This window comes from Perca fluviatilis, chromosome 6 (assembly GCF_010015445.1).
Source record: "Perca fluviatilis chromosome 6, GENO_Pfluv_1.0, whole genome shotgun sequence".
Taxonomy (NCBI): domain Eukaryota; kingdom Metazoa; phylum Chordata; class Actinopteri; order Perciformes; family Percidae; genus Perca; species Perca fluviatilis.
In genome coordinates this window covers 26775525-27004532 of record NC_053117.1, presented here as the reverse complement: position 1 = coordinate 27004532, position 229008 = coordinate 26775525, and the positions used below count along the sequence as shown (strand labels likewise).

At 40.0% G+C, this 229008-nt stretch overlaps 19 protein-coding genes and 1 long non-coding RNA gene across 30 annotated transcripts in view; 7 read left to right on the top strand and 13 right to left on the bottom strand.

Moving 5' to 3' along the window:
• Positions 1-1888: 1888 nt before the first annotated feature.
• Positions 1889-23188, bottom strand: itga2.2 (integrin, alpha 2 (CD49B, alpha 2 subunit of VLA-2 receptor), tandem duplicate 2). Its single transcript, XM_039804261.1, is given in 30 exon segments — positions 1889-4247; positions 4632-4748; positions 4999-5088; positions 5226-5339; positions 6706-6816; positions 6903-7013; positions 7397-7499; positions 7620-7703; positions 7800-7876; positions 7992-8075; positions 8383-8524; positions 10176-10261; positions 10578-10688; positions 10786-10937; positions 11460-11623; positions 11776-11906; positions 12001-12204; positions 12366-12509; positions 12610-12755; positions 13296-13434; positions 14151-14229; positions 14543-14706; positions 15644-15794; positions 17065-17213; positions 17328-17455; positions 18063-18177; positions 18754-18839; positions 19149-19258; positions 21814-21937; positions 23059-23188. Coding segments are annotated over 30 exon segments (3552 nt in total). The 5' UTR covers positions 23105-23188; the 3' UTR covers positions 1889-4157.
• A 6405-nt stretch (positions 23189-29593) lies between these two features.
• Positions 29594-39049, bottom strand: paip1 (poly(A) binding protein interacting protein 1). The gene is made up of 11 exons (XM_039804102.1): positions 38670-39049; positions 36665-36816; positions 36236-36436; positions 35949-36061; positions 35524-35635; positions 34817-34942; positions 34609-34715; positions 33991-34108; positions 33832-33886; positions 32218-32296; positions 29594-30441 (listed from the first exon to the last, which is right to left on the bottom strand). Exons 1-11 carry the CDS (start codon positions 38869-38871, stop codon positions 30354-30356), a joined length of 1353 nt encoding a protein of 450 aa, XP_039660036.1. The 5' UTR covers positions 38872-39049; the 3' UTR covers positions 29594-30353.
• A 3491-nt stretch (positions 39050-42540) lies between these two features.
• Positions 42541-52313, bottom strand: fgf10b (fibroblast growth factor 10b). The gene is made up of 3 exons (XM_039802161.1): positions 50894-52313; positions 44733-44836; positions 42541-44370 (listed from the first exon to the last, which is right to left on the bottom strand). Exons 1-3 carry the CDS (start codon positions 51354-51356, stop codon positions 44179-44181), a joined length of 759 nt encoding a protein of 252 aa, XP_039658095.1. The 5' UTR covers positions 51357-52313; the 3' UTR covers positions 42541-44178.
• A 6752-nt stretch (positions 52314-59065) lies between these two features.
• adamts12 (ADAM metallopeptidase with thrombospondin type 1 motif, 12) lies at positions 59066-80005 on the bottom strand. The gene is made up of 24 exons (XM_039803319.1): positions 79726-80005; positions 79212-79570; positions 74388-74565; positions 74020-74228; positions 73844-73927; positions 72654-72778; positions 72354-72503; positions 70985-71128; positions 70301-70445; positions 70120-70212; positions 69816-69961; positions 69507-69676; positions 68719-68852; positions 68401-68521; positions 67251-67495; positions 66699-66840; positions 66456-66582; positions 64543-64753; positions 63220-64422; positions 61979-62131; positions 61630-61806; positions 60946-61092; positions 60665-60818; positions 59066-60453 (listed from the first exon to the last, which is right to left on the bottom strand). The coding sequence occupies exons 1-24, from the start codon at positions 79841-79843 to the stop codon at positions 60338-60340; spliced, it is 4851 nt and encodes a 1616-aa protein (XP_039659253.1). The 5' UTR covers positions 79844-80005; the 3' UTR covers positions 59066-60337.
• Positions 80006-80029: 24 nt separating this feature from the next.
• On the top strand, positions 80030-92240 carry agpat9l (1-acylglycerol-3-phosphate O-acyltransferase 9, like). 3 transcript variants are annotated; one of them, XM_039803322.1, is made up of 14 exons: positions 80030-80140; positions 83426-83625; positions 83750-83813; positions 86883-87031; positions 87132-87277; positions 88053-88127; positions 88239-88328; positions 88420-88513; positions 88612-88727; positions 89084-89139; positions 89363-89448; positions 89583-89711; positions 90142-90221; positions 91077-92240. In XM_039803322.1, exons 2-14 carry the CDS (start codon positions 83482-83484, stop codon positions 91183-91185), a joined length of 1338 nt encoding a protein of 445 aa, XP_039659256.1. In that variant the 5' UTR covers positions 80030-80140; positions 83426-83481; the 3' UTR covers positions 91186-92240. The 3 variants fall into 3 exon arrangements, with proteins under 3 accessions (XP_039659256.1, XP_039659254.1, XP_039659255.1); XM_039803320.1 differs by lacking the exon at positions 80030-80140 and adding an exon at positions 82966-83079; XM_039803321.1 differs by lacking the exon at positions 80030-80140 and adding an exon at positions 82990-83084.
• A 1864-nt stretch (positions 92241-94104) lies between these two features.
• Positions 94105-96330, bottom strand: myl7 (myosin, light chain 7, regulatory). The gene is made up of 7 exons (XM_039803323.1): positions 96228-96330; positions 95921-96022; positions 95122-95197; positions 94834-94938; positions 94671-94749; positions 94518-94566; positions 94105-94430 (listed from the first exon to the last, which is right to left on the bottom strand). Exons 1-7 carry the CDS (start codon positions 96228-96230, stop codon positions 94326-94328), a joined length of 519 nt encoding a protein of 172 aa, XP_039659257.1. The 5' UTR covers positions 96231-96330; the 3' UTR covers positions 94105-94325.
• Positions 96331-97013: 683 nt separating this feature from the next.
• Positions 97014-102734, bottom strand: gck (glucokinase (hexokinase 4)). 2 transcript variants are annotated; one of them, XM_039803535.1, is made up of 10 exons: positions 102565-102734; positions 101928-102090; positions 101623-101792; positions 101284-101403; positions 101031-101126; positions 100814-100913; positions 100512-100695; positions 99684-99839; positions 99038-99271; positions 97014-98847 (listed from the first exon to the last, which is right to left on the bottom strand). In XM_039803535.1, exons 1-10 carry the CDS (start codon positions 102643-102645, stop codon positions 98700-98702), a joined length of 1452 nt encoding a protein of 483 aa, XP_039659469.1. In that variant the 5' UTR covers positions 102646-102734; the 3' UTR covers positions 97014-98699. The 2 variants fall into 2 exon arrangements, with proteins under 2 accessions (XP_039659469.1, XP_039659470.1); XM_039803536.1 differs by having other exon boundaries at positions 97019-98847; positions 101623-101777.
• Positions 102735-104974: 2240 nt separating this feature from the next.
• On the bottom strand, positions 104975-106631 carry LOC120560738. The gene is made up of 3 exons (XR_005639508.1): positions 106523-106631; positions 105417-105488; positions 104975-105085 (listed from the first exon to the last, which is right to left on the bottom strand). It is a non-coding gene; the product is annotated as an uncharacterized LOC120560738 (long non-coding RNA).
• Positions 106597-112920, top strand: ykt6 (YKT6 v-SNARE homolog (S. cerevisiae)). The gene is made up of 8 exons (XM_039803537.1): positions 106597-106738; positions 107117-107283; positions 107812-107894; positions 108369-108469; positions 108559-108663; positions 109778-109843; positions 110748-110849; positions 110951-112920. Exons 2-8 carry the CDS (start codon positions 107180-107182, stop codon positions 110984-110986), a joined length of 597 nt encoding a protein of 198 aa, XP_039659471.1. The 5' UTR covers positions 106597-106738; positions 107117-107179; the 3' UTR covers positions 110987-112920.
• A 132-nt stretch (positions 112921-113052) lies between these two features.
• Positions 113053-116527, top strand: sb:cb288. Of its 3 annotated transcripts, none has more exons than XM_039803539.1 (5): positions 113202-113389; positions 113819-113973; positions 114481-114552; positions 115360-115447; positions 115693-116527. In XM_039803539.1, exons 2-5 carry the CDS (start codon positions 113871-113873, stop codon positions 115739-115741), a joined length of 312 nt encoding a protein of 103 aa, XP_039659473.1. In that variant the 5' UTR covers positions 113202-113389; positions 113819-113870; the 3' UTR covers positions 115742-116527. The 3 variants fall into 3 exon arrangements, with proteins under 3 accessions (XP_039659475.1, XP_039659473.1, XP_039659472.1); XM_039803538.1 differs by having other exon boundaries at positions 113209-113389; positions 113919-113973; XM_039803541.1 differs by lacking the exon at positions 114481-114552 and having other exon boundaries at positions 113053-113389; positions 113919-113973.
• Positions 116528-116706: 179 nt separating this feature from the next.
• On the bottom strand, positions 116707-127500 carry osmr (oncostatin M receptor). The gene is made up of 17 exons (XM_039803533.1): positions 127266-127500; positions 127039-127184; positions 126510-126663; positions 125781-126053; positions 125548-125677; positions 123590-123738; positions 123214-123347; positions 122967-123108; positions 122482-122567; positions 122121-122334; positions 121757-121942; positions 121561-121662; positions 120875-121042; positions 120605-120757; positions 120347-120428; positions 119724-119808; positions 116707-119306 (listed from the first exon to the last, which is right to left on the bottom strand). The coding sequence occupies exons 1-17, from the start codon at positions 127351-127353 to the stop codon at positions 119022-119024; spliced, it is 2577 nt and encodes an 858-aa protein (XP_039659467.1). The 5' UTR covers positions 127354-127500; the 3' UTR covers positions 116707-119021.
• Positions 127501-127581: 81 nt separating this feature from the next.
• Positions 127582-167261, bottom strand: LOC120560731 (rho guanine nucleotide exchange factor 28-like). Of its 6 annotated transcripts, none has more exons than XM_039803526.1 (39): positions 166951-167261; positions 166040-166083; positions 162395-162536; positions 161443-161552; positions 161090-161276; positions 158237-158420; positions 157324-157525; positions 156994-157051; positions 155292-155332; positions 154595-154667; positions 145813-145934; positions 145259-145638; positions 144394-144568; positions 143636-143747; positions 142495-142537; positions 141002-141091; positions 140268-140391; positions 139285-139429; positions 138951-139006; positions 137633-137690; positions 136965-137088; positions 136565-136695; positions 136311-136451; positions 135907-136157; positions 135599-135724; positions 135375-135492; positions 134532-134786; positions 134371-134447; positions 134082-134260; positions 133674-133771; positions 133357-133548; positions 132164-132295; positions 131912-132045; positions 131775-131822; positions 131551-131655; positions 131265-131429; positions 130157-130408; positions 129436-129835; positions 127582-128612 (listed from the first exon to the last, which is right to left on the bottom strand). In XM_039803526.1, exons 2-39 carry the CDS (start codon positions 166070-166072, stop codon positions 128422-128424), a joined length of 5454 nt encoding a protein of 1817 aa, XP_039659460.1. In that variant the 5' UTR covers positions 166073-166083; positions 166951-167261; the 3' UTR covers positions 127582-128421. The 6 variants fall into 6 exon arrangements, with proteins under 6 accessions (XP_039659460.1, XP_039659461.1, XP_039659462.1 ...); XM_039803527.1 differs by having other exon boundaries at positions 127582-128609; XM_039803528.1 differs by having other exon boundaries at positions 131265-131423.
• A 99-nt stretch (positions 167262-167360) lies between these two features.
• On the bottom strand, positions 167361-174482 carry utp15 (UTP15 small subunit processome component). Its single transcript, XM_039803534.1, has 12 exons — positions 174191-174482; positions 173372-173488; positions 172846-172938; positions 172507-172691; positions 172074-172252; positions 171456-171581; positions 170004-170139; positions 169794-169878; positions 168923-169078; positions 168591-168692; positions 168214-168347; positions 167361-168072 (listed from the first exon to the last, which is right to left on the bottom strand). The coding sequence occupies exons 2-12, from the start codon at positions 173459-173461 to the stop codon at positions 167772-167774; spliced, it is 1587 nt and encodes a 528-aa protein (XP_039659468.1). The 5' UTR covers positions 173462-173488; positions 174191-174482; the 3' UTR covers positions 167361-167771.
• An 810-nt stretch (positions 174483-175292) lies between these two features.
• LOC120560730 (transcription factor BTF3-like) lies at positions 175293-185094 on the top strand. The gene is made up of 6 exons (XM_039803525.1): positions 175293-175402; positions 177429-177497; positions 177601-177714; positions 178070-178271; positions 178369-178431; positions 184874-185094. Exons 2-6 carry the CDS (start codon positions 177429-177431, stop codon positions 184918-184920), a joined length of 495 nt encoding a protein of 164 aa, XP_039659459.1. The 5' UTR covers positions 175293-175402; the 3' UTR covers positions 184921-185094.
• A 2804-nt stretch (positions 185095-187898) lies between these two features.
• si:dkey-88e18.2 (interleukin-12 subunit beta) lies at positions 187899-192791 on the top strand. The gene is made up of 8 exons (XM_039803523.1): positions 187899-188192; positions 188550-188631; positions 188740-189000; positions 189300-189402; positions 189542-189729; positions 190179-190327; positions 190414-190524; positions 192082-192791. The coding sequence occupies exons 1-8, from the start codon at positions 188190-188192 to the stop codon at positions 192226-192228; spliced, it is 1044 nt and encodes a 347-aa protein (XP_039659457.1). The 5' UTR covers positions 187899-188189; the 3' UTR covers positions 192229-192791.
• Positions 192792-193202: 411 nt separating this feature from the next.
• LOC120560729 (protease-associated domain-containing protein 1-like) lies at positions 193203-198901 on the top strand. The gene is made up of 5 exons (XM_039803524.1): positions 193203-193428; positions 193682-193782; positions 193889-193998; positions 197895-198062; positions 198160-198901. Exons 1-5 carry the CDS (start codon positions 193356-193358, stop codon positions 198278-198280), a joined length of 573 nt encoding a protein of 190 aa, XP_039659458.1. The 5' UTR covers positions 193203-193355; the 3' UTR covers positions 198281-198901.
• A 6390-nt stretch (positions 198902-205291) lies between these two features.
• Positions 205292-206710, bottom strand: LOC120561461 (G-protein coupled receptor 183-like). The gene is made up of 2 exons (XM_039804603.1): positions 205830-206710; positions 205292-205700 (listed from the first exon to the last, which is right to left on the bottom strand). Exons 1-2 carry the CDS (start codon positions 206708-206710, stop codon positions 205661-205663), a joined length of 921 nt encoding a protein of 306 aa, XP_039660537.1. The 3' UTR covers positions 205292-205660.
• Positions 206711-209960: 3250 nt separating this feature from the next.
• Positions 209961-210842, bottom strand: LOC120561053. Its single transcript, XM_039804019.1, has one exon. It carries the CDS (start codon positions 210840-210842, stop codon positions 209961-209963), a length of 882 nt encoding a protein of 293 aa, XP_039659953.1.
• A 2626-nt stretch (positions 210843-213468) lies between these two features.
• LOC120561052 (C5a anaphylatoxin chemotactic receptor 1-like) lies at positions 213469-214335 on the bottom strand. Its single transcript, XM_039804018.1, has one exon. It carries the CDS (start codon positions 214333-214335, stop codon positions 213469-213471), a length of 867 nt encoding a protein of 288 aa, XP_039659952.1.
• An 8932-nt stretch (positions 214336-223267) lies between these two features.
• The window catches only part of hic2 (hypermethylated in cancer 2), a 14779-nt gene continuing 9038 nt past the window's right edge, over positions 223268-229008 (top strand). Inside the window, exon 1 of the mRNA XM_039803628.1 lies at positions 223268-223541. The gene's annotated coding sequence lies outside the window, so the exon portion shown is untranslated. The remainder of the gene's footprint in view (positions 223542-229008) is intronic.

Sequence of the window (229008 nt, the reverse complement as noted above, 5' to 3'; positions counted from 1 at the left end):
TAATCTTTTGGTGAGAGTTACCTTTTGGAATATATCCGAGCCCAGACAATAATAGAATTCATATATGTAGTCGCAGCCACACTGCTAATATTAGAACAGACAGTTGTTTGGGTTTCTCCCGGGTCAAGCTTTTAAATATAATCAAACCTGTTTCCGAAGAGGCTTCAGACAGAGGAGCGGGGTGTTGCATTTCATTGAATGAAACACACACACACACACACACACACACACACACACACACACACACACACCCTGACGCACAGGCTGGACTCCGTCAGAAGTCCTTGCGCGACCTCTTCAGCGGAACTCTGGTTACAGCTCTCCAGAGCAAAGTGTCTGCTGTGGGAATCAGACACCAGATAGTTCATTATCTGTCGGCCAGGAAGAAGACACTGTAATCCTTTTTTATTTTTTTTATTCAATACCACTTAGATGTCGTTGATCCACAAAATGAGAATGCAATAAACTATAAACAATAAAATTACTATTTCTTCCTATTTTTTTAGGTTTGTGTTCTTGTTAGTGCATTTTTCATTACAAACAGCCCTGGGCAATAACTTTTGTTTTATTAGGCCTATTGATGTTATTACAAATGATCATTAACACAGAGGATTACTGTAGAAGCCATAACTGAAACAGGAAACAAAGTGGTAATTACACAATTACACAATAAAAATGGCATTTCTACAAAAACAAACATTATTTACAGATATAAAGATAATCAGACAGTCTAATACATGTTGCATTCATATTGTTCATTCAGACCACCCACCTTCAACACCAAAGGGATAATATTTGATTTATAGTGCTAGTGACTAATTTTATGGCTATAAAAAAGAAGTTTCAATCAAGGATGCAATCTTTTTTTTTAAAGGTCTTAAATACCCAGAATATGAAACTATTAACACATATTCTCTCCAGTACTTACTTTTTTGATTCTTTATGGCAAATATTTTTTACATTTTGCACCCCATACTGTACTTCCAAAGTATCTGGAGTGATCTTTTGACAGCAGAACATGCCTATTAACATTATTTTCCAGATCCTGGTGATTATGAATCAATTAGACATTATACAATTAAAGAAATTTCACATTTCCGAATTTAGACTGAACAGTGTTTTGATGTGAAAGCCAGTCCGTAAATGTATCTGTCTGAGGGGCACATCTTCAGTAGACTCATACTTGAATGCCACACTTGAAGATGTCTACTCCTTTATTAAGCTATTTTTTTTAATCTAATCAAGCAGAGTAAACCACTTGTTTTTTATTCCATGTTGCCCATGAATCCATTATAGTGAATTAAGAATCTCACTAATGTCACAACAATTGAATGTCTGAGCCAACCGAAAGCTGCATGAACCTTAACGTTTTCATGTCACTTGTTTTTGTGACGATTACTTCTTTCAACAAATCTAAAAATGTTTATTTGATGTTGAGTTATGTTTGGCAAATCCTTCAGCGTGTGGTGTGTGTGATTTGTGATATCAGAGTCTTTGAAGAGCAGAAGCTTCCAAAACACTTCCTGACATGCGAGAACATTTCTTCCCTGCTGTATCAACTTTAAAGTGCTGGCTGTTCTCCTGAAGCCATTAATGGCATCAGCAGGGGGACAACCAGTGCTCCCTGTCCCAGGCTCTGAGCTGAATTTGGTTCAAACATACCCATGCAGCGAATGATTGATGAAAGCACTGATAGGATCTGTTCGCAACTATAAGTAAAATCACTGTCACAGATTATAATACAGCACTGACTGGTTGCACACACCCCTGATGCCATTGGGGATGATAATTATTTTGTTTTACTTTGATACAGATTTGTTGTATTAAATAAAGTCTAAAAAAAAGTTTAGGCTGTAGCTACTCCAATCTACTCTGAACATGCGTAACAAATTGTTCCAAGTTTTTATTATCAAATCAAATACATGTCAAATTCAGGACCTGTCAAGTTAATGACAATAGAAGTAAAAGTAAAATGTCTTAAAAGTAGTTACAATGAAACCGATAGGTAACACTAACGGTCTTTCAAAGTGCAAAACAAGGCAAACAGATATTAAATAATTTGCTATGACATCATTTTTGATTTACAACATTGCAGCGATTTGTGAGCAATCATCCCATTGTGGCATGGGTCAGTTGTTTGGCTGGAACTGCAAATCATCTGCAGGAAACCCAAGAGGGATGAATCTACAAATGTGTTCAAACACTTCCATTGTATCACATTTCATCGACCATTTCCACAAAGCTCCCTGCACACATATAGATAGAATCAAAAGGCTATTTCACAATCAATACATCAGTAATTGTGAAACAGAGCATTTCAATCGTCAAATTCTATATCCCCTCCAACAAGAAAAGCTCAAGCCCAGGCTCCCCAAAAAATATGCTTCTTATGAGAGACAAATAGCATATTCCACCTTGCCAGATCCAGAGAAATGAATGCTAAAGACTCTGCTGGGTGCTGGAGTTACTTGGCTCATTCAAAGGAAAAACATTCAGAAACACATTCCAACATAGTCAAGGGAAAAACTAACCTGACTGTGGGAGAACACGACAGTCAAAAATGTGATAGGAAATTAATCGAGTTTGAGGGAAAACTTCAATTGTACTGACGTTTGGAAGGAAGTGGTCCAAGTACGGTTCCTTGCTGGGTCAGGTTAGGAGAGGGGACCAGAGAGGAGAGAAGAGGAGAAACACAATCCAAAATGGGTCATAAATTCGAATGCATTAATTGATAGAGGCATGGAGTGTTTAAGTCATCAACAGAGCAGTGAAAAAATACTCAACAGTACCAACATGTCATCTATATCATGCTACCATCTAGTGGCAAAGCTGTGCCAATACACATTTAGATCCTGCAGGATTCACTTCACTCTCTCAAACTGCCTACTGTAAGAAAGAAACAAAGGTACAGATTAGGTGTTTTTAGGGAGTAAATTAACCTGGTTGGTGTTTTGGCAACCATCATGCACCATCTTTGACACTTTTTCTCTGTAGTGAAAAATATTTGCACATGGGGCACTGTGTCCTTTTGGCCTACAGATAAACATTATTAGAGCTGAATCAATTAGTTGATTAACAGAAAATGTATCTGCAACTATTTTGATAATCAATTTAATGGTTAGAACAAAAAAATCCCAAACATTTGCTGTTTCAAATTGCTTTCCTTTGTCTTATATGGCAGTAATGTAGGGTTTGGACAACAAACAACAACCAATTTGAAATAATTCACCTTGGAACCAGGAAACTATTTTCTGAAATTGAATGGGCAAAACCATTAATCGATGACTCAAAAAATAACCAGCATATTATAAAAAACACAATATGCTACTAAAACATTCATACCTGACAAGCTGTTCTATTAGTGGTAAAAACAACAACAAAATATCACCAATATCATAATCAATCAATAACAACAACAACAATAACAACAACAACAACAACAACAACACCACCACAATTAGCTAGTCCATGGACCCATATCGCCTCTAATCGTTTCATGTATTAAACCCAATATGAAAGATCATTTTATCTTACAGTATATACAGTAAAACACAATGGAACAGAGGAATGACAGATTTCACTCTTTCCAGGATAGTTATTGTTTCCTATTTGCATTTAAAATACTGATAGCAATAGTCTTAATGCAAGAAAGTGCCAGAAGTGACAGTTAATCTCAAGGCAGTTTATGCTACAGACTGTCCGATAAAAAGGTCAATGTTTTGACAAATGAGCTATATTCAATATAAGATTGTTCGATCATTTTGCCCAGAAGTTGTCAAAACAAAAAGCGATGGATGAATTAGATCGCTTTACAGTGTAAAACTCAAGTACAATACAAGTACTGTATATGGTTCTGTCATGTTGGGAAAAAATACAGTTCTTACAATTATTCAAAGTCAGTGCATAACAGCAAGTAGTCAATGTAAAGGCCACAAAGCTTAAAAATAAAGACTCATAACATTAATCCTCTCTAAAAATGGACAGAGTATCGAATCCCAGTTATCCTCAAACTGAACAGCTTCCATTTTATTCAAATGTCCAACTTCCAGTGATTGAACTGTAGTCCATTTGTACTTTACGAGAACCAGTGACAAGTACCAGTATCCACACTGGAAACATTCCAGTGAAGAGAAAAGGCAGCAGGTTTTCTCTTCAGTTCACAGCACTTCGTCAACATGTGCGTGGCTCTGCGCGTCGTCATCGGCCTCCCTCTGAAGCTGCTGGTACTTTCTTTTGAAAAACCCAAACTAGAAAGTAAACAGATTCAGTTTAGACACATTTGTAGTAGTTTTATAAAAAATAAATAAATAAATAAAACAAGTATTTTACAAGAGATTCCAGTAGATGGTCAATTTTCTTTAAGAATATATCCATAATGCACATTACATAGCCTATTTTTATTGTATCCATAATGCATACTGTATATACATTATGTTGCATAGTAGGTGATAAGCAAATCAAGTTATCCTGTCAATCTATCCAGATGCACATTTCTACAGTATGATAACAAATCAGGTTTATTCCAAATTCTCAACTTGTCAGAGGTAAACTGTTCAAACTGATCAAAATGATCTACTGATGTTCCTCTCTATGTTACTATTACTTTCACCATATTGTAAACAGACAGTTACCTTCCACAGCAGTCCAACAGCCAGAGCCAACAGCAGCAGTCCGGCAATGACGCTGCCAACTACCACTCCCACTGGAACGTCACCTTTCTCTCCAGGTTTACTGACTGTCACCACCACCTGGACAGCAGCAGCAGGACAGGAGAGGTCATTACATGATCTGTCCCACTCAGATATGGCATGATTAACAAAAAATTAAACAGATACTTCACACGTCAGACTATGCCAAATGAATTTGGAAAAAAACCCAGAAAAGGACAGAAAAAACTGAAATATCACAATGGTGTACATTACAGATAAAATGTGTTCAATATCACAAGTCTCTTCCTTCTTCAATTAATTTATGTGAGACATTTAATCCAAATCTTACTGGCAGGTGTTTGAGGTCGATAATGAGCAGGTTGGGGTCGGAGGTCTCGACATCAACAGTGGAGGTCAGCTCGATGGTCTGATAGGTGGCCTATGACACATTTATACAAATGAAAAGCATCGGCGTGAATTCATTCATCAGCAACATATAAGAGAATTAATGGTAATAAAAGCATACAAATCCACCAGACCAGTATTATAAAACAAATTATTAGTGAACATATTTACCGAAATAAATGTGCCACTCCAGATCCTTGTTTTAACTTTCACAAAGTAGTCACTTTTGACTTCAGTGTCCTTGAGGATGCATTTTATATACTCGCATTTTGCGCTCTTGCAGTCCTGTCAGTTAAAAAAAAAAACATAAACAAAAGGAAATAAATGTATATATTTAATATTTAAATTACTTAAAATTTCTTCTGCATTTGGGATATTTGAAAACAAACAAAAAATTATATTCTGCTATAGATACAGTCAAAATGATATGAGTTAGCTGATTTAGAGGTACAAAGTACAGTACAATATATATTCAAGTTATTATGTTCTATTTAACACACAAAACAAAAAATGAATAACATCTGTTCATGCAGTTTGCAGCTTTATAAAAAATACTGTCACAGATTATAATACAGCACTGACTGGTTGCACACACTCCTGATGCCATTGGGGATGATAATTATTTTGTTTTACTTTGATACAGATTTGTTGTATTAAAAAAAGTCTAAAAAAAAGTTTAGGCTGTAGCTACTCCAATCTACTCTGAACATGCGTAACAAATTGTTCCAAGTTTTTATTATCAAATCAAATACATGTCAAATTCAGGACCTGTCAAGTTAATGACAATAGAAGGAAAAGTTTCTTGAACATCTGTTCATGCAGTTTGCAGCTTTATAAAAAATATAAAGCTACACGAATTATGCATCTAATCACAAATACATGAGAAAATGAAACTATTTATTACTTTATTATATTACATGCTAAATAATCTAGGCTACATTAGGTACCTCATTGTGCAGATTTAGATTAGTGCATCACTAGACTGGATCAACAGAAGTAAATTTCCAGGATAATTAACGTACATCCAATGCGTGTTTCAGGTGCAGGAATGTCCCTCACTTTCCCATCTCTGTGTGTTGCTGTTCTGAAACTCTGTTTGCTTCGGGAAACAACAACAAACTTTGCGCAACACGCTGAAAATGGCAGGCCTGCTTGGTTCTTTCGAGGAATGATTGTAAAGATTTACAAATAATGTGTTTACGGCATTTACTCTCTAACTGGGACATTTTGGGACCGATTGGTGGGAACTGCTGTGGACGAAGTACGCACGGCAATACACTGGTAAGAGAAAATTACGATTAACAATGTATCCAGTTAATTTAAATAGCTGACGTTATTGTATTGTGTAAACAGTTAACTTCACTTATTTTTGTATGTGGTGTTTTCTTTAGCGGGGTTGCAAATGTTCCACCAAAACAAGGTCCTTGCAGATCCATCGTTTTTTTTTTCTCCTGTCTCAGAATGTATGTGTGGAGGAGCCAGACCTTACTCCATAGCGCTGTGGAGATAGGATTGGCAATGCGAGACTAGTGCATGACTAGCTTCTCTAAGATGCATGTTAAAATGTTACACAAGAAGCTGTCTCCAAAGAAACGTCTCAGAAAGTTGACATGTATAAAGAGAAAAATATGCAAAACATTAAATGACTGACCAGTTTCTGCATGCCTCGGAGACTCTCCTCAGAGAAGGACACTTTGTGGCTCTTCACTCCGATCTTCAGAGGATCGACCAAGCTGCTGGAATCACAGCTGACAGCACCTCCCTACAGGTGGAGAATCCTTGGGTCATTTATTCTATCGATAATTGACACACTCCGAATCATACAGTACAAGGCAACTGAGTACTCACAGTTTGTGTGTCCACACTGGTAATATAGAGGAGCTGATTTCCACCTTTAGTGGTCACTGGCAGAGCAATGGTCAGATACACGAGGTTGATGGGGAAGTTACTTGTTGAAACCTTTAAATACAATTTGTTTTAATACATTTTATCATATATATATATATATATATATATATATATAACATATGACACAACTTTCTGTCACACACACACACACACACACATACATACACACACACACACACACACACACACGTGATCTGTATTATTATTGCGGGACAATCATAAATAGGTGTGTGTGCGTTAAAAGGCCAGTGTGTGTGCGTGTGTGTGGAAAGGTGTGTCAGATGTTTGTTGGGTGACCATATAGATGTTTTTTAGTTTTTGTGATTTGTAATTATTATAGTTATCTGTTGATTGTTGGAGCAGACGATGCAAGAAAATGTTTGGTGTGAACAGACAATAAAGTTTTATCTTTTCTAATCTCTTATGTATTGCACCTTCACTGTAAAGTTAAACTCTGGGCCGATGTCATCTAGACTCGCCACCGTTGTTACCACGGGAACTGCAGCATCTGCCACGTAGAAATCGATATTTGACTGCCTAGGACAAAGACACCATAAAAATCAACACTTTAACGTATTTGCCATCTTCAATTGTCAATTTTAGAGTGCGATTAAAATATAAAAAAATTATGTTAAGGTGACAAAATAATGAAATCACCTAGATAAAACAATCCCTGCATCATATCGAACAGGAATGGATATGTCCACTTTGTTGTCTGCAGGTATTTCTTCTTTACCATCACTGTAAAGAAAAAAAAGGTACAGAACATTATTACATCTCGATTATTTCAATTAAGAGACACAATTTTTCATTGAATTTCTAATTCATTCAGTGTACCTCTTGGCCTCAAACTTCACCTCGGCTCGGTTTTGCAGCTGATCAAGATTGTAATCAAAATTTATCCGAAAATTCACCTGGAATTAAATAATAGGATGTTTTGCATTGTTTACCATAATTAGTCAAACAAAGAATTTTGTATAGGCAAATCAGTCCAAAATTGTTGATGTACGTAAAGATCTTTGCACTTACCTCTTGGTCTTGTTTTAATACTGGGTATCCCACTTGGCAGGTGACGGCTTGTGTTTGTGTTGAAGTGCATTTGACTTCATCCGTCTGTAAATTTTACAGTTCAGAATAGTACATAACTGCTATATGGCTTTATTACACTGAAAATACATTACCATAAGGCTGAACATATTTTAGTGTTATTCAAATAATAACAGAAAAGTACAGAAACTCTTTTATTTATCGTTTTAGTAAGTAATAATGGGTTGGATTAATTAAAATTGCTTAATGATATGATAATGATGCATTTATTTAGTGTAAGTGTGATTTGGTGACTGTTATGTTGCAAACTGCCTAAAAACTCATTAGCATCATGTCAACTTAGACAGTTTTCATTGAAGACTCTTTTACTCACAGGAGGAGAGACGGAGGAGTAGTAGAGGTTGTCAGAGTAAGTGGCCAAGACCTGAGTGTTATACGCGTTCTCCTTTTTGTTCTTCACGACAACTTCAAATGACAGTTCTCGGTTATTAGCGCTGACCAGAACGGGAGCTGAGCTGCAACACAAGAGCTCAAGTTACTGTACTCTGCATTCACATGATTTCATTTGTGTGTGTCACAGATTAAAGGCGCATACTCACAGTAGGAAAGTTGTCTAATGAACAGAGGGACAGGAATAAAAAGGAATTTATTTATATTGTTTAAAAGATCTCTCTTTTTTCCTGTAACATCTACAAATACAGTAGAGACATACAGTACCTAAAAGTGAAGTTATCCAGATAAACACTATTGAATCTACCTCCACCTTAAAATGCACAATACAGTCTTTATGTAGGAATGGATCACATGCCCTTCCTTAAGATTGAGAAGCAAAAACAGAAGCATACAGCCAAGTCTACAAATGTGAGAATGAATAGCAGCTGCAAAACCACAAAAGATCAAATGTGTGTGAAAGTGTTTAAAGTCTCTGAAAAGTCCTTGTTCATATCCTTTCATCTAAGTTCATTCTTTGGGCACATATCACCTAAACATTGTAAGTTCTTTCCAAGCTCACAAGTCAGACCCGACCATTTTATGGGCTATGAAGTTGCTGTATAAACTGAAAAACAAATTTTCTGCAGCTATTGGCAATTAAGAGAGACTCATAAAACAGAGAAAATAGAAAATAGTGTAATGGTTGTTAGGAGTTACCAGGGCATAACATTAAATAGATACATTTAGCCAATTTGGTCTTCACACAATTCTTTTCTCTCTGTTATATAAATGTATACACTATTAGCTGCCTTTATGTGACACTATAACTATTTCACACTTGTCGTCAAGATTGATAGCCCTGCTAGGAAAATACAGGGCTTTGAGGATGGTAGTGTAGACGGTAGTGCTGAGTACAGCCTCCAGGAGCTGCTAGAGGGGCTTTTAGGTACATAGTCCTGTTTAAAAATATATGACAAAAACAGTGAGAATTTATCATTATAGTCTCTGACTTTGACTGTAAGAATCAGTTTCACACCTTCACATCAAAGGATTCAAGCCCAAGAAAACTAAGTGTTCATAACATTAAATATTCAGGTTCAACAATCAAAAATTCAAGTTCAGAAAAAACATACTTTATTCTCTCTAGTTTTATATATTAAGAGTTTAACACATAAACCCTCAGTTACTTCATTTGTCTCTTTCAGAGCTGCACCACCCAACTGTCGTCAGCTTCTGATTAAAATATTATTACATTCTTACTGGTTGATGGACGTACAACATAACTTCACCTTTCTTCAACAGAGCTCTACCCAGCTCAAACTTGTGAGAAGAGCACAGATTAAAACATAAATACAGAAATATATCATGTAAAAGAATCAAAAGACTGGGTTTTAAGGCCCCATTCCTTATAGTAAGAAGCTGATTGAGAAAATAGGTCCTCAGGGCCTGTAAGTTAAACGTTTATGCTCATTTCACAAATGACTCATAGTACAGAAAGACATTGTCATTGCCAGAGCTTGTTCTCTCACGCATATCATTATTTCTACTCTCAACATTAACCCTGAATGAACAACAAAATTCTTTATCCTGAGGATACCATCACACATTAAGAGAAACCATGAAACAGAGAATATCTTCTAAAGAGTCCAATAAACTGTATGTTGTACATGTAACGGACAGCAGGTATGACATGTTACATCTTGCATTACACACAAACAGGTCAGTGATTCTCACCTGGACGCCTTTGTGGCTGTCTTTACACTCAGCACCAGATCACTGACACACACGTCATCAGAGCCGCAGTCTTTTGTGAAGGGGATCTGAAACAATAACATTATTACTATATTACTATACTATCTATATACTATAATTATGTTAACATTGTACAAAAACATAACATTCTTCAAAGGCTGTATTTTCAACAGAGGCCTATTCTTCTAGAATCTCTACACATAAAGGAAATGTATTATATTTTACTGCATTGGGTGAACTTTAATCTTGATGGTGAAAAACACACAGTGTGTAAATCTGAGCGCGTGCATCACCTAATCTGTTTCCTGTAGACCTTTGAAGGAAAAAGACTATAAACAAATAAACCCAGATTCAGAGATACCATGTATTGTATCAGTCACTCACAAAGAATTCCCAGGCACTTCCAGAAAACACATCGAGGACAGGGTTCACATCTGCATTCTGCTGCTCGATTTCTACTTTCAGACTGAGGGAATTGACAAAGTCTGGTGCCTCCTGTTGAAGAACCAACACATGGACAAATAAAGCTGAAGTAATTTCTCTACAAGCCTCATCATTGAAGACTGCAAAAAAAATGATTTTCATCCATTACCTGAATATAAATCTGGTAGTCCCGACACAGGGACGCAGATGATATTTTTGCCTTTTCTGTGAGGAAGCGTTCGTTGGTTTTAGTGAACAGTCCTCTTGACATCACTCGTGAAGCATGCAAGTCCGCGTCCAGAGTCAAAGTGTAAGATATATCTAAAAGAAGAAGAGTACAACATTTTTTTTTTTTCGTATGACATTTTGGGAAAAATTTGATTTCTTGTCGAGAGTTAGATGAGAAGATTGATACCCCTCTCGTGTCTGTACGCTAAATATAAGGCTATAGCCAGCAGCCAGTTAGCTTAGCTTAGCATAAAGACTGAAAATACGGGGAACCTGCCAGCCTGGCTCTGTCTGAAGGTAACAAATCCACCTACCAGTAAATTGCAACTTGTCATTTTTGCACTGAGCTTTAAAAGCTGTTTAAAGGTGGATTTTTGTTACGTTTAGACACAGCCAGGTTTGCTGTTTTACCTGTTTTCATTCTTTGTGTTAAACTAACTGACTAGTGGCTGTAGCTTCATATTTACCGTACAGACATGAGAGTGGTACTGGTCTTCTCATCAACTCACTGCAAGAAAGCAAACAAAGCAAAGCGCATTTCCCAAAACTATTACTTTAAGTAACAGGAATGTACTGTACTTATTCTTGAGAAGCCTAACAGCTAATCAGATTTACCAATGGGTCCAACAGGGTTCTTGGGCCTAAATGCAGCACTGAAACAGAGGTTAGTGGTGAAACATGAAAGCTTGCGTCCATTAATGTCACAGGGTTTGTTGAAAATGTTGATTTTATCGGGGTTGAAAGAAGCTTTAGCCGAGACAGACGCCACACCTCTGGACCTGGAAACCAAGCGGAACTTTAAATTATCACCAGCCTTGCAGATTCTATAAATAATGGGTTAATTTACTGAACTTGATAAAAATAATATAATGTGGTAAATCATTACATAATTTTTTATCTTTCACAGTTTATTACACATTGCCTTACTTACCAGAGCTGCACCACTTTGCCATATGTACCAATGGAAATATCAGGGAGTGTATCATCATTCAGATCCATGTAGCTATCCAGGGACCTTCCAAAATACTGCAATTGAGGATCCAGTTTGGAGCCAAAGATTCTCTGAAACCGATGATCAACAATGATGATCGCTCTCATTATTACAGAGTTTAATGAACTAACTGATATACATTCAGTTATTAATTTCTCTCCATACCTGTGAGAACTGTTTGTTTAATGCCTTCAGCTGCCCGTTGTAGATGTAGATGACACCTTTACCTGTGTCTTCTAGTGGGGCTCCTACTACAACGTCATTATAACCATCGAGGTCCAGGTCAGGAACGGCAGAGATGGCCATCCCAAAACGTGCGTTCTCAGTTGGGGGCGGACCGTTGAGGAATCCTTGCTCATTCAGTATACCCTTCAGATCATAAGACAGGGAACATATGTGGCTGGTGGAGCTACACGTCATGCTACACTTCCTTTAAATTCAAGAAAACTACAAATGTAATCCAGCTTTGAGTATATCTCTTTAACTTTTCTTACAGTACAGTCAGTGTGTAACGTGTTTCTCATGTTTACCTTGGTGACAGAGAAGAGGTAGACCCTGCCTTCCTCTCTCTTCAGATCGCTCATGAACATGGGCGCACCAACCAGCAGGAGGTCCGTCACCCCGTCTCTGTCCACGTCCAGGGGGCACAGGACACTCCCAAAGTATGACCCGATCTAGGACAACAATTGCCAACTGTTTTAATGATGCCGAGTTAAATTTGTTTCTACATGTGTTTCTGGGGAAAATGTGAATACCACATCATCTAATATCTACCTGTTTTCCTCTTTCTGAGTCTATGATGGCAGATTGCTTCTGGGCATTGACGGTGTACACGATAACTTGTCCAGAGTGGTTGGAGCGAGGTGCACCAGCCACAAAGTATTCTGTAGACCCATCGCTCAGTGTGGTGACAGAATAACCTGGAAATTACAACAAATAACGCATTTTACTAGTCAACATACATCTGAACTAAGTACATTTAATTTCATTGTACAAGGAAACTTGTTTTTAACCATGATAATGACAATAAACACTTTGACTTGACTTACTCAAGAACTGTACTCTGCTGTAAAGTATTTCATTTTGTTTTGTTGCTACTTTTACTTTGCGACATTTCAGAAGGAAATATTGTACTTTTTACTCCATACATTTATTTGAAAGGTATAATTACTAAAATCAGGAAATATATCAGGTCAGGGAAGGGAGATATGGTGTGATGTTAAAAGTACTCTAAATGTGAACTATCTGATGAGGTTGACTTATTTCTAAATTTCAGTTATCAGGGCACAGGAAACATACTGGCTTTAACTATGTAGCATCTGCTACATAGTAAAATGAATACTCAGTATAGAATGATCAACATCCTTGACTCCTATTCATGAATTGTTTCATGCAAAGATTTAAAGTAACAGAATCAAAACTTGGTCAAATAAATGCAGAGGACAACTGTAAACTCATACCCAGTAACGAGCTGTGGTTTTTGTCTTGAAGGGTTCCCTCAAAGGCTGAGAAAGGGAGAATGTCTACTTTTGACCCTGTTTGATGGACCACAGTCCCGCTCCAAGCGTAGGCTCCCACTGCTCCCAGCATCATCACATCCTTAAAAAGCACAGGTCAAAGACTAGTCAACAGATACCAAATACTACTGTAGATCACAGAATTCATATTTTGTCTGGGTTGCTCTACTGAGTTTCCAAGTAAAAACCACAAATGGAGAACATTCTGAGAACAGAACAGATTCTATCGTAAAAGGCAACCGCTTAAGTTTGGTATAGAAAAATGCAGCTTCCTCTTTCTTTTTAGTGAGCACGCTGCGTTGGCACAGCAGGAAAGCTGTGGTGAAGGGACAGTGGGTTCCCATTATTCACCAGTCAGATTCTGTGATCTGCTTTATTGTCACTTCAAACTATGTTCACATATGGTATTTTGATAGCTGTTATAAATAAGGGATACATTACTGCATTTAGTTATTATCATAAATATTTTCATAGCTTTGATAGTTGAAACTGGTGGCCATCCATCAACACACTGCTTTGGCCAAATACATGCGAGCGCACAAAGCAGGCACTATACTGTAGAATACCATTTAGCATGTACTTTGTGGAATTGTGCTAATTTGTTTCGTTTCCTCGCAAGCATTGACACATCTCGGATGAGCCTTCAAACTGGACTTCCTTTATCTTATTTCACACTGCCACAAGCAACACACAACCACATGTTCTGCCGCAGTGCTTTTGCAAGTTTGAGTGTAAAAACCATGTCAACTTGCTTTGTCACAATTGATAGAAAAGACAGTCCAAGCCAGTGCTCTGTACCTGTTTGCTGGAGTAGTGAGCACTGAATCCGACCTGGGACATCTCCATCTCGAAGTTGCCCATCCCTTTTCCAGTGCCTGTGTGGGAACACAGCATCATGTTAAAACAAGGATCAAAACAATGGAGCAGATCAAGAATCAGACAAAACGCAAGATGTGTATAAAAAACACATTTTCTCTTTGGTTTTCTTGGGATCTTCAGCTATGACAGACAAGTTGTGACAAACTTGAATAAGTTTCTTGGAAAGAGTACATGAAGAAACATGCAGTGTCAAGTAAATTACACATACAGCCGTGCGGGACAAGAAGGCAAAAAAAAAATATTTTTTTTTTTTTTTTTATGGCTCCCCAATGTTCTAGCAAGCAATGGTAAAAAAAAAAAAAAAAATAAATTTTTTATATAAAAAACGCCCCCCTTATTTTTCAGCAATGGTGGAGAGGGCTGCCTCTTCCGACACATTAAAGAAGTACTTCTCTGTGGGCAGACTGGCAATGGATTTGATTTCTTTAATCAGGTTGTCTGTGTTGATGTTGTTTCTGGTGTAATAACCCAGGACCTAGAAAACACCACAAATTCAGGATTGCAAAGAGGAAAAAGAGGTCTAGGTAATTACACTCGCACGTCAAACTGCAACTCAATCAGAAATGTAGGCAATATAAGCTTCAGGCATAGTAATTTTAGTTTAGTTAGTTTATTTCTGTCATTTTTCACTATTATTATTATTATGCCGGACCCTACGCCGTAGCCTGACATGCACCTCTCAAAAAATGTAACTACACTTCGCGGCAACACACGTCGCTCTGCCGTGGTTTGGTAGCGTTGCATTTCCCCCAGCTCATTTCCGGGTTCTCCTTCTCCTTAAACAACAATATAAACTTCAGGCCACTTTTGTAGGCTACGGCAAAAGCTCTACGTGGAGCCTCTGCAGAACCATAAAACAGCCTTTAGCTTATTATCCATAACCTTTTTATATTTTTATTACAATAAGTTTGTACAGCTCCCCTTTAGATTTATACAAAAATACATGTATATTATACATAACACAAAAGTCCCAATCAAAGATTAATTTTAATTTACATACTAGTGTTCATACCTCAGTTGAATATTTGTTAATCATCATATTTTTGTATTACACATTTTCTTTTCGATTTAAAAACTATTCCACAAATTACATCCTTTGACTGAATGTTCTTTATTTTGTATTTGTTTTAATATTTTTTATTGTAAACATGCGAAATCCTCCTAGTTCATACTGACTCATTCTAATATGGAAAAAATTCTGAATACAGTCTGGAAGCATCTTATTTTTTTCTTTATACATTTATTGTGCAGTTTAAAGTCCACCAAATCTCTAAATTTGAGAACATGTGAGAATTTAACAAGGCCATCCAATGCTACTATATGCAATCAGCAGGCATCATTCACATCTACAATGATAACTAAAAATTATGAAATTGTAAGTAATTGGTAGTAAGTGGCAGATCATTACTTACAGCGATACCAAAGCGGGTGATGCCTTGTCTCTCACAGTCGGCAATAACTGTATCTCGGATATCCTCGTCGTGAGACTCCCCATCAGTGACGACCACCAACACCTTGGCAGCACCTGATCGACCGCCGTTACTTTGATGGAATCCCTGCTGACTGAAGCGAGCAGACACAGTACTGTTTGTGGTTTTATAATAAAACAACTGTTCATAAAAGATTTTTAAAAACTCTTTTCTTTTTAATTGGCAGACCAAAATCAAAATCAGTACAACTTCAATCAGGTAATAATGAAACAGACAGACAAATTATAAGAAAAACGTATGTACTGAACTTTTTCTTTTTTTTTTTAAGTACAAGGCCTGCAAATGGTCAAAAACATCCCAAAAAAATGCATTTTCAATTCAAAATGGCTAACTTCCTGTTGGGAGTAGGGTATGGCTCCAAGAGGCTTTTTTGTAAGACTAGTCATGATAAATATGCCAAATCTCTTACATCTACATCAAACTAACAGCAGGGACTACTTTATTAAAATTTTGTAGGGGGCACTATCGAGCCTATTTACCACCCCCAAGACCGAGACCCCATAGACGTAAGAGAAATGGACACAGCGATGCCATAGACTTCGATGGAGACCAGTGAAGCCAATTAGAAGCACTTTTCCGGTGATGGCTGAGCATACTGCGCAGCCTCAAACTGAGCTTGAAGACGAAGATGTGACGTGAGCAACCTGTCTGAAATGTTTAAGTCTTCTGGTAGCTGTGCCAAGAGAAATCTCAATCATTCCCAATCTTGCAGGGACGGAGAGCATGAGTAGGAGCTGTCCATGAGCGTAGGAGAAGGAGCAAAATCTTGCTGAAATATGCTTTCATGGACTCTCAATGGGCTTCTCCCTTGACTGTATGCCTCCACGTCCCCCCGATTGCCTGCGAGCTTCTTCTGACTATACGGTAATTTCTCTACTGTGCAACAGAAAGTCGCGTGGTTATGACACAATCATTAGCCTATTTTTGCAAAACCGGCTGCGACGGGGCCATAACGTGAGATACAAGGTAATGGAGCCATTGTGTTTCTTTAGAAATAAACAATGGGCAAATAGAGTCTTTAAACGCTTCAGATGTAAAGTTATTCATGTCAAAATGACGCCAAAATGAATGGGAGTCAATGGAATGTTAGCGGAAGTTGATGGCTTGTTAGGCTCAGAATCTCGATATTTCCACCACTTCTGATAAGTGTGCAAAGTCTCATAACTGTTTGAGCATGTTTAGCCCCTCAAAAATGGGTTCATTCATTCATTCATTTGGGTTAATAACAAACCGATGATGTCGGTGCTCGGGCCTTAATAATAAAGCCATCAACCAAAACATCAAACATATAAGTAAATAAATAAACAGATATGCATAAAAGGCAGTTTTAGTGTAACACCAACCTGGCATATTGGATCGCATGGAAGGTATTGGTTAACTGACCATACATTTGTGTGATTCGGGACGTTGCATCGATCAACGTAGCTTTGGTTTTATACTCATTTAGTCTGATTTGAATCTTGGGATCAACAGCATACTGAATGACGCTGACCTGGCATAAGAAAAGGTGTGATAAAACAGAAAACTGTCAGTAATGACCACAACATCATCCCCTGCTTCATCTCTGCTTTCATTTCCTTTTTTGGCTTTTGAAACATGATGTCACCTGTGTGTTTTTGGGCCCGATGTCAAGTGCAGGTATTAATTTCTTGAGGAAGGAGACCATTGGATCCCAAGGATAAATGCTGTTGGAGCCGTCCAAAACAATCACGATGTCCATAGGCCCTCCACATGCTAGAAATGTCATGAGAGTGGACATAATTATACATTTAAGCAGAAGTTATGAACAGAACTGATCAGTTTATTTTCTCCCTTCCCTGTAGCACAGAAATATTTTTTTACCCTTTTGCAGTCTTGAAACTTGCCTAAGATAGGACATATATCACATTTTATCACACCTGTTAGTTGCCTTTTTCATTTGTTAAAATTAGATTATGTGGTAAAATGGCTGCAAGCAGAAACACTTTATTCTTGGTGGGTTCAAGAAAGCTCCTACATTTAGGAATTAAAAGTAGCTGATGAAAGGCAGATCATTGATGAGCCATGTTGTAAAAATATATATAAACCCAGCAGACATATAATAACTCAAATTGGAAAGAATAATTCAAACTTGACAGGGTCTTGCATTAGAAATGTTGCTGTTTGTAAGCCAACTCTAATGATGGTGGCATGATGGCATGAACACATACTGACATAACATTGTAACAGACTGTAAGTCTCTGTGATAGTTTTATACTATTCTGATATGAACTGAAGCCTGTCATGAAAGATATCTTACTATATACAGCTCAAAATATCTGTAGTCATACTGTATTAAAAAAAAAAAAAAAACAGATCTTACTCTGGATGGCAGGAGAGAAGGCAGGTTGAGGTTGAAAGAGGGGGCTCATTTTTGCACATATTCCTGGGTAGAAGTCCTGATCGCCACAGAGCTGTCCCCAAAGAGGACCGCACATCTGTATCAGATGAGAGGAGACTTAATGGAAAGTTTGTCACTGCCTTTAAAGCTCCCAATAAAGTCTTATGTCAGAGTTTAACAGTGAATTAAACTGTTGTTAATAACTAATTATGAATTTGACTTAACTCATATTAAACTGTTTGTAGTGTTAAAAAACAAAAATGTGAAACCTGCAACACAAGTAGTTGTGCAGTGGATTGGCACTACTTCCTGCTGCAGTAATTCATTTACCGTAGCTAAGCCACTGACACACTTCCTTCCACCTATATATAAGATTTGTATGTAAATTTCAAAGGAAAATATGAATCAAAGTGTGCTCATCTTGTGATTACAATATTTCAGACAGGACTTTAAGGCTGTGTTACTAAACATGTATTTTTATGACTATAACATTATGAATATTCCATTAATGCAAGTAACATAATCAATTACCAAAAATAAAGACAAGAAATAGATTCATGAGAAATACTGTATGTACTATTTCAGGTTAAAAAGAAAAGATGAAATCTGCAAGTCTCTGAAATAGCATGATTTCCTTAGTATGAAAACCCACGCAACACGCAAACACACATACCATCAACCCTGCAGGCATCCGGGTAAGAGTCAAACCCAGGCACATTTTTTCATTGATGTTTTTAACATCTGGAATACTGACAGAATCTGTGGATAAGGTGGCAAAGAAAACAAATGAGCGCTTACTGTACATTAAAGTTCTGAAATTAGTTGTTGAATCTGAAACTTATACAATTATATTAAGCTCAATGTATGAATAAAATAAATGCTTTGCTGTACACTGCTATCATTTGTATCTACTATTTAATTTTCAAAACAGAAAAAAAGATAAATGTCTGGAGACCTCCTAGATGTTTTAAGACGACACATCTTTTCAGTTCTGTTTAGGAATTTTAAGTACACGACCAATATTTGACAGATAGGTCAAAGGTTAAACAATAAAACACCAAACCTTACCTTGAAGATTGAGCTTGTCACAGCTGTTTCTGGACCCTGAGACTGGACACTTGTAAACATCCCCCTTCCTGTTTCCACTGAAACCACTCCATGGGGCACTAACGAGGAGCCTACAGAAAACAATAATATCCATCTCTTCCCCACTCTCATAAACATGCAATAAGAGTCGTCTGAATTTTTTGTGTAAAGTGCAGGACCAGCTTTACATACAGAAGTTCAATGAGACTCATCCAATTAGTTTGATGCTCTCTCTATATTTTAACTTCTTGTAATATCAAAAACAAAAGTAATTCTACAACTTTATGTAAAAGTTAAAATAATATAGGAACCAAACTTTACTTCAGTAATCTATGGGTGAATTGTAATACAAAAGCAATACAAAATATACATAAACATCAGTCTCTAACAGTATACGTTTGTGTGGTTTGTTCTCCTGAGCAAGTGCCAACAAGAGAGTTGAGGCATTCTTCTAACGTTTTAAGAAACAGCAAACAAGATTCTACAAGTTCACACAGAAAATAAAACTTCAAACACCTTTTCCCAATTAATAGAATTCAGATGCTTGAAGCTGTTAAATCCAGAACCAGCAGTAATATAAATCCCAATACTGCTATAAGGCTGACCCCGGACTTCGACCCAATTTCAAGACAGTGTCATTTCCCCCACAGTGTCAAACAAGGCATGAGAAGTGGGACAAACCATTCTTTAGGGGTGCATGATTTTGAAAATGTCACGATTCGATTTTCAGACTCAAGATTCAATTCACTATCGATTTTCGTTTCAAAAACGATTCTCGATTTAAAAAAACGATTCACAGTATGTAAATGTAGTTACTTTTCCCATGTGATTGCAGTAGACATAAATTTTTTTATTTTTTCATTAAAAAATATGAATCGATTTTGAAACGGTAGAGCTTGAATTGCGATTTGAATGTGAATTGATTTTTTTGCACACCCCTACCATTCTTCTTCATTAGTTAAGGCACAGGACACAGGATGAACCACTGTTGCTTTATCTAGTAATGTGGAATATACAGTCAGATACCACTATCAGATACACTTCCTCCAGTTAAGCACACGGGACACACCTCTACAAGACAGTGAGTTACTCTATGAGTAACTCTATGTTACGCTATGAGTAACTCACGGTCAACTCTACTGTGACTCAGAGTGCACAACATCCAGACATCACTGAGAAGCCTAGTTACTATTTAACTAAATTTTACAAATGGCTAAGAGGCTCTAAACAGGACAGTATTGTTTGTGTGACACAATCATGCAGATTGTAGCAGCTCAAAAAAATTTGCACCAAGAGATTTTTAAGACTATAGATTCTACAGTTTACCCAGGATGGTGTTAGAAGATTCAACAATGTATTGCATTATCAACTTGTCAGTAAAGCTAGACCGATAAAATTGAATTTTTTAAAACTAAATATTGGTATTGGCCTCAAACATCTAGTATTGGTTGTGCTAAACTTAACTGATATAACAGACTAAATACATTTCCTGACAGTCTTGTAAATGAGAGGGGTTGGAGGACTTTGCAAAAAAAACTTGTTCAAGAACAAGACTACTAAGTCCACAGCCATGCTAGCGGCTCTGTGAGGCTGTACTCAGGCACACTGGTGCTTTGACGTACAGTAAATGCTAACACCGGTATGCTAACATTTTCACAATTCAGTAAAACCCACAAATGTCAACCTTGTGGTATTGCTAAAGTCAATGGATGACATATCTGTTCCAGTCTGGACCAACGTGGACAGAGCAGCCAATTGACAGATCAACATTGCCATCCACAGAGACAGCTAAAAACAGGTGGTGTACAACTGTGTTTAGCAGACACACAGCCTCTTGAACCTTGCAATGCATCAAGCAAAAACCCATGCAATTTTCATTCCCTTCAGTAGAAACACAAAATGATATGGCTGAACTGGCCACGAATGAAGTGCGATGGGTTTGTTTAATCATGGTGTCTGTTGCAACGAACAGTGACTAGGTCACAATTTGGTAAGAGAATGAAACCTGAGCTCTATGTTGCAAACAGCACAGGCTGGTAGTGATGGTAGTGTAACAGTAAGGACAGTTGTTTACATGCCACAGAATACCTAGACACTACTGATAATCAGGTCCATCTCTTTACAGCAACAGGCCTTCATTTGCAATATGGATACTTCTACCAGGAAAATTCTCCCTGATGTGACACAAATGCACATATCGGTTCAAAAAATTCTGAAATATGACAGTTGGTGTAGGCTACACAGCTTCTCAGCTGTCATGCACACAACTGTTTGAAACTCAGTCAGTATGGACCAAGATCGAGCATGTCAGGCACCTTATTGCACCTGGAATTCAGCCCGTTCTGGTGTACAGGCTTGTACTAAGGAAGCGTATCTATAAAAGTGGCCCACTGCATGTGTATCTGCAGCTTATTTCCTCTAGAGTTAACTGCTCTCTGCATCATATTTATATTTCCTGGGGATGTCATGTCATTATTTTCCTTACATTTATTGCTCTTTCAAAGAGGTGGCCAAGAAATATCAACTAAATAAATGACACCACTTGAAAGCTACAGCACCTGAACGGACAGGACACAGTTTGTGATGGAAACGTGATACAAACAATGTAGTCTAGGACTCTAAGACAATGAAACACTTAAATCAATACCATTTGCCTTCATGGTTGGTCGCTTGTTGGACTGTGTAGCCAAACTCTTCCGCAGCTGGTCCGCTGAAAATCTTGGCACCTGCAGTGCCGACGTTGAAGGCCTGTGAGTTCCAGATTCTGTCAGCTTGTGAAGGAGAAAGATGAAGTTGCATGACAGTGACTGATCAACATCATATAAATCTCTTTACTGATAATTAATAAGTTAATAACTTCCAATTATATCATCTTTGTTTTGCATATATTACTTATTTGTGTATCTAAAATTATTATCCTGACTCTGCTTGTTTATGAGAGAGAGGTTCAATGTTTTATCTCCAGCAACAATTTAAGCCATCCTGACTTCCTCCTTTGAATCAAGTGGGTGTTTTTTGTGGCTGAATCATGTACGTTTTAAAAACCACATCGGATTGACTCATGACGGTCATTCTATTCACATAGTGTTGTTGTTAATAGTCATTATTCTCCCGAAACACTGTGTTTATCCACAATCCACCCTCAAACACAGTCCTTTTGAGCCCCCTCAGGACATGGAATTTGCTTGTCTTCCTGCAGAATCAGAGCCACAAGCCCATACAGGCAAGGCTCAGCTATCAGCCTGCCTGAGGGGAACCTCAATCAGCAGGCAGAGGAATGCGGATGGGTACTGGATTCGACAGACATTCACTTGCACAGCCTCCTGCTGCCACGCCTGTTTACCTGCAGCACAAAGTAGCACTTTGCCTCCTCTTGGGCTCTGCAAACCCCAGAACACATTAACATTTCCTTTCATTTCAAAAATGGGGTAAATGTGCTTAGGAGAATAATTCAAAGTCTCTGGCTGGCCGCTGTTTAAAAGCTTCCACAGGTTACAGAGCAGAAACCTGTGATGCACAGTAAAACAATCTATCTGGTCCTATTTAATCCATGTGGGTTGACTTTGGATCATACATCGTTGGCAGAGGAAGAAACGCTGCAGGGTGATGATAAATCGATTTCAAAACAAAAGCACTTCTGGCAGATTCATTAAGCAAAACACTCTGTCTGCTGCTCTTCGGGCGTGTTTTAGGTGTAAGAAAACAGTGAACAATAACATTAAAAGCTATAACGAACGACTTATAAACCTTACCGACTCCACTCTTATGAAAACGATATAAAACTCTCGCTATTTGTGGCGAAAAGATATATCGTTTTACGCGTGAGAGAATGGTAAAAAAATAAATAAAAAAATAACACGTTCAAAGTCCAAATAACATGTTCAATACTTACTAATGACTACTATAGTGAAGAAGAAATGTCCCCAGAAGAACTCCATCGTTGTCTTTATTCCATTTGTATGAGGTGATTAAATGAAGCCGCCGCACTTGTTAAAGTTGTGGCTGCGCAGCGTGGAGACTCAGCGGTGACGCACCGGACACGCTTTCTAAATAAGGACAAGGCTCTGCCTCTTACCTGCCGATCCAAACTTTGACCCAAGTATTGTCATAGGGTGTGAAGTGAAGTGTGTAATAAAGTCTGACTGGGTAAAGGCAATTGGGACACATCCTGTAGCTTGAAATCCAGTTGTGATCAGAACTGAAAAAGAGCCTCAGACAGATGAATGCTATCACAAGTTTAAAGTCCAAATCATGTAATGTTAATGCTTAAGGTGTACACTAATCTAAATTCAAAGTGAAGCAAAAAATAATAAGAAGTCCACACCCATCAGCCTTAATTTAAAGCTCTTTTAATCGCCATTCCAAAGCCACATCACGAGTGGACAAACAACACTTAAATCAACAGATGTCAAATAAAAAATACACATCATCAAGTAACATTCAACAATTCGAGACTAGTTGTCTCATCTCTAATCATCCTGAACCCTAAAGCCTACTTTCTGTATTTACAACTCATTGCAGAGCAGAGACTTATGGTTGAGACAAGAATAATAAGACATTTAGAATATAAAGAACCTATTAACTGAAGCCCAAACAATAGTAAGTCTATCATGAGAGATGTTAGAAGAATGACCAGAGCCTTCTTCGTTCACTGGAAAACAATGATGTAAGACCTTATATATGTGCTCAAAAAGAGTGTAAAGGAAATGTGCAGGATGGTGAACGAGTTGAAGTACATTTAATTTTCAATGAGTGCATTTTGTTGCTTAATACTCAGACAGATTATTACACCATCTGATGTCATATTGTTTGGTTAGCAAATAGCCCAAGATGTAGTTACTGTAAGTAAGAATTTCAATATTATCATTTAAAGGGAAACTCCACTAATTTAGTTTAGTCACTGGAGGTGGGACTCAGCCTGTGAAAACTGTTGTATGGTGGTTTCTGTGGCTCTGGAGGAAGTCTGAAAAGAATGACCCTGATGATGATGATGTCATTATCTCAGCTACAGCTTTTTAACAGAAAGCCTGCATTGTGAACTGGGGTTGTGGAATTTGAAAGATGTGGGCACTTAATGGGACAGGAAGGGTCAAACTAAAAGATCCTAAATTGGTTGCATTATGGGAAATATAGGATCCAGCACTTTTTGAGCTTGACACATAAAAGGGAGTAACATTATGGATATCTCAGCCTCAGCTGCTATATGATTTTTAAAATGTAACCTTCACTTACTTCACAGAGAGTCAAACTGTCTTGCAGGAACGCTATGATCACACTTACACCAGGAAGCTGCCCACTACAGTCTGATCTGTTGGCCACTGAGCAGCTCGACTGGAGCAGTTGGGAATAAAAGGCCTCTTTAAATCCCCTGTTCAACCATTTTTACAACACTCATTTTACAGGATAACACTGGTGGTTATAATTATGCCATTTAGTTATTGAACACAGTGTGGTATTGCTTTGAAAGGTCACTGTTGTCCTAATAGGCTACAAAAGTTCTACTAATCACAGTCTTATTACCTCCCCTTGACTTGGACACAGCTAGTTGGAAAAGTGATGACAGTCAGAGCAAAGAAGCACAGCAACAGTTGTTGGTGTAAAATCTGAATTTGACTGAACTCACATCATATAGGGAGTCCAAGGCAACTTGAAGACTTAATTATTTTGTCTAATTCGATTGAACTTATTCCATACAGTAGGCTAACAGTATTACCCTATCCTCTTTATTTTACTTAGACACGTTTTGGTGCTTCTGCATTGCCGTCCTTGCTTAGACCAATGAAATGACTGACTAATAACAAAGTTCAACATCATTAGCTATCTCCACCCTTCGGTCAAATCTTAAATCACAGTTATGAACTTAGGCGTACCCTATAAGTTGTCAAACTTTAGGCTTTCATATCATCAACCACAAAAATGTGTTAAAGGCTCTCACTCTGGTCTTCAAAATCAGCCTGCAAACTTCTTTATTTCACACAAGCGCCACAGGGAGTTAGGAGGCAAATTAAATTGGATAAAAATACTAAAAAATACAGTTTTCTGGAATTCCTGATGCAATGTATCAGACTTCAGTGTCCAGTTACACTCTAGTCTTTGGGGAGGCAACGACCCTGTGATTCAGTTAAGTCAATTCAACAGGTTCTTGTAGCCTGGAAGACGCAACGTACAACCCTATTCAGCAGCTGAACCCCTACGCTCATCCTGTTTGTTACAGTCATGATTCGTGTGTAAGTCATCTGGTGAGCCGGAGCACTTTGAGAATTCAAAATGATCCAGTTCAAGCATTTGTGTGGTAGTGACACAGCACGGTTCCTGGAAGGTCTAATCTTCCTTTCTGATTTTTTTATGTTGCCAAGACTTTGACAAACTGAACCATTAACTTTTCACAGAAGTGAAAAAAAGTTGTGACTTTACACAAAGCAAACTACATCTGTTATATCCCTCTCCCTTTAACAGGATACTGCATTGCTTCACTTGTATACATTATTTCAGACAACAGTGCAGAGTTTTAGGCAGCTTACTCTGTTAAATTATGTTGAACAATCAAAGGAAGGAGCTTTAAACAGCAAAGCATGTGGTCTATTTTCCTGTCAAGGCCCTGTCATAATAGAGCAGTGTGGGCATGTCGTTTGGCATGTCATTAAAAATCCCCACTGAGGAAGACCATGAATCATTTGAAGTTGGCCTGGATGTCTGGAGCCCATTTTAAATCACAGGACGAGCCTTTGTCCTTTTTTTTTTTTTTATTGTAACACGTTATAAAAAGAAAGTATTTCCCCAGTTGCTTTTGTTGGCATCTTGCTATACAAGTAGTTTTGGTTTTACTGTATTTCTTCCACCACTCTAATACAATAGAGGTGAATTGAATTTATTTGTGTTGCTCAAACACTACTCTGGATAATCCATTTCATTGGAGCTACTTTCTTCCAGAGAAATAGCCCCGATGAAAACTGATCATGTAGAGGTCTTTACTTTGGTAGTGTGTGGTTTCGCGTAAGGCGATTTGTCTAAACTTGTTTCAAAGTTGAATCAACACCTCTCTTACATTGTCAAAACACAAGGCTCACAACCGTGTTGGTCATTGCAGGGCTATGGCATTACATTTTACAGATATTCAGACTTCAGCCCTAGACTCCATCTCAGGCAACATAGAATAGCTCTCAGACAAATGCTGAAGAAGAAAAACATTGCTGTTTTTGTGATTTTGTCACTAATTCCTGTTTTAAAACCACATTATGCAACATACAGTATGCAGAGAAATGAATACAAAAACAGAAACACACACACAGAGAGAGGTCTGGGTGAGTGGATTGTCGTACAAAGCTAATCCCTCTTTCGCACCCGTCTGCTGACCAATGGGAATTTAAGGCCCCAGTTTTCCATGTTTCTATTGTGAGCCAGACAGTCACATCCAACAGGCTCAGAGGGGCTCACGAGTCAATGACCGCACACAGACACTGTGGTAATGTGACTTGTGGGTGAAGCTACCGTCCTTTCACGTGACCAAAAAAATCTTCTTCTTTCTTTAGATTTGTACAGGTGCATTTTCAACAATCCTCAAGAGAAGCAAAAAAGTAATGAATGCAGTTCATCTGAGCAAGATGATGCCTTATGGATGACACACACTCACACACATTCAAAATGCACTCTCATGCAAATTAATTAGATTATTTCTGTTTTCCCAGATAATGAAACGACCAGATACAGTATAAAATGTTTACGGTAAAACAGCGCGCAATGATCAGTCTCTCGGTCTATTTAAGTACCACAACGGCTTGTTGGCAATAAATTGGAAACAGACTTGTGGGAGAGTGTTTCAATTTGAACAAAAAAAGGTCTACAGTAGTAACAATTGGCAGATGCTAACAATTTACATAAGCTCACTGGGAGGCATCGTTGATACAGTACAAAAACAGTACAGTGAAACAAAATGCTTTAAAAACAATATCTTACATTTAAAATATGATGGGACAACCACATTAAAGTATGCTACCTAGCTTCAAGCAGTGTCCCAAGACTGATTTTTGTTTTGACACCTGATGTGACAGGGGGTGACATGCAACTAACACCCCAAGCAATACTGGAACCAGAATTGTTGTGGTTATATGGCATGCATCATCTTACACCGCTGTGTCACCAGGATGCTTGAGTAAACTGTACCCGTGACAGACATGAAAGAAACATAGACTGTATCACAGAGAAAAATGCAATATTCTTAGATGTAATCCAAGATGTGAGTCTTACAATTTCAACATACATGCATGCTTGGTGCTGGGAGTTACAAAGTACAAAAGAGCTACTTTATTGTAGCAAGGAAAATAGCTGTGGTGTGTCATTGAGGGTAAGGCAATGTCATGGTATGTCTGTTTGTCATTTTCCTCTGAGCTCAGGCCACCACTAAGAATTTTCAAGGCCAATCTGAACACATACGACAAATTTCTGACATGGCAACTAAGATGCTCCTGATCTTTTCTTTGTACGATAAAGGTGCCTGCATGAGCCAAGGGAAGGGCAGAAGCTTGCATAATTTGAACAATATTAATGGTGTGACGATTAGAAGACGTGGTGGTAAGAAAAACTCGAAAGGCTCGAGACTAGGAGGTTGTAATCTTGAATGTTTGAATCTCGGAGGTTTACCATCATGTGCTTCCTGCAACTGACCTACTGTACATGATGTGATTGTCTCAGTTTTAACAGAGTGTGTGAAGTATGGTGTATATGGTGTTGCTTTAAGTGTTGATGGCAAGACTTTATTTACACTAACCTAAAACCAGCATTGTAAAAATAAGTTCATCCTTTCTTCAATTAGCAATATCACAATGGAAAAATGCTCAATTTAAAGTATTTTTTCTTCAGAATTTTACTTGGTACCATAAGTCCTGAGTTAAATAACTGATGCAGTTTCTTGACAGCGAATATTTTTTATAACGTTACTCAACTTGGTCACCACGTGGTGCAGATGTGCACAGATTTTAACATGATCTTCCTTAGTAACTTGTGTTCATTTGTTGGAATTTGTATTAGATTCCCAGTTACCACCGTCATCTTATTCTGTACCTTGAGCCTTTTTTTTAACCCTTTGGTAAAATGGGCCTTTGCGAGCCTAAAGCACTTTAAACCTGAATATTACAATTGAATTTAAACACTGTCGATGTTCACCCACTATGCAGTGGAAATGCTGCAAACATGGATTCAGTTAAGTGTAAAACCAAAATAGCATGTGCAATCAAGAAAATAATGTATTCAGTAATCAAAAATGACATATATAGATAGATAGATATAGATATATTTACACATACTCCTCACAATCAATTATGAACAACTTAATACAAAAAATTACATTAAATTAAAACATTAAATCTTGACATTAAAATCAAGACAACACTAAAGGAATTTATTGCAGTTTTGGATGAAATTATTAGAGTGGGATGGTGTCTTTTTTGTGTGTCTCCAAACCCTGAATGTCTGGGTGAAACAAGTGGTGAGCTATGACTAATTCACTCTAAAAATATAAAGCAACTAACTTGTATTCATGTCAATCATGTATCATCAATTACTATCAATATTCCAATTGTTATTGTTCCTAATGAACCAGATAGATTAAGGGTTGCATAATGCACAAAACAATAGCTCACAGGGCCTTCAAATCAGCCTTCTCGTTCCACTTACTAGTCAACTGTAAATCAGCACGCCAGAGTATCTACGCAAATCTCCCACAGAACTGTAAATTCTGTCATCTGACCGACAGATACGGTAATGACACAGAATGCATTTCCAAAGCAAATGCTTTGCTGTCCTGATAGCAATGACGTAAACAATCACATGTAATTTGACTATGAGGTGAGGTGATTTTCGTAGGTCTCATCTGGGAAATGTTGCACAAACACAAAGTCACCAGATGATGGCAGAGTTGGTTCAGACTGACTTGTTTCTAGTTGGGAAATATTTCTGTAATCATTACACAGGAGAGAGAAGTAGAGTAGGAGACGTTACGATAAAAAGAAATCTAAAACAATCTACTGATTACCTTCTTGCAGCTTGTAGTGCAATCAGATTATTTTTCTCCAATATTTTCATTAGTCCTAAATTAAGTGTGCACTTTCTTGCAAGAAACCAGGGACTTATTTATTTTTCAGAAATATAGGATTTGTCACTTTATTTTCATTTAGTATCGAGTGATGGAGTCTTAGACTAGAGGGACAATTTATTGGTAACATATATACAGAGGATATTGGCGCTAACAGTAATTTAGAGTAAACAGTTATTTTTCTTTGAAACACCACTGACAGTGTCACAAAAAATAAAATAAAATCCCTTCACAATTAAATCTGTGGAGCCAAACATTAGTGTGGGCATACCAAATAGATGATGCATATCTGCGTATATCTCTTTCAACCTCAAAAAGGCTCAAAGACAAAACAAGCAAATAAAATCTCACATTATAAAGAGTTTATTGCAGGCAAACAATACCATAAATAATATTTACAAACTACAGAACAACATTCCTTGGGGGCTGCATGGATGGCTGGTAAACAGTCTTTCAGTCTTGGGATAACAATTCTTCCTTTTTATGTCACACTGACCGCTGATTCTCATAATGTTTAATATTTTACTTAGTATTTTTTAAAATGCTGTCTTTAGCCCCAGAGAGATATATAAAAAAGTTTTATCTATACTCACTTTCCAGTTTGTCAATTATAATTTCTTTTAGCGCTATAATGCATTTTCCAAAGTGCACAACTTTTTGGCCTATACGTAATGCATGGGTCATTAATTAGTATTTAACAAAGTATGCACACCTCTGATGAAACGTATCTGCCTTTCAGAAAAGAACTCCAAAAAAATCCACAGCAAACTATTTCCCTCTTGGCATTTTAGTTTAGGCGTTTAGGAAATACGTTCATGAAATTATTAAAAACAACAAACAAAGAACTTTCATGTCCAAAAAAAACTTAATACCTCAATATTTCGAACAATTAACCCTGTTGATTGTCCCCATTTCCTAATCAACACTGACGGAAAAAAAGTGTCAGAAGTGCAACTATGAACAGCTCTTATTTTAAAATGCTTGTTTGCAGTAAAATGAAAGTTTGAACCTATCTGATTCTAGTTTCCTTTGCTTTTCAACATTCCAGTGGGAAAAGTACAATATGTGCCCGTTGAGTCTTACAGATTCTCACTCTTGCGTCATTGTTGTCGTTTCCTCTCTGCTTCTAAACAAAAATTCTCAAAAGCTTCTTCTATCTCAGGCTCCATCTCATCTTCAGAGTCGTATCTGTAAACACAACAAAACAAGTGATTTTTTTTTTTTAGATCTTCAAGACAAATGTGCTCCTGAATGTATAATGGTGTGTGTAACTAATATTACATTACCAACAATTTGTGTAAGAAACTGCCATTTACACGACACAAAAACACAAGCTCACAGCCAAACACTAACACAGTTCTGAGAGAGAGGATAGGAGCGAGCTAAGCCCTCTTTCATACCTAACTGCTGACTAAACTGAATCTGAGGTAGTGGTCGACCATGTTGCATTGTGGGCCAGTCAAACGCATTCACCAAGCTCAGGGGCCCACAGGTCAGTCGTGGTCATATGTGCCAGCAGCACGGTGCTACTGTTGAACTTTTAAAGATCCGGGTCTAATTAGAACCACGATCTAGTGTTGAATAACCCAGATAATTACTGTAGCATCAGTTACCAGAATATCTCATTTTAAAAAAATGCAACACGAGTACTAAAATGATCCCAACTCATTACTTTGATGACAGCCACGTTATTTGTACTTTAGATGCTCGCTTGCCAAAACCAATAGAATATATTGAAATAAACAAGAAAAAAATAATTAAACCACATCAGTAACTTGTTTGTTCACTGAATATAAGGTTGTCACGATACCACAATTTTCAACTTAGATACAATTCTAGTTACTCAATGCCTCTTTCGATACCAAGCCAAAAAAAAAAAAAAAAGTCAGTTGCCACAGCTAACTCTAGCTTGCTTTTTGAATACCAATGACAGGTGGCTGGCTGCTCTAACATCCACTTGCGTAGTGCTGCCTGCTTGTGCTTGTGCCTCCAGTCACGCGCTGGGTTCATTGCTGTAGAGAATGCCGTAACAGCCACAGGTTGACGACCTGTTGATTGTCTTCCCCGTTGTTTCTGATCCGTTTTTATTTTTATAGCTTCGGTACTTTCAATACTATCAAATGTAAAATTAACGTAGATCGTTATCGTTTTAAACACGTGGTATCGAAGAAGTATCAAAGTATTCTTTTGACAACCTTAAAAGGTTCAGTGTGTAGGATTTAGTGCCATCTAGTGATGAGGTTGCAGACTGCAACCAACTGAAACTTGTGCTGTGTGCCAGCGTGTGGGAGAACTACTGTACAGTGGCCGACGCAAAATCGCGAATGGCCCGACCTAGAACCAGCGTTCGGTTTGTCCGTTCTGGACTACCGAAGAAACATGGCGGTGCAACACGGCGGCCTCCGTGGAAGACGACCCGCTCAGTATGTAGATAAAACAGCCCATTCTAAGGTAACGGAAACACAATTCTTATTTTCAGGTTATTATGCACTAATGAACATAGTTACTAATATTATATTCCATTTCTGCCAATAGATTGCCCTAAATCCTACACATTAGTCATTGTACGCAGCAGGTGGAGATAATGAATTGGTTAATCTTAACTAATGTTATGCATTAGGTAGGAAAGCATTATACCATCATTCCTAAAGTGGTGTAAATGCATGTATTCAATCACTTTGTTTCAATTTACACAACACAATTGACTTCCTTTTTGAATCACATAATTATGTCTCTATTTGGACAATACCTTGCACTGAATTTATTGTAGCTGCCTGCTCAGAGTTTCCACTATACAACCAAACACATCACAAAGCTGTGACTGGTACTGATTTTAGGTATTCTGATTATGGCTTAGGATGTGCTAGTTATTTCTTTGAATGGTACATTTAGGCCCACAGCAAAGTAGGTGGCTGTGACGTAAAAGAAAGGTGTGCATGACCCATCCCTATGATATGTACTTACATTTCATTTCCATTTTCTCCATCAAGATCATGGAAATAGTCCTGCCTGTCCAGGATCTCTTGGTATTTCTCAGCATATTCTGTAAAAGCAAAGGGGCCGACGTTAATGAACATAAGAGGTAGCAACACGGTTATAGTAATGGGCGATAGAAACGATATGCAATAATAACGATACAAAATTGGCCTACGATAGAGATTTTAATTATATTGCACTATCGCGATAGATAGATTTTTATTGATCCCAAAAAATTTGAAATAACGGTGTTGCAGCAGCAAAATATCAGACACACAGCACACATACAGAGTATACATTAAATAATAGGAAACAATATACATGAAATAATTGCATACTACACGAGCAATATTTAAAATATATACAATTTGGAAATAAAATGTACAACTGTTTCAATAGATATAGATAAACTTAATGTGCAAGTTGGGGAGCAAAAATGTACAACTGTTTCACTAGTAATGATAGGATGTAGATAAACCTATTGTGCAAGGTGCATTCAGTGCAGTTGTGTTTTTTTTTTAGTAAAACATCAATCTGCAATCTACCCGTAAAAGTTAGAGCCACGAGCTGCAACCGGCTGCAAAGCAGTAAACACGGCTGAAAGCGAAACGGAGGAGCTGGTGAAAAAGACCGGTGCAACATCCATTATTTGGACTTGGTTTGGATTTAAGCCGCTACAACGGACCTATGGTCAAGCCGTACCATAGAGCCTCTCATCAGCCTGACCATTCACTATATAACGGACGATTGGAATCTTGGCAGCCGGTGTTTGCAGACGTCGTACTTCCCCGCTGAACATACAGACGCGTGCGTGTATACAAGTGTGCTCTGTCACTGTTTTGCACTTTTTACTATCTATGGCATGGCACTACTGTAAAGAAACTTTTATACTTAAAACATTTTCTTTAGTTGAGTATATGTGCCTTATACTGGAAGTATCTTCTTTATTCAAAAGAATTACTGTGCTTTCATTTTGCACTTTATGTTTTCATTTGAAGTATCTGTGTTTGCACTAACGGAAAGAAACCCAATACTTTAATCTTTTTCTTTGTTAAAGTCTCTGCAACTAGTGTACTTGAATTTTATTTTATCTGCAACACTATGTTGTATAATTACAGTTTTGCACAATAAATCTTCTCAAAACTACAAACTATGTTTCTTTCTCTTTCCTTAGGGTCTATGTAACCTGTTCTGAAATGGTTCTATTATAATTTATATATCGTGATATATATCGTTATCGCAAGAGGCTGCAATCTATATCGCAATATGGATTTTAGGCCACATCGCCCATCCCTACGTGATTCAATTTTTTTCTACCATTTAAATGACTTATTCAATGATTAGGCTGAGGAGAGTAACCAGGATAAGTTAAGCCAAGATGCATATTTATTACAACTATTTGTATCTAAAATTAGATTTGTGTGCATAAACTATACAGAAACCACTTTACATTATTCTTGTGGGTTTTTAGATCTCCATAACAGACAAGATATTACATGTCCACTGTGCCTGTGATTGACTGAACACAAATGAAAACATGGTAAACAGAAAACCTGTGTTAGCCGCTCCTTATCTATCACAAACATGTGTACATAGTCTCACCTGGGTCTGCTGCTGTAAAAGGAGTACCATCTTCTGTGTAGAATGTAGGTTCATTCTGAGAGGAGAAAAAGAAATCCATGAAAAACAGAAATGCGAAAAAAAAAAAAGTAGAATTAAAAAGAAAAGAAAAACGGGGAGTATAGTACAGTGGACACTCACCATGAAGTAGTTAGGGTCGTTGTCTGGCGTGGCGTTGCTGGCTGCTGCGGCAGCACGGACTCTGCCCCAATCACTAGATCTCAACTCCACTAGTTTAAGAAGCATCTGTCTGACATCCCTGAGGACAGACATGCTCATATCAGAAAGTTTTACACAGCATCTATGAGGGTTTAACTCTGAAATGTTCTGCTTTTTGGCACTTCAGCGTTTTGCCAGTTTATGGCTGATTTCTGAATGAAGCTACATGTCCCCAGTGCCGTGTGTGTGTGTGTGTGTGTGTGTGTGTGTGTGTGTGTGTGTGTGTGTGTGTGTGTGTGTGTGTGTGTTAAAAAGCTAAAATTCTTTGGTACACGTTGGTTTCTTGTTGTTTCTAAAACTTAATGAAAACATGATATACTTGATGACTTCATTTTTTGTGAAAGAATATCTATTCTTCCAAAGCGTTTGATTACACACATGATCATTAGGTGCAACTATGTTGGCAGACACCTCTGCAAATATCCCTGCAAGTTTGCAGCATCTCAGATGTCTATGCATATTTCAAGGTTTTTCATATCTAAGGTTATCTTAAGCGTAGGCATTGAGTAGCAGCACAAAAGACCACATTGATATACACACCTGCTGCAGGTGGCATCCAGTAGAATAGTTTCTATTCTTTGGATCAATTCCTCCATGTGTGGTTTTCCACTCTCTTTCCACGTGTCATCCAGGACCGAGCCGGTCAGCTGTAAATTTAAAACACATTCTTATTACCTTCCAACACAGTAGAACTACCTGGAAAGCTTTTGATACAAATCTGTAAACATATCTCATTGAGATTTGAAACCTTAAGCAGTTTGACAGCGCAGATGAGATTTGCATCCACAGGCTTGGAGAACAGACTGATTAACAGGTCTTTCAGCGCAGTGAGGAGGATATTTGCACGATTTGGAGGTCCTTTTGCTTTCTTTATCTAAACAAACAAAAGAAGATTGGCACAGATAACGCATGACTGACGCAATGAGAAGATTGAAGGCATGCTAAGTAGTATTCTGGTGTTGGTAGCTTATGAACCCAACTTGCACAGTTGGCCCCCCTCGCCTAAGATCTACAACATATATAAAATTGACCACAATACAACGGAATGTGCCAGCAGCAGCAGCAGCTGCAACACCAGACTTACTAAATGTCTGGCAGCAATTCAAACAGGGCATGAGTGACAAGTTGATACAAATAGGCATAAATAAAAGTGTATTTAGCTTGGTCTCTTTTATATGAATGGACTGCTTTCTGACAAATTAGCAAATACACTTAGCAAGTCCAGCGAAGTGTTCCCCAGTGCCACTGGGGCAGCATGTAGGCCCCCCAACAAGCTCACAACCTGCAGAATAAGCATTGCTTGCGAGGCTAAATTCAGTGCGAGGTATTGTCCAAATAGAGACATAATTATGTGATTCAAAAAGGAAGTCAACATAGAGCTGTGTAAATTGAAACAAAGTGATTTAATACATGCATTTACACCACTTTAGGAATGATAATACAATGCTGTCTTACCTCCAGGTTAAGATAGAGCTCTCCAAGAAAGAGCACAAAGGAGTGGAATTTCTTCTGAGTCTCCGGGTCTCCTCGAACCGCTACATCCCTCTGTTCATACTCTTTTCGACATCTACGGAAGAAAACGTTCTTCCTTTTTAATGTTAATTTGACTCAACAATGACAGTTTACGCTGCTTTGCATATTGATATTCTCGCCCAATAACTAGTCTGTAAAAATACTTCAACTTCTAGTACCGCTTTTGTGATACCAACATTTGTTACTGCTTCTACATTGTCTAATAAAAAAACAAGACCCTTTTTCATCAATCTAATTATCAAGAAATTGTATTGAATGAAAGGTTGTTGTTTTTTAAATCATAAGATCTAGTCTACTACCCCTGATATGAACCCACAGTAAATACGATACAAACTGAAATGAATCACCTTTGCAGGAGCAGCTGACGATAGTTGCCACTTGGTGGACTGACAATGAGGTGATGGGACAGGTAGTTACAGAGCCTGGCACCCGTGTAAGAGAAGTTTGGAATGGCGGTAGACTGCAATGAAAAGAAAACTTAATACTCAGTAAGGTACCTTATAAAATTGTTTGTTTTGTCAGAAACATGCATTTATATTTAATATGTATGCTGTGTTTAGGCAGGTTTGGTATAAAATCATAATATTTAAAATTTATACAAAGCAAAATGAAGACTGAATGTGTCACTCCAAACCTGTGTGTATATCAGTTCCACCAGCTCCTTCAACAACTCTTCAGTAGTAACCCAGGAATTAAGCATGCCAGTTATTTGTTCAACATCCGACTCAAAGGATCCTGGTGAGGAGCTCAGGTGGGCCAGGAAGTCTGTGACTGTATCAGCCAAGGTTGGTTCACCGTAATAGCTACTGTCGTCGTCATCATAATAAGAGGGGTCCTATACAAAAATCACAATACAGACGAAATAAAAAACCCAATGCAAAATAATTGAGTAGCCTAACATATTAAAATAAAAAAAAAATCTAAGTTCACAAAATAGTAATGATGGATGCGCTACTGCCATAATTCCCGACTCCTACTTGGAAGAAAAGGAAAAAAAAAAACACAAAAAATAGGGATACTAGTGTCAGAATAAAGGCAGTGATGGTGTGAAAATTCCTCTTACTTCATACGTGTTGATTCCAGAGGGGACAAACTCTGGGGCACTGGCTGAAAGCTTTGATGACTTGACCAAAGAATCCACTTCATTACAACCTGTGGAGGCAGACGTGCTGTTTGTATTTGTACTTTGTTGGGGTTTGCTCGGTCTTTTACAATCTGAAAAAGGAAGAAGAAATATGTTTTCAGTCTTTGTTACATGTGACACTATTCATCCCATTGTTACTGTTGTAATCTATTAATTCAAAAATGTTAATCTTTCAAAATGGGTGTCCAAATAAATATATATGTCCTTTTGTAAAAATACTGACTTATTCAGCAAACCTTGCTCAAACATGGCTCATTGATGTGTATTTAATAGTATTTTTTGGCAGCAATGAAAGTCTATGGCACAGAGGAATATGCTATATCAGGCATGGATACACAGATAATAATTGTTAATAGGATCAATTATTATTAGAAATTGGTTTGCAATGTGGGCACAAAATGTAAAACACAATTAAAAGATATACACAGTAAAAACAAAACAATCAACAGGACATAAAAGACGTAGTCCACCCATAATAAACAGACTGCAATACTAAACGACACTCTAATGAAGTGCAATACAGGTTTGTGCTTATAAACTTATGTTGAGTCTAAAGACGTAATACATCACCAAATAACACACATTACTTTCTAATACGTATCATAGTGCTGCTGTGTCAGTAATAAGAGTTTCATGCGGACTAATATGCGGCAAGATAGTGTGTGTGTGTGTGTGTGTGTGTGTGCACCCGCCCCCCAGTGCTGCAACTGATGCATGTGTGCTGGTCGCAGGCCCAATCTCCCAGACTTATTCGGTTACAGTTCATACTGTAAGGGCTGCTAAAGTACAGTGCACATCAACATAGTGGAGCAATATCTGTAATTGGTTGGCTGTCATCCCAGAAATTTGTACTGGATCATGCTGGCTATGAACTAAAGTGATGAAGTGATATTTCGTTTCAATCATTTTTTTCAGAAGGCAATACCAACACATTTTTCACCATACTGGTTGATACTAATGTACTTTTAGGAGACATTCAATATGCATGCAGTTTAACACAGGTTGTGCTTTTCAGACCTGCCTATGTCATCATGACCATACAGAGTCCTTTAGAAAAAGATCACAATAGGGCATCCAATTGTCCAACATAGTACTCATTACAATACAGAGTTTTATAGCTAAAACACAAAGAATAAGGGGACATCTATAGGTACAAAAACTAAAAGAGAATAAAAACTATCCAAGAGCATTTGGAGACAAATGACATAATAAAGTGACAGTGGTGTGATTAATAGCAGCAGAGTCAACAGGTCTCCGTAAACAGAGTACACCAGACTGATATGGTTAAATAATGGAACTCAAGTGTTTGTCTGCATTAATTTATTAGAATATAGTGAAAGTGTCAAGGTAACATAATAACATAATGTAGTATATTATGTACATTATGATATAGTGAGGGTGGCACATTAGTGTAACGTTAGTAGTTATAATATAGTATAGAACAAAGCTATTATATTTCTATATGACTATTATAACATAACGTTTGCTCTTCAAAGTGTTAGCTGGGTAGACAGCTTTAAATGTGGCAAGTAACTAATCAACTAACTACGTGACATCGGAGTGGGAGCTTTATTTAGACGCTGCGTTGCTTCACGTGAAAGAACAATCCAACAGGTGCATTTCGCAACGCCAAAATGAGGCTAGCAAACATTAATGGTATTTAGCAGCTAGCTAGCTAATTAACGTTACAGCACCAGATTAATACCATGTTAAACGAGTAACTTAACCCCCATAGGTTTCTCAGAGGAACTTTCAAGCAGGAGGTAATTTGTATGGCTACTATTAAATATATGCAAACGTAACTCTGGCCTTCCGTGATCACGTAGCAAGCTAAGCGAGTTGCATTTACATGAACTCGAATCTGAAAGTAGCTAGCTAAATTAGCTCAGTTGTCGTTAGCTAACGTTAATTGACAGCTCCCTACCTCCACCACCCACGACGTTGGCCGTGCTAATGTTGTTCTCGGCAAAAGGCGGGGATGTTCGCGGCTGTCTCAATGGTTCCCTTTGGTTGAAAAGCGTTGTTTTGGTTTCACAATCCCCGGCGGCGGCTCCCGCAAGCCCGGGGTCCGCGGGTAGATTTCGGGTTCTCCCTGCTCCGGGAGCTCGGTCGAAACTGTCGTTCATGTCTGCTGTCTTGACTCTCAAAGCAGCATTAAAAGAAGAAACGCTGTTCACTGCTTTTTGTTTTGCGTAGCAGCAATTGCTTGCTTATGTTTTAACCACAACAAAGCACAACCTATCTCTCTTTCATGATGTCTTTTTTCTCTATGGGCTAGTATCATACACAACTTTTTTTTTTTGGTCACTTCCTTTAACAACAAACTCGCTGTCTCTATCCAGAAAAGTGTGTGATGTGGGGGAAAAAAACGGTCTCCCTCTAGTGTCTTGGAGTGGAAGCTCAGCCATAAATGGTGCATGGTGCAAATTCAGAATACAGCACGGTGTTATCAGTGATTGTAAGATTATTCAGATTCTTAAGTAATTTTAGACATATCACAATTAAGTATGCTTACATATTATTATTTTAGGTATACGTGCAGTTTAGTGTCCCAAATTCCCCATACAATGTCCTAAATTAATTATGAACCTGCTAAACCACCTGTGCCACCCTAACCCTAACCCTAACCTTAACCTGTCTCAAATAAGACCCTCATCATTTGGGGCACTCAGTTTTTGGAAAATAATTTGGGACACTAAACTGCACATAAGCCATTGTTTTATAGGTAAACTTCCCGCATTCATCATTTTACTCCAGTACTGTACACAAATTGTTAGGTTTACTCCCTTTTAAAAATTATTGTGACAAAAATGGATTAAAGTAGGGGAGGGTCCAATGAAAATATATATATATATATATATATATATATATATATATATATATATATATATGTACACACACACTTTCCTGCTAATACTTCTGTAATATTACAGAAGTATTAGCAGGAAAGTGTCACTCGCGACAGTGTCACACTCTCTCAAAGATTCTTGCACCCCGTCTTCAACGGGTGATACCCTCCATTATCTCGCTATACCAGACAGGGTTCACGTCTGGCAGACAGTCTTCCCACAGCTCTTGACGCCTACTTAACAACATTCACTCGTCAAATAATGATTCCCCGGAAATCGTGGTGTCCCTCGATGCCGAAAAGGCCTTTGACAGGGTCAAGTGGGGGTACCTATACGAGGCAATGGCCAGGTTCGGCCTGGGCGACAATTTTATCCTCTGGGTCAGATTATTATATTCATCCCTGATGGCCTCAGTTCAAACCAACGACATGTTGTTATTTCTATGGGGCAGCAAACCTGAAAGGAAAGGCAATATTACAGTCTCCGAAGGCTAAGGGGGGTCTGCCGCTCCCTAACTTCAGGCGATACTACTGGACAGCTAACTTGCAAAAACTCCTGTACTGGATGAATGACGACTGTGCCTCTCTACATGTCTGGGTACATTTGGAAAAGGCAGGATCGCGCCTTCCGCTGCAGTCGGTCCTCTGCTCTCAGCTCCCTCTGCCTTTAACGTCTGTGGGCGCATGCCCGATTTTATCCCTTTCGCTCAAGATCTGGAGTCAAGTTAGGAAAAACTTTCACTTACAAGGCCCTTCCGTCTTGACCCCACTGCTTAAAAACCAAGTCTTTACATCCTCATGTTCAGACCTTGCATTCAGGGCCTGGCACAATAATGGTGTCATCAGCGTCAAAGACCATATAAAGATGGCATATTTGCATCCTTCACAGAGCTCGCTTCCCTTTATGATTTGCCAAACTCACACCTCTTTCCTTTTTTTCCAGATTAGGGACTTGGTGAAAAAGACATTTCCTCACTTTCCAAACCACCCCCCCCGAAACCCTTACTGATTCCCTCCTGGCGACAGACCCAACCGAATGAGAGGTGTTTCTGTATTGTACGACTCATTATGCTTGTTCTCAGTGAGCCCTCGACAAATTCTGCATGGGAGAGCAATCTGAATATGGTTATTACGGACCAACAATGGGACCTTGCTCTGGCTATGGTTCATTCTTCCTCCATATGTGCCCGTCATGGCTTAATCCAATAAAGTTCACTATACAAACGCGAAATTGTCCAAAATATAATCCGCTGTCCGGGACGCCTGTAACAGGTGTAACCACTCTCCTGCCAACCATACTCATATGTTCTGGTCTTGCCCTAAATTAACTACTTTTTGGATGAGTATTTTTGACACTTTGAGCAGAGCCTACGATCGCACTATCCCCCCCTAACCTTTTGTCAGCCATTTTTGGCATTTCCTCTGACGCTGACCTCCCTGTTGCACCAAGGCGGGTCCTGGCGTTTACATCTCTGCTAGCCCGGAGACTGATTTTGCTCAACTGGAGGCTCTCCCGCCCCCCTACACACGGCGGTTGGATTAAAGAGGTGCTCAACAATTTAAAGCTTGAGAAGCTTAGATCTTCACTGAAAGACTCTTGGAAAGGTTCCACTGTCTCGACGTGGAACCCTTTCTTAGAATTTGTTGACTCCCTCAGCTTATCTCCCAACTTGAAGGACTGAGCCCCTTCTGGACTGCTCCTATTGACGCCAGCTTTTTTGTTTTTGTTTCATCTCCTCTCTTCCTGTATCTCTTTTAATTTGTCTATCTTTGTCTGTTTTGGACCTGAATTGGGTTGGTTTGTGGGTGTGTAGGGGAATTAAAGGGAAGTGACACACTGTTTTTCACTATGCTTTGTTCACCATGGCATGTGCTGTATGTCACTTGTTGTGAAAATTTAATCTCTTCACATGATATTTATTGATTCAACTGTTCAGTTTTATTTATATATGTTATCTGTAACATGATCTGTCTAAATGTTTTTTAATACAAATCTCTATACACTGCCAGGAATTCTGGACCTCTTGATTTTATTTTAACTTGTTTTGCCTTCTGTCACAGTCACATTATTGAAAAACAATGGTCTGGATTTGCCCTAAAATCACTGTGTAAAATGTTTGATGGCTGTGTACTTTTTTAGAAAAAAAATACTGAGGACCTGACTTCAGTGTCTGCAGTGTTAGCTACTGCTCTGTAATGTCTAGTTGAATGGGTTAAATAACTTTATATTGATCTAAAATATTTGCCAAAGCACACATTCATATTTATTCACAGAGCAGATTCTGGACCTGTGCAACCCCTCAGGAGTGCCTTTCTCCCCAAATTCTCTCAGTAACTGCCCACTACAAACATGTGTTGCACCAGACCTCTCAGTGTAAGTATTCATTAGTTGTTTTAGCCTCCAGTCATTTTCCACTTGTTTCCCAAAGCTGAATCACATTATGCCACAGAGAATTCCCGTGCCAGAAATGCGGAGACCCACTTTGATAAACTGATTACTGACCCTATTTGCTGTTATTGCTGCACCCCCCCATGCCAGTGTCTTGGAGGGAGTTCAAACATTCACAAATCTCAGGAATGCACAAGGTGACAAATAACTAGGATTGGTGTTGAGGGGGGATCATATATGCATACTCATCACCACATCACCGCACGTTTTAAATGCAAAAAAGTGCGCATTATGTAGATCATATCTCTGGTGATTTATTGACTGCATCATGAGGTTACATACAGACATATTAAAGACAATTCTAGGAAAATACAGTGCTACTGGATGTTGTGTAGTTTCATATCAGAGACCAACATAAACATCCTGTTGTGTTTTCTTTTTCTTGTAACTTTAGTTTAGAAATATAAGTAAAGTAAAACAAAAAAGTTTAGTCCAAAGACATACTTCTTAATGATTTAATTTGAATCCATGCAGGACTTGCACCCAGTATCCCCTGAGTTAAACTTCCTAACCCTAAAGAGAGCGGAGAAAATGTAATACAGTGCTGTGTAGCCTGTGTATGGTGCAGAGATGGTCATGAAATAGTGTTCCATATGTTGCCGTTGGCCCTGACTTTCATGATGGAATGTACTGCAGCATTCCTCGGTATTAATCATTCATCGCGGTGATTCCTTAAAACGACCATTAAAAGACAATATACTGTAGCCTAAAGCTGATGGTTTCCTGGACTCTGGATTCCTATAGTTCACATTACTTTTGTTGTTTCCAATCTGGAGTCACAGTCACGGGCCAACTTGGATAAATTTGGTAACGAAGACAGCCTTTTGCATTCTGTCTTTCACCTTCTTGTCTTTGTCAACTCTCCCAATTTTTCATGCCTTTGCTGAGATGGCTGTTCAGAGAGGCGGGATAAGAGAACATGAGGCCCGGAAGCCTGTGGTGTTAATGTTCTCCCCGTGGTCTTTTGATCTGGCATCAGGGCAGCTGTCATTGATTAGTGTGTTTGTAGATGATTACTGAGGGAAGTGGGTGGTCAGACACAGGTCATATCTCTCTTTCTCCCTCATTCACATTTCTACCTCCACACACATTCAAATTCTCCAGCAACCTATTGGCAGTAGTGATGCAGACCAGCATGACAACATTCATATTTTCTGCTAGTATTATCAGCAACTTTACTATTCAAGCCCTCCTGCTATCTGGGAATGTTGCAGCTCTAGAGTAATGGGGTGATATTAGGAAATGATGTCAGCATCTACAGGCCATGCCACGGAAGTAACCTCCCTCCCATTTTGTTGTGGTCGGTCTGTATGTTTCCCGTTTGTTTGGGAACTAATCATTAGTGCAATGGTTGCCACATGGAATATCTGGCTAGGCATTAATGGTTGCCTTTTGTCCCTTCCTACCACAGAGGGCCAGATAAGAATAGACTTAGCATGACCTGAACGTTCACCAGGGTTTCTCACTACTTGCAGTTCCTCATCAGTAAAGTCAGTTTTTGTAAATTGATAGAGTAAGACGACAGCATTGCAGAGGAGAAAGTGGTATTTTATTTTCACATAATAGAGTTCCTATAAAAAGTAAAGAATGCAAAGGAATGCTTGCCTTGTAAGTGTTCCCCTCCAGTTAAATATTTCACAAAATAAATAAATCATTACAATACAGTCAAAACACAGTGGTTAAGTATCAAACATTTGCTTTAAATGTGTTGTATCCTCTATTATTTAATGCTGTTGTGATAAACTGACTGATAATTGCCCTCACCTTATCCATTTCTATCGCTCACCTTTATGTTGCAGATTATCTGGTGTCTCAGAGGAGAATATGCATTATAAATAACATTGTCTGCATCTACCGCAGTACATTAGCTGGGACAGTATCTTCTGTGTTGTCCACATTACACAAATCCTCCAGTTGCAAACTGTTTGGCACAGAAAAAAAGGATACATATTGCATCCCGTGCCACAGAATACACATATATCATCTTCTCCCACTAAATAAAACTGTAACAGTGTTAGTGCCTTATTTCCAAATGAGAGATTTCTCAGTAAATGTCTTTATTTTACAGCTTTTTCAGTATTGGGAACCTCTCTGTCCAGTGCTGCATATCCTCCTTCTCCAGTTAAGTCCTCCAGTTCACACCATAATTGGAAGGAAGTGGGTGGCCGTGTTCTTCCTGCGGGTTTTCTTCCCTCTCAGTGGCTTCCCGTGGACATTCAGACCCACAAACATCTGCCTCTTCTTGTTCCTCCACTCAGCTGATGCATACGTGTTGTAGCCATTCTCCTCAATCCGCTCCTTCAGGGTGCAGTCGACACCAAACTCTCTCTGGAAAAACAGTAGGTATCATGTTTCATTGTTATAACCCCGGTATACGAAGTTAAGGCAAAACCCAGATCATTTTCTTGTGCAAATCCATTGTGGTTGCTCATGGCACCTTGTTTATTTACTACTCCTTAATCTACATCAAATTCTTTTTGCTTTGTGTGCTTGTGTAGAAACTAGTGTGCACATTGAAAATTGCACAGTTAGAGGTTAACATGTGTGCACTGGCCTGGTTGTGATTCAGAGTTGACCCAGTAGTTAGGGAAGTAAAGATAAGTCCTCTTTTGATAAGTACAGAAGAATCGAAAACTATCTCTCTCTCTCTCTCCGGAGCTTTTAGATTGACCCCTGACCCGGATACTAACCGCTCCGTACAGCTCTCCCTTCCTGCTGATAGCCAGATAGTAGTTGCTGTTTAGCCCTTTGATGGCCACCACTCCCACGTCCACCGATGTGATTTCCAGAATACCTAGGATTCAGCAAAAAAGATGGTTATATCAATATGTGTCAACATTCGGAGTGAGCATAAGTGCTTCTATCATTTGTGCAAGTAAAGTGATTTTCCAGGCATGTGTTTCTAAGCAGTTTGAGCTGAACTGAAAAAAACAACCTTTAAAATGTTTTTAGTTCAGAGAAACAAATAGAAAACAAAGGAAGTAAAGGTGGTAAAATGTTTTCCCAGCTCATAGTTACTGTAGATAAGATTAAAGAAGAATTTAAACTCTGGGATAAATCCATAAAGTTTAACAGACATCGGTGAGAGTAACTAATGGATAAAACGATTGCATGCTCATTCCAGGGCATGTGGGAACACACAGTGTGGGAATTTTGCGTGAGGCCACAATTATTCCTTGAGCACATTTATCATTTCAGTGATATTATAAAGTTACTTTACAACCTACACCTGTGTAACAGATTCCAGCTGCACAGGCCATTTAGTTTGAAAATTAATAGGTGGATACCGCGGAGATTCTAAGGTTGTTTATGTTCTGTTTGGTATTTAGGTTTCCAAGTCCCTATGCAAGCAATTCAGGTTTCTTATAGGCTATTAGAGTGGCTAATTTATACCCAAGTTAACAAAGACTTGCTTTTGCCGCAGACAGCTGTCGTTACTTGTGTAGTCTAAGAATCAGAGGTCAGAGAGATATAACTTCCTAATGTGTCCTTTGACCACAGAACCTACTTGTCTTGTCTTATGCTCAGTGTGTTAACCTCCCCTGTTCCCATGACATGCTTTATTTCATGTCTCCCTCCCTGACTTCCTTTCCCCACTTCCTGTGAGCTGTCGTTATTTTATCCCGATAAGCACACACGGTTTGTATGCACACACACATTCAGACACACACTTCAGCGTGGGGTGTGAACTCCAGAGAGTCGACGACATCCTTTGATCAGATCAGCAGCCCCCTCTGTCTGATGACTGTTTGTGTGGCAGCCTGCTCCACTGTCAGACCCACTCTCCGGTGGCTGGGGGGCCAGTGGAGGATGCAGGTGTGCCCCCAAAGAACAATCCCCCTCCTAAAAACACATCAGCTTCTCTCCTCGTCCGTGAGGTCTTGACTGTATCAGTTTCTAGTTCAAACAGTGGCACCTCGGGGCAGTGAGGTCTGAAGTGGCAAGGCGGTGGTGGTGACTGTGACACAACGGCCATTGAAGATCTGAGAGGAGCTGGTTTCTCTATGGGATCGAGTGTCAGGTATGGAGTGAGGATGTAAGACAATCTATGGCAGTCTCTGGCTGCTCTGTAAACATGGGAGGGATGAAAGGAAGGAGAACAGAGGAGGACAGAGGAGCCATGACAGTGAGACTGGGGGTGGAGTGAGGATTAGTAAGACTGTAATGATCACTGATCAAAGTCAGCCACCGGAGGCAGGGGCGAGACAGGTTGTATATACACACATGTGTGCGCGCACACACACACACACACACACACACACATACACACACATACACACACGTGCGCACACACACACACACACACATACGCGTGCGCACACACACACAAACACACACACACACACACACATGCATACACATACATACATACAGAGATGATATAGTAACAGGTGAATGTGCACTTGCACACAACTTGCAAACGCTACCTGAGGTGAAAATACAAAATCTCCATTCACTGCTCTATGCTGAATGCTCAGCTTGGCCCACAATTGAAAAGTAATGATTTTACAGCTGCGAGTATAGGAAAAAGCCATTAGCGTCCTCTAGATTACAACATTAGGCCTTAAATGTCACACCAATGCTTTGTATGGGGTACATTTTTACAAACCACATATGAAACATGTAGCCTTAAGTCAGCCAAGTTCAGCTGTTTATGTGGGGAGACAGACGTTTTTCTTTTGCATGCTGTTTGCTTTTTTTGTGTGGCTTATTTGATACGCTCTGTTTGGAGTTAAAACAGTAAATGGTGCGTTGGTTGTGGAATGGAAGCAGACAATGCCAGTGAGAATTAAAGGTGGTTTTTCCACAGTGGGATGCCAAAAACCATGTGCTTTGCAGCTTGCATTGTTATTCTTTCTCACTCTTACTTCACTCCTTTTTTTAAATTAATGTTCAGGAGCCCGACAAAATAACCTTTGGACAGATAAATTAGAAGCGTAAATCAGGATTTATAGTAATAACACTTGATAAGGACCACACTGAGTGTATTTACACAGAAGGGATATCCATCTTCTTCCCCACCTCAGAGAAAAGTTATACATCTCTCCTCAAACCTCCATAAGAGCACCATCTGTTTTATTTGCCCACGCAAAAGGCTGTTGCTTTGATTACAGTTTTTTTCAATTGCTAAACGACAGTGGGCACAACTGAAGCCACATGTGCAAAACTCAAACTACAGTCTGCACTACCAACATTCACCTGAGCTAAACAGTTCACATCACTTGCAAAGCTCATTCCAAGCAACACAACTCTTCACACACGTCTCTAAACACTATGAACAAGAACACACTGAGAGTACAAACACTAGCGTCAAACACCAATACAGAAATTACAAACGTTTCATCTTTACAGTTTGAGTGACTTCACACTACTCAATAGCTTCTTTAAAGAAAAGATATAGATTTTATAATATACCAATTTTACGTAAGGTAAACAAGAAGGAATGGAAATCAGCAATTTGCCTCAATATAGTATTTTGTCTCTAGTAATTTATGGAATTACTGGGAAAAAAACTGAAGGTAAAAAACAGTAACAAAAGAGTTTTCTTCATCAAATTGGATGTCTGCATCATCTCTAAATACAAATGAATGTGGAGTTTCCATTGCTTTCACCTCCATTACTTTCTGAAAAACAGTAAGAATGCAGTTTTACCATTGTAAAGATATAGTGTTTTTCACTTCTTTTTTTATAGCTGTGTATATAACCTCAGACATCTTACCTGGACATATTGGTATCTTTGCTCTTTTACCTGTTTCTCTCAAATGGTACAGTGTATAATTGTTTCATTCTTATTTGGTGTTTGTATACAAAAAAAGGTCTTTCTGAACTTTCTCTTTATAAATACAGTACATGTTCACTAGCTTGTCTAAAACAAGACACCTGCTTAGGCTTTCAGCTAAAATTGCAGGCAGCAGTGTTTGATAGGCACCAGACTGAAATCTATTCTGTTTTGAATGTGTGGTTAACAGTTTTGACAGCAGTGTGGTAGCATTTGAACAAAGTGATGTAAATCCACAATGTTGTGCAGGTTGTGGTTAAAGTCACGGGATAAGTGTGTAGAGTTTTGAAAACTGTGTTCAAGCAATGAAAAACGAACTAGAGTTTGGTCCACATGAACTGCTGCTGTGCAGACTGTAGTTAGAGTTTTGCACATGTGACTCCAGTTGTGCCCACTGTCGTTTAGCAATCGAAAAAAAAAACTGTAAAGCAGATGAATGTGCACAAAGATACACACCTACACACATTCACATATACTCTGTACATATATGCGAACTTCTTGAGCCATGTGCAGAAGCATCTTGTGCACATGGCCTGGCCCCTACAGCACAGAAACACATCTGGTGGCCCGACACAAATACACATACGCGTTTACACACATGATCTTGACAGGCTCACCTTCTCACACCATCACAGTCGTGGATAATTACCCAAACTCTTTTTACCACCAAGCTTTTGTCTTTAGTCTTATTTAGCAATGTTTCACTCAGAGCTACTAGTTGTCTCTAAATTCAAGAGAACTCAGCTGAGAAGCATAGATATTTTAACTAGACCATGCAGATGGCTACTTAGCTGACTTTAACATAATCTCCCTCCCTTTCTCTCTGCCTCTCTGTAACCTCAGCACAGGCTCCCAGCGGGTTGGAAAGCCATGTGGGACAGTTTTGCACTGGCATCCCCATAAATCTGTGGGAGGCTGGATACTGGCTCTTTAACAGACAGTGAGCTGGGTCCTTGCAGGACCACAGGCAGCACCCAAAACCAAAGCCTCCCCGTTCGATACACCTCTTTGACAACGTGTGTTATTATATATAAATTCATCCATTGTAAAATATAAATGCAGTGTGTCTTTGCCCTGAAACTTCTGGCTCAGGAAAAGGCAAGCCGTTCTCGACTCATCGCAAAAAAACTGGATATTTTATTACTTCAAGGGACCATCGAGGGTCTACAAAGGACGTCAGCCCTCGGATCATGTCTAGCCCTAGGGACCAGAGCAAAGACTGAAGCTGCTGTTGTGTAGTATCCTTTACCGTGAGAACCTGATATAAGGGCACATAATCCACACAAAGTGTCCTCAGAACCCCTCAGGACACAGCTTTTTGATGGCACCACCATTGATACAGAAGACGTGCGGCTTTGATGTGGCCACAATGATGTTCAGCCATGTCATTCATGAACTTGTACCTCTAGAGAGTCCCCTGATCTCCCTTTCACCTCCATCCCCAATTCTCAATCTGCACTAACTCAAACTGACTTTTGAAAAAGGCAACATATTCTTAAAACTGAGACGTTGCGAGTCAATAAAAAAACAAGACAGGGGGGTAAATCATCCTCCAAACATACATAAAGTTTAAGGTGAATTAACACACCACTATTATGATAAATGGAGTCAGACTTCCTTTTGCCACTTCAGTTTTACAGCTTAAAATAAACTACTACTGCTACTATCAAAGGCGGCTGTAAAGGCATCACGATGTAATACGGTCAGTAAATAAAGTTGCTTCTGTCATGACCTTGTCAAAACAAACATCTCTCCTGACAGTCTGCCTCCCCGTGCCATTTCCCCTAAGTCACTTTGATTGAATGTATGGTTTAGCTCTCCCAAGAGGAACATTAAACGGTTCCACATACACTGACTCGTTATGGGGTTGTGGGACAGAGAGAGAGAGAGAGAGAGAGAGAGAGAGAGAGAGAGAGAGAGAGAGAGAGAGAGAAAGGAAAAAAAGAGCAAGTGAGAGATGCATGTGTGTGTGTGTCAGTAATAAGCGAGCACATGTGTCTACGTCGGCTGCTATATGATCACACACCCACTGGAGCATGTGAGTGCCCGCTGGCTGATATGCACACACACGTAGCTCGGTGGGAATGCTGGGAGACTAATGAGAATACTGACTGATATCCCAAAACATACAACATGTAATCACTTTAAAGACTTGTTTCTCCGAGTGAGCACGTCAAACTGCTTTAAACAAATGTCTGATCTGTCACTGAGGCTATGTAATTTGCTCGACGTTAGCTGGCAGGCGGGCAATCTGAGTGGGAGAGTGAGAGAGACACAGACACGGAGAGGCAGTATGAGGGTCTAAAAGCATCAGTGAGACAGACATCTATATCCTTAACCACCCCCTTTCCAAGCCCTGTTCTTCTGTGGTTGTTATCAGTGCTGTTTACCCAGGGCTGTGAAGACTGCCTGATAATGACCTGGTTATCTGCCCCTGCTCCTTTTTAAGCCATCTGAGAGCTACCATCATTGTGCTGAGTGTTTGGACAGGAGAGATATCAGTGGGATGTCTGGTTTAAAACAAAAATACGACTCTAATTGGGGATTGCTTCATTCAAACTGCCAACCAATGGGCAGGCTGGCAGGCTCCGGAAATGAATGAAGAACAGTTTTTTTTATTTAAATTCATATCATGTTTACGGCAAGATATACATCAGTTAATATATTTATGTTGGTGCTCTGTAACTTTTTTGGGGGTAAGACAAGCTTTTTTTTTTCCCTAAAAGAATGAACACCTGATTTCTCAAAATAGAAATAACCAAACATTTAGGGTTTATTGGTGCCAGAAATGTCCCTGACTTAAAGCAATCAACAGGTGCTTTTTGTTATGCGTAATACTAATGCCTTGAAATCCAGACAAAGTCAGAAATTCTGCTGGTTGCAAAGGTGAAAAGCTTTGATTTTATACTGGCAGTTTGAAAGGTTAAACTGGTGTTTTAGCTCAAATGAGCATTGACTTACTGTAGGTCCCATTTCATTTTGCAGCCATCGCAGGCTCAGATCACCATTTGTCTTCTGATTCCTTCTTTTTTATCTACTTTTGTACATTAATCAACACAGTGAGTTACTTACTGAGGGGGTCATCCTTGCTCTTGGTTCCATTGACCTTTCCGTTCTTATCGATCCTCAGGAAAAACTTCTGGAAGGAGAAGAGCTTCCTCCTCCGCATGTCCCCTTGGAGATGATTGTAGCTGCGCACATGCCTACCCTGCGGCCCCCCAGTCCGACCCAGGGGGACCCCAGTGGCCCTGGTCCTTGAGACGACCTCAGTCTCAGAAATGTTCAGTGGAACCCTGAGAGTCCGTGGGTTGGCGAGCCTCAGTCTGTCTATGCGGAGCTGATGGCAGGCCGCCTCGGGTAGGGAGAAGGAAAAAAACACCAGGGCAAGCAGGAGAGGCAAAGACAGGGAGGAAAGCAGTGTTGATGATGGCCTTAGTCTGGAGCTGGTTGCACTTCCAAAAAGAGCCCCGAACCCAGCCCTGGAGCAGTACGAGGCAGAGGCAGCCTTACTCCCTCCAGCAGCCCATCTGATCATGGTAGTGTGCTGTGTGGAGGACTAGAGGCAGCCTCAGAGCCTGGGACATGCTGCTGGGGGCGAGGATAGGCTGGGAGGGCAGGGAGGGGAGCCCTCCACAGTCCAGACTAGGCGAGATGGTTCTCCTGCAGAATCCAAATTATTTAGCACCTGGATGAAATTCTTAGATGTCCCTCTGAATAATGTTTGACAGTGTAATGACTGTTCAACAAGTCACTGTGTCTCCAGCTGATATTCCACTGATTTCTCTTCTCCACTGTTTTAGGCTGATGATCAGAAAGTCTGTTTTGGAAAAATAAATCGGTCTAAATGAACAAAGATTACGTAAATAAAAAAATAAAAAACTACACACCAATTACTATTTTCTAGTAACTAGTATTCCAGTAACAAAACCTGTTTTTCCACTTATCTTGTGTTTTCTAATTCATTCTAAATTGTTTGTGAAATTTTGACTATTGTTCTTGGCTGCTCCAGTGTGTATTTCCAGGCAGTTGCTCAATTTAAGAACAAAAGAAAAGAAGAGAAAAAATATGAAGTTCACTGATATCCAGGTAGAAAGTTTGCCATGTGTAAAATTCCTCAGTTCCAGTGGAAATTAAAAAAGGTGTATCACACAATCTACCTGTCCGATAGCTGCTACACTCCACATGTGCAGGAAAGCATTTTCAGATTTCCCTCTGAGGAGGAAAAACAGGAATCAAGACTTAAAGAAAAACGCTGGTCAATCCAGGCGCATGTCAGATAATCCATCTGTCTTCTTCTGTTGCTCTGCTCCTTTCTCACTCTCCTCATCTCTCTCTCTCTCTCCCTCTCTCTCTTTCTCTCGCTACCCCCAAATGACTCCACCTTCATGCAGCATCGAGGTAAGAGGAGGTCTTTCTCTCTGTCTCAGGGTTAAATCAGAGTTGTTCGTCTCCTGTTCATTAGGTCCTTGATATGAGGAGTCCTGCTGTGATCTCCTCACCTGAATGGTGATCACAGAAAATGTGGTGTGTTGTGTGTAGCTGTGTGACTCTGTTAGTTATTTGATCCCACCCTCCTCTACTCAACTTCCCCTCTCACATATGGGAGCAAGTAAGTTTTTTTTTTTTGTGTGTGTGTGTGTGTGTGTGTGTGTGTGTGTGTGTGTGTGTGTGTGTGTGTGTGTGTGTGTGCCTACATACAAGCACATCTTACGAGAGTGTGTGAGAGGTGATAGCAGGCTTTATCTAAGTAGATGCAGAGCAAGAAGAAGCTGTTTGGTAGTATTGGATCGGTCCCTATGGCTACAGATTGTACTGATGATTGCTGTATTGAATTATCAAAGAGTGGATTTGTTTTTACTGTCTGTGGTTGCTAAAAATTGTGTCCACATAGTATATGTCATGTTTTTCAGTACATAAATGTGCCTGTATGGTTGAGCATGAAGGGGGATAAGTGTGACATATTGAAATGTATTGAAATGTTACTCATTACGATGTGATAATCCTGACAAGTGGGCATCTTCCTCTATCTCTTCAGATAAGAATCATATTGAGTTACTATTGCCGGTTCCAGTCTGGAAGTTGCCTTATCACAGCCATCTTCTGTTCTCTCTCTTTCCCTCGTGGCACTTTATCATGCGTTATCTCTCCTGCAGCGCTGTAATGCAATGAAGCTCTCCAGTTTCACTCACCAGACCTCTGCCTTCCTCTGTGACTCAGGTGTCTGAGTGGCCCTTGGCCAGCGAGACTCTCTTTTACGAACCATGCATAATTTGCTGCTCAAGGCAAGGCAGGCACAGGATGGACAATGTCATAGTGACTAGACAGCAATGTACAGTATGTGCAGTGAATGTGCAAAATATTACGAATAGTCACTGTTCTCACGAAGTACAATGATGAGGCAAAGCCAGATTAAAACTTTATCTCTTATTGGTTTAATTGATTTTCCTTATTAAATCAACACTGATACACACCAGAAGTTCGAAAAAACATTTCAGATATGGATGGTGCAAAGAGGGCTGCAACCCAACACCAGTAAGTTATTTAGAGGCTTATTAAGATGCTAACAATGATCAAGGGCCATAGTGACATTTCTACCAATCCACTGTGATAAACACAGCGTGTGCTGGCAGTCTTATCTATCCTCCGTGATCCTTGTGTCTTTAATGTTGGGTTCTGTCCTGTTCTTTTCTTTCCTTCTCCTAAGTCCTAGTTTTTAGTGCCTGCTTTAATGTCTGTCAACGATCTATGACCAGAGCAGTACGGTCTTAACTCTGGTCTTGGCATGGCATCTGGGGATACAAACAAAGTTATCTTATCATCACTTCCTTTGTGGTGTCCCTTCCCACTGTGATAACCTGAATCAGTGCAGAGGAAACAGAGCAGGGAGGAGCATGCATCATTCATATTGATTATTGTTGCAGCAATAATAGTGGAGTAAGTCTTTTTAGATTTACTTGCATTACAGTACCTAAACTAGCCTCCACCTAACCTAAATGGTATTGGACTTGGTCCACTATGAATTATTTAATCTAAATTTGAATGTAGATTTCTTGAACTATATTCAAGGTTTATAACTTCTTGTTGTTAAATAAGAACAATATGTTTTTTCAAATTTTACAGTCTGCCATTTGTCTGCAACACCTCTAGTTATACTGTGAAAATAAACTCTAAACACATTAGTACCAAATGCACAAATGTCCATTTTAAGTAATTAAATCTAGTGAAGTAATTGTATTTTATTTCTCTTCTTTAAAAAATTCCCACTGAGGTTAAGTACTTTATTTATGCCAATTCCCAGTGCACTTTGACTTTTTAAAGTAAATTAAGTGACAACTTCTTGAAATAAACTCCCTTAGGTCAAGATAGTATCCGTTGGGTAAATAAAAATCATGAAACATGTTTAAGAAATAAAAATAATGTTTTGGATACAAACCCTATACTTTCCATAAGCAGTGTAAAAGCTAAAATACTGTAACATGGCTCAAGGGACAGCTCGGACCAGAGTGTTGCACTCTGTTCAATAAATCAGATTTGCATTTGAAATGATTTCACATTGAAGCCATGTGTCAGATTCTCAGATCAGGAATTCTGTAGAGGCCAAGGAGCAAATTCTTTGTAAACGTAACCGTGCCTTTGTTTTTTCTCCTAAACGCAATATAAGTGAGATTTGCAAGGTTTGGAGTCTCATCTCCCTCCCTGCTCTACAGCTTCAGCATTTAGTCTATCTTTATAGATCTATCTCCTTGAATTGCATTTCAAAGCAAAACAATAGGCAATAGAACAGACAATGTGCTTCTGATCCCGCCCTACAGGCTGTGGCTCTAGCTGGGTTCTTATGCTATTCTAAGAAACATAATTACAATAAAGGCAATGAAAAGTCAAATACCGGAAATTTATACGCGTCAGTGGAGATTTGATTTCACATAGTACCAATTGCCAAAAAGAAAAATTAATCAAGGCGAAACACATGGAAAGATTCCCTGTTTTCCTTTTAGTGTGTAATGTCAGTACGTTTCACAAAAGCAAACTTGTTTTTCCACATTTGTCTTTGACAAAATAGTAAAACTATCAGGTGTTGGTTTTGTTGTATTCAGATTAGTAGACTTTTACAATGACCTTAACTCAATAATTATGTTATCATTGCAAATACAACATTTTAGGAAAGTTATACCATTCACTGACAGTCTTGTGTTTTATGGTATTATATTTGGTGTGCACCTGCGAGGCACCTTGTAACCCCGGTTATAAAATGCATTATAAAAATAAAATTACTTATTATCAATGTTGTTGCCCCAAACTTTGCATTTATTCCAACATACAAGCTCTCCTTTAAATGTGACATACAAAGATGTGAATCCACATCAGTGCCTGAAATGGGCCAGTACTCATCAGTACAGAGTACCGGCACTTTTGATTTTTGCCCACAAGTATCCATACTTCTAATTGTTATAAACAGTATTATTAATAGGCTGATATCATAGACTGTATACACACTACATACTATATATCATGATTTATTGGGAGAAACCAAGCAACCCCCATATAGCCCAGTGAATGATCCTTGTGAATGACACTGCAATGATTTGACTATGAGATTGGCAGTCTAATCAGGCTCCTTAGATTGAACAATCGACTATTCGGGGTCACCCTTACAAGAAATACATATGAATTTATATATATCCAAGATGCATGCAATGATCATGTCATGCAACTGCTGAATTAGGGTACTGCCATTTTTTTGGTCCAGTTCAGGCACTGATCCACATCCAACTTAGTTTTGGTTTGTTTCTAAAGTTAAATTTTGGCTTGTTTGTTAAATCTTGATCCTTGTGGCAGCAGGTGGATACAGCACCGAGTACCATGCAATCTGTGGTTCTGTGGTCTGCTCAACATACTGTATCCCATTAGCAAGTTGAACTGTGGAAATTCATGTTATTCATGTCATGTGTCTCTGATTTTGCTTGGCCTCACTGTGAGTATAATGCCCCTTCCCTTTTGGTACACTATCATTAGGCAGATGTTTTACGAAGAACAGCACCTCACTCCCAGTCACTTAAACACAAATCCATATGTGGCCTATGAGGGAGTCAATCGCACAACTCAAAAACAACCACACTGACCTATGGGAACCATGTGTGTGTCTGTCTGCGTTCCCTGGGGCCCGCTCTGTGTGTGCTGGGTCAGAGGAGGCCGAGGCTTTAATAAAGGAACAGGCCTGGTACAGGGATGCCAGTCTGACTGCCTGGGGACATGCAACCTGATGGGGTCCAGATGAGAGCCACCAGACCGGACTTCTTCCTCCAAACCAACAGCAATTGGTGCATGGATTATGTTCCACTGCCTTCTTCCTCAAGCCTCTCTCTTGGTTTACATTGGGATCTGTGGGGTAAACCACCAGATTAAAGTAACATTCTCCTTTAATGGTACTTTAAAGTTTTTCATAGATCACAGGAAAATGTGTTACCTCATGTTCCAAAAAAATATAACATGCAAACATATGCTCGGCTCACGCTGGAGGCCTCTTTTCTTCTGTTGGTCATCAAATGTAAATATTTAATGTGTTCCTGGCAGTTGTGTTGGGGGGTGTCTGGTAACCTACAAGATGAGGTTGCTGCTTTACGGCAATCAGTAGATGTTTGTCATGTTATCTTCCCCATCCTGAACAGGCACTTACATCATCCTCCTCTGCTGAGTGTCCGATTCAGCAGGGCAGAGGAATTTACTTACAGGTCAGACACTGGATCAACTGATGTGCACTGAACTGTCTGTCTTTCTCGGGTGAAATGAGGTGACATTTTACCACAAAACATTGCTAGTATAATTATAGGAAATATGACAATATATACTATGAGGGAATATACTACATTCGTCAATGATCAGGGATTTAGCCATACTGTTTATACTGTGGCAGCTTTCCCTTTGATATCGCTGGGTGTATGAGGTGAATTAATGAGCAGGACTACTTTATAGAAGAAGAGGACTTCTAGTATTTTTTGCATGTTATCAGGTATTTAATTTAAAAAGAAGACAATCCTGTCTAGTGATGTCACCAAATAGATAACTATTTGACATTGGTTTGGTTGCAATGTATTATATCATGATATTGATATCATGAAATTAATAAATAAATCAGTGGGATAGAGGATTGTATCCATGTTGCCCAGCCCTAAAGATAAACATCAAATACTTTGATGTACACAACTCCTGACAACGGAACAATGTGCTATAGCAAATGCATTGTCAGATGAAACTAGATGAGATATATTATAAATAGCTTATTTGAGCATAAATGAGAATTTTGCACTGTGCCCTGAAGCCTAACACTTCCTCTCTGCATCCAAAAGTCCAATATTCAAAAATTGAATAAATACATTTGTTTAAAAGTCCAATATTTACTGAACATTTTATATATGTTCACAGAGCTTAACTTGCACAACAGCAATCTGGTATTTTGATATACCAGTTTGATTTTCTAGTCCTTTTTTGTCAGAAATAAAAAGAAACAAACACAAGCAATTTTCTTCATACTTGTTTAAAAAAACTAATGGAACACACTCATTGCTGCAACAACAGAATACACACATTAACAGTTAGATTTATCATTTACTACTTAGCTGCCAATCGGGCATGCTCTAACCATTTTTATAATATGCCCCAAACCTTAAATGCAACACCTGTTTACTACATTGTGCAGAGAAAGTCTGAACATCACAAACAATAAAGTAGACCCTTAACTATTGAATCCAAAACCACAATTGTTTGGCTTTAGAAGACTTGCAATGTGTTGCACAAGCTGTTAAAAATAATTTGTCATGAGCCTCTTACTGTATGATAATGTTGTTTACAGCTGAAATGAGCTGTGCCAGGTAATTCACTGTTTGTTGCACTGACATCCGCACTTTAGTGATTTGATTTTGATGAGTAAAGATGACAATATTTTTTAAATGTGAATGAACTATTATTTCATTCTTTTATACACATGACTTGCTCATTGACTTTTGTTTTGTTTGCTCTGCTCTACAGTATGTCTGCTGTTAACCATCCAGGATTCAGTTAGGAAAAATATCTAGAACACTGGTAAGGAAATTTCTAAATCATAAATAAGCTTTAAAAAAAATAAAGCCACTGTGAAGTCAGAATCTGATATTTTCAGGCATTTCCTGATTTTGAGCTCAATCTTTTCTTTCCATTGTGCAACATGAAGCAACACACAGTGATGTAACAGAATGAGAGATGTGGTTAGGTAATACAACCGGATGGTGTTTGCCTAGTCATGATAACACACAAACACATACACACACTGCTGGTTTTTTAGGACATCATGCTCCACATTGACCCAGTATTGTGTTACTCCTTCCATTACTGCTGACTAACTTTTGGTCTCTAGCTTGAATGATAGCAGCAGGGTGCATGGAGCAGGGCAGTGTCCGTCCGTGTCAAGTTATCTGGCACAAAGGAGCCTGGGAAATAGGGCCAGCTGAACCTGATCCCTGACACAGAGCCTGGTGCTGCTGATTCTGGTGTTATAGTACACATCCAGCAGCATCTGGCACTCTCAGGCGAGAAGGACCTTGTTGACATGAAAGGTCATAACGCAGAAGACACTGATGCAATGGAGGGTTATTATTGTTGTAGTCTCGCTTTGCCAGACCTCCACAGCACTGCGGAGGAGGGTCTGGCTAGTCCACACAGCATTCCGGGATGGGAGAAAAACATTCTCTGGTTTATTGCCATTTATTTTAACCAATCACAACCATCTTGGGTGGCGCTAAGTGCCGGGAAAAGCCGCGGTGCCTCTGCAAAATATCCTCGGGAAGGAACTTGTTTTGGTGGAACATGTATGATAAAAAGTTGTTTTAGTCGTGCAACAGAAAACTCAGATTGGACAAATAGTCTAGCTAGCTGTCTGAATTTACCCTGCAGAGATCTGAGAAAAGGTTGACCATAGTCCTCGGAGTTTAAAATGCCAACACAAAGGAAGCCCAAGGCAACGGATATCCGGTCTAAATGAGTGAAATCTGGAGGAATTTCCATTGGCAACGGAGCAATCATGGAAGTGGAACGTTGAGGATATAGACTATTACTGTTGTATTCAAGCAATGCTATTGTGCATATTACAATATCAACTTCATTTTACACCAGGAAGTACCTGGCTTCAAACCTGAATAGGATACTGGATTTTACTTTAAATGTTGGGAGGGATTGAAATCACAAAGACTAGCCTTCATGCATAATACACACACATTAAAGATACTTAAGATTTTTTTTATTTCACGTCTAAGTTACCAAGCAGTTTTATCAAGAACATCTTTTATCGTCACATTACTGATGGAGACATGTGAAGTACAAATCAGTCAAGGTGATATACCATTTGCATGTACAATGGTAATGCCTGCCCTGTACAACATCATACAAACACAGCGGCCATCTTTAGAGGGACCTGAGAGGGATGACCTGCAACACCTCTTTCTCATTGATCAATCTCACACCAGAGGAGGAGCACCACAGGTTCGACTACAGAACTGTACACGTTCTGCAGCCAATTTAATTATTATTGACAATCAAAACAAAAATGTCTAAAGCAGGAACTTGTACCAAGGAAAATGTAAACACACAGTGCCAGCTCTGAGGACAAAACCACAATTGAAGCAAAACAAAGCAAAATATAGGAGTTAAAAAAACAGATTATTAAAACTATTAACAATTTAATGGAAGTCTCAAAAAAATCTTTATTTACATTCTGTTTTTTACCAGTTCACTTTGATATAAAACTATAACTGGTAACTTGACTGTTGAGCTGTAAATCATCAGCACCATGATTATAAAAGCATCTTTGGACCAGAAAGATATGTACTGTACTGCAGGTCATACATTAATTTGTTTACTAATAAAGAAGGTGCACACTGTACTGTATGCTTGTGTTATTAATTAATGTATCACAACTGGAGTCACTCTTGTACTGGCTTGAGCTTTTGTAACTTTTGAATTGTGTTTCTTATTATCTTAAATTATTTTTTAAATTAGTAATTTCACTATACTTTTATATATGCCAGATTTTGCATGCTGTCCTTCAACATCATTAAACTTGCCTGTTAATAAATTCTCAAATTTTTTTAACAAAAGAAATATTTTAATTCTGATAAGCATTTCTTCCCACCTTAACATGGCTCCATGAACATTAAGCTCTAACATTTGTAACAGTCCACATGTGTATTCATCATCAGTGTTTAGGCTGTTCTCTCGCTCATTTAAAAAAAAAAGATTTCTAGCTAAATTTTCATTTGAAAAAGTTAGACTTAAAAAGAAAAAAAAAATATATATATATATATATATAATCTTATTCGACCCAGGTTTGGTTGTGCTGATTAATATGTGCTGGTTATGGTCATACGCACTTTGGTTTGGACGTGTCAATCTGTGGATAGCATGGCTTCTGTCAGTATTGCAAGAGGATACAGTATGTATTACTGTAGTTGGGATGTGTCCATTGTAATTTAAGTGGGTGTATAACCCTAGCTATGACCCACAGGTGACACAACACTGTCTTTGGACAGACCTGAGAGAGCAGCGACCCAACAGCTTCAGCTTGTCACAGAAGAAAGAAGACATGGTGTTTTTTCTGCAAACTGGACCTGCATAAGAAGGAACACAACGCAGAGGTCAAATGCCATGAAACATGGCAGTACAGATAATATTTTGTTTATTAAAAGTGATTTTAACCAAGAGGTTTGTCACAAAAAAACAATAGACTTACTGTAATGCCATAAACATTGCATTTGTGTGTTGATATTGAATCTGCGAGGCCAGACTAACAGACATACAGATTGATCGTTGCGTACAAACCTGTGTTGGACTTGCATTCCTGCATATTGCACTTCCTGAGTGTTTCTGGTTTGGAAATATTCTCACAGAGGCTGTTTGGCATCACGGCCAAATCCTGCTCACTCACACAGTTGACTTCACGCTGCTGCTGACCCCCACCACAACTCACACGGCACTGCAAAGTCACACACAAACAAGTGATAATTTAGACCACTACTAGCACTATTACAACTTTGTATTGCAAAACAACATTTAGAAATGCCCTCAATGCTTTGAGGAAATGCCAATCACATGTGACTGACCTCATCCCAGTCCTTGGCTTTCCAGCGAGTGCAGGGCTTTAGACTGCACGACTCTGTGCTGTTTGGCCTCAGTGTGGCGCTACAGCGATGAGGCTCTGGACAGTACACCAGCCTCTCCCTGACGCCTTCACCACAGCTGCCAGAGCACTGAAGAAAACACAAGGATTTAGGGGGGTAACTAGTCTTGCATTGCCAGAACTTCCTGCGGAACCTGAACAATCCCGGAAGTGGAACGTCGTGGATATACATTAGGGGATATCTAATTGGAGGAGAAATTCAATCTCCCTACACTTGTATAATATGGAACATGAATGGGAAAATATTCACAAATTTGTGGAGCTGGGTGTGACTACACAGGTGAAATATCCTAAATCCTCAATGTAATATACTGTAGTAGAGGCTACGTCTTACAATAGAACAGCAATAATTGTAAACATTGGTGGAAATGGTTACTAGAAAATGGGATGAAATCCATCTAAATAACTTGTAAACAGAAAACCAATTATTCACATATACATCAGATTAGTTATCAAAAGGTTTAAAATTTTTTTTGTAACATGTAACAGTGATTTATAATTTTCAACATTACAGGGTCAGTTCCCCCAAATAAACATGTATAATTATTTAAAGCTATACCAAATGAAAATTGAACATATAGAGATTTGATGTGTATAATGCTCCTACCGGTCCCCAGGGTGATATACTCCAGTTCATACAGGGCTTTTGGGGGCATGTCAAGGTGCTGAGGGGTCTGCTGGACACAGCTTGACAATGGAAAGGTCTGAGGGGACGTTTACTCTGAGAATCGACACACTGGACATCACGGTACCTCCTTCCCACCCCTGCACAGTAATCTGGACACTGTGGAGAACATCACAGTGCAATAAATGGCTCAGGCATGGCAAGTGAGAACTGCGACAGAAACAAACCCATTTCATCATATGGAAAAGTAACATATAATAAGTGGAATTATAATTAAGTATTAAGTGTAATTATGAAATTCAGTGACTGGAGGAAATCTAACGTTACTCACCTTGCTCCAGCTGCCACTGTGCCAGGTGGCACAGGGCTGCATGTGACATGTGCGTGCAGGCTCAGGTCTCTTCATTTTGGCACAGTCCTCATCATTCTGGGAGCTGCACTCTACCATCCTCCATATTGCTCCAATCCCACATGTTGTTGAACACTGGGGAGGAAGAGGTATTTTCTGATTAAAACTCACCTTGGGTTTATGTGTATACTTGGGTGAGAAACTGATTAAAGTGACATGTCAGGCAATAATATTGTAAAGTAGACATTTTAAGAAGCTCAAAAACAACAACCACCAGAGAAATTCTGTCTGAGGTTTTACATGTTCTAGCCAGAAGCAAATCCTGCAACCATTTTCTAAATCATACATCATTTCATTTCCTATTGCTAACACCAAACACCATTGGAAATAACTTTTCACTAGACCATGAACATTAAAGTGCAGCTAGCTAACCCACCAACCAATTGTCTGTTGCTTTTAAACCACCTTCCTTGCAGTTGCAAGCAGCATGTTTAAAAGAAAAACAAAAAAAAACTCTTGAATCCCATGTTTTCTGATCTAGGTAGCCCACAAAAAAATGACTGGTTGTCTTATTTCAGTTTGTGGGTTGGTAGGCACTCCAGATACTCAAATATATGTGCACAAGCACTGAAAAAGTGAGTTTTTCATGAAATGTCTCGTTCAAACAATTTAAACAGAAGGCAACTAAATGTTCACTGTGATAGATTATGTAAATTTGAAGTCCCTGGAGGTCAATTTTCAAAGCTTTCAATTTCATAGTAGTCATTACATGTCTGGAAGGGAGGATCCATAAGTTATAAGGTAGGCTATGCCATGGAAAATGGCCAGCATTAAAGCTGCAGTGGGTAGAAAGCAAAACAAAACTTAATTTGTAGAAGAGTGAGACCTCTTCCTGCAGCTCTCCCTCTCCCCTCTTTGTTGCACGGGCAATGCATGTTCAGAACAGCCAATAGAAACATTCTCTCTCTTTGAAATGACCTGTGATTGACAGTCACATCTAGATTATCTAAAGCCTGATTACAGAGCCAAGAGGAGGTGTAGAAGTTTAGTTTTCTCTCAGACCACTTGAATTACAATATGCTGAAAGATTATTATGGAATTGTTGCCCAACAACGGCAAAATAAAGTTCCTACCACAGCGTTAAGGTCTTGTATTTGGGCTGCAAATGTACTACTTTTTTTTTGTTCTTTCGGATAAAATGGTCATAAAATGTCTGTACCCACCTCGCTCCAGTTTCCTACAACCCAGAATATTTCCTTGCTGACTGGCTCTCTGGCCTTCAGGTTGCTCTGGTCACTGACGGAGCTGCTAATGGGATGTTCTTGTTGCTGGTTTTGATTGTTGGAGCGACTGCCTTTGGACCAGGAAGAGGGCTTTTTAGCACGAGAGACAGAACTGTTTTTTTTGGGTGTCACCGCAGGCTTCTTTAGTTTAATGATCTTCACTGTGGACTGGGATGATGCTGCAGTGGTGAATGGATGTCTTGCAGTTGTGGGAGGAGCTTGTGTTGTGTGGAAGCCAGCTTTCGATGGGACCGCGTGGTACATGGGAGTGGTAAGGGGAACCCTGTGTGTCCAGGGCCTGTATGGATTGATACGAGGGGTGGTGTGAGGGTTGGAGAAGGGATAGTGGTGATTGGTCTTTGCCCATGTTTTAGTACTGGTGTGTAGGGTGGAGTGGGTGGCCGTGGGTGCTTGGCGGTGGGTGCTGGTTGTGTGCATTGTAGGTGGACTTGTTTGTAAAGTGGGTGTAATGAGTATATGTGGTGTTAGTGTGGTTAATTTAAGAGGATTTTTGAGGGATGCAGATGTTGTAACATCCAGGTCAATAATCCCCTCATCCTCTGTTTTCCTATCCTTAACAACATAATCATATCCTGGAGTGTACATCACCACATTTGGTGTACTTCCCTCCTCTCCCTCCTCCCTCTCTTCTACCTTTTCCACGCCAGTTGAATTGATGTCCTTTTCAGCAGAATTTGCTTTAGATGGGAAAACCTTTCCTCTCTTATCCTCATTTTTCCTCACTCTAACATTGAACTCTAAATCATCTGTGACTATGATTTCAGGGATTGTGGTTTGAGGGGTTAAAAGGGAAGTGGTGGTTGGGATGAAAGCAGTTGTAGTTTCTTTGGTGGTTGTTTTCTTTCTCACAGTGATAGCAGCTGTGGGTGCAGCTGTGGCTGTGGTGCTCGTGGGAGCCCAGTAAGGTGTAGGTGTAGGATGCTTGATGGGGTGGCTGTTAGGTGGGTAGATGCTGCGGTACTTAGGAGGAGGCCCAGGTCGTCTACGAAGACTTGACTTAGGGCAGCTCTGAAGGGCACACAGTGATCTTGACCGAGGTTTGGTTGAGAGGTCGCAAGTCTTGGGTGTAAGTGCACATGTGACTGTACGTGAGCGAACACCTCCTCCACATGTAACTGGGCACTGCAGGAGAGGAAGAACACAAATGACACATTAAAGACAAGGCAGAGATCTGTAAGATCAAAGTCAGAGAGAGAAAAGCTACAGAGAAACAAAATGGAAGTAAAATGGAAATGAACATGCCTCTTCCCAATCGCCAACAGCCCAGTCCTGTCCACATGGTACATCTCTGTTGCATGGTACCACAGGTTTGGGTTTAAGCAGATGCTTGCATTCAGCAGGGTGGAGCACCCTTTCCTCCCCTGAAACTGTCCGAACACAGAGAACTGTTCGCTTGCGTGCCCCTTCTAATCCACAGGTGGCTGAACACTGCTGCCAGCCGCCCACCCACCACCTGAAAAAGAGGGGATAAAGAGGTTAAAAAAAAGAGACTGCTGATAGAACTGATTTGATGGCATTCAAAAACAATACATGAGGAACATATGGCATGCAGACAACTTTGTCATCTTCTAATAATGAACAGGCCTGGGTATCAATTGAAAATGTTTGATACTATTGCCAGAGTTTTGGTACTGAAACCAAAACTTTTTTTTAAATACCTTGCTTTAAGGAAAACACATTTTTCTACAAAACCCTTTTTTCAATTTTTTTCAAATAGAGCCAACGTTCTAAAATGTTATACAGTATATTCTCAAAACATAAGCAACTGTGCAAGAACTTTGACTTATTAAAATACAGTCCAAAACAGATTTTTAGAATAAGTAAACAAGACTATAAATCTCACTAGGCCATTGATACCAACTTTTAGTAGCCTACTCAACAGTTTTAAATATGTTCTACAAACACATTTTATTTGTTACCAAAAAAAGTACGGAGTGTCTATTTGCACCCCCGGTACGAATAGCCTCGGCCACACATTCCAAATAATTTCTAATAGCCGTAGACCGGCTTTGGCTATTCACACCCTGTGACGTAACAACAAAAACACGTTGCTCACGTGCACCGAAATCATGGCGGACGTTCATCTTCCATGACCGCAAAAACCGGCAAAGTTTTGTCTCTAAAGTTTATAACAATTGAATTTCTAGCAGAAAATGGATACTACAGTTGCGCTTTCTGTCTTCAGTGAAAGCATACAACCGTTAGTTTGTTAGCTAGTACCTATTTTTTGTATACAGTACTGTTACCTAGCAACTGAGGCTTGAAGAAACCAACTAGTAAACAGTTATACAACGTTCCGTAAGAGCTGCTAGGTGAGTGGTTAGTTCGCTTACCTTCGGTATGGGAGTTTGGAGTTGGATACACCTGTGAGGAGATCTTATTTTTTTAATTTTGGATTGGATAATTTGCAGGGTGGTAGGGGAAGACTCATGAATATGCCTGCTCTGGTTGAGTTGGTTAGGTTTAGGCAACAGGAGTGGGATTGGTTATGGTTAGGGTAAGAATGTCAGGGCGATAATATTCCAAAAAGGTGTAATACATGAGTAGTATGGATAACTGTGTGTAACTATATGCCAAGGTACTGTAAATGCACAGGGGTGCAAATAGCATACATTGATATTTGTACCAGACGGGGTATTAATAGAACACATTGCTGTGTGCACCGGCTGGGTACGAATAGCATTCATTTCTAATTGCACCAGGGTACGAATAGCATACACTGCTAATTGTACCAGGGGTGCAAATAGCCTCACCCAAAAAAGTATTGAGGTTCCATAACCAGCACTAAAGATGAAAATATCAGTTATTAAAATAATTCGTTCCATTGGTTGAATTTCTAAATTGTTTGTTATTACAGTGAAACCCAGGGGCAAGGGGGAGAGAACACAATATAAATCTTGCGACTAAGTAATTCTAAAATCCTAAAAAAATCTAGATTAGGCAGTGAAATACTGCCTTTTACTTTCAAACCAGCCATAACATTCTATTGGTATCTACAGTAGTTAGTTAGATAGCCTGGTGACTCTCCAATATTATGAATGCAATGATCATCAAACAATAGTTATATAACTAAAACCACAGTACAATATGTTTCCAGGCACAATAATACTGACAGTGAGAGAAAAACAGTTAAAGAGCGTTTGAGAGTTAATGACCTTGCAGGACAATCCATATTCTTGCATTTTCGGTATCTCCCTTCTGGGCGGCTGTCTGGGTCACACAAAGACTCATCCACTACACCCACGTCCATTTCAAAACACCGCACAGGCTGGTACTGCTCCCCTAAAACAGCCAGGAAGTCAGAAAGCAGATGGCCAGGTCGTAACTTAAATGTCACTGAAATCCTCCAAAACATACATTTATGGAATAAGATTTTTTCTGTTAAATGCAAAACCAACCTAAGCCACAGGTGGTGCTGCAGTCTGTCCATGCCCCATGCCTCCAACTGTAAATGGGTTCACTGACCTCATTTCCTGTCTCTTTGGTCTTCTTGATGGTGTACTCATACTTAATACCTAGGTTCTTCTCCTGAAATAGTAACTGGATAGCCATATGAATTATTATGCATCATTTTAACATTACATATTTGACATACAGTATATAAAAAAACACATTTTTCAATTTCTAAATCAAGATCAGTTTCCAGTATATGGTGTCTTTAAACAGATGAGAAAACAATTGCTTAGAGACATTTTATTATTATCTTTTCATTCACCCAGAAATGTGTAGGCTGCTTTGGAAAACATGTAACGTTTGCATGCTGTGATTGGTTGGCTATCCTTAAAGTCGCTTTTCTCTACCTTTATCGGTTGAAATCACCCTACACAGACACTGGGTAAAAATGTAAATTACTGATTACTTCTATACATCTCAGAATACTGAAACATTTAAAAAACTGTAAAATCCTTTCAAACACATTTAAACATCTGTATATTATGATGCCTGCCTACCTGCAGCATGACTGGCTGTTTGGTGGGTCCAGGAGCGGTGAGGTTCTCCATGTTCCCACTGCGTTCGTAGTAGAACGTTGTCCCACCGGCCTCGTACTCCCCGTTCCACTGGATGATGAAGTTGCCGTTGAGGAAGTACTCCTCCGACGTCTCGCTCTTTAGAGCCAGGAAGTTACCTGCCTCCTCCACTTCCTTTACCAGGATGTCCCGCGCGCCCTCAGGTATCACACCCACGTCCACGTACCCTGGGAGAGTCGAGAGGGGAGTCAGAGTCACAGCGAAGTAATGGATGGCCCACCATGGCTGCTGCCACACTCACATCCAGACTACCAGACAGTTTCTCTCTGATCTTTAATAGAGGGTGGGTTCAGTCTGTGGGGGTGGTTGGCATGTGTGTGTGTGAGTGTATGTGTGCGTATTCTGCGTGGGGGGCACTGCCCTGTCTCTGTTTTTTATTGTGTGTGGATGGGGGGGCTGGATGGGGGAGGACTAAAGCAGCTATGAGTAGGTCTCTGGAGTTTAATGATGTTTGTGGGAAGGTGTGTGTGTGTTTCTGTGTTTGTGCAAAGGAGGGGGAGGTCTGCCCTTGGTCTAAGCCTTTTGAAGTCTAACACATCTGGGCTGGTTATCTGGAAAGGATGCTGTGCGGGGCAAACACACACAGACAGAGACCAAGAGAGAGAGAAAGCAAAAAGGTTTTTTATTGTTTTAGAGCCTCTTTCTCTATTAATCTGTATTTGCCGTGACTCTGCATGTGAGTTATACTTTTCCAAGCACAGCAAAATACACTATAGACATGTCAGTCTTTAGACAAATGCAAACATGTGGCTGCAGGCGCACACACATACACACACCCGCCAAGTACAGCAGGACAAACAGCTGCACACTGTGGACAAGAAGGCTGCCATGACAACAAAGTATCAACACAATGGCGTAATGCTAATGAACTGTCCTGAAATGACTTTTTGCCTGTAGACATCAATTTGAATTCTGTGCTTTTTCACACTCTTCTGGTGGGTACATAAAAGCTTCTCCTCATTAATATGTTGTCTGTTTTGTGTTTTGTGCAATTTTATAATTGGATCAATTCTTATGTCTGGATAATTCAATTTGTTTCCAGCTGCTCAAATATCCTTTGTGCTAAACTCACCAAAGCCATCTCCTTCATCAAAAGACTTATAGACTGTCTCACAGCTTGTGCCATCACCCAGACAGACTCCACAACGATCCTCCACAGCGTTTGAGTCAATGCCATAGTCACAGCCGACCGCCTACAGAAGAAACACATGCACAAACCCATCAATATACAACGAGACACATTACAGAATCACATAAGATGGAAGTTTGCACAAAAAAACTCCACCCTCCACGATACTATCGTTACACTGCAGCTTGTCTCATCTGGCTCCACTACAATTCCCCCCCCCTCCTCCCCCGTCTCTTTTAGTCTCTTACCCAGCCACACTACCTTGCACACTCCGTTGACGCAGATGTTTCTGGACATGTTGTTCATGAAGCACGGTGTCCCGTCTGTCACGGCGTCGAGCATCTTCTCCGAAAAATACTCAACGACTGGTCGACAGTGCAGCTCACAGGGGTTTACTGAAGATGGTTGAAGGTAGGGGAAAGAGGAGTTTAATTTAGTTTAATTCCAATTAATTGCCGACTCTGAGTCCAGTCTACTAATGTCAAGCCCAACTATCAGGAACGGATGATGAAGCATACTTTTCATTGATGACAAGACATTTTTGGATCTTTTCTAACAAACAAACACCTCACAAGCCCAATACAAATTACATTTATTATGCAGAAACCGTGATTTGAATTTAAGAAATGACACAAAGCACAAAAAGAATGCGTGCAGACTTTAGCAAGGACAAGTAATGCACTGAACTGTTCTGTAACACTGTATGCCCCTGCTAAGATACAGTAGCTGGGGGTTTATCAGTGTTTTTTGCCCCCAACGGTGCCTTCCAGGCAGCGCTGCCTGGAAGGCACCGTTGGGAGGCACTGGTTAGGGTTAGGGTTAGGGTTAGGGTTAAGGTTAGGGTTCGGTGCCTTGAAGGCAGCGGTCGCAGCGCTGTCTGGAAGGAGCAGTTGGGGGCGCTTTCTAGTGTAATGCTGCCCTCTGTTGGGTGACATACACAATCGCAGCTACAGCTCTTCTGTGATATGAACAGAGGGCTACTAGCATACTGTACATGTATCTGTCTATCTGTTGTATCTAATTGCATATTTGAGGCTTTGATCACTTACTTTGGTTAGACACAGGAATCCACTGGTAGAGCTCATTGTGGTAGGACACAGTGTCAAACTCACTGCACAGCATCTCTCGAAAGGTTGGTTTATTCTTCTGACAGGGTTTGGTATTACAGGTCCGATAACGCTTCCTTTCCCCAGTGCAGTACTTGCCCCCGAACTCTGGTCTGTGGATACACAGTAGCACACTTTAAATCAACCATGTGATCAGTTTCAGCGTGTCATCTGTTTTTGAAGAACCAAGACCGGTTTGATTCCAAAGAGTGTGAGATATATTTCAATGGCAGATCTGGAGTCAGATCTTACTTGGGGTTGTTACATTCCCTCTCTGCTGACTGAACTCCAGTTCCACAGGTCCTGGAGCAGTGAGACCAGGTACTCCACTGTCCCCAGCCTCCGTTCACCGTCTCTGGCAGTTTACCCACAATCACACACTCTCCTGAGATACACCACTGCAGGAGAAAATGTCACAAATAACACTGGTAATATGACACATTTAATACTCAAGGCTCTGCACCAGAATCACCCTTATATCTGTAGTGCTAACCATCCTCATCCTCAGGCTAATGAAATCCACACCCAACAAGACAAAGCAACTGGCACCACCCACCTTCTCTGGTCCACAGCGAGTGCCATCTATAGGCGAGTCCAGTTTGGAGCGACAGGAGCCGTTCACTGAACACCAAAGAATCTGGCAAACGTTCTGAAAGAAAGACGTAATCCACAAACAATGAGACTTTTTACTAAGATTTCTGACATTTTTAGTTGATGCTTAGATGCACAGTACTCACATCAACCTCATGGCAGAAGGTAGCATTTGGGCCATACTGGAGCTGGCACTGGTGGTGTGTGGTGTAACGGACACCGAGGCGAGCCAGCGGGGTGGTTAGGTCCCTCTTGGAAGGGCGGTCATCAAGACAGAAACCCCAGCCTCGACTAAAACAAACGAACAAAGATTGGATATTGAATGTGTGATCTTTTGAAAAAGATGAAAAAGAGAAAGAGTGCACAAGGTGTGGTGGTTGAGTCATTTGTGCAAGTGTGACCGCCCTCTAATGACCCTTAGGCTTCTCTTGCTTTTCTGTTATTTGCTGGATTTTCTGGCTTTTAATGAATTCAGTTTGTTCAGCATCTTTGCACTTATGTTCTTTGCTGCTCTTTCGAAAAGTAGTTTGTCATGGTTTGCTTCTTCATAACTTTGTTTTGTTCCAACACACACCCACTACATATTTGGGGGTATACGTTTCCACTGCCTCCCTTCAAATCTGCACCAGCATATTCACTTTATCTGCATCCAGGAAGAATCACTGCTTGTTTTAGTCCCATTTTCACAATGATTTTATAACTCCGGCGATTCACATAATTTACAGACCTCTTGTGTGTTCCCCACAAAGAAAAACAGTACTAAAACTGAGTGAATCATATTATAATTTTATGAATCATGGCTTCAGAAAAAGGTATGAATTCAGCCTTACTCGAGGAAGCGTGTGATATATTCTTTGGAGCAGGAGGACCAAGTGAGGGGCGAGCTGTCGTACATCAGCTGTCTGGACATGATGAACGGGTGCCGCCCTTCCAGCTCACAGTCATTCCCCTGACCGTCATGATGAATTCCAAAGCTGTGTTCAAACACAACCAACATGGACAATTATGATATTATCTTTACACAAATAAATGTTTCACAAGAATACATGGGCTTCAGCTCTTGGATCTGCAAAAACATGATTGTGCCTCTGAGCAACTTTCTAATCTCAATAGATTTCTACAGCAATGTGTCCCAGTCCTGTGATACATGCAAATAACACATTTGTTTTAAAATTTGAAATCCAGTCCAAAGTCATTTGATAACTTTTGTTTGCGCAACATCATTTCCTGTTAGTACAAAGCAGTAAAACACATTCATTTCTTGCCCAAATAGAATACTGTAAAGATTTGTACATAATTTATACATTATAATAGCACATACAGTGTGGAATTTGATCTCAGCTAAGGTCTAAAAGTTAACTGTAGCTGAAAAATGTTTGCTCTGGCCGGTGGGCGGTGCTTGGTTTTGGCTCAACTTGGTCACAAACATTCTAATTTTTCAGCTCAACAGGTACACTAAAATATGTTTCTGAAAACATTTGAGGCAAGATCACATGAATCACAGTTCACGAGCAGTGATTGACACTGCGTAGAGACTCCTCTGCTCTTAATGGTTGTTAACTTTTGGGCATGGTGGAAACTTGCATATGCCAATAGGAGAACTAGGGGGAGGCAGAGGAACATGAATTTTGTTTTACAGATTGTCTGCCTAATGTGCTACTGTAAGGATTCAGTGACAGTTTGAGCAAATATGACAAAAAGTTATTTAAAAAAAAGTTACCTACTGAACCTTTAAACCATATGCCTCTTGGCTCTTACATTTTTTTCCTGCTACCCTCTATTTCAAATTTGAAGGACCACTCTTCCCTACATCCACTTCATTCATTCAGTCCTCATGGTCATATGTTAACTGAACACATTGGCGCCAACTGGGATTAAAGATAATGTGGTTTTCTGTGTCACAGTAATCCAAAAATGAAAACAACTCAAACTTTTCTTTTTACTGTTACTAAATGATCTCCGCACAAATCACATCAATCTCAGGTATCAATCTTTTGTCCGTTTACCAGATACTAACCATTATTTGCATTAGCCCATTCCCTAATGATGCAACTGTATATTCCTCTTTAGTAACCGATCATGGGAACAAGATGCTTTCTTTGTCACATGGCCTATTGTTATCATACTCTATTATTCAGAGTTTCACAAAAATTACAAATCAACACACACACACACACACACACACACACACACACAGACCTGTGGCCCATTTCATGAGCGATGGTGAAGGCAACAGGTAGTCCTGAATCCTCATTGATGTTGCAGCTGCGGTGCGGTTGACACATCCCAGACAGATGAGACAGACCCAGGGTCTCACAGGGCTGGTTCATTCCAGCACAGATGTCTTTCCTGGGCGGGGGGGCGAAACACAGGCACATTATGTAGATGTCATATCTCCATCATAAGCGGGCCTAGCATCAGAGCATATGATTTATTCATTTCGTTTAAGTTCTCTATTGATATAGCTGACCTACAAATGCATATGTGTGTGTCACTTGCCTAGTGACCAACACAGCCACATCATGATGAGCTGGATGTGTGTCACTCTGGGGATTGAGGTTTTTCTGCCAAGCACAGAAACTGGACAAAGTGGCGTCTGCATGGTGAACAATCTTCAACTCTTTCTGCAACAAACAGCAGAATTAGAAATAACAGACTGCACATTTGTCATCATTTGGCTTTCTTTTCTTTTCTTTTTTTACATCTTGTCATTTGAAAACATCAAAATTTTAATTATTTTTTGACCCTGAAGAAAAATTTTTGTTTCCATCTTTTCACAGGAAATGTATAGAGTGCAGTGTCAGTTGCAGAGCAGTAACCTGTAGAGGTAGTTTATATTTTGTAATGGACATGACTTTAATGCAAACAGCTCACCTTCATTCACTTTATTTTCTAAACAGTTCTGTATTACACCAGCGATAACAGGGATTTTTTCCAATGGAAGCCAAGACATTTCTGCTGAACAAACAAGATTTTGATTGTTTTTCGTGATCGGTCCAGGGTTCTTGTTGAATTTTGTTTCAATTGGTTTTCCAGTTTTTCACACTTGTAGCTAAACGTGGAAGGCCTGATGTAAACCAAGGTGAGTACATGATGTTCAGTGGGTCTTGAATCTTCAGGTAGATACTCAGTGCATGGAGCTTGAACCACAGCCAAATGAAGGAGTCTTCCAGTTTACTTCAAGCTACAGTGCGTAGTTTCTGCTGCTCCCATGAGGAATTCTAAGTAATGACAACAAAACTGTCGGCGCGTCCACATGATACAAGCCTTCCATGACCGCCCTCCCCCTCCTCCAAGCAGTTGCTAGTAGCCAAGGAGGACACGGAGGATTAAAAAGACATGATGGACTCTTCAGAAGAGGTAATTATCTTCACTCGAGTTTCTACGCGTGAAATCACCGGACAACACAATCTTCTGAACATAGCCATACTGAGAAATACAGAGAGAGTTGGGTGGAGCTGATAGTCTTAATTAGCTTTGTAGCAACTCATTTGGCAATGGCTTGAATGTAACGGACGTTCTATAATATCAAAAAGTTCTGCACTAAAGCTTTCACCTCCTAACTACCCCACTGAGGAATGCTTCATAGATGTACATGTGCTTTTCTTGTTCCAACTTTAATACATGCATTGTCAAAGAAAGAAATCACATTAAAGTTTCTTAAGAAAACTTGTTTGGGCAAGTGTTACCTCTTCTCCATGGAGTAGAATGAGGCGAACCAAGATTACATGGATGGCATTCCCAATACTGGCATCATGAAAGATCCCTGCCACCTGTTAAAATAGAGATCATTCACCACTAAAATAAAATAAAAACGTAACCGTAGTCTGTGCGTAAACAGTATAATTGAATTCTAACTCCTCACCATGTTCATGATGGTGAAGATGTAGGACTCCACATTATCAGTGCCGTGGTATTCTATGAGTTTGGCGTCAGCTACCACCATGGTCTCGACCCACCGCTCTCTGCTGACTGAGCGCTGCGAGCGGGACTGAGCCTGATCCTCCCCCCTCTGCTGCTCCCTCTCCCATTCCTCCCTCTCTCTCTCCACCTGGACAGAGTCACTTGGAGCATCTAAAGCGTGGATAATGGAAGACTTCACTTGCAGTACACTTGTGACTTATCCTTGCTTGACACAGGCACAGACAGAGAAAAAAAATGCTCATTTACAGTATGTATATTTACACAAACATCTGCTGTTCCATAGACATACACACACATTCAGATACACACCTTGAACTCCACAGGGGCTGGGTGTATCTTTGGACTCAAAACTGCGTTTTTTTCTCTGGCTTTCTGTTGTAACTCCTGGATAGACAATATGGGGCTCTGGAGTCCCTACAGGATTATCAGGAGATTTCTGGAAAGGTTCGATAAAGTAGTGTCCCTCTGGCAGGGAAAAGAAGCCTCTCTGAGGAAAAGAAAAATGACATTGATGAAGATGCATTGAGTAGAAATGAGTGAGCAAGTTAAGATTTTGGTCAATCACTTCCTGTGCACAGAAAAGTTACAGATACCCAAATCTGAAAATAGGGCAAATCTATTATCTCAAGTATTAGTTCTGCTCACTGCTGTCACAGCTCACCAACTGTTAATTAAGATTAAAAAGATTATTCATTTTATCCCAAAATCTTGCCTAATGCAGCTTTAAGTCTCTTTTGTAATGTCATGCATTCTCAGACTGTGACTTAAACCGAAAATTTACAGCCTAGTACCTAGCATGCTTTTGTTTTATAACTTTTATGAGTGCAACAACAAATCACTAAAAAGATTAAACGTGAGAAGACTGTCTCTTGGAAAGCATGCTGAAAGGGCCATTATTCAGTAATTTCCATTTGGTTGGAATCCATCATTAGTCAACAGATCTGAATATGAACCTTTCTCCTTCCCTGAGGCACATTCTCTGTCTGCTGCAGCAGCAACACAAAGACTTTTTCCTAAGTATGCCATGCATGTTCTTACTGGTGCAGACTATTCATTTGCTGATTGGTGAGGTCTGCTGTTGAGACTGACATATATACTACATCCCCCCACACAAACCTACATGAAAACATAGATGCATGCAAACACACAAAAGACGTTTCTGTCAAATCTTGAATTTTCCTTGTAAACACACGCAATATGAATGTTTTCCCTCCCACTAACTGTTTGCAAGTTCTCATCATTAAGTTGATTGTGTGTGTGTGTGTGTGTGTGTGTGTGTGTGTGTGTGTGTGTGTGTGTGTGTGTGTGTGTGTGTGTGTGTGTGTGTGTGTGTGTGTGCCAAAACAAGCCCAGACTGTTCCCGAATGAACCCCTCCCTTTAACCCTAAACCAACTTCGAAATTGACAGAATGAGAGTGGGATGCATAATTCTTTCAAGAGCCAATCGCATTATTTGACATGTTAAAATGTCCATGCACATGAATAAATCTATCAAGGATATAAAAAAAACTTAACATGCACATGTACTGCGTCCAACAAGACCAAAGAATTCTAAGAAAATGATTGTTGAATCTGATTCTTGGATCTCTTCTCAGTGTTTTTAGGAGCCAAAGACAGATGTGGAAAATTAGGTCACGCAGTGCTTACAGTTCGGCCAGTTGTGGTCCCAAGGGTCTACCCTGCTGTTTACTGCAGTTACTCACTATTCAGCCTTCTGGGTCATCCTGACATATTTTTTATGTTTTTCTTGGGACATGCATTTTAACTACATTCATTCAGCTGTCTGCAGAGCTCTGACTGAGTATCTAATTTCTCCATTCAGGGAGTCCAGAAAGTACAAATCTAGAGAAGCACTCCCTTTGGAAGGACTATTTTACTCCACCTGTTACACTGAACCTTGTAACATAAGATAGAGTGTCCACAAACTGGAACAGAAACTTTGTAGGACACAACTAAGCTGCTCAGGCTTATTTTTTTTTCCTGTAAAACCACCAGAGGAATAACAATAACGTTGCAAATGATAAACAAAAGGCTTCTTCTTTTTTTAAACACAGATTAAATAAAAAAGTATTGAGAAAGGGTTTTCCACTGACTCAGAGTGTGGCCTTCAGCCAGGGGTCCCTAAGTTGTGATGTCTCATCCAAAAAGCATGCAGGCTGATATACAGTATGTCTATGGTCAGCTGAGAAAGCTTCCTAGTGCAGAAAACACACATTTTACCAATGTTCTGGATCTCACTGCAAAACAAAACAAATACAAAGGTGTATGATACATATAATGGCAGATTCTTGTTATTATGCCTCCCTGCCATCTCCTATGTGTTTTCCTGAGCGTTAAACTTCCAAGTGAGTCCCAGCAGCGAGAAGCAGGTGGTGGAGTGCAGATCAACCAGGAAGGAATGCTACAGAGAGGCCCATCCAAACATTCAGACCCTTGCCAGCATGATCTGTATGATCTACATACCAATTGCAGTCCTGCAACGCAGCCGGCAAGGCTTGGCTTGTACAGTGTGGTTATGGTATTACTTGTGATCCTTAAATTACCATGTACAGATCCTGTGTGATGTAGGTACTCAATAGACAAAGACATCTTATAAGGATACCAACTAGGACTTTGTTTTCCATTTGAGCAAAACCGGGGGATTATTCTGTAACAGTTTTTGCTCTAAATCCCAAATGCTCCGCCAGCTAAAACAGTGTTGGTCAGAAGTTCACTTTCGCCACTTCTTCTCCCTCTGCCACCTCCTGCCCTTCTCCTCCTCCTCTCCATTAATCCCCCTCCTTTGACCTAAAGGAAGCGTGTTTGGGTGTGAGGTGCCAGAGCCAGGGGAGGTTACCATAACACAGGTCTGTGTTCTAAATACATTGGCCATGTGGAACTGCTTTACTTCTGTTTCCTGCTTCTGTGGGTTTTGTAGTGCTGGCCAACTGGGTCTGGAATAAAGTCTTTGCTGTTATACAGCCTCTGGCCTCAGCAGTGATTAGTGGGACACAAGGAGAGGTGGGAGCGGATGGTGCTCATTACTGCAATATGATCAATCACAACAATTTTCTGCATAACAAACGTGCATTTATTCTTTAAAACTGTTTCTTGATCATTACTGGTTTCACTACACTTACTTGCCTTTATGTTGTTTCTTTACTTCACAGGATAATTCTGCCTGTGAGCTAACTTCTTTCTCAGAGGTCAAAGACATTAGCATTTTTCATCTGCATAGTGCGAGGAAACATGCATTTAAGTGAGAAAAACACCAATATAATAGGTCTGAACATGCGTGATCTTTCTTTGTGTTGGGCCTCAGGGATCAAAGACTCTACTGAGAAAGCTTTGGCTTGGCTTGAATTGAAGGTTTTCCCAGGGAAACAAAAAAAGGACACAGACAGAAACCTCCATCCAATTACTCTGGTCCTCATGGTTTCACGTGTACAGTAAATAGCAAAGGTGAAAGGTAAGCTGAACTTTGTAAAGACATAATCACTTGTAAAGTAAATATTGCTCACTATTTTCCATCCCCTTTACCATCTACATTAATATCTACATAAATACTGTACATCCTTTGTCAGATCATCATTAGTCGATTCATTTATTTAGTTGATTCATTTATCAGTACATTGATAAAAAAAAATGTTTTCGACCATTTTGCTAAATGAGTAATCTTTTTAATTATTTTTCAAGAAAAAGGGTTGGTTCCACCTTTTCAAATGAGAGAATGTGATGGCAATTTGAAGACGTCGACATGGGCTCTGGGAAATTTTTATGCTCCTTTTTCATTCTTTTCTAATGTTTTATAGACCAAATGAATAATCAATTAATCAATCAAGAAAATAATTGGCAGATGAATTGATAAAGAATAATCATCTCTGTGGTTGCTATAACCGTCTTCCACAGTAGAGCAAATCAGTGTAATAGATCATAGTGGTTTCCCTGATTGATTGACGAGAAGGGACACACCGGAACATTTGGGATTGCAGAAAAAAATCCTCTAAATGCGGTAGGTTGTAGATAATTGTACTTTAGAGTAGCTTAACACTTTTTAAATAAACTGCATTTACAAGATTTGGCAAGAAGAGGCAGTGCAACCCACACAAACATAACAGAGAAACAGGAGGCATGACCCTGCAGGAGAGGCATTCCTGCTGTGACACAATCAAAGACGAACACCCAAACATTCTTCATGACTAAAACTGACACATCCCATCATTTCAGAGCTGGAAAGTTCCTCTTTTTCCACCACCTCTTCCTATTTGGTTGTTTTCAAAATATTGGTGTTAATCAAATTAATCAGTTATTATTTCAAAAATGCTGAAGTATTTTTTGGTGAATAAAGGACTTAAAAACTCAAATTCTTAGCAATGAGCAACCATAGTATTCTTCAGAAATGTTCATATGGCACATGTCACATCTGAAATAAAATTCTTCATATGTTGAGCTGCTCTCTTGTCTATCTGCGGTCCAGCTGTCTTCTAGCCTTTCTAGTGGAACTATTTATTTGATTAGAAACATTTCAGCCAAAGTTTAAAAAAAAGAAGCACAAATTCTCTGAACAAAACGTATGGCCCTATTTCCTGTCTCTCCATCTGTCAAACTCTATTGTTCCAGTATATAAAAAAATGTGCCAAAATCTATTACTGAAGCCCTATCTCAGCGTAGAACAAAGTAACAATGTGGTGGGGGTTGCAGAGAGTTTCTGCAGGAACAGACAGCAATGTGAATGAATGAATGAATGAATGAATGAGTGAGAGTGAAAGTACAGAGGAAAACATCTGAAAGACAATGAAGACGGAAAGGATCTCATGGTTGGCCGAGAAGCAGCAGCCATCAGCGGGTCGGCAGCACAGTCGTTCTTCAAATAGTGTCAGGAAGTCTTTGAAGGGCAAACTAACACACAGGGCACTGTCAGATGGAAGGGTTTGCTCAACAGCCTATGCCTGCCTAAACCACATACCAGCTTCCCCAGAGTGATGCTCCCCTTCCCCTGTGTATTAAAAAAAAACCTGCCTGCCAAAAGCAACTATAGATTTTTCAAAGAGATATGACAGGGAGGGAATAGGGAGGATTCAATTTAGGAATGACACAGAGGTTTAAATTTACCTTTATGCCTTGTTATGTATGAAAAACAATGTGATTCCTTACCAGTCCTTTACAAGAGCTGATGGCAGCAGTTCCTCGCACATCAGAGGCTTCCACAGTGCCAAGGAGGTGACAGGAGTTCCCCTCAGAGCGACGATGCTCAGTCCTGTTGGCACTGCCGTTCCTCCTCTCTAGGATGTAGTCACTTGAAACCAAGTGATTGTTTGCAGTCAAATTAAACATTAAAGTGCGACCCTTGTAGTTGACCTTGTAATAAACCTGTCCATCCAAACCAAGGGGATGTAGGTCACGCGTGACTCGCCCACCCTTGAAGTGGTGAGCCAGAGAGTGGGAGATAAACTCTCCATCAGCGCTGGTTTTCACTGGGTGGACAGTGGACAGATCTGACTGGGACAACTGACCTGCAGAATAAAATACAACATAATTGAAACAGCTTTTTTTACCTTTAGAGTATATTGATATTAGTATGCACTTAACCATACAAACGTTTCCAGTCTTGCATTTAATTCACACATGCACAGAAAGGCAGCTTTTATCATAACTGCACGACACTGACCTTGTTCTGCAATGAGGGAGAATAGTCTGCCAGAGTCGGAGAGCTCTTTGTGGCCGGCTGCCAAAATGAAAACAAAGTGTAGCAGAAAAAGAACCGGGCATTCCTGCGAACATCGCATATTTCATGTAACCAAACACAAACCACTGCAAAAGAGTCCTGGACATTGGGGTTTCAGTTAGAGGCGACCACTTCGATCCTGAGCTGCACTGTGTCATGACATGAACACGCTCACTAATCTCCTTTCACGAAGGCAAGCATGCAACGAGGGAAGACTGGGAGCCTGATCACGGTTATTGGGGGAGAAAGCTCCGGCTCTGTGGAGGAAGGAGGGGAGGAGTGTACTTTGGGCCAGCGTCTACTTTCCTTGCAGGAACGAGGGGGACTAGAGCAGTGGTGTAGTCTACGTGATATGCAGGTATGAGTAGGCTATATAGCCACTAAGAAAGCTCCAGGATTTCCATATACCCACTTAAAAATGTGCAATGACACACAACAACATACTTTCCATTATATTTTTGACATATTTTAAATTGTCATCTGTAGTTTTTTTTTTTTGTGTGCGTTATGTGTGCTTTTTCAGATATGTATCATGCACCTTTCTTCACATCCCTTTCAAATTCACAAGTAATATTGCTTGCAGTTCTGCCCTTTGCACAGGATATTTTTTAGTGGTGGGGCAAGAGGGCCAAGGGGGATCAGGAGAGGTTGGGGGTGGGGGGTGGGCAATAAAGAGTTCTGGGGCACTGGGGTAAAAGTCTCAGGCGTCAGGTGAGGGTCAGGGAAAAAGGGTTTAATCTCTTAGTTCGATGAGGAAGAAATGGTATTAAGTCAAATAATATATCCAATTCTGTGCAAACACATGCATTCTTTAGTTTTAGTTGAGGTAAAGGGACAAATATTTGTTCATTCCATATTGCTGCTAAGGCTTTCCAACAATGATTTCTATACAGACATGCCTTTTTATAACAGAGTTGATATCCGTTTGCATCAACCAGGAATTAGATTCCAGTGTGCTGGAGTGTTTGGGTTCAGAGAAACTGGACACTAAGAATACTTTCACTTAAATACCTTATATTGGCTATACAGCCTCCATTGAGTTCCACTATTAAAATAGACAAGCGGGTCTGATATTAGTGGTGCACTGTGGAATACCCCCCTGTAGGACATTATTTATTATTTCCAGAGAAGATTTAAAGCCCCTATGAACCATGGCAAACATCTGTAGCTCAGGGTAAAAGGCTTTTCTGAAGCCTATCCTCTGAAAGCTGTAACCCCTCTCGGTAATACTGCTGGGGTTCAGTTGTCTAATATTTATCCGGTGAGCAGATTAATGTGTGACTAAATACTGAGACATGACACATTCCCTCCTTCATTGTCTCGGTCCATTAGAGGCACCGAGGTAGACAATGCAGTGAACTCATTAAACTGTGGAGTCTAATGGCATCTGAGATTTATAGTTATTTTTCATACAAAGGATTTAGCTAGAAGTTGCTGGATAATGGGGCAGTGGATTTTAAACAGTGAAGCGTTTGTTAGATTTTCTCAATCTATCAGAAATCTGTTTAGGAGAACAGGGAAGATCATTTTGGAACATGAAGGGCCCCTGCTAAAAATAACTTAGTAAACCATTGATTGCACACAGTTCCACACAGATTATGACAATTGAGCTTTGAGTTGGCTTCAGTCGACCATACAGCAACAATAACAACACTAATAGGCCACACTTGGGGTTTTCCCCCAACGGGACTCAATAAAAGCATGGGATAGAAGCAGTGTTGTATGCTGTTGTATGAGTTGTTGTGTTTGTGTTGAGGTGTTAAGATAAAAAAAAAACTGTTATTTTAGAACTAACACGCATTGCCTTAGTGTGTTGTTAGTGTTTTACTTCACATCTGGAATGTCTACCTGGAGTAAAATTGCAGGCTCTGGGCATTTTGCCTGATTGATCAACAATGGATGAAGATATAACACTTAATTGCTCACAAACTCACAAAGTATGTTACCTTGGCAGGCAGTTTTCTTTTGAAAATACATCTTTGCTGGGCGCCCAGATAGCTCAGTTGGTAGAGAGGGCGCCCATATGTAGAGGTTTACTCCTCAACGCAGCGGGCCCGGGTTTGATTTTGACCTGCGGCCCTTTGCTGCATGCCATTACCCCCTCTCTCTCCCCTTTCATGTCTTCTGCTGTCCTATCAGAATAAAGGCTGAAAACGCCCAAAAAATAAACTTAAAAAAAAAAGAATGCATCTTTGCCAAGTATCCAAGTATTCACCTTCTTATCATTCCCACAGACATTACCCTAACTGACCCCCTCCCCCCCAAGTCCCCTGTTACAGTAATGTGCAACAGACTGTGAAATGTCCAACCTGGAAAAATAATCAGGACCTTTTGTTAGTCTTAGGTGGGAGAGAGAGGCTTTTAATTTACACAGAGAGACTTTGGCCACATTCCTCATCAAGGCTTCCCTGTGTTATGGTGAGTAACATGTCTGAGAGATCGGTGGTATTTCAATGTAGCAGATCTATTGTTTCCCAAAATGCATCAGTTCAGGTCAGTAATCAGTTCAGGTCAGTAATCATCCTATCAAAAAATAAAAAATCAATGAGATAAAGTTGATGCATCAGTGGAACCCACTACATAAAGTTGACCAATGAGATGTATATATATATATATATACATATATATACACACACACACACACACACACACACACACACACACACACACACACACACACACACACACATTTTCTACAGAAATAGTATAGTAATAGTTTTTTAAAATCTAAAACCTCTTACCAAAAGGTCTACATGTTCCTGAGCTATTTCCGGAGCTTTCAGTCATATTCTGTGGTCTTCATCAGTGGACAGAGTTAACTCAGAGCAAATTGCTTCCACAGAAAACTCCAGAAAAAACAAATATTTGGACCTTGTAATAATAATTTTGCCATTCTGCCATTTCCAAGGTCAAGAATAAACCAGCTAGTTCACATTTTGTATTTATTTCCTTGTATTCTATAATTATAAACTGTATTTAAAAAGGTAATCTCATTGAGATTAAGATTGTAAGAGAGACCTGAGTACAGCAGAAGACGAACTGAGATAAAACACAAACAGCATCAGAAACAATCACAAAATAAAATTTGAACAAACAATAACAAGTAGGCTATTTCCCTACCAGACATGAATACTGAGCCACGTGTATGCGCTTCCTTTACTGTCCACACGGGGCGCTGTTGGGCTCTACTCCCTATGGCTGCTCCGTGAACTTTGTTCTAGTAGTAAAAAGGCGTGTTTGATCTCGGTGCTCAGACTTTTGAGTTATTCGGGTATTCCTCAGGAAGGACTGTGGCAGGTAAGGTGAGCTAGTGCGACTTGAAAATAATGCTGGTTACTGTAGAAAACGAACAGATATAATGCCCATAAGTCCTTTACAGTCTTCTAGTCTAAATATAGAGAAATCCTGTCAGTTATTCACAGATTGTCAGTGTTTCTGTGCGCTGTGTGTTTCTGTGAAGTGTAGCCTCGTTGCCTCTTGCGGCTTTACTCCTGATTCGAACTCAACTGTCAACGTTGTATTTACATTTGTTAGCTCCCCTTGTCATTGTGGTTGTTGTTGTTGACAGGGTGGATCTTTTGTCTGTACTTAGGTGACAATGGTGAATTTATATTCAAAAAAACACTTTTCCCCCCACATACAGGATTGCACCACATCTGAGCCAAAGGGCCGCTGTACACCTTAGGGAATAAGGTAGAGATGGAGGATTTCTGGGCATTTGCTCTTTGGGCACTAAGGATTTGGCTGTACCTCGTGATCAGCCTCATCATGATCCCAGCCATGTTTGGCTTCTCACTGGGCATCTCTGAGACCTACATGACCATCCTGGTGAAAACCTTAGAGGTACTGTTATTATATATTTTTTTTCCCTTGCAGATGTACATGCTTTTAAGAAACACAGATACTTCTCATACAGTGCTCCACATAAAAGACATGGCCATTAATGTCTTCTGTCTGTCCTCCACAGTGGGCCACTCTGAAGATACAGAAGGGATATGCAGATGAACAACTGGAAGCCTCTGCATCTAATGGTGAGTAGAAAACTATGTGTATGGAAATGTTCACTGATAAGTAGATTGTGTAAGGGCACTCTTCTAATGAAAAGTTGATACTATCCTTTTAGTTTAGTGACATATGTGAGCTGTAATGCTGGATTTCACAAGACACTTTACAAGTCTGGGCAAGCATGTTGCAATGATATTGCCCAGTTTTGAAAGAGTAACCTGATTGTAGGTACTGGGTGGGTACCTACAGGGTACATCTTAAGTAATCATGGTATTACTTATTTCACAGTTGTAATGTGCTACCAAAACATAATATACTAATGGATAAACTAGAATACAAACAAATGTTGCCCATTTCAGGGCAGTTTACTGCACTGTTTATTGTCTTCTACTTCATTTGGAATAATAATGAGCCAAGAACTTTGTAATGGGTCTATATTTTTTTTTAAATTGCTCCTACAGCAGCAGGCATGTTCATCCATTACTGTAGCAGCTCATATCGCTTAGGCTGAAATAGAAAACAAACTTACCTTTCTCAAGTGCACAGCTATGAAAGGCTTGTATTGTCATTGAATGACAAAAACACAATACAGTAAAAACACAGTAATGTACACAGTAACAACAGAGTATGCACTGTTGTGTTCTTCTTACCATATAGTACCCTGTAAAATCAACGGATTATGTAGTATTTGCATACTACACAGTTCTCCTGTCTGACTGACATGGGATGTGCATTCTTTTTTAGAAAACATGTAGTTTTTAGAAATGTCTCATGATATATTGTCTCTAGAAGTGTATTATTCAACTTTTTTTTTTTTTAAAGAAAAGAAAATCACAATATTCAATACTTATAGAATCGCAATAAAGGAAAATTGCAATACAAATCGAATCGGCACCCATGTTTCGTGAAAGAATCGAATCGGGACAAAAGCATATCATCCCAGCCCTATTATTGAAATCAAACTGTTATTAATTTCCTAATGACTATTATTTATTTCCATTAAATAATACTTAGTTCTTGCTTTTTTATTGTTGTTTTGTTGCTCTTCTTTTTCCTCTGATGAAAATGTGAATGATGAAGAGGTCAAGGCTTTTTTGTTACAGTATGGCTTTTGTCCATGACAAAAAAAAAGAACAAATGAATAATTTTACTTTTCAGATGTGATTTCCTTAACACAAGTTAAGCAAGTATTTTGCGGCTTCACAAATAACTATTTTTACATACAACACATAAAATGTATCTATGCAATTGGAAAGTGCTGCTAATGATACTTGGAGTGAGTAGGGAGCAAAACAACTGAAATAGCTTACTTGTGCAGTAAAGTTTACTTTCAATTGATTCACAACTTTTAACAGTTACTTTACAAAATTCGCTCTATTATAAGTCACAGGGTTCACAGACTAAACGACTGTATTTTCCTAGTCACGTTTTCCCCATACAACATGCTAACGTTATAAGCATAAGCCCAATGCATCTTGCATAGCATTAATTAGCCTAGTGGCTAGCAGAGCTAACTAACGGGCTCCAGAAGCACACATTGTTTTCATTCCACTGCCAAACCTAAACTCAGCAATTACATAATATTCAGCTAACAAATTGATGTATTGTGCTTAATAACTCTTAACCAATATGTGAATAGGCATTAATCCTCTCACTGTCTGCCACAGTCGTCGTTCCCATGGATGTAACATTATAATAAAACCGTTGTGGTGGTTCTCAGCAAAATAACGCAATGTGTTTACTTCCTGTATTCCCTCTGCCTTTTGACCTCTGAGCAAGCGGACTGCTCTCAGAGATGGTGATACTATATCCCCCTGTGTCTAAAGTCTATATGCGTACAGGACTGCTGCAGTTGGCAATAAGTAAATTTATCCTTAACCCCCAAAATACCCCATAAGTACCCAGTACTTACTAAAATACTTCCAGTAAGTCATTATTCCTTTCCTCTCTGAAATACCCCATAAATACCCAGTACTTACTAAAATACTTATATTTATAGTATAAGTAATTTATCTTTTCCTCTAAATGTCCCAATTGTTACTCCTTTGTTCCGCTGTACCGATACATTAGAGTACCAGTAGAAACCATAAGTATGTACTGATTCATACGTCCATATTGAACTGTAAGTTAAGAGGCCTTACCCTGTATTATAGAGTGTTATCTAGAACTTTTATGATAGTTGCTCTGGAAACTGCCTGTCTCACAAGAAGCAATTACTCAACTCTTTATCGGTCACTAAGCTGCAGAGGGAGATATCCCCCACTGCAACACATAAAGACAATAGTAATATCAGGTAAATGTGGCTTCTGCAAAGTCCGGAGTATGTCAGTGGTACACTTTTAAAGTATGAATGATTAATACAAAAACTGAAAGTGCATTATAACAAAGATAAGGCATACATGGTTCTGAAAGTGTGTATTGAATATTGAAGAAAGAGTTTGTTACTCTAGGTTTTGGACTTTGCCTGCTGAGTTATTTGATAATGTGGAGTTTATGCTGAGGCCAACTCTTAACTGTTCTGACAATTGTTAGGTAGATAGTGTTAGATACCAGGCAGTACAACCTTCATTACTTAAGACAACTCTCTGGAAAACTCAGTTATCTTGTTGTTATTGTGTATTTCAGGTCAAAATGTAGGTTTTAGGTTGCTTGTTGACACATGTTGTTGGTTAAGGTGACTTTTCTTGGTAAGTGGGTGCTGTGAGAAATGTAATGCAATTCCTCTTCAGGGCTCTTAGCCAATATTTCATGTCGAAATTTGTAGATGAATCCGCTTCATTATGCCAAATGACACATGTTGTACATCTTTATGTGAAGCAAAGTTGCTGTTGATTTTTTTTTTCTGCATGCTTTAGAAATGGTTTAATGCTTTGATTTATTGTAGTTTTGTATTTTTATGTCATTCTTGTCAAGTACGGTATCCAGTGTCCTTCCAAGAAACACATTGCTGAATGAACTTTGATAAATGTTCTTAGTTGGCTGAAACTATTTCATCTTCTGAGCCTATCAACACAATCTTAAAAGATATTGCAAGGCTGACTCATTTTCCACATTGCTACTAAGAAAATAATAATCCATGTGTGTACGTGTGTCAGGTCTCATCCAGAGGGAAGATGGCTCTATGGAGAAAGAGTTAGAGGAACTTAGACGCAGTCGACCCAAACCACCAGTGGGCGGTGATTTTACACTTAGTGACTGTTTCTACTTCACCCGGAGAGGAATTGAGAGCATTGTAGAGGATGAGGTACATTTTTACTTTATTAGCAAGAACACAATTTATTATGTATATGGTAATAGTTGGCCTTGTTTTGCTAGCCTGATTTTACATTCACTTCTAAATTTAGGTGACCCAGCGGTTCACTTCAGAGGAGCTGGTGTCCTGGAACTTACTGACTCGCTCCCACAAAGATTTCCAGTACATCAGTCTGAAGCTAACGCTGGTCTATGGCCTCGGCATCTTTGTGAGATACTGCATCCTTGCCCCGCTCAGGTACACCAATACTGAGACTGAAAAATTAAGCTGTAGTGATACAAATGCAGTGTTGCCATCCAGACAGAAATAATTCTCAAAGGTTGAGTCAAACCTTAGTGGGCGGAACCATTTGTTCTGGTAAATATGATGTATAAGCTGACATAGAAGCCCATTGAAAAATGCAAGTCATGGAAATACAAAATCAAAATCAGATCCACTCTTGTTTTGGAACAAGCTTCGCCCGCTTGGCGTTTTGCCTTACTGTATTTGCATTTTTTCGCCGCTGTGTCCGCCATTTTTGCAGCTTCTACATAGATGCATGCTTACTATCTGGCACCTGGTCACTACATTTTTATAGAGGTTGACGGCCAGAAATGTTCCAAACACCGCAAAATAAGAGAACACAGGCCGAGGGCAGGGTCTTATAAGTGATGATTGTATATTTTTTTATTAGTCTAAACATTGTTTTTTTAGGAAAATCCTACTGTGCCTTTAAAGCTTGACCCGCACCAAAAATTGTGGATGTTTGGCTATTGGATTCAACTTCATAAATAGCATTGTTGGCACATTAAAACCCACCATTTGCTTGCTATCAGATCTTACTTGTGTATTTTGTGAGGGCTAGGTTCAGTTTTCATTTTTTATTTTTCATTTAAGTTACAAATAAAAAATCTAAAACATCATACACCTATTTAATTTGTGTGTAACTATTCAGTATTATATTATGTGCATGTTTTGTTTTTTTCTTTTTCTGCTGAATAATTGAGGAATAAATGTGTTCCACTTTCTCCAGGATAACTCTGGCCTGCATTGGCCTCACCTGGTTGGTCATAGGAACATCTGCAGTTGGATTACTTCCAAATTGGAGGTGACCACAAACTATAACGATCCAAATAATAGTCATATTCCATATCTAACTATTTTCCTATGGAGATGGTTCTCTCCTCATGTGTGCTTCTTTGCGTATGTGTGTTTTCAGGATGAAGTTCTGGCTCAGTGAATTGGTCCATGTGATGTGCTACAGAATCTGTGCTCGAGGACTCTCTGCCACCATCCACTATCACAACCGGTAAGTGAGCCTCCTCACCATGTAACTTTCTAACAGTCAGATCGGGAATATCATCTGATAATGACTCCATGTCTTCACCTTGCAACAACAGGGAAAATAAACCCCAAAAAGGAGGAATCTGTGTGGCCAATCACACCTCTCCTATTGACGTTGTGATTCTCTGCAACGATGGGTGTTATGCTATGGTACAAAAACTTTTATTTAACATTTTTTTTATACTGATAGCTACTTTATCATGCTAAATCATGACATGCTGCCATACCTGTCAAAATGTGTTTATCAGGTGGGTCAGGTACATGGAGGTTTGATGGGAGTCCTCCAGAGAGCCATGGTGCGGTCGTGTCCTCATGTCTGGTTTGAGAGAGCAGAGATGAGAGATCGCCACCTAGTGACCAAAAGGTCAGTTTCCACTCCTTAACTCCAACACTCTTTGCTGGCTTGTCATTGCTTGTCTTTCTCGCCTGTATTTTCTTTTATAGGCTGCTCTGGCTTTCAGAGAGGTTGGCATTTTCCTGGCAGTAAAATCTCTTATTATCCAAACAAGAACAGATAGGTTTTGGAAAGTGTATCCTGTACAGTGACTCATACAGTTTGGATTCCAGTATCTCATTATATCACATCTTTAACCAGACACTCCTTCCAGATGTTTGATGTATTGTCCCAAATGTGAAAAAAAAACACTCTTCAAAGGTGCAATATGTAGATATTTTTATAGTCAGGAAATGGTTTCCATTACCTCTTTGTGTTGCTTCCAGATTGCAGGATCATGTGAATGACAAGACAAAGCTTCCCATATTGATATTTCCTGAGGGTAAGTGTGACCATGTAAAGAGATAGAGTTACATTATCCACAGCAGTTGTATGTTTGTCTTCGTAACATCAAAGATAAGACTCAGTAAGTGTTGTTATTTTAGCCCAGTGCCTGATGGCAGTCTGGCCACTCAGATGTGACAAATGAGCAGCTATTTCATGTGGGTTTGGACAGAGCTCACACAACTCTGTCACTTTAATCTCCTGATGTCTGGTTTCCACAGGAACCTGTGTCAACAACACATCTGTCATGATGTTTAAAAAGGGAAGTTTTGAAATTGGAGCAACGATATATCCAGTAGCCATTAAGGTACTTCAGTCCTGTCTGTCAATCTTCATCCCTCATTCAGATGTTTTCTGGCCTACTGGCTCACATATATTTTAAAGTACAGTTCGTTACTGCATGTCTATGTATTATTTTTATTTATTTTTTACTTTTCTCAGTATGACCCAAAGTTTGGAGATGCTTTCTGGAACAGTTCCAAGTATAGCATGGTCAGTTACTTGCTGAGGATGATGACCAGCTGGGCCCTCGTCTGTAATGTCTGGTACCTGCCAGCCATGCACCAACAGGTGTGTCTGACGTGCCGAAGCACGTGAGCAGACACATGCATTAAGCCATCTACACATGATCAGCGCAAAGCACAGAGGCAAAGCGCAGGTATACGTCATCATTGCTTCTGGAATTGATTGCGCCTTGAAAGGCCAGCGGCAACGAGGTGCAAGTGTAAATAATTTGAACTTTGAGCGCAATTCCAAGCAGTGCGCCAGGGTTAGCGCTGCGCCTAGTTGGGCGGCACTGCTCTCCCCATAGCAAAACAATGGAACGGCCAGCACAGAGCAGTTTTACCGCAGATCATGTGTAGGCGGCTTAAAGCCATGTGTCCAGCCCACAGGTGCCACCCCTACCCCTCCACATTATACACACACATATAACAGTATATAGAGTTGTTGAGATGTTGAGTTGTGAGTTGAGTTGAGATTGTTCATTCAAAAATAACAGGAGGGGGAAGATGCTGTCCATTTTGCCAACAGAGTTAAATCAGCCATCGCTCACCAGGGAGGGCTGGTAGATCTACAATGGTAAGATTCAACCTCTTTACTTTCTTCAGTTGATTGTTATTTCTTTGTTCTGGAGTATTTTTCTTCTCATTTTGACTTGTTCTGTAAGGACTTTTATATGAAGAGTATATGAAGTTTGTTAGGGCTCAATCTGTGACTAAGAATAGTGTTTTACCCAAGCAAAAAACCTCTGGTGCTGAAAAATGAGAAAAGGGAGTCATTCCCCATAAACCCCCATGTTAAAATCCCCAACGTTACAGCAGAAATAAACATGTTTAAAGCCTGGTAAAAAAAAAACGGTTTTGGTCATAAAGTTCCCTCTTTATGACGTGTGTGTGTGTGTGTGTGTGTGTGTGTGTGTGTGTGTGTGTGTGTGTGTGTGTGTGTGTGTGTGTGTGTGTGTGTGTGTGTGTGTGTGTGTGTGTGTGTGTGTGTGTGTGTGTGTGTGTGTGTGTGTGTGTGTGTGTGTGTGTGTGTGTGTGTGTGTGTGTGTGTGTGTGTGTGTGATGGCGACGGCTGGAGTTACCGGGAGCCGCCCACTTTAAGCATTTTTTTTGTTCTTCAGAGACCTATTGGTGACATCACGGAGACTACATCCATATTTTATACAGTCTATGGTTTTAACACACACACATTCAGAATTGTACCATTATATTACGGCAACTTAATGGCTTTTTGAAAATGTTTCCAAAGAAAATGTAACGTTTTTTAATCCACAGAAGAAATGCATTCCTTTAAGTCAATGTCAAACATGAAAAACACCAGAGAATATTCTTTTTTTAGCTTGACAGTGATATTCATTTACATTGAATAGATGTTGTCATATAATTAGCACCACTCTCAGTTTGTTCTGTCTCCACCTGGCTGCCTCTGCAGGGATGGAGGCCTGAAGAGAGCAAAGGTGAAGGAGTCATTTAAAGAGGAGCAGCAGAAACAGTACAGCAGTATGGTGGTGGGAGAAGACAGCAGCAGCAACAGTGACTGAGATCCCCAACCGGTATGCTGTACAAATTCCTGCCATGGTTCTGGAGAATATACACTGGAAACAGGCCTTTCTCCTCGAGTATGTTCCCATTAGCTGGACCTGACAGGGAATACTTCCAAGTGGACACACTGTGAAACCTCAGTTAAAGCTAAAAGGAGGAGAGTCTCAGTGATTCACAGAAAAGTGCAATATTGAACTTTATGAGGAGCAGACTGTGACTGTGAGAAGGGAAAGCTCTCTGTTTTTACTGCTGCTGAAGATACTGTAGCTACTGTTGTAATTGAATGTTAATGCTGAGAAAATAGCTTAGAATGAAATGTCTGATTGCAGCAAAAACCATTTAGAAAAACTGGATTCATGAATGTATCACAGACATGTCAACTCATTCATGTGTTGTTCGTTGTTTTTTAAGATAAGTTTTAGTTTACAATTTTAATACCCATTGTCGATTATGCAATGGCAAAAATAACCTGGAGGTATTATGTAGATTTGCTGTTTTATAACATAACGTGACATTGTTTAAAAAATATAAGCAATTTGAAGAGATAAAAACTGTGATAATTGTGAATTTAACATTTAAATATTGGTTTTATGTAGATCTTACAGTGATGTACTGCAAAATAATTAACACTGATAAGCACATTTATAACATAGTTTTCACTTAAAAGATGAACAATCATCTGTTATTGCATTTAACACTGATAGACGTGATACACTGATAGTTATTCAAAAAAGGAAACTACTTGCACAGTGTTTTGGTAACCTTTGCCCCCTCACATTTTTTCACATTACTGCAAAGGTAAAGCATTAGCGCAAGAGACACAGTGGTTTGGCACTTAAATAATACTTGATAATGTTGAGTGTGAAAGAGTTCATTAAATGTCCACATGACATGTGACGGCCTTAGAGGATAACACACAGCTTAGACTTTCTGGATCTCTCTCCACTTGGTAGTTGTACTGGAGAGGGAATCCCACTGCTGCCATTTTCCTCTGGGGTTTCCTCTTTGGCTCCTTAAAGGAAATTAAAGAAGGTTCACTCACTGTAACTGTGAATTTTTACGTAATCCTGATATTTCTTTTGTTTCAAATTGTCAGCGTCCTCACCATCATTCTCATTATCACTCGGATCTGTGTTGTCCCGGATGCCCTGTGTAAAAAAAAACAACATCACTTAATCACATGAACAACATTCACAGTGACAGCCTCTGAATCAATCAGCTGCAAGCCTCTACTTGATGACAGTACTCACCTGCAACAAGTTACTTTTGTTGTTCTTTCTCTGTTTCAGTTCCTGATATCTGCAATATCAACAACGAAAATAGGTTTACACATGATTGCCAAGAAACTCAGCTGAGTGTAATTTATTTACAACAATGTGTTGTGGAGAACAGCCAGTGCGTCTTTAAAATGGGGCTTCCTGTGTCTTCCTTTTAAGTGAACCAGCCGGGAGAAACAAATGACAGTGAATATTTTATGAGCCTAAATAGTGCCTCACATCAGGCATCTGTGTCTACTGCACAGTTTAAATGACAAACAGGTTGCTGTTGATTCAGACAGGCAGTGTTTAAACTAAGCTGCTTTTATCTCTTGGTAATAAAAGCCAATAAAGCCGCTCCATGGCAAATCTCCTATGGTTTTACCTAACTAAATACGATGGTTTCTACGGTCAGAGCAGTCCTAGATTCATCACACACTATGTCTTGTGTTTATTTTAGACTATGATTTTAAATTTAGCTAGTTATTTTGTTAGTTTCCATCACTTATTCATAAACATAATTTAAAGTGGTAATCCTTATCAGTCCTGGTTGATTTAGAATTTCTGTTTGAGTGAAAACAATTGAATTGTGCTGCTTAAATCTACCCACCGTTGCAGATAGGAGTCACAGTTCCTGTTGGCAGGTTCGGTCTTCCTCCTCAGTCCATCTGATGTCCGTGTTGTGCTCGTATCTAATAGCGTTACTACACCCACCCTGCCTGCAGCTCCAGAAGCAATAGGCATATCTGCCAACTACAACTACAAATTTCAGAAAATCCAAAATAAAGTCACAATCATTTGTATGAACTCTGCTGTTGCAAATGTGCTGAAAGTGGACCTTGCCGTGCAGTATTTTCCTAGTCCTCTTGTTGTTGACTGGCTGTTTGCTGTGTGAGCAGGAAAATGTGGCCGGGGAGTTTATGGTGGTGTTTGTTGTTGTATCCATGGCAACAGTTTTCCCAAAGAATGGAACATCAACACATAAGCCATTGTGAATGTGATGGAACCACTGACATCCTCTTTACTTCACTTTCAGAATTAAGGTAAATATGCCTTTTAACTGTTTACCAACCAGGAAATATAGCCTTTGTCTTGGTCGGCTCATCCACTTGTCTCTGAAAGGAAGTAATTAGTACTAACATTTATTTGTAAAGTGAAGTGAAAATATTAAAATCAACAACATTTGAGTTAAAACCCATTATGTAATTCTCTCCTGTCTTTATGCCATTTTCCTTTACTTTTTTTATTCATTCATTTGTTATTCATTGCGCACAGTGTGAATATGATTCTTATTAAAGTTACATATATTTGGGTGCCCAGATGGCTCAGTTCGTAGAGCGGGCACCCATATACCTTGGCGCAGTGGCCGCGGTTTTGACTCCGACGTGCGGCCCTTTGCTGCATGTCATTCTCCCCTTTCATGTCTTCAGCTGTCTTGTCTATTAAAGGCCTACAATGCCCCCCCCCCCAACAAAAAGTTACATATATTTTGATGAGTTGAGTTAAACGTATTTATTCTTCTTTGTTAAATAATCACAGATAGGACTTTTTCTCTGTGTGATGTTCATGTTTTTCCATCGGCATCACAGCAACAGTAAGGTGTTTTTAGTTTGATTCCATATACAGCGTTGCTTCACAAAATGTGCATTTGTAATCAACAAAGAAGCTTTTGAGGAACACTTTATTCTCAACAGCATACAAACAAATTAGGCAATGTTTATACCGACAGAACTGCAGCATTTATAACCGTTAGTTGAGGTTGAGTGAATCAGATATTTCAATATTATTCCATCAATAATTAATGTTTCTGAATGATAACCAGCCAGTGTACAAACAGTTATCTGAATGTTTAGATGACCTGTACGACCTGACTACAGTCCTGGTTAGGATTCTTCCTTCTCATCTCCATGTGTGATGGTGTAGCAGAGGGACTTGTAGTCAATGTTGCCAGTTGGGTCAATGGGAGCGAGAGCGAAGGCCTGATCCACCTAGAGGTTTATGAGATGACAATTTTCCTGATGATTATTGTCTTAAAGAATGATTTGAGAGTCTGTGTTAAGATAGAAAACACGAACCTCCTCTGCTGTGAATTTATCAGCCTGGTTCATCAGTAACCGTTTAAACCTGGATAAACAAGACACAAATCATGTAAAAGGAGAGGATAAATAAGATACTGTAATTTTACAGCTATGGAAAATATGAAAAAGAATTAATAAAATGTATCTTACTCATCCTTATTAACAAAGCCGGTCCCATTGGGGTCAAAAAGTTTGAAGGCAGCAAGTATGGTGTCTTCAGGATCGGTGCCTGGAGGAAAACAAACCATCATTGAGCATCTTCTAAAAGTTCATCAAAAAATCTTTTGTTTGAAAATCTGTGAAAAGCTCTCACCGTTGAGTTTCTCCCCAAAAAGAGTCAGAAACACAGTGAAGTTGATGGGACCCTTCCCCTCATTCAACATCGCATCCAGCTCCTCATCGTTGACATTAAGTTTCCCTGGTACACAATCAGGAATCAAACACACACACAAACACACGCACGCACAAAGGCACACACACACACACACACACACAAAAACCAATTTAATTTAAACAAATATATCAAATGCAATAACATAAGCAGGTTACATCAGTGGAGCCTTTTCATTTTTAGTTGTACATAAAAAGGTAAAGAAAATACCCAGCTGTCCATAGGTCTCCCTCAGGTCCTGCTTTTTGATAACACCATCTCGGTCTTGGTCAATGCAGCCAAAAGCCTGTGGGTCAAAGTCCAAAAAATAATAATGATACAGAATTAAGTTTTCAAAAGTGCTGGCAGGCTGATTAAAAACGATAGACATACTAAAAAGGAGATATTTCACCCTGCGCAGTTTACAATAATCATTTATTTCATAACCAGATGTAAGAATGTACGTTGAGTTGCATTTCAGGCTTTTCTTTCTTCTCAATGACAAGGGTCAAAAGAGGTGAAACTAGTCATAAAAAGCGTTATTAGTGAATAGTAAAAAATATTTTGCTCTTTCCAATCTGCATCTCCAAGGGCACTTCTACATCATTCACAATTGCTGAAAATTGAAATATGAAATTGTTGCATTGATCTTTTATAAGGCTTCTTGTACAAGGACCTGTTTTCTAAAAAAAAAATAGCCTGGGTAATTATGGCATACATTAACTTTAAAATTTGAAACATTCATTCTATTTTCATTGTTCTTTGTTGAAATTTACAAAATGTAGGTTGTGCAAAAATGAACAATTGCTTTAAAGAATCGAGCTATTAACTCAAAAGTCCCTCTTGCATGGGGGAAAAAAATCGTTCTGATAGAGATTAATTAAACGAAATAAGTTAAAGCACTTATATTTCCATTTCCCTTCCCTTGCATGGATTTGAAAATCTAAAATCACAGGTTACTGCGCAAATTTCCTCCAAGAGATGTTTTAAAGGGAACTGTTTGGAGACAGGGCAAGATGCAGTACTGTACCTCCTTGAACTCCTGAATCTGGGACTGCTCAAACATGGAGAAGACATTGGAGCAAGACTTCTGTGCTCCCCTCTGTCTCTTATTGGAGGCCTTCTTACTTGCCTGAGAAGATGGACACAAACTCATTCGGTTTACACACTGAGATTTTTGGACTCCAGAAGTATACAAAACAACTGCAATAGACAATAACAAAATGTGCTCTTAAATACACAGCAACCTCAATATGATAGAATAATAGTAATCCTTAATTGGGTTTTCTTCATCACTGACTCAAAGTATGGAAAGACCAAAACCGCTGATGACTTACCATGTCTGAATGATCGTACGTGGACTCCCAGTCGAGGTGTGATGTGGGGTGGGTTTTTATATATGGCCCAGCTTATCTTCTTCCTTCCTATAATAGCCTGTGGGGGACAGGACAGCCCCTTACATGGCCATGGCTGCTCTCTGCGTGTCACTGAAGGTACCTGATAAGAGGTGAAGCAGACAGGATTCCTCTGGGCTAGAAAATGGAGATACGAACAGCAGAGAGGGAGAGAGGAGACAGGGGAACGTGACCTCTGACGTTTGACAGTCACTCAGTCAAATAAAGTTCTATTTATATTTTTCTAAATTCTATTCTTATGTTATAACTCTGATTTTAAAAATCTGTTTAAATGAAAATTAAAAGACTGTGATCAAATAAAACTAGCGTAACAATATAGCAGCTGGTGTGTTTTAAGTGAAATAACACTTCTCTTAAAACTCTATTGATTTACTTTGGACTGCACTTTCCTGTTCCATTATACAGATGTGACAAAGAACCATAACTTCAAGATTTGTTTACAGGTTCACATAACCTAAAACACATTGGCTAATCCATCTCAGTCATATGGCAATTGAAAAAAACAATAACATAAATGTAAAGTGTTTTAGTTTAGTTTAATTTAGCAATGTAATTTACAATTAAGCTTATTCAGATCCAAAGCAAATTTCATCATATATGAAAAACTTAAACACATAAAGTTGTAAACATAATGTTTAAATATACAATACCAAGAAATATTTCATTGCTCAAAAATCTGAAAATACTACACAACAAAGCAATGAATTTGATTTAGTCATAGTTTACAACAGCATTCACAAAACAATCCTTGTGTTATGTATGAACAAGTTTGCACAGGTATTATGATATATATCATCAATAATACATCAGCCATTTTTGAAATGGGCCAGTTCATACCAAACACTATCAACAGGCAGTGATACACAAGTTCAGAAACATTGAAATTGCTCAGGTTGGTCTGTTGCTACACAATAAATGTAGTTTTTACAGCTTTATTACTGTATAATGAACAGATGTTACTGTAGAACATGTATACAGCATGTAGATTTGCAAAGCATCATGGTAAAAATTCATTGGCGGGTGCATTAAACAGTACATATCTTTTTCCTGTTAATCGAAATTCTGTAATTTTAACGGGATATTTTTTTCAGCAACAAAAACAGTAATCTGTCTTTAATTATGGTACATTTTGCACTATGCTACTACACTTTATTTAGTGTTGTCAACAAAAATGGTCATAGGGCCATCAGTCTAAAAATGTCTACATCTGTAAATAATTCCTTTATATCTTTCCACTGCAGAGAAGAAGAACCCAGCCCAGGAAGAAGTATCCAGTTCAGAAACAATAAATTAAGTCTTAGACATTTCATTGTTTAAAATTCTACAGTTTTTGCTGCGTATTTTATTTACATGTTTTTATACATTTCCACTTTTAACTGGAAATTTTAATTGCTTCCAGTGCTAGGATTTACGGTTTTGTTTGTAAAAAAAATTACTTGAAAATATTGTGTCACAATTTGTACAATGTCATGTTTTTGTGTTTTTTTCACATTTAATCAATATTTCTGGAATACATGTGACTGTCTTCACATGCAAGTCTCAGAAAGCAAATGTAAAGCAATAGAGGACTTGCACACATCTTTGTGATGAACAACTCCTTTATTATTACTATTTTTCTTTTTTATGTCTCTACAAGTACAGTCAAATTAACTATATCTCCTCAAATAATAAAACAATACATTAATCATGTTGAAAATCTTGAAATATGCGTTCAAGATAAACAAAATAATTCCAGGGCATACAGTTTACAGTCAGGGTGACTTGAACAAAGAGGAAAGAGTTGTACCTTGAGGAAAGTAATTTTGTTGTTTACAAAATGAAACATGTTTACAAAATGAAAAATACAAAATAAATGTAAATTCAAATGATGAATGAATGTTGAATGAAGTGATACAATAAATATATTTTTTGTGTGTGAAAAACAGTGTCTTCATTTTACAGTATGTAATTATTTTACCGTTACATATTTACAGTACTAAAATGAATGCATTAACACCTGTTACAGTAAAAATACAGTACCCTATTACTGTGATAAGAGTTGCAGTACTGAGATTATTATTGTAATAACAATTACAGAATTGTACATACTGTGATTACATTTACAGTAAGCATACTGTGAAATGGACTACAGCAACTTGCATGCTAATTGCTGCCAGCAAGTTTCTGTAAATTTCACAGTTTTCTTGTTACAGTTTACCAAAGATAGTATAATACAAGTTGCTTTCTTGTCTGTACATCTTCCAGCCGTCCAGTTTGCTGACACACATCCTTCAGAGCCCGAAAAAGGTCAAAGCTGCCGACTGTTGATGACATGTCATCAATGTTCTCAGATTAGAGTTCAGGCTTGCTTCACCGCTCTTCTGCCGGGAGACAGCTCAGTGCACACAGCTCCCTTTACTGTGTCAGCATGCATGCTGCCATCTTACAGGCCACTGCTGAGATAAGGGCGGCTCCACGACCGCTCCCCTCCTCCGACTGGATGAAGGTGATTTCACTGTGAGGCGTGAGGTCCCTGACTATTTTGTGGAACCTGTCACGGAAACTGAGATAGAGAAACAACATGTTTAATGCACAGAATCAGTCAAATTTCCATCTGTCCCACAGTTAAGAAAATTTTAAAGCACTGCATTTTGGGCAAATCTTCCCACATAATCATGTATTTCCTTTGCTAAGTACTTACATACAGTATATTCAAAAATCTAAGATATTCTAAAACATGGAGCATTACTCACCATGGGTGCAGCTTGTAGACAGATCCATCAACCCCCACTGTGATCTTCAGGGCTTCCTGGCTGCGTCGCTCCCGCATCAGGTTGATCACACCAGCAAGCCCGGCGCCGCACATATGAGCAGAGCGAGTGGAAACACTCTCACAGACCAGACGCACAATGTCACAGTCTAGCTCTGACGGCAGAACACCCAGCGAGGACAGGATGTTGTAGATTTGTTTTCTGTCCCCAGTGTCACTGAAGACAAAATGGCAAAAGGCTAAATTAAAAAGAGCCATAGTTTCTATACCCACTATGTTCATAATACATAAATACTGATATTACTACTATGTTGATATATTATAGAAGTACCTTGTTACTGCAGGTAACCAAATTGCTTCCCCATATTCCCCATCAACCCAGTTATATAAGCTTATGTCATCAGCATACACATAGCACAACAGGCTTTATATTATTATTTGTTTTTGTGCTTTTCCCCCTCTGTGCTTATGAAAATGCAACGATTGTATACACATACATGAATGTCTATCAATTTCATCATTACTCATCTTTTGTCTGATTGTCTATAGGCAACATATATTTAAACAAGAATTGTTGTCTCTTAAGTGGGTGGCCAACTGCAGCCAGGTTAGGATTCAATGGTTCTCACCTCTCCATCTGTGAGACGTAGCGTGTCTCAAAGCTGCCGCGTGTCTTCAGCAGCTCTGAGGCTTCACCGTTAAACAGAAGGTCTTCATTCACCAGCTTCATCAGAACAAGTCTGACCAGCTCACCCATATACTTCCCGCTGATCAGCTTCTCATATCTATAGGAGGCAAGAACAAAAGAAGTGACGGGTAACTTAAAATAAATATTGAAAGGAAGGGTACATGGGAAGAGGAACATGATCTCAAGAGAGGATGTTTAAATGGTGGAAGAAACAGGAAGGATATGTACGTCACAAAACACATGAGCAAACAACTTTCTCTTCTTTCAAAGAAAGAGACATGACAAGGATGCCAACGTCAATGCTAAAGAGGCTCAATGAGGCTGGGCTCAGCAGTTGTCTGTGTTAAGGGGCTGCCAGTGCAAAAGGTAAACAGTCATTAGGCCGACAGGCACTATGGCAAGCAGCGGAGAGGGGTCATTAATCTGACACCCCTACACGCTGACTGACCACTGACGTTAAGAGGGCTCTAGCCATTTACAAACATCTTCAGGAAAAACAACTGGTAGCCTAGCAACTACAGAAAGACCTCAGGTGAGAGCATTGCCACAGAAGGATGATTAATTCATAAAAACAATAATAAGAGAATAAGGGAGGGAGTGTGTGGCACATTTTTAAATAACAGTGTGAATCTCTCACTCCCAGCACCTTTAAAGACATACTACAATAAGCTTCGAACACTTGAGTGCATACAGTAAATGAAGTCGAAAGACATATAGAGTTGGGTCAAAAAAAGCTTTCCTATGTGTGAATTGGACTGCATGAACTTACAGCTGCTTTCCAGGGTTAATTGAGGTTTCGTCCACCACTCTGTCGTACTCCAGTCTGAACTCCTCCAGCTCCCCATTGTTTCCAAACGCCCCCCACTCTGTGTTCACACACATGCGGCCCTCCTCCCCTTCTACCAGCTCCACAGTCCTCATCTCCTCCATGTAACACGCATTACAACCAGTGCCTGGTAAACAAAAAGCAAAAATATGCACCATAGGTGTGCTTGAGTCCGCATGTCTCTGCACAGACATGAGTGCATTTCAGTAGCACCTTAATTCTTGTGTGTGTTTATAACTACTTACCAACAATCATCCCGACTTCGCAGCTACGATCCTCATAATAGCAGGAAATCATGGTGGCTACTGTGTCATTCACCATGGCAACCACATCCATCTCAAAGTCCTAAATGAAAACACCAAATCAGAATGCATTTAGAGTCATCCAGCTGTGAACAGGTGTTACAAATGAGTCTTTTGTTGTCTATTAAGAAAGCAGAGATTCTAATATGCAGTAACTCACCCCTCGTCTCTTGATAGCATCCCTGAGTAAACCCACAACATTGTTCCCTTCTGCCCCAGAAGCCTTGAAGCCTTTGGTCCAGTTAAGCAGGATACCCTGTGGAAAGGAAAAGGACAAACCTAAAATATATAAACCTTACAATACAAACAAAACTAAATCTGGCAAATATAGTGAATCAAAAAGAGACTTCTTGAGCGATCTTAGTATTGTTTTTGTTTTTAAAGTATGTCCAATGTACAGTATGACTTCCTACCTTGTCAATGTCCTCATGCCGTACAGGAAAGGAGAAGGTAAAACCCAGAGGAAGCTTCTTGTGCTTGATATGATGTTTGTCCAAAAAGTCTGACATACACTCTGCTATGTAGTCAAATAGCTGCAGAGAGAGTGAAAGAGATGATATATGTGGAGGACCTGCACTATAATTAGTGCTAATTTCATTCTGAGAACGCTACAACACTGTTTACAGAAAAACAGAAGAATTTTCTTTGCCACTCTAAGATAGTTTTGAACAGTCACATACAAGTGAAACTACAAATAAAAGCACTGATATCGCAAAACAAATTGCTTTGTAAATAAAAGAGGAACAGCTTACCATTTCAGCAGTGCCTGTCATGGCATCTTCAGGAATGGAGTACATCTGGTTCTTGGTCTCCACCTTCCAGCTCCTCTCCTCATCTTCACCCACCTTCACAAGCATCACACGGAAGTTCGTCCCCCCAAGGTCCAGAGCCAGGAAATCTCCCACCTCTGTTAAAACACACACTACATCTGAACGTGCACGTACTGGCTTTACCTGCACAGGTGATAATCATTACATTACATCTTGGTGACATCTGTGTGACTTTACCAAAAAAAAAAAAAAAATGATAATCTTAGGATGGAAGAATGAGTATCTACCTGATCCTTCAGGGGTGGAGCAGACATACGTTGGAAGCATTTTGACACTGGCCTCTTCATGCGTCTCTAAACGCAGTCCTCTGTCCATCTCGCGCTGCATCCTCTTCATGACTTCTTTTAGCTCCTCCTTCTTCAGCCTGAACTCTGACAGGATCTGATCAACCTGCAACGAGAGGAGAGAAGAACAGGTCAGGAGCTCGCACAGGGACTTATTATGTAGGCTAACTACAAAGAAAAAGAGAAGTGAGGTTTCACTTTTGAAAACAAGAAGGAAAACCAGAAGAAGTAACAGCAAAAAAACAAAAAGGAATCAGAGCACAGACAAATGAGATGCTAACGAAAGAAAAAAATCACTTCTTTACAATACAAAACGATGAAATGAATGTGCAGAGGACTTTATGTTCTGCTTCAGAGTTTCCACATACAACCATATTTTCAGTAAAATACAGAACAAAGTAGCATCTGAACATCTAATACAATCAAGCTCCTCACCCAGATGTGTATAGACTGTGTGTAAAGACTATGGTTAATTCTCGTAACAGTCACATGGGATGAAAGCAATCATCCACAGCAATACCAAAGTTACAAATTACTTAAACCTCGACAAAGTCTTACTGGACAGAGAAGTGAATCTTACCATGAGGATCTTATCAACCACAGAGCTGTAGCTACAAGGCATCTTCACCATCTGGTCGAGATGAGAGCTGACACAAAGCATCTTCACAGGTTTAACTAAATGAGCCTCTGTGTGTGTTTCTAGGTGTGTGGTGAGTGTGTCCTCCCTGTGTGTGTGCAGAGTCAGTGAAGTGTGGGTAGCACTCAATGAGAACCTCAGCTGTTTTTATGCTCAGCTGAAGTGGGCTGGCCACACCAGACGTAAACGCCAACCCTTTCCCAGACTCACCCCATCTGGCCATCAGGAATCAAACACACACACACACACACACACACACACACACACACACACACACACACACACACACACACACACACACACACACACACACACACACACACACAGAAGTATAGCCTCTGTTCAAAAATCATGAAGCTCTACCATGATTGAATATACACAATTATTTCCTATCCTCTCTTGATAAAACAAATGTTAATAACTAAGAAATATGCTGACCTATTAAATGCATGCCCTATACTCACAATACATTACATTCTGAACTATATGATTTGACATTCATAATAGCTTTACAAATGTTGATCATTAAACCTTTTGCTAAATATTCTTGATCTTGTGATATATGTTTTATGTACCCTACCTTAGGTTGTTTGTCTGTTATTCAGTTTAATTACTGTAATTTTTTTAAGAGACTTTTCAGCCCAGTGAGGTTATGCTTGTTTTAAGGTTATATGAACAAAAAAAAAACACAACATCATAATCTCAAAAAATCACTTTGATTTTGCAGTGTGAAGAACTGAATACCAATTACTGTTAAGGTATCCCAGATGGCATTTTAACCTAAAAATGAAGAGTTCAGATAAATTTGGTAAATCATTCTTTGCTTTCATGTGGCAAGGTATAACCTGTGACCCAGTGCTCACTTAAGACAAATCAAATAAACTTGAACATGAACCCTGTGAATTTAGCTCTTTTTATTTAGAAGAGCAATCTAATCCAATCCAATACCACAGGGTTGCTCAATCAGGGAACCTCAGAGGTCTAAAAGAGTTACGCATATATTTGTAAAATTAGTAACATGTCTAAAATTAGCATCAGTAAGGAGTGAATGACCTCTAAAACTAACAATAGCATGCTGCAGGTGAAGGCCGCCTGTGCTTATCAGCTCCAGTAGTTTACCTGACCAGAGGCCAGAGCTTTTATTAGCTCTAACCTCTGGCTGTGGGGTGACAGTGACCCTCTCTCCCAGTGCCCTGATAGTAGGATTTCTAAGTCATACTGGGCTAAAGACACATTACATTATGTAAAATATTTCAATATACTGCTCATAATGTATAGCCTCTAGCATGCAATATACCTCTTCAAACATGTAAATGACCTCTTAAGTAGACAACATCGCATCTCATCAAGCTTCATGTCACTTAATGAATAAAATCTTTAAACAGAAGATGCCATGTCTTGTACTGATGCAACATTACAACACTCGCTTTTTTGTGCAGTTGCCTTACCCACAATCTAATCACTTTTTGCAATGATTTAATGGCTACATATTAACTTAAGTATATTGGCTACTATTACTGTGACAGTAGTAGTAGGCTATAGATAGATAGATAGATAGATAGATAGATAGATAGATAGATAGATAGATAGATAGATAGATAGATAGATAGATAGATAGATAGATGATAGATCATCAATGGATCAAAAACAAATGAAATTGCACCATGTATAATTCTAAAATGTACAAGTTGCTCTGCTACAGTTTGAGAGCTTTATCAAGACTACTTTTATCAATCAGATTTTTAAATGTGTGAACAATCTCGCCCCAGCTGTACTTTCTGTCCATATGTCACAAAAACAAATAGAAATAGCTACTAGGGAATTAGCATATGGCAACTGCAGGGTGGCACAGCGCAAAACTACTTTCAGTAAAATAAATACATTTTTGGAATGCTCTACCAAAGGAAATAAAGACAAACTGATCTGAAAATGTTTAAAGAAAAGGTGAAACAAAACCAGAGCTGGTCATGTATAGGCCACACACAGAGATACACATAGATAAACATACCTTCTCATAAAGACTTCGCATGCTCCCATAACATGATGCACATACACATGGAATGAGGGAACATAGCCTACACACATGCACTATGTAAAATGATTGTAATATGATGTAAATATTGTAATTGTAGCCTATACAAGCCTATAAGAATGCCACTATTTATAATGTTTGCTCAATTCAACTATTTCTCTTTTGGTAACATGTTATGACCTTTTTAAGTAGAAAAAGCTTAACCAGGGACAGGTGTCGCAAATTACCCTTGGCTAGAAATCCTATAATTAACTATTTTTTTTTTTGTATTTACCTTATCCATCGTACCACGACGAGGATTAAATCCTAAATGCCCCGCCGACCATCAGTCGTCTGCAGTGGAAATTCCGTCGTTCCTTCCAGTTTTGGAGATTCCCAAGTTTCTGCTGTTATGGTGTTTTAACTCCCCGTCCGTGCAAAGAAAATGTTATCCTTTTATGGGAAACGTTATTATATTCCCAGCACTTCTGATCTACATAATGTTCAGCAAATAGTCTGAAAAACATTTACATATCTGCAGTATTTTCAAAGCCTATCTAATGAACAGTGAAAGGAAATCTTTGGGAAAGCAGTGTAGAAGAGCTAAATAAAAGCCAATGGATTTTTCTTTTCTTGCAAATATTTTAAGGGGAAAACATTCTTCATCTTCATTCATACATAAATCTATGCATTTATTTTCATTATTAGGCCTATTGATAGCGTACGAAAAAAGATATAGGCCTACTGATTCATCTTCATTCCTGTAGATATATTATGTAAAAACCTTTGGATTTGTCTTCATTCTTGCAGTTAACAGGTCCAGTTAACATCCGCATCGGCATACTGGATGTGCCATCTGCTCCAACAGGCATGCAAAAAGAAAAATAGATTAAAACATTGGATTTCCTCTCCAAAACTTCATTCCAGAGATGTCAGCCTTACAATTTAGAGCAGAAAATTTGTAGGCAAACCTCCAGTAAGCTGGCCTTAATGACCATGTTACCTCAATATCTTAACGCAACCAAAACTAGTTCCAGGAAAGGATGCCTGGCTGGTGCAGCTGTCCTGTCAACGTATGCACCTAAAGGCTTAGTGGTTTCCATGCCAAAACGATTTCAATGCGTTGCCTTGGAAATGAATTACCGGCACACTTCTGCCATGGAAAACATTTACCACTGAGTTAAGTAGCCAGGAGGAAATTGTTAAATGGAGCAAGATCACCAGAGAAAACATGAATTGGGGGTGCCACGTTTTTGTTAAAAACGTGGCACCCCCAACTGACCCATTATCATTAGCCTATTATTATTATTATTATTGACAAGTCTAATATGATACAAAATCACATTAGAAATGAGTCAAGCGTTTTGAATTACATTTTTGAACAATATATTTAGGGTGACTATATCTTCATCATCATCAGATCCATGTCAATATCTTATAGCCTATACTATACATAGGTCCAGTATTTCCAAAATCCTAATTTTATTGAAAAGCTTTCATTGTCTGGCTTTAAAGCAATTATGCTCAGTAAGAAATGGGCTATTGGTATTATCCCCAAAGAAGAAAGTCCTCCCACCCCCGATTAGACTAATCAGTAAATTAATTCATTCAATCAACATAGGCCTACATATGCTATGCAATGTAGGCTGCAGATTGTAATCAAAATACAGAATAAAGGCTGCGTTTGAAAGAAAACTACGTTGATGCTGAGGTCTCGCTGCAGCCAACAGTTAAAACATATTTTATTTTATTTTACGTTTGAGGAAAAGTTAATATTATCCGTCTCAATTTGAAAATTATTTAAAAGTACAAGATCCTCCACTGATTGACTCTAGCACTACATACTTTAAACAACATGTATTTTGTATCCAGTCGGAACTATGACCATACCGGCGTGTTTGTTTCCTCCGGAGCAAATATCCAGTTGAATCGTCTGAGGATCTTGTGACGTGGTGATTGGTCACTGAAAACTACTTAGCGGTAACTACATTGTGATCAAGCCGCCGGACGTCTGCTATACACATTAACGAGTTTTAGTTTATGTGGAATAAAAAGTTTATTCGGTTGTTTTGACGGGAATCAAACTATTTGCTGCTGATTTGTCTGGTAAGTAAGCTGAGGCCTCACGAAGACCAGATAGCATCCGTAGCTAGCTAGCGGAATGCTTGATTTGATTTAAGAAATGTAACATAGCTTTGCAGGTTTTAAACGGCATTTACATAAATACTAGCATTTGATAAGTTTGTACTACTTAATGTCAGTTAACCAATGGCCTGAAGAAAAAGATGTACTCAAGCGGAGCATGATGACTAACGATAGTTGATTAGCTTGGTAGCTAATAATAAGGCGGCTAGCACTTGTCAGCTGTGCTAACGTTACTCAAGTTTCTTTAGCTGCGTTATTGTTAGCAGAGAAGCTAGCTGGCTGAGCTCGATAGGAAATATTGCTCTCATGTGATTCTGATTGTGTCATCCTCCAAATTAGATCCTCAGGGCTGTGGGATCGTATCTGCTGTGACTGACTGATCAGAACTCACACGGCGGCAGCATGAAGCTCTACAGCCTCAGCATCCACCATAAAGGAGCGACCAAAGCCAACCTCCTTAAATCGGCCTATGACCTCTCCTCCTTCAGCTTCTTTCAGCGATCCAGGTGGGTCGACAATATATCTGTATTGTGACAATGTATCTGACTGAGGAAAACATTTTTTTTTTTAATGTGTTTTTCATTTTCTCTGTGTAGATCGCAGAGAGTGTGCAATTAGTAACATTGTGATCTGTCTTAAGTTAGTTGGTTTGGTTTTTCAGGATATGTTATAGTTGATCACAAGCCACAATACAGTCTTGGTGACAATATAAATCAGAGAAATCCATCCTGGACTCCAGCTTTTATGCATTGCAGAAAAACAAACTCGAGGCTTTGAACAGGAATATAGCAATCATAATAAACTGATTAATATAACCCAAAAGATTCTTCTCTTTTTCTGGTACAGCACATAGACATCTTCAGTATAATGATGTCACCCCATGTTTAGCAGGGGGCGTGTTTACATTAGATGCTCACTGCACCAAACACAACACGATATTTTGACATTAAAATGATTGACAGTGTTTAGTCTAAATAATGTTGCCTGATCATACTGTGCTTCCACCAGTGACATTATTGTTTTGGTTTGTTTAGTGTTCAGGAGTTCATGACCTTTACCAGTGCCTTGATTGTTGAACGGACATCACAAGGAACCCGTGCCTCTGTCAAAGAACAAGGTAAAAATGAGCAGATTCAGTCCAATCTGAGAATTTAAAAAGTTAATTTAAAATTGTAATAACACTTACGTAGTTCTCAATAGGTCTGGTGCCACCCAGTCCATGTGACAGTATCAACTTTGTGTTTTGTGTGAAGCAGATGCATAATATTTACAATACAAGGGGCATGCTGGTGGTTAAGATGTACAGCATATAACAAGTCATACTCATAAAAATAATAAATGTGCAACAACACGTTTCATAAAGCCTATGGTCAGCACGATGACTGATATGCAAACATCATGCATTCTGGCTGCTGTTCCTAACATTTGTTTTGAAAATCTATCACTTTTACTTCTGTTTTTCTTAACAAAGTGACATGTGGCAACTTGCTTTGGGTTAACCTGTACCATAAGAACAGGACCTGCCATTTTTTTATCGCAGTTCTGTTTTGATCATACCATATGGTTTCCTTATGGTTTCTCTTTCTTTTAGAGTACCTGTGCCATGTGTATGTAAGAAATGACAACCTGAGCGCTGTAGTCATTGCAGACACTGAATACCCACAGAGAGTCTGTTTCACATTGCTAGACAAGGTGGGTGCAAAAACATGTAAATAATGACACCTACTTATTGCACTTTGCTGTCAACTTCAATACTGAGATTGCTGTGTGGTTGTTTTTAGGTATTAGAGGAGTTCTCTAGGCAAGTGGACAGTATAGACTGGCCCTCTGGTAATCCTGAAACCATAAACTACAAAGCCCTGGATATTCACCTTTCTAAATACCAGGTCAGTTGGTTATCTGTTTATCAGAACATGTGTCATAAAAATATGTTTGGGGGATGCATAGCAGGGGGTCTGGTTGTCCTACCCCAGGATATTTTGAGCATTAAACACTTAATTTCCTACATTCTAATTCATCTTTATGCGCAATTTATGTTGGAAATTTATAATTATATAATATTATTTTATTTATGTGAAGAAAAACACAAAATTCAGGAGACAGGTGGCATGATGACATGACAAAATTATTTGTTTCGCCTTTATTGGCTTTATTGATAGGACAGAATAAGACAGGAAAGTGGGAGAGAGATTGGGAATGACATGCAGCAAAGGGCCGCAGGTCAGAAGTGAACCCGCGGCCACTGCGTCAAGGACCGAGCCTCCGTACGTGGGGCGCACACTCAACCAGGTGAGCTTACCAGGCACCCGGACTACGAGGAGTTTTTTACCGGTTATGAAACTGTCTCAGTTTGATACGGATGCCACTATATCAGACGGCAGTGCAGCCTCCCGCGGACAGACCTACGTCCGGCTTCGCTGCCACCTTGGACCTGCAGTTGGAGCTCCGGCGGGGGGGCTGAGAGCTCCTCCTCTGGCCAGCAGCAGAACTTCACCTCGCTGCGTCACCGGGGTCCGGTACCGCCTGACTCTGGACAGTAAAACTGATATCCCATTAGCGCTAGCTTCACAGCGGAGTGTTCAGGTCCAGTCAGAACAATGCAGCGTAGCTAGCTTATCAGCGCCAGCTGCGTGTGAAAAACATAGCGGCTGTGGATGAGAAGGGAGTTGACTGCTGGAAGTCAAAGACGTTTTGACACTGGTGATTTTCCTTTGCCGCTGGCTAAAACCTCTGGGTCATGCCAAAAAGTCCTCCATGCAGGAAAAACCCTGTGATAGCCTATGAGTATGACTAGATTATGATTGTGTACTGAGAACAATATCGGATTCCCTTGGGTGCCTTAATAGTTGCCAACTTTGTCATTTTACACATTTTGCTAGATAGTATTGAAACCTATAGATGGATCGATCAAAGATCTTTTTTGATGAAATGTTGCTAAATGATGACCATGCAATACCAGTGTACATGACACCTTGTTTTTTATTTTTATTTTTTTTCCAGAACCCCAGGGAAGCAGATGCAATGACCAAAGTGCAGGCAGAGCTGGATGAGACAAAGATCATTTTGGTAAGATGCCTCCCTAAGCTGAGACTCAATACTTTACATACTCTTGGACATATTTTCACATTACTCACTTATATTTGAGGAAATCGAGCCAGGAAAGTCCTTAAAGGCCCTGAACACCCACACAGGTGTTTATAGTCAATATGGCTGATTGGACCTTTTCCAGGACTGTGTGGGTGTGGTTACACTGAGTGATTGACATCTTCCGGAGTCCACTGTTAGTGTTGTTGCACCTGTTAGGGTGGGACGAATGACACCTTTGTCATCCTTATTGGTAGAAAGAATTTGTGACCTAATAAGTTCCCATCAAAGCTCCGGCCCACTAGAGCTGGGCGATATGGAGAAAATCAAATATCCCAATATTTTTAACCAAATGCCTCGATGTCGATATTGTGGCGATATTGTAGGGCTGACAATTGGTGCTTTCACAAAATATTTACACATTGAGATTTTTGATAAATAATCATTGGTTATGTTGATATAATAAACTATGTGGGTAAAGGCAAATAATGGAACAGCTAGAACAGTCGGGTTTGTTCAGAAAATGACATCACTCTACTGTAATGCAGCCTTTAAAACCAGGAAAAGACAACACTTTTGTTATATCAGGATATTACGATATCCACAATTTATGACGATATCTAGCCTCGTATATCAATATCGATACAATATTGATATATTGCCCAGCCCTATGGCCCACCTTCAACCTGAAAAGATCAGCCAGAATAACTGAAAACACCTGTGGGTGTTCAGAGGCTTTAAGAAGGTGTAGGAACCCTGTCCATCGCTCTTATTGACCAAAGTGTGGCTCTACATCCCTGAAACAATATGTTGCTATTCCAGAGCGTTTGTCAAGTCAAAATCTTTACACTGCACAATATTTCATAAACAAATATTGTTTCTGTAGCACAACACCATGGAAAGCCTGTTGGAGAGAGGAGAGAAACTGGATGATCTTGTGGCAAAGTCAGAGCACCTGGGAAACCAGTCCAAAGCCTTCTACAAGACTGTGAGTACTGACACCCCGCCTTGTTAACACTGGACTGAAAGTCTATAATGTTTAGATGCCAGACTGTGCGCATGACATGTGTGTTCATGTCAACTCTGCAGGCACGAAAACAGAACTCATGCTGTGAAGTCATGTGATGCCGCTGCCTTGTCCTCGTGGACACGCCTCTCTCTGCCTTTCTGCTTTTCCTACAACTCCCATCACGCACCAGCCACCAGCTCTCAACACAAAGGACAGAACAGACGCTGTCTAATCCGTGATGGCGTGCCGGGGATGAGAGCACAGAGGGTGGAAGGTGGTGGCCAGTCTTAAGTGTGACCTGTCCGGATTGTGACTGATGGGGGCTGAAGGAGTGATGGGGTTTGGTCGGGGGAAGAAGTAACATTTGATTTATTTTTAACCTTTCAAAGGGTAAACATCTGTGTGGTGTTTCAATACCAGCTGCAAACATAATAGTGTGACGTTGTGTATCGGTGATGTGTTGTTGAAACGTCTTCAAACCATTTGTTATTCAGATTGAATCAAATCTTGATAGTTTGATTTCAGCTCTTAAAATTCTCAAAAGAGTATTAACCACAATTATACTTCTGCTTCAAGGCAACTCTGACAATCTCAGTCTTATCTTGTGATTTCATAAACTGCGTCAGCGTTTCGGTTCAATTCTTCAAAACCCAAACTGTTTTTCTTGCAGGTGTAACCTTTGTTGCCCACTAGGTGGCCCTGTTTATTTACTTTATTGCTCCCATAAGCCTCAGCGTTGCGGCAAATGTAAAAACTCTGAGCCAAGACTTCAAGTGGCTGCTTGGGTGTGTGATTTAAAAATCTCACCAAAATTATTTTGAAACGTCTTTGCTAGACTGGATTAGGTTACATGACTGCTTTGATTTCTTTCTTTTTTTCTCATATTTGTTAAATGAAACCTTAAACATTCCCACTTTTGGTGAGTGTGTTGTTGAGTGATGACTCATCTTAAAGCTGATGAGAAGTGGGAGAATAGATGTGAAATGTAGAGAGATGTTTCTTCATAGACACAGCCTTATTGCAGTGTGGCTAACATGTAACCCCCTGTCCTGTTTAGAGATGATGTCGTTTTATACGAAGGACAGGACTCGTAAGCTATTTTCTTTTACTTTATATATTGTAGCCATGTTTTTCACTCTGGTAGCCAACATACATGACACTTAAGCAGGTTTTTAGAGTCCAAAAGCCCATTCAGACCTCTGCAGTCAGGGGCTCAAACCTGGGATCACTGAAATTTTACCATCATTTATTGTGACTGAGGGGATTCTGGGAAACCTCAGGCGCCGTTGCAATTCTGGCTTCTTTTTGTGCTTGTCAAGTTTCTTCTAAAATCTGTTTAATGTTTTGAAAAGAGGACAGACATAAATTGAGTGATTTCACATCCCACTCTTATTTTAAGACACTCCACGGCTGTCTTTATTTATTTTTTACTGTCAGCACTGTTTGCTTTGTATGTAGAAATGTCTTTCCCCAAGAACGGCTGATCAGTTTAAGATAAAGAGATACCTTTTGGTTGTGTATTTTAGAGGTTTCTCTGCTCTCTTTTTGCTGTATGAGTGTATGATTTGCTAATTTACAACATATGCAGGCTGCATTAATGTTGAGTGCCTGTGTTCGAGGACTGTTGTGTGTCTGTGATTCAAATTGCTCTTTCTGCTTTTACAGTGTAAACTTTTGTGCAATATCTCTGCAGACTGTTGGTGTATGTCTCTCTTTAGAATGGAGAGAATAAATGGAAATATTTCTCATAAAGGGCCGTAAATTGACATTTTTGTAGAATACTACTCTTATTACTAATTCCCATGCGAAGCGTGTCAAGGGTTGTTTCTGAGATTATTTTAATTTCTTGTTTTCAAAATTTCCAAGTCATGTGCTAAATTTGAAAATGGGTGTGTGAAACAGGCTGCATTAAACATTCTTCATTCTTCAAACTTAGAACAAAGACTTCAGATGATAAACTCTTCTCTGCTGTCTGTATTAATATTTTGTTTTCGGAACGCTGATTGTTAACGGAACATGAAATCTTACTTCGATAAACACAAACCATTGATTCTGGTGTTCTAGTGGTATTTTAAGACATCCTGGAAGTATGTCGAGGTGGCTTTGAGATGTCTCAGGAAATCCTGTAAAACAATGTGAAGCAACTTGTCATGTGCAGTGTCTGAAAACCAACAGTCCTATCTTTAATATCCATATCTTAAATCAGCAAACTGGGGCTGTGTGCCGCGGATGCACCCTTTAAGTGTAGTGGGAAATATAATTTCTTGATAGGAATGGAATCCATAAAAGACCCAAAAGTGTACTTAGGTTATACAATTAGTTCTTGTCTACGCTAATTATGAAGTACGAGTTCAAAAGAGGCACTTGAATGCAGCACGAGAGGCGCGCCCCCTCAGCGCACGTCTCAGGTGAGAAGAAAACCAAACGAACTGAAGAAGTCTGGCCGCACAGCCTCAAAAATGTGGACTGAGGTGAAAAACAAGAGCAAGACTGTCATCGGCAACGGGAACAGCTCGGAGGTAAGAAGCTAAACGGGGAAACTGACGCTTTGTTGTCTCTTTCTGAAGAGAGCAATGTTCAAAAAAACAAGTCTGTTTATCCAAAAGTGAGCCTCTCTCTTGGGATATAGTTCTACTTAACGACGGTTAAAACCTGTCATAACTGATTTAGCCTAATTGTTTACAAGCCTTCAGTGAGTAGTGTTTTAGCAATGCTCGACTGGAAGCCGTTTTACACCCAGTTTCAGGAACCAAGTGTCTCGACGCAAATGTTAAGGAAATATGTGGGTTTCTTATAGTTGCTTATCTTGCACGTTTTCTTATCTTTGCTGTGGCGTTGCCACAGTTGCTCTCGTAAGCAGCATGACTGCTGCTCAGATCCAGCCTGCACTTCACTTTGTATTAAGTGGCTGATTTTTATTTTTATTTTATTTTTTTAACCTGCACAAGACAAGTATCCGAGCTGGAGTGGCTGTGTGTCCTGTCGTGTCAGTGGTGCCCTATGCTCCACATTTTTGTGTGTGCAATCGATGTTTTGTTGCATTTTCAGATGGGTGACCCAGATCTGACACGACAGCTTTTACACACTGTTCAACAGAGAAATGGTGAGATTTTTCTCTCTCTTTTTTGGAGTTGTATCCCTTCTATCTTATTATTTGGTCGTTTATCTGGGTTTATAGTTTAGTTTATTTTTTTTATTCTAGTGAAAAGCTTAACTACTTGTATGTCTACTCCCACAGTACCTAAATCAGAATTAAAGTGTCAGATAAATGGGGAAATCCACTTCAGTAGTATGTCCACTTTAGATGATTGGCAGCCAATACTATTTTTAATTCAGAGCAACACATGATAAATAGCGAAGATATGAAACACTGTAGTTGCTGCAGACAAAACCACTAACTGCAACTGAGGAAATGGGTGTTACGTGAATGTTTTACAGAGAATGCATAAAATAAAACATTTCAAATTAGTTTACCAGAGAGGGGAGGACAAAGGGGATAGTTTGGTTTAAATACCATATAGTCTCATTAATGACTCAGTCATGTAGGCAAATGTAACACTTACTTATTTATATTAGCATTGTCAAGTATTTCTATATTTTACCAATGAAGGTTCAACAGCAGCTGCCACTCATCCTGCTCTCACAGAGGACTCTTTAACCAGCAGCAGTGGAATCATCCCTGGTGAGCCCCACTTTGACTAAAATCTTTGCAGACCCTGCAAGATCTGTTTCAGATCTGTCTGTGTATAAGATGTACCACCCTAAGTCAACAGCTAACAAATATTTTTACTCCGAGGGCCAAGACCCACAAATACAAGGAAATCAAGTTGTACCAGCAGCCAGCAAAAAATAAAAACATTCTATATGGTAATTCTTTTTGGAATATAACTTTCCTGGGGGTTGTTTTAAAAAAAAAAAAAAAAAAAAAAAAAAAAAAAAATTATATAATAATATGGTGGTTTTTGTCATACACATTGAGAAATATAATACTCACATAACAGTGTCAGTTCACCAGACTAGAAACTTGGAAAGGGCAGTGAAATTCCTCGGGTCTCAGTTATATTACAGAGAGAGAGCGAGAGAGAGAGAGATTCATTCATCTGTTTTTCTTGATTAGTTGTTTTTCCATAAAATGTTGATCAGTGTTTCCCAAAGCCTAAAATGACTTCCTCAAATGTATTGTTTTGTCCACAACTCAAAGATATTCACTTTAGTGTAACAGAGGAGTGAAGAAACTAGAAAATAATTCACGTATTGGAAGCTCAAGCTGGAATCAGAGAATTTTGTTTTTCTTAATAAAAATAATAATCGTTTATCTAAACAGTTGCCGATTAATTTAGTAGTTTACAACTAATCGATTAATCTTTGCAGCTCTAGATGCAACAGGTAATTATTGTACACTGAACTTGGTGCATGCGTGTGTCCTCATGTATTGGCACATGTGTAGTTGTGCTTTAACATACGTGTGTGTATATCTTTGTGCTTTTAGGTGCAATTGCAGCCACAGTGTTCATTGCCTTTTTACTTGCTCTCTATGCTGTCCTCTGGAAGTGCATGGTGTCGCCACCACCACAACGGTAAAGGACCAACGCAAGCCCCAACTTGACTTTGCTGGAGCTTCTATTTGATTTTTGTTGACACAGCGATCTTGCAAACAGCCATTTATTCACCTGCCTTTTAGCGTCACACGTCTGAACTTTGTATCCCAGCTCATCAAAGAAAGACAAACCACCTCACTGCACTTTTCCACTTCATTTTTAATCGTGTTACTGTTTTTGTTGTAGTTGCCATGCGAACAAACTCATTTGCGTTTCCCTTTCAGAAAGCACAGCAAGGTGAGGATGAGAGTAAAACAGAGGACGTCTGTGTGAAGAATGGCTTCCAGGTTGAGAATATCTTCCGCCTGTTCAGCAGGTCATTTTGGATCTCAATGGTGTGCACTAAAGACTTTGCTCCCAGTCGGAGAAAAGCACCCGAGTAACAATATTCCACTGAAGAAGATCCTCCTAATGGATCCAAAGATCAAACCACAAAAAACTGAGTGGATGTGTCACCTGTTTCCCTTAGCTCTACTGGCTGCTTGTGCTCCCGTTGACTCAAAGCTCCATGTTTGGCAGGTCAGATCATGCTGCTTTTTTTTCTGTGAACTCTGCACTACTGAGGCAGCATCAATAAGCTGCGTGTCTGAGCGATAGATTGTGGTGTATTTAATACATGTTTGTGTGCATGTTTTGTACCTGCACCAAATTGACAGTTGTATTTTAAGCATGTCCTCTCTTCTGGCATTGTATTTCTTTTATATATTTTATTTTACAGTACATAATGGCATCAGTTGGTTCCATTTACATCCATTTTCTGTCCTCGCTTTTTAAAGATTTTTAGGGGAAATTCCTAAAGCTGCCAGGGTGTTCAGGACAAACGGCCAATCTCCTCTGCTCCGAGTATTTGGACAGCATTTACTGTGGAGATCAGAAATGGATTTTATTTTCTATTTGTCCTCTGTTGTCTTCTTTGAAATTCACACTTTACTCAGGCTGTTGTAACTACTGTATGACTTTTGACTCTATAATAACCTGTGACTTTTTAAGTGGAATGTGAAAATTAATAAATGCTAAGATCTGTGACTGAGTCACAATTAGGTCAAACTTCAAATCAGACGCAATCCCTTGTTCTTTTTGTTTCATGGTGTATTTCTAATGTACCTTAAGTATGGACTGAGGAAAGACATGCTGTGTGATTCACCAATTCACAATTGTGGACTTTAGGAACCAGTTCTGCAACTTAAAACCACAAGTGGAGCTGACTGAACTGAACATGAGCAACGAATGTGACTTGGTGGAACTGATGATAGACTTTTATTGATCCCCACTTGGGAAATTTCAGTGCTACAGTAGCAAAATATCAGGCACACATACAGAATATACTGTACATGGAAATAATAGGATAGAATACAAGAACAAATATTCAAAAAATTAAGATTTAAAAAAATACAAAGGAAAGAATGTACAAATGTATATACAAGTTAGGAATAAAAATGTACAACTACTCATAGTATTTATAAAGATGCAAGTTCCACTTAATGCAGTATTGTGATGTATATGAGTCTTATCTAACACTCAGATGAAGTGTTAAAAAAAATGTATTCCCTGTGGTAGGAACTGGGAGTGTTGGATGGAAATTGTGCTAAATTCATCAGAGTAGGGATACTTTAACTGATAAACGAGATACTAATCATTTGAACCGTGCGATCCAGTCATATCTTCCACTTTGATGAAATAAAGTGCATCCACAGTTTTCAAAACATCAAGGCAGGTGTGTGGAGTTTGGATTACATTGAAAATATGGTAGCTGCCTTGAGTGAATGTTTACTGTATGGTGTAGACATTTTAATCACTCACTATGTGCTTATACTTAATATTTACTTTTCATACTTAAATATTAGACACAACTTTCAAAATATTGATCAGCTCCGGGATTGTACAAAATATATAATTTGAATGATCAGTCAAAGACGACGTTCTAAACCTGGAGTTTATAAAATGACAATTACTGAGAAGAAACATGGGAGATTTGTGCTATTTAATAAAACATTGCTTATATGTACTGTAAACATGTTAGTCAGTAAACAATAGAATAGAACACCAGTACAAACTTACTTCAATAATAACCATTTGTTGTAAAGTCACCTGTTCAACAGATGGAGATAAAAATTGTCAAAATCAACAAGATCAGTGCAAATCTATATTATTTCTTTTTTTTAAAGATAATTTTTGGGGCATTTTAGGCCTTTATTTGTATAGGACAGCTGAAGACATGAAGGGGTAGAGAGAGGGGGGAATGACATGCAGCAAAGGGCCGCAGGTTAGAGTCGAACCCGTGGCCACTGGGTCGAAGAGTACACCTCTATATATGGGCGCGTGCTCCACAAGGTGAGCCACCCAGGTGCCCACAAATCTATATTCTAACCTAGATTTGTACCTAGAACAAAACCAAGATCATACTCATACACAGCTGTGTAATTCGTGGATAAAGGATACGGTAACACACAGGGATTTACTGTAGGTAACCTGCTACAAAACCATTCAGTGTTTCTTGATGAAGCTGCAGCGCAATTACACACTTAGTTCCTCGGATGCCTTTGAAATGACAAAAACAATAATGTGTCTTCTAAAAACCTGATCACAAGGCAATAGGACATCAGATCAGTTCACTATGTTAAATTACATTAGCAGTTATAACATGTCTGGCTATGAACTGCATATTTGGTGGAAATGTGAGTCATAACTGTAGAGCAAAATATCAATAGGAGGTTTCAGAAATTACTGAGTGGCCTGTTTTAAGTAGAGAAAGTTTACGTGTAAGAGTCCAGTAAGTTTTGATATTTGAGTCAGACTCTCGTCACAGTAAAAACAGACTTCTTACCCACTTGTCACTGATGGGCAGCTGCAAAAACAAATACTGGCCAATAACCCTTTCCTCTTATTTTTCTTTCTTCTTTCTAGCTTCTTTTAGCTATTACATCAATATGGTATACTACCTCCTACCGGATCATTCAATACAGTGTTTGATAATCAATTATACATTTTGATAATGCCATGCAAGTAATATAAAACAAAAAGTTAAAAAAAATATGCAAATGTTTTTAGATGTTCAGCTGTCTTATCCGTGCTATCAGTTGCATCAAGATAACATCTGTAGTTGCTTCACACTTCAATTTCTCTTGTGATATTGTATACACTTTCACTTTGGACTGTATTGCTGCTGAAGCTATAAGTAGTTTAAGTTAAGTTTTGTAGTAAGTCTAAAGTACTCTCCAGATTGTGTGTTTTCTGCACTACATACAGTATTTTATGATAAGCTGCATTTTCCAATCACATGTGCATATAGTATGTTAAAGTGTGGCATAAATACAAAAGCTTCACGTATTTACATTAGAAAGCTGCAGATTCACATTATGTCTAATAAACAAAGCATCTATTTACAGAAGTTTAACTATTGAAAACATAGGACATAGATGTTTTGGGCCTGGTCTTTGACTTTATAAAGTCTCACTGAAGACATAACCATATATAACACTACCTGATTCCCAAAGACTTTCAGAAGATTCGATTTGATGTCAGTTAACATGACTTGTTGTGCCTCAGACAAATCCTACTCAATGTTGTGCATATAAGTCTTGTTTGAGATGCATGTTTGTTGAAGGATTGTTCTGTCGCAGGACACTGTGACTGACTGTGGACAGTATTCTGTTTGGAGTGGCACACAGGAGAGTGACGAGGCTGAAGGAGAGAGCTGGGAACCAGGAGAGGGCAGCGTGTTCATGGGTTCAGCATCTCTCAGTGCCGTTGTTTCATCCTGAAGAGGTCTGGTATTCAGGATCTCAATGTCACAGAAGCTGCACTCCTCCACCTTCTGAGACTGCAGCCGCTCACTCGTCTGTACAAACATGCAGAGGGGATTATAACGATGTAAGGCACATAACTACACATGATTTCAGATAATAAAAGCAGTAAACACTAAGCAGGAAATTCAATTATTGGATCTAATTTGCTACAGTATCTCTGTGTGAAGATTAACATGAGTGAAATAAGACAATTATTGATTAAAATGCAACTAATGTGGGCCACCTGAACCTCTTTGAACAAGTGTTAAATCTATTATAAACTCAGAACAATGAATCCCTTTTTGAAACCACTGGAGGGAGGACCTGATCAAATTCAGTTTGTTAAAACTGTTTATTATTTACATGCTCTCCAAAAAGAATAAAACGTATTTATGTATTAAACACATCTTATGGTTAGCACATAGCAGTTGTTTCCTCTCTATGATTTGACTATTATTGTTTGTCCATACCTCATGCAGGAAGCTGTCAAACTCAGGTGTATTGATGTTCATACCAGCAGGATAAGTAAAGATCTCCTTCAGCACACTCTTCAGTCTGGAAGAGAAACAGAACAACAAAGAAGATGGAAGAGAGAGGTCAACCCTTTCCTTTATTGTGTCATATATCTTTTTTGTGCATGTTATAGGTTTACAAAGTGAAAAAGCCCAAAGTCCATCCCAAAGGGACTTACAATCTCCAACAGAAAACATTGTTCACAAACTGCTCCAAACAGCTCTATTGTAGTCCAGCCTTTACTTCAGAGACAAACGTGCGTCACTTTGTAACACACGTTATAATGCTCACCTAGCTGCTAGCATGGCACTCCCTCATACTCTGATTCTGACTGGCTAGTAGTCCTTACCTAGGTCCTCCCAACAAAGATGGAACAGAAGTGAGATGCCTCACTCTGTAGCTAAAACAGAGAGCTCAACACACAGGGTGAAAAGAGGAGCTGCAGCAATGTGTAGTACAACAAAAATATGGTGTTTTTTGAAAATTGAACCATGTAAGCCTATCCTGGTACAACCTCTAAATACAATTATGAACCTGAAAATGAGCATAATATGAGCACTTTAAAGATAAAGTTACTCACATTTTTCTTTGAGGCCACAGGAGAATGATGCAGCCCAGCAGTAACAAGATGGGAGTCAGTATCTTGGCCAGGTGTGCAGAGTCTACCAGAGCAAACAGAAGGTCAGGAGTTTACACAATCAACCAGTACAATTCAAGTCTGTGTACTGAAATCTGATAACTTTTAAAGATTCTAAGAGAAAAAAACAAAAAAGTAAAATAAATAAATATTGTTAAATTGTTGTATCTCTATGATTGCACTGGATGTTATGGAGCTCACAGTTGGTTCTGGTCCTGATAGTGATGTTGGTTGGTTGTCCAGGCCCCTCCTCAGTGAGAGCGCTCACAGAGAAAGCATACTCTTGGTTCTGCTGCAGACCCTCTATGGTCACAGACTTCCTCCGAGGGTCTGCCACCGACACGTTAAACAGATCTAGATTCACACAAGATAATCAAAGACTTGTTTCTGTTTTTTGTGTGTGTTTTACGGTCATATTTTGCACGTTTTCATCAAGAATTATTAACAGTGGACGCTTTCCCCTGCACCTACTTGCAGCATGACCTAGCAGCGTACCAGATCCTACTGCCTGTGCTGTAACCAGGTAACCAGTGATAAATGCCGAATGAGCCGGATCGTCCTCATCGTAACTCCACTCCAGCGTCACAGATGAGCTAGTAATCTGAAAAGGTTCAACCAGACTCGGGGACTGTACAGATTCTGTGGAAAAGGTGGTTTTGAGGAAGGAAGACAGGTATAGTATTAAAGCAACAGAATTTAGACAAAAATGCAACTTCCAACCATATTAAACTACAGAGACCTTTTATCTGTCAGAATCTGCTGCAAAAACTTCAGTTTGATCGCTTTTGTGGTCATTTATTTTTTTTATTTTCACACCTTCTTGTCCCTTCTTCCTCTGCTCTGCATATCTGGTAAGATGGTGTCTTGTGTAAAGATGAAATCTGGAGAATGTTCTCAGAGTCTCTGATCAAGATATCCGGTGTCAAAACTTTAGCTGTTACACCTTATTTAATGTTTCATTTTAAACCATGTGCTCCAGACCTCATCTCTTCTGCAGTATGTCTTACCCTCCTCTGGAACATACCTGAAACCCCTCTACTGAACCAGCAAGCACCTGATTGACCTCTTGAAGAAATACTGTTGTCAGATCCACACAAATACCAGAACACAGCCACACACATTTCCAGTACAAATGATTAATCAGTAATACCACTCACTGAGCTCTTGTGAGTATCCAGTCTGTACCTCAAGTAGTCGGTGTCCATTTTCTGTGCATCCGTAGATTTTAAATGTATACCTACAACCTGCTTTGAAATTTTCTGCAAAATAAAAGTGTATGACATTAAATGCCAACATAGGAAAAACTTAAAGGGTGCATTTACACTAAAGGAAAACCACGAAACAGAAACTTACTAGCAGGTAGGAACAATGTGTTGTTTCCCTCTGGCACCTTCAGCCATTGCAGAGTGCAAAGCACTGTGTTTCCCATGATGCACCATTCCACTGTATAGCCACAGGTGGCAGAGTCCTGCTCCACCCAGGACAGATTAAAACCAGCAGCTGTGGTGCTGCTCAACCGCTTCTTTACTGGGAGGATTTCTGGACAGAGACACAAATTTCAGACTGTGATGTTGCAACCCGAAGGGTATTAGTGAGGGTAAATTCAAAAAGCAATATAAACTAAAAATCTACTCGGGGACACTTGCAGACTCAGACTGAAAACCTCCACCAACACTGAACTAAGAGAATCTCAGCTGATTCCACACGCGTTGCTCACCTCCATCGTCCCCCTGTGGGATGGTGATGTGAGCAGGAATGGTGGAGCCGGTGTGGACTACAGCCTGGACACTGAAGTCATACTGTCCCGGATTGATGGAGACCTCTGCCTGGGTTTGTCCACTGTCCTTCCACTCGGTCCAGTTTTGGCCCTCCTGCGACCACTGAACTATGTAGCCTTGGATGTTCACTGTGACTGCTGACCCAGGAACATGCTGGGAACAAAGGTGGACATGGAAGTTGGAAAAAGTTCATGCTGTCGTGACATATATGCTCTAAACCAAAGTTTGTGTGCTATTACGCCTGTATTTGTGCCAAAAAAAAAAACATTTGGAGAAAAATAGACAAGCATAGAGTCTTACTGGAGTCCACAATAGAGTAACTTGACGAGTCATCGTGTCGGACAGCTGCTTTATTCTCCTCCATACATCCAAGGTCACCAACGGATCTGAGGAGATCACATGAACATTATGTGTTCAATACTAGTACACTACTTGTATGTACTAAGGCTATAGTACTACCAGTAGTTAATAACCTGCCCTTGGCTCAACTGTTTATTGTCTGATTAAAACAAAGTGTATATAAAGAAAGAAAAGGAATTGGCTGAGGAAAATTAACTTTCCTTGTGGTTGTGTGGGCAAAGTTGGATATCATGCAACCAGGATGTCAGGGTTCATAAATGTTCAGGTTAATTTATTGCCTGCTTTAGTCCTAGCCTGAAATAGCTTGATATTTTGATTTCAACTTGGTCTGAACATGGTCTTGACTCAAACTTAATTGAACTCGGACTTGACCACACCGTTGTATACACCACATTTTCCAGGTAATACACCCTTTTTGTACTCACAGGTTATGAAGGATATGGGCTGTGTCCAATCTCCCCACAGCCTGCCATTGGCAGAGCAGCGTACCCTGGTAGAGTAGCGCGTGTTGGGAAGCAGATGTTCCAGTTTGACTTGGCAGAGACCACTCGCATTATTGCAACTCAGCTGTTACAAATACACAGACGGAAGGTAAAAAAAAAAAAAAGAAAATACATTTTCAACTTTCACTTCTGCAATGTGAATATTTTAGTTAAACCGGATTAAACTCACCTCAGTGGTGCTGTCTGAGTCTGTAGTGACCTGACAGAGGAGGTTCAGTTGGGTCAAGTTCCCCGGGACGATCCAGGAAACAGTGGTGTGTGTCGACCCAGGGCTCACTCTGTTCACCTCCACAACAGGAAACACTAACGGAAACACACACACACACACACACACACACACACACACACACACACACACACACACACACACACACACACACACATTTGATCAAAGTTCATCTCAATGTGGTTGTGCAGTGAACATTGAAACAACACGATGACTAAACCAGCACTAATTTCACTACATTGTTGAGGGCATATGCGGTTATATTAATTATTATAAATAATATTCCATATTCAGTTTACATGTTTGAGTCACTTCTGACCTCTGTCAGAGATGTTGAAGCTATAGCTCTCTGTCTCCTCTCCCAGCTGGTCCTTCACCACCAAACTGATGTTGTATTCATCCAACTGCGGGACGGCCGGGAAAGTACAAGATGACTGCTCGCAGTTGATGGGAGCCTGGTCGGAGTTCCTGTGTTTTCAACAGCAAAGAAGGGAATGGGAAAAGACTTATGAGACATCCAACAGAACTGTTTGTTTTGGGATTGGTTAAAGAACAAACAACACTTTCTGGAGTGTTGTCAAGCAGAGTATGGTATATGTTTGTTGTCTTGTTTTAAGGGCAGCTCCAAATGAATTAAACATACATTTTATATTTGAAATCTCAGTTTACCTTTATTAAATATATCAATATGCTGTATCAAAGAAATCTCCTTTGGGCCTGTCTGCACAGTGTGTCCCACCATGATGCTGAGAAGCTCTGTCCTATATATAGTGTTGCCTTTTCATCGGTTTACAGAACGAGCAACAGTCTAATTGGGGGAATGCTGTTCTCTACATGACCACATTTTTACGTTTATCCATATAAATTTTATACCGATACGTTCACAAAGGCCTTGTGATGCTCAGGATCACGTCATTTGACTGATAGCAGTTATGGTGTTGCCACAGTGAGGCTTTGTTTGAGAGCTCGCTCTCAGTGTCTCTGAATAGCTGCAGCACAGCACAGCTGACAGATTCAGCAGGTGACAGGCTCGTTAGCTTGATTACAGACATCAAAGCAAGTTTATAAACATTCCCAGGCCATGGTTACCATGACAACACTTTCACAGACACACACCCAGATACTACAGGCAGTAATATGAACAGTAGTCTATACAGATACTACAGGCAGTAATATGAACAGTAGTCTATACAGATACTACAGGCAGTAATATGAACAGCAGTCTATGCAGATACTACAGGCAGTAATATGAACAGTAGTCTATACAGATACTACAGGCAGTAATATCAACAGTAGTCTATACAGATACTACAGGCAGTAATATGAACAGTAGTCTATACAGATACTACAGGCAGTAATATGAACAGTAGTCTATACAGATACTACAGGCAGTAATATCAACAGTAGTCTATACAGATACTACAGGCAGTAATATACAATAGTAATCTATGTACGAAGCACTGCAGTTTTTTTTTTTTTTTCTATCTCTCTCTCTCTTTTTTCTGTTTCTCTTTTCTCTCTCCATCCCTCCTCCCTCTCTCTCTATCCCTCTCTCCATCCCTCCCTCTCTCTGTCTCTCTCTCTCCTTTCTCCATCCCGCCTTCTCCCTCCCTCTCTATCTCTCTGTTTCTCTTTTCTTTCTCTCTCTCTCTCCCTGTTTCTCTCTCTTTTTTCTCTCTCTGTCCTCTCTCCATCCCTCCTTCTCCCTCCATCTCTCTCTCTGTCTCTCTCTTTTCTCTCTCTTTTTTTCTCTCTCTCTCCTCTCTCATCCCGCCTTCTCCCTCCCTCTCTCTCTCTTTTTCTCTCTCTCTCCTCCCACCTTCTCCCTCCCTCTCTCCCTGTCTCTCTCTTTTTCTCTCTCTCTCCTTCTCTCTCTCATCCCGCCTTCTCCCTCCCTCTCTCCCTGTCTCTTTCTCTTTTTCTCTCTCTCTCCACTTTTTCAACTATTCTTCAGCTTCAGCTAAAGACTCCACAATGTTCTACATATTTTGTCATTTTTCAGCTTTTAAAGCCAACTTTTTAACGATTTCCACTTTTTCAACTATTCTCACTATTTCAACTTCTTCTTACAGATTTAAGCTATTCAACCAGTTTAGCTTTAGCATTTCAGCTATTCAGCATTCCCACGCATTTTCCGCAGGAAATGCATTTTCTAGTTATGATTTATATTCCTGTTTAACTTCATAGCAGAGCAACATAGAAATGTGGCAAACATTTGAGTTTGTACACGTGTCAAAGAGGGAGGTGGAAGAATGTTTTGGTAATGTGTGCACTTACTCTATGTGGATAGTGTGCGTTTGCTTGTTGTGATCGTACGGGTCTCGTTTTCTGCCTGATTCCCAGGTGCAAATGACAGTTGTCATGTCTGAGGTCGCACAGCTGAGGTTTCTGGGCTTCTGGGGAGGAACTACAGCTCCCACACTCACATACATATATATGTAAAAGTTCTTTGGAAAAATAATGTAATAATGTCAAGAATGTAAATAAAAATAATAATAATACAAACTTACAACTGATGTAGTTCCAGGCATAACCGATCACGTCTGTTGCATCATTGCAAGAGAGTGAAAGACGTTTAATCAACCCTGTTGGGATGGTCAGGTTACCTACAGCGATAGCCTTGACTCCAGCTCCAATGCTGATAAGAGGGTATTTGTTGCGGTTTAAGATCATGCTAGTAATATTGACTCCTCTTGGGTGAACACAGCAGAACATGGCACTGGTGTGCTCTCTCATCATCCGCTGGAAGGGGAAGATCTTGGTCTCAACCTTCATCTGGGCTCCTACAGGTCACAGAGCAGAGTTATAGCACAGCATCTGGCACAGCAGTGTGTACAAGCAGGGGTGCTGTGTCTATAATCCCTGGTATGAACTCTCATCACCCCCCAGTGCAAAACTTTAGACAAGTGAAAAACCTTATGTATCATTAAAGCAAAAGCAGAAAATTACACTATTGTATCACCTCCACAAAAAATAAACAACAAAAAAGTAACCAATCCAAGTTTATTGTGAAGAGGCTTTGAGTAGTGCATTGCAACAGACAGTGGCAATAACTGCAACAGTTGAGAAACACTGATATAAAGATTGGGGAAACGGAAGAGAACAGAAACTATTGCTTATTTGATCATATGATCATGATATTATTCGTGGAACTGTGCAAACAAGAAAATTACCTTTTTATGTAGGTTTTTTTGTAGTTTTTTACTCATGAACAGTTAAAAACCATAGCATCATCTCACCATGGTTGGTTATCCAGTCGCTCCAGGGACTCGGGACAGACTGATTATAGAAATGTCGTATTCTGACTGAGTGATCGACGCACTCCAGAGGCAGATCAGAGGTCCATGTCCATGTGTATTCATCTGAATCCACGGAGATTAAACTCAGATTTCTCTAGAATAACAAAAACAGGGAAACATTGTACATTAATTGCACAGGAACTTGTGATTTTGCATAATATCACAACAGTAAATGCTCTTAATGACTTCGGGTCAAATTGACCCAGTTTCAATTTTTGTTTTAGATCAGAAAATATGGGACGTAGAAATAAGCACTGAATGTGTAGAAGAAAAATTCAACAATTTAAAACGTTGGAAAAATCAAAAACAAACTGTGAAAAATGGCGTCAAAAACGTAGAGACAAAAAGTGTTTTTTTTTCAAGGTTGATGGGAAGACAACACAAGGGTTAAATGTAGGATAATACCAGGATGCAACTATAGAGAGCCTAAACAACACAAAACCCAGACAACAAATCCTTCAGTACTCACATTGTAAATGACGTTGTAGTTTTCAGTGCGGCTGACCTGGACCTCATAAATGTCGCCCCTGCTGTGGTTAACCAGCCAGCTCACCACAAGGCTTTGCTTGTCACTGATAGCCTGCAGATGAATGATGCTCGGGCTTGGCGGCCAAACTGGCACACAATATATGTAGTTACAGGACATATTTGAGGAGTTTTAATATAGATATGAGAATTTAAGTAAACCAAACTCACCAGTGTCCATGCAGCATCCACTGTAATCCTCAGAAAATATTAGATAGAACCTAACCAGGTTAATCACGGATATTCTGAAACGTATCATCCTGTTAATACAGAAATGATCAAAGCTAAATCAGAGTGACATGCTGGCCATTCACTGCATGCACTAACTGCAAGTCCCATGAGTCAATGGTTAAATACACCCTGCCTACACATGGTGTAAAAGTCATGATGTAACATCGGAAGCCATGGGAGGTGTGTAAATGTCAAACAGATGTTGCTTTTGTTGTGTTTTATGCAAGGGAAAATCTAAATACACTAAACACACAGATTTTTGCCAATAGTTTTATAGTCAGCACAATATTGATATGGCACAACAAAATTCTGATTACAAGAGAACACATATCAAACAAAAATATTATTAATGTGGACAGTAAATTAAGCAATTTACACACAATAAATTATCAGAAAAGGAGAAAACATACAGCCATTCTTTACAGAAATCACTTACAGTATCAGATAGCAAGATATTTGGCACTTGAGTGAGAAAAATAACAATTGGAATATAAGTTCCTCTTTCAACATAGGTAGCCTTTCCATAAAACTATACATATATTTAATATTTATACAATAATGTCAGTATACCTTTATTGTCTTTTAGATCAAGATCCCCTGTAAATATTATTAAATGATCACATGGAGAAATCCATACAGAGTTTGGGGAAGGGCTCAATTGGTTTCTCAAATATTTCCATTTTAAGTGCTTAGGGGAAAATAACATCAATACTTTGTCCTGATATCCTGGTACTTTAGGTCCCAGTGTTTGGGGTACAAATGTACCTCTGCCATCAACCAAGTGCAACCATGGTAGAAGTAAAACTTGGGCTACCAGTATCGAAGCTGATTTACAAAGAATTTGTTTGCAAAAAGGCACAATGGCTTCATGATGCAGGAAGAGAATGATTAATGGCCACCACACACACACGGATAAAGGCACATAATATCTGTGTATGTTTCCTCCCTGCAACGGTTCTCTTATTTGATTAATCAGGTTTTTCTAAATGAAAACAAACACACACATATACACAAACACATATAAGAAACATATATATTATTTTGGGTCCAGTTATATGTCGGGCAGCTTGCATTGCTCGTTTCTCTGTAAAGGTTCTCAGAGATAAACAATGTTCTCCTCGCTTCCCTCCTCCCCGTTCTGTCCTTCAAGAGAGAGGTAGGCCTGCGGGGGAAGGAGGGGTGTAAGAGAGAGAGACGAGGAGTAGACATCCTCATAAAGTCTGTGACCTGTGACCTCTGACCTCCAGGGACCTAGGGATCGCCTGTCCAACGGCGGGCTGAAGTCTGCTAAAAGAACAGAAGAACAACAGAAACGCTTAAGAAGAAGATCATGTTTTGGAGGGAGATACGTTTTTTTGCTGAAACTAACCTACAGCTAGTCTATATCGATGACGGTTCATTTACGGGATAGTTTCTGTGTCGCCGAAAACTCCGCTGGATGTCCCTAAATTTCCGCTTTGCTTTTTATGAAACTTTAATCTCCGGTCGCATCAAGCAACGTTAACCGGATCGTAATTCGTGCAACAAGGCAGGCCTGCTTGGTTTGTTCGGGGAATGATTGTAAAGATTTACAAAGAATATGTTTACGGCATTTAACTATCTAACTGGGACGTTTTGGGGCCGATTGGCAAGGATTTGCTATGGACAAAATACACACGGCGATACACTGGTAAGAACAAATTACGTTTAACCATGTGTTCATCTAATTTAAAATAGCTCGCGTTACTGTATTATGTGAACAGTTAATTTAATATTGTATAAGGCACTTTATTTTGCAGGGTGCAAATGTTCCACCAAATCGAGTTCCTTTCCGAGAACATTTTACAGAGTCACCGTCACTGCATCTGGAGCTTAGCGCCGCCCAAGACGATTGTGATTGGTTTAAAGAAATGCTAACAACCCCTGACCGTTTATTCTACTACCCAGGAATGTTGTTTGGACTAGCCAAACCTTCCTCCGCAGTACTGTGGAGATAGGTCTGGCAATGCGAGACTAACCTACAGCAAAATGATGGACATACAGTACAGCATACTATATGAGGGGTTGACAAATGGCTGCATGTTGTTTGCTGTCCATTACTATACATTGGAAGGAATACAAGTACACCTACTGTTGTTGGTCTTTTGTGGCTGTGCAGTGACCCTGCTGCTGAAGGGGTGGATGGTGTCATTCAGAGGCCGGGGGCAGCCGTGGTTGTTGCTGTAGTTTGGGTATGTCAGACCATCTGGAGGCTGTTTGCTGTGTGCCTGGCTCAGCAGGGTGTTGAGGCTGTTGTAGAGGCTGGCACTAAGGCCGATGTTAGCGGTGTAGCTGGAGCTGTTCAGAGGGCTGTCATGGCTGTTCAGAGGGCTGTCATGGTTGTTAATCGGAGCAGAGAGCAGACACTGGTGCTGGTTTTTCTTGGCGGGCTGGTGGACGTGGTTCTGCTGGAGGGAGGCAAGTAAAGCCACCTCGTTCTTGTACACTGAACAGTTAGCATCCAGGCTGCCTGAGCGGCTGTGGCTGGACACCTGGGAAATTGAAACAACCCCAGAAAAAGCAGAGGTGACATGGTTTGCTTAGCAGTGTGCAGTGTTTTATATCTAGAGAAACAGGGGAATGACATGCAGCAAAGGGCCGCAGGTCGGAACCGAACCCGCGGCCGCTGCGCTGAGGACTGAGCCTCTGTATATGGGCGCATGCTCTACCAGCGGAGCTACCCAGGTGCCCATTTCTTTCCTTTTTGATTGATCAGATCCACACAAACATTATCATCTCCGCTCCACACGTTCCTCATCTTTCTCTTCATTACTGTACCTTCACCTTCCTGTCTCTCCTCTTCCCTTTCTTACCTTGTATCCATCCATTGGTATCGTAACAGGCAGGCTGCTCTGGCGGTTGTGTCTCCAGGTCTGCAGTAGCCGCTGCTGGGCTTCAATCTTCTCCTTCTCCCTCTCAACACTCCTCTGGCCCTCCCTCAGTCGGTCCAGATTTTGCTGATACTCCAGCAGCTGAGCGTCCAGCTCCTCACGCTCACAGCGCAGACGCTCGGCCTCCAGGAGGCACCGCTGCTCCCGCTGCTCCAGCACACTGTCCTGTTCACACTGGAGACACACAGGGCACATTCACATCGGAAAGTTGAGGCACCGGTTATCTCTTTTTCTGTGGATACAATAGAGTTGCTACAATTACTGCAACTTCATGTTCAAACTGGGTGTTAGATATGCAGGGTTAGTTAGGGTAGGGGTGTGCAGGGTTAGGGTAAGTATCAATCTAACCTTTAGCATTTTAACAGCTTTTAGTGATCATATTTTTTTTATTTCTGGGTTAATTTTATTAATTTTCTTGAACCTGCACTTAGCTAAACAAAAGCAAAAGTTGATAGTTGATAGAAAAAAAACATCACATTTTGGTATTGGCCAATTGGTACATTTGTACACATGTATTAGGATTGTCGTGGGGTGGCAATATTTCCGTGGTTGGCATCTTCCACTATGTCAGATTATACCTTGCATGTGTTGCGTTTAATGTAAGACATTCAAGTATATGTGCTGCAAATGTTTAGGAACTAATTAGCCAGTAAGCCTAATGCACAGGCAGAAAGTATATATATATATATATATATATAATAAAAATATCTGATCAGGGAGAGGTGAATTTACAGGTCATAGGGTTTGTTATATGTGACAGCCTTCACTTTTCATGTTGATGAAACTAAATTATAATCTGACTGTTTCTATTAATTTCATAAAAAGGTAATGAGATGTGATATGATCAGGAAGTGGCACAGATGAAAGATATGGGTGAGGCCTCAATGTGCTCAATGCTAACCTAACCTAACATTTTCTTTTGTGTAAAGCCAAACTGCCCTCAGATGAGAACAACAGAAAGAGACAGGAGAGCCAAAGAAGTGAGACACATGACAGTCCATTCAACTCAGAACATCAGCATGAGGCTTACTTGTTGTTTCTCTCTGGCCAGACACTCTTTGTCCCAGCGTTGCTGCTCCTGTCTCAGCTTCACATGGAGTTTCTTCATCTCATCCACCTTATCTTTCTTCCTCTCTAAACCCTTTTTTTCTACTTCCTCTTTCTTCTTATCGATGCTCCTCTGCTTCTCCTGCTCCTGGATAAAGACGGAAACTGGTTTAATATTTTCTTTCATTATTTCAAAAAGAAACAACAGAATTCTAGTCTAACTTCCCTAAAAAATATTTATTTTAACATGAATATCATGTAACCCATACCAGACTGTTTTGGAGGGAAGTGAGGGTTCGGAGCGGAGGTCTTTCTCCCTCCTGAAGAAGGAGTTTCTGGACTTCATAGCAGCTGTCCTGGAGGGTCACAGCAGCCTGCCAACACAAGGAGGAGACACCTGATCACACTCCAGTTACTAATCCTGTCCTTTCACAAATCCTAACTTCCAATCGTGCATTCAGCAACAGATACTGAAACTTGTGTCTTTTCTCACCTGCAGACTATAGAGAAGCTGAGTCAGACTCTGAACGCTCTCTGCCACCTACAGAAAACAGTGTTATTAAAGGGGAACAATAATGCATATGCATTTTATTAACAAACACGACTCATAGGAAACTATGGTGGTTGGACCTTTAAGAGTGTCCCTTTGGTGTCTCCTCGTCTCAGCTCGACAGCAGAGCTCCACAACACGCTGTCTAGCCCCGTCAGCTCGCTGTCTGACCCAAGAGAGGTGGAGCTCATACTGAGCGTGCTCAGATAATCCGCTGTAGCAACAAGAAAAGAAGTGGTTCACTCACATCGTTAAAGATCAAGTAGTGTGTCAACTTAAGGACAATCATCACAAAATGGCATTCAGAATTCCAGTGTATATCTGTAACTCACGCTCAGAGGGAGACTCCTGAATGCTGCTGCCGTGGCTGTTGTAGCTGCAGCACTCTGGTCCTTGGACCGGAGAGCTTGGACCTTTTACAGTAAGGCCATCACGAGCCTGCAGAATGGTGATCAGGTTCTCCGCTGCACAGTAGCAAAACTCATGATTATTCTGTTATCCAAATGTCAACCAACAATGACAATAACATAAATCTACAGTATACAATACAGTGATAAAGTATACTTTTAATCATTTGTTTAATTATTTAGTTGCACTTTCAAGTTCTTACGATATTGTATGTGGCTGTCTTATTCATATTGATATTTGCAGAGTAATTCTATTATGTTTGTAAATCTAATACGCAATTCTAATTAAAACAAATGTTTAATGTCCATTTGTTCCAATACAGTACTGATGACCAATGTCAATATAGAGATAAAAATTATGAAGGTGCAAGTTTTTATAGCAGACATTTTGACTTTGTTATAGCAGGAAAGGCCTAATAGAATTAACTAAAGTTATGATGGCATTATTTAAGTGTCCCGGGAAGCCATACATGGTTAGTATTCCTTCAGATGAACAGGGACCTGAAAATGGCAATCCACCATTAGCTTTCCTAATTATAGTGGTGCTTTATCTGCCATGACATGTCAACATGTATGCTGTGAAAAAGGTATTTAGGACAGGAGAGTGAGGAGGTATGATCCACACATGGGAACACAGTCCTGAAAATCAGCCAAAACAAGTAAAAAGTCAAGTCATGGTGTACCATGGCTATGTCCCAGGGGCTTTAAGAAATTAACATTACTAATTAACAATTAGTTTAAGATGAATAAAAATGCATGCATAAGTTTAAAATAGCCTTTTTAGAGCCCCCCTTTCAGCAAGAGGTCAGCCCCTGTGTATAAAATGGTAAAAGTGTTTCCCACATATGGATTTTATTTAAGCTGCCCACCAAAATAGAATTACCCCCACCCAAAATACATTTTTTTGTATTTTACAATAATTGTGAAAATGCTGTTGAAAGTGATTGAAAATTCTGTAAAGTCTGCCAGAATGCTGCATTCATTTTATGACGTTAGTCACTAGTCATAATCATTAGCAATTATTAGGCTTGTCAAATATGTTCTGGAACTAAATGCAGCATGACCGCAGCATGATGCAGCCCTCACCATTCAGTAGCCGCATGGCAGCTTTTCTTTACCTTCTCTGACTGCAGCTGTGAGCAGTGATGAGGCCTGCCGTGGCGTCTCACTGTCAGTGTCTGCTTGTACCAGCAGATGGCGATGTGGTACAGGTTCTGGTGAACGGAGAGTTAACTCCGTAAGCTCTGCATAAAGCTGTAACTTCTCCTCAAGGCTGTTGCAGATTTGCTGGTCCTGACCCAACAGCGTCTCTATAGAAAACAAACACTAAGATTAGGACTTGTTGTTTATGGTTCTTTCAGAGAATGATGCAATGTTTCACGAAGAAGGACAGGTAACAGATAGAATTGGAATGTGGGCCCACAAATGTTTTCACCTTGGAACTTGGTGATCTTCTGAACTCTCACTTCTGCCACTCTCCTGGCCTCCTCTGTCTCAGCGTTTCGCTGCTCCTCCTCCTCCTCCTCAGGACAACTGCCAGGTAGACCAGTAGGTTGGGTAATCAGTAACAGACACACACAAATTAACCAGGCACACATAGACATAGACACACACACACACACACACACACACACACACACACACACACACACACACACACACACACACACACACACACACACACACACACACACACACACACACACACACACACACACACACACACACACACACACACACACACACACACACACACACTCTAAGTAGAAGCCCTGACATTTGCATACCTGCACAGAAAAAAAAAACTGTAGAATGGAATTGACACTCATACGCTCACACACACCTCTCTACAGCTTGACGTATGTGTCTCATCCACGCATTCCTCTCGTCTCTAGTGGTGGTGTGAACTTCATACATTTCTGGTCCCAATGAGGAGGCGGAGATAAGGAACATCCCTCTTTCCTCATTGGCTACCTCTCTAACAATGAGCTTCTGCAGAGGGATTACAGGAGGCTTCTGGTCCTGAATAAGCAGATAAAACCCATGAAGATGGGTTAAAGGATGGAGAGAAATGGATAGACAGCTGGACAACATGTGTTTGAATTCAAAGTGCTCTTCAGGCCAAAGCTTACCACAGCAGCAAATACAAAGCGTTGATCTTTCTCTTGTAGGAAAACCAGAACGTCTGTAAGCAGCAGAGCTAAAGTATCTGAAAACAGAAGAGTAGAATATATGTAGATTGGTTGTCTTATAAACGCAAAAGATCTTGAGACATAGATGACCTAATGCACACCTTTCAGACGTCCTGTGGCAGTCTTCCAGTAGACAAGCCCTTTATAATGCAGCTCCCTGTGTTTGCTATGCAGATCCTGTTTGCGAAAAACCTTGTCGTTTTTTAGCTTGGCAAAGCTCTTGTTCTCCAGCCGGGCCAGCACTTCCTGCATCTCCTGACACCTCTCATACTTATTCACAGTCAGGTCCACAGAAGCGATGACTTCACGGATCTGAGCCACAGCACTTGACAGGTCAGAGTGTTCCTGACTTCCCTCTGTGGGGGAGAGGTAACATCATCATTAAAATCATGTTTTAGCCTGTACAAAACTTGAAAAACTGTTTTTCAATAAGAACACATTCATGTTTAAAATGAAAAGTTCAGACGTTTAGGCTCTTTATATATTCCACACAAAGCACAGGTACACAAAGAGACGATGATGTCAGCTCTCTGCTTATATATCAGTTTAAAAACAAATTGGCTTTCTTAATCCATTAACTGCTAGTCATGAAAAGAAAATATTCTCAAGCAGGCTATTTAAAACCAGCAACATCATCCAGCACTGGAAAAAAAGAATGCAAAAAGGTATAATATCCTGTCACTTTGCACAAAATATTTTAGTTAGTATGATCTCTGATGGTGGACACATGGAATAACTTCTTCACTTGTAGTTAATATAGCATCTAGTTGCAAAGTAGTACTTTTCATGCAACAGTCTGGCCTAAAATATGCATTGTTGTTGCAGCAAATATTTTGATCTAAATTTAGATTAGAAACAATTTTTACTAACATGTTGCTATAACAACACAAACACGAGCTGCATATGTTTACAGTTTTGTTTAGGAAACAGTAGAGCTGACGTACCCTGAGTGTAATGTAATATCCGCTCTAGCAGCACTGGGTACTTGGTGATGCGCTGAGTGACCAGCAGGATAAATTCGGGCACCTCTCTCCGTCTGACCAGAGTGTTGTTGCTCTGTTGCTGTGAGCAGAGAGGTTAACACCAAAATGAGTACCTGCTCAATTAAGCCATCTTACTGTAAACCCATTATTAAAAAAGCAGAAGAGGACGGAAAGCAGGAGCTTACTTTGACAAAGTTTTGCAGTTTTTTGTTTTGTTGCTGCAGCTCTTTGAAGACATTGACGGCCTCAGTGTGATGGCTGCAGAACTCTCCGTACACCTGCTTCATCTTCTCGGCATTTTCATCTGAGAACTGATGAAGAGTCATTAAGAAGAGAAATTCCATTGCTATTCAACAGCCTGGCCCCTTGTTAACTTCCTGTCAGTTGATGGTACTCACATACACTGAAACAGGAAATCAACTTGGTGCCATTTAGAATTAAGTCCATAGAGACATGTATCTGTGTGTGTTTATGTGCATGGATCTCCACTTACCTGCTGAAGCAGAATATCTCCAATCTGATGGATGAGGTAATTCCGGGGGTTCTCCGGTTGGGTCGAAGCCTGTCGGCGTTCCTGCAGTGCTCCAAAGAGATTTCTGTGAAACAGCAGCAGGGGGTCCAAGCAGGGGAAGATCCGGGCCACACAGCTCCAGTCGAGCTGCAGCTCCTCCAGCATGCCTCTCCTGAACACCTCCGACATGACCGTCAGGGTTTGGATGTGGTGAAGCTCTGTCTGCATCAGCTCTATATGGGGGTATTGAGAGTGGATAATGGTATAACTATAAGGCAAACTAATGTTTGGCTAAATCCCAGTGGAACATCTGCTTCAGTAACTCATTTCAACAACTTCCTTCAAAACATGTGTATAAATTACAGTATTATGAACAACTGTCCCACCATAAATAACATCCTGTCGTTTAATGGTGCGCCTGTCGTGTTGCCTGCAGAACTCCGGACTGACCGCCAGACTCCATGACTCCACCTCAAGTCCCAGCAGGTCAGCTGACAGGTCGCTCATTAGAGGAGCATCAACAGCATCTGTAGAGTCAGAAATAATGTCTTTCTTCTAAATCCCAATTTACTCTGCAGTAATTCTCAGAGTTATGTGTGTGTAGGTGTGACAAATTATGATGCAAGCTTGTCTTTCTCACCCTGTGTGGTGATTGGCGGCTCGGCTGAAGGGGGAGTCGCTGGGACCGCTGTTCCCTCATCAGATAACGAGCTGTTAGTGCAAGCTGTCACACTGCACTCACTGTCGACCCCTGCTGCATCACTCAGCCGTCTGTACAGAAACAAAATAAGTTTGATCTGAACACAGTACAAAAAATAATCCAGTATTTGCAGACTGAAGTCGGATTTGGCTGATATTTTGTGCCAATATTCAAGTTTTTTGAGTACTCAACGTTTTAGTTGGAATTCATATACAAAAGCTTGCTGAAATCCAGATTAATTAAGTCAATTTTGCTGGGCCACTACCACCTAAAGATTGATGGATGGAATGGATGTATTGGTTGATGCTGTATACACTGTATGGTATCTCTGCCATGCTACCTGCTGTCTATCGAGATGGAGAGGCTTTTGGAGAGAGGGGCGACTGTTTCTCTCTTCTCTCTGGTCGTCGTGGGAAGTGTAGACGAAGAGGAGAAAATGGCTGGAGTGTTGTCTTTCACAGAGTCTGGAAGAGAAACCAGGACAGGGAGCAGGAAGAGGAATCACTCACACCGTGGAGGCTTTCCCATTCCACAAATAAATACTTCAATTGTCATCATGGTTTGTTTATATCTATGTAGTCATTGAATGTAACAGTAACCAACTAATAAAGCTGTGAGTAGGTCTGCAGTTGATATCGTTCATTGGTAAACTGGGCATGAAGCATACAGTTGTGACAATAAGTGGTAGTAATCAAGGCCGATTGTGTTTGTCCTTGACACTTTTTTCAAACTCTAAGTGAAGAAATTAAGAAATAAAAATGATCCTGTCTATGCAACACTCAACCTCTGTATGCATGCACAAACACACATAAACCAGACCAGATCCCCCACTGAGATGGATTAAAATTTAACTTCTTTTTTTTTTTACCAGGGAAAGAACAACAGGGAAGAGGGAAGAGTGGGGGCAATGGCTACTACAGGAGAAACAAGGGAGGACAGGTAAAAACTTAATCAAAGACCAAGGGAGGACACCACAGGAGGGGGGACACGCTGTAATTTCTGACTCACTCTGTGGGAGAGACAAGGTCTTGCTTTTAGTCAGCAATGCATTCCTCTCCTGCGGCTTCTGAGGAAACACAAAATCATATCAACGTCAAGCTTCATCTTCAGCTGTAAATCATAGTGTTTGTGTTTTAAATATAAACTTATTGTGGTTGTAACACAACAAATTAAGTCAATACCGGAGTCAATTTATGCCTAAACAACTTTAAAGAGAACCCCCCCAGATACTCTAGTTATACATCATCAGTTTGTGATGTTCAACACATTCCAGGAGTTCCTTTGTCACCGAGTGTTGGAATTTACTGTTCCCGTTGTACCTGCTTCCTCTTAGCCTGCCTCTACCTCAGTAACTGATTTATTTATTTTTTTGGCATTTTGCCTTTATGAGACAGCACAGCCGAGTTTGACAGGAAACACAGGGAGAGACAGAGGGAAAGACCTGCAACAAAAGCTGGATTTGAACTGGGGATGTTGCTGCCACACAGCACGTGTCTCAGACCAATGGAAATAGTCGGTTGACAATTACAAATTTCAATCATTTCCCGAGATGGATTTTGAGATCATATGTAAACCCATTGGATTCAGAAAATTGAGTGGACAGTTTGATTAACAAAAGTAATAGCTGTAGCATAGTAACGGCATGAGAGTGACAGATTTTTTGTTCAGAAAGTGTTAATTGTGTACTTAAAGGCAACCTGATTTTTTTTTTTTTACCTCTGGTAGCACTATGGAGCAATGTTTCTACAAGTGTGTCCACGTTTTGTTTGCATCATGCACACACACAGAGACGCCTGTGCAATTGAGCGAGAGTGTGCAGGTGGTGGTTTGATGCTATTCTGTTGGTATCACGCCAAGATACTTACAAACGTGCCAATAAAAGGCAAAGGCAGTGAAAAAGAAGACTGCAAGCTTAGCAAATGTTTTATGAGGAAGGAAATGCACTCAACACAATAATGCTAGACCCCCACATTTCCCATAATGCCATCTATAGCATATTTTTGTTACAAATGTATAGTCTCTAGGCTGAGTAGTGCTCACTCTGACCTATATGTGTATAATTGGTGGAGTGCCCCTTTAATGGCGGAAAAAGAGTTTCTCCAAGGGAGATTGTTTGACTCATGAAATCATGCAACATTTGGGGGAAAAAAAGCTCAACTTTTGACATTCTAGCAAATATTTTAATATGACACCACATTGTTTGTATCTAGATTGTTTTCTGAGGGAGGGAATTTTTCCTTTAAAATATTATTTGAAATAATTATGACAATTTTAAAATAAATTGTTGGTTTTTAGATTAAATGAAGTGCGTGGTGATGGTGGTTACCTTTCCACAGGCTGCAACAGACTCTCTGCAGTTTTTATGGACATTCAGGAAACAGTCTGCAGACAAAAAAATAAATAAAAAAAATCCCAGTTAATTTCATCAGTTAACTGACAATAAACAAAATGACCACATTTTGATTCAGTGTCCAGATGGTTTTAAAACTACCCTGCTCCTCAAAATCGATGTCGACTTCGTGAAAGGAAGAAAACTGACTTCATGTCCTCTGCTAAACAAAACATCAAGGCGGCACGTGCAAAGACATTTAAACAAACCCTAAACAGTTCATCCACCACAGGACATAAAACAACAACAGTACTGACAGTATAATACTTACTGGAGCACTGCAACAGCTCCTTCCCAGAAACAGACTTATCGCATGCCACACAGAGAGCGGGACCAGATGGAGACACAGGAACAAACTGGTGTCCATTAGCGGCTCCTGACTTCTCCTTTCCCTCCTTCACCTCTTTCCCCTTCACCTGAAACGCAAGTCATAAATATTTTTAAACATACTCCTTCAGCTGACATTTACTGCAGCTAATGCCACAATATCATGTAAACCACCAAAGTAGAAATAACATGACTCTGAGCAGCAGGAACAAAGAGGCATATAGCGGTCATCTTCTTGCTGAAACACACCTGCTAAAGTGCAGTTAGTTGAGATAAAGAGTCCTCTGAGTGAGCTTTTCTGTTTATTTTGTTAAGGTCCATGGGGACGGCTTTATCCTTAGGGGGGCATTAGAGGGACTCCTCTGTGCATGTGTGTGATAATGCATTGTTTATTTTCTTATCAAACTTTACAAGGAAGTCAGAGAGTGTATGTTTGTTTTTTGACTGTTCATATGCATTGTGTGTGTGTGTGTGTGTGTGTGTGTGTGTGTGTGTGTGTGTGTGTGTGTGTGTGTGTGTGTGTGTGTGTGTGTGTACATATTCGGAAACATGTTCTTGAACACATGCACGTGTGTTTATGAGACAGAGTGTACTATGGAATGTGTTTTGGCTTCTCACACTGTGTGGTGGGGGTCTACGCATTATGTAAGAGGATATTTTCACTGTGTCCCGTTGCTAAGACCTGAGGAGAGGGAATTTCCTCCCCCCCCCCGCCAAATAAAGGCACCGCACACAGACAATGGCTCCCCAGCACAGGAATTCTGACCTGGCCTGTCTGAGAGGTGGTAAACCTTTTACTGCACTACTTTGGGAGGCCTTTCAGCTCTGACTTTTTAAATAAAAAGTTCAACTATAGGGATTTCTCAATCATGTTTTAAACACATGTAGGTGCCAGCAAGAATCATATTTTCCACTGTGCATCCTCACCTTGGTCTTGCTGCGAGTGCTGGACATCCTGCTCTTCAGGAAGCTGAAGGTCCGGCTGACTTTGTACTTCTCTGATTCGACCTTAGACGGGATTATGTATTTATCCAACTCCTCATCCTCGATCCTGTTTTAGTGTGAACATTTCTGTCAGCAACCATCACAACTCCTATCATCATTTTGGCTAGTGGAAGACTGCAGCATTCAAGACCAACATGCATGCTCTTTAGAAAACCAATCATTATTTAAGTACTTATGTACACTATAATATAGTAAGGAGAGTTAAATAACCAGGTACATTGGTGTCATGCTGGAATAAAAGAATGTCCAGACAGTCTTCCAGGACCCCTAATCTACAGACTATTACTCATAACAACATGCTTAGCATGCTTGGAGGTCACTATGGACTCTAGTGGATGCTATTTATAGTTCAACCTTGGCAAGATGCAATTAATAATGTGTCAACTATTTACAGCAACTTATGCTAGTTACACTACACATTCTAGGCAAAAGGCTACAGAACGTAAAGAAGAGAAACATGCAATGTCACAACATTATACTGTGACCTGACATAAAAAGTGTTAATATACAGTAATTCTGAGGATTCACATATGATCACAGACAGCTGCAAAGAATCCATGTGGTTAATGGATGAGTCGGGGAATGGTTTTATGAAGGGGTTAGGTTGCGTTAAGCCACACATGCATGACTGTGAGGCCGTTTTGGTGAAAACATACTCTTTGAGGAACTCTGTGAGGGTGAGGTGTTGGAGCGATGGGCTGCTCTCCTCCTCTGCTGACTGGGCCCGCTTACGGAAACCCAAAACCCTGCATGGATATAACACACCTCAGACCAGGTTGTTGTGTTTCGGCTCATCAGGAGACTCAAAATGTTAATTATCTGTGTGGTGTCTAAGATTAGAGTCTGCAAACTATTTCTGGGCCTAATAAAGCGTGTAAGGAAAAGTAAGATGATTACACATGGATAGTCACGCGGATATTTGTGCTACATAGTGATTTAGTAAACCACATAATGTATTAGCCAACATCCACATTTTGTTAATATTGGATGGATACTGATATTATAAAGAACATAAATGGTTAGTGAGTCTGATAAGGCTGGTGTTGTGAATATTGTAGTATTAATATGATCTATTCTAATACAATAATCCTATGATGTAATAAAATAATCTAATTGCCTAATATGATCTTCTAAAATGTTTCCTCTGTTAGCAATGCATGGTTATTATCAAACTAAATGTATTAGCGTGTGATACATTCATGAGGCGGTGAGATGAAATAAACTATAAAATGAATATGGATTGTGGGATTTATGAAAGTTTTGCTGTTTATTCAGGGTTATTTTGAGGTTGCAATCAAAGCATATTCTGGCCTCTGCCTTGCAACAGGAAGTATGTCGCATCCTGCACGCTCAAACCCCAACCACAGGTTTAATACTGGAGATACACATACACATGAAAACGCACACATATGTTGGCACATTTAAGCCAATCTCTAACCACTGGTCAACACTCAGTACGTTTACATGCACATAATATTCTGTTTTTGCCCTAATTCTGAAAAAGACGATATTCTGACTAAGCTGTTTACACGGCTAATGAAAGTGAGTATTCCATTAATATTTCCATTTACATGTAGCCGTGCAAAACAGGATTGTTTCAAAGTTTACCAGGAGTGGCAGACTTTTTGGACCGTGCACACACAGCGTCCCTCTTTCATTCCTTCAACCAGCTTCTTGAAAAGGTCGGCATCGCGATGTTTGCGCATATCCAAAAACCTGTCTTTGATAAAGTAGCTGTGTTTCTCCTTCTTATCGGGTCTCCAGCCTTGCAAACTGATGGCTGGTTGGTTTGTGTACAGAAACCATAGCAACGCATAGAGCTGACCATAATCCTGCAGTAAAAACCCCGATTGAGACGCATATTCCGAATGCGCTGTATACAATGCCTCTAAAATCCGAATAATAACGGAATATGCCACATGTCTTGATCGGAAAATGCTATATTCGGAAAAAGGCCTTCTTTCATATATCCAACCGGAATATGCTGTTTACATGACCTGTATCAAATTTGGAATATTGTCATTTTCGTAATAATAGTGGAATATTGGTGTGCATGTAAACGTACTGACTGATGCCTAAAAAGGGAGGAACGTCTGAGCAATGGGGGGGGGATTGCTCCTGAGCTCATGAAATGACACACTGGCTTTACCTCTTTTCTCTGGTAGACTCAGTCGGGCTGAATGCTCTCTGCTCTGTAAAGTAGAGTTAAAAGGACAGGCAAATGAGTAAGCCAGAAATAAATGTAAATAAAATTAAAGACATTATGACAGATTGTAAGTGAATCAGCCAGTGAATCAGGGCGTTAAAAGCCATCATCCCCAATCGGAAATGAGTTTGAAGCAAATACAAGAATCCCCGAAACAGTCTGGATCCATCAAACCCCTTTAGAGAAATACCAATCACAAGAGTGTTTTCAAGGACAAGAGTTTTGTTTTGAGAAAAAAAAAAACAGATGACCCCAAAGATGGAAAATTCAAAACCAAGAGGGAAACAAAATATGTACCAAAATGGAAGCAGAACAGAACCCTCAGGGTAGAAACAACTCCTTCAAATGATCTAGCCTCGGAATATTAAAAAATGCACAGTCCTAAAGATTCAGACCTCTACTTCATCGTATTCGTCATCATATAAATGAGTGGAGTTTAGAGGACTATTGTTTTATTACTGAGAAAAAAGTCTTGACATCAAGCTTTGGAAAACATAATTTTGCTAAATTGTGTGAAATCAAAATATCTTGGCAAATCATTTTACAACAAAATGTGCAGCAACGTTATTTGTTTTCTTCCTAAAACAAGGCTAATTCAATAATTTTATTCCAGTTTTTCCACCTTAAAATACACTGAACGTTTGAAATATACCAGATATGCCTTTTAATTGTGCAGCTCTTGATAATCACCAGTTTATCCCGTGGTTCACCAGAAAGACACACTGAAATGTATTCACGGCCAACCAAGTTGCTAATTGAAGCTGTTTTTGTACTTACTAATTTGGTTGAGACGAGAGAGGGATTTAGAGAGAGATAAAGCTTGAAGGAGAGAACGGCTGCTGCTGCCGAATGCACCATCTACACAGGACAAAGCACAGCCTTAATGCTGCACACTGGCATACGAGACTAGTGGTGCTGTATCAAAGCAGAGCGGACACTAAACCCACATATACTTCATAGAGGTTCAGTAGATTTATGACACCTGTCTGGTCTTCCCCCTTTTAGACATGTGGCAAAATGTGTCCATTCAGCTGGCTACTGGGAACAGAAAGATCACAGGGCAAAGGGGTCAAAGTTCATTCACCTTCTGCCAGGTCAGTGATGGTTGCGTCTCGGTTTAGCAGTGGCCTTGATGGCTTCGCCTTGGGGGAGGAGTAGGAGTAGGAGCGCAGGCGAACCTCGGCGTCCTCTGGGTTCTGGGTGAGAAAGCGGATCGGAAAGAACAGATCAGGCAGAGCAGTAAGCAGAAGTTCACAGGCCCAATTCTGTGAAAAGGAAAATTGCCAACAGATCCACTCAATACATCAATACACACTTTCTGTTCACATTATTGAGCTGTTGACAGTCTGGGCTTATCAATTGATTGACTGGAGGGCAGGTTGTGTCTGACCTAGTGCTTTACTGTTTTGAGTTTTTAGTGACTTGTAATATGTATTGTAATGTATAAATCCTGCTGCATTTAAAAAACAAAAATTGATAATTGAATGAAGAAATTATGCATCAGGTCCGTTCAGCACTTCATATTCACAGTGGAAACAGTTTTGACAAAGGTGACCTGCTTATCTGTCAACTAAAGTATTAAGTCAAACTGTTGTATGCCTCTCGAGCAATTTATTGAGTTTATAGAAGTAGGCAATCAGTAAGAGTAAACACAAACCTTTAAATTTCTTGTCTAGAGAGCAATATAGTCATAAAGACAGTGTTTTATTGTTTGGAATAAATAATTGAGAAAACCAGTAAGGGAAGTTTTGCAGTCGTTCTGTCTCAGGCCACATGGGTTTCCACAAACATGGAGAAAAACTCTGTTGGATATCTAATACAACATGTATCATGACGGTGTACCTTGCTGGACGTATGCGTGCTGTCAGAGTGTGTGTGGTTAAAGTCTGGTGACGTGTCGAAAGAGTCCCTCTCCTCTCCTGAGCTGGATCGCAGGATGGACTGCTTCTTTACAGATGAGCAGGGGTAGGAGCGTACCAGTAAGTCTTCTTCTCCACTGTCACACTCGAGACTAGGACTGTTTACACGCACGCACACACACACACACACACACACACACACACAATTCAGTGAAAGACTGTTGCTTCTTCAGTCTACATGATAAGATTAAGCTGGGAACATACTGACTGCCAAAGGTTTAGGCATCATACATCACAGTTGTAGACAAAAACAACTGTGTTCAGATCTATAACGACCTCCACCATTGTGCACAGATGAGTGCAGATCATCTTGATCTTAAAAATCACCATGGACAGTCATTATGCTATAATCTATAATCAGGCTTTTAAACTGTGTAGTATTTTGCCAGCTTTAGTGCTCATAGAGAAGATCCTGCAGCGATGAGGAAACTGGAAGGAATGTCCAGCGACTTCAACACACAAACAGCTCAATTGTGACCAGGCTTCCTGTCACTTTCCGCACCTTCACTGACTACAATCACTGAACAAAATGTCAAGAAATGCTTTTGCTGAAATTCCAAACCATTGATACTGATGTCTAAGAATGTGTTAGTCACAGGAAGATCATACAACAAGTTTCTAAATTGGTGCACAGATTTTATTTTTAAATCAAGCAGCACATTTGTTCTCTCACTTTAAAAAAACAGTTGTGAGGCAGTCACGTTAAAACGTTCTGCAATTAAATATAATAAGTCACACTTTGAGGGCCTTTCATTTTTATTCAATAATTAACAGCAATAGCGTCCTACCTCAGGCCCCGGCTCGCCTCAGTTAAGCTGTATCCTCTGCGGTTCAAAGCAGGAGAAACTGGCAGAAATGGCTGCATCGGACGCCTCTGTACTCCCTCGAACAAACGGAAGGCGGAAGCCAGGGGGGAGGAAGGAAAAGACGGGGAGGAAGCAAAGGGAGAGGGGGGGGATATGCAAGGGGATGGCTCCTTGTGATTCTCCAGGCCAGGGCCTTCGATTCCCCTCTCCCCATTATAGGGTGATGATGGGTGCTGGTGGGAGCAGTTCCCTGAGTCAGGGGGAGTCATGGAGAAGGAGTCCCAGCTAGGGCTGCCAAGATGGGGTGCAGGGCTCACTTCCTCCTCCCCTGGAGAGCGGTATTTAATGTCAGCGTCATCCACCTGGAACAGAAAAGTGAGAAAGTGGAGGCGATGAGAAGGAACGATCCAACAGTCTGACTCCTGTAATGGAACATTTTACATCATATGAGCCAAATCTGTTTCTGACTGACTATATAACATTTGTAAGTTGTATATCTTAACACAGAAAGAAACACTAATTTCAGGCCCACTCACCTGGTCCACCAGCATAGCATTAGCGTACACTCTGTCTTTGCCGTGTATCATCGCTGACAGTCTGGCGGCTGCAGCCAGAGTCGGGGATGGGGCCTGGCTCTCCCTTATGGACTGGCTTTTCTCTACAGAAAGGGAGGGAGCCATAGTGAAAGAGAGAGAGAGAGAGAGAGAGAGAGAGAGAGAGAGAGAGAGAGAGAGAGAGAGAGAGAGAGAGAGAGAGAGAGAGAGAGAGAGAGAGAGGGGATTTTTTTTCAATATTACATTTGGTTTCCACAGCAACACCAAATAACTTCTCACAAACACTGGAAGTGACGTAGACATCCTGGGCAGTTGCATGTCATTGTTCAGGACCAAGAGTCCCTTATGAGGGTGCGTGTCTGTCTGAATGGCTCTATGCACACACACACACTTAAGTGGGTGTGCATGGAGTTGTGAGAAGGCATCTGAAGGTTTCTTCGATCCAGCGGGTGAGTGGAAATAACTCCCGGTGAGCACACAGTTGCATTGAGAGAAACCCTTTCAACACAGTAGAGTCACTGTGAGCAGTAGCCTGGTTCTGATGTTAAACAGGGGAAAACACTCCTGCTCTCAAAACACACACAACCCCTCTGGGATGCTACTCTGCACAAAACACAGCTTCTCCACAACACAATTTCTCGGAAAGTATTTCTGGTTAGAAAACAACCTGCAGGTATGTACAAACACAGAGGCTGAACGTTACTCACCACAGAACTCACTTAAGCAAACCTTTGATGACACATTAATACCACACATTTGCACAATGTAATGAGACGGGACAAAATAAACAGTGAAACAATTTGTGGAGGTGAGATTAGAAAAGAAACGCTATAACACTTACACTAATATACTAAACTTCCAACTCATTAACATGTCAATGTCAATGTAAAGCATGAATTAACACATTAAAATGACCACATTATTCCATACATAATGTATATACAGCATATGGCGCACACGCTGTATATACTGCATGTCTGTGTACAGTATATGTATAGGTACATGATGTACGTAACATGTTGAATTCTGAATGAAATACAAAGTTGAATTGAATATAAACTTTAAACTGGTGGGAATAACTACTTAAAATGAAGGTTTGGGATCATGTGATACGATGAACTGTAAAGCCAACAAGGACGAAAAGTTTTTTAAGTGCTTAGTAAAAATGGACATTTCCATGACAACTGGGCAATCCCCATCTGCTGATGAAGATAATCTGATACAATTGAAAGCTCCAAAAACAGCTACTAGATGGACCTTGAGGTGAAAATTGTTTAGGTAACTTCTGTTTTCAAGGTCAAGCATAAACTTTGAAACTCAAAGGCTCAAACTTATGTGAAGTTGCATTTGTGCAGTAGTTTCCACTGCGTGTTACAGTACATCACATTGTTTGAGTTTTCTGTCTAACTTTGTAAAATCTCAGCACCACACTCACTGTTTGGCCTGCATGTTACATCTGAAACCTGTATACTGTAGTTATTTGTAAAAGGTTGATTTTGAACGTTGTCAAAAATCACTTGAACGTGGACCAGCATTCTGGTCAACTGACTTTTTGACTCCTATTTTTTTTACTGCTGTGAGTCTAACACCAGTGGTAAAATGTGCGTCTGTCTTTTCAGTGAAGATTTTCCCGTTGTAGGATTGCTGAACATTCGCACAAAACAATCTAGGAAGATCTAGTGTCTGTGGAAATGACTTCAAATAGCTTACCATTGACCCTTCAAGCATGAACAGGACTAAGGAACTTACATCACCAAATTACAAGAAACTTACCTCCCAACCTTTTATAGATCTACCAACTTCCCCTTAGTGCTCCACTGGAACGTCTAAGCAAGCACATAGAACTAGATTGTGGTACAATTCAGCGGCTCACAGGTATGACAGCATTATGCATGACAAAAGCAGCTAAGAAAAAACACTATCTGCGAAGCTTTCACTGGAGAAAAAAAAAACACATTAGTAATCGGTGGTAATCATGCAGTACTCGTCACATTAACCAGAAGAGGCAGCCTCATTAGCTCAGTTAAATTATTATGTTCCTAAAGACAGTCTCACCTTTCACTGGCCAAGCCATGCCTGAAACAATGCCAGTGGTGCAAAAACATGTCTTTGGCACCGCTGTTTCCACCTAAACTCATCAAGCAGATATTAAACAGAGACTCAACAGTCCTTTAAAAAAAAAGGAATACATAGTTTATCCATAGTTTCCAAGCTGCCAGCCCCACAGAGTAGGAGCAGACATCCAGCTTTTGTAGCAGAGAGTAAATCAAACCAACAATTGGCTGTGCTTCCTGTAGGCGGTGAGTCCAATAAATCTGAGAGGCAACAGGGAGTCAAGCAGACATTGATGAGGACACCAGATGAGTCCTGTTCCATCCACAACCAATGTAAAGATATACTGTAGACTCAAGATAAACCACTGCAGGACATACAGAGCCCACTCCACATCAATCCTGAAGTTACGAAGTATCTCTCAAAATGAATCACATCTCCCAGAACTTAAAGGTGCAGTAGGTAAGACTTATAAAATTAACTTTCTGTCATATTTGCGGAAACTGACCCTATGTTCGAGTAGAACTACATGAAGCAGGTAATTTCCACAGCTCCCTGTTCAGATGCACCAATCAGGGCCGGGGGTCTAAATGCTTGTCAATCACTAATCATGCACACGCATTCATTCTCCCTTGTGGGGGAGGATTGGCAGAGAGAGACCGTTTTGGGCTTTAGTGGAAAGGGGGGAGGGACTACGGAGTTGTCAATGTTCAAATTTTTTGTCCTGGATCTTCGCAATCCTACCTACAGCAACTTTAAATGCACTTAAAGTTACAACATCCTGAAATGAGCAGAACATGACAAAATAGAAATACTACAACCTGTTTTCTTGTAAAAAAAACAAACTTCTGGATCCTTTTAGTTCCACCTGAAAACATTATACTGTTTATGAACCTAAATCCAGATACATAATACCTCCACCTTCTACTATGTATGGTAGGATTAGTTTGACTCCAACATTAAATTTAGAGACGAGGTCAGATTCTGGATGTGGGTCAAACCACTGTTTGAAAGCAGATACCGTTTCATACAAGCCCACTTAAGGAACTTGACAGACAGGCCTAATAGTTAAGGTTCTGGGCCAGGTCCAAAGCCACAGCTGGCTGCCACGGGCCCGATCATTCACACACCTCTGACCCATAAACACCGCCTCAGTGAACATTACTGTCAGGGGCTGCGATCTGTGTTTAACATTAGTTAACTGGGGGAATAACAGAGAACCAGGGAGTTAATATTTTTGACAAGTTAGTGCCGCTGAAAATCAATCTTTCTCCGGAGAAGCTGTTTTTGTTGCTGAGATGGACATTGTTGTCCGCAGATTGCCATGTCAGAGAAGGTTTTAAGGAATGCCGAGCAATGCTTGGGGCTATTGCGATTGGACTTTGCTCAAAGAAGGTATATTTGGAGTGATGTGATATTCACAGCATGTCCCTGAGCGAGAGTCAACCCTATACAGTAGCAGCGCCTGGAGCAGCAGCAGAGAGAAAAAACGAGAGAGCTAGATTTTTTTACAGAGACCCAGACAAAGACAGCAGTCAGTGCCAGGTTTCCAGACCAGGGCAGTTAAACACAGAGAGTGACCCTTCAACCCATGCACACCCCTGGGAGAGAGAGATCGAGGAAGGCAGGATGGAGAGGGGGGAGGCAGGGCTGTCACAAGGGCTCTTTCTCAAGGTTTACTCTCTTTGGAGGCTGCTGGTGTGCTGAATAAAATGTTCAAGACAAACAGAGAATCATAATTGTTAATTGCATAAACACCAAGGCTTGTTTATTATGAGTATTAAGGGGTTATTTGTCTGTGCCGTCCCTTCTTTTATGATGTAAGTCGCTTTTTAAGCACCGCATCAAACAATTGTCACTTTGGAGAGAGCTAGGAGAAATTAGGAGCAGAGTAAAATAACAAGCCAAGTTTAAAAGAATCAAAACAGAGGGTGTTATTACTTTATAAGAGGGGAGAGATAATTGTTTTACTTCAGTATTCATGGAGGGCCGTTTAAATCATTAAAACAATTGTCCACCAAAATCCACAAACCCACTCTGAGTTATGACACCTGCGGTCAAACATCCCACTCCAAGCATCACATTGTGAGTTCCTCGTTGTGTTTACATTTCCGTGCGTCACCCGGCCCAAGAGATCCAGTTAAAGGTAAACTCAGAGTGATCAGCAATCAGTCCTCAAAATGAAGAAATAAACTTGTGGATCCGCACACCTGAAATCACATTTCACTTAGCAGGTACTTCAGATTCCAGATAAATCCACTTGGAGAATATATGGTCAGTTTATAAAATGTTTATATAGTGCCGCTGTTTTTGCTCATCAGCTGCATTGCATTGTATAAAATTTGGATATAATAACTTGGATAATCTTGCAGAGGTTAATGGTGAAAGATGAGGAAAAGACGACTAGAGTTGAGTCATGGCACAGAAATGGCAGTAACTTGATCTTCCTCTGTGACGCTCTCTCTCTCTATTCCCAACAAACACACACACTAACTTCCACACAAGCAATACCTATATAATAATGATTTTGCACTATTTTAAGCATCCACTTCAGCTCTCCCATAACAAATGACAAACTTCTGTGCCAAGTTTAAGCAGCAGGATTAACCTGATTTTGGTTCAGTTTCTAATACATTGACAATAAACTGTAACAAAAACTAAACTTTAGTTCCAGTGACAGAACGCTGATTATGATTATGAAGTGCAGGTGCCTGAGCCCAGTATATGAAATCACACACACAAGCACTGGGCCTCTCTTTTGCACTTTATGGACCCCAGCAGTCACACAAGTTCACAATTCATGCACACACAACAGTGTGGACTGAGGATGTCGAAAGCCCAAAACCACTCAATCAGCTTCGAGTGGACATCTGACATTCCCCAACATACTGTCAGATATCAGGTTACATCACTGGCAAACATGCAGTTATCTCACTCTGATTGACTCTGTGCTGCAGAGAAGGCCTGTGAATAAGAATGTGTAATGGGAACAGTCTAATTTTAACTGTATTGTTCCACAGTCAACAGCGCCAGGAGGGCAGTTTGTGGTAAAGTCTTCCATTTGCCATCGGTAAATGATGTAATGATGAAAAGAGATGCAACTGAAAAAGGGAAACTGAATAGACTGTGTACACAAGTTATCAGTTTTCTTACTGACATTAAAGCACATACATCTAATGTGAAACACTGTAGCAATTAACATCTCAGTAACACTTTGTCTACTCTATAACTCTTTTCCAACAATATTTGACTATCTGTGAAATTAAAAGTGACCTTGTCAACTTTCATACAACCAAGAAATAACTGTCAGAGTGATAGGGTGGAAAAACATTGCTTCTAGAAATAAATAAATAATCTCCACAATCTATCAACTAGAGTACCACTCAGTATCACCTTTTTTGCCCGTCTTCTTGCACATCCTCATCTTAGGAAAAGAGGGCCAGGAGTAGTTGAAAGGAGAGTCTGAGTCAGAATCCATGATTTGCGGTCTTCAAGAAAATCTTCATCCAAACAGCTCAAGATGTGTGATAAATAAATGAACAGCGCCTCAGTTTACATCCATTTCCCTGTGTCTGAACAGACTGCGGACTAGCTGCAGTGTTCGCTCTCCTTTTTCCAGAGCCCCACTGTAGACACTCTGACACTTCAGGAGTGAGCCAGCATGTTCCCCTCTGTCTCCCCCAGCCACCCCTCCCCCTAAAATCCTCCCCTTCCCCCTCAACAACTCTGCACCAACTGTCCGACAGAGCCGCGACCGAAACCTGTCTTCTTCCTCTGCTCCTTTTCTCAACACTTTTTCCTGTCTTTCTGACTGTTCTTCTGAAACTTTGGGTCTCTAATTCTTTCTCTGTCACTCGTCTACCACACACAGCACAGGGGGAGAGGGAGAGAGATCAACACATGCTGACAGGAGCAGGGGGGAGGAGTATATTGACTGCCGGAAAGGGGGACTGAAGGAGGGAGAGAAACAGAAAGAGTTGAACAGTCAAAAGTCTAAAAGTCAAACATAGGAGTGACTTCAGAACCTACAGCAAAGACAAACATGAGGGCAGACAGCTTAGCGGAGGTGAGTCTCAGACACGGGAGAAATCATTAACCCTGTATGTTCATGATAGCCATATGCCAGGCTGTGGAGCTGCACACTCCACACACTCCAAGGTATAAACCATACACCCCTGATATGCCGGATGCCACGTCGGAGGAGTCCTTCTCGATCACTCCATTCTCCCGGTCTCTTTCTCTATATTTTAGCATGTCAAAGCCAAGCTGAGGGGGAAAGGGGTTCGGAGCGTGGGGGGAGCAGTCTGCCAGGTCAGCAGCCTCACCATGGAGACAGCAGTGAGAGCCGCTGCTGTTTTCTTCTTCCATGGCATCCCCCTTTTCTCCTTTTGCCAACTTGCAGGAGTACAGTGCTACGTTTGCAGCAGCAAGGAAAAAGTAAGTTTGGATAGAGGTGGTAAAAATGACAGAAAGGGATGGTAAAGAGGGTTTAAGAGACAAATCTGACAATGGCTTTCTGGAAAGACGCACAAACATGGGTTTATAAATGCACATAAATGAAGGAATGTGATAAAAAAAAGGGGGGGGGTGAGGAGGGTTTCGTAGGCAGAATATATGCAGAGGAGGGAAACAGTGGTACACTGAGACTAAAGAAAGTAGTTTCTGTGTGGGTGAGGATGTGTGTGTGTGCATGTGGAGGGGTGTTGGCACTGTACTAGTGAACATTAATGCTGCCTTTGTGGGGTCTGTGTGAGGTTTAATCCTTTTTTCCGTTCTCCAATTAGATCCCTCAGCCGGGGTAGGAGACTCTTGTTAGCGTTCCTGGCGTTGCACTCATCGTCTGTTGTCACCCTGCCAAACTATCCATATCATAAATCCCTTCTTTTGGTCCCTCTCTTTTCCCACTATCTATCACTCACTAACTCACTCACACACACACACACACACACACCTCAATCTCCTCCACTCTGCTGGAAAACTGCCCTGGCAACCCCCATTCAGCCACAAACACCCCCTTTTTTCACTTCCCCATACCCCCTTCAGAGCTCTCTTCCCCACTGCATCTCCCTCTCAAACACAAGAGTGCACACAAACACTGACAACACACACACCGACCTTCTTCCTTTCTTCAGCTGTGGAGAGCAGACCTCCTCGGGATGAAGTTTCATTTGCTGTTTGTTCACTAAACTCACATTAAAATGCTGACCTGGGAGGATGGGATTCAGGGGCATGGGTGCATGAGTCTGTCTGTTTGTGTGTGTGTTTAAAAGGTATTTGGGGGCAAGTGTGTGTTTTGGGTGGGGTATTTGAATGCAGGGGGCATTAGGAGGGCAGAGGTGGGGGGAAGTGGAGGGGGGCAGAGAGAGACACTTGTCTTTTTTTAAGTTTTGAATTATCACACTTTGTAAACCTTGTACAACCTGCTGTGGCAATACTGTATTTAATTACAGTCATGCCAATGAAGTTACAGTAGTTTACAGAGGGAGGAAAGAGCTGACATCAAGAAGACAGGGGGAACATGACAGCTAGGCTCAAAATTCCTCATCCCTGCTGAAGCTCTGGCTACAGAAGTTCAGTCTGTCTATTTGATGACGCATTAGCTCAATGATAAAAACAGACTGGAATCGCACTATATGCTTCACTTCTTTGTTAAAAAAAATAAAAACCTGCCCACTTCGGTCACTTGTTATGCCCGACAGCTTAGGAATGTCTAATGAGGACCTGAAATTCCTCAAAGGTCAAATATGCATTGTAATCCCAAGTCATTATTAATTTGAGCTATTTATTTTTATTTTAAACATGACATTGAGGGGCAAATGAGGAGAAAATCGGATTTAAGTGACCAGTGTTATTTTTCTGAACCACGAAAAGCATTTAAAGCGACCAATCGAGGTCACAGGCAGGTGGTCTTCAAAGACCAGAAAATGTTAAAATCCTCAACCGGCCAACAAACACACACACTCACAAATACACATATGCACAAAGGGCACAAAATGACTAAAGCATATAGCATGGAAACAACACCAGCCAAAGGAAGTTCAGATTGCAGATGTCCAGTGCCAAGTGTTATAAAGGCTGTAGCCTCAGCTTGTAACCACAGCATTCTTACACTGAGGCATCAGTCTGCTCTGCAGCAATACAAGCCAATTATTAACCCACAGGATGTTCCCACTCTCAAATCCTTCCCTTCCCATCCAGAAGAAGATCAGAGTGAAGCCACCTTCAGCCACATAGTTAGGATTAATTTATGCCCCCCTGTAACAGCTGGCAGGAAAAGGGTGACTCAGGATAGTTCTCTACACGTCGCATTAACAAGATTCCTTCTCAATGCCACAATCACTGTAAACACAGAGTGACAAGACTCCAAAAACTCCAGAGAGAGGGGGGCAAGAGAAGCCATGGGGCTGAAATCTGATCTTATAGTCTGTGGGGATGGTAGACAGCCATCGTCGAAGATTAGACGTCCAAGTTCTGTTCAGGAAAGGAAACGTTTCCTGCAGTTGGACTCACTTAATGATTAGAAGCTTGGATAACTTCCTATGAATATAACGCCACCTAAAACAACAATGATCAGTTTCAGTCTGCACAAAACATGATCTACAGCTGAGGCACCGCAAGCTCTAACATTATAACCATATCTAAAAACAGGCTTCTGAGAAAGTAACCTTGCTCTGAGGGAAGTTAAAAAATACTTTAAAAATAAAATCTTTACCAGAGTAAGACTGTGATGGATCGTCCTCCTCGTCCTCTTCAATCAGGCAAAACATCAGCGGCTCTTCATAGTCCTGAAGAAACAGAGAACCTTTCACCAAATAACATGCACATTTCCTCAGTGAGACTTTCTCATCAGGCTACAAGCATACCACAAAAACTTGAGTAGAACTAAGTACAAAAACACAAGTGTTTGGCGAGTGCCTAGGTGTGTGACAGAGAAAGATCAATTAGGTAACCATATGTATCACATAAAAAAGGTCCTATTGGATGACCGGAGTCATGTGCACACACCACACCTCTTAAGACATGAAATACACACTTGACCGCTCACAAAGTCAGCTATTCAGTGGCGTGTGCAAGGTGCCAACTCCAACACCTGAACAATAAGAGTGAAACAATGTGAAGCATTGAGGGGCAGTCAGTGCCACTGGTTGATGCAGATGTTCATTGAGATTGAATGGAGCTTTGAGTTTTAAAATTTGAAATTTGATATCCAGGAGCAACACCTGTTGTTGCAAAAATAGTTAAAGGCACAAACTTAGTCTGGAATGTTTTGGAAGAACAAGTAACTTATGTTCATATTTGACTCATCTCATCAGATGAAGCTGTTTAAACACAGTACAGTATGAGAGTTAAATATATGCTGGTGATATTTTAGTCCATAGCATGTGAAACATTATGCATCAAATACTCACATGTTTTTCTACAGCAGCTCCATTCATATCTGAATACAGTGCTGAAAGAAAAAAAAAGCATAGTCAGATGCAGACATACAGCCGCCATTAAACTTCAAAAGAGGCTCAAGTAAGCACAGATGTTTGTCAGTTTTTTAACGATGTGTACCATGTTAAGTCTTATTTTACATAACCTGGGGAGATCTTAACCGTGTGGCCCTGAGCTCCTTTCTTTTCATTTAACCTACATGTGCATCCCAGATCAAAGGACACTGTATATGATTGCTTACCAGAAACAATGCAGCAACGCACAGAAATTAGTGTTTGGGTGGTTTGATACGAAGCCTGGGGTCACGTAAAAATTTATAGGCATATGAATGCCACAGAGGTGGCAGCAACCCATAAAGGATAGAGGTTGGGAGAGAAAGTCAGAGACAAAAAAAAATACATGAGAGGAGGAGAAACAAACTGCAAAGGCTGAGAAAGGAGTAGATGTGACGTATAGGAGAAGACTAAACAATCTGACAAAGGTCTTTCTGTGCCTCAGTGTGATACCGTAAAACACATTGACTCATTTCTGATAGTGTGATGCCAGCTGGCTCCACAGCAAGAGGGAGAGAGACAGAGAGAGAGACAGAGGATATAAAGAAACAACCTTGTAAAAGAGAATGTTACCTTTCAACTTTCATCCTGAACTAACTTGATTTTCTATTCACATTTTTATTGCACGTCTTCACATATATAACCATGAAAATCTACTGTCACAAGATAGGGCCGTAATGTATGATTATTTCCATCATCAATTATCTTTTGACGGTACGTGTTTTAATAATTTTCTGATTCAGCGTTTGTTTTAAAAAAAGGTTTTATTTCCTGATAAATTTCCTGTCAACCAACTACTTGATAAATGATTATATAACCAATCGTTTTAGTACTACTTATTAACATATAGCGTGGTTGCTCTGCTATTCTGTGCACTATATTAATACAGTGATTCATACTTTAACCTCTCAGACCATACTAATATTGCACTATTCCTTCCCTCTCTTCAATTGTTATTGTATATTTTCTGTAAATTTCTAAATTCTATTGTATTGTTATTCTGTATACTTAACAGTATTTATATACATATATACATATATATATACATATATATATATATATATATATATATATATATATATATATATATATATATTCTTACTGTCCTTTCTGTTTTTATTCTTATATGTTAAGTGAGTGTTGTACTTTGAGAGCGAAGATTAAAGATTAACCGGAGTCAAATTCCTTGTTTGTTTGTGCAAACATGGCCAATAAAGCGGATTCTGATTCTTCAAATTAAAGATTTGAAATGTTTGGTTGCTTGTGATCATATGACCTTCTTTCACTGTAATGTTCAAATTCACATAAGATACTAGACTTCTTTTTGATTTTATCTTTCATCTCTTTGCACAGTTTCCTCCACAAAAATCTCCTACTTTCATCTTCTCCTTTCCCTACCTTCATTTTTTTTTTTTTCACAGACTTGCAATACCACAAAACCCCACAGGAGGGCAGTCAAATTCTATCAATATTGTAGCCTGCTTCAAGCCACAGTATCTATCCTCATAAACCACTAGAAGAAAACATGGCAGACCATTGCAACATAAAAGAGAAGAGTTAAGACTGGATGGTTAACCAGGCCTCTAAAATCCCACAAAACAGAATAGGAAGGGTATGATACCATTCTCCACGTTCTTCACTAAGATGGTCTCCACCCGTTCCCTCCTTAGAGCTTTGAGCTGTGGGACGAAAGGGGATGTTTAGGTAAGAGAATGCTGATATGTGAAATTATACAATTTACAACTGGCTTCATTTTGATTGCACTTCCAGGTGCATTAGTTGAGAATTGTTTGTGTTTATGAGCAAGGTCCCCCCAAGGAAAGCCCAATAATTTTGAATGTATAAATTACAGGTTTATTTGAATATCGGATCATAATTGACAGTGTTTTAATCCTGTGTTTACCTACAGTAGCTTTACCAGCACCAGACAACACTGATAACTCAAACTCACCTCTCTAAGGAAGTCCTCATCTCTGAGCCGGTCTCTGAGAAGCAGGATGTCAGCGTGCCGGCTCTCCTCCGAGCTCCACCTCAGGTTCTGTCGGACGGTCAGAGTCAGGTTCCCCGTATCATGACAGAACCTCAGCAAGCGGGACCGGTCTGCCCACACCTGAGACAGGCCTGCTGGAGGCGTGGCTAGAGGGTTTGGTGGGCTGCAGCACAACAGGTGGATTAGTTTAATCACAACTTTAAAAAATAAACAAAAACACCATTACCATTAAAAAAAGTCATTAGAATACTCAGTGCAGATGATGGTCTTCTAGTTTTTCAAGCCAAACAGGCCTACATTAAAGCTGTGCTAATGATTTATGGATCCAGATTGAGCCCGACTGATTGAGCACAAAGCATTCCTGAGTTGGACAGGTGATACTAACAGGTGTTTAGCATTTTATGCGTTCATAAAATACACTTCAACCGTTATATTTACAGCATTCGAGAGATCTAAATGCAATTTGTGGAGTTTGCATGCTCTCCCCTTGGCTTTATTGGTTTCCTATCACAGTCCAAAGACATGCAAGTTAGGTAAATGGTGACTCTAACTTTGCTCACAAAGGTGTGAATGTGAGCATGAAATGGTTGTGTCCGTCTCTATGTGTCAGCCATTTGATTGATTGGCAGTCCAGGGTGTACCCGCCTGTTGCCCAATGTCAGCTGGGAATGGCCCCCTGCAACTCTCTAAAAAGGATAAACAAGTATAACTAATGGATGCATGGGGAGATAGCAAGTGTAAAACTGGGTTTCTTTCTACATTTGAAAAAAAGCTTTCCCTTGTAGTGTGGGAGAACTGCACTGAACGTATAATGTTACTACAAAACAGTGATTCATTTGCCGGTGTCCCTCTCTGTGGGATCTTATAATCTTACTGTGTGAGCAGCTCCAGGAGCTCGGTGCTGCCTGCAGTCTGAGCCAGCTGCAGCGGTGTGACTCCCTCTTCGTTTGGCAGACTGACAGCCATCAGACCCCCTGGCTGACAAAGCAGCAGCTCTGCCAGCCGATACAGACCCCATCGCACGGCCAGGTGGAGGGGAGACTCCCTGAGACTGTGCTCTGGAGATGAGGCGAGAAATATAATAACATAAAAAAATATAACTGCAGAGATAAAGGATGCAGTGGGATCTGAGACAGCAGCTGACTGGAAGAGGAAACTAACATGTCAAGAATCTACTCTTAGTAACCACCTCCTCGTGAAAATTAACCTAAATGGCAACGATTGATTTCCTCTCTTGCACAGCACTGGATCTCTCTGGTCCACTGACCCACTTTCAAGCAATAAAAGCTTTTCAACAAAGTGGTGACAGCTTCTTACTTCTGTGCCCATCACTCAACGCAGTTAAACAAGATATGTGTCCAGGTAACTGGCCCGCATTAAATTAGCTGCAGTCAAGCATAGGCCTGCACGATTCTGGGAAAAATATTAAAGATTTTTTAGCTTAGAATTGATATCACAATTCTCTGCCACGATTTTTTTCTCACAAAGTGTAATGTTTATTGCACACATGAACCATGACAAAACAAAACAAATTAGCAGTACCAAAAATGTATAGCACATTGCCCATCACCACAAGCCTGTAAACATAGAGGCTTCAATAAATAAAGAAAATAAAATACATATAAGTTTAAGTACAGTAGGCTACCAAAAATAGTGACATATAACACATTGAACTAAATATGGCACTGATACAGGCTCTATCTGAACTCCTTGAACATGTCTAAACATAATCAATGTCAAATGATTTCAACAAATTAATTGAAGGAGAAAAAAAATGATTTATCGTGCAGGCCTAGACAAGCAGCTAGTAAGCTTGGTAATGCACTGTTGTATTTTTTAATCTGCAGCATACATTCACCATAATCTAATAAAGTATTATTATTTAAAAGGAAAACAAAGCTTGGTCAAGGGAAATTTGTTAGATCCTCATCAATCTAACTCCCTCTGATTGGACAAAATAATAATAATAATAATAATAATAATAATAATAATAATAATAATAATAATAACACCTCTGTAGTCCAAACCAATTTAGTAAAGCTTATCATATTTATGTTTTGTTTTGACAAGTAATCAAATATCTCGATAAGATTGTGCATCAGTTGCTAACACTGCAAAAATGTGGCAAGAGCAAAAGAGTCACTAGCTAATGGAAACACTGGTCATACGGTCTAGACTGATAACACTGATTGAAGGACTTTTAATGGGATATAACTTAGTAGTAGCACCTCAAACTATAGGCTCAAATATGAAACATTCAACATCTCTGTCAATATCATAAAAAAAAAGAACTCTCATCACAATTGATATTTGCTGCAGGGGGTTATTTAACGGCAAAGTGTTGTGCTGTAGGTCAGTTTAGTTTGAAAATGATGCAATTTTACAAATTGGGCCAAATTTAACCTAAACTAACTTATTTTATTTCACTTATTTAAAGATTATATTTCTGTTTGCCTTTGTATTGTACTGGGCATTAGCAAATGTTAGCAAACATTAAGGATGACGGGTAATAAAAGCCTGTTTCACCTACATACTGTGGGGTAATCAACAAGTCAAAACAATAGAGATTAATTTAGTTTTATATTCAAAAGGTTACTTTATAGTACTCAGTTTTATATTCAAAAGGTTTCATTTATAGTACTTTTTGTATTTGCCCAAGAATAGTCTGCATCCAAAACCCATCAGGGTCGAGACCTGTATGAGCTATAAAGACAGATTTCACAAGATAACACTTTAACCAGCTGTATTAAAAATGTCAATGCTCAATGGTTTATGGCTGCACTCAGTCCAGAGCGAACATAATGATTCCACGCTCAAATGCCGTCTCAGATTTTGTGACAGAATGAGTTTTTTTTTTTTTTTCTTCTTCAGTCCCTTTGAAAATGCAGAATGTACTATAGACAAATGGTAAGCACCAAAGGAAAGTAAGGGATTGATAATTCAGTCGCATACAGCATTGGCAGTAGAATGATGTCATAAGCAGTGTTATCAAATTAACTGCAGACATTTAGAGGGAGACGCTGCGATGAAACAGACTGCCGTAACTATGTTAATGCTAAATCTAGTTTGTTATTTATGTAGGTGGCCCTACACAAACACTCAGATCATAGAAACAGATGGTGGCATCTAGTAAACATGCTGGTCAGCACACACACATACATCCATAAACCCACTTGCCCTTTGGATTTATTAAGCTCTGCCTAGGGCGACTTCCAGAGGGAAAGGCTCTATTAACCACATTATATGCTGCTTAATTGGCTTTGATGAATTTAACAGAAGCACACATGTGACCAGGATCACTTCCGATTTCAGCTCAGGAAGCAGGGAAAATGGGAATGATGGTGGAGAAGAAGGGGGGTGGAGGGGAGTTGAAGAGTTCACCTTCCTTGGGTAGCACTGGCTCCAAGTTTCCAGTGCAATGCTGAGAGATGAGGTTATGACAAAACCTGTCAACTATCTCTGCTCACTAACTGCCCACAAGACTTCATGAACTGACATGTAAATAATAAAATATAGTAAATCCCTCTTTAGACAAAAATGTGCGTCTTTACACCATTTTCTCCCAATTAAAATGTTCCTAAATCTTCCTCATCTGTCGATTTGCATTGCAAAGTTGCATGTATTCATCTTTTATCTAATGTGTACTGTTTTAAACAGACACTGTTATATAATAAAAAAATCTTTGCAGGAATGCCTGTTCACCAAGATAAGATAATCCTGCTCTCACCGTCTCCACAGTGGCTCCCCAGTACATTCCAGTTTGGAGGGATATCCAGATTGGCCATGGCCAGGGCCACGCGGCGATCTATAGCCCAGCGAGAGCTCTCCTGGCCCAGGTTGAAGAGGCTGCTCAGCTCCTTGTGATCTGTGGAGCTCAGGCAATGTCCGTGGATCACCAGGTGCTCCGCCAGGTCCTGAGAATAAAGCGGTCATCAATAAGACAGAATCTGTAAGAAATGGTGTACAATGCAAAAAAAAAAACAGCAACTCCAAAACTACTTCTATGCAAATGAGGTGAGATGATTACATCCGACAAGGTGGTCATGTTTCTATAGGATCACATTTGTGTATGTTCCCTACCTGAGCATCATCTTGGACATACTCCAATGAAGCTCCGCCCACCCAGGTGAGGGGTGTGGTTTCAGAGCACAGATAGGCCTGGACAGAGACCACCTCAGCCAGGTTATGTCCTAAAGAGGGACACAACATGGCAAAAGCCAGACTTTGCTCAGGGCAGATCTCTTTGTATGGAAAAGAGCAGTTATATACAGTATGAGACCCATGTATACATCTTTATATCTAATTGTATTCCTAATTCTATGATAAGGCACTGGCTGCAACTGCCTTCTGATGCAACAAAAATACAGCAAACTAAATAATTGATCACCTATCTCAAAGGGTTAGGGTTAGTCAGTTAGCAGTTTCAAGTCACTGTAATAAAATTAGCCAAAATTGATGGGCACCTGTGTGCAAAGAAATCTAAAAATAAGAAGTCTGTGATAAATAAATGAAAACAATTTAAATTATACAGTTTGTAGGTAACAAGTCAAAAATACAAATGGTTAAAAATGTTCTCAGATTTTCATTTTGTAAACTGATATAGGCATCTTTTCTTTTTTTGATGGAGAAGGAGACCTGCTTTTAATAGTTCAGCTATTGTAGAGTGCACAAGCCTGCAGGACTGCCTGTCGTCTGTGTCATCCTACACAGAGGCTCAGCAATGTTGACGTATTGTTTATGGAGCCGTTTCCCTCCTGAGGGGAAGCTGATAAGATTCTGTGCCTTTCCAGACCTCAAGTCACAGACTGTGTATGTACATGTGCGTGTGGTGTGTTTGCATGCGTGTGTGCGAAGATTCAAATAGTGATGTACTGTTCCGGAGTATATCACAGACAGCAGTGGAAAACATGGGATTGTCAGGATGCAGCTTAATGTCTGAACATGGTTTTCTAAATACATTCTCCCTTTTTGATAACAAATTACCCCAAAATACTTACAATAACACATCATACAGGCATAGGCATGAACATACCAGGCACTATAAAGCAGAGCATTACATCATTCTGAGCCATGGTGACATGGACCAGTGTGGATCCTTCCAAAACAACGTAGACCTCTGCATCCTCAGGCACCGGGTCTAAACCCTCCAGCAATGCAAATACCTTTGCCTGGCCCTGAGATAAAGAAAGGTTAGAGAGGTTGAGAAGGGAAATAAAGAAGAAAGCTGCTAGAGGGCAAAACATATTTCTAAGATACAGGCTGATTTTAGAGTAAGTCTCTATTCTGACACCGTGTTCTACATTTCTGTAAAGAACACCAAATCCCCTGACAGCATGCCTCTTGAGGGTACAATAAAGCTTTCCCACTCAATAAAAACAGGAATGTCTTAGTGTCTACTGCAAATACCTGCCCTGATCCCAGCAGGCCAGAACACTTTGATCCCAGTGAAACCTGCTTTTGGTATTGACATTTTCAATACTACAGAAATATTTCAATCGTTAGCCCAGCCATAGACATATCATGCAAAAGAGTTTTATATATAAAAATCCTTACTGTGCTATTAAAAAAGTACAAAACTTTGGGGGAAGATGTAATTAGCACAAAGGTATATTTGTGTGATATTAGTTTAACAAAATACTAAAGGGAGAAATAGCTTAGTAACAAAATAAACACAACAAAAACACAAAGTATTAAAAAGAAAACTGACAGATGTTCAGAATTAACTTTTCCTTGCACTTTAAGCCAACAATGCAACAGAGGAGGCGATAAAAGGATTTTCAGGATCAGGATATTGGACCTTTGAATATAATCTACCTTAAAATATTTAAAGCAGTATTTATTGTTTTTTTGACCACTTGGGGACAGCAAGATAAGTTTTAAATACAACACTTACATATTATCCCCTTATAAAGTTGATATGGCAAACATGTTGCCTATTTATACATCAAGCAGATACGGAGCAACATAAGCACACATTTTTATGTTTGTGTCCACCTGATGAATGTAAGTCCAATATTCACTCTAGCTCTTTTTTGGTCTCCACCAACTCATGAGGGAAATAGCTGGCTCTTCAGCAGCTAAATGCTCCTCTATGTTCAACAGCTGGTTGATAACTTTGCCAGTCTGCTGTTTGTTGCTGGGCAGGGATTGCACCATGAGGTTATCGGAGCTTTTTCGTGAAAACACAGGGTTGATGAGAGCCTCAACCAAAAAGTTATAAAGCTGCAGGCCGTAAAACCAAAACAAAGAGGCTAAGAAGCATTGTAGAGCTGAGTTGAACTGCACTGTTGGGTAATAATTATCTATGAATGTGTAACTATGAGCGACCCCTTTCACACAACACAAACTCATTTAACCCATTATTGATTGTATAGTGCAGCTTTAAACATTTCTGCGCCCATGGTGTTGTTTGGTTGTTAACTTTTTACTGTGGATAAATAGCTGCAGTATGTAAGATATGTAATGCAACTGTAACTGAATTTGATAGTTTCAATCCCTCAGAATAAATTTAAAAAAAAACTGCTGTTTTCCACCAACATCAGGGGAAGAAATCTATTGTAGAAGACATCATTTGTCCACCTACAGTGGCCTCCATAGACCAGACAGCAATGCAGCCACCAGAAACACTGTGTGGGTTATTCTGGGAAACATATCAAACCACTGACTGAGGCAGGAGTAGAGGAGACAGGTTGAAGAAAAAAAGGTACACAAAAAATTTCAATTATAAGGCTTGACTTGAAATGTAATGAACGTCACAGATTAGTATTGGATGGTATAAGAGTTTAAGTGTAAGGATGTTTTTTTTTGTAGTCTCTCTCCCAATCTACCAACATTAAATCAGCTCAACAGCTGACCTAATTTCTAACGCTATAAAACTTGGAGGCTTTTCTCTTTGCTTCTCTCGCTGTCTCAGAAAGAGACACTGTGAGTAATCCTCCCTCCATGTCTTTCCGTTTTACCTAATTCCCCCTTCAGGTTCCCTTATCCATTTCTTTATCCCCAGTCGTCTATTTATTGACAGAAAGAGCACCAGGTTCACCACAAATTCTGTAATGTCTACACAGCTTCTCCTCACCTCTGTGTGATTGATTAGATGTTGACCACAAATGAATAAACTTTGGTTTTTGACCAAATACCTGCAAAACTAAATTACCATTAAATTCAGCTGTACTTTATGTTTAGTGTCAGTTAGCAAATGTTAGCATGCTGACAGGCTAAGATGATGAACATAGTAAACATTCCCTGCTAAACATCAGCATGTGAGAATTGTCATTGTGAGCTGATGTTAGAATGTTGCTCCAAGCCTCAACGAGCCACTGGAATGGGCTCTAGAATAGTCTTGTGAACACACTGGTCAACTGTCTTTCTTCCTGCTTTTAAAATCTAGCTGTTGCATATTTGTGTTCATTTATTTATTTGTGGGCCTCTATAGTAAGCACCAAAGTATCTGAGGAGTAGGTGTTTCATTACATGAAACGGGCAAGATGGTGAGTCTACATTAAAGGTGCAGTAGGTAAGACTTATAAAACTAACTTTCTGTCATATTTGCTGAAACTGACACTGTTCGAGTAGAACTACATGAAGCAGGTAATTAAAAAAAAATATATATCTGGCTCCTCTGGCACCACCTACATCCTGTAGTGTGATTTGCAAAAATCCACCGCTCCCTGTTCAGATGCACCAATCAGGGCCGGGGGGGGTGTCTAACTGTGTGTCAATCACTGCTCATGCACACGCATTCATTCTCCCTTGTGGGGGGAGGGGCTTAGGAGAACGTTTTGGGCTTTAGCAGAAAGGGGGAGGGACTGAGAAGTTGTTGTTTAAATTCCTGGATCTTCGCAATCATACCTACAGCACCTTTAAGTTTGGTAACCTTTAGTAAACACAAGTAAAAGGAAAACAGCATTAAAACATGTCAAATTAATAAAGTGTGAGCAATGCATCCCCCCTTTAAACTTCATTAATGTTTACATAAGTTGTTAAGATCCCAAACTGAAACCAATCAAATGTTAGTTGACCGCAGTCCTGCAGTTTGACCACATCTTAACCTCAGACAACAGATTTATTCAAAGGTTTAACACGACCAGAGATATCACAAGGCAAACTGATAGAAAATACAAGTTCCTTTCCAACTCTGAATAAGTAAACAAAAAAAAATCACTGTGAATGAATCACAGAGTTACTGATTTGCTAGTTACACACACAAATGCCAGGCTGCTATTGTCATTGTGCTGATGGATAAGGTTACGGTTTTCCTATCAAAATATGATTCAGTGCTGAAATAGTCCAACAGCAAAACCCAAAGATGTTTCATTCAAAGTCCAATACATCGGTCTCCTGTCACAATGATGCCCTCATCCTATCTAGAGCCAAATCTCAATTTAAAAAACTTGTACAAACAGTAACATTAGTGACGTTAGTGAACTTGATCAAATTACATGTACCGTATTGATGCATGAACAGAAAACACCTGTATCCTTTTAGATACAACATTTGATGTATTTTCATTACACATAATGGTTTGGTCATGAGCGTGACATCTCTGCCACAGACTTTTGGTTCTTATAAATGAGGCTACCGATCCCTCACTGCATTCCAAACTCAATTTGCAGAGATTTTCCTAAGGGATAAATAACTCGACATTAATTGGAGAACTCAAACTGGAGCACATACTCACATACAGAGGCACTTTCCTCCTGCTCAGCTCCATCTGCACAGCAACTGCAGGCAAAGATGGACATTAAACAGACATTTGAGACTAAAAATGAAAACACACCAGTAGCCACGTGACTCCTCATTACTTTTTTGGTTATTTCGGATATTCTGCCTGCTCCTCTGATCCTAGAGATTATCCAACCTAATCCGTGCCTAGCAGAGTCAGAGGTTCTCCGATGAGACAGGATCATCTTTTGATCTCAAGTATTTAAATAATGATTTTAATGATGATGTTTTCTACCTTGGAGTGGAGACAATATCAGAACACCAAGTGTATGTGCGTGAGAGAGAGAGAGAGAGAGAGAGAGAGAGAGAGAGCTAAAGTAGGAAATCGATTGAGTTTCAGAGCTGCAGGGTTTAGCTCTGTTCTTTATCAATGGCCACTTCCTAAATTGGACACAACAGCAAGGTCTTGGCATAACAACCATTTTAAGATATTGTTTCCAGTGCAGTCACATTATACTTTCCATTTACATTCATAATTATGTATTCATAATCCAAATATTAAAGTCAGCAAAGGCAAAGCATGAAAAAAATCAATAGGAGAGGACTTAAGACCGTATGTGTGCTAGTTCGACAGAAAAACTGCTTACTAGAGTTGGGGTATTAATGGCACTAAATTGCATTTTTATTGTTAAATATCAAACGAGCTTTAGGAACATTTGTGTTTTTTTTTTTAATAAGTCAAATGAACTGAACTCATATTTGGTGACCTATTTAGCTGCAGAATACATGTGAGGCTCTTTTTACAGGGCTACATTTTACCATTTGACCAGTGTTGACACATTAGCAAACTGTCAATAATATCATAGGAAACACGTTGAAAAAGTCAGGAGCTAGTACAAAAAGGGTAATGATTATTAACGAACCTACCTTAACAGGAGCTCAAACTCCGGCAGAAGAAACCTGACCGTCCGCTTAAACTGAGCAAAAAACAAACAAAAAGGGGAGCACCTAACTAGCACACATCCTCCTTTTGCTATCTGCTAATTCAAGTGTCGGTCTCAAAGCTACAAGTTGAGAAATGGCGTTCAGTCTGTGCCACTGCTGTTACCAGTCTGAGCTGCAGCCTCCACTGACCCACAGCATCCTCTTCTCTGTCAGTGTTGATGCTTTCTGTCTTCCGTTTGCCCAAATGCAAATTCCTCCATGTGAAAGTTAAGTTTCTTTGAGGTTACAGCGACATCCAGTGGAGGGGGATGCAACTTCATCATCATCCCTACATCTTGAAATCTGTTTTATCAGAGACTTGAGCCGATTTGAACACAATTATGATTAGACAGTTTCAATATTACAAAGATTTATTTATATCTGGTTATAAAACATTTGCCAATGCCAAATATTATGAAAACACAAAAGCAGACACTAACAGTTAAATCATTCAAACACACAAGCATGCGGACACAGACACACGCCACATTTACTTTGGAAAGTACTCAATTAACATTCACACAACCAGAGATTCTTCATACAGTAAATGCATGTTCTATGTGTTGCCTGTTGTGTTTTCAGTCACGCAGAGTTAAAACACCAGAGTGAGCCCATGGGTTTGTAAGTCTCTTAAAACCTGTACCAAAATGTTTGTTTGGTAATGTTGGTAGTTTGTGTCTGATGTTTCAAAAAGATGTTTTGTTTTTTTAGAGTTGTAAAGGCACTCTAACCCAGTCTAAAGCCGCTTCGCCCCGCTACAAGCCTCAGGTGGCCTGAACCTGTGGTCTTGAGATACTCGATTCTCCCTGAGCCAGGCCATTAGCCCTGCTGGCGCCGGGGCATGGCACCTCCTTCCTAGGGAGGGAGGAGGCGAACATTGTGTCCAACATGCCCAGCACCTCCAGGAGGTCCTGCTGGTAGTCAATCTCTCTCTCCAGCAGCTCCTGCAGACGCAGCAGCTGCCGGTCCACAACTGGCGACTGTCCGATTACGGATTGATAAATGTCCAGGATCATCTCAGCCGCTGTTACGAGGACAGGAGCAAACCTGGGGTCAACCACGTTCCTGGAGAAGAAACAAGTATTTATGTTGCAAATTATTTCTTCACGTTTGGATGTGCAAGCTACCAAATTCAATGCATCCAAAAACACTATATCAACACTTGGTAAAGTCGACTTGAGTAATGCCGTTTTATTTGCTTCTTACCCTATGAGGAAGTTGAGCAACCGAGCGAGCCCCTGTTCATCCCTTCCTGCCAGAGCATTCTTCAATGTTCCTCTTCGATCCAGCTCCTTTATAACAGCAACTGTGATCTCTGGCTTTCTCAGTCTTGTCCATGTCTATAAATACAATTTAAAATACTTAAGTAAAATCATACTACCACCTTTTTTTGATGTTTGTTTATGCAAATGGGATGCTGCTTAGCTTCATATATCCAGTGTAGTGAGTTTGTACAGCTCAGCAACAGGAAGGTAGCATGTGTCACAGCTTTAGATCGCAAATTGAACAACTTCAAAAATAAAGAAAATGATGCCAACCGATTTATTATTATTGCTAATGTTATAAATACATAAAATGTATACCTCCAGAGCTGTATCCAAAGCCTTCGATACATTAAATTTCTTGAGCTGCTTGTCATATTTGGCCAAATGCTGTTTCACTGGCTTGCTGACGAGATAATCATCCTGGGAAAAGACAGAGAACCAAGAAATCATTTAACAATGGTGAGGTGAGAAAGAAAAGCCTTATAGAACGACTCAGTGTGATAAATAAAAAGGCGTTAGCCAGGGTCAGTTTTACATTGTCTTTTGTATGATTCAGTCAGCACATTTCTTTTGGGAATAATCATACATGATCACATGATGTCTCAGACTGTTGACCTCAGCTACTGCATGATCACTAAATGTAAACATACCTGTTTAGGGACGTAGTTCTTCCCTTTCACAAAAACACGATACGACGGCTGTCTTCTCTGTTGGCCGGAGATTTCCTTCGACTCTTCGAGGCTTTTCCTGTGTTTGATACTCAGGATACTATTGGTCATACCCACAACGATGGACTCATCATCCGGCTGAGGAGAAAGACACATTTATAGTTTTACTGTCAAGAATTCCAGCCCCGAGCAGAAATAAAGTGAGACAATTTACATCACTTCACTTTCATGACCAGATGTTGATAGGTCTGTAATATAGTTTAAAAGGTTGTCAGAATTCTTGAGATCATCATGAAATTCAGTCGATGGATCACTCAAGAGATCATCATTCAACAATTCCTTTAATACAAAAAGAACTCCGGAATAAGAAGACACAATCATTTTTATAGGCCATGGCTACAGCTGGGACAGCATTTCCTTTTAGGAGTGTAGCACTCTGAGGTTGCACATTGTGTTCTGGAAACCCTACACCCTCATGCCAACACCGAGGAGAGGATGTACCACTTAATCTCTAAATCAATTAAAATCTCTGGCAATACTAGATATTTCTATTGGCCGCTGCAGAAACTGAATCTATCACCTTGCAGTCTCAGAGCTGTTCTCTCAAATCACAGCTCCCTCTGATGGTGCACCTCAGATACATGCAAACAATTGATCTCTCTGTGCTTTTTTTGTGTGCATGTTTATTGCCATAGTCCGCCAAATAAGGCATTTTCCCATCTTGGGTGATGTAATCAACTATTGTGTAATTATCAAAAATGTAGCTTCACTTATCTGGATCCACCTTTCTACACCTAAAAAAAAAAATAGAACATCACAGAATAGTGGTAATGGGTAAAATGTCATTTCTTACAGCCAAAGCCAGACTGAGGATGGAGGCAGCATAGTCAAAGTTGTGGACCACTTTATAGTTGGTCGTGTTGTACACCTTTACATGCCTGAAATGCAAACAGAGGCTCTCTATTAAATCAGGTTCATATAAAAATACTTATCAAATAAGTATGCAACTGACAGATGAGTGCTATGTCAGACATGCATGCTATACATACACCTGTCCTCGTACCTGTCCAGAGAAGCTGACAGCAGTCTGTGTCCATTGCTGCTGAGACACAAACAGGTGACAGTTTTGTGATGGTTCTTCAGTGACACCAGAGGCTGGCCTCCTTTTAGCAGATCCCACACTTTCACATGGCGTCCCCCTAAAGAGAGTGAAAGAAGAGTATTTATTTTTTTAAATATCCTGGATAAACATTAGTAAATATAATGTAGCATGTGTGTATGAGTGCAGTCATTTGCAGAGAGGCAATTGTGTGTTTTTTGTCCTGACTGAAGTCACAACCAAGCATACAATGGACATTGTCCTACACAACAACCTGTGTCAACCTAAAGGCTTGAGGGACCCTTACAGTGCTGACACACTAGGCAGACGGCAAAGAACTGGTGGTGACGAAGGTTGACTGCGGCGTCGCCCGCGGTGACCGTTTCTTGGCCAAAAAGCTGCCTCTGAACATACTGAAAAAGAATACAGTCGACTGCTAACTAGCTCGTACATTCTGTGAAGCGTTGTGACCGAGCAGCCCGCTGCGGATGGCTGGCTAGTTGGCTAGCTTGCTAATTCCATTCAACATGCCTTCATGTGCATGGGTCATTTACAGAAAATGTGCCAAACTAAGTTGTCTTTATCTGGCAATAGCAATGTGCTTTCCTACACTGTTACAAGAGTGTGTGAATAAAACATTAGGTTGTTCAATTTTATTAATTCTAGCTATCTTGCTTGCTAGGGGGCTCAGTTCTCAGTCTAGCACCAACCACGATGCAGAGAGAGAGGAAGAGAGGTCTCAAGTAGTACCGTAAGATTTACAATACAGTAAATTATTTTATTAGTTTATTTTGTAATGTGTAGATATGGAGACATTTTAAAAGACATGTTTATGATGAAATAAATACACCTGCACAAATAGTTATGCATCTTGTTAGATATTCAAATAGTTTGAACCTCTGTTTTTTTAGAAGGACTATTCGAAAGTCATTTTTGGCCAGTTTGAGTTTTGACCAGCCCTATATGTATTGATCAGATAAGATGAAAAATTAAAAATGACAAGAGCCTTCTGTGTGTGCCCTGTGATTGCTTGCTTTCCTAACTTTCGTTTTTCTTCTTGTGCACCGATTTGCTTAAGCTGAACAGCCAATCAGAGAGGTTCCTCTCACTGAGGGGCTGCGACGCCAATGGTCAGGGACTTCAGGCATCCACTTGTGGAGAGGTGATTTGCCAGATGGATAGGACTGAAACAAGTCACACTTTCTCACGGTTTTTATATAAAACAAACAAACAGCCGAAGAGGGTTGACGATGCGGGACACACCGCAAAAATTAGGGTTACGGTCTTCCTTGTGTGTCAGCACCTTTAAATTCAAATCATTAAACACTAGTAACATAATCTGGGTTTGGTCTGAAAACTAGTGGGCACATTTTCTGGATGCGCTGACTGAACATGATGATCAGAATGGCTGATTACCTGCGGAGACGAGGAGTCCCTCAGAAGGATAGAGAAGCAGACTCTCCACTGGCTGGCCATGGTCCATGGTCATCACACTCTTATCCGCTCTGGCATCAAACAGTTTCAGTGTGTGGTCATAAGAACCTAGGATAAAAACATAAATTGCAAGTCATGCAAAAACAGACCACTTTTATTCTGGTCCTCACATTTTCAACAACAACAACAACAACAATCAACAACTCAATGGCAGAATTTGGAGTTTACTACTACTACTACTACTACTACTACTACTACTACTACTACTACTACTACTACTACTGACTTAACATATTCATTATTCTACTCTTCTTTTATATTAAAAAAGAAAAAAAAAAGAAAAAAATGAAAAAGTTAATTAAATAGAAAATAAAAGACTAGTCAAAAGCCTAATGTTGGTAGACTTTGTGTTAAATCAGTTTAATCTAAAAGCCACTGGGACAGATGATGTTCCTAGTGGTTCTATTGAAAAAGTTTACTGATCCCAAAAGGATCCAAAAATTATGGCATGCTCCAAACACTGATGCTAAAGTGAATTTACTGTCCTAACTTTCACTTTTTCTAACACAAATTGAAAAACATAAATTGCCTCCATCTCACCAGTAATGAAGAGATCTCTGTTGAGTTTGCTTGTGACGCCACAGCGAATGTAATCTGTGTGTTCTTGGTAGGTGTTGAGCTCAGTGGCATTTGGGATGTCCCAAAGTCGACAGGTGTAGTCGTCGGACCCTGTGAGAATCTGGTAACGGTCTGAGGTAAAGTCTGCAATATGTACAGCCCTGAACAGAAATAAAATGAGACAAAAAATACACGTCAGTGCACTTTCACAGCCAGATGTTATTAAGTCAGTAAGACACTTTAAAAAGGTTGTCAGAATTCTTGAGATCATCACAAAATTCAGTCGATGGATCACTCAAGAGATCATCATTCAACAATTCCGATGTTCAAACAAAGTCCATTTTGGAATAATCAGTCTTTAGGCCAGGATAGCACAACTAAAACACTATCGGATGGTGACATGTGGGATACCTACTTTGTGTGTCCTTTAAACATCCTGAGTGCCACCTTGCCACTGACATCAAACAGCCGGACCACAGAGTCCTCACATCCCGCCACAAGCAGCTGACCGTCTGACCTGAACCTCCCACAGTATGCAGTATCTTTAAAACGTGTAAATGTCTTAACAGGCTCCTGGGAGAACGGCCCGTAAATGTGGATCTGTAGAGAAACCAGAGTTAGAATGGGAAATGGCATACTTACACTTGATTATTCAGAGGACTGACTGGATCTAGAATTGTTTTATAGGAGGTTAACACGGATCAATTTGAATAAACACAACTATGCTGAATTCATACAAGGAAAAACAACATACTCTTGTGAATGCTGTCACCGCAAAGTTATGCGGAGCCACTGGGGAGAAATCTATGTTTGTGATTGCTCCAAATTCTTTTATCTGGACCGGAGCCTGTGAGAGGAGATTTAAAGATTGAGAAACAAATTAGGGATGTGCTTTTCTAGCTCACAGTAATATTAAGACAGTATACAGTATGGGTTGCACGGTATGAGGAAAATATGCAGTAACTTTGTTGAATATCGCAATAACGATATTACTTAAACAGATATTAAAGTGTGCTCAGTTCTGCATTTCTTCTGCTCCAGTATTCAGCTAAAATACAACAAATTGCTTGTTGAATTTAAAAACAAACGAAAGGAAGACATTTCCAACATTCTTCTATTGCACAAATTGAACATTGATTTGAATATCAAAGACACCACTAAAAAAAAAGAATGACAGTTACATTATTAAGTGGGATGTGTATATTGAGCCAACTGATATCACGAGGACGATAAAAAAACAATATATTGTGCAGCCCTAGTATACAATAGAAGAGACTCACCTTGTAGTTTTTCCAGTACAGTGTGTCTTGTGTGACTTTCTCTCCAAGTTTAGGATAGACTTGGACTTTTGTAGGTTTAAATGAAGCCATTTCTGTGCCGATCACAAAATAATCAGTCTGGTAGGATACAGAAAATAAAAACATGGATATTACCATATAGCAAGAGATATGAGACTTGTTAACCTCTTAACCCTACTGACTTGCTGGTATGTACAAATGGTATAGAAACTTTGATGTGCAGCACAACAATGGTCAAACCCAGACAAATGTATTTTTCATTTTGTTGATAAAACAACCCTTTGATTATTAAACTCAGTGTAAACATGATATTGCTTCAATAAGGACCTGGAACAAACATACACAGAACATGATATGATTTTTTTTACAACATTAAAAGCTATTTAATTGAAAATAACAGTGGGGGGAAAAATGGATAGTAAGGGGTTAATATCTTTGCCAAGATTACCTTGATCCCAACAACCGGCAAAAAGAGGTAATCAAATTCAACAACATGGGCTGAGTGGCAACACTCAAACTTTATACCGAACAGCATCACAACCCACCAAACTAAAATTCGTAAACGCTAACGTTAAACTAACGGTTTCAAGACAGTCGATTTCTACACTAAGGTTTATTATTGCTTATAGCTAGTTAACCTTTACCTAATGGTTAAAATAACACTACTGTTAACGTTACTTGTCTGAAAACAAAAGCAGCTTATTAGAGAGGAAACCTGAGTCAACGTGTTCCGCACACTAACGTTAGCTACGCTTTGGCCACCTAGCATTTTCTACTTAAGTGCATTCAGATGATTCTTACCTTTGAACGAAAACGTCCGTGAGTGCAGAGGTATTTTTTTAAGTATGATTTGTTGAAATTAGATGAAACCGATGTTTGTCGTCCCAGTAAACCAAAAGTTTCTCATTTTAAGGAGTTATCACGTTGCCTCTCGGTGCACCGGAGGACGCCATGATTACAACGTGACTACTTCCTTCTTCTTCTTCTTCTTTTTTTTGGCAGATTACTAGTTTTTTTTATACCGCCACCAACTGTACAGGAGTGTGTAATACCATGAACTTCATAGAGTCTAGGCTTGAATTAATTCAAAACAAACAAACATATTCTTTTCATTATACCAGTATTATTCAGAAAAATAAATAAAGATTCAAGTCTCTCCCTTGTCCCTTTTCATGCATTGAGCTCTCTCCTTCCATTTCCTGCCAGTGTAATCTATTATCATTAGATTTCTCACATGCAAAAAGTACATGTTCTACATCTTCTTCGTGTTGGCATTCTATGTATAAGCCATTACCATTTCCTACTATTTGTAAGGTAGCGTCAAAGAATTTCTAATTGGTAGCGTCAAAGCCGGTCTACGGTATATTAGAAGTTCTTTGGTAGCGTTCAACGAAGTGTGACTACTTCCGTTATGAAAGGCAAATCTTTATTGTTCACTGAAAGGAACGCCTTTTTTAATATATATATATATATATATATATATATATATATATATATATATATTAAATGCTACTGGCGGCGAACCTAGTATTTAAAATGTTTAATAGGCCTATATATTTAATAAATATACATTGATTTATTTTCCTTTTTTGAAATATGCTACTGATTTGACCTATTTGTGTGTGTTTACGTCGTGAATAGTTATAGTTTATTAATAGGTTATTAATAATATGTTAAGTGGTTGTTAAAACGTTTATAGCTATATCCGTAAAAATAAAAATGCTTTTATTTTCAAAAGTTTCAAGAAGTCACTACGTCAGTTTTAAAAAAGCAGGTTCGTGCAGCTCGTCTTCAAACACCTGACCGGATAGATTTTATTATTTAGAAAACACTAGAAATCTAAGACGCAATTATTTATTATATCATATATATATATATATATTATAGCAGAAATTCTGAAAAACCTGCGGGCACATCCGGAAAGTTATTGATCTGAGCACATCACTTCCGGTCTTCACTCCTTTTCTCTGAGCTTCTATCGACTGTGTGACCCGCGTGTTTACACACTCCCAGGTCAGTTCACGTCTCTGTAGTGTTTTAAGCTGTCTCAGCCTCATATAATTTTGACTTGGTAAAAACAGAACAGTTCCCTGAGTCACATTACGTGATGCGGATGAAAAGTTCAAATATATTTATTACGTTACATCAGTTTTAAGAGGCCTGAGCTAGCCATTTAGCTTGGCTAGCCTACAAGCCGACAGTTCAGTTGTCATATTTTCAGAGAACTCGGGTTAATAAAGTACACTTCCCAGTTTCGGTGGCTGAAAGGTCAAGCATCAGCCCACAGCACATCTTCTCGTAAGGGCGCACTGGGAAAAGTAGCTAAGCTTGTAAAGTTAGTGATCTAACTGAGCTCCCTTCGCAACGTTGCTAGCCACCAACCTTAGCAGACCACTTCTGTCTGATTTAAGCAGAACTTGAGTCGAGACTTAAAAGTGTGCAGCTATTTTTGGGCTTCTGGCAGCTGTGCATTCTTGTTCGTTTGCTGTGTCAAAAGGGAAAACGACGGGGGATTTGGGGGAGTTTTTGGTTTGGCACTTCATTATCTAATATCTAATAAACTGTTGAAATCACTCATCAGGTAGCTACCTACAGTTTCATAAATTGCCAATTTGTTAGTCATGAAATGTGAACGTTAAACCATTTCGCATGCCTATCAATTACTGGTTCTCTTTTCAAAATCAAAACTATTAGTAACGTTATTAACGTAGATGAGAATCATGATTGATAAGTGTGAAATGAATGTATAATGACCATTAGTGCTTTCATATGTCTCCCAGCTCTGTTTCTAGGGAGAATTAGATTTTTTGGGGGGGGTTATTGCCTTTATTTAACAGGACAGATTAATGTAAGAAAAGTGGGTGAGAGAGAGGGGGGTGACATGCAGCAGAGGGCCATGGGTCAAAATTGAACCCATAGCCACTGCGGTAAGGACTGAGCCATGGTATATGGGCCACACGCTCTACCAGGTGAGCTACCAGGGCACCAAGTGAGAATTAGTTGTGTACTAGTCTTGCATTGCCAGACCTATCTCCACCGCACTGTTAGCAACCCTTTCAGCTGCACGGCTTGTGGGGCTACGTCCCATGACCCTTGATAGATCCTCGGTTGAACCGGAAGGGGTTCTGTCCCTCCTCCGTAAAGGCTGTCTCAAAGCCCTTAATTCTACTCCGAGGATCGAGCATTGAGGAGCTATAGGCATAGAAACACGAGAGCAGCCTTAGTTCCCTGAAGCCGTGCAGCTGAAAGGGTTGCTAACCCCATCCAAACAGCTGATGAATTAATGTCACGCATCAGAGGAAAGGACGTCTCATCCCTCTAAAACACATTTGCTCGTTTCCTCTCTCTTCCCATGATTTCCTCGCCTCTCTCCAGCTCGGTGGGATGGACTAAGACGCGAGGAAGGGAGGCAAGTGGAGGAGTAAGGGATGCAATTTAAAGAAAGTGAGATGCACTCTCGTGTATCCTTGCCTATAGCTCCTCGGTGATCCCTCCTAGATGCTCGGTCCTCAGAGTAGAAATGAGATGGCCTTTACGTAGGAGGGACAGAACAACTTCGGGTTGAGCAGAGGAGTGAGGATCTATCAAATAAGAGACATGAGATGCAGCCATTGTTAAACATCATTTGCTTTTACCAGTGTATCGCCTTGTGTAGCCTACTTCGTCCATAGCAATCCTCGCCAGTCGTTGCCAAAATGTCCAAGTTAGAGAGTAATGTCGTAAACATATTCCTCGTAAATCTTTACAATCATTCCATTAAATAACCAAGTAGGTCTGCCTTATTGAACAGTCCAAAATTTCTTCAAAACTTGCTGTTGCTGCTTTCAGTGTGTAGCTTGCTAGCTCGAAGGCTGTTGTTTCCCGTAGGGAAGGGATTTTGAGAACAGCAACACACAGAGAGCGGACATCCTGCTCATGAGCCACACGCCGGATGTCGGGCTTTATCCGGGAAATGTAGTTCTGTTGATCCTGACTTTCCAAATGACTGAAAGTTATAGAGCAAATATTAAATTTGATGTGTATGTGTTTCCCGTGTTAGATGAAGGAGTCGATAATGAACCAGGAGAAGCTCGCCAAACTGCAGGCGCAGGTCCGCATAGGCGGCAAGGTGAGTTGGGGGTAAATGCTGGCAAATGTCTTTATTCATTTTTTATTTTTTTTGTCATTAGGTTTTTGATTTATGTATTATAGCTCATTTTTGTGCTCTGTAGGGGTCAGCTCGCAGAAAGAAGAAGGTGGTGCACAGAACAGCAACAGCAGATGACAAGAAGCTGCAGTTCTCCCTCAAGAAACTGGGAGTCAACAACATCTCTGGCATTGAGGAGGTATAGCAAATTATTTCTGAAATGCACAGCAACAAGTACGAAGACAAGTCTTTTTTTCATAACATTGATGCTCCTAGGACTGGATTCTGCACTTTTTTTAAATTTGAGTAATACATCATATGAAACGAGGCCAAAATTGACAATAGTACGACTGGATAAATGATTGGATTCTTATTAAATGGCATTCTTTAATTGCTGTTAAATGTATTTAAAGCATTAAGTTAATTAATTTGCAAAGAAAACGTAGCATAAAAAAGTACATTATGTTTCAGTTTGTTGCATAATCCTCTGAGACTGACCTTGAACACCTCTCTTCCCTTTTCCCCCCTTAATTCCTGTTTGTGTTTCACTCTAGGTGAATATGTTCACAAACCAGGGGACAGTGATCCACTTCAATAACCCAAAGGTTCAGGCCTCCTTGGCTGCCAACACATTTACGATCACAGGACACGCTGAGAACAAGCAGCTCACAGAGATGCTCCCAGGAATCCTAAACCAGCTGGGGGCCGACAGTCTTACCAGTCTCAGGAGATTAGCAGAGACCCTGCCTAAACCGGGTACCTACAACACTCTTTACTCATCTGTTTACATGTATCAGTAGTTTTGTGTACCGTCTTTAAACAATTTGCTGTTTGTTCTTCTTCCCCCTAATAGCTGGAGAGAACAAAGGCCCCATGGTTGCTGCTGAAGAGGAGGATGATGATGATGATGTTCCAGGTAAGCACATTTGCACTTACCCTTTTTAAAACCAAGATTTGCATTAGTTTATTGTTAATGTAATGTAGTATTAAAATAGCCATGTTATCAACAGTCCAGAATAGGGTTGGGTACCGAAACCTATGCAAACGGTAGTATTCGGACCAGAAGGGAACGCAAATTTCGGTTCCTCATTTCGGTTCCGACTTAAGATATTTTCCCTCTGTCACTCCGGACAGCGGCAGACTCTTTATTTATTTTTTCTTTTTTTTCTTTCTCCCTTTTCTGCCGAGTGGCGCATGTGCCTGCTCGCGATGTGAAGCGCGTGTTCACGCTATTCTTGGTCATGCACTCTACAACCACTGCTGATAGACGGCTGCTTTTTGTACACGCTCCGAAACGGACCTAAAAATATCACACTTTTTCTGTAGTCTACCATTAGCTAGCTATCGTAAATGTAGGCTACTTTTAAAACGGCATATTTTACCTCTGGGCTCACCAAAACGGATGTAAAAGCATATTAACCATTCACTGACTGCACATGATCGTAGGGCTGCACGATTATGGCCAAAATGATAATCACGATTATTTGATCAATATTGAGATCACGATTAATTATCACGATTATTTGTTGATTTTAGCCAAAACAAATTTTATTGTCACATAATTATATAATTATAACTGCTTTTACATCCATATTGTGCTACATTCCTCCTTTATTGAAGGATACTGTGAAGGAGTATGCCATTTCAGCTGTTGTGTGACCGCTTTCCACACATGCATGTTTGCCGTGAAAGATACAGGCAACGCAATTTTCTGTTCACGTTAACGTAGGGCTGCACAATTAATCGAATTTTAATCACGATCACGATTTTGGCTTCCCACGATCAAATTTGCGCGATCGAGCGATATTTAAAATGCGTCATTCCCGTCATAGAACAGTTTTTGCAAAGCCAATCTAGCGCTCCATAAACCACTGTCTGATCACATGTCTCCATGAGCCAATCAAAGCTGTTCCCTTCCTGCACCGCGCAGCTTAGTTTCTAGATGTAGACAGTCACAGAGGACAGAGTAACGTGAGGAAAATGTAGGTAGCAGTCGGTCATCATAAGCTGGTCACAATGTTTTTTCAGACAACAGCAGTGACCAGTGCTAGTTTGTGTCTTTCAGCTCATAGCTTTAGCAGCAGACTGTTGGACATCCCGCTGTTGGAATCCTATAGTGAAATACAGACACACTACACTGTTTAGCTGTCAGCATTTTAGCCGTGTTTAATCCAGTTTCTACTGTGGCTAACGGTAGGCTAACGTTACCTGCTGTGTAACGTGTTACTAGTGTTTACTAGCGTGACATTCAGCGATGTTTATGTTGCCTCTAACGTCGGTTTCGGAGCATCAGACCACAACGCAGACATGTTAGTGGCAGTGTAATGAGCCACAGAAATCCGCGTAGCTATTTCGTCTGGTAGATACCAGGCACCACATGTGCTCTGATTGGCTCATGGAGACATGTGATCAGACAGTGGTTTATGGAGCGCTAGATTGGCTTTGCAAAAACTGTTCTATGAAGGGAATGACGCATTTTAAATATCGCTCGATCACGCAAATTTGATCGTGGGAAGCCAAAATCGTGATTAAAGTTCGATTAATTGTGCAGCCCTACGTGATCGCTAGTAAACATATTACACTTGCTCTGCTAGTCTATCGTTCAGGACAAGAGCCTGTAGCCTGGTGGTGGGGGTGGCAGGACAGCCTCCCCAAATTGTCTGCCCTTTCAAATTCCTACCTGTGTGTACAGACCTCTTGGACACTATCTGAGAGAGTTTTCTCCTGTGCAGGACCTGCCATAAGTCAGGAGAGGTGTCCTACCTTGCCAGAGAAGGCAAATGTGGTCATTTTTCTGCAAAAGAACTGCTAAAGTTTGAAGCTGGTTGGCATACCAACTCAACAACATTTATTTTGTTGTTACTTGTTATTTGTTAAATTATTGTAGTTATGTGTTAGGTGACTTAGGTTTACTTATTATATATTTAAGTACTTTAAAATGTTAATATATTGTTCAATTTTAATCATTTTCAATTTTTTTAAAAATCCATAAAAAAAACCTTTCTTTTATGTCATTTTTCAGTTTTTCAAGAATCGGGTTAGGAATCGGAATCGTTTTTAAGTCCAGAAAAGGCTGACCTTTGCTTATATGTCTTGTCACATGGAACGTGTGTGATCTCATTATATCTAAAAACGTTACGTTTGGGGCAGCCTCTAGCTCACCCAGTAAGAGCGTTCGCCCCATGTTGGGTCCAGGTACCGTTCGTTCATTTGTTTTTGCTGTCACATATGAAATCGAAAAAACGAGAAAACAACGAAATTATGACTTGATTTTTGGTTTTCCCGTTCTTGCATGGAAATCAGAAAACCACTTGATATTCCGATTTTCCCCTGTGGGTGGTGCTAAATCTGATTGGCAGGATATGCATTTATTGTTTTTCAAATTAAGAGTTTACTCACACTTTATTTGTTAGCCTGTAAAATTAATAGTCTATATGTAAAATTAATAGTCTATATGCATGCTTTTTGTCACCCAATTATTTGGCTTAACTGACTGAAAACATCTATTGAAATAGCCTAAATGTAAACATGTTCACGCAGTGACAGACAAAAGTCACAATCTATTTTTGTGTAGGATGGATGGATGGATGGATAGATAGATAGATAGATAGATAGATAGATAGATAGATACTTTATTGATCCCCAAGGGGAAATTCAAGGTTCCAGTAGCTTAGAGACATCACACACAACATACACATACATCACTAACAGGATCATAAAAAAAGCAACTCCACATGAATAGCATGGACAATGAAATAAAAAATACTAAATAAATTAAAAAAATCCACATGAATGTACTAAGGGATGTATAAGCATGAGACGCTTGCAGTGACAGGGCAGGGACTGACCCTGTGATTCAGTATGAGAGTGTGTGTCATGGTGGTAGTGCAAATAGGTCCAATAGTGCAAGGATAAAGTCTAAAGACCAGCATTAAATATGGACAATATAAGAGATCAAAAGTCAATATTAGAGGTTTGAAGTAATAGGGTTACAGCCATTGTTCATGTATTACGTTATGTTAGACCTCAGTCCAGGCTGGCGGGAGGAGGGAGGGAGGGATTGTGCATATATGGGCTAATATAGCCAGTAAACGGTGTAAACAGTAAACAGTGGGCCAGTGGACAGTCAGTACATAACTGTTATTGTAGGAGGTAGTGGAAGTGGTGGAGAGGGAGGAGAGGCAGACAGACTATGCAGAGAAGTCTCTCTCTCCTCTTCTCTTTAGTGAAGCATTGTAGAGTTGTATGGCCCTGGGGACAAATTACTTTAATGCGTTAGCATACAGCTACATAATAGTTATAATAGAGTATGCTAACGTTAGATTGTAGTGGAACGAAGCAGCACTTTCCAAGGTCAAAAATCGCAGATAAAGGGTTCTGAACCAAACACTACCCAATCGGACATGTTTCAGCAGGAATGTGACCCGGAATTGGGGAGAATTTAACAACACTACCAGCTAAGATGACATGTTTACTGTAGCATGTAGCTACTATAGTGGTATACAGCAGTGGTGATTGGAAGAGAGCTGTCATTCCGTCTTCGAAAGGACACTTATGTACGTTTACACTTCATCGCATTAATAATATACAGTCTATGGTTAATAGTCTTGATTGTTTGTATGACTATTGTATAAGAAAGATTTAATAAAAAAATAAAGTTGTGATGTTTGCTCGCTGTTGGTCGTCAAGTGTTTCAACACATGCGTGGTAAAGTCAAAGTCAAGTTTATTTCATCCATAAAAATGGAAATTACAGTGCTCACACCCGCCTAATACAATACAATAAATACAATATAATACAATAAAATACAAAATTTATAAAAATTTACGTTTAAAGTGCTTGTTGTGCTGTCTGATAGCCTGAGGTATAAAAGAGAGAGCATACCGCTTAGTTCGTGTCACGGGAGGCCTTAGCCTACCACTACGTTCTATAACCCTACCAGTCAGATTATCATGAAGAGGGTGACCCGGTTCCCTCATTATTTTCTGTGTCATTTTTGCCAGACGGTCTTCATATACTTGATCCACTGTATTTAACTCTCCTACCATTTTTCCAGCCCTTTTAGTCACTCTATCAATCCTGGCCTTCTCGGTTATCCCAGCATTCCCCCCCCAACCCACCACACAGTAGCTCCAAACACTACATATAACTGACATAAAAAACATTCTCACCACATCTGTATTCACCTTAAAGGACTGCAACTTCAAATTGTACAAATTGCACAGGGACTGAGCCCTGTTCCACGCAAGCCCAACACAGTCCAACTTTTTCCTGAATGCAGATACTTTATCATGTACCAAAAAGACATAGATCATTTTATTATTTTTAATATTTTGTAAATATTTCCCTGCTTTTTCGACCTACTACACTAACCTTTTCTCAGAGTCTCTCTCTTTTTCCAAAGTGACAGATAAAATCTCTTACTTTTGACCTAAACAGGTTTTACTTTATGTGAATGTATACATTTTTAAATGGTTTCTTAACAAATGTCCTTGGTAACTTTGGCCCAAAGTAATCTGTGATAAACAGTATTATGTTTCATCTGATTATTTATTATCGTCAAATTAATCCAGCAATTATGTTTTTTAGTTCTCGATCGAATTTAAGATGTATAAGCTCAGATCAATGAGGCATGTGGGCCATAAATAACAAATAGACAAAACAATTGTATTATTCATAAGAATTTAAGTTAATAAAAACATCTAAAACAAAGAATAAATGTATTATTTAAATTGGTATATGAGTATTAATGGAACGGTCATTTTTTCAGTCATGACAGACTGAGAAAGTAATTTGTCCCCAGGGCCATACAACTCTACAATGCTTCACTAAAGAGAAGAGGAGAGAGAGACTTCTCTGCATAGTCTGTCTGCCTCTCCTCCCTCTCCACCACTTCCACTACCTCCTACAATAACAGTTATGTACTGACTGTCCACTGGCCCACTGTTTACTGTTTACACTGTTTACTGGCTATATTAGCCCATATATGCACACTCCCTCCCTCCCTCCTCCCGCCAGCCTGGACTGAGGTCTAACTTAACTTAATACATGAACAATGGCTGTAACCCTATTACTTCAAACCTCTAATATTGACTTTTGATCTCTTATATTGTCCATATTTAATGCTGGTCTCTAGACTTTATCCTTGCACTATTGGACCTATTTGCACTACCACCATGACACACACTCTCATACTGAATCACAGGGTCAGTCCCTGCCCTGTCACTGCAAGCGTCTCATGCTTATACATCCCTTAGTACAGTCATGTGGATTTTTCATTTTTAATTTATTTAGTATTATTTATTTTTTTATTTATTTAGTATTTTTTATTTCATTGTCCATGCTATTCATGTGGAGTTGCTTTTTTTATGATCCTGTTAGTGATGTATGTGTATGTTGTGTGTGATGTCTTTAAGCTACTGGAACCTTGAATTTCCCCTTGGGGATCAATAAAGTATCTATCTATCTATCTATCTATCTATCTATCTATCTATCTATCTATCTATTTTTGACTGGGAACAAAAAATTGGTTAACATGACTTTGAACACAACAGGATTAAGCGATGAGATGGGTCTTCCCCTCTCCTACAAAAATAGATTGTGCCTTTTGTCTGTCAATGCGTGAACATGTTTACATTTAGGCTATTTCAATAGATTTTTTCAGTCAGTTAAGCCAAATAATTGGGTGACAAAAAGCATGTATATAGACTATTAATTTTACATATAGACTATTAATTTTACAGGCTAACAAATACAGTGTGGGTAAACTCTTAATTTGAAAAACAATGAGTGCATATCCTGCCAATCAGATTTAGCACCACCCACAGGGGAAAATCGGAATATCAAGTGGTTTTTCTGATTTCCATGCAAGAACGGGAAAACCAAAAATCAAGTCATAATTTCGTTTTTTCGTTTTTCTAAAAAAACGGAAAAAGGAGTTGTTTTCTCGTTTTTTCGATTTCATATGTGACAGCAAAAACAAATGAACGAACGGTACCTGGACCATGTTGGCTGAGTCCTGCAGCAGTGCGGGTTCGAAACCGACCTGCTGCCCTTTGCTGCGTGTCATCCCCCATCTTTCTCTATCCACTATCACTTGTAATAGAGAAAAAGCCCCCCACCCCCAAAAAAGAAAAAAAATAGAAACGTTACATTTCAATGTATCTGGGTGTGTATTTAAGTCTCTTGTCACCGACAATATTTATGGATGAATTCAGAGGGCTGATATTTTTGGTTAGATTCATTTAGTAATTGTTTTATTTGTATGCTAAATCTTGTGCTCATTGAGAAATGTCCTTACCTTATCTGTCACTGTTTTCAGTCATCCACCCCACCTTACCCTCTGTTTTCGTTTTCAGATCTTGTTGAAAACTTTGACGAGGCTTCAAAGGACGAGGCAAACTAACAATCACCAGCGGACATTTCGTCATCTCGACCTACCGTACTTTGACAGAGCAGCATTTTGTAATTGTTCATCTCCCTAATTCCTCTGTGGCTACAAACAAAAGTAGCTTTTTAATTGTAACTTTGACAATTGGGCAAAAACGAATAAAATTGACTTTTAATGGCACATATCTTACCCTTTTTGTTTGATTTGCCTCATTCTGCAGTACAAGTCAAATTATTAATTCAATGGAATGTGCAAACCTTTTCCTTTCACATGCTGCCTCTCCTGCATTGTGATGCCCATACATCAAACGTGTATTGGTGGAATTAATCATGTAATAAAAATTACATTTAAATTTCTCTTTTTTTCTTCTTTTTTTTTTTTTAATACAATTAATGGAAATACATGTTTACTTTGTTGGTTTCATGATATTCAAACTCATGGTCCTAGATTTCTAAATGTCCCCAGGGGATTAGGTAATTGAAATCATTAGTAATAACTACTAAACATCGAAGTCTTTGTTATCATTGGCTGTGCAGCTGAGCACCACATGTCAGTGAGTGTAGGCCTACACTGAACCTGAAGCATTTGACAGACTTCACAGCCCAACACACAATCTTATATTCTTGAGTGTAAGTGGGGAAAAAAACAATAGGAGCTTGATAAGAACCTTCAGGTTGCAGTTAAACGGGTAGTGCAATCTATATTTACGACGATTCCTTTAGGGGATTGCTCCAGTGCCACCGGATGTCCCTCATTTTCAGCCAGATGTCCCTGACCTTCTGCTTTCTTTGTGTTGGCATTCTTAACTCCGGTAGATTTATGAAGACTATGGTCAACCTTTTCTCAGATCTCTGCAGGGTAAATCCAGACAGCTAGCTAAACTATCTGTCCAATCTGAGTTTTCTGTTGCACGACTAAAACAACTTGAACGAGCATGTTCCACCAAAACGAGTACCTTCCAGAGGCATATTTTGCAGAGGCACCGTTATTTTATCTGGCTTAGCGCCCAATACGATTGTGATTGGTTTATAGAAATCCCAATAAACCAGAGAACATTTTTCTCCTATCTCAAAATTCTGTGTGGACTAGCCAGACCTTCCTTTGCAGCGCTGTGGAGGAAGGTCTGGCAATGCGAGACTAAGTGCAAGCATATTAGGAGGACATGTAGACCAAAAAGGTTTTCTGAACCAGGGCCACAAAAGAAGTCATACTGTCTACGCTGAGATACTTATATCTTTGTATATAACATTGATTAAATGTGTTTTTGTAGGGTGGATGTTGAAACTGTTGTTGACCCATTTCTTGGGCAGCCTTTATGGGTTGTTTCATTATCTGGACTGAAGTGACCTCATAGCCTGGTATAGTGCTGAAAGTACTCAAAGATAAACATTTTCTTCAGTTTTGGGATTCATATGCAAGTAACACATTGAAATGTCTGGGACTTTTTGGCTTTGTTCACATTGATTTTGTTGTTCACAATCTGATTCAGAGGAAAAAAGAAGTTGGGTGACTAAAATCTATCTTTGAACTAGATTCAAATCAAATCAAAACAGAAATAAAATGTAAAAACCTGAAAATTACAGTATATAAACATTCATTTCTAATTTAAATTCAAACCACTTTAAAATAACTAACTGAAGTTGTGAGTTCAGTGGTAGAGCAACATATGTAAAGTGCTTACCACCAATAGACAGTTGTGTCTCTTTCTGGTTAATTCAAGTCAAGACCAGCTCTTCAAGCCAGCTTTGACAACACATACATCGGACCTTTACGACACATTATGTCCTCAATAAGTTAGTCTCGCATTGCCAGACCTACCTCCACAGCGCTGCGGAGAAATAAGTAGATCAACTTCTGTATTTAGTTGCTCTGCACTCATTTGCAAGATTTTTTTAGATGTGAACATTTCAAATTGAAAGAACTTTTATTTGGTTATACATTTGCAATAATGTGAGAATTTATCACAGTCACTCACTGTAGTTAAATACTGTGAATACAGAACTGTAGTTAAATACTGTGAATACAGACAAGGAGAGAGGTTATTTGAGTACATTAAATTATTCTCAGCAGATACATGAATAATGCTGTTTAGGCTTTTAAGGAACTGAAACCTGAAACCAACTTTTTCTGTTCAGATGTCCAAACAGGTTTCGCAGAATTTTCAGTCATAATGTGGTTACAATGTGGTCATACTGTAGATGGTAGTTTTTATTAACTATTAACTATACAGGTTAACACATGACAGGATTTACATATCTGTGAAGATAAACACATGATCAAAATGTGTTTTTCGAGTGCGAAATAGCTGACATTTGGCCAGACAAAATTGGACCATGATTAATGGGCAGGGGAAGTCCTGGTGTTTCTCCCTCCCTCTCTCTCTTTTTTATGTGTGTGAACACGCATGCTCTTCAACTTTGGGATCATCAAATGTCATCACAATGATGGAATGATGGGGTAATACTGGGTTATTTCTGGGATCTAAGTCTAGAATGAAGGTTAAGAAAAATATTATCATTGATGAAAAGATACACAGGTGCAGACCTTTTACTATATATAGCCTACTGTAAGTGGCTCTTGTATGGCTGCAACTAATGATTTTTTTGTTATGGATGAATCTAATGATTCATTTTTCAATTAATCAATTAACGATGAATCATTTGGTCTACAAAGTGTGAGGAGATAGTAATAAATGCCTCTCCCAATTTCCGCAAATCCCAAGTTTACATATTCAAAGTGCTTGTTTTGTGCGACCAACAATTCAAAACACTTTTCTTGTAGAAAAAGTGTGTGTGTGTGTGTGTGTGTGTGTGTGTGTGTGTGTGTGTGTGTGTGTGTGTGTGTGTGTGTGTGTGTGTGTGTGTGTGTGTGTGTGTGTGTGTTGGTAATCGGACACTGTATATCTCACATGTGGTGTCATACTACAGTATTTCACCTTAAAAGCCAAGGGCAACCCCCCACCCCACTGAACACCCACACTTAACACTCTCCCAGTCCCTTATTCGAAACTTACAGTTTATCTGTTTGCAAAATTTGACATGCAAAACAGTAAAGAGGAAATGCACCAATATGCTCTTATCAATTCACTATATCGCACATCCAAAGGTGACGTGATGATGATGACGATGATGACGATGATGATGATGATGATGATGATGATGATGATGATGATGCATGCTGTATGCAACGGTATAAAAATGGAGCAGTAGGAGCATACAATCATCAAGATTACCACGACTGAACTTCTGCTAATAGCGTCACTTCAGTGTAACTTACACATCCAAATGGTAAGAAATAACTATTTGATAATATTGGACTTAAACATGCTTTGTATACATGTTTTCAAATTATACTTATCTGGTCAGTTAATGTTGCAATTGACTGTATATGGCAAATGATAGAATAGCTAGAGAATACACTCTGCAATAATTTTGCATTATCATAACACATTCTCAACTAAAATCATTCAGCCAATTGAAATGTCCCATGAACAGATAAAAAAAAAATTGTTTCTCAATTGAAGATTAAATGGGAAATAATAATAAGAAAATGATAGCAAATAAAGGGGTAATTACTTAGGTTTTAATGCAAGTAGAAATGGATCATTTTCAACAATCTCCTCTTGCTGTCACACAATTCTTCAGAAGAGTTTGTCACTTTGGATGTGTGGGCTGCTGTTCATCAGCCTCACCGGAGCGCATGGACTCAACCACTTTCCAGAAAATTGTACGTCTTATTTATGGTATCATTCATTTTTCTATATCTTGAATGGTTCTAAATCTGGTCATCTTGACGTGTGTGTGTGTGTGTGTGTCTGTATTTATGTTTGTGTAGTTGTGGTGGCAAAAAGGAATGATGCAAATCCAGTCACACTGACCTGCCGTACAACAACTGACGGAGCTGTCACATGGAAGTTTCATGGTGAAGAGACAGAGAGAGATGTCGAATTGGAGGACAATGTCCAGCAGAACGGTCAAAATCTGTCCGTGTCAGAGGTAGATACACCCATGTTGGGAAAATACAGCTGCTGGAGAGGAGAAGAAATGTTGTCATCAACTTATCTGCTGCTGGAGCCTGAGGAGGAAGAAGAGTTAGGTGAGATGCTCTTGTTTCATTTTCCATTATTCAGTCAAAAGTCTCTCAAATAGAGGAACGTATCAGTGCAAACCTACATCCAAAATAGCCAAAGTCTTGAAACTCGCTGCATTTCTGACTGGGTGAATAATTCTCTCTCGAGGATGAGACTGGAAGTTGACAAATACTGAACTATTCTATGATGCACTTTCAACATAAATGTCTTACATTAAGTGATATTTTCTCTCCATATTTTGATGTGACAAAGTCCAAACATTTTCCATTAAACTTGTAATCACTTACATTGTGTATCTTTATAGAACTCTCTTTCAGATGTTGGGCAAAGTCGTATGACTGTAACTTCAGTTGTGAATGGACCCACAGTGAACAAACAGCCGTGCGCCTTGGACTGGGCCATGATTGGTAAAGCCAAATTACAGTAAAGTAGCCAAAAGTATAGCATATAGTTTATAGTAAGATGGACCCAACAAGCAGACATATGTGTATGTTTCTCAGTTACATATATTTTACTCAGTGTCTGTTTTACTGCTTGCCTCTGTAGCAGTGAACGTAGGAAGTCGTGTCATTGGGTCAGCAGTGATCGGCTGGTAGATAGGAGATTCCAGTTTGAGCTGTCCCACTCCCTCTCACCCTACGCTGAGGAAAGCACCATGCTCAAACTCACTGCTGAGGCCATCGTTAATCTCTCCATCCTAAGGAGAACCAAGAGATTTTATCTCAGAAACATCGGTAAGCTGAGTGAAACGAGGCATTTAACCAAAGGTTATCAAGATTTGAAGTAAACAGCATCTTTTGCAAAAAATCACTGACAAAGTTGTTCACAAAGTACAAAAATAGATTATTCAGTTGTTTGGAAATTGGTTTTGAAGGATTGAAATCAAACAAGTTAATACTAACGATTAGTGTTTTGTAACAATGATACATTGTTCAGTAAAGTAACTTTCTGATGAAGTGAAAGGTATATTCTACACATTATCAAAAAAAAATGCAACAATAGAATCCATGTACAAAACAATTAATTCATGACTCAAAAAGTAATTTCATCGCTCATAATTAAATCCTTTTTGTAAATCAATGGACTTTTTTCAGCAAAAACATTTGTTAATTTACATATATATTTGAATGATTCCCTACTGACACACGTTGACTCCTGTTTTGTTGATTTTCCTTCTGTCTAGTTCAACCCGATAGTCCCCAAATTGTCAAGTGTCAGGAAGGAAAAAACGACCTGAATGTGATTATTGATGCACCATCTAGCTGGTCAACTCCTCACAGCTTCTTCAATCTGGAGCACGAGATTGAATATGTGTTCAAAGATGATGGCAAGGTACACACAAGTCTGGTGATGTCTCCATGTCTGTCATTCTCTCCATTGCATTTGGTTTTCTTATTGTGTGACCTGTCTGACTTTAGACTGGACGTTCTTCATCTGATCGGATACCGAAGGGGATCAGCAAGCTGAGGGTTCGCTCCAGAGACTCGCTGGTGCCCTCAGCCTGGAGCCAGTGGACTCCCTGGAAAAATGTAACCCAATGACATTATTTGAACCCAACACTGTCTGCTCCTGCTCTTTCTTTGTTCTTTTTATGTGCCTACAATTTCCTCTCATGTCCTCTCACCTGCTAGTTTTCACTATGTGTTTCTGGCTGGCCAAGAGATAACACAGCACTCACCAGAAGCTCAGTAATACGTCAAGAGTTTGTTTTATGATAGATCAGTTCAGCACACTTTCATTTTTATTTATGACTGTAAATAATGTCTATTTATTTGTGCATTATTTATTACTTATTTAAAATCATACACACACAAAAGAAAAAAAAACACAATTACAGAACTAGTAATTCTTTCTTTCTTGCTAACATAAGGACTATTTCCCAATTTGGGGTCTGGTAACCACCAGAGGTTCTTGTGAGGGCAAATGGACGTCCGTAGAAAATAAATACACTAGAGACATTGCTAAATTTACCTCCCAACTCACAACACAGACAGTTCGTTGATTCAATATGAAGTTTTATCTACCAGCAAAAAATGTCTGATATAAGACCAAATCTTATAAAATTGGTCCCAGCAGTTTTGTCCATTTAAGGATCCTTGTTACATAATTTAACATGAATCATAACTGTAGGAGTCTAGTTCCGTCTGCACTTTAGACAGACTTTGGCACGGTATGTTTCTTTAAAGTTCTGTAAAGGTTGTTGGCGTTTCTGTGTATTTTAGTGGTTTGGCAACTCTGCAAAACAAATGGCTATTAAAAGAGCTTTGTGCTTCCTTCCTGATATATGTTCCTTCTTCATTTATCTGTTGCTCATGTCACGTGTACAACTACTGACTTAAATTAGAAATTCATTGAATGTAATGCAGTGTCCACATTTATGTACTATATGTACATGGGGGTGGACAAAATATTAGAAACATAAGTCACTGAGTTAAACAGAAACAAGATTAGATGCTATACTTTTAGGTACTCATCACTACAATACTCAAGTAAGTTAGAATAATGGGTGTCTTATTTCTTCATAACCTACTAATCAGATTTGTTATAGATGACAAATGCATGGTATCAGTTGATATCTGAAATTCCATATTTCCTTTTTCTTCCTATAGTTTATAACATTGTCAGGTTAGGAGGTACATTTTGCCGTCTATTATTCACTGAAATTGGTGGGCATGCTGAAAGCCCAATAAAAATGGAACATTTGGTTTTGATACTCCCAAATCTCAAAAGTAAAATCAATCATCATTTGCTGATACCTCAGTAACAAGCAAACAAAATCTTTTCCAGAGACCCTTACATAGATACACCTGGAGCTGAGCTTGAAACTTGAGCAATAAATTACACTGTTATACAGGGAAATAGCATGCTCCACTGTGAATGTAATGTAATGTAATATTGCATGCCAGTGAAAGCAACAAAACAGTTACTCTTAAAGTATTGTAATAGTAGTTTTACTTGATATTCATAGCCATGACTTGGGAAGACTAATTGAATTTAGCACATTCATGTTTGTAAGACTTAAAGGATTGCTTATTTCATTTTATTTTCATCGTTTTAGACCCTAATCTCTCATTAACTCATTGCAGGTGATAACAGGGAAAAAGAAGCTATGCAAATGCAAAAACCCAGCAAAATCTTGCTGCCCAGAGTTGCCATCTGGGTACTTGGACAATTGCAAGAAGAGAAGGAAGAAAAAAAAGAACATACATACTAAGCAGAAAGAAAATGCTTAATAAAAACATGCTATGCAACTGGGATCGTGCTGGTGGTACAAACACCTTTTATTTAAAAACAGTGGAAAAATATTTGGATGTATTTATATGAAGTAATTAAAATTGCATTTGCCAAGTGCATGAACAAAGATTCAACATTGGAGATGGTGTAGAGGACACACATATACTCTTGCAATAAATCTATACCTTCATGAAAGTAATATTGTTCAGTTTTTGTTAAAACTGTCTGTATTTTATTTCATTACTATAATTATGCATTCCATTCATGGAGGGTGAATTTATGGTTGTCATTATTATATGTTTAGCAGCTGGAAAAATGAAATGTAGTGGGAACTTTATTGCTAAACAGAGGAATAATTGTAGTTGAGTTTGTTTTTTCATAGTGCATTTCATTAATCTGTGAGTTTACTGGTTTGTAACAAATAAATTGTTGTCTTAATATGGGCCTTGCAATGTTTCTCACCCAAGTTTGATGCCCTGTCTTGAATAGGGTCCCTGTGACCTGCTGTATTACTTTGCATTATTATAGGCTACTTATATGGTGCATATTTCTAAATTGACATTTTTCCACTGAAGACAGTTTGACTTATCACAGTAGGAAATGAGCAAGTATAAATAATAAATGATGGCTGAATTCCATTAAGCTGTTGGGTTTAAAGTCAAAACGAGATGTTGGCAAAGCGGGACTGGGACAAGTCTGTGTGCAGACCTCCGAACAGAAACATCTCAACACTACTCTGGATTAGCTTCACCTTCTTTTAGCATTGTTTGTCTTTTGTCACAGTGTAGGAAAGCACATTGTTATCACCAGATAAGTGACATTTTTGCTCGGCTGATTTTCTGAACCAGTGTAGCATGAAAGCAGGGTCAATTAGCAAACTAAGATAGGGGGCTAATGGGGCCCAACAGCTCAATTTTGCCCCGCGGCACCCTATCAGATTAATGCGGCTTTGCAACCTACGCATGCGTATTAAAAGAAGCGCGGAAGTGCTTGCTAGCTTCTCTGTTGTTTATTGACAGAACGGCAGCTAGCATACAATACATATGGACAAATACCGCTCTCAAATAGAAAGCCACACTAAAGTATCGTGTATGTAACGTTGAGAAGCTCTACAAATGTCTTGAACATGAAGGTTGTCCGGACGACAGCTTTAATATTATACCTCTGGAGTGTTTTAATGCAGTTCAATCGCACATCAGGTGAGTAACGTTAAGGAGCGGGGGCAATTTTCAAACGCTAGTAAACAGCTAATGTAGCTAGAGTGTTGGTGTTTCAGAAGCTTGCTAAGGCTTTGTTTTTACCGTTTTATATTCCCTGTGAATTTCCTTCCAATGCAGACTGCTGTTGCTGCCGTGGTTTACCAACACTGACCGATGATGCCGTTGTTCACATCTCTAACATAAGATGGCTAACGTTAGTCGTGTAAATGTTTCTTTTATTGAACTGCTCTAGGTCTTGGGATCAATGAACTGCTTTATTTCCGGGTCATCAGTCCAGAAGACATAGGGTACATCTTCAGTGCAGCGCCTGCTAAAGACTTTGGAGGAGATTTTGTTAGTACCTGCCCTTTTATGGATTCCATTTGTTGGCCAAATAATTATCAAGCCTCACGTGCACTCCCCATCTAATCACATTCCTCTCCTTTCCTTTGGTCCCCAGACGTCATCATATGATGAGATTTTCCTTGTGCCAGCAGACCCAGCAGATGGCTGCTCAGACCTGGAGGACAGAGCCATCATCCAGGGACAAATAGTCCTGATGGAAAGAGGGTATGTACATATCACTCATAACCTGCATATGCTGAAGAGGATGTGAACACAAACCAGTGTTGGGAAACTGGAACTTTAAGCCATTTGGGGGTGGGGTTGGAAGATGTAGTCTAATATTAAAGCTACATTGTGTAAGAATTTCTCCCATCTAGCGGTGAAATTGTATATGACAACCAACTGAATATTACTTTCTAGCCCCTCCCATTCCGAGCGTGTTTTAACTCCTACGGTGGCCATGTTATTCCAAGAAGTACGACTTCGTCCGTGAGTGTTCCTTCCAGTGTAATAATAGTTTTACGTTATTTTGGTACTGTGTCATTGCTAACATCAGCTATCAGGTTCCCAAACATATGCAAGCTAATGTTAGTAAATTATCAGTGCTATCGTTATTCTGTATATTGTATATATTGTAAGATTAATAGTGTAAGGCAATGTTTACAGCGTAGGAGAGAAGCAACGGAGGTTTGTGTTTTTAATGTATTTCTCTGACCATTATGAACAATCATGTCAATGAAACCGAAATTAGCTCTTAGTATCTCCATCGTTTACACGCAGCTGTTCTAGCTGTAGCTAGTCTGTGTTACAGCTGGACATGACGTGAGTTGTCTGCCAGGGAAATCACGACACATATGATTATGTTTATGTTACAAGGTAGACAATCCTTTTTCATCATTGACGCGAGAAAAAGTATCCTAGACGTCTTTCTAGCGTAATGCACAACCATGCTATTGTTAGCCAAGCAACATGAAACTTTGAATTCACACAAATAGGCAGAATTACCTTTTGAGAAGAAAGCAGGTAACTTCGGCATCCCTTTTTAAAATCCTTGCTCCTTATGAGCTCTTTCCATCTTGGAAAAGCCACTCCAATATTAACTTTGGTCTTGTTGCTTTGCCTGTTGCGTTATCATTTTAATTCTCTTTAACTTCCTTGGTGACTCTGTTACATGTCCTCGAGAATAGGCGTGATCCTCAACTGTGCCACTGTGCATAAAAGTGTGAAAAGCAGAGGTATGTCCCTCTTTGGCTAATGTATTTTAAAGATGGAGGCACAACATGGCGGGCCGTCATTCGAGTGACTTGCTCGTATGTATTCTGAATGATTCTGAATGGCAGATTCTACACTTATGAAAATACTGTGATTAGTTGGAGGAAGTAATTACACATGAAGGAATGCACATTTGTGAAAGAACAAAGGGGGTTTTACTAAGAATCAAATAAAAAAAATTACACAATGGAGCTTTAAGCTTTAACAAATTATGAGATTTGAGTAAATAGCCAGTAAGGCAACTGGTATAAGCTATAAGGTGGGGTGTTATACTTGACTGTCCTATCACAGACTTAAGAGGACAGTTTAAGCTATTCTGAGGCCGCCCATTTATTCCAATCAAAGGCTGGCTATGTGTAACCTGACTCCGCCAGATGGATTGCTTTGCATTTGCTCGGCATATCCATCTGGGAACTTTCCGTTGGAGAACTTTTGGGAAGGGGCGAAAATACTGGTTAGCTGATTTGATAAACCATCTGTCTATCACCTATGTTGGTGATAGACGGGCCAAATCAACCAATCAGATCAACGAAGCATATGAAAATACAACCACAAGCCCCTGCTGCTGCAGGCAAAGCATAGCTCTTTAGCTCAGCAAGCAAGCAACATGTCGGTAAAGGATATTTGCCGTTTGTGTAACGAGAATTTACGAAAAAAAGGCACCCTTTCAGGTTCCCGCTCCATATTCCAAAAGAAGGATCCAAGAGAAAAAAGCATTAGCGAGCAGCTAACAGAATTAGGGCTACCGCTGTCTGAAAATACTGGTTAGCTGATTGGATAAACCATCTGTCTATCACCACCTAAACCCGCCTCAAAACCAACGCTGATTGGCCCGGTCGTTTGGCGAACGGCTCCAAATTTTCTCTATCTCAAGATGCCAGACTGATCTGAGAGTGGAAAACTGGAGCTCGCGAGATCAGGACGGTCTCACGAGGCTAGGCTATGTGTACTGTACGGGGAAAAAAACCTTTTGGGCCCATAGCACGCGTGTGTTCCTAATTGTCTTGTCTAAAAGTCTTTCTGGGGTTTGACTGGGGTCACCATAGGGAACAGGGAACAGCCCAGTGTTGTTCCTGGGGGCTTGGTTCTTTCCCAACAACAATAACTGACAATAACATGTCCTAAATCTGTGGCAGTGATGTTCCCATGAGTTTTGAAGCTGTTTCAACTGTCCTTAGTTGTTTGTAGTCTTGTACAGTCAGATTGCCAAACCACACCGGTATGCTAGTAAGGATGCTCTCTATAGCTGTGATCGAAATTGACCAGGGTTTTTGTGGGCATTCCCTATTTTTAAGGCATCACAGAAAGTGTAGTCTCTGCTGTGCCTTCTTAAAAACACAACTGGTGTTTAGAGACCCAGGAGAGGGAGTCTGCGATTTGGATGCCTCAGCATCTGATGTTCTTCACAATTTCAGCAAGGGCATCGTTGATGTGAACTGGTGGCCGTTGTGGACTTTCTAAAATTAACAATTCTCTCATTTGTCTTTTCAACATTAAGGGAGAGGTTGTTGTCTTGACACCATATGGATAGGTCCCTCACCTATAGGTATCCTCATTGTTATCATTTATCAGTTCAATCACTTTGGTGTCATCTCCAACTTTCACAACACTGTTATTATATTTGACAACGCAGTCATATGTGAACAGACTGTAGAGTAAGGGACAAAGGCAGCAACCCTGCGGTGCTCCTGTGTTGAGAACTATGATAGATAATAGACTGTATATAAAGATGGAAGGCTTGACGGCTCCCCAAAAGTGAAGCCAAAACATCTGGATCGCCCCCTGGTGGCTGGCTGCAGTATAGGTCATAATCCCCACTCCCTCCATGTTAGTAGATTCAATAGTTCAAAAGAAAGTTTAACATGTGCTTAGTAGCAGGTGTCATACACAGCATTTGTGTGTGAAGATAATTAACATAACTACATGTAAGTTATGGGGAGGACATTATGTTTTTGGAATGTTTTACTGCAAATTAATCACACTGTCTTTAGTGCCAGGGATGCACCGAAATGAAAATTCTTGGCCGAGACCGAAAACCGAAACACCGAAAGAAATTATGCCAATTATTAGTACCATTGCATTTATGGCTATGACTGTGTACTAACTTTACTAAAATCAAGGCATTCCAATTGAATAAATTAATATTAAAGTTTAATTAAAAAAATATCTAGCACAAATATGGCTACAATCTGCTAGTCACATACAGTATATAGTAGCCTAAGAACAGAATAGCTTACTTGTTGTTGTTATTATTATTTGAGGCACTTTCTTGCAGGATTTCACTGAACATATCAGACAACAATGCCCCTCATCTGGTGCAGAGAGACAAGTCTTTTTTTTCTGCGCTCTGATCTCCTCCTGCGCTGGGTGCTGCTCCGTGCGCGCTCCGTCTCCGTCTGCACGCGGGTTCTCCGCATCCATCGCGGCCTGGATCATTTCTCGTGCGCCCTGCTTTATTTCCGCATCCAAGTAATGGTCTTTATTACGCGGATCAAGTACAGTCGCGATGAAGTGCAGAGGATCCGACTAGATCTCACTGAAACGTGTGCTTACAGACTCTAAGAGCGTACTTTTCATTGTTTTCACTCCTTGGTCCGTCTCAACCTCTTTGCTTAGGAGACGCTTTGCAGGTGGATCGGGTACTGACACACGTGCAGGTCGCGGTTTCTGTTTGCGTCATCACAACATTTCGGTCGTATTGTTTCGGTGATAAAAGTATTTCAGCCGACAACCGAAAATGCCCTTTTCGGCTGAAAATTTTCGGTGGCCGAATATTCGGTGCATCCCTATTTAGTGCCTGCCTTTATATTTTCTCACACTTCTTTCTCTGTTTTTTTTGTGCGCTCCAGAGGTTGCTCCTTTGTACAAAAGGCCCGACACGTGGAGGAAGCAGGAGGAAAAGCTGTTCTGATTGCTGATAATGTAGTGGACAATGACAGTCAGTACCTTGATATGATCACTGATGGAAGCACTGCCAAACCAAGTATTCCTGCTCTATTCCTGCTGGGACGTGATGGGTAAGACAGGCGCATTCAGTGTTTTATTTTATATAAGCATTAATGCAATACATCTCGGGACAATTAAAAAATGTTTCCCCTTTTCCATGCGTTCTAGGATGATGATCAGACGATCTCTTCAGAGACAGGCCCTGCCGTGGGCTGTCATTTCCATTCCTGTCAATGTTTCCTCTTTGGCCTCATTCCCACTAAAGCAACCCCCATGGACACTGTGGTAGAAATGACGCACATCCACAACTTAATGCACTTCCCCACTCAACCTCAACTCAAACTCACTCAGCTGTGAATAAACTCACAGCCTCGCAGGAAAATTCTTCATTGGTGGTTAAACAAATTTACACACACTAGTGGTGAATCAGTAAAATTTACATGTGTACGCTTGATTATCTCACACTTAAAACACACAGCCAAAGTTATTAAATGGACTCTTTGCCTGAGCCGTTTAACCGGGTGAGGACGGACAAACTCAGCAAAAACATGCATGCTTATTCTCAGTGCTTAGCTGAAGTTGAATGAATTAGCCAGTTATTTTAAAGATATTGAGTCTGTTTTCTAGTTGAGTAGTCTCCAGAAACTTTGGTGCAGATGATTTGTTGGTCAATAGTCAGTAGTAAAACTGGAAAATTGGATATGCATTAATAGAACGCATACCGATTGAAGCGCACCAATTCTTTTGCCTTGTCATATAATACAAGCTGTTGCATACAGCCACAATGGGAGGGGAGAAAATAGGCCCTGACAGCATTTATTTAACTTCACTACAATACAGAATACCAGGAATGTCATCTCACTGTAAACATGATAATAAATTACTCTTTATTAAATATTTGGTAAAAAGATTTATGTTGCATATAAGACTATCATTTATTGCCTTTCTAAGGTACACATCTATACAACTTTAAAGATTATACACACATTTTCTGTCCGCTAAATCACCCAGACTACTTTAAGTAGTATAACGTGTTTCCCTCATTAACTTTTGTCTTTATATCTATTGTCATTTTTAATACTACTGATCCAGGAAAGCGCAGTTTGAGTGAACAGGATTGACGCAATGTACTTCACAGTAGGCATGGGCCGGATACCGGTTTTAAAAAGTCATGGTTTTAAAACCACGAACAATTTCTGTCAAACCGTTCCTAAGGTATGAGCTGTTTTTTATGAGTTGTCATGGACAGAAAGTGCACTTTAGAAATCCCTCTCCCTGCAAGTGTGCAGTGTGTTTTAAAAATAAAATGCATTGTGTTCAATGGAAAAAAGTTTTTTTTTTTTTTTTTTTTTACCCAGACATTTCAAAAATAAAACATTTTAAAGCAAATGGAGTGACCCTGCCCGGAGGAAGCCCGGGGCCCCCGTCTGGAGCCAGGCCCAGACGGCGGGCTCGTCGGCGAGCGCCTGGTGGCTGGGTTTGCCACGGAGCCCGGCCGGGCACAGCCCGAACAAGCTACGTGGCTCCCATCTCCCAGCCCATGGGCCCACCACCTGTGGGAGGAACCGCTGGGGTGCGTGCGCTGCCACATGGGTGGCAGTGAAGGTGTGGGCGCCCGACGGACCAGACCCGAGCAGCGAGACGCTGGCTCTGGGGACGTGGAACGTCACCTCTCTGTGGGGAAGGGAGCGGAACTGGTGCGGGAGGTGGAGCGCTACCGGTTAGATCTGGTGGGGCTTACCTCTACGCACAGTCTCGGTTCTGGAACCGTACTCCTGGATAAGGGTTGGACTCTTTTCTTCTCCGGAGTTGCTCAGGGTGTGCGGCGCCGGGCGGGTGTGGGGGATACTAACAAGCCCCGGCTGGCGCCGCTACGTTGGAGTTTACCCGGTGGACGAGAGTTACGCCTCCCTATAACCAGGATTCTTGTAGATTTTTGACCTTCTTAGAGACCTTGAGTGGAGTCCTGCATGGGGGCGCCAGTGGGGGACTCCATTGTTCTGCTGGGGGACTTCCAACGCTAGGGCAATGATGGAGACACCTGGAGGGCGTGATTGGGAGGGAGCCGGTGATCCAAAACACGAAACCAGAGTAGTTGTTTGTTGTTGGACTTCTGTGCTAGTCATGGATTGTCTATAACGAACACCATGTTCCGCACTAGGGATGCTCATAAGTGTACCTGGTACCAGAGCACCCTAGGCCGAAGGTCAATGATCGATTTTATAATCGTTTCATCTGATCTGAGGCCGTATGTTTGGACACTCGGGTGAAGAGAGGGGCAGAGCTGTCAACCGATCACCATCTGGTGGTGAGTTGGGTCAGGGGTGGGGAAGACTCTGGACAGACCTGGTAAGCCCAAAGGTGTAGTGCCGGGGTAAATTGGGAACGTCTGGAGGAGGCCCCTGTCCAACGGACTTTCAACTCGCACCTCGGCGGAGCTTTCGGGTGCATCCCTGTGGTGGCTAGGCGGCACATTTGAACCCGAGTGGACAATGTTCAAAGTTTCCATTGCTGAAGCTGCGGCGCGAGCTGTGGTCTTAGGGTCTTAGGTGCCTCAAGGGTGGTAACCCACGAACACCGTGGTGGACACCGGTGGTCAAGGAAGCCGTTATCCCAGAGGACTCCGGAGGCAGTTGCAGGGTACCGGGGAAAGGGCCGAAGGGCTGCAGCCTCTGCCGTGAAAGAGGCAAAGCAGCGGGTGTGGGAGAAGTTTGGAGAAGACATGGAGAAGGACTTTCGGTTCGGCACCAAAGTGCTTCTGGAAAACTGTTCGCCACCTCAGGAGGGGGAGGGAACCATCCAAGCTGTGTACAGTAAGGATGGGACACTGTTGACCTCAACTGAGGAGGTAATAGGGCGGTGGAAGGAGCATTTTGAGGAACTCCTGAATCCGACTAATACGCCCTCTATGTTAGAGGCAGAGCTGGAGGATGATGGGGGATTGTCGTCGATTTCCCGGGTGGAAGTCACTGATGTAGTCAAACAACTCCACAGTGGCAAAGCCCCGGGGATTGATGAGATCCGTCCAGAAATGCTCAAGGCTCTGGGTGTGGAGGGGCTGTCCTGGTTGACACGTCTCTTCAACATTGCGTCGAAGTCTGGAACAGTGCCAAAGGAGTGGCAGACTGGGGTGGTGGTTCCCCTTTTTAAAAAGGGGGACCAGAGGGTGTGTGCCAATTACAGGGGTATCACACTTCTCAGCCTCCCTGTTAAAGTCTACTCCAAGGTGCTGGAAAGGAGGGTTCGGCCGATAGTCGAACCTCGGGTTGAAGAGGAACAATGCGGATTCCGTCCTGGTCGTGGAACAACGGACCAGCTCTTCACTCTCGCAAGGATCCTGGAGGGGGCCTGGGAGTATGCCCAACCGGTCTACATGTGTTTTGTGGATTTGGAGAAGGCGTATGACCGGGTCCCCGGGGAGATACTGTGGGAGGTGCTGCGGGAGTATGGGGTGAGGGGTTTTCTACTCAGAGCCATCCAATTTCTGTACGAACAAAGTGAGAGCTGTGTCCGGGTTCTCGGCAGTAAGTCGGACTCGTTTCAGGTGAGGGTTGGCCTCCGCCAGGGCTGCGCTTTGTCACCAATCCTGTTTGTAATATTTATGGACAGGATATCGTAGGCGAGTCGGGGGGAGGGGTTTGCAGTTCGGTGGGCTGGGGATCTCATCGCTGCTTTTGCAGATGATGTGGTCCTGATGGCATCATCGGCCTGCGACCTTCAGCACTCACTGGATCGGTTCGCCGAAATGTGTAGCGGTTGGGATGAGGATCAGCACCTCTAAATCGGGAGCCATGGTTCTCAGCAGGAAACCGGATGGAATGCCTTCTCCAGGTAGGGAATGAGTCCTTACCCCAAGTGAAGGAGTTCAAGTACCTTGGGGGTTTTGTTCGCGAGTGAGGGACAATGGAGCGGGAGATTGGTCGGAGAATCGCGAGCGGCGCGGTATTACATTCCATCTATTGCACCGTTGTGACGAAAAGAGAGCTGAGCCAGAAGGCAAAGCTCTCGATCTACCGGTCAGTTTTCGTTCCTACCCTCACCTATGGTCATGAAGGCTGGGTCATGACCGAAAGAACGAGATCCAGGGTACAAGCGGCCGAAATGGGTTTCCTCAGGAGGGTGGCTGGCATCTCCCTTAGAGATAGGGTGAGAAGGTCAGTCATCCGTGAGGAGCTTGGAGTAGAGCCGCTGCTCCTTTGCGTCGAAAGGAGCCAGTTGAGGTGGTTCGGGCATCTGGTGAGGATGCCCCCTGGGCGCCTCCCTAGGGAGGTGTTCCAGGCACGTCCAGCTGGGAGGAGGCCTCGGGGAAGACCCAGGACTAGGTGGAGGAATTATATCTCCAACCTGGCCTGGGAACGCCTCGGGATCCCCCAGTCGGAGCTGGTTAATGTTGCTCGGGAAAGGGAAGTTTGGGGTCCCCTGCTGGAGCTGCTCCCCCCGCGACCCGACACCGGATAAGCGGACGAAGATGGATGGATGGATGGAACATTTTAAAGCTGTAATTGCAGTACCGTGAAACTGATATTTTTGCTGAAGGTTATACCATCAGAATCTCATACCGGCCCATGCCTACTTCACAGTGTAGGGGACATGTCTCTCTTGGACTTTGACTCTACAACATGTATTTGATGCAAATAATGTTGCGTATTGAAGGTTGAAAAGACTGCAACTGCTGGCCAGAAGCTATATTGCAAATATACTAATCTTAGAGCAAAGGCAGAGTCTAGTCTGCTAGAAATAAAGGAACAAGCAGGAGCATACACCTTTAGCAATACATTTTCAACCATTAGTGGCAGCTATTCAATGAAAAAGAAATGATGCTTAATTTTGGATTGTGTATATAGCATACACCTGCGCACCATCATATTATGTTTTTGCTTCTATTATTGTTGTGGGTGCGTTTGTGCGCAGCTAAACTCTGATTCTACCGGACCAATCAGCCTCATATTTTGTATGCACATTTACTGTATGTGGTTGCAGTGATTCACAATGTTTAAAAGAAACTCCTTGAGTGTTTTATACTGTCATTGACTCCTCACTCACTCTTAACCTGCCGGTAGGGGCCGCAAGTGATCAACAACTGCTAAGTTAGGAATCTTATTTGCACTAGGGACAACGTACGTAGCGGTCACATTAGTGTCGGCAAATTTTTTTGTTGGCATTTTCACTTTTAAATTGGAATTTTACATTGCTGGTGTTTAATTGTTCCTGTCCAGATTTTCACGCCAAGGTAAGACAATTGTGGTTTGTATTCATTCAATCACAATTACAGCAGTACTGGTCCTTTAAAGCATTCAACAATGTCAGCCAGCTGCTAAAATCCCTTTGTCGGTTAACGCATCACTTATGGTGGCGATACACTGTGCAGTGTTTTGTTCAACAAAACAGGGCAATGTGCACACAGCTTGCAGAGATCTGCACTAGACGGAGTGCATTTTTCTAGTTATATATGCTTATTAATAACATGCAAAGTGGTCGTTAAGATTCTTTGAAATTTAATCTGGAAAAATAGAGCACAAAAATTTTATGATTCTATCTGGAACTTTATAGGATATTTTTTTCATATCCCACGTGGTTCATTTTCAACGTGGTTGGAGTTTAAAGTTAAATGGAAGGAAATGACCTTCTGATGCATCAGACATGTATCTATAAGGCTCTTTTAGCTTTGAAAATGCTATGTCTACATCCCCATACAGGGCTTTCTCTGCTAATATAACCTTCGGCAGCAAGTCATGTTTTCTTTTCAAAGGACACCCAAGGTATTAACCGTATATTTGTGTTATAGTATGTTTCCAGTTGTTTGCTTTCATATGGATGCACAATTGTCAATTCTCCATGCAGTTCAGATAATTTGATTATGTTATTAAACCTATCCCAATTAGATATATATTTTTTTTTTACAATTTACAGTAGTTTTGTGCAGGTAGTTTACATATATTAGAAATATTACATTAAACTTAATGGACTTCTACTGCACTTGCATTTTAATGGACCGTCTTTGACTTAACTATTTTCTTTAATATCTGTAATGGACCTTTTTCACAGCAGACATTTTGACTTGTCATAGTAGGAAAAGCACAGCTGAAATTGATAACCTTAACGATGGCTCAATTCCATCAAGTGTCCCAGTAAGCTATTTCAGTGAGTCAGCATGCACAATACCAGGGCCTCTCCTAAGTGGAATGCAGCCATCATTAATGGTTTTGAATACATCTGTGCTTTTCCTACTATGACATGTCAACATGTCTGCCCTGAAAAAGGTCTATTGTCATTGCCCATCTACAGCTCTTATTGCACCTCCAGTCCTTCATGGAGGGAGGAGTTGGTGTCCCTTTGAATTTTCCATGAGGAGGTAATTCGGGCAATTTTTATGAAAGTTTTCCATGTCTTTAAAAAAGGCAGATTCAGCACCACACAGCATGGACAACGACACGGCTTACAGCAACATACACTGTTTTCCCCCTATATATATATATATATATATATATATATATATATATATATATATATATATATATATATATATTTTCAACCTCTGTGCTGTAGATGTAGTGTAGTCTGATATCAGGTGTGTGATAGTTGTTAGGTAAGTCCGTTACAAAACAATTGGAGGACATATCAGAAATCATTTTGGATAATAACCTTTTAAATTCGTGGCATATTATTAATCTCTTAATTCCTTTTATTTAATGTTCAAAATCTCGCTGTCGTTCTCTACACCATTCAATCCCACTTTTCAACAAGTGCTAAGAAGGGTGGCTTGTCCTAATAACTACGCATCTTCAACATGCAAGGTCCTGCTAAATAGGCTAAAATCGTGCAAAATAGGCAATTTGCAGGGGTTGCGCCCTAAATCATTAAATACGTGGACATCAGCTGTAAGGTACGCTTATTTCCCCTGCTCAGTGGTAACTTGGTTTCCGAGTAAAAAGCGTCTTTACGCACACAACTAAGTTACATTAACACCACCACAAATGTATAGTTCATGTGTAAAAACTTAAGGCTAAAAGCAACCATACACAATCATTACTTAATACACAATATACTGCAAAAAAACTTGTGTGCTCAAACTGAGTTTTTAACAATTTCTTTATTGTTTTCTTGCACTCACAGGTAGTACATTACAACTTTTGTTTAACAAGCCCCCCCTCCCCCGAACCAACCCACAACAGCAAATGATATGACAGTATCACATGTACCGAACAATGGCACCTCCAACAAAGCCATGATACGCATAAATAAAGAAATAAATAAAAATATTCCACCTTTGCTATCACCCTCTAAGACATGCCTAATTCCTTTCCCCCTCAAACTGACTTTTGAAATAGGCCGATTCAGCACCACACAACATGGACAGCAACACTGCTTATAGTAACATAGAAAGAAACGTATAGGTAATATACCATGCCCAAACACACGTGAAAAAAATGCTACTGTATAGCCTACTACTTCTCAGAGCACAGCACTAGTTTGATATTTAACATGAATAGCTGTTTGGGTGTGGGATCATTATCAGGACACTGAATCAACCGCTAATTCAGATGAAACGTTAAGATGACCTGGTAAGATCCAGTGATGGAAACTCATTATTCAGAGAGAGAGATGGCAAAAACACACAGTTGATAAGAATAATGTGCTGTATGGAGTCTGTAGGTTCTCGGTATTTCCATCACTTTTTGGCATTTCCCTTCCCATGACAGGAGCCGACTCTGAAGAAAGGAGTTATAGACAATTTAAATGAGCAATGACCTCATCGATGGATAGAAACAGTACGTAAATAAATAGGATAAATAGGTTGAACATGATATTGCATTTTGTATTTTTCTGCCCCTCGTTACCTCCTCTTGCATCTTGGGCACAGTCTGCCCCACACTGTCCTCACCATGGCTTCCCTGAGAGCCGGACTCCCCCAGATATACACAGACGGTGTGCACACAGAGTTAAAACGAGCCATGATGGCGAAAAGATTGGTGGCCTCGTTCCTAAACGTCAGCCCTCCTCCTACCACAAATCTGATGATAATATTAATAAAAGAGGGACACCACAACACTAAGAAGCTTATGACAACAAAAATAATGATTCTCAATGACTCCTTCTTGCTGTCTTTGTCGGCACTGGGAGGGTCTCTGGCAAGCTGGAATCTGGCAATAACATACAGTTTAACAGTCATGACCACTTTGGTGAGCACGATTAGCTGAAAGATGACAATGCTGAATACGTACATTTGTATGGCTTTGGAAAGTGGCAACAAATTCCTGGTGATCAAGTGAGCAACATTGTAAACCCAGCAGTAGATGTTAATGCCTATCACAAACTGTCTTGTTATGAAGCGACTGTAGATGAATGGATGGCACACAGCAAAATACCGGTCAAACTGTGCAAACAAAAACGTCAATATATTGACCCCTAGAAGTGATGGTAAAATGTTATACGTTCCATTTCTAGACGGATATCCCTCCTGAACATCAAACAAGCCGAGATAATACACAGAAAACCCAACCAACGTATCACAAATGCTAGTATTTAGCATGAAAATGAACCTGTTTTGGAGGCGGAGAGCTCTGGTGGCCAATATGGTAATGACTACAGGTCCGGCTATGAGAACAGTAGTTGTTGCAAATAAAATCTGGAAAATAAAGATAAAATAATCTTCAGGATTGTTAAAGTCCACCGATAGAGGTACTCTTGTCATAGAGTCTGTGATGTTGAAGGGGAGCATTGTTCATGCACAAATGGTTCTAAGTGCAACCCTTTTATATTCAAGACCTACAGTACCGTGGAGTAACCATCCTTGATCCCTTGAGATGCTATGATCTGATGTTTGTTTTTTTCCTTAACACCAGCCTCATGCAGAAGTAATGGAGGGAATTTAGTTTAACCTTTTGAAGACATGACCATTTAAGCTACACAGTCCTATGTTTAATTATCTCTTCTCACCTGCAGCACATTAGCCTTTTACTCAGCTTTTTTTGTGCTGCAGTTTAACAATAGGCCCTCATCCTGATGCAGCAACAAAATAAAAATAATTTGTTGTAATTAGGGCTGCACGATATGAGGAAAATATCTAATTGCGATTATTATGACTGATATTGCAATTGCAATATGATTCACAATATTGGAAGGAATGATCATTTTTGTATCATTCTCATTTTCCTTGAGAAATATTAAATAAATAAAAATGTAAATGATTATAGTGTGATTTTTGCGAGGATCTGTACCAAACAAAGTTTTTTTTTTTTATTTAGTCTGTAGGATAGGATTTGTAGGTCGGGACGTGTCTGCAGCACCACAATACTTAATTCAGAATGGTTTGACACATATTTTACCTTTAACAAATATTGCGCCCCTGTCCATATTGCGGATGAAATTGCAATGAATTGTGCAGCCCTCGTTGTAATTGGCCTATATATATATGATACGTTTCCTTGACTAATTGCTGTAACACATGTTATCTCCTTACATATACCTACGCTCTGTCTCTGCAAGATTGGGAATGATTGAGATTTCTCTTGGCAAAGCTACAAGAAGACTTACAACTTTCAGACAGGTTGCTCACGTCACATCTACATCTTCAAGCTCAGTTGGAAGCTGCACAGTAACGCTAGCGCTCTCCGGAAAAGTGCTTCTAATATACGTCACTGGTCTCCGTCCAGAACAACGGGATCTGTTGGTCCATTATATACTGTCTATGTATAAGACAGGCCACGGACTGTCAATCACATCATAGCCATGCCCTAAAACACCCCCTGCTTTATCGTTGATTTTAAAATCAACGAGACCATAATTCAAAAAATTAACATAATTCTGTATTGCAGAAGACTTAAAACTAGCAATTGAGACCATAATCTCATTATGAAAATGTTTACTGAGGTAATAAATCAAGTGAGAAGTGGGTCACTTTCTCATAGACTTCTACAGAAACCGACCTCCTTTTGCAACCGCACGTGTCGCCCCCTGCTGGAATTCAGATGGAATGCAGGTTTAAGGCACTTCCGCATTTGCAACACTTCACCTAACAGATGCTTTGTCCATTTTTATTAACAGTCTATGGTCAAATTTTAAGACGGAAACATGAACAACACCCCAAAACAAGTTCATGGCTATTTTAATGGACACAGTGCCATGGATAGCATTAAGCTAAGCTTCTGTCCTGATTGACAGGTCTGTGTGTAGTAATTTGCAAAATGAACATCAACAATGCTGTATTGAAGAAGACTTGAAAGTATTGATTGAGACCATAAGCTAATTTTGGAAATGTTTATCGAGGCAATAAAGCAAGCGAGAAGTAGGCCTACGGTAATTTTCCCATATACTTCTATAGATACGGACTTCCTTTGGAACCAGTGGAGTTGTCCCCTGATGGAAATCAGATATAATGCAGGTTTAAGGCTTCACTTTTCAGTCTGTAGCTTCATCCATTATTTTTTACAAGTTATGGGCCCGACCTACTTTCCCTCAGATGGGCTTGCACTAGCTGCCTGCTCTTGGGTTGGTTAGGTTAGGTTTAGGCAAGAGGAATGGAATTGATGGGGATGAGGATGCATTTTGTATTTTTCTGCCCCCGTCTCCTCTTGCATCTTGGGCACAGTCTGCCCCACACTGTCCTCACCATGGCTTCCCTCAGAGCCGATATATATATATATATATATATATATATATATATATATATAATATATATATATAATATTTTTTATTATTATTATTATTATTTTTGGCAGAGTCAGATATGTTGGCTGTTAAAGACGGTTCCTGTTCCTGAACAGCAATTTATTCGTTTGATCTGGATTTTCGTGCTTTTATTTAAGACTTTTTCTGTTTACTCTTTACTGGCTTCCTCGAAGAATGTTCCTCTTATTCCGTTTTTTAACTCATTCCCGAGATAGTATTCTGTATTAGTAAAGGGGAGGAGGTTGCATTTTTTTAAATTAAACTTTAGTGTAGTGTGTTGTGCTTGCGCAGCTCCATCAGCGGTCGCACATTAACAAGTGTTAAAAGTATGTTAGTATGTGAATTTTGGGATAGGCTAAATTATGAGGTTACATTTTTTTATAGGCCTATATATTTATTTATTTATTTTTTAATCTACAGTTTTCAAATTTTTTTCCGGTCCCCTTAAGTCATTTTCATGCAGTCCCTTATCGCCGAATCCTTGTATAGTTGCTGACAGAGTAGGCTACACATTTTTTTTTTTACAGTCGGTGAATCAGAGGCCTCTCTTTGCCAGTCTCCTTCACAGGACAGGGGACAACTCAACGCTGCTCATTGCAAGTGTATTATTGAGAGAATGAGTAATATATTTGTTGCAGTAGCCTATGGCTTCCTTTAGAGCCGGACTCCCCCGGATATACACACCTGGCATCGTTTCTAAACGCCAGCCCTGCTCCTAACAGTAGCCAACCTGACATGACTTTCGGCTACTGCTGTGTTTAAAAGGCCGTTCAGAACCACACACCATGGACAGCGACACAGCAATGCACAGGTTAACAGCTGTTTTTTTCCCAGGTTAACCTAGATTACAATGGCCGAGAACACAATGAAAACATCATATCACACACAGACATAACCAGATAGCAACTCACCAGTCGAGCACTCTGTCTCTGCCGACGTACACTCCACACACACACAACATCAGAGCAAATCAATTTACCATATTTCAATTTAAAACGGAATCATTATTTCAAATTAAACTTACATATTTCCCACTTTGTTTGACATTTCTTTTATAATTTAGATTGGATCTGGCGTGAATATACACTACAGTAAACCACCTTACTGAATCGAAAGCTAATGCAGATAAAGCTCTTTGACTGTATATTGAGTAGGCTCCATAGTTGTTATGTCCATGACATTTCGTTATCTCTACTTCATAAAATCACAGTAGCAAGGCTATAAACAGGACAAATCGGTTGAACGTTGTAGTGCATTTGTAGTGCATTTTAGTTCCCCACAGTGTGTTTTTCTGACCCTCGTTACCTCCTCTTGCATCTTGGGCACAGTCTGCCCCACACTGTCCTCACCATGGCTTCCCTGAGAGCCGAACTCCCCCAGATATACACAGACGGTGTGCACACAGAGTTAAAACGAGCCATGATGGCGAAAAGATTGGTGGCCTCGTTCCTAAACGTCAGCCCTCCTCCTACCATAAATCTGATGATAATATTAATAAAAGAGGGACACCACAACACTAAGAAGCTTATGACAACAAAAATAATGATTCTCAATGACTCCTTCTTGCTGTCTTTGTCGGCGCTGGGAGGGTCTCTGCTAAGCTGGTACCTTGCAATAACATACAGTTTAATAGTCATGACCACTTTTGTGAACACAATTAATTGTAAGCTGACAATACTGAAAACATACACCTGCATTGCTTTGGAAAGTGGCACGAAATTTGTAATGATCGACTGAGTATAGACGTGAAGCCAACAATAGACATTTGCAGATATAACCACCCGCCGGGTTATATAGCGACTGTAGATGAATGGATGACAAACGGCAAAATACCGGTCAAACTGGGCAAATAAAAATGTCATAATGTTTACCCCAAGAAGAGAAGGTAACATATTATACGTTCCATTTCTCGAAGGATATCCTTCTTGAACGTCAAACAGACCGAGATAATACACAGAAAACCCAACCAACGTATCACTAATGCTAGTGTTCAGCATGAACATGAACCTGTTTTGGAGGCGGAGAGCTCTGGTGGCCAATATGGTAATGACTACAGGTGCAGCCACCAGAACAGCAGTTGTAGCGAATGAAAGTTGAAAAATAAAAGTGAGATAATCAACAGGACTGTGGAAGTTCACCGAGAGTTGTACTCTTCCAGCTGCTGTGATGTTAGAGATGAGCATTGTTCCAAAAATGCGCATTGAATTTTGTATCTTTATAGCCACTGCCCCAGTAAACATCAGATGCTTTTCCCATGAGGCATGCCGTAATCTCACGTTTCATTAGTGTTTAGGCTTCAACGTTTGAAATATTGATACACATTTAAGTTCATTTTGAGTTATAAATGTTTGGACAATATTGAATTAATCTAAGTACTGTCCACTTTCTCTAAAAATATTAATTTCACGTAAACAGTTTTGTAATGTAACAAAATACAAATACTTCGTTGCTGTACTTAAGGATAATTTTCACGTATCTGTACTTTACTTCGTTATATGTCGGGAAACTTACTTTTACTCCACTACATTACCTTAATAAAATGTATATTTTTACTCCACTACATTTCCCCTAAGCATTTCAGTTACTCGTTCTACAAAATAAAATCTGAAGGAATTTGTTACACTGGAAGAAAGCAGGTTTGGCGAATCATTGCTGCTAGCATGTTAATGCACGCTCCATTCGAGTTGGTGACGTAATGTCTGTTTGTTGACAAGCGGCACACACAAAAAAAGAACCATGGGCCAAACTAAAGAAGAAGAGGAGGAAGCATAATAACTGATAGTGTCATGTAAGCACCTGGTGCAGACACCCCGACGACAGTGATGAAGATAACATTACACACCTTTGGCCATAAAGTTCATAATCAGAGTTTTTTTTCCACTTTTGCTTTTACTTCTAATAATTAAGTACATGTAATATCAGAAAATTACTTTTGATACTTAAGTACAGTAAATATCAGCTACTTTAAGACTTTTACTTAAGTAATATTCTAATTCTAGTCATTTTCTGGTAAGCTACTTGTACTTTTACTCAAGTATTGCGTTCGAGTACTTTATACAAGACTACACGTAACGCTTTGTAATCTAAATCCAATGGTTTACAGCCCAAAACGTACTGCGTAATAACTCCGGAGTCATCTTGTAATACAATATGCCAGCCTACAATGCGTTCCAATAATTCAGCAGTTGCATGACATGATAATGTATCTTGGATATATATTTATATAACATTATTGGTAATATATCACTTAAAATGTATGTTGTATGCTCTTCATTGCACACATTCCGTATGAAAACATGCAACCAATTAAGACAGACATTATGAGAGTAGCTTATTGCGTAAGTGGTACAGGGGTGGAGAAGATGGATTGAAAGTGGTCGGACGGATATATATATATATATATATATATATATATATATATATATATATATATATATATATATATATATATATATATATATATATTGAACGTCTATCTAACTATAAATCGCGGACCCTCTGTCTGACTATAAGTCCAGGACCTTCTGTGTATTTTTCTTTCAAATATCTCGAGAACCGTTCATCCGATGATCTACTTAACACTTGGCGGGTGTAATGACACAGTATCGCAGTTTTGGTGCGGTTTCAACACGCGAGTAACCCGAACAGTTTACTGATCCCAGGATCAGCACCCTGGGCAGCGGTCACACTTGTAGAGCATTACAAATAATCCACCTGAGCTAGCACAGCTGGAAGCAGAATTGCCTGTAGTTCCTGAGCCTTAATCACAGCTGGACATGTTATTTCAGAACATTTATATTTACATTGTTTGTTGTGATCCATATGCCCCTGAAAGATAGTCCCATTAACCTGACAGAAGGGAAGAAGTGGTCCGGTATCTATTCTGTCATAAGTCCATTATTGTATGCTAAATTGCACAACTCTTACTGCAGACGTGGTTGGGTATCATTGCACAGCATAACAGTAATGGTATCAAATTGTGTGTGTGTTTAGACATGTAAAATGTGAACTGTGGGATATACATAAATTAACCTAAATATAAATGTTTATTTCAACAGCAGGCTATTTTACCCGTAATGGAAAGTTGCATCCTCAAAATGCCATGCGGACTTTTAAAAAAAAAAGACAATTTAAGACAATTAATACAGGGAAATAAGAGGGCCCTGTACCTGGATGAAGACGAGTTTCACAAAAATAACAACACACAATCCATATTCTAATAACAATAGAGGCAGTTGTTACAAAACAGTTATCCAAATGTTATTTTTATTCTGTTGAAAGCGTTCATGACAAATATGACAGTGGCACATACTTTCTTCACCTAATCCCAAACACAGTCCATATTTCACCTTTGAACTGAATCCTCGCGCAAAAAAGGTTCAACTGCCCAATCCGTCAAGTGCGTTTTGTTTCAGTCATTCTAAAAACGTGATGATCGAGAACTATACATTCGTCCAAAAGTGATTGAAACATGTGCCATTTTCACGTCAGCCGCGTGATCTGGCCATTTAATCCATTATCTTTATGATACCTTATGATGATGTTGATTCTGGCGACTTTATTAGAATTGCTTTGTCACTCCATCAACGTTAAAGCCAATTCTGAATAAGAGAGAGAGAGAGAGGGTGGAGGGGGGGGGGAGAGATACCGTAATTGTAACATAATACATACTATTTATGTATGACAGTCCTAATTCACACACAAAAATCAACAAACAAAACAAATACTCATTTGATCTAAAACACGTAACGCGGGCATTATATCTAAATATTGACATTTTCAATCACGTTAACGTGTTCTGACCGACTCTCACCTTGCCGTCCGGCAGGGACAGACCCTCCGCCACACTGTTCTCCACAGGGCCTTCCGTAGCGCCGGGCTGCCCCAGATGTACACAGCCGGGGTCACCAGTGCGTTCAGGCGTGCCATGATGGCGAACAGGTTAGTGGCTTCATTCCTAAACCTGAGACCATTACTCGTCAACTGTCTAACAATTATATTGACAAAGGATGGACACCACAGAGCCAAGAAGCAAATAACCACAAACACAATGATGCGCAGCGACTCCTTTTTGTTATCTCTCTCGGCACTGGGCGCCTCTCTCGCCAGGTGGTTCCTGGCTATGTTGTATAACTTAATTGTCATCAACACTTTAGTGAGTACAATAATCTGTAGAGTCATTACACCAAACGCGTTTATTTGAGCCGCTTTTGAAATAGGCACCATGTTCTGCACCGTGAGGATAGAGTATGTGTAAATCCAACAAAACGCGCAAATGCCAATAACAAAAGACCTCGTTATATAGCGGTTGTAAAAGAATGGATGGCACACGGCGAAGTACCGGTCAAACTGAGCGAAGAGGAAGGTTAAGACGTTGACACCTAGAAATGAGGGTAAAATGTAGTACGTCCCATTCCTCGAGGGATAGCCCTCTTGGACGTCGAAGAGGCCGAGGTAGTAGACCGAGAAGCCGGTCAGAGTGTCACTGATGCTCGTGTTCAGCATGAATATAAAACGGTTCTGGCCTCGCAGGTACCGGTTGGAGGAAATCGCGATGACCACCGAGCCGGCGACGAGCACGGCGCTTGTGGCGAACAGAATATGGAAAATGAAGATGAGGAAGTCCTCCGGTGTTTTGAAATCCACCGACAACGGGACGGTGGTGTTAAAGGGCATCCTGCCGCTCCGCCAGAAGGCCGAGCATTCATTATATTTATATATGAACGGTGCTCAGAATTTAAGCAAACACCCTAATCTCTAAAGGGCAGGGGGCTTTAGCATGAACAGGTGGCGTGTTAACAGGTAGAACAAACGCATGACACACATATGGAAATAACAAATAAGGCCTAATCACAAGAAGGCCCAGGGGGCTTGGGAATAAACAAGATGATCACCACAGTCACTTGTTTGTGCGTCCTGGTTTCCATAATACTTTCTCAGTGGTTTGGTGCGGCCTGCTTCCTTAATGTCCTTTAATCTTGAACACTGAGGTCTATGGTTCAGGGTGATCCAGGAATACTTTTATTAAAGGGGAACCATGCAGGTTTTTTTTTTTTAGCTTAACTGAACAGCTTCGGTGTCATTGGAATGGTTATATGACTTTTTTTTCGGGTTGATTGGTGGTCGTCTCGCTTCCCCCTAGCGCCTGTGAGCAACTTTCGGCCGGCAAGCCGCAGACCTAAGCGTCAGGAAGTATCGCGTGATATCAGGTCTCGCGATGTTATGAATTGCTTCACAGCACCGCACACATCCAGGAACCGGCTAGCTATAAGAACAAGGTAGCGATGGAGTTTTTTACACTATCGTTATGGCTGAGCCGGCAAAAAGAAGGAGAAAGCATTGTCGGAGGAACAGAGGAAGAGGAAACCACAGACTGACCGAGCGAGGAGTCAGAAACGAGTAAACACAGGAGCTGCGTTTTCAGAATGGGGAGAACTGAGACAAACGGAAGCCTGCAAATCCGATGCTGACCTGGCGTTCTCGCTGTTGCACTTGTAAATATCTATGGGATAAACTTTGTTTAAACTTTATATTTCTTGTTATTGTGACCTCAGGATGTTTGCTATTGTCTGTAAAGGTTTTTATTATGATCGCTGTCTGTTACGGGCTTACTAACTAGCTTACTAGCTGTCTACCTCAGTGGACATGGCTTGGTGCGTTTGCTGGCTTCTATGAAAACAAATGCACATGACCAGAGGGAGAAGATGGGAGCGGGGAGAGTCGCCAGCAAGTTTTTACAACAGTGTTGCCAAACATCTATTCCGAAGCTGTAGGGGGAGCCCTATAGATAAACCTGCAAGCAAAAAGTGAGAAAACAGTGACCAAAACTGCATAGCACCCCTTTAAGTTTTTATTACTTTTGTTGAATGCCTACACATTCCCTCCTGCTACCTCTTAAACATGTAGCTTCTAAATCAAGGCAAGACAATAAATATATAAAGTGAAATAACATACAAATGGAATAGACCAATAGTCCAATATCGATGTGACAACATGTTTACTAAAACCAGCTATGCAAGAAAACCGTGTAATGAGAAATTTTAGGTTTTTTTCTTGGTTAGTTATTAACCAATGGTCATAGCCATAGGGTCTGCATATTTCATCCAAATTACCTTACATGGGCATGAAGTGCATCAATCATAGAAACTAACTAGCAAACGTAGTTTCTATTATAACATCATACACATAAGAGGCACAATATTATCTTTTAATTCAGGTATATTTTGCAAAAATATGTATTATTTTTTTTCAACATTTTTGACGCCTTTTTTTCACAGTTTGTTTTTGCTTTTTCCAACGTTTTAATTGTAAAATGTAATTTATGTATGTAATGTAATTCTTCTTTACATTTTCAACGGTTATTTCTACGTCCCATATTTTCGGATATAAAACAAAAATTGAAAACGGGTCAATTTGACCCTAAGTCAACACAGGTTAAGAACTTTCACCCTACAATATCTGACTAAAGTCAATGCATTTTTCAACCACTGGAAGGTGCAATACTAATAATGTTCTTTCACAAAGACTTCTCTCTCCTGTTGGCAGTTATTACTGATCCTGCATTGAATAAGATAAATTCTGTAAATATTTAAGTAAAGGATTCCATATATTCAATATGCAGTGTAAATCCATGTATGGAAGTTTATAAATTGTTGGCAGCTTCTAATTAGCTGTTAATGTTACATCCAGCCTCTAAATATGAGTGGTCTCCAACAGCTGTAATTACCAATTAAGAAATGTGTTTTATTTACACATTTCAAAAGGCCTTATATCTATATCTATATCTATATACCTATAAATGTAACCCTTTATAAATTCATAGTTAGACCTGTCAGAGAGGGTTCATGCAACTGTTAGACAATCTTATACAGGTTAGGTGAGACAAGACTATGGGAAATCCCTATTCCTATTAAAACTAATAGATTGGTATTGTTCTTTTATGGCCCAAAAGATACAAATTAAACCTTACTTTGGGAGCCCCAACTTTGGCCTAAAATATTTCAAAGATTTTACCAAACACAAAGTTTCAGAGACTGATACACTGAGATGCTTTTATAAAGTCAAAGTGCTTTACCTTAAGAGAGGTCAGGCAACTTAAATATAAGTAGTAAATATTTTTTTTTACATTACATGTCATTTTTAAATTTAAAAATGTCATTTTTAGTGATTGATCATAAAATTGATTTTAAAGTGTAGCCTAATAACAGATTCTAGGTTAAAGCAAATCTAAATAGATTGGTGCACTGCACATGCTCTCTTGATGCAGCTACCCAGTGGGAGCCTGCTCTGTTTTATATATTTAAAAAAAAACTGAAGTCCGGACTATAAGAACTGTTGATAAGGGAAACTTGAAACAGATAAACATGTTTATGCACTGAGGTATACCAAATAGGTAAATAGGTTGTTGACCTCATATGTTTTTATCAGGATCTTGTTGACTTGTTGTCCATGGGCATTAAAGTCACCCAGGTCTTCGTCTTCCTTCCTACATAAATAAGAGTGCACTGCCAGTCTGCAGTGCAATGAAGCCTAGAACACTCTTGTTGCACACCGATGAGTAACAGCAGCCAGGGGTGGTCTCTTGTGCTGCCCCTCACAAGCTTTGGCAATGTGTTGATGTTTCTATTTAGCATTTTCCTGCCTGCAACTATCATTTTCCTCAACACGTCTGTGTCACTCTCCATACTGCTGAACAAGGAGCTTCGCAGCGAGAACCGCTTCATGTACATGCTGAGCACCTGCTTCAGTGACATCTGCACCGGCGTGTCATATTATTATGTTGGTGTTCTCGATGTGAAGGATACTTTCGAGTCCCCTACGAGAACCCTCTACGTCGTACCAACATTTCTAGGGCTGTCTTACATGGCCATCCTAGCCGCGCAGGCAGACAGGTACCACGCGGTGGTGTCACCTTTTAAATACTCCCACCGCATGACCCGAAACAGGACCCTGCTCGTCATCTTTGCCTACTGGGTCTATGCTTTCCTCATCGTGGCCGTGCACAACCTGGTCACAGTCGGGGTAGCCAAAACGATCACGACCATGGGCACGTTTGTGGGGAACATATTCACAGTGATCATAATGATAGGGCTGAATGTTAAACTGTTCATGATTGCCAGGTTCCAGCTGGAGAGGGAGCCGCCGTCTGAGGAGAGAGACAGCAAGCGCTCATCGGTGTATCTCATACTGGTGGTGGCTGGGTTTTTCTTAGCGACGTGGCTTCCTATATTCTGTCATATTGTGGCCTGTAATTTCTTTGGTTTAACCTGTTATATCTTTAAGAATGAAGGCACTGACCCTATTCGCATTTTGCCCCGAGTTAATGCTGCCTTGACGCCCATTCTGTACATCAGAGGGTGCTCTGCACTCAGAGTGACGCTGCTCACCAGAGTGTGGAGACCTTGCTGTAGGAGGAAGAGGGTGATGACGTTGGACCCGTTTACACGTTAACCAAAAATGCCTTACATGATAGTTAAATGCGATTTTCAAAGGTTTTGTGCAGATTATCCGAGCCCAGAATTTACTTTATAGATGATGCAGGATTTATATTTAGTCAAAAATCATGTTATCACATCTAGGTTACTAGGCTACTTTTCACGACGTGTTGACACGAATATATTCTTCTCAAATGTGTTGTACTTTTAAATTATTGTACATGTTCTTTTTTGTTGGCTTTCGCTTGGAAATCATTATCTCGCTGTCCTCATAATTTATCCTGGATGACTTGGCCCTATTAGACACCCAGTCCCTGCGTGTAGCTTATTTTAAAAGTTGGATGGATGTCAAAGTGAACGTTGTTTTAAATCAATGCCAACGTCACCAAACTAATCAAAGGAAATGTCATTATGAATGCACGTCAGCTCTCGAACGCGGGGGACCAGTTCGGGCTTTGGGTTTCTTGGAAGATGTTTGTAAATGTTTCATCATGAACTTGTTGTTCTCAAATCGCAATAAAGGAATATCAGGTCTTTGTTAAATGTTTATAGTCTGAATGTGTGGCCATGAGAAATGTTTCACAAAGAAACTGATGGAAGTTACACATTTGTATACATATTTCAATAAATAAAAATTAAAGGTAGGCTAAATAACTAAAACTTAGCTGTAATAAATGTTAACCTCTTAGAATTGAAAGTAAGCATAAGGGAAACTAAATGTGTTTGTCTGTATTCGCTGATTTGGTTTTGGCAGAAATTCCTATTGCACATATGCCATTTGATATACATCCTTATCAGAATCAGAATCAGAATCAGAAAAGCTTTATTGCCAAGTATGTTTACACACACGAGGGATGTGTCTTGGTATCGTAAGTGCAAATCACATTAAAACATTAAAGCAACATGCACAAACACACCGAGTCGCCATATGCGGCGCCATCTCAACTCTCTCCTAACTCTCGCAACAGATACAGCATGACATTGGGAGAGGAGAGGGAAATAAAAAAGCCGCTCTCAGACTATCCTCATAAAGATAAGAACAGTGTGGGAACAGGAAAAAACACCTCAGCACATAAGCACACAAGCAATACATTTGCACTGCTGCACACCACATAACAGTACATTTGCACTGCTGCACATAACACAACATAACAATATAACATGACACGCAGTGGGGGTGGGATGTTGGGTATCGGGATGGGGGTGATGGAGTAGAGGTTTATATTATGAGGGTTATGATGACATGTTGGCCTTATAGCCAGTCTTGTTTTTCGTGAAGGATCCTCAGCTATAGGGCGAGCTGATAATAGAGAACACATGTGGCTCAGTCTAAGCACCTTGATAAATGCAACTCAGTGTGCCGAGCTCCCTCGCAGAGGATGCACTTTCCACGGCAACCACAGCGTGTCAGAAGAGCACTTTGGCACAGCGCCATAACTTCGATACATGGAATATGCAGAAGCTGCATTAGCATAAAGCATGACATTTTATTTATTTATTTTACGAGGAATACCTCTTGAGATGTATCATCTCATTTTCGAGAGGGTCCTCGGTAGGACTGGACGGTACAAAGGACAAGACATTACAGTACAACATACACATTCACTCACATACTAACTTCCCCCACCCCACACCCCTGCCCAGACATCACCAGAATGATCATTACAAAATGTATGAATAGTAATTAAGAACAAAAGATACCGGAAAACTGGAAAAAAAATAAAGAAACAAAAAGAAAAAAAGAAATCAGATAACCAAAAAACAATCGCACCAGAAAGCAATCCAGCTTTATGGAAAGCATTTACAACAATTCCTTGTTTGCAAATAAATGAACAAAGATGTCTTAAAGGATCTCAAAGATGTGATTAATCTTAGTGACCCAGGCAAGCTATTCCAATCGAAGGGAGCTTTAAATTTAAATTAATGCCTGCCACTTTCTTTGAAAATGCAGGCACATTAAAGGATAAAAAATCAGTGTGTCTTAAAGGGGTGATAGAATGATTATATAGGGTATTTCACACTGTTCCTTATGGTCTCCTAATGGGGTATGTAACATTAGTTGGGCTGAAAATGGCCTGGTTGATATTTTATTGGCCCTTATGCATCCCTGTGTTTTGACCCTATTTGTAACAAGAGCTTTTCTTCCAAATATGGTATGGTCATGAATATTTAAATGAGCTGCACGCTGCTTGGTTGAGCCTTAGCCCCGTACACACACACAAGTAGAAACGCGCGCTGATTGGTTGAGCGAATCGCCATACACACGCATTAGAGGTCGCGTGCTGATTGGTTGAGCGAATCCCCAATACACACACATTAGAAACGTGACAGAATCTCATATTCCAGACACTGCAATGTTTCCTTACCAAATTCACTTCTGAGACTTTTTTAGGCGAGAAATCAACTATATAAAGCTCAAATATGGGCCGTTTTACGAAATTGCAAATTTGGTAAAACTGTGTGTCGGAGTTCAGCTGCCTGTGTTGCTGGCTCGCCGCCTGGCCTGCCTTCCTCCACAGACCCCGGCCTGCTGTGAGCTCGATTGAGCTCCGGCAACGTGCTGCAGCCCACAGCACCTCATACACGGCAAAGTCACCGTTTGGGCTAATGGACTAGCTACCAAACGCCGCTGCCCTGACAGAGCCCCCGGGCGCTGCATCTCCTCTCTTCCTGCTAGCTAAATGGCCCGTGTGTGAGAGCGCGGTCAGCGAGCTTGTTACACCAGCAATCTCTTACCACATGTTACACACATGTCACGCCATTAGCTATACAACATATAACTATTATGTTTTATAAAGCTAACAACGGTGTCCGATTTCAAGTTAATGAATATTTGTGAGCTGTAAGGGTTTCGTTAACTGCGACTGTCCCTTCAATCCTATGTGTACAGATTGCGGCTAGTTAGCTTCATTTTTGGTCGTAATTTGAGTATATTTACAGTTTGAATTTCGTCACGCCACTTATACAACATCGAACTAAATGTTTTATAAAGCTAACAACGGTGTCTGATGCCAAGTTAATGAATATTTTTGAGCTGTAAGGGTTTCGTTAACTGCGACTGTCCCTTCAATCCTATGTGTACAGATTGCGGCTAGTTAGCTTCATTTTTGGTCGTAATTCGAGTATATTTACAGTTTGAATTTCGTCACGCTACTTACACAACATCGAAATAAATGTTTTATTAAGCTATCAACGGTGTCCGATTTCAAGTTTCGTAGTTCATTAGCCCAAAACGGTGACTTTGCACGGGTATGAAGTGCCGTGGGCTGCCAGCCGTAACGGAGCTCAATCGAGCTCACAGCAGGCCGGGGTCTGTGAAGGAAGGCAGGCCAGGCGGCGAGGCAGCTACACAGGCAGCACCGGCCTCTGAAGTCCGACACAGTCTGACAAAATTTGCAATTAGACATACATTTTCGTAAAACGGCCCATATTTGACCTCTACATAGTTGATTTGTCGCATAAAAAAGTCTCAGAAGTGAATTTAATGGTAAAATAGCATATGAACAATGTATGCAATTTCTGAGATCTGCACGACCTAGATTCAGAAGACTAACTGATCTCAGGTCAGTTGTGTAGCCTATGCAAATGTTGGGGCGTGACAAACACAGACTAGAGCCAAATGAGGAGGAGCCGCAATAGTTGACGTCAACTATGGGGCTCGTTGAGATTCGCCCGTTTTCAGAGGCAGTTTCAAATAGTGAGATTTGCAGAGAAAAGAGGTGTCAATGGGATTTAGAGGTTCTATGTATGTCCTAGTTACCCACTAAACTGTCATTATTCAACTATGACAAGGTAAAATCAGTTTTGCATTCTATCACCCCTTTAAACTATAAATTGTTTAGTAAGGTGTTAGGTATTGTTTCAAATAAGGTGGATAGTTAAGATATATACATTTGTGTATACATCTGTCTCCTAGCATTAGGTGATAAGATATTCAGTGAAGAATACAGAACTTGCCATTTGATATATATCCTTATGAGGGTTATGACATGTTGGCCTTATAGCCAGTCTTGTTTTTCGTGAAGGATCCTCAGCTATAGGGCGAGCTGATAATAGAGAAACACATGTGGCTCAGTCTAAAGCACCTTGATAAATGCAACTCAGTGTATCCTCGCAGAGGATGCACTTTCCGCGGCAACCACAGCGTGTCAGAAGAGCACTTTGGCACAGCGCCATAACTTCGATACGTGGAGTATTTAGAAGCTGCATAAGCATAAAGCATGAAATATTAAACTGATACACTATCTGGATCAGTATGTCACTCAACAACTTGCAGGCGATGGGCAAAAATATTCATGAATAGCTGCAGCCAGGCATCAAAGTAATCTTACTGATAGAGGTCCAATAAATGCCATGTAGGTGAAACCCACCATGTATCCTGTTTTTTATTGGCTCTTGGCTGACCTGGGTCCTCTGGCAAAGAGGAGGAGCCAACAGATCGTCACACTTCCTCACATCTGGTGCCCAATTTTTGAACCAGAACCATTTCTCTCTCTCTCTCTCTCTCTCTCTCTCTCTCTCTCTCTCTCTCTCTCTCTCTCTCGGCTGTAAATCATCCGACAATCAATCATCTTGAGATCTGTTATATGGCTTTGAACTCAAATTTGAAGTCTCCAGTTGCAATTATTATCTTAAGTCCAACTAACTGATTTCAGAATTAGCAGAGTTGATGCAGCTGTCTATGGTGATTGCAACATGCGCATTAAATAATTGCATATTGAAACTGCATAGTTTACAAGTGAAGATCCTTGAGCTTGCATAGAAACATAGTGTACACTGCAAACAAAATATCAAATAACTTCATCTGCATCCGTGGAACGAGCTTTTTATAAATTTATAAAGATAATTTAATTGTTTGCCATACAAACTTAATTAGAACAATTTCTAACATAAAATGGAAACCTATCGTGATCCGCGTTGCCACTTTATTTCCATTCATGGCCTAGTGACACTTTTTTTTAATTGTATTTAGGTGAAACTACATTCGAAATATGCGGGTTTCGCTCCCACCCTTTCATTACAAAAAATTGATTTGTTTCATTCTTTTTTTTAATCAGAGAAACGGGTATACATTACACAAAGTAACTTGTCAAGTCAGACATTTTTTGCAGCGTAGACCTGCATTCAGCAGTATAGGACCATGGCTGAGTCGTGCTGCTGGGAGAAGAAGGCCTAAACCACAGTGTGAACATATCCCTCCCTCTGTCTTTCTCTCTCTCTCTGCCATCTTGCAGGTAAAGTTGCCAGGGGTCCTGGGCTGAGAAAGTGGCCAGACCCTCCCACAGTGGGATGTTTTCTCTGCTGCACTCTGGGCTGGTTTCTATTCAAATGTGGGTCAGGGGTGAGGAAGCCTAACGTCATAAGCTTGCAACATGGCGTCCCGAAGGCTGTGAGATGTGCAAGAGGATGGTAAAGAACGCTTGAGAACGATACTACCGATGTAATAAGGTATTTAAAAGATTTTTGTTCTCTTTAAGGTGGAATGTAAATGCGCAACGGTGCTGATTTCGTGTCTGTTTTGATCGGATCGTTTTTCTCCCAGCTGCTGCAAGGATCGCAAGGGTTTTCGGCGTTACGGTGGTGTTTTTTTTTTTTTTTTTCACGGCGTGCCAACAAAAAGGGGCTCCGCTGGTGCCTATTCTGGCTCTACCAGCCTGCTTGGCAAGCCGAAAAATCCCACATTATTGGTTTTAGTTGATCGCGGCTCCTACTCGAAACCGCAGATAAATGGTTTGCAAATGTTGTGGCGTTTATTTTGGCGTCGTGTGCTTATAAGCGATGCCCCACGGGACGAGTGTGTACCAATTCACCAGGCTGGCAGAGCACAGGCGACAGAATGAATCTACAAACGGCTCGTCGCAGCGCTTCACACATATGTTTTCCACACTTTACCTCGTTTTCTCTGTTTTTTATAATCCAGTATGTTCAATGAATTGTTTACTAAAATTAAGGGTAATGAGCTGAATGTTTCATAAATCGATCTCTCTCGTGTAATCATAACACTGAGGTTTTTGTTTTTCTTCAAATAACTGTAACTTGCACCTAATGTGTAAAAAGATAGGCTACCGAATTGATTCTGCGGATTTTACGCACGGTATTTTGCGCAATAATCCTTATAATCATAGAGATGTTACAGCCGATATAGTGTCACCTGTATTGTTTAGATGTAGGTTAAGCCACCTAGTTCTTAGGTACGGCTAATTAAACAATGATCTAACAGGACTTACTTCCACATATAAGCTACCCAGTACAATGTAGACTCATTCGGGTTTAAACATTGTATTAACAATAAACGTGAATTGTGTCGATGCAGGGGATTGTATATCTGTGTAGCCTATAGGTGGGCCACTGTTATACACCGACCATCTTTGTGGTCAGCTACAGTGTGTGTAACATTAGGCTACATTGTGACCCAAAACCGCTTTATAGAAACAGCGTTGCATGATATTGATTTCCGGTTGTTAATAATTATTCTGATAAAGCAAAAAAAAAAAAGCCACATCGGTGTGTTGAATATTTGATTATTAAACTCTAATTCAGGACAACAACAAATCACTTGGTAGCTAATAAAACAATGTGTGTGCTCAGTGTTCAGGTGCAAATGCAGCTTGGCTTCTCAGGTGATTAGTGTTGTTAAAGTACCAAGGGGCATAGAGATAATAAGGCACAGGAATGACAGCAATGTGGGTTCCCTTGACTGGCTGCTGCTTTGTATAACTAAATGTTTAGTTCTGCAAAAAATATTTCCACTATATATGTCTCTTACTTTGTTTAGTATCAACTAAGAACAATTGAGGAATGTCTGATAAGACTGACTGATAACTCTCTTAAAGTCATTTTTGTAATACATTTGTCATTCTTGATGCTTGAGTAATTGTTGTCCTAGCAATAGCCAGAGGCCCTCAGTTGTCCAATATCAGTTATGTCTGTCTATTTTCCTGTATTTGTTCTCGTCATGCATGGCAAAAAGGTTTAGCGTCTCGTTTGTAGCTTAATCACACAAAGTGAACTGTTTATTCTTTAGATTGGCTACATCCAGGGCAGTTTTTAAGTAGGCATTTTGTTAAGATATTTTAAAGTGTCACTGTTCTACATATTTCTAGACCCTTGTCTTGGTAAAGTTTGTCACAACTTTAGGGTAATATGAAGATAAATCCATATTTTTCACACCTTGTTATCCTGTTCACGGTTGCAGGGTGCTGTATAATATGAAGACTATAGGACTATATTTTGGCAGGTTACACCCACCTAGAAGTGCAGTTGGAGTCTGTTAGCCTAACATTTGGTCTACCAATTAGCTGAATTGTGCTTTTCAACAATACATTTAAAAATATTTTTGAAGGCTTGACGACTTTAATGGACAGGACTGGTGAGAAAGGGTAGAGAGAGGGGGAAATGTCGGAGTTGAAACTTGGACCTCTGCATCAAGGCATACACCTCTAAATATATGTGCGCCTGCTCTACCCACTGACCCAACCCGACCCCATCCAAATACATTTTAAACTTTATACACATAATCTAATTTAGTGAGGCTTGTAAAGCTGGAATATGGCTCCTGGCTCTAACTGCCTTAAGTGTTTGATGATGACAATGCTGCATCTGTAACAGCATTAGCTTTGAAGACTCTATGTTTAGCTCATGTGATCCCATTATTTTAAAGACGGTACTTTTCCCAGGAATTCAGAAATTATGAACCTCTGTGAGTGACAATACCGTATTGCATTTTAAAGAGCTGGGGTCAATTATATTACGCTGAAAATGGTTTTTTTAGGCTTTGCGGCAGATAAGTAGCAAAACTGGTATCTCTACAGAAATACCTAACCTAAATTAGATGAAATATTGACCAAAAAGTTTAATAAAAGCAACCATTGTACTTATTATTTTATCACCAGCCTAACCATCTACATACTGTTGTCAAATTTACATTACAATTAGGTCCATCTAGTAATAACTATCAAAAAAAGTTAATTTTGGCCATTTAAAATGACCAAGTCAAGTCAACTGATCAGTGTGACTTGTTTCATTGATTACTATGGACTACAAAGGGGGGCCTGGAGGGTAATTTGAGGCCCTTGTGTGTGTGTGTGTGCCTCATGATCCTCATGATCGGTCGGTTGGTCTTGCCTCACCCTACTTGTCCCTTCCCTTCTCTACACACACAGTATCCTGTGTACATTGTGAACATGGCTTACAGTGGTATGTGTGGGCAGCACAATGCAGTAAGGGTACTTAGACTGTATGTTCTGCTGACATGTTAGGCAAGGACTTATAGATTGTGCTAGGCTGTCGTATCTATACGGATCCGTCTGTTCTGTTCTGTGCTGCCTGTTCGAGGGCAGTGTGGTTCGTGCAGTGGCTAAAGCACCTCAGGGCAGGGTTGTTGTTCTTTAAGAAGAAGAAACAGTCTGTGGAATGTAGTGCTGATAGCCAGAAGGTTATGCAGTGTTTAAAGGGAGGAGGAGGAGGAGGAGGAGGAGGAGGAGGAAGCAGCTCTGTAAAACCTTGGCCCATACAGGATCTCTCCTTACCCAACATGCCCTCTGCCCTTAGCCAACACGTTAGGCTCCAGGTCATGTGGGTCTGCTGCTTTTTATGGGGCGGGTTGGGTGGGGGGTGGGGGTTATCTCATCAACAAAGTTAATTCTCTCAAGACAGAGGTCACTTTGTCATACCAATCATATGTTCACTTGTTAGTAAAGTGGATGATTACTTCACAGTTGGCAAAGGTACACAGTTGGATACAGAATGTGTGGGTGCCAGTTGCTGGTAGCCTCAGTGAAAGTCTCAGTGTTCATTTCTGTATTTATACAAGTACTACAGGGTGTACTTTGGATGCAGCAACAGAGGCACAAAATACAATGCAGCATGGGGGACACGGAACAAAGATGCACACATATATAAACCTGTAGAGAGAGAGAGAAAGTAGTAGTAACTCTTTGCTGTTCTGCTTAGGTCCTACTTAGGTTGAGTTAAAAAAAAATTTATTCAGTCATTAGGGAAATCCCCTAAAGCACTATTAATCCAACAAAACTGTTCCAGAAAATAAACATTTTAATGTTACAGAACATTTGTCTTCTACATTGTATTTTCAGCTGTATAGTCATGACTGACTTCTGCCTGCAGATACTCCCATACCTGTAGCCAGCCTTAAATCTGGCATTATGCCCTGTCTAGCTGTCTAGTCTTTGTAATTGATTGTACCTATTTAATTATGACATTAAATTGTCCCGTGCCGATAAATAGAGAGAGAGAGAGAGAGAGAGAGAGAGAGAGAGAGAGAGAGAGAGAGAGAGAGAGAGAGAGAGAGAGAGAGAGAGAGAGAGAGAGAGAGAGACTTTAGCGTTTAGTATTACCTGTGGATGACATGCACAAATCTCCAGGATTATTTTCTTCTTTTCACCAGTGCTAATGCCATGCTGCAAGAAAATCCTGAAATGCAAAAGGTGTTATTTAGACAGGCATTTTTAGACAATGCATGAATTCACACAGATATGGATCCATGGGTTTGATTACAGGTTGAGTTGTGGACATGTAAGGTGATTCATGCGTTTGTGTGTATGTGTGTGAGAGAGAGTCTCTGCTTTTCTTCCCTTGCTGCACTGCACTGGTACATATGGGGTACGCAGCAACCTTTGGCCCCCTCCTGTGATGAAATGGATGGGGCTCCTTTCATTCCACTGCACCCTGGGCAGGACTTGTTTGTCTGTAACATGGCTGAACTGCCTGACAGAAAATGGGTCTTAATTGGAAGGGTTCTACCCAGACTGCGGTAGGGACACTGTAATTCAAGTTATTCCTCTTTCAGCCATGCAGTACTAGGGTCATTCACCTTTTCACAAGCATTTATAGCCAACAATTCTGCAGAAATTCATGTCTCTAAGACAAGGCAGATCAGTCGTTCCTCCTTGTCTTAATGTTTGTGAGCTTTTGTACAGCAGGACGTCTCCCCTGCAGCTTTTCTGAAGAGATTATAACAAGAATTAGATCAGTGTCCAGAATTCCAGCAGATGCTGTGCATCAGAGCTATTCAACCATTTGCCATGGATAAACAAGTATAGGCAGGTTATTATACCAAGCAAAGACCACAGCTGGTGATTTCACTTTTTATTTCACACTCTGTAGTCTCTGGTTGGAACACAAACCCTGAATATTCTGCTATCCTTGGCACCACAGTACTGCACTAGATCATCACTGTATCTAGTTTAGAAAATGAAATCCAAGACTCTATGGCTTGTTTAGAATGTTATTTCATTAGTTTAGTTAGTTCTGGATTAAGCTTTTTTGCTATGCCATGTATACACCTAACAGGGTTTCTACAGGGGTTTTAACTTTTGTGCATGTGAATGACAAAGACTACAGACAGGGAAAGTATTGCTGTTACAGCAGTGTGGTGGGATGAAAGGAAACCTCATTCAAATTAGAAGTACATGTAACCAATCCAATCTCTGATTAAAACTGAAATAAGCAGGCCAGTTTCCACGGTTGAACAGTAGTTTATAAATTATGCACACAGTATGCCCAAACCAAATTCTCCAAAAAAAGAAAAGTTTAAAAAAAAAGCAATCCTCATTAATACACTTCTATGTGACTGCATTCAAAACATATCCAAGGGGTAGAATTACTTACTGACCATCTGCATGTAACTGCAGGTTTTACAGGTTACTGCGATGCATGTAAACACATTCTCCAATTTCCTGCCTTGACCTGATTTGCACCGTTGTTGTGTGTGCATTTAAACCCATTAGCTGTGGACCAAAGTTTCTCGAATGTTTCTTAAAGCTGAAATCATGATTAAATCATGAGAGATGGTTTATTTTCCTCTGATGCAGCAGATATCACACAGGTGGAAAGGATAGCTGGGTAGCCGAAAAGCACAGCTGCTCTGTTTAATCTTCTCATTGTATTGTGAGCCGTC

Excerpts from the sequence above, each read along its gene's own strand:
- paip1 (XM_039804102.1), bottom strand. The coding sequence starts at position 38,871 with ATGAACGACAGTTTCGACCGAGCTCCCGGAGCAGGGAGAACCCGAAAT. Across the intron at positions 32,297-33,831 it reads TTTTACAGCAGCAGACCCAG|AATATGCTGAGAAATACCAA; the intron begins GTGAGACTATGT and ends TTGCTTTTACAG. Across the intron at positions 30,442-32,217 it reads GGAGAAAATGGAAATGAAAT|ATACGACTCTGAAGATGAGA; the intron begins GTAAGTACATAT and ends TTGTGTTTACAG.
- fgf10b (XM_039802161.1), bottom strand. The coding sequence starts at position 51,356 with ATGATCAGATGGGCTGCTGGAGGGAGTAAGGCTGCCTCTGCCTCGTAC. Across the intron at positions 44,837-50,893 it reads GAGCAAGGATGACCCCCTCA|GTATTCTGGAAATCACATCG; the intron begins GTAAGTAACTCA and ends GCTGAATCCTAG. Across the intron at positions 44,371-44,732 it reads AGGGAGAGCTGTACGGAGCG|AGAGAGTTTGGTGTCGACTG; the intron begins GTTAGTATCCGG and ends CTGTTTTTCCAG.
- adamts12 (XM_039803319.1), bottom strand. The coding sequence starts at position 79,843 with ATGCGATGTTCGCAGGAATGCCCGGTTCTTTTTCTGCTACACTTTGTT. Across the intron at positions 70,446-70,984 it reads TATATCACACGCTTCCTCGA|TCGAGGCTGGGGTTTCTGTC; the intron begins GTAAGGCTGAAT and ends CGTTTGTTTTAG. Across the intron at positions 60,819-60,945 it reads AAGCCAAGGACTGGGATGAG|TGCCGTGTGAGTTGTGGTGG; the intron begins GTCAGTCACATG and ends GTGACTTTGCAG.
- agpat9l (XM_039803322.1), top strand. The coding sequence starts at position 83,482 with ATGGAGGATTTCTGGGCATTTGCTCTTTGGGCACTAAGGATTTGGCTG. Across the intron at positions 89,449-89,582 it reads TATATCCAGTAGCCATTAAG|TATGACCCAAAGTTTGGAGA; the intron begins GTACTTCAGTCC and ends TACTTTTCTCAG. Across the intron at positions 89,712-90,141 it reads TGCCAGCCATGCACCAACAG|GAGGGGGAAGATGCTGTCCA; the intron begins GTGTGTCTGACG and ends CAAAAATAACAG.
- myl7 (XM_039803323.1), bottom strand. Across the intron at positions 94,939-95,121 it reads GGAGACCTATGGACAGCTGG|GGAAACTTAATGTCAACGAT; the intron begins GTATTTTCTTTA and ends ATTGTGTACCAG. Across the intron at positions 94,431-94,517 it reads ATAAATTCACAGCAGAGGAG|GTGGATCAGGCCTTCGCTCT; the intron begins GTTCGTGTTTTC and ends ATAAACCTCTAG.
- gck (XM_039803535.1), bottom strand. The coding sequence starts at position 102,645 with ATGCTTTGTGTCAGCTCTCATCTCGACCAGATGGTGAAGATGCCTTGT. Across the intron at positions 100,696-100,813 it reads CGAAGTCGGGATGATTGTTG|GCACTGGTTGTAATGCGTGT; the intron begins GTAAGTAGTTAT and ends TTTGTTTACCAG. Across the intron at positions 99,840-100,511 it reads ATTAACCCTGGAAAGCAGCT|ATATGAGAAGCTGATCAGCG; the intron begins GTAAGTTCATGC and ends TGCCTCCTATAG.
- ykt6 (XM_039803537.1), top strand. The coding sequence starts at position 107,180 with ATGAAGCTCTACAGCCTCAGCATCCACCATAAAGGAGCGACCAAAGCC. Across the intron at positions 107,284-107,811 it reads AGCTTCTTTCAGCGATCCAG|TGTTCAGGAGTTCATGACCT; the intron begins GTGGGTCGACAA and ends TGGTTTGTTTAG. Across the intron at positions 108,664-109,777 it reads TTCACCTTTCTAAATACCAG|AACCCCAGGGAAGCAGATGC; the intron begins GTCAGTTGGTTA and ends TTTTTTTTCCAG.
- sb:cb288 (XM_039803538.1), top strand. The coding sequence starts at position 113,330 with ATGTGGACTGAGGTGAAAAACAAGAGCAAGACTGTCATCGGCAACGGG. Across the intron at positions 113,390-113,918 it reads GCAACGGGAACAGCTCGGAG|ATGGGTGACCCAGATCTGAC; the intron begins GTAAGAAGCTAA and ends TTGCATTTTCAG. Across the intron at positions 115,448-115,692 it reads GTGTCGCCACCACCACAACG|AAAGCACAGCAAGGTGAGGA; the intron begins GTAAAGGACCAA and ends TTTCCCTTTCAG.
- osmr (XM_039803533.1), bottom strand. The coding sequence starts at position 127,353 with ATGATACGTTTCAGAATATCCGTGATTAACCTGGTTAGGTTCTATCTA. Across the intron at positions 123,739-125,547 it reads ACGCACACTATCCACATAGA|GAACTCCGACCAGGCTCCCA; the intron begins GTAAGTGCACAC and ends TTGAAAACACAG. Across the intron at positions 119,307-119,723 it reads TTGACAGCTTCCTGCATGAG|ACGAGTGAGCGGCTGCAGTC; the intron begins GTATGGACAAAC and ends ATGTTTGTACAG.
- LOC120560731 (XM_039803526.1), bottom strand. The coding sequence starts at position 166,072 with ATGGAGCTGAGCAGGAGGAAAGTGCCTCTGTAT. Across the intron at positions 145,639-145,812 it reads ATGCTATGCTGGTGGACCAG|GTGGATGACGCTGACATTAA; the intron begins GTGAGTGGGCCT and ends TTTCTGTTCCAG. Across the intron at positions 130,409-131,264 it reads TGGCCAGAGAGAAACAACAA|TGTGAACAGGACAGTGTGCT; the intron begins GTAAGCCTCATG and ends GTGTGTCTCCAG.
- utp15 (XM_039803534.1), bottom strand. The coding sequence starts at position 173,461 with ATGGCTTCATTTAAACCTACAAAAGTCCAAGTCTATCCTAAACTTGGA. Across the intron at positions 172,692-172,845 it reads CGGTGACAGCATTCACAAGA|ATCCACATTTACGGGCCGTT; the intron begins GTATGTTGTTTT and ends GTTTCTCTACAG. Across the intron at positions 169,879-170,003 it reads CTGTCAGCTTCTCTGGACAG|GCATGTAAAGGTGTACAACA; the intron begins GTACGAGGACAG and ends TTTGCATTTCAG.
- LOC120560730 (XM_039803525.1), top strand. The coding sequence starts at position 177,429 with ATGAAGGAGTCGATAATGAACCAGGAGAAGCTCGCCAAACTGCAGGCG. Across the intron at positions 177,498-177,600 it reads AGGTCCGCATAGGCGGCAAG|GGGTCAGCTCGCAGAAAGAA; the intron begins GTGAGTTGGGGG and ends TGTGCTCTGTAG. Across the intron at positions 178,272-178,368 it reads AGAGACCCTGCCTAAACCGG|CTGGAGAGAACAAAGGCCCC; the intron begins GTACCTACAACA and ends TCCCCCTAATAG.
- si:dkey-88e18.2 (XM_039803523.1), top strand. Across the intron at positions 188,632-188,739 it reads CAACCACTTTCCAGAAAATT|TTGTGGTGGCAAAAAGGAAT; the intron begins GTACGTCTTATT and ends ATGTTTGTGTAG. Across the intron at positions 189,730-190,178 it reads ATTTTATCTCAGAAACATCG|TTCAACCCGATAGTCCCCAA; the intron begins GTAAGCTGAGTG and ends CCTTCTGTCTAG.
- LOC120560729 (XM_039803524.1), top strand. The coding sequence starts at position 193,356 with ATGAAGGTTGTCCGGACGACAGCTTTAATATTATACCTCTGGAGTGTT. Across the intron at positions 193,429-193,681 it reads GCAGTTCAATCGCACATCAG|GTCTTGGGATCAATGAACTG; the intron begins GTGAGTAACGTT and ends GAACTGCTCTAG. Across the intron at positions 193,999-197,894 it reads ATAGTCCTGATGGAAAGAGG|AGGTTGCTCCTTTGTACAAA; the intron begins GTATGTACATAT and ends TGTGCGCTCCAG.
- LOC120561461 (XM_039804603.1), bottom strand. The coding sequence starts at position 206,710 with ATGCTCCCCTTCAACATCACAGACTCTATGACAAGAGTACCTCTATCG. Across the intron at positions 205,701-205,829 it reads TGCCCAAGATGCAAGAGGAG|AGTCGGCTCCTGTCATGGGA; the intron begins GTAACGAGGGGC and ends TCCTTTCTTCAG.
- LOC120561053 (XM_039804019.1), bottom strand. The coding sequence starts at position 210,842 with ATGCTCATCTCTAACATCACAGCAGCTGGAAGAGTACAACTCTCGGTG.
- LOC120561052 (XM_039804018.1), bottom strand. The coding sequence starts at position 214,335 with ATGCCCTTTAACACCACCGTCCCGTTGTCGGTGGATTTCAAAACACCG.